Source organism: Arachis stenosperma, chromosome 7 (assembly GCF_014773155.1).
Source record: "Arachis stenosperma cultivar V10309 chromosome 7, arast.V10309.gnm1.PFL2, whole genome shotgun sequence".
Classification (NCBI taxonomy): Eukaryota; Viridiplantae; Streptophyta; class Magnoliopsida; order Fabales; family Fabaceae; genus Arachis; species Arachis stenosperma.
In genome coordinates, this window is record NC_080383.1 from 13692001 (window position 1) to 13980358 (window position 288358).

At 32.6% G+C, this 288358-nt stretch overlaps 13 protein-coding genes, 4 long non-coding RNA genes, 1 other non-coding gene and 1 pseudogene across 70 annotated transcripts; 9 read left to right on the forward strand and 10 right to left on the reverse strand.

Moving 5' to 3' along the window:
* Positions 1-4116: 4116 nt before the first annotated feature.
* LOC130942057 (uncharacterized) lies at positions 4117-48998 on the reverse strand. Of its 38 annotated transcripts, none has more exons than XR_009070781.1 (10): positions 14065-14763; positions 13495-13944; positions 11218-11285; positions 10541-10802; positions 9167-9661; positions 8643-9067; positions 8441-8532; positions 8302-8361; positions 7204-7326; positions 4117-5134 (listed from the first exon to the last, which is right to left on the reverse strand). XR_009070781.1 is itself a non-coding variant. In XM_057870735.1 (5 exons), exons 2-5 carry the CDS (start codon positions 13854-13856, stop codon positions 9980-9982), a joined length of 396 nt encoding a protein of 131 aa, XP_057726718.1. In that variant the 5' UTR covers positions 13857-13944; positions 14065-14763; the 3' UTR covers positions 9689-9979. The 38 variants fall into 38 exon arrangements, 2 of the variants coding, with proteins under 2 accessions (XP_057726718.1, XP_057726719.1); XR_009070787.1 differs by lacking the exon at positions 4117-5134 and having other exon boundaries at positions 5739-7326; positions 14065-14124; positions 14236-14763; XR_009070786.1 differs by lacking the exon at positions 4117-5134 and having other exon boundaries at positions 5739-7326; positions 14065-14136; positions 14236-14763.
* A 1563-nt stretch (positions 48999-50561) lies between these two features.
* LOC130939430 (NAC domain-containing protein 83-like) lies at positions 50562-120297 on the forward strand. The gene is made up of 3 exons (XM_057867533.1): positions 50562-51011; positions 118803-118904; positions 119842-120297. Exons 1-3 carry the CDS (start codon positions 50562-50564, stop codon positions 120295-120297), a joined length of 1008 nt encoding a protein of 335 aa, XP_057723516.1.
* Positions 55882-57084, forward strand: LOC130941634 (mediator of RNA polymerase II transcription subunit 4-like; annotated as a pseudogene).
* Positions 65849-65956, reverse strand: LOC130942512 (small nucleolar RNA R71). Its single transcript, XR_009071079.1, has one exon. It is a non-coding gene; the product is annotated as a small nucleolar RNA R71 (small nucleolar RNA).
* On the reverse strand, positions 86845-95060 carry LOC130941631 (laccase-4-like). Of its 2 annotated transcripts, none has more exons than XM_057870195.1 (7): positions 94849-95060; positions 93106-93257; positions 92003-92247; positions 90985-91113; positions 89652-89948; positions 88399-89019; positions 86845-87230 (listed from the first exon to the last, which is right to left on the reverse strand). In XM_057870195.1, exons 1-7 carry the CDS (start codon positions 94957-94959, stop codon positions 87100-87102), a joined length of 1686 nt encoding a protein of 561 aa, XP_057726178.1. In that variant the 5' UTR covers positions 94960-95060; the 3' UTR covers positions 86845-87099. The 2 variants fall into 2 exon arrangements, with proteins under 2 accessions (XP_057726178.1, XP_057726177.1); XM_057870194.1 differs by having other exon boundaries at positions 89652-89951.
* Positions 98913-101233, reverse strand: LOC130941636 (uncharacterized). The gene is made up of 3 exons (XM_057870200.1): positions 101069-101233; positions 100442-100733; positions 98913-99101 (listed from the first exon to the last, which is right to left on the reverse strand). The coding sequence occupies exons 2-3, from the start codon at positions 100701-100703 to the stop codon at positions 99094-99096; spliced, it is 270 nt and encodes an 89-aa protein (XP_057726183.1). The 5' UTR covers positions 100704-100733; positions 101069-101233; the 3' UTR covers positions 98913-99093.
* LOC130941633 (mediator of RNA polymerase II transcription subunit 4-like) lies at positions 102805-108277 on the forward strand. 2 transcript variants are annotated; one of them, XM_057870198.1, is made up of 4 exons: positions 102805-103039; positions 103224-103388; positions 104276-105563; positions 107071-108277. In XM_057870198.1, exon 3 carries the CDS (start codon positions 104319-104321, stop codon positions 105519-105521), a length of 1203 nt encoding a protein of 400 aa, XP_057726181.1. In that variant the 5' UTR covers positions 102805-103039; positions 103224-103388; positions 104276-104318; the 3' UTR covers positions 105522-105563; positions 107071-108277. The 2 variants fall into 2 exon arrangements, with proteins under 2 accessions (XP_057726181.1, XP_057726182.1); XM_057870199.1 differs by having other exon boundaries at positions 102833-103039; positions 103229-103388.
* LOC130941632 (mannosyltransferase APTG1-like) lies at positions 109181-112363 on the reverse strand. Of its 2 annotated transcripts, none has more exons than XM_057870197.1 (9): positions 112111-112363; positions 111878-111995; positions 111344-111448; positions 110955-111238; positions 110453-110734; positions 110159-110360; positions 109908-110059; positions 109655-109817; positions 109181-109549 (listed from the first exon to the last, which is right to left on the reverse strand). In XM_057870197.1, exons 1-9 carry the CDS (start codon positions 112131-112133, stop codon positions 109466-109468), a joined length of 1413 nt encoding a protein of 470 aa, XP_057726180.1. In that variant the 5' UTR covers positions 112134-112363; the 3' UTR covers positions 109181-109465. The 2 variants fall into 2 exon arrangements, with proteins under 2 accessions (XP_057726180.1, XP_057726179.1); XM_057870196.1 differs by having other exon boundaries at positions 112088-112363.
* Positions 120298-124983: 4686 nt separating the features above from the next.
* LOC130941746 (uncharacterized) lies at positions 124984-129047 on the forward strand. 3 transcript variants are annotated; one of them, XR_009070705.1, is made up of 4 exons: positions 124984-125304; positions 125400-125453; positions 125529-125676; positions 127638-127915. XR_009070705.1 is itself a non-coding variant. In XM_057870324.1 (3 exons), exon 3 carries the CDS (start codon positions 128312-128314, stop codon positions 129011-129013), a length of 702 nt encoding a protein of 233 aa, XP_057726307.1. In that variant the 5' UTR covers positions 124984-125304; positions 125400-125453; positions 127638-128311; the 3' UTR covers positions 129014-129047. The 3 variants fall into 3 exon arrangements, 1 of the variants encoding a protein (XP_057726307.1); XR_009070706.1 differs by having other exon boundaries at positions 125400-125448; XM_057870324.1 differs by lacking the exon at positions 125529-125676 and having other exon boundaries at positions 127638-129047.
* Positions 129048-130928: 1881 nt separating this feature from the next.
* On the forward strand, positions 130929-142849 carry LOC130940798 (uncharacterized). 2 transcript variants are annotated; one of them, XR_009070412.1, is made up of 4 exons: positions 130929-132231; positions 132327-132380; positions 132456-132603; positions 142771-142849. It is a non-coding gene; the product is annotated as an uncharacterized LOC130940798 (long non-coding RNA). The 2 variants fall into 2 exon arrangements; XR_009070411.1 differs by lacking the exon at positions 142771-142849 and adding an exon at positions 134568-134843.
* A 35257-nt stretch (positions 142850-178106) lies between these two features.
* LOC130939431 (NAC domain-containing protein 79-like) lies at positions 178107-178706 on the forward strand. The gene is made up of 2 exons (XM_057867534.1): positions 178107-178556; positions 178677-178706. Exons 1-2 carry the CDS (start codon positions 178107-178109, stop codon positions 178704-178706), a joined length of 480 nt encoding a protein of 159 aa, XP_057723517.1.
* Positions 178707-193104: 14398 nt separating this feature from the next.
* On the reverse strand, positions 193105-202346 carry LOC130941242 (uncharacterized). Of its 10 annotated transcripts, none has more exons than XR_009070584.1 (10): positions 201641-202346; positions 201071-201520; positions 198779-198846; positions 198104-198266; positions 196728-197071; positions 196197-196628; positions 195971-196086; positions 195832-195891; positions 194607-194729; positions 193105-193368 (listed from the first exon to the last, which is right to left on the reverse strand). It is a non-coding gene; the product is annotated as an uncharacterized LOC130941242 (long non-coding RNA). The 10 variants fall into 10 exon arrangements; XR_009070586.1 differs by having other exon boundaries at positions 193105-193810; XR_009070591.1 differs by lacking the exon at positions 193105-193368 and adding an exon at positions 197171-197224 and having other exon boundaries at positions 193870-194729; positions 198104-198211.
* A 4439-nt stretch (positions 202347-206785) lies between these two features.
* On the reverse strand, positions 206786-209085 carry LOC130939432 (probable LRR receptor-like serine/threonine-protein kinase At3g47570). The gene is made up of 4 exons (XM_057867535.1): positions 208609-209085; positions 208115-208536; positions 207009-208083; positions 206786-206912 (listed from the first exon to the last, which is right to left on the reverse strand). Exons 1-4 carry the CDS (start codon positions 209027-209029, stop codon positions 206884-206886), a joined length of 1947 nt encoding a protein of 648 aa, XP_057723518.1. The 5' UTR covers positions 209030-209085; the 3' UTR covers positions 206786-206883.
* Positions 209086-209238: 153 nt separating this feature from the next.
* Positions 209239-214462, forward strand: LOC130940892 (uncharacterized). Its single transcript, XR_009070441.1, has 3 exons — positions 209239-209844; positions 209950-210107; positions 213147-214462. It is a non-coding gene; the product is annotated as an uncharacterized LOC130940892 (long non-coding RNA).
* A 22230-nt stretch (positions 214463-236692) lies between these two features.
* On the reverse strand, positions 236693-240239 carry LOC130939433 (probable LRR receptor-like serine/threonine-protein kinase At3g47570). The gene is made up of 2 exons (XM_057867536.1): positions 237572-240239; positions 236693-237262 (listed from the first exon to the last, which is right to left on the reverse strand). The coding sequence occupies exons 1-2, from the start codon at positions 240237-240239 to the stop codon at positions 236889-236891; spliced, it is 3042 nt and encodes a 1013-aa protein (XP_057723519.1). The 3' UTR covers positions 236693-236888.
* A 5687-nt stretch (positions 240240-245926) lies between these two features.
* Positions 245927-249274, reverse strand: LOC130939434 (probable LRR receptor-like serine/threonine-protein kinase At3g47570). The gene is made up of 2 exons (XM_057867537.1): positions 246610-249274; positions 245927-246300 (listed from the first exon to the last, which is right to left on the reverse strand). The coding sequence occupies exons 1-2, from the start codon at positions 249272-249274 to the stop codon at positions 245927-245929; spliced, it is 3039 nt and encodes a 1012-aa protein (XP_057723520.1).
* A 13346-nt stretch (positions 249275-262620) lies between these two features.
* Positions 262621-264634, reverse strand: LOC130940514 (uncharacterized). The gene is made up of 3 exons (XR_009070311.1): positions 264203-264634; positions 263219-263536; positions 262621-262847 (listed from the first exon to the last, which is right to left on the reverse strand). It is a non-coding gene; the product is annotated as an uncharacterized LOC130940514 (long non-coding RNA).
* Positions 264635-265057: 423 nt separating this feature from the next.
* LOC130940513 (probable LRR receptor-like serine/threonine-protein kinase At3g47570) lies at positions 265058-268625 on the forward strand. The gene is made up of 2 exons (XM_057868666.1): positions 265058-267767; positions 268079-268625. Exons 1-2 carry the CDS (start codon positions 265076-265078, stop codon positions 268450-268452), a joined length of 3066 nt encoding a protein of 1021 aa, XP_057724649.1. The 5' UTR covers positions 265058-265075; the 3' UTR covers positions 268453-268625.
* Positions 268626-271513: 2888 nt separating this feature from the next.
* LOC130939435 (uncharacterized) lies at positions 271514-271966 on the forward strand. The gene is made up of 2 exons (XM_057867538.1): positions 271514-271660; positions 271739-271966. The coding sequence occupies exons 1-2, from the start codon at positions 271514-271516 to the stop codon at positions 271964-271966; spliced, it is 375 nt and encodes a 124-aa protein (XP_057723521.1).
* The last annotated feature ends 16392 nt before the right edge of the window (positions 271967-288358 follow it).

A 288358-nucleotide genomic window follows, 5' to 3' on the forward strand; every position in this document is an offset into this window, starting at 1 on the left:
TTATAATTACAGCTTCTCTTGTTTCTCTTGTTTGTAAGACTAAATAAATAAAAGATTTTGATTTTGAAAGAATATAGGCGAATAAAGTAATTCGAGTAACTAAATAAAATAATTAAAGATTCAATAATTGATTTAAGAACTACAGCTTATTTTCTGGTAGACTTTACTTATTTACTTTAATTTAGAAACCAACTTGATTTGCATATATATTGGACGAAAGTCAATAATAATTATTCTTTAACAAAAAGAAAAAAATTTCTGTTTTACAACAAATGTCACATTCATCAAAGTATTCGTATTGTAAGTATTATTCTGTATTTTTTTTTCTTCTTCGAATTGAAATTGTGTATGAAAATTATTAAATTTTTAGATTAAAGTAAATCTAAATTTATGATGCTAGTTTGGATATCTAATTTAACTTGGTTTCCTACCTATTTTCTATAACCATATACTAGTTACATATCTAAATCACACAAATGATGAATCGTGCAATTTTTGTTTTATGTTTTTTTTCTTCTTTATTATTATTATTATTATTATTATTATTATTATTATTATTATTATTATTATGCATCTATATTTTTAATAGAATCTATAGGTCAAGTTCTTGATATTATTATTGTGTTCTTAATATTAGAATGCCATTGATTATGCTAGAATAGTAGAATTTGTTAAACAATTAGAAAATGGAGATGACAGGATGGAGATTTAAAATGAATCAGTAAACCAATCAGACAATAATGGAGATGAAAAGATTAATGAGATTCAAATAGAACTAACAAATCAATTAGAGAATAATAATGGAGATGAAAAGATTGATGAGATTCAGAGAGAACTAACAAATCAATTAGAGAATAATAAGGATGAAATAAAGGTTGAGGCTTTGGTTACTACTATTGGAATTGAGGCAAACTGTGACGAAATGGAAGATGGTGATGATGATGAAGATCACAATGATATGACATAACCAGAGTTTTTTGCAATGCAATTGATAGAAGTTAACAAAGACTGGTTCATCCCAAACGATGATGTTCTCCTAATTCCAAATAAATTTCACAATGACACATTAAAGAGGTTTAAAAAAGTTTTGTGATCAACAATATCTAATTTTTATTTTTTTATTTATTTTTAGTTTTAATTTTGTACAGACTTTTGTTTTGGTCCGATAGATTTATGTATTAATTTTTGAGTGAATTAAGAACTACTTATTAATGTAGTTAATTTATTTAACTTTGTTCTAGATAATCTGAGGATGCTTTTTCTGCAATTTAACATTTATTTGGAAGACAAAGTATATGCATCATGCCTATTAATTAATGGGGTTTATTCTTGGGCTACTCCCAAAAAAAATTCAAGAATGACTTTTGATGTTTAGACCTTGGAGAATTGATTGTTTAAATGAAACTAGTGTATAACCCGGGCTACGCCCGGGCCAAACACTATTCCATTATAAAATTTATTCATATCTATTTATTGGTATTAATAATTACTATTTTTAATTTTAAAAGGTATTTATATATAAAAATTTATTATACAGTGTATAAAATTATTTTATTCTATATTCTCAGAGAACAAAATAATTTTATTATTTTTTTAGTTCATATTAAAAAAAGTTTTTAAATATAAAAACTATTATGTTTGTGTTTACATATGTTTCAAAAAAAATAAAATTTTAATAAAATTAGTTTATATTCTAATAACACAAACAATAAATACTAACTAAATGATATTTATTTATACTATTAGTCTCTAGTGTATAACTTGTGCTACTCGTAAATCATATATTTAATTTATTTTATTATATTTATGTATAATTTTTTTATAAAAAGATTGATATATATTTATTGAAAAAATTAATTTACTTAGTATATATAAAAAAATTAAATTATTAACCTCTTTTGTTATATTGATATTTAATTTAGTTAATAATTTTATTCAAATGCTTTAAAATATATTGTAACTAAATTTTAAAAAATAGATAAATTAACTATTATGAAAAGGTAAAATTAACTATTATAAAAGAGGTTAATATTTTAATATTAAATAATTATATTAATTAAAATAAAACACATAAAAAATATTATTTGTATACTAAACACTTTTGACACTTTTATAAAAATATAAAATAATTAATTAATCACAAATTTAATAACAAAATCTTTGTATAATTGTTAAGAAAATACAAATGTTAAAATAGTATTTATTATAAAAGATATAGATATAGTAAGAATAACAAAACTTAATTACTGAATATGTTATTTTTAGATATCTATTACTAATAAATTCATAAATATATCACATCTTTCATTATAATATTTTTTACCACCAAAATTTTGAATAAAATAAAAAATATTTAATTTATTATTTTTCATGATAGTAAATAAGATAGTAAATTTTATTTATTTGTTTAATTATTCAGTAGAGGATTTTTATATAATATCTAAAGATAGAAAGACAAAAACACTACCTATAAAAATAATAGTAATATAAATCATGGTCATCACATACTCAAATCTTAAAATTTAAAAAATTAAAAACAAAAAATAATTAGATATGAGATCAAATATCATTTTGTCATTATATAAGAAGGATTTTTATTATTAACAAAAAAATATTAATTTATAATTAGTGAAGCAATGAAAAACAAATAATTTTAATGCGATCCAATCTTCACATGTTTTTCGGATTTCTGCCTATTTGATGGTTGATAATTTTTATTAACATTTAAATTTTATTTATTATATATATAATTTGTTACAAATTTTTTCATATTCATGAGTTACAATAATTTCTTAAGTATTTTGTGAGTTAAATAATACTTAATTATTTATTTTATCAACCTAAAGGAGTATTTATTTCTTATTTATTTCTTTTAAAATAAAATCATAAAATTCTAACTTTTAAAACCAATTTATACATCACACAAACTTTTATAATTTGTACCATCTTAAATAAAATATTTATATTAAAAAATTATTTGATTAAAAATTGTTTAGATTAAAAAATATTTTAAAAAAATGTCTGTAAAATCCGTTTTATTGATTTTTTTTATCTTTTAGATGAATTAGACATTATTATATGCATTAATATGTTACTTAACTATCGTAACTTAGATCCACTGTGAATAATCTTTGTTAGCATATTCTTATACATAAGTTAAATATGATTTTAATATTGTCACTTACACACAAAATTTTAATACTAAATATTCTTAAAATCTGTAATTATAAATTATACTTTTGTAATATTTAAACCATAAAAATAATATCTATTTTTTAAATATATCATTTTATTGTAAAAAATAAATTTAAAAGGGAATACAAAAAATATATAAATTATATCCTATTAATAAATTTAACTTCAATGTGATTTTAACTAATATTATTAACACAAATTATATGACAATAAATTTTTTTAATCATAATTAATTTTATAAAATCATATTTATACCAACATATATTATCTATCTTAAAATATTTTTATATATGAATTATTTATATATGAATTATTGCATTAGGTCATTGACCACTTTGTAAAGCAATTAGAGAATGAAATATTAAATAAATATAAATACCGAATCAAAAGAAAAAAATTATTTTTAAATAATTAAATTTCTATTCAATTTGTACTTAAAAGTTGAAATAAAAAACATCTTGAAAAATAAAATATTTAATTACTCTGCAGGTCCCTATAGTTTCACCGAATTTTCAATTAGGTCCCTATACTTTTTTTCTTTTCAATTGGGTCCTTATACGTCAATTTTTTTTTCAATTTAATCCCTATTAAGGTTAAACGTTAAAAAAATGTTAGTACATTGTGAAATTACTTGTATACCCTATCTTCCACCTTCTTCATCACCTTTTCGTTATTCACCATTACTTATATAATCCCAACCTTCACATTCACAGGTTGTTTGTAGTAGTCTAAACTGTGAAATTTGAGTAGTTAAGATTAAAGCTAGTTTTAAATCAATCAAAAGATACTCAGCCATGAAAATAGGTCATGTGACATGTCCAAAAAATCCCAATTAAGATTCCTACACAAAATATTAAAAATAGAAAAAATAAAGAACTTATGCAGATAACACAATTAAGCATACTAACAAGTATCACAATAGAAAAATCCAAATTATATATACCTCAGACAATCAGATGCAGATTGAATACCCTCATTGGAAAGGTATTCCAAATGCTTTTTCAGAGTTTCCAAAATAGAAACATGAATGCTATCAAATAATATACTTGAGGTTTTGGACTTCAAAGCAGCTATAAGATCCTCCAACTCAAATGGACTCAAAAATAATAAAGTACTAAATGACCTTAAACAAGCATAAATAGAAAAGACTTCAAGAACAGCAACATCATCTGAATTTAAATTTTGGGAAGAAGAGGGTAATTGCAACTTTGCCTGAAAAATTTTGGACTGTTCATGACCAGATATTACAGTTATAAGAACATCCTCTGGTGTGGAATCTTTGAAAACCTCATTCAAATCACGAAGAACATCATCAACTTCCATAGGTCTCTGATTAAGATTTGTCATGTCTCCTTGGAGCTGACCCATCTTACCCGATATGACATTTACCTCATAAACACCATTCCCATTGGCAACATTGACGCAGGTTTCCTTGACATCTTCACACACCTCAACATTCAAATCAAAATTACATTCCCGCTGCAACTTCCCGCCGCCCAAAGATCCCCCATTCATGCTGATTTAGGAACCAACCTACCTGAATCACCCAAAATCAGTTGAGGAAGACGACGACATCCATTGCGGAAGAATCGCCGAACGCGATGACGGCGCGCGATGCACAGCCAGAAACGGCGCAGAGGGTCGCGCCATCGTGAAGGGGAAGGTGAAGACGAAGGTGTGCAAGATGGCTTGGGTGTGTGGCGATAGCAAGGGGAGAGAGAGAGGCACCCAGCCGCCCTCACGACAGCTGTTCTTCCATCTTCGTCACTGAATCACTGCCGGCTTCATACTCGCCGCGGCCTCTGCTGGTCCACCACTTGTATACGCTTTCCATGAATTTTCTTTTTTCGGTTCATTCTATTCAGATGCGAAGGGAGTGAGAGTGGGGATGAGAGAGCAAGAGGTGAGAGCGGGTCCAGAGAGGGAGAAAATGGAGTCTCTGAAAAAATGTTAAGGGTATTTTTGGAATTCAAGAAATATTGAAGTAATTTACATTAGGTTTTTTATTTTTAATTTTAGAATATACTTTTTTTAAAAGAATATTCTGTTATTTTAAACGTTTTTTTAGACGGTAAGGACTTAATTAAAAAAAATTAAATAGTATAAGGACCCAATTGAAAAAAAAAAAAAGTATAGGGACTTAATTGAAAATTCGGTAAAACTATAGGGACCTACAGAGTAATTAAACCAAAATAAAAACACTATTATAAAACTATTTCTTTGATAACTTGCACGATATGATACAACTCTATAAATTTACGTATATTTCTTTTAAGATAAAAAATTCTTTAATTAAATATAATTAACATAGATGCCATTTACACAAAATACTTATTGATGTACTTTTACTGGCAGTTAGCATCAAATGTAGATTTATTATTTTAATTAGCTACTTTTAGCCAAGATGCCAAATAATCATAATTCAAATTATCTATTCGGTAACTGAGATGAGAAGTAAAGTATAAAAAAATACAAATGGATAACGGTTAAAAGCAGAAGACAAATACAAATGCTCATATCTAAAGACACGATTTTTTATTACATATCTTAACACAAATATATGTTTTTAAATTATTTCCATGCTTTTTTTTTATAAGTTCAATTTACGAAAACTAAAAGGAAGTTATTAAAATAAGTTCCACAAAATACATCCAACTGACAAATTGATACAAAAAGATAACCTAAACTAAGAGAACAAAAAAAAAAGACAGTTACATGACTTACATCAATTGTTCTAGAAAAACTATCCATAAACAGATAATCACTTGAGCACCGCATTAAGACCCTGCCAACAAACAATCACAGATTTGCAACCTCAAAATCATCTTCTACCCACCGACCCCCTACCAGCATACATACTTGATGCCCATTCTTTTTCAAATCTGAATCTCTTCCAAGTTCTTTTGTAATGATGAACCTCCTTAAGGATCTCTTTCATTTTTATATCTTGATTTCTAAAAAATACTATTATTTTCTATGCCTTTTACTAATTAAAGCCACCATATAATATGTTGTGCCTTTTAATATTTGGTGTATATCATGGAGGATGAAAAGAAAAATAATAGCTTAAAAAAAACTACTTTTTCAATTAATTTAGTTAATTAAATTAATACTATAAAAGTAAAAAATATAATACTAACCTCTTTTGAAGCAAAAATGGACATCCTACAAAATCTAAGCTTTTTTTAACCAAAAAGTTACATCAAAACGTAGCTAGCAAACAAATGAATAAAAACATTAAAGTTAATTTTAATTCACATTATTTTAAGTATATGTTAAAATAATAAAATAGTAATTAAGTACTAATAAAAGCATTTTTATTGAAGAGTGTAGATAAAAAAAATGATGTGACTTGAGAATAATAAATTCTTCTTCGTTCAACAAAAATGAAACATACAAATGCTAAATAGAAAAATATTCTTAGATTCAATCAATTAGTAAAACAAAATTCTTTCATTTTTTTTATTTTTAATATTGTTATAACTTAAAAGCTTTAATTCTGAAATTACTTTATTAGAAAATAGTCTTCTTCTTTTCATATATCAATTCTTCTAGCACAATTATTATTTTAAAGAAAAAAAAGGTTAAAATTGATAAATGGGACATAAATTGTTAAAAATGCTCATTCAGTATTTTGATAGTGGGACATGGATTGTTGAAATTTCTCATTCAGTATTTTTTTATTGATGCTATGGAGTTACAGAGAATTCTATGCATTTTTTATATTCCAATTAATACTTTTTTTAGTAAAGGAACAAAATCTAGTTGTACTTGCTGGTATACCATCAGACGAACATATTAATTAGATAGCATCCTAAAAGTTCTTTTATCTTTTAATTCAAAATCTTAAAAGTTCTTTCCCTCCATCAATAAGTAGGACACAACTATAACCCGTTAACCACAATTATTAGGAGGCTAAGGTAACATAACCATATGATGCTAGATCTCAAATGAAAAAATAAGTCTTAGATACTACTGGCTAATATAGCAAGCAGTATCGATACCTACCAATTTGATTGAAGACATTGCAAGCTCCCTGCCTCTTCAATGAGGCTACTTTTGCTCTCTAAAATCTCAATGAGATCCTTAAGAACACTAAACTCTAATGACATGGAATTTGCATCATGGAATCTGCAAATAAAATTCGTAATATAAATATCTCTTTTAGTATCAAACACCAAAATGCAAATATAAAATAGTAAAGTAAACTACAAATTGATCTTCCAAGAAACATAAAATCAGTGACCAAACAGCCAATTTATAAGTTTCTTATGCCATTTCAAGTAGTAAACTACAAATTGATCTTCCATCTAGATATAATTAGTATCAAACAGAAGATACAAATTCTGATCCCATGAAAAAAGGCTACAACATACACTAACTAACCCAACAGCAAAGAAAATTATGGTGGCAAATATTCAGTAGAAGGCAGTTTTGTTTAAAGGAAAACACATGTTCTATATGGGTTAGTACAAAAAAAATTCTCTTTCATAAATCTATTTTATCTTTCAGTTTTTTAATTTATGAGCAAAAAATTATTCACGCTAAAATAGAATATGATAAATACTTGATCACACTAAAATAAAACAGTAGAAACATCACATAATATTTTTCAGTATCTCTTACAAAATTGAGATGCTGTGAGAAGCTTAATGACAAAGGGAGCACAATTTAAAAAACTGGTGGCAGACTAACTCATGATGTGAGAAGCATCACATAAGTTGTACCTTTCACACCATCAACTATTTTTACAAGTCTTTCTTCTAATTATTATAGCTACAAAAACAAAACGTGTCCTAAATTACTAATTAAAAAGATTTTACAATTGTCTTCAAAATGCATTATCCAACAATAATTAGAAGAAAGACTTGTTAAAGGTACAACATATTGCAGCTTAATGCATTGCAATATATTTGGGGTGACTATCAAGTGCTTCAAGTTGATGAACACTGAGTGTAGCTGCACGAAACTCATCAAAATCCATCCTTCTATATTGCAATGCATTAAGCTGTAACCCAAATTCATTTTAATCAGCGAGCACTATTGGTGCAAATGCTATTTATATAATGTATGGAAGTATTGGTACAGTTAAATCATAGAACTTACTAATCCAAAAAAGTCAATAATGTGTGACTCCATAGCATTTGTTGCATTTTTCATCGAGGCCTGACCATGTCAAATTCATGGGATGGCAAACACAATCATCTTAACCAAGTATATAAAAAGAATTTGAAACAAAACTAACCGCTCCATTTTTGTTTGGCTCCAAAAGTGTAAACTCCTCCTTTAAATAAAGCAGTTCGTCTACAGTTAATGTCTTAGAGACTTAGACAGTGCCTGTGTTGGTGCCCATCAAAATAATATTCTGCTTAGTTATTGAGAAGCTTAATGTACAGTGGGATCATTTAAAAGCAGAAAGAACAATAAATAACAAAGAAAAGCAGTACCTAAAAATACAATGCTTCTGCCACCTTTAATATTGGCAGCCGGTGTCATGTCTGGTGCAGCTGTTTTTCATTACATTCAAGTTCAGAGTCAGTCATGAGCAGCATGAAAGAAAAAGGATACCGCTTCGCTGTTGCACAATATCTTTAAGTGTGCTTTCTTCTTTTTTCAATTTTGAAAGCTCAGCCTCATCCTTAGCCAGAGCTGATTTAGCTTTTTCAATTTATTCCCTCCAAAGCTTGACACCATCTCTGAAGAAGGGCAAAGTGTGCAAGGTTAGGGCTAGGACTTTCTACAGGTCGAAAATACACATTCTCTATCTTCTCTGTCAGTTACTGCTTCCATCACCAGTGAATTCCTCCTACTTTTTCACTGGTGATATGTCTAGGTATTTTGAACCACAAATTGATTTGTGTATACTCCACAACTGCCTCAATCACAGAGGGAAAGAGAGAAAGAGAGAGATAAAAGAAATCAAGTAATGATCTGATTTTTAAAATATGCATTTAAACGTTACACAACTAACCTCAAATGGATAACTCTGCAGAAATGCCGATTGATAGATAAATGGACACAGTTCTACGGATCCAACAGCGGCGGCGGCATCCATCACCGCCGTCGCCTCATTTCTCTTCTTTTCTCTATCGATCTGGCATCCTTCTCTGTGACCGTCCCTGTCGTCGCCACCCTCTTCTCCTTCTTCCATCGTTCTTTGTTTCTTCACCGTTGTTTTCTTCTTCTCTTCTCTGCGACATCGAAAGAGGAAGTCTTTCCCTCATATGGTGCCAACTACTCCCCCTTTCAAAACTTGCAGCACGCTCTCTCATATCTTCTCTTCTTGTTAACAATAAAAATGCAGCTGCAAGTCCTGGAATAAAACCATTTCCAATTTGAATTTGAATCAAAATCCCGTCCAATTACTTGTTTATTTGAGAACTGCCAGGTGCCCAACTTTAAGAGCAAATACTCTATTTCAGTCTTGAATTTTTGTCGAGTCTTTGTTTTATTCTTGAATTTCCAACTGCAATAAATTAGACATACTGTTTTTGACTATACACATGCATATTTGTGTCACTATAATAATTTTAAGCATCAACTGTATTTTTAAAACAAACAAATAAAAAACAAAAATAATGAGCACCAAAAAAGGAAACATTATTAATTAGATGGCATCCTAAACAAAATGATGTAACTATAGCAGTATTTCTCACACAATTCATATATGAACTCCATATGTCCACAGCATGGAATGATTTAAAATTGAGGCTGATAATTCAATCATTTCCATTTAGAGATAGAAAAGAATAGCATATTTCCAACTGAACTTCTCTAGTACTGATTATATCAAAGGTTCACAATTTAATTTAGTATTGAAAGAAAGATCTTTAGTTGTAGTTGAGAAAGAAAGAATATAATGTTTATCTCCTAAAGCAGCAAAATGAAAATCATTATGGTCACTTCCAAAATCTTCAATGGCAGTAGCGAATACCACGTCCCTTTCATATATGCCTCCTAATCCTTTTCTGAAAACTTGAAAAAATATCAATATTTAATCAGAGAATAAATTTATAAAATATCAATAAATTTGATCATTTGGAGTTTGGACACTAATTAATACTTCATTTATTCGTTTTTTATCACTTTGCATTAAGAATCTTAGAATCACTAATGAAGAGATACAATTAGAATAATTTTCGATACTTTTATAAATTAAAAGCATAATGATACTTCAACAATAAATTAAAAGCATAATTCTTTCCCATGACATGTGAAGAGTACAATTAGACTATCAATTTGCAGACCAAGCACATACATAGAGAAAAAGACCAATATCCCATGGAAAACGAAGACATTCCAATTTCATTATACATGCATATTAAGGAGAAGCTACCAGAAATACCTCTTCCATGGTAGTGGCAATATTAAGTCTCTGTGCAATTCACTGAGAACAATTTCAGCAGCTTGATCAGCATCATTTGGATTTTCAATAGCCACCGCCTTAAGTGTTCTGTTATGAACAAAAATTCTTTAAAATGATGGGCCAGAGTGTTCATTTTGGGATCTTGAAAGAGACATACTTACATGTTGGTCGCATGCACAGATTAATGCACACAAAAATACTTAGCAATTTGGCAATCATAGGCTAAAAGAACTCTTTCAAGCTTGTTTTCATGTAAATGGAAACAACCAATGTTAGTTTCTGAAAATTTGGAAGGGAACCAATCACAGTGTTAAACAATTAATATCAGAAATTGTTCAGGTGAAATTAGTAGTCTTTTGTAAGGATTTTGAGGTGAAAATCTCAACATATAAAGCTACTCATTTATCTAAAAACATGCGGTTACTGTCTGTTTAACATGCATATAGAATGTCCATCACTTAATAATATTTCTTTTTTTTTTAATTAGTTAATTATTTAATTATTTGAATGTAAATTCAATCCACAATAGAAAATTTGCAGCTAGAATACAGTATAAATAACACCAGATCACAGAGTAGCAATTATTATATTTAAAATCCAACAATAGATTACCATAATTCAATTATATTTCAAATTTTAAAGGTAAAGAGCAATACCTGGGGGAATATATCTTGCAAGCAAGCTCCTATACACCGAATTGAAACCAATTATCAACGAAAATTATCTATAAAGTTTATTTAAAAAAAAAAGTGGGTTAAACATAATGAAGAGGAGAATCATTTTAATAACGATAATAGAATCATGTGATCATAAAATTACAGATAGAGATACACAAAATACACAAAAAATAAGTGGTCAAAACCCCAATGATTGCAAGATTACAGTACACAATTTATTCAAATCATCAATGTGCAAAATTCACTCATAAATCCTAAAAAAATCTCTTCCTCGCAAAAAACGACCATGCAGATAAAAAATGTAGAACACAGAATAAAAAGAGCATATTTTTCCCATAAATTGAGAAGTTCTTTTATCTTTTAATTGAAAATCTTAAAAGTTCTTTCCCTCCATCAATAAGTAGGACACAACTATAACCTGTTAACCACAATTATTAGGAAGCTAAGGTAACATAACCATATGATGCTAGATCTACAGTTTATAATTTAACCAACCAATAAAGCAAGCAAACAACATAACCATATGCAACGGTCTCAGCAACAAAAACAACAATTAAATTAAAACGAAAAGATAAAATGAAGCAAATCAGCTTAAACAGATCAAAATAAAATTTTAGGTGAATTTCAAAACAGTGCATTATATCCCATCAGCATAAGAAATTAGAAAAAGATATAGATGTACTTCTCTAATGACTTGCCTCTGCTTTGATCTGACCTAAACCCAAAACCACACACACAAAACAAACTAAAAGAAGGGAAACAAATGTTTTGAAATAAAAACAGAAGAAGATTAGGGTATATTGTGTTAATTTAAAATCTATTTTAATCTCTTAAAATTAATATCAATTTGTTATTTGACTTTTAATCAAATATTTTAATTTAAAATGTAAGATAATATAATTAATTTTTTTATTCATAAAACTTAAAATATTAAATTCTAAAATCTCAATTATTTAAACTAAATCATATAAAATCATTATTCTTTTATAACTACTAAGCTTTATAATTTATATATAGAAAAATATCCAATAATTATAGAATTAAGTAGAATTTTTATTTTAATTATCAAAATTTGATTTAATTGTTTTTAATAAAATAATTTCTGAAAATAAAATCTTTAATAAATAAATAAATTTAGAATCGACTCATAAATAAATAGAGTCTTTACATAATTCGAATTCAATAAATTCAATTTATATAGAAATGTAAATGGAAACGATTTTGAATTTGGGAGATTCAGGTAATTTTTTAGTAGCTTTGGTTTATCAACGTAAATTGTCCTAAAATATATGAGTATTTTTTAAAGTATCTAAGGTTGAATTTTTCAAAAATGACTTGTACTTATCAAAATTAAAAAATCTAATATAATTTCATATATTAATTGATATCCAAAATTAATTCTTACTAATGTTTATTATAATATTTTTAAATCCTAAGTATTTTACCAAACAAACTACCACTTATTGTTATTTGTGCTTGTTGAAAGTCATTTTTAATTTAAATTATCAAACATAAAAGATAATTTTATAAAGTAATTTTTATAAGCTACTTTTGAAATGTAAAAATTTTATCAAATAAAGCATAAGTGTTAGTTTTAGTGATTTATTTAGTAAAAAAATTATTTTTATAAAAAAAAAATAATTTTTTTTGAAAAAAATTATATATTATTTAGAAAATAGAATTAAAATATGCTTTTAAGATTTTAAATTTTTTAAAAAAATTTATCTAAACATAAAATAATTTTTGTCTATTAATTTTTTTAACCAGGTGATTGTATCTTTTCCCTTATGAATTTCTGTCTTCATATCTTTTCATAGTTAATTAGAAAGATATTTTATTAATATAAGATAACATATAATATCTTTTTAAGTTCAATTAGAAGATATAATATTAAATTTAAAATATAATTTAATTATTTTTTGATGATATGATATTAAAAATTGACACATTTAACTATAGTTGATGTCAACTAAACAGAGTAATTTTTATCTTAGATTTTTTTTTTTGAAAAATTAAAATAAAAAGATAACATAATTATTTTGAACCGAAACAAATTCAGGCAAAATCAAATCGAACATAAATTGTCATATTTCAATCTTTTTATTTTTTCAATCAGTCCAATATATAAACTCTACTACCGCATTATTAAACCACTTCAATAATCTTCTTAATTCTTTAATTATTTGTTTCTTTCTTTTTTAATCTTGAATATGACTTCAACAAATTTGCCTTCAGGTGCAAGCAAGAAGTTCAAACCTACAGATGAAGAACTCATTCAAGATTTTCTCCGTAACAAAATCAATGGGAGGCCTCTACCAAACTATGGAACCATTCTTGAAGGTGAATTGTTTGGTACGGAGAAGAATCCATGGGAAATTTGGGAAGAAAACGTTGAAAATTCTTATGACGGGAAGGACCTCTATTTCTTCACTAGTCTGAAGAGGAAGTTCTCGACTAACAGCTTGAGAATGGTTCGCACCATCGGGTTGGGTTGTTGGGAAGGTGAAGACATCGGAAAAGAGATTATGGCCAATAAAACTAACCAGCGCATTGGAATGAGGAAACGATATCGCTTTGAGAAGAGTGGTACTAGCCATGATGGTGGATGGATCTTGCATCAATATAGCATTGATTCTTCTTTGTTATCAAATCCTTCCAATGTAAGTATCATAATTTTGTGTATATTCTTTAACCAGTGTAACAGCCCTAGGAATCCAAGACAAAGCAAAAACTATAATTGAATTAAAACAAGAATATGAGAACTGTAGCAATGACAAAACAGAACGTGCAAATGGATCAAGCCCAAGGAAAAGATCAGACCAGTACCAGGATAATAGAATCAGAACCAGCAACAGCCTCGACGTTGGCTTCCAGCAGCGGCAACGCCTTCACCAGTGACTCCAATTGAGACAAACCCCAACAAACAATAAGGGTATTTTACAGAGCAATAAGGGTTCAGAGATGGTGGTTCTCATAGCTAGGGCTTAACTGACTCACCATTAATGATGGCAGCGATCGGTGGCGGCAGAGGAATGGTCTCTCCTCTGTGCGTCACTCTCTCTCACACGTCTCGTCCTCCTTCTCTGCCACAACATCAACAAAACCTCCTCTCCCCTACTCCGTTCTTCCCAGCTATGGTGGCGGCTCCCCTCAAAGGCGGCAGCGGCGGTGCTCAGCATTGGCGGCGACGACTCCAGCGCGGCGACAAGACACGGACGACGGGCTTGCAGCGAGCGCGATGGGCTCCTGCTCCCTTCCTCACCGTAGCGCTTCCTTCCTCTCTGAACCGTATCGATGGCAGCACAGCAGCCCGACGGTGGCGGCGGCGTGGCGGCGCGATGATTCGGTGGTGGCGCGACGGCTCGGTCTCCCTCTTCTCCCCTGCGACGCAACTCACTTCTCCCTCAGACCTCTCTTCCTCTCCTTTTCTTCCCCGACACAACCCTCTCTTCCTCTCTTCTCCCTCGATAACCCTTTCTCCCTTCTCTGTCTTTCTTTCTTTTCTTTTTCTTTTTTTTTCTTTCTTCAAGCTTCCCCTGTTTTCCCCCTTTCTATTTTTTTCCTTTTCCTTCGTTGGGTATCGGGTGGTTAGGTTAGGGTTAATTGTTTTGGGGTGTAAAATTATTAATAAAATAATAAAATAAAGTAATAATGTAAAACTAAATTAAATATAAAGTAAATATTTTGAAATATTATTTAATTACTAATTTGAAATTTATTTTTGAATAAATATTAATTTAAGAAAAATTGATGATAATTAGATTAATTATCTTTTATTTATGAAATAATGTTAAAAATTTATATATTAAATTAACGCATATAAAATATTCATTATTTTTCAATTATAAGAATTCTAAATAGTAAATAAGAGTTTACTAAATTTTTTATATAAAAATATCTAAAATGTAATTTTAAATAAATATAATATATCATAATAATTTATTAATAACTTTCAAAAATTTAGAGGTCTTACAACTAGAGGTTTCGAATTTGAATCAAAAGAACCAGTACAAACTAAATTCTTGTTGGACTATGTTTGGTAACGTTTCCATGATAGATTAAAGGTTCAATTGCTGATGGACATAGAGTTGTAAAAGTGTGTTCTGTCTAAAAATAAAAAAAATTCGTCTTTATTTTATTTTAATCTTCTCATTATTTCTGTTTCTATTTAAGAAACAAAATCAAAACACAACCTAAGTGACCCCTACATTATGTTTAGTTTCTCAATGACACAACTTTAGATAATTTTTTTAGGTTGATATATACAATGACTGTTACATTATTTCTGTCTTGCTCCAATTCCAATTAAACAAAGATTAATGTATTTATATATTTTTCTTGCAAATGAATAATTATGTTTTATGCAGATTTAGAAAGAATAACATTAAACCTCGTCAAAAGAGAAGGAAACCTGTGGCTCCTGAAACTGTGGCTACTGTAATACCGGTAAGTATTGATTTAATTTTTGTGTTTAATTTTTTCTAACTATAACGAAAAAGTTCAATTTTGATTTTAAGCTTACTAAATTAATAGTAGTTTATAGCTTATTGAGTTGTGTTTATATGTCTTCAACTTTCAATTTAACGTCTCATACACACTCTTTCTTTTCAATAATAATAGTGGTGCCTTTGAATATGACTAAGTGTTGTTGAAATAACAAATTTAGAAATTACATTTTTATTTATTTGAACACAACATTTCTAATTAGTTTGAGGATTACAAAGTGTATATGATTTGATTCTAACTCTTTTTATAATTTAAAAATACTGTTATTAAAAAGCCTGTTTGAATTTTATTATATATAAAGTAAGTTTTTTTAAATTCTTTGGTTTTGATTATTTAAATCCATATTTGCGTATCTTACTATCTACATATTTATAATAAATGGCTCTTTTATTTAAATGGAGCAAAGATGTTTTAATTTATAATTACAACTTCTCTTGTTTGCAAGACTAAATAAATAAAAGATTTTGATTTTGAAAGAATATAGGCGAATAAAGTACTTCGAGTAATTAAAAAAATAATTAAAGATTCAGTAATTGATTTAAGAACTACAACTTATTTTCTGATAGACCTTACTTATTTACTTTAATTTAGAAACCAACTTGATTTGCATATATATTGGGCAAAAGTCAAATAATAATTATTCTTTAACAAAAAAAAAAATTCCCTTTTACAACAAATGTCACATTCATCATAGTATTTATATTATAAGCATTATTTTGTATTTTTTTTCTTCTTTCAATTGAAATTGTGTATGAAAATTTTAAATTTTTAGATTAAAGTAAATCTGAATTTATGATGCTAGTTTGGATATTTAATTTAACTTGGTTTCCTACCTTATTTTCTATAACCATATACTAGTTACATATGAATCACACAAATGGTGAGCATGCAGTTTTTGTTTTATGTTTTTATTATTATTATTATTATTATTATTATTATTATTATTATTATTATTATTATTATTATTATTAATAGAATCTATAGGTCAAGTTCTTGATATTATTATTGTATTCTTGATATTAGAATGCCAATGATTATGCTGGGATAGTAGAATTTGTTAAACAATCAGAGAATGGAGATGAAAGGATGGAGATTCAAAATAAATCAGCAAATCAATCACACAATAATGGAGATAAAAAGATTGATGAGATTCAGAGAAAACTAACAAATCAATTAGAGAATAATAATGGAGATGAAAAGATTGATGAGTTTCAGAGAGAACTAACAAATCAATTAGAGAATAATAAGGATGAAATAAAGGTTGATGCTTTGGTTACTACTATTGGAATTGAGGCAAACTATGACAAAATGGAAGATGGTGATGATGATAAAGATCACAATGATATGACATGGCCAGAGTTTTTTGCAATGCAATTGATAGAAATTAACAAAGACTGGTTCATCCCAAACGATGATGTCTCCCTAATTCCAAATAAATTTCACAATGACACGTTAAAGAGGTTTAAAAAGGTTTTGTGATCAACTATATCTAATTTTTGTTTTTCTTTTCATTTATTTTTAGTTATTTAAATATATTCGGGTTCAATTTTGTACAAATTTTTGTTTTGGTCCGATAGATTTATATATTAATTTTTTAGTGAATTAAAAACTACTTATTAATGTAGTTAATTTGTTTTTTTTTGTCAGATGGATTGCACAGTCCCGAATCCTAGGCATTATAGTTAATTTATTTAACTTTGTTCTAGATAAACTAAGGGTGCTTTTTCTGCAATTTAGCATTTATTTAGAAGATGTAGTATATGCATCATGCGTGCTAATTAATGGGATTTATTCTTGAGCTACTCCCAAAAAAAATATTCAAGAATGACTTTTGAGTTTTGATGTTTGGACCTTGGAGAATTGATTTTTTAAATGAAACTAGTGTAAAATCTGGGCTATGCTGGTCAAACACTATTCATTTATAAAATTTATTGATATCTATTTATTGGGATTAATAATTACTATTTTTAATTTAAAAGGTCTTTATATATAAAAATTTATTATACAGTGTATAAAATTATTTTATTCTATATTTTTAAAGAACAAAATAATTTTATTATTTTTTTAGTTCATATTAAAAAAATTTATTTAAATATAAAAACTATTATGTTTGTGTTTAAATATGTTACTATTGTACCAGTCAAATTTTTTTAATAAAATTAGTTTATATTCTAATTACACAAACAATAAATACTAACTAACTGATATTTATTTATATTATTAGTCTCTAGCGTATAAGTTGTGCTACTCGTAAATCATATATTTAATTTATTTTATTATATTTATGTATACTTTTTTTATAAAAAGATTGATATATATTTATTGAAAAAATTAATTTACTTAGTATATATAAAAAAATTAAATTATTAACCTCTTTTGTTATATTGATATTTAATTTAGTTAATAATTTTTTTCAAATGCTTTAAAATACATTGTAACTAAATTTTAAAAAACAGACAAATTAACTATTATGAAAAGGTAAATTAACTATTATAAAATAGTTTAATATTTTAATATTAAATAATTATATTAATTAAAATACAAAATACTATTCGTATATTAAACATTTTTGACACCTTTATAAAAATAATTAATTAATCACAAATTTAATAACAAAATCTTTTTACAATTGTTAAAAAAATACAAATATTAAAATAGTATTTATTATAAAAGATATAGATATAGCAAGAATAACAAAACTTAAATATTGAATATGTTATTTTTAGATATCTATTACGAATAAATTCATTAATATATTTTTATTATAATATTTTTTACCACTAAAATTTTGAATAAAAAAATATTTAATTTATTATTTTCCATGATAGTAAATAAGATAGTAAACTTTATTTATTTGTTTAATTATTCCGTAGAGGATTTTTATATCTACTTAATATACTAAAACTGAGTTTTTCCCGAGCTACTAAAGGTGACGTGTCGATCTCTCATGCCTCCGTTTTCCCTCCAAAACGAATAATTTTTTTTTCTATTCTAAATTATTTTATTGTAATTATATTATAATTAATACTAAATAAATAATATATAATAATACTAATTTGGCAACATATCCTCATTATAATTATATCAAATCAATATTTAATACACTATTAAACTACTTATCAATTATCAATTAAAAATACTTTTAATAATTTTAATGATAATAATAATATCAATAATAGTAATAATAATAATAATAAATATTTGTTACCCAATTCACGTATATCAAATAATTTTTTTAAATTATTTTATAAAAATATCTTTAATATAATTATATTATAATTAATATTTAATGAATAATATATAATTATACTAATTTAAAAACATATCTTCATTATAATTGTATCAAATCAAAATTTAATGCATTATTAAAAAATTACCTTAATAATAGATAATTTACATATTTATTTTTGTTTTACTAAAGTCTATATATAGTGTTTTCCTGTGGTACATGAATCTAAATTTGAGAGTCAATTCATAATTTTATATTTAGTGTTTTTTTTTACTACTTCATAGAATAAGAATGTATTCTTCGTTTTTTATTGAAGTTGATCCGATCCTTTTAAGGTACAATTTATAATTTTTTATAATATTTTTTTATATATTCATTCTATTATATTATTCTTTTGATAATTTTTTATTTGTTGTTACTCTAAGTTGTTCTTATCGTCTAATGTTCCAGTTCGATTGTCTTTTGCCACAATCATTTACAATGCATCACATCCATAAAATACCTCATCGAGTTGTCTTCACTGATTCGGGTTCCAACTACATGGATGTAAGCGTTCAAAGAAGAGGCAATAGTCTCTACTTTACCGAAGGATGTAAGCGTTCAGTTTTGCTAAATTCATGACAAATTCAGATATGCAATTTCAACGATTGGTAATATATTTAAATTTTTTTAGTTTAAGATGTTCGTTATTAGAATAATTTTTTAACATATTTTAATTTTTTTCAGAAATTACCAGCTTTCTTTTGCATGTATGCAATGCCATTGAGGGAAATAAGAGTTAGTTTGGTTTCTCGTGGCAATTCTATACCTTGCCGCATTGAATGGATAGCGGATGATGAAGCTTATCTAACAAGAGGATGGTCTGATTTTGCACGAATTCTAAATATTAAAACTTACGATGTTATTTCAGTTGGTTGTTGTTACAAGAATGATTCTATACTATACGTGAATAAGGATTAGAATAGGTTCAATATTGTTTAGGTAATTTGATTTTACTATTAGTATTTGATTAAATTATAATTATAGAATTTTAAATTATTGTCTCAATTTATATATTACGATTATTTTTTGTGGATGTGCTATTTTTAAATAATTTAATAAAATGAAGTAGTGTAAGATATTATTAACTTTATTTTTATCCTTTATTTCTTTATTTGTATTTTCATTATATTTGACAAAAAATGAACCTACACATATATTAAATCGTTGACCTAAAGACAATTTATTTGTCAATAAAAACAGATTTTATTTATAATTGGAATAAAATTTATTTACCAATAATCGGTGGATAAAATTGAAATTACACCCGTGTCATATAATTATAATTGATTAATTAGTATAAAATGAAATTATACCCGTGCCATGAGTAATAATCTAAATAATTATATCTTAACAAAATATAATTTGAAATAATTATTTATAAATAATTATCTTAACAAAAATAATTATTTAATAATTGATTTAAAAATCAATGCAAAAAAAATTATTAATAATAGTATTATTAACTGGGTAAATAATATAATTTTAAATTATTACTTGAAATATAAATAATATATGAAAATTTATTGAGTAAATCAATGATTTTGCACCTTAATAATTTGATAATTATTATTTAATTAACCAGTTAATTGAATTAGTAATAACAATTTTCAATTTCAAATTTTGTATATTAAGTAGTTATTAAAAACTGGGTAATAATGATTTACACAGGAAAATCATTGATAAATTCAATTAACCATATAGAAGATAATATACTAACAGTTTTAGTATATTATTTATGGCAAGCGAAATTATTTTCTCATATTTTCTATTAAAATTGAAATTAGTAATAGTTTAAAAAAAGGTTTATTAATAAAATTACTAATAGTCACATTTTTATACACAAGATATATGTTTTCTATATATTATTTAAAAAATATAATGAAACATGAATAATGAATGAGTATGTTATTTCTTCGACTAGCTAATTAATGCAAAATCGAGTACCTTTTTTTATTCGATTGAGGTCATATTCTATTTGGTGAAAGTTTTAATCACCTTAATTAAATCCTGTCTTTGTGCCTTAACTTATACAAGTAGTAATATGTTACATATTATTTGGTATATCTAAGTAGTTATTTTTCATAGTGGAGATGTAAAAAATCATATTAAGGTTTATTTCCAAATAATTAGTGGATGAATAATAGTAGATTATATTATTTTGGGAAAGTATTTTCATTATAATTATATCAAATCAATATTTAATTATGATAAAATATGTTAATTATAATTATATCATAGAATTATAATAATTATGATATTTATGTTATATATTTTAATCATTTATGTACGTAAATAATTAGAAATCAATCAAATTAAATTATCACGATAAATAATATGTTGTATATTATTACGAAAAATAATCCGTAGTTAAAATTGAAATTACACCCGTGTCATATAATTATAATTGATTAATTGGTATAAAATGAAATTATACCCATGTCATGAGTAATAATCTAAATAATTATATCTTAACAAAATATAATTTGAAATAATTTATAAACAATTATCTTAACAAAATAATTATTTAATAATTGATTTAAAACTCAATGCAAAATATAATTTTTAATAATAGTATTATTAACTGGGTAAATAATATAATTTCAAATTATTACTTGAAATATAAATAATATATGAAAATCAATTGAGTAAATCAATGATTTTGTACCTTAATAATTTGACAATTATTACTCAATTAACCAGTTAATTGAATTAGTAATAACAATTTCCAATTTCAAATTTTGTATATTAAGTAATTATTAAAAATTGGGTAATAACGATTTATACAGGAAAATCATTGATAAATTCAATTAATCATAAAGAAGATAATATACTAACAGTTTTAGTATATTATTTATGACAAGGGAAATTATTTTCTCAAATTAAATTTTATATAATTATAGTAAGTCTCTATAATTAAAGCAATATAAAATTGCTTCATAAATAGCAATAATATTATACATATTTATATATCTCTTCTTTTATCTCTTTTTTTAAAATATTGACATATAATTAATGTAGAAAATATATAATATTAAACTGTTTTTTATGCATATATATGAATTTATATAATTTATACATATGTCAAAAAAAGATTCCATAATTTTTGAAAACCACTGTTTTGTTATATGAAATTGAAATTGAAATTAAATAATTTCTATTTATATAATTTTTTTATTAGTATCAAGTATTTTCATTAAAAATTCATATCGTTTGTAATTAGTATATATATATATAAGTCGTAATAGTCAATTGTTTCAATTATTTTGACGTTAATGCTCTTGCGAATGAACTAAGTGGGTATTTAAAAAGGCTAACTAATGAGCAGAAATTTCCATACGATCAAATAATTGGTGCTGTTAGCGGTAATATGGGTGGATTTTTCTTCTTATACGGTCAAGGTGGTTGTGAAAAAATATTTTTATGGTCAACTATATCATGCTCAATTAGGTCTAAAGGAGGTATAGTTTTAAATGTTGTTTCGAGTGGGATTGCTGCACTTTTGTTGCCTAATGGAAGAACTGCACATTCAAGGTTTAAAATTTCTTTTGCCATAAATGAGGATTCTTTGTGTAGCATTAAACAGGGAAGTCCTCTTGCAAGGTTAATATCCAAGCTAAGGCCAAATTAATCACATGGGATGAAGCTCCAATAATAAGTAAGTATTGTTACGAAGCTTTAGATAAATGCCTCAGAGACATCTTAAGGTGCTCAGATTCGTATAATGCTCATTTGCCATTTGGAGGTAAAGTTGTTGTTCTCGGAGGAGATTTTAGACAAATTTTACATGTAATTCTCAGAGGCTCAAGGCAAGATATAATTCAGTCTTCTATTAATTCTTTATATTTGTGGCATAACTGTAAGGTTTTGAAGCTTACAAAAAACATGAGATTGTCACTAGGTGAAAACAATAATATACAAGAACTCAGAAATTTTGCAGAATGGCTACTCAAAATTGGTGATGGTTTGGCTGGTGATACAACAGATGGTGAATCGATCGTTCATATACCATTTGACATTTTGATTAAGAACTCTGAGACAGTTTTGGATGACCTCATTGATTTCGTGTATCTAAATATGTTATCCAATTTTTCCGTTGAAATTTATTTCAAGGATAGAGCAATTCTTGCACCAACTTTGGATTTTTGTGTCACTGATGTCAACAACAAGATGACTGCAGGGCTACCTGGACAAGAAATAGTCTACTTAAGTTCAAACTCTGTGTGTGCTGAAGAGGAAAATATGGAACTTGAGTTAGATGCTTTCTCACCGGAGATTCTAAATGGAATAAATTGTTCAGGTCTACCACCACACAAGTTGGTTCTGAAGGTTGGCGCTCCTGTTATGTTGCTGCGGAATATAGATCAAACTAATGGTTTGTGCAATGGAACGAGGATGCAAGTTAGAAGAATGGGAAATCATATGATAGAATGCAAGACTTTAACTGGTAACAAAGTTAGAAGTATTGTTCTTATCCCAAGAGTGAATCTAATTCCAAATAATGAAACATTGCCGGTCAGGTTTCAAAGAAGATAATTCCCAATTATCATGTCATTTGCAATGATAATAAATAAGTCCCATGGACAAACTCTATTGAAACTTCCAAGGCCAGTTTTCACCCATGGTCAATTGTATGTTACGTTATCAAGGGTAACGAGTAAAGATGGTCTGCGAGTGCTGTTGCAAGATCATGGACACTTGGAAGATAACTGCATGATGAATGTGGTATATAGAGAAGTTTTTGAGAGCCTATAATAAAAAGGTAATAACAAAATGTCTTACTAAATCTATTTATTTATTAAAATTTATTACTATCACTTAAAAAAATTTAGAAATTCTAGGAACTAATAGATGAATTCTTATTATACATTAATAGTTTGAAAATATTAAAATTATCATTAAAATTCGTATAATTTTATATACAAACATTGATACGGTATTGTTTCATGTATATATTTTGCAAGTATCAAAAGATAGCATTGAATTGTTATTCAGTAGGTTTAAATTATTTATTGTTTATTACAAAACTTTCTGCATTATGATTCTCTATTAATTTGTTCTTCATTTTGAGCTGATTTTGATATTTTCTTACTTCACATTAAACCAACATAAAATTTTGTTGGTAGATTTAAGTATTACTAGATTATTTATGGTCATATTGAGTATATATGTCTGATTTATTGAAAAAAGTAGATTAAATAACTTTTTTTTTGAAACAAAGAAAGCTCAACACAATACAGTGGAGCAACATATAGAAAACAAACTAAACTGATCAACCCCTGTCATCTCCGGCATTGCCATCAACAACCAAGGGGATTAACACCTGTCCACTCTTTGTAGCTCAAAAACGTCCTTCCTTGAATATCCTCAACACTTGCTTTCCTGTTGTTGAAGATTCTGGCATTTCGTTCCAACCATATATGCCAAATCACTGCAAAAAACCCAGATAGCAACCTCTTATGTTCCTCCCTATTCTTGGTAACACCAGTCCAACTCTCGAACTGCTCCCTCATGGTTCCTGGGACGACCCACGGTTTGTCTAGATATCTCAACCAAGCGCACCACACCTGCCACGTAAAGTCGCACAACAGAAACAAATGGTGGACAGATTCCACCTCCTTTTCACACAAGACACAAAGATTGTCATGCTGGCGAATAACACCTAGTCTGCTCAACCGCTCTTTAGTATTCACCCTGCCAATTAAAACAAACCAACCAAAGAGCTCAATCCTGGGGGGTACGAAACCACCCCAGATTGAACTGGTGAAGTTGTAACTCGTAATTTCTTCCGAAAGAGTTTCCGATTGCAACACCTGCACAAAAGAGTTAGTAGAAAAAATTCCTTTTTTATCAAATTTCCATACAATATTATCCTCTCTACTAGCTGATAGATTCACCATCCTTAGCCTCTCATGAAGTTGATGAACCAATTCCAACTCCCACTGGAACAACTCTCTCCTCCACTGAAAATTCCAGATCCACTCTAACCCATCCCAAAACCCACAGTCCCCTATCACAGATCCTTGTTGGTTTGAAATAGAGAAGAGCCTTGGAAAAATTACTTTTAGGGGGCCACCGTGCATCCAGTTGTCTACCCAAAACAGAGTGCGGCTGCCATTCCCTACCTCCATTGCCAGGCCATGAAGAAGTTTTTCTTTCACCTGTTGGTCTGTTATATTCAACTGACAGATGTCTTTCCACGGACCACCCCTTACTGGTAAGGTCTGGGTAGCTAGCATCATGTTTGGGTTCAGATTATTGCAAGAGCAGACCACCTTCTTCCACAACGGGCAGTCCTCCTTTGAAAACCGCCACCACCACTTAAACAGCAGTGCTGTGTTTCGAAGCACTGCATCGCCAACCCCCAAGCCTCCAGCCTTCTTTGGCGCCTGAACCACTTCCCACTTTACTAGAGGCATCCCATAGCTACCATCCTCCCTACACCACATAAATCTCCTTTGTAGGGCAATCAACTTGTCAGCGACCGCTTTTGGCATCTTGTATAGACTAAGGTAATAGATCGGTAAGCTATTCAACACCGATTTGATGAGAACTAGCTTGCCTGCTTTGTTCAGAACCTTCGCTTTCCATAAGCTGAGCTTCTCCTCCACCTTGTCTATGATTGGCTTCCAAGTCTTCACTAGCCTCGGATTAGCTCCCAATGAAATACCAAGGTACCGAACCGGTAGACTAGCTTGCTTACACCCGAGAAGGCCACACACCTGCTCCACCCATTCCTGATCACAATTAATCGGGATCAAATTCGACTTATCAAAGTTGATGCTCAACCCAGACATCAACTCAAAACAACGCAACATCCTCTTATAATTCACAATTGTTCCTGTCTCCATAGGGCAAAACAAGATCGTATCATCCGCAAATTGAAGATGCGACAACTCAACATGATCTCTCCCTACTAGTAATGGAGTAATGCGCCCATTTCTAACGGCCTCCCCCAACATCCTATGCAACACATCAACCACAAGTACAAACAGCAGAGGAGAGAGTGGATCACCTTGTCTTAGTCCCCTCTCCATTCTGAATAGCCTGGTTGGAGATCCATTAACCAGCACGGACATAGATGCCGTACTCAGACACTCTTTCACCCAATTTCTCCACCTTTGACCGAACCCCATCTTCTGAAGCACTATATCCACAAAATTCCATCGGACTCTATCATAAGCTTTTTGGAAGTCAAGCTTAATGATTGCCGCCTTCTTTCGATGTGTTTTAATCCACTGAACCGTCTCACAAGCAATGAGGGCGCCATCATGTATTTTCCTTCCCTGGACAAACGCACTCTGTGTCTCTCCTACTAAGCCCGGCATGACTGTTCTCATTCTTCTCACTAAAACCTTGGATATCACCTTATACACACAACCCACCATACTAATCGGCCGAAAATCCTTTATTTCTTTAGCACCCACGATCTTCGGAGCTAGCATCACCCACGTGACATTTGCATCCGATGGTAGCGTAGTAGTCTGAAAGAACTCCATCACTGCTCTAGTGAATTCCTGCCCAATATCCTCCCAGCACTTTTTGATGAAGTTCATATTGTAGCCATCACTACCTGGGGCTTTTGAGGATTCACAGTCCCAAACTGCCTCTCTAATTTCCTCCGCCGACGGCATAGCCTCCAGAGCTTCAGCTTCAGCTCCATCAATCTGATTCACCAACCCATCCCTAAAACCAATCCTCGGTGCATATTCCTGTCGATACAGCTCCTTGTAGAACCCTCTAATTGCCACTTTTATTCTTGCCTGATTCCTCACTAACCGACCATTAATCATCAGCGCGTCAATCCTGTTATTCCGTCTTCTAGCCGATGCTATGTGATGAAAGTACCTAGTATTCTTGTCCATGTTTTGAGCATGCTGAGACCGCGACATCTGCTTCCAATGGACCTCCTTCCTGACATACCATTTCTCACAAAAACTCACCAACGCCTTTCTTCTAGCCTCAGTTGTACCATCATATGCGCCTTCGCTAACCAGTGTATCCAGCTTCTGAATCTCCTCTTCAAACAACTTCAGTCTCTTATCCATGTTCCCAAAGTTTTCCTTGTGCCAATTTCTCAAAGGACCTGTCAGAGCCTTCAGCTTACTAGTGAACTGAGCGTCTCCCAAGTTCCTCCATTCATTTTTAACCATCCGTAGAAAACCCTCATGCGTGAACCAGGAATCCAGGGTTCTGAAAGGGCGTGGTCCACCACCTACTCTAGTACCTTCCACAATCAACGGGCAATGATCTGACAGCCCTCTTGGGCCCCCTTTCAGCCTAACTTCCGGGAGCTCCTCCAACCACTCTACATTAACCAAGACCCTATCAATACGACTACAGGATCGACCTCTGAACCACGTGTACTTCCTATCATTGAGAGGTAAGTCCATCAACTGCATATCCAGTACCCAATCTTTAAAGTCTTCCGCTGACCCCGGTAAACTACTAGTCCCTTTGCGTTCTTCTACATGTAAAATCTTGTTAAAATCCCCCAAAAAGCAGAATGGAACCTGACACAAACCCACAATATAACTCAACTCCTCCCACACCACCCGCTTCTCCTCCCTCTCATGAGCCCCATACACCAAACAGAATGCACAATGAAAATTATTTTTTGTCAACACTCCTTCAATGCATAGCCACCTCTCCCCCTTATAACAGTTATCGGATTTAAACATGTCATCATCCCAAACTAACAGTAAGCCCCCAGAAGCTCCCACAGACTCTACAGACTCCCATCCCACACTACTGCATCCCCAAATTCTTGCAACATCAAATTTAGATATCTGTTGTCTCTTAGTTTCAATCAAGCCTAACATGTTTAGCTTATAATTGTTCCTCAAAGATTTAATCATACTGAATTTTCCGTCCCCCCTCAACCCCCTTATATTCCAGCAACCAAACTTCATTTAATAATAATTTTACTCACCTTATTGTGGTTCTTAGGTCGACTCCGTCGGAACTTCTCTTTCTGTTTTGCCAGTTTTCTCTTTCTCGCTAATTCCTCATTCTGTGACTGTAAAATTGCCATGATGTCCACCTCCTCATCATATAAAACCGCACCCGATTCCACCGCCAATGCCCAGGTTTTCTGATTTTCCTTTATCTGCTCTTGAATCATTTTGCTCCCATCAACTGTCTCCTCTCGATGCTCCTCCTCTGGCTCGTCCCCTGCAGCGTCCCCTGCTTCCCTTGATTCAGCATTCCTATTGTGCATCTCTGTGTTTAGCCTTGTGTCCCTTATCACAACTCTCGGACTTTCAGTTGCTTGTGTTGGGTTACCCGAACTGGTGCCGCATTCAAGATTTCTCCCCCCATTCTCAGCCGTCTCCTTCGAAGCAGTTTTTGCTGCCACCACTCGCAGCGCCCCTGACTCCCCGTTCCCAGCCTGATCGTTTCTTAAGGTGGCGGATGCAGGATCAGCCATGGAACCGCGCTTATCAGCTCGCCACGGTCCCTGCTCGATTTGCCTCCCCCTCACTACCATTCCATAGTCCTCATCGGCAGTCACTGGGTCTCCCCTCATAGAACACAGACCGCGCTTATCAGTCCGCCACAGTCCCTGTTCAGCTTGCTGCTCCCTCTCTGTCGTGTCATGATCCTCTTCGGCCACCTCTATTTCCCCTCGCGTTGCACCCAGCCGCCTCCCCGTGTCTCCGATCCTGGTCTTCTCACGTTTCCTGATGACCCGCGACCCTCCAGTCCGACCCGACTCAGCAACCATGACTTCCAGCCTCTCTTCATTTCCTAACCCATCTTTCTCTAGGCCCAATCCGAAGCCCGTACTAGCCCCTTCCGTATCCTCCCTCCCATCTTGCTGGATTGCTTCAGCCCGAAGCCCCATTTCCAATCCCTTTTTAATTGGGCCACTCAACTTCAAGCCCAACTCTCCCTTGCTCTCAAAACCAGCCCTATTTCGGCAATAATAAGAGCAGCCCATGTCATTCAAGTCCTCTTTCCTTATACCTGCATGCAATACTTCATCTCCATACGTGTTTAAATCCTGCGTAACTGTCCTCTCCGATCCCTCCTCCACATTTAAGCCATATCCCTTAAAATCCTCCTTTCCATTACCCTGATAGGAACTAATTGAATCCATGCTATAATCGGTATTATTCAAATTTGAATAATGACAATTTAAATCATTAAATAAGACCTCAGGAATGACCATTCTATCCTTGTCCCCGTCTACCAGCGGCATGTTTGGAGCCAACATGTCAGCCGTCGGATCCCATAGCACCGCCCCAGCCATCAGGCCACTATCCTCAGAACAAGATCTGCGATAATCCACTTGGTTCTGAACCATATTTTCTGCACCACATGTCTCACAGTCCAACTCCTTCACAAAAACATCATAGCCACTATCACCAATAGAGAGGTACACCCACTCTCTAATCACGTCAAAAACATCAGTGTCAACTTGAAATCGTCCACTTCTAAAGGATGATCCTGCTTCCATGTCTACATCGCATTTAATAATTTCTCCCCATTGTCGTCCTATGGTTTGAAAAGTATCTGTTGACCAGACATGGAGTGGTACTCCGTAGCATTCTAACCAAACTCTCCGAGTTTCACAGCGATCGGACTCTTCCCATCTCCGAACCCTGTGAAAAAATTGTAGCAGACTATTCAATTTGAACGTAAAAGTATCGTCTGCATGTTTCACTGTTTCAAACGTCACTAGGGCTTTACATGCACTTATCTCTCTAACTTCAACAACCTGAGGCACACTCTTGCAAATAGACCTTTTCAGCGATTGGATATCAATTGGTTTTAAAGTGCAACCTACTACGCTCCTCCCTAACCACTCCAGGTTCGCCTGCGCTACTGCAACGTCAGCCCTCTTCCTCCTACTGTGGTTAGCTGCTTGCGCCTCATCCTTGTTCACCTCGCTTTCTTGTGCAATAACCCCTTCTTCTCCACTATCAGATTCCTTAGGCTCTCCCTTGTTTTCACTATCAGCTCCTTTATGCCCTCCCTCGTACAAAACCCTCTGATCCACATGCACCCTTCGTTCCCGCTCTTGTAAGGGTCTTCTAAATTTCGCTTCACCAACAGACAACAACTTCCCTCGTAACCTCATACGATTCATCTCCATAATCGCTTTCCGAGCGGCCCCTTTCGTCGTATATCGTACAAAAGCAAAAAGATAAACCATACCCTGTTTACATTTTCTCGAGAGGTATATGTCAATGATTCTGCCCGTCCACCCAAACAAGTGGTACAATTCCTTCTTTGAAATATCTTCCGGTAGATTATCAACAAAGACAGAAAAAGATTCTTTTTCCAGGCGATAATATTCTTCCCGATTCCAAACCCTAGGATCCTTTGTACCCCATTGATACAATCTAAGTCTACCTCGCTCAGTGTTTCCCCCCCTCACATGCTCTCTCGCTCTCTCTCTCATTTCTCTACACTATATAAATTTTGTTTATCAGAATTAAGTGTCTAGTAGATTAAATAACTATTTTATAGTTAATACAATTAATACCATATTAAAAAAAGAAAAACAACGCATACAAGTTATTTTTTTATTAATTAAATTATTATAATTAAAATGAAATTTAACATAACAACTTAAAATTATAATTTTAATCTTATCACGTGCATGGCACAGGTGATTAAACTTGTAATATCTAAAGATAGAAAGACAAAAATACTATCTATAAAAATAGTAGTAACATAAATTATGGTCATCACATACTCAAATCTTAAAATTTAAAAATTAAAAACAAAAATAATTAAATATGAGATCAAATATCATTTTGTCATTATATAAGAAGAATTTTTATTATTAACAACAAAAAATATTAATTATAAAAAAATAGTGAAACAGTGAAAAATAAATAATTTTAATACAATCCAATTTTCACATATTTTTCGGATCTCTGCCTATTTAATAGTTGATACTTTTTATTAATATTTAGATTTTACTTATTATATATATAATTTGTTTCAAATTTTTTCGTATTCATGATTTACAATAATTTCTTAAGTCATTTGTGAGGTAAATGATACTTAATTATTTATTTTATCAACCTAAAGGAGTATTTATTTTTTATTTATTTCTTTTAAAATAAAATCTTAAAATTTTATCTTTTAAAACCAATTTATACTACAGCAGACAAACTTTTATAATTTGTACCATCTTAAATAAAATATTTATATTAAAAAATTATTTGATTAAATGTTGTTTAGATTAAAAAATATCTTAAAAAAATGTCTGTTAAAATCCGCTTCATTGATTTTTTTATTTTTTAGATGAATTAAATATTATTATATGCATTAATATGTTACTTAACTATCATAACTTAGATCCACCGTGAATAATCTTTGTTATTTAGGCATATTCTTATACATAAGTTAAATATGATTTCAATGTTATTACTTACACACAAAATTTTAACACTAAATATTCTTAAAATCTGTAATTATAAATTATATTTTTGTAATATTTAAACCATAAAAATAATATCTATTTTTTAAATATATCATTTTATTGTAAAAAATAAATTTAAAAGGAAATACAAAAAATATATAAATTATATTCTATTAATAAATTTCACTTTAATGTGATTTTAACTAACATTATTAACACAAATTATATGACAATAAATTTTTTTAATCATAATTAATTTTATAAAATCACATTTATACCAACATGTATTGTCTATCTTAAAATACTTTTATATATGAATTATTTAAATATGAATTATTGCATAAGGTCATTGACCTCTCTGTAAAGCAATTAGAGAATGAAATATTAAATAAATATAAAAACTGACTCAAAAGGAAAAAATTATTTTTTTTTATAACTAAATTTCTATTCAATTTGTACTTAAAAGTTGAAATAAAAACATCTTGAAAAATAAAAACACTATGATAAAATTATTTCTTTGATAACTTGCACGATATTTTTTTTTGTGACTGAACATAACATAAAGAAAAAAGACCTAAGAAAAAGAGTAGTACTCCTCTCTAATAATAATGTCTAAATTATTAAGAGGTAGTAACCACTCTAAATACACCTGCTTGTTTAAAGCAGCAGTATTAGCCATTAAATCAGCTGCTCTGTTTGCTGTGCGCTGGATGAGCACTAAAGTAGCCGTCCAATTGCGCTGGAGCATCTCTTTGATTTTGTCAAACAGATCAGAGTCATTCCTAATCATGCTGGTTGTGCCTTGCAAAACATGAAGAAACGCATCAAGATTATCAGTTTCACATATGACCTCTTTGCACTCGTAATCCCAAGTCATAACAAGCCCTCTCCAAATAGTATGAAACTCCCAACAGAGAACACTAGAAAGAGGTATACTGGCAGAACAACCTTTTTATCCAAATTCCTATGCTGTCTCTAATATTACATCCAAAGCCAGCTAATTGCTCATTTTCAAAAACGCTTGCATCGCAGTTCACTTTACAGACATTCATTGGAGGTGATTCCCAGTTATATTTCAAAGAAGAATGAATAATATGTTTTTGGTTGATAATAACATTAGAGAAATCTCGAGCAGCATGTTTAACTAAGTGAATAATTTTCTCCTTACTCCATGAATCATCTTGGTGGAAGATGTCATTGTTCCTATCCCTCCAAATCCACCAAAAAGCCGCTGCAAAGAGAAACTCATTTTTGTTGAGGTTAGAACGAATCCAAGACACAAAATTCAAACTAGAGTCCTCAGCGGTCATTCCCAAATTTAAGCTAATCCAAATCAGTCGTGCTTTTTGGCAAGTCCTAAAGCAGTGGTTAATATTCTATAGAGCAAGATAACATCTCTGACAAAAATCAGAAGTAGCAAGACCTCTTTGAAACCGGTAACTAGCTGTGGGAACTCTGTTGTTGAGGCAAAGCCAGAGCAGACACTTTATCTTCTCCGGTATTCTCAAGCGCCAAAGCCAAAACCAATTTTCATTATCATTCCAGCCAAATTTCTTCTTCAATAGCCATTCATACCCGCTTTTAGTCGAGTAGGTAAGAGTATTTGAGTTTGTCCAAAACTAACCTGTTTTATCTCCTGCCTGCTTGATAGGATCAAAGAGCATCAAATCAAGTTTAACTTCTTCCGAAATCATTGTGCAAAGAATATCCCACCGCCAAGGCCCATGGTGCCACACACCTTCTAACTTCAAGTGAGAATCAGAAATGTGCACAAAAGGAACTAAAGGAGCTAACGTTCCACATGGTCGCCAAGCATGATACCAAAAGGATTGAGACATCCTGCCTGTACACCAATCAAAACCATCATGAAGCTTTTCTATTGTCTTATAAATCGTTCGCCTCTTGAAATATTATTAGAAAAATTGGGTAAAAAGCAAGAACTCCCAGATAAATATTTTGCCAACATAATTTTTACCCAAAGCTTATCTTTATTATGCAATAATTGCCAAACAAGCTTTTCGAGTAAAGCAAAATTTACACATTGGGTATCTCTAATTCCTAAGCCTTCATATTTTTTTGGAGTGACAACTTTGCTCTACTTAACCAAATTTAAGCAACACTCTCCCACCTTTTCCTTCCACAAGAATTATCTAAGCACAGAATCAATCTTTTGACAAACCAAAGTAAGAAAAATAGTCACTTGCATCTGATAAATAGGAAGAGAAGAAGCAACAGATTTAATTAAGCAAAGCCTGCGTGCTCTGTTGAGGAGCTGATCTTTCCAACTAGCCAATCTATTCTTGATCTTCTCTAAAGAGTCTGAAAAAATAGATCTAGCAGCTCGAGAATGATTAAGGTTCACCCCCAAGTATTTGCCTAGGTCACTAGTAAAAGGAATATGAGAAACACCAGACAACATTTCCTTCCTTCTATTAGAGATATTTCTAGAACAAATAGTTTTAGATTTTTCAATGTTAACCTTCATACCTGAAGCTTTACAGAACAACTCCAAGGTGTGCACAACATTCTGAACTTGATTTTTCTTCGCTTAACAAAAAAGGAGTAGGTCATCTGCAAACATCAAGTGAGAAACTCTAGGTCCCCCTCTAGAAACAGCCATACCATCCCAAATACCCTCGTCAACTTGTTTGGAAATGAAGCACGCCAATCTCTCTATGCACAAAACAAATAAATACTGAGAAATTGGATCTCCTTGCCTGAGCCTTCTCCGAGGTTGGAAGCTGTCCAATCTATTCCCATTCCAAAGGATGAAAAGATTTGAGGCCTGAACCCAATTCATTACAAGCCGAATAATTAGAAAAGAAAAGCCAAAATATAATATGATACAACTCTACAAATGTACGTATACTTCTTTTAAGATAAAAAACTTTTTAATTAAATAAAATTAATATAGATGCCATTTAAACAAAATGCTTACTGATGTACTTTTACTGGCAGTTAGCATCAAATGTAAATTTATTATTTTGATTAGCTACCTTTAGCCAAGATACCAAATAATCATAGTTCAAATTATTATCTATTCAGTAACTGAGATGAGAAGTAAAGTATAAAAAATAACAAATGGATAACGGTTAAAAGCAGAAGACAAATATAAATGCTCGTATCTGACACGGTTTCTTATTACATATCTTAACACAAATATATGTTTTTAAATTATTTCCATGCTTTTTTTATAAGTTCAATTTACCAAAACTAAAAGGAAGTTAATAAGATCAGTTCCACAAAATATATCCAACGACAAATTGATACAAAAAGATAACCTAAACTAAGAGAACAAAAAAAGACAATTACATCAATTGTTCTAGAAAAACTATCCATAAACAGATAATCACTCGAGCACCGCATTAAGACCCTGCAAACAATCACAGATTTGAACTATTATTCATTGGCTTTTAAAAATGACTTGTACTTATCAAAATTAAAAAGTCTAATATAATCTCAAATATTAATTAATATCTAAAATTAATTCTTATTAATGTCTATTATAATATTTTTAAATCTTAATTATTTTACCAAACGCACTATCACTTATTGTTATTTGTGCTTATTGAAAGTCATTTTTAATTTAAATTATCAAACATAAAAGATAATTTTTATAAAGTAATTTTTATAAGCTGCTTTTAAAATGTAAAAATTTTATCAAATTAAGCGTAATGTTAGTTTTAGTGATTTATTTGAGTAAAAAGAATTATTTTTATAAAAAACTAAATAATTTTTTTAAAAAGAATTATATATTATTTAGAAAATAGAATTAAAATATGCTTTTAATATTTGAAGATTTTTTTAAAAAATTATCTAAATATAAAATAATTTTTGTCTATTAATTTTTTAAAATATAATTTTTTTAACTAGGTGATTGTATCTTCTCCCCTATAAATTTCTGTCTTCAGATCTTTTCATACTTAATTAGAAAGATATTTTATTAATATAAGATAACATATGATATCCTTTTAAGTTCAATTAGAAGATATAATATTAAATTTAAAATATGATTTAATTATTTTTTGATGATATGATATTAAAAATTGACACATTTAATTTTAGTTTATGTCAACTAAAAAGAGTAATTTTTATCTTAGATTTTTTTTGAAAAATTAAAATAAAAATATAACATAATTATTTTGAACCGAAACATCCCTGGCAAAATCAAAATGAACATAAATTGTCATATTTCAATATTTTTATTTTTTCAATTAGTAGAGACTTTCATCCAATATATAAACTCTACTACCGCATTATTAATCCACTTACTTCAATAATCTTCTTAATTCTTTAATTATTTGTTTCTTTCATTTTTAATCTTGAATATGGCTTTAACAAATTTGCCTTCAGGTGCAAGCAAGAAGTTCAAACCTACAGATGAAGAACTCATTCAAGATTTTCTCCGTAACAAAATTAATGAGAGGCCTCTACCAAACTATGGAACCATTCTTGAAGGTGAATTATTTGGTACGGAGAAGAATCTATCGAAAATTTGGAAAGAACACGTTGAAAATTCTTATGACGGGAAGGACCTCTACTTCTTCACTACTCTGAAGAGGAAGTTCTCAAAGCTTGAGGATGGTTCGCACCATCGGGTTGGGTTTTTGGGAAGCTGAAGAGATCGGAAAAGAGATTATGACCAATAAAACTAACCAATGCATTGGAATGAGAAAATGATATCGCTTTGAGAAAAGTGGTACTAGCCATGATGGTGGATGGATCTTGCATCAATATAGCATTGATTCTTCTTTGTTACCAAATCCTTCCAATGTAAGTATCATAATTTTGTGCATATTCTTTAACCAGAGGTTTCGAATTTGAATCAAAAGAACCAGTACAAACTAAATTTTTGTTGGACTGTATTCGTTAACGTTTCGATAATAGATTAAAAGTTCAATTGCTGATGGACATAGAGTTGTAAAAGTGTTCTGTCTAACAAAAAATTTTTTGTCTTTATTTTATTTTAATCTTCTCATTATTTCTGTTTCTATTTAAGAAACAAAATCAAAACACAACCTAAGTGACGACTACATTATGCTTAGTTTCTCAATGACACAACCTTGGATAATTTATTTTGGATTGATATATATATATATAATGACTGCTACGATATTTCTGTCTTGCTCCAATTCCAATTAAACAAAGATTAATGTATTTATATATTTTTCTTACAGATGAATAATTATATTTTATGCAAATTTAGAAAGAATAACATTAAACCTCGTCAAAAGAGAAGAAATCTCTGGCTCCCGAAACTGTGGCTACTCTAATACCGGTAAGTATTGATTTGATTGATGTGTTTAGTTTTTTCTAACTATAACAAAAAAGTTCAATTTTGATTTTAAACTTACTAAATTAATAGTAGTTTATAGCTTATTGAGTTGTGTTTATGTGTCTTCAAGTTTCAATTTAACGTCTCATACACACTCTTTCTTTTCAATAATAATAGTGCTGCCTTTGAATACGACTGAGTGTTGTTGAAATAACAAATTTAGAAATTACATTTTTGTTTATTTGAATACAATATTTCTAATTAGTTTGAGGATTACAAAGTGTATATGATTTGATTCTAACTCTTTTTATAATTTGAAAATACTGCTTCTATTAAAAAGTCTGTTTGAATTTTATTATATATAAAGTAAATTTTTTTTAATACTTTGATTTTGATTATTTAAATCCATATTTGCGTATCTTACTATCTACATAGTTATAATTAATGGCTCTTTTATTTAAATGGAACAAAGATGTTTTAATTTATAATTACAGCTTCTCATGTTTGTAAGACTAAATAAATAAAAGATTTTGATTTTGAAAGAATATAGGCGAATAAAGTAATTCGAGCAATTAAATAAAATAATTAAAGATTCAGTAATTGATTTAAGAACTACAGCTTATTTTCTAGTAGACTTTACTTATTTACTTTAATTTAAAAACCAACTTGATTTGCATATATATTGGACGAAAGTCAAATAATAATTATTCTTTAACAAAAAGAAAAAAAATTTCCATTTTACAACAAATGTCACATTCATCATAGTATTCGTATTGTAAGCATTATTCTATATTTTTTTTTTCTTCCAATTGAAATTGTGTATGAAAATTATTAAATTTTTAGATTAAAGTAAATCTGAATTTATGATGCTAATTTGGATATTTAATTTGACTTGATTTCCTACCTTATTTTCTATAACCATATACTAGTTACATATCTGAATCACACAAATGGTGAACGTGCAGTTTTTGTTTTATGTTTTTTACTTCATTATTATTATTATTATTATTATTATTATTATTAATAGAATCTATAGGTCAAGTTCTTGATATTATTATTGTGTTCTTGATATTAGAATGTCATTGATTATGCTAGGATAGTAGAATTTGTAAACCAATCAGAAAATGGAGATGACAGGATGGAGATTCAGAATGAATCAGCAAACTAATCGCAATAATGGAGATGAAAAGATTAATGAGATTCAGAGAGAACTAACAAATCAATTAGAGAATAATAATGGAGATGAAAAGATTGATGAGATTCAGAGAGAACTAACAAGTTAATTAGAGAATAATAAGGATTAAATAAAGGTTCAGGCTTTGGTTACTACTATTGAAATTGAGGCAAACTATGACGAAATGGAAGATGGTGATGATGATGAAGATCACAATGATATGACATAGCCAGAGTTTTTTGCAATGCAATTGATAGAAGTTAATAAAGATTGGTTCATCCCAAACAATGATGTCCCCCTAATTCCAAATAAATTTTACAATGACACATTAAAAAGGTTTAAAAAAGTTTTGTGATCAACAATATCTAATTTTTATTTTTCTTTTTTATTTATTTTTAGTTTTAATTTTGTACAGACTTTTGTTTTGGTCCCATAGATTTATGTATTAATTTTTTAGTGAATTAAGAACTACTTATTAATGTAGTTAATTTATTTAACTTTGTTCTAGATAAACTGAGGGTGTTTTTCCTGCAATTTAATATTTATTTGGAAGACATAGTATATGCATCATGCTTATTAATTAATGGGATTTATTCTTGGGCTACTCCAAAAAAAAAAAAAATTTAAGAATGACTTTTGATGTTTGGACTTTGGAGAATTGATTGTTTAAATGAAACTAGTGAAAAATCCGAGCTACCCCTGGGCTAGACACTATTCCATTATAAAATTTATTAATATTTATTTATTGGTATTAATAATTACTATTTTTAATTTTAAAAGATATTTATATATAAAAATTTATTGTACAGTGTATAAAATTATTTTATTCTATATTCTTAGAGAACAAAATAATTTTATTATATTTTTAGTTCATATTAAAAAAAAATTTAAATATAAAAGTTATTATGTTTGTGTTTAAATATGTTACTGTTGTACTATTCAAAAAAAAATAAAATTTTAATAAAATTAGTTTATATTCTAATCACACAAATAATAAATACTAACTAAATGATATTTATTTATATTATTAGTCTCTAGTGTATAACTTGTGCTACTCGTAAATCATATATTTAATTTATTTTATTATATTTATGTATAATTTTTATAAAAATTGATATATTCATTGAAAAAATTAATTTACTTAGTATATATAGAAAAATTAAATTATTAACCTTTTGTTATATTGATATTTAATTTAGTTAATAATTTATTCAAATGCTTTAAAATATATTGTAACTAAATTTTAAAAAATAGATAAATTAACTGTTATGAAGAGGTAAAATTAACTATTATAAAAGAGGTTAATATTTTAATCTTAAATAATTATATTAATTAAAATAAAACACATAAAAAAAACTATTGTATACTAAACACTTTTGACACCTTTATAAAAATATAAAAATAATTAATTAATCACAAATTTAATAACAAAATATTTGTATAATTGTTAAGAAAATACAAATGTTAAAATAGTATTTATTATAAAAGATATAGATATAGCAAGAATAACAAAACTTAATTACTGAATATGTTATTTTTAGATATCTATTACTAATAAATTCATAAATATATCATATCTTTCATTATAATATTTTTTACCACCAAAATTTTGAATAAAATAAAAAATATTTAATTTATTATTTTTCATGATAGTAAATAAGATAGTAAATTTTATTTATTTGATTAATTATTTAGTAGAGGATTTTTATATAATATCTAAAGATAGAAAGATAAAAATACTATCTATAAAAATAGTAGTAACATAAATTATGGTCATCACATACTCAAATCTTAAAATTTAAAAATTAAAAACAAAAATAATTAAATATGAGATCAAATATCATTTTGTCATTATATAAGAAGGATTTTATTATTAACAACAAAAAATATTAATTATAAAAAAATAGTGAAGCAGTAAAAAATAAATAATTTTGATACGATCCATTCTTCACGTTTTTCAGATCTCTGTCTATTTGATAGTTGATAATTTTTATTAATATTTAAATTTTACTTATTATATATATGATTTGTTACAAATTTTTTCGTATTCATGAGTTACAATGATTTCTTAAGTATTTTGTGAGTTAAATGATACTTAATTATTTATTTTATCAACCTAAAGGAGTATTTATTTCTTATTTATTTCTTTTAAAATAAAATCTTAAAATTCTATCTTTTAAAACCAATTTATACTACATTAGACAAACTTTTATAATTTGTACCATCTTAAATAAAATATTTATATTAAAAAATTATTTGATTAAATGTTGTTTAGATTAAAAAATATTTTAAAAAAATGTTTGTTAAAATCCGTTTCATTGATTTTTTTTTTATTTTTTAGATAAATTAGACATTATTATATGCATTAATATGTTACTTAACTATCGTAACTTAGATCCAATGTGAATAATCTTTGTTATTTAGGCATATTCTTGTACATAAGTTAAATATGATTTCAATATTGTCACTTACACACAAAATTTTAACACTAAATATTCTTAAAATCTGTAATTATAAATTATATTTTTGTAATATTTAAACCATAAAAATAATATCTATTTTTTAAATATATCATTTTATTGTAAAAAATAAATTTAAAAGGGAATGCAAAAAAATATATAAATTATATCCTATTAATAAATTTCACTTCATTGTGATTTTAACTAACATTATTACACAAATTATATGACAATAAAATTTTTTAATCATAATTAATTTATAAAATCACATTTATACTAACATGTATGTCTATCTTAAAATACTTTTATATATAAATTATTGTATAAGGTCATTGACTCTCTGTAAAGCAATTATAGAATGAAATATTAAATAAAAATAAATTCCAACTCAAAAAGAAAAAATTATTTTAAATAATTAAATTTCTATTCAATTTGTACTTAAAAGTTGAAATAAAAACATCTTCTTGAAAAATAAAAACACTATGATAAAAGGGGTAAGTATGGTTTTGGTCTCTAAAATTTTTCGCCAGAATCGAAATCGTCCCTCATCTAATTTTCGATTTAGAATCGTCTTTAACATTTTTTTTCGTATTAAAATCGTCATTTTTAATAAAATTTTTTATGGACTACCCCTATTCCTATTTTAATAATAAAAGTTATAAAAAAAAAAGAAAACGCGTGTTTAGGGGGAAGAAAACGCGTTTGGGGGGAAGAAAAGGGTATACGAAGGGGGAGGGGAAGGGAAGAGGGGGATGGGGGAGGGGGACGGCGCCGGCGAGTCTCCATCGTCGCCGCTGTGACCTCCTCGTCGTCGTCGCTTCCTCCAGAACTCTGATGAAGATGACGATGAAGGGGGAAGGGAAGCCGCCGTCCCGCCGCTGCCTCTCTCCTATCCAGATCAACCGTGATCTCTCCCCTCCTTCTCTTCTTCCCTGTCTCGGATCTCCTCGAACCAGAACTCACCACCGGCGAGCCTCTCCTGCTTCACCATGGCGCAGCAACGTGGAGCCTCTCCTGCTTCACCACCACGCAGCAACGTGGAGCCTGCTCTGTTTCACCACCGCCAGCGAGCCTCCCTGCTTACCCTCCCTCAGTCCCTGTCGCAGAAAGAATCAGAGCCACCACTACCTGTTACCCTCCCTCCAGCCCCTTGATTTGATTTTGAGTTAGTTTAGCTGAATTTTAATTTTCTGTTAGTTGATTTTAGATTATTAAATTGCTGAAAGTTGCTGCTAAATTATTGTTCTTGTTGTTGAATTAGCTTAGGTTATTGAATTTTTGTTAATGGTTAATTGTATACAAGATCCATGGTTGTTTTTGTTCTTCTGCATCTGGTTGTTGTTGTTTCATTATTTTTTGCTTCTACTGTTCTTCCACTTCTAGTTGAGCTTGTTGTTATCTATTGTTGTTATCCAATGTTGTTCTTCTGCGTTTGTGCATCTGCTTCTGGTTAATGTTGAGGAAGAAGATAGGTGTTGAGGAAGAGTTCTGGGTTTGTTTTTCTGAGTTTAAGTTCTGGATCTGAGCTCTAGGTTTCGATGAGGATAACAATGATGATGTTGATTTTTTTAGTTTTGGTTAGTGTGATGCAGATGGTGATGGAGTGGCAGTGGGTGGGGGGTGGTGGTGGTGGTGGTGGTGTTGGTGTTGGTTGTCGAGGTGGTGTTGGTGTTAGTGGTGGGGGTGGTGGTGGAGGTAATTGTGTTGGTAGAGGTGAGGGTATTTTTGTCTAAAAAAATTAAAAGGACAGTTTTAATATGAAAAAAAAACGTTAAGGACGATACTAATTCGAAAATTAGATGAGAGACGATTTCGATTCTAGCAAAAAACTTTAGAGATCAAAATCATACTTATCCCATGATAAAACTATTTCTTTGATAACTTGCACGATATGATACAACTTTACAAATTTACGTATATTTCTTTTAATATAAAAAACTCTTTAATTAAATATAATTAACATAGATGCTATTTACACAAAATGCTTACTGATATACTTTTACTCGCAGTTAGCATCAAATGTAGATTTATTATTTTGATTAGCTACCTTTAGCCAAGATGCCAAATAATCATAGTTCAAATTATTATCTATTCGATAACTGATGAGAAGTAAGTATAAAAATAACAAATGGATAACGGTTAAAGCAAGAGATAAATACAAATGCTCGTATCTAAGGACACGGTTTCTTACATATCTTAACACAAATATTTTAAATTATTTCCATGCTTTTTTTTATAAGTTCAATTTACCAAAACTAAAAGGAAGTTAATAAGATCAGTTCTACAAAATACATCCAACGACAAAGTCATACAAAAAGATAACCTAAACTAAGAACAAAAAAAAAGCATTACTCAATTGTTCTAGAAAAACTATCAAACAGATAATCACTCGAGCACCGCATTAAGACCCTGCAAACAAACAATCACAGATTTGCAGCCTCAAAATCATCTTCTAATCACTACAGACCGACCGACTCACCGACCCCCTGCCAGCATACATACTTGATGCCCATTTTTTTTCAAATCTGAATCTCTTCCAAGTTCTTTTGTAATGATGAACCTCCTTAAGGATCTCTTTAATTTTCATATCTTGATTTTTAAAAAATACTATTATTTTCTATGCCTTTTACTAATTAAAGCCACCATATAATATGTTGTGCCTTAATATTTGGTGTATATTATGGAGGATGGAAAGAAAAATAACAGCTTAAAAAAAAACTACCTTTTCAATTAATATAGTTAATTAAATTAATACTATAAAAGTAAAAAATAAATGTAATACTAACCTCTTTTGAAGCAAAAATGGACATCCTCCAAAATCTAAGCCTTTTTTACCAAACAGTTACATCAAAACGTAGCTAGCAAAATGAATAAAACATTAAAGTTAATTTTAATTCACATTATTTCAGTGTATGTTAAATTATAAAATAGTACTTAAGTACTATAAAGCATTTTATTGAAGAGTGTAGATATAAAAAATGATGTGACTTGAGAATAATAAATTCTTCTTCTTTCAACAATGAAATACATATGCTAAATAGAAAAATATTCTTAGATTCAATCAATTAGTAAACCAAAATTCTTTCATTTCTTTTTTTTTTAATTTTGTATAATAAAAGCTTTAATTCTGAAATTACTTTATTTGGGAAGAGTCTTGTTCTTTTCATATATCAATTCTTCTAACCCAATTATATTTTAAAGAAAAAAAGGTTAAAATTGATAATGGGATATAAATTGTTAAAAATGCTCATTCAAAAATTTAGTGGGACATGGATTGTTGAAATTTCTCATTCAGTATTTTTATTGTTATATGGAGTTACAGAGAATTCTATGCATCTTATATTTCATTAATACATTTTTTAGTAAAGGAACAACAATCCCAGTTGTACTTGCTGGTATACCATCAGACGAACATATTAATTAGATGGTATCCTAGAAGTTTTTTTATCTTTTAATTGAAATCTTAAAATTCTTTCCTCCATCATAAGTAGGAGTGTAGGACACAACTATAACCCGTTAACCATAACTATTAGGAGGCTAAGGTAACATAACCATATGATGCTAGATCTCAAATGAAAAAAAAAAGTCTTAGATACTACTGGCTAATATAGCAAGCAGTATCGATACCTACCAATTTGATTGGAGACATTGCAAGCACCCTGCTTCTTCGATGACGCTACTTTTGCTCTCAAAAATCTCAATGAGATCCTTAAGAACACTAAACTCTAATGACATGGAATTTGCATCATGAAATCTGCAAATAAAATTCGTAATATAAATATCTCTGTTAGTATCAAACACCAAAATGCAAATATAAAATAGTAAAGTAAACTACAAATTGATCTTTCAAGAAACTGATTTTGAAACATAAAATCAGTGACCAAACAGCCAATTTATAAGTTTCTTATGCCATTTCAAGTAGTAAACTACAAATTGATCTTCCATCTAGATATAATTAGTATCAAACAGAAGATACAAATTCTGATCCCATGAAAAAAGGCTACAACATACACTAACTAACCCAACAGCAAAGAAAATTATGGTGGCAAATATTCAGTAGAAGGCATTTTTGTTTAAAGGAAAACACATGTTCTATATGGGTTAGTACAAAAAAAATTCTCTTTCATAAATCTATTTTATCTTTCAGTTTTTTAATTTATGAGCAAAAAATTGTTCACGCTAAAATAGAACATGATAAATACTTGATCACACTAAAATAAAACAGTATCTCTTACAAAATTGAGATGCTGTGACAAGTTTAATGACAAAGGGAGCACAATTTAAAAAACTGGTGGCAGACTAACTCATGATGTGAGAAGCATCACGTAAGTTGTACCTTTCACACCATCAACTATTTTTATAAGTATTTCTTCTAATTATTATAGCTACAAAAATAAAACGTGTCCTAAATTACTAATTAAAAAGATTTTACAATTGTCTTCAAATTGCATTATCCAACAATAATTAGAAGAAAGACTTGTTAAAGGTACAACATATTGCAGCTTAATGCATTGCAATATATTTGGGGTAACTATCAAGTGCTTCAAGTTGATGAACACTGAGTGTACCTGCACGAAACTCATCAAAATCCATCCTTCTATATTGCAATGCATTAAGCTATAACCCAAATTCATTTTAATCAGCGAGCACTATTGGTGCAAATGCTATTTATATAATGTATGGAAGTATTGGTACAGTTAAATCATAGAACTTACTGATCCAAAAAAGTCAATGATGTGTGACTCCAGAGCAATTGTTGCGTTTTTCATCGAGGCCTGACCATGTCAAATTTGTGAGATGGCAAACACAATCATCTTAACCAAGTATATAAAAAGAATTTGAAACAAAACTAAAAGCTTTGATGTTTTCTAGGCTAATGGTTCCATTTTTGTTTGCTCCAAAAGTGTAAACTCTCCTTTAAATAAAGGAGTTCGTCTACAGTTAATGTCTTAGAGACTTAGACAGTGCCTGTGTTGGTGCCCATCAAATAATATTCTGCTTAGTATTGAGAAGCTTAATGTATAGTGGGATCATTTAAAAGCAGAAAGAACAATAAATAACAAAGAAAAGCAGTACCTAAAAATGCAATGCTTCAGCCACCTTTAATATTGGCAGCCGGTGTCCTATCTGGTGCATCTGGCAGCTGTTTTTCATTACATTCAAGTTCAGAGTCAGTCATGAGCAGCATGAAAGAAAAAGGATGCCGCTTCGCTGTTGCACAATATCTTTAAGTGTGCTTTCTTCTTTTTTCAATTTTGAAAGCTCAGCCTCATCCTTAGCCAGAGCTGATTGAGCTTTTTCAATTTATTCCCTCCAAAGCTTGACACCATCTCTGAAGAAGGGCAAAGTGTGCAAGGTTAGGGCTAGGACTTTCTACAGGTCGAAAATACACATTCTCTATCTTTTCTGTCAGTTACTGCTTCCATCACCAGTGAATTCCTCCTACTTTTTCACTGGTGATATGTCTAGGTATTTTGAACCACAAATTGATTTGTGTATACTCCACAACTGCCTCAATTACAGAGGGAAAGAGAGAAAGAGAGAGATAAAGGAAATCAAGTAATGATCTGATTTTTAAAATATGCATTTAAACGTTACACAACTAACCTCAAATGGATAACTCTGCAGAATGCCGATTGATAGGTAAATGGACACAGTTCAACGGATCCAACAGATGCCACCACCGCCGTCGCCTCATTTCTCTTCTTTTCTCTATCGATCTGGCATCCTTCTCTGTGACCGTCCCTGTCGTCGCCACCCTCTTCTCCTTCTTCCATCGTTCTTTGTTTCTTCACCGTTGTTTTCTTCTTCTCTTCTACATCGAAAGAGGAAGTCTTTCCCTCATATGGTGCCAACTACTCCCCCTTTCAAAACTGCAGCACGCTCTCATATCTTCTCTTCTTGAACAATAAAAAGCAGCTGCAAGTCCTGGAATAAAACCATGAATTTTGTCGAGTCTTTGTTTATTCTTGAATTTCCAACTGCAATAAATTAGACATACTGTTTTGACTATACACATGCATATTTGTGTCATTATAATAATTTTAAGCATCAACTGTATTTTTAAAACAAACAAATAAAAAACAAAAATAATGAACACCAAAAAAGGAAACATTATTTATTAGACGGCATCCTAAACAAAATGATGTAACTATAGCAGCATTCTCACACAATTATATATAAACTCATATGTCCACAGCATGGAATGATTAAATTGAGGCTGAAAATTCAATCATTTCCATTTAGAGATAGAAAAGAATAGCATATTTCCAAGTGAACTTCTCTAGTACTGATTATATCAAAGGATCACAATTTAATTTAGTATTGAAAGAAAGATCTTTAGTTGTAGTTGAGAAAGAAAGAATATGAAGTTTATCTCCTAAAGCAGCAAAATGAAAATCATTATGGTCACTTCCAAAATCTTCAATGGCAGTAGCGAATGCCACGTCCCTTTCATATATGCCTCCTAATCATTTTCTGAAAACTTAAAAAAATATCAATATTTAATCAGAGAATAAATTTATAAAATATCAATAAATTTGATAATTTGGAGTTTGGACACTAATTAATACTTCATCTATTCGTTTTTTATCACTTTGCATTAAGAATCTTAGAATCACTAATGAAGAGATACAATTAGAATAATTTTCGATACTTTTATAAATTAAAAGCATAATGATACTTCAACAATAAATTAAAAGCATAATTCTTTCCCATGACATGTGAAGAGTACAATTAGACTATCAATTTGCAGACCAAGCACATACATAGAGAAAAAGACCAATATCCCATGAAAAACGAAGCCATTCCAATTTCATTATACATGCATATTAAGGAGAAGCTACCAGAAATACCTCTTCCATGGTAGTGGCAATATTAAGTCTCAGTACAATTCACTGAGAACAATTTCAGCAGCTTGATCAGCATCATTTGGATTTTCAATAGCCACCGCCTTAAGTGTTCTGCTGTGAACAAAAATTCTTTAAAATGATGGGCCAGAGTGTTTATTTTGGAATCTTGAAGGAGACATACTTACATGTTGGTCGCATGCACAGATTAATGCACACAAAAATACTTAGGAATTTGGCAATCATAGGCTAAAAGAACTCTTTCAAGCTTGTTTTCATGTAAATGGTTTCTGAAAATTTGGAAGGGAACCAATGACAGTGTTAAACAACTAATATCAGAAATGGTTCAGGTGAAATTAGTAGTCTTTTGTAAGGATTTTGAGGTGAAAATCTCAACATATAAAGCTACTCATTTATCTAAAAACATGCAGTTACTGTCTGTTTAACATGCATATAGAATGTCCATCGCTTAATAATATTTCTTTTTTTTTAATTAGATAATTATTTAATTATTTGAATGTTAATTCAATCCACAATTGAAAATTTGCAGCTAGAATACAGTATAAATAACACCAGATCACAGAGTAGCAATTATTATACTTAAAATCCAACAATAGATTACCATAATTCAATTATATTTTCAAATTTTAAAGGTAAAGAGCAATACCTGGGGGAATATATCTTGCAAGCAAGCTCCTATACACCGAATTGAAACCCATTATCAAAGAAAATTATCTATAAAGTTTATTTAAAAAAAAAAAAAAGTGGGTTAAACATAATGAAGAGGAGAATCATTTTAATAACGATAATAGAATCATGTGATCATGAAATTACAGATAGAGATACACAAAATACACAAAAAATAAGTGGTCAAAACCCCAATGATTGCAAGATTACAGTACACAATTTATTCAAATCATCAATGTGCAAATTCACTCATAAATCCAAAAAAATCTCTTCCTCGCAAAAAACTACCATGCAGATAAAAAATGCAGAACACAGAATAAAAAGAGTATATTTTTCCCATAAATTGAGAAGTTCTTTTATCTTTTAATTGAAAATCTTAAAAGTTCTTTCCCTCCATCAATAAGTAGGACACAACTATAACCTGTTAACCACAATTATTAGGAAGCTAAGGTAACATAACCATATGATGCTAGATCTACAGTTTATAATTTAACCAACCAATAAAGCAAGCAAACAACATAACCATATGCAACGGTCTCAGCAACAAAAAACAATTAAATTAAAACTAAAAGATAAAATGAAGCAAATCAGCTTAAACAAATCAAAATAAAATTTTAGGTGAATTTCAAAACAGTGCATTATATCCCATCAGCATAAGAAATAAGAAAAAGATATAGATGTACTTCTCTAATGACTTGCCTCTGCTTTGATCTGACCTAAACCCAAAACCACACACACAAAACAACTAAAAGAAGGGAAACAAATATTTTGAAATAAAAACAGAAGAAGATTAGAAAAAAACACGTTAATTTTTTATTTTGAAATTAAAAGAAAAATAGCTTACCTTTGCCTCACAGCCGATAACTTCTTCAACGGCTCCTCCAGCTCGTGCTCTTTCCTCCCTCGGCGACAGTGATGCGGCTCGTGGCTCCATGGACGGCAATGACAAGGTGCGAGCTCTCTCTCTTTCTGACGCATCTCTCTTCTGCGAACTTTCTCTCTCTCGCGCGGTTGGTTTGGCGGCGACGGCGGTTGCGAGGACCACTAGCGCCAGCGCGTCCTTCCTCTCTTCTCTTCTCTGGCTTCCGTTCTCTATTCTTTCTTCTGCTGTGTGTGTGTATTTGCTTGTGCATGTATTGCGTTTTGGAAGGGAAAGGGAGTCGGTGAGTGGCGGTGACTGACGGTGAGTGCGAGTAGGAGTTAAGGTAAAATTAGAATTTTTAATTTGAAAATTTAGGGTTAAAATTGAAATTTGATAATTTTAATAAAATTAGGGTATATTGTATTAATTTAAAATTTATTTTAATCTCTTAAAATTAATATCAATTTATTATTTGACTTTTAATCAAATATTTTAATTTAAAATATAAGATAATATAATTAATTTTTTTATTCATAAAACTTAAAACATTAAATTTTAAAATCTCAATTATTTAAATTAAATTATATAAAATTCTTATTCTTTTATAACTACTAAGCTTTATAATTTATATATAGAAAAATATCTAATAATTATAGAATTAAATAGAATTTTTATTTTAATTATTAAAATTTGATTTAATTATTTTTAATAAAATAATTTTTGAAAATAAAATCTTTAATAAATAAATAAATTTAGAATCGACTCATAAATAAATAAAGTCTTTACATAATTCAAATTCAATAAATTGAATTTATATAGAAATGTAAATGGAGATAAGTAGGTAATGATTTTGAGTTTAAGGGATTCAGGTAATTTTTGAGTAGTTTTGGTTTATCAACGTAAATTGTCCTAAAATATATGAGTATCTTTTAAAGTATCTAAAGTTGAAATTTTCAAAAATAATTTGTACTTATCAAAATTAAAAAGTCTAATATAATCTCATATATTAATTAATATCCAAAATTAATTCTTACTAATATCTATTATAATATTTTTAAATCCTAAGTATTTTACCAAACACACTACCACTTATTGTTATTTGTGCTTATTGAAAGTCATTTTTAATTTAAATTATCAAACATAAAAGATAATTTTATAAAGTAATATTTATAAGCTACTTTTAAAATGTAAAAATTTTATCAAATTAAGCATAAGGGTTAGTTTTAGTGATTTATTTGAGTAAAAAAATTATTTTTATAAAAAAATAAATAATTTTTTTATAAAAAAATTATATGTTATTTAGAAAATAGAATTAAAATATGCTTTTAATATTTGAAATTTTTTTAAAAAAATTTATCTAAATATAAAATAATTTTTGTCTATTAATTTTTTTAAAATATAATTTTTTTAACCAGGTGATTATATCTTTTCCCTTATGAATTTCTATCTTCATATCTTTTCATAGTTAATTAGAAAGATATTTTATTAATATAAGATAACATATAATATCTTTTTAAGTTCAATTAAAAGATATACTATTAAATTTAAAATATGATTTAATTATTTTTTTGATGATATAATTTTAAAAATTGACACATTTAATTATAATTGATGTCAACTAAAAAGAGTAATTTTTATCTTAAATTTTTTTTTTGAAAAATTAAAATAAAAAGATCACATAATTATTTTGAACCGAAACAAATTCAGGCAAAATCAAAACAAACATAAATTGTCATATTTCAATCTTTTTATTTTTTCAATCAGTCCAATATATAAACTCTACTACCGCATTATTAAACCACTTACCTCAATAATCTTCTTAATTCTTTAATTATTTGTTTCTTTCTTTTTTAATCTTGAATATGACTTCAACAAATTTGCCTTCAAGTGCAAGCAAGAAGTTCGAACCTACAGATGAAGAACTCATTCAAGATTTTCTCCGTAACAAAATCAATGGGAGGCCTCTACCAAACTATGGAACCATTCTTGAAGGTGAATTGTTTGGTACAGAGAAGAATCCATGGGAAATTTGGGAAGAAAACGTTGAAAATTCTTATGACGGGAAGGACCTCTATTTCTTCACTACTCTGAAGAGGAAGTTCTCGACTAACAGCTTGAGGATGGTTCGCACCATCGGGTTGGGTTCTTGGGAAGGTGAAGACATCGGAAAAGAGATTATGGCCAATAAAACTAACCAGCGCATTGGAATGAGGAAACGATATCGCTTTGAGAAGAGTGGTACTAGCCATGATGGTGGATGGATCTTACATCAATATAGCATTGATTCTTCTTTGTTACCAAATCCTTCCAATGTAAGTATCATAATTTTGTGTATATTCTTTAACCAGTGTAACAGCCCTAGGAATCCAAGACAAAGCAAAAACTATAATTGAATTAAAACAAGAATATGAGAACTGTAGCAATGACAAAACAGAACGATGGTTCATTTTTATTATTAAAAAATATTTAAATACAAAAATATAATTAAATAATTATATAAAATTTTTTATAATGTAATTTATTATTCAAATTATTTTAAGAAATAGATATTATAATTTTTATTTTGATAGTATTTTTATTCATAAATTTATACAAACACATAATATAAAGTATAAACAGTGAGGTATAAAATAACATAATCAAAATAGAAATAATAACATTATTCCCCTTATATATTTTACATTATTTCAATTTAATCGCTTAAATTTTATTTAAATTTTAAATGTTTGATGTTTGATTATATGATACTAAAGTAATGACAATGGATGATTTTTGTTGCATTTGTGGTCTTTATCTTAAATTTGTGTTTTATGTGATTGTAAAGTCATACACAAGATCTAAAAAGGTATAGATAATTCATTGAGTATGGATACATTTTTTAGTAAATCTCTTTATTCATGGTTCCTGAAAAATTTATCGGCTCAATTTCATCACTAAAGTGTCTTTTGGCTCCTTATCTTTGTTTGCACAATCAATATCTTTTGGTTTCGCGGAACAAGTTTATCTTTGAGGTTGACCACTCTATGCAAGAATATTCTATTTGTTGGACAGCTCTCCATTTAGCTAAAGACTATCATTTTGTATAATTCAAACTTTTTTAAACTAAGAGTAGAGTTTGTTCCTTTTTTTAGAAATAAATCATATGGGTGCTCCTGTCTGGCCATTTTTCAAATTAAATACTAATGGTTCAGTAATAAAAGAAGGAATTGCGACTTGCAATGATATCATAAAGGATCATGATATCATAAAGGATCATGCTGATAAGTTTTTGGCATATTTCGGTACTAATTTGGATACTTGTTTCTATTACTCAAATTGAATTATGGAAAATTCTTCTTAGATTAGATTTGGCTATCAATCTTAGTATTCTTAACCTAAGTATTGATGTGGATTCAAATGTTGCTGCCCAAGTCTGGAGAATAATACTAATTTTCATTTTGCTAAATTTATTGATGTTACGATTCATTTCATATGTCACCGATTTACCAATTGAAAAAATTATCATAAATTTAGGAAAGCATATGCTTGTGCTGATTGATCGGCGGCACAAGGTTATAATATACAGTTAGGATGCCATTTTTTCTTTAATTTACCTCTTGTTATTTTTTTATTTTATGATAGATGCCATTGGTATTTCTTTTTTGTAGAGTTGTTTCTATATAGTTTCTTGGACTTTAGCCTCGTTTCTTGTAAAAACAAAAGAGTATATACCCATTTTGGTCTTCAAAGAATTTCAGACTGGACACTTTAGTCCCCAACTAAAATTAATTACTTGCTTGGTCTCTAACAATTAACTCCGTCAGTCACTTAGGTTTTTTACCCCGTTAATTCTAACGGAGGACAAAATAGTCCCTGACAACTCTAACAGGGGACAAAATGGTCCCTGATATCCTCTGTTCGGAAATGACATTGTTCTCTTCCAATTTCCATCATATTTCGCATAACACTAACAGTCTAACACTGTAACTTCAAATTACACAATGCACACTCTATAAATTTAATGTTTACAAGAAAAAAATCCTCAACTTATTCTCAACCAATTTATACTTAGGAAATCAATGCCTATGTCTCTCAACTAGTTGTCGTCTTTGATGGATCTCATGAATCTAGACAGCAAGTCTGATTTGTTAAGACTCATCGTTGTTGTTGCTATCTGCCTCCTCCTCTACCCTAACATCTCCATGACTACATTGTCCACCACTTCGATCGCTTTCTTCAGCTTCTTCTCCGAACTAATGTTCAGTAATCGCTGCAGTTTTCATATAAGCGGCAACGATGACATTGCTCGTTGTAATAGCTTGGATGCGAGATCGAAGTTGTCTGCTAACTTGGACTCCGAAAAAGAAGAAATGAAGCACTCAGTGTCTATTTCAAATGAGAATTTGCATATGGTGTCGAAGGAGAATCTTCTCATGATGTCCTGATGTCCAACAATCTATATTGCTTGTCAGAGAGTGGAGAAAGGTGTGTCCTTGGAGTAGTTATAGAACTTGGTCTTGAGGATGTCGTGGACGTTATCAAGGTTGGAGGTGATGTTATCAAAGACGTGGAAGTGGATGCTTTTGGTGGGTGAAGTGCAGAGGAAGTGGATGTACCAGTCACAAAGATTTAGGAATTGTGTGGTCCATGACATGTTGAGGTAGGTGCGACACGTGTGACAATTACACTATGGCTTAATATTGGAACTAAAGAGAAGGAAGAAAAAGATGAAAAAGAAGACTCTGAAGGTGAAGAAGGAGAGTATGAATGTTAGGGTTATGCAAGATATGATAAAAATCGGGGAAGAACATTGTCATTTTCGAATAAAGGGGTCAGGGATCATTTTGTCCCTTGTTAGAGTTGTCAAGGATCATTTTGTCCCATATTAGAATTTTCAGGGACCATTTTGTCTTCCGTTAAAGTTAACGGAGCCAAGGACCTAAGTGACTGACGGAATTAATTGTTAGGAACCAATCGAGTAATTAATTTTAGTTAGGGACTAAAATGTCTTGTTTAAAATTCTCTGAGAATCAAAATGGGTATATACTAAAAAAAAAATAAAAATTGAAGTTTGTTTTTATGAAAAAGAAATTAGAATTCAGTCCTCTCTTCTTATCTATGAAATTTTTCTTCTTCATTTACTATCAATAACTTAATTAAGAAGGCAAAAAATAGACAAAATAAATTCTTCGTAATATTATTATCATCATAAATTAAGGTTAGTAATTCTTTTTATTTTATCTGTGATAGTCATAAATTTCAAAATCTTTTATGTGAATGATAATTTTATAATGTATATTAGAAATTATATTAAGTTTAAAATATGTTGCATGCTTATTTTTTTATGTTGAAGTGTTTGACTTATGTATTTTTAGGATTGAGTGAACTTATACCAAGACAAATTGAAATGTTTGTTTAATTTAATGCATGGTATGTGTTTTTTTTTTAATAATGTGTTGAATGTGTGGGTTTGAAGAGGTTTTTGAGTGCAAGAATTTGAGTTTGTATTAACATTATTCAATCCTTTAGTTATTTTATGTATATGTTTTGGATTGAGTTTTTCTTGTTTGTTCAATAAACTAGGTTATATAGTTCTTAAAAGAATACAAATAATAAATTTAACTATTAATAATATTTTGTTGATATATATATATATATATATATATATATATATATAAATAAATTATAATTATATTTTAATATATTTATTTATATTTTATTTATTATTTTATTATAAAATAAATTTTTTAATTGAACCACAATTAAATCGATCAAACTAATAAATTAGTAAACTAATAATTAAAACGGTTGGATGTCGGTTCGGTCAGAACCTTGAAAGAATTCAAATTAGTAAATTAGTTTGAAAATCCCAAAATACCCTAACAACTACACGAAATCCGTGATCTTCCCCCACAGCTCTCTCAAACACCGTACAACAGCCACTTCCTTCACACTGCGGCTGTGCTTCTCTCTCGCCGCCGGTCAGATCTCTGCACCGATCTGCTTGCTCTCTTCTGTTTTTTTTTTTTTGCCTCTCTCATTATCTTGATTATTTGATTATTGAATATTGATGACTTGATCTGTTAAGGATATGGATTTTAAATTGTTTTGTTCATCTATCTATCTATTTTATTAGATTAGTCCCTGTCGCCACCACTGACAGCCTCCGCATACTCCTTCCCTCATCGGTGGCTGAGTTACTTGCTGCTGACCTGCTGCTCACTCCTTCCCTCCGCCGCAATCACCGCTTCTTCCTCGTGATCCAGGTGAGTTTTTTTTTTAAAATCTTCCTTTGATGAATTTTGTATGTTATGATTTTATTTGTGTACTCTGTTCCTATGATTTTTTAAGGATTCCAAAGTTGTGCAATATGTTCTGTGTATATTGGGTTATTATGTTTTTTTTATTTGTTCTTATGATTTTTTATCATTCCAAATCTGTTCTTATGATTTATATTTGTGTAATCTGTTCTTATAATTTTTTAAGGATTTCAAATTTGTGCAATATGTTCGGGGTATGTTAGGGTTATTATGATTTTTTTTATCTTTCTTTGGTTTTTTCCTTTTTGTTTCTCTTGATTGTATTTACATTAGGGTTATATTTTCTTTTGCTGTTGAATGTGCAATCTGTTCTGTGTAATCGTTGCAATCTTTTCTATTTCTTGTGAGTAGTGACACTGTCTGAGTAGATTATTGCGTTTGATGAATCTGGTGGTGGGCTTGGTTAAGGTGGTTTGTGTTTAGGAAGTGGTGGGTAATATGGTGGTTAGGTTGCTTTTGTATGGTTAAAGAGATGTGTGATGATTGTCATGATTCCTTGCATTGTGGTTACGTGTGTGTGTGTGCTCTGACTTATCCGTGTTTGGAAGGTTGTGGTTACTTGTGTTGAATCCAGGTTTTAAACTGTTTATGTAAGTGATTTTTGTGGATGTAGTTTCAGATGGCTATGAAGCCATGAGGGAGTTAAGGTAGAAGAACCTGAAGTTCTGGCGTGCTCTCCTATTGAGAGAACACTAAGAACCTTTTCCTTTGTTTCTTTAATGTATTAATAATGCTATTTTAATATTCTCTCAAGCAGATGACATTGCTGGAAATAAAGCAGCTTTGGTCTTTACTCAGAAATCATTCAGATCTGATACATCATTTTCTAATTTGCGACAGGTAGAAGAGTGAAAGAGAAAAGGATTGGAGTCATTTGTACAAAATGCTTCAGCACCAAATTGTGCAATCCCCTGCTAGGCTAGGCCTCACAAACCCGAATTCACCCTCCATTCCGAATCCTACTCCGCCAAAGCTCCTTCCCTCACAGAGCCATCATCACCAGCCCCACCTAGACCGCCACGCAGCTGGCCCTTCTGCAGCTCTGCTCTCTCTTCTCCCACCTCTCCCTCGAGCACAAGCACTTCTTCAACAAATGGCTTCCTTAACTTCTAAGCTCTTTGAAGTTTCACCCAACAGGTCGCTTTGGGTCACTGCATTCCGAGGATCCATCCCCACCTTCCTTTCTACCCAAGGCCAAGCTCATTCATCTACCCCACATGATTCTTCTCCTTCCACAACCAAAGAAGTTATTTCACAATTCACTATTCTTCAAACTCAGATCTTTGAAGCTGTCGCTGAACTCCAAGAGATTCTTGATCTGTAAGATGCTAAGCAGAAGATTGATCGGGAAATTCGCTCAAAAGATTCAGCACTTCTTGCATTTGCCAACAAACTCAAAGATGCTGAGCGGTGTCTCGACATTCTTGTTGATGATTGCTCTGATTATCGCCGCAGCACCAAGAGGTTGAAATCAGGAGATGACAGTGAAGATGATTCTTTGACATCCTCAACTGTCTCATCCCAGCTGAAGCTATCAGATATATTATCATATGCTCACCGGATAAGTTATACAACCTTTGCGCCACCAGAATTTGGAGCTGGGCAAGCTCCTTTGCGTGGTGCACTGCCACCTGCGCCACAAGAGGAGCAAATGAGAGCTTCACAGTTATATAACTTTGCTGACCTTGATGTTGGATTGCCTAAAGTTGTTGAAACGAAAGAGAAAACAATTGAGGCTATTATTGAGCCTCCACCTCCACAGCAAGTGGATACCAATTTGTCTGCAATTCAAGGGTTGCTTCCACCAAATTTTACAGTTCTGCCTGGTTGGAAGCCTGGAATGCCTGTGCAATTGCCTATTGATCTTCCACTTCCCCCACCTGGGTGGAAACCTGGGGATCCTATGCCATTGCCACCCATGGACTCACTTCCTGCACCAAGGTTTGAGCAGCAACAAGTACCCCATCACATCCCTCAGCCTAAGCAACCTGAAGTCATTCAAGTGCAGCATGTTAATTTGGATCTTGATAGTAGTGATAGTAGCGATTACAGCAGTGATGAAGCCAGCTCCGATGATGAAGATTGAGAAAATGATGAAGCTCATTAGCTCAAACTGACTATTGTACAGGTAAAAACTTTTGTTATGTATTTGTAGGGTTAACACCATATATTTGTCCTTGAATTATAGTCTTTACCAAAATAAGACCTAAAACTTGCACCCCAGTATATTTTAGTCTTGTGTTGTTCTTTAAAATGTGTCTTTATAATATTGACATAATATAGAATAACATTTTAGCCAACTAGGCTTCAAAGTTTTGCCATATTTCCTCCAACTCCCTTCCCGGCTTCCATTTCTACCCTTCCTCTGCAATCAGGAGTAAGACCATCCCCAACTAGTTCGCATGTTTGTCATGGTTTCACTATTTGCCACCGTTGCAGAACAAGCATTAATTTAACCAGCACCTATTTTGAAGAGGTGGCAATTGCTACAGCAGCCCCATCTTCTGTTTAAACATTTCTAGCATTTGAAAGTGTTATTCCCATTTCATTCCTTTTTGGTCTTCGAAGTCACTTTCTTTTTTTCTTCCTCTCCGCAACTTGAGATCCCCACTGATGTGACCCCTAATGATCAGAATCCTCTTACTAGTCCTTGTTAGTTGCTTTTTCAAGGCCCAACTTGTGGGTTTTTTTATAAACACTTTTTTTGCGTACTTTTGTGGATGCTAATCCTTTTCTAAAGATTTAACAACTTTTTGAATACATTTTTATAGATATTTCTGTTTAAGTTGTTATCTTAACTGTTGCAAAGCTTTATGAAAAGCTTACTGAGAGTGGTTACCTTTTGAGAGTTTTAACTCAGAATTTGTTTTTAAGTATAGGATTTTTTCATTGCTATACTCAAATGACTGTCTTTTTTTTGGAAGTCGGCTTTTTAGAACTTTTATTTTGGAACTTTTTTCCATTCTGGGGCCCGGACATTGTCCAACTTATACGTCGTGAAACACGGTCTTTTATGATCGATGTGTATAACCTCTTTAGGCCGACTTGTGCCTCGTCGCTTTATCTTGCCGACCATTTAGGTCGGACAACTGATTTTCGTATTTTTTCGAGCTTAAGTCGGCACATGTCGTAGAATAAACAATGGAATTTAAGAATACTTTATTAATGAAGAATAATTTACAAAATTCTTTTGCTACTAAGGGTGGTAAATTTTCTTCCCCCTAGCACTCGCATTGATGCCTCGTTAAAACCCCTTTAAGAAAATCCTTTTCGAAAAAAAACCATGAAGTCGAGAAAAACAGTACACCAGGGAGTGAGGTGCACCTCTAGCTATAATATCTCTTCATGTTGCATGTGTGCCATGTCCTAGGAAGCCTGGTCTCTTGCAGGTCGGACACCTTGTAGTAGCCTTTTTCGAAGACTTCAACTATCTTGAAAGGTCCTTTCCAATTGGCAGCGAGCTTCCCGTCTCCCGACTTATTTGTCCCGATGTCATTCCTTATCAGGACTAAGTCGTTTGTAGTGAAGCTTTTTCTAATGACCTTCTTATTATATCTTGCCGACATTCTTTGTTTTAGCGCAGCTTCCCTTATCCGCTCCTGTTCTCGAATTTCTGGGAGGAGCTCGAGCTCCTCTTTCTGAGCTTGTATGTTTCCTACCTTATCATAAAATCTCATCCTTGGGCTTTGTTCATTGACTTCAATGGAGATTATAACTTCTATCCTGTATGCAAGTCGGAATGGAGTTTACCCACTTGTCAAATGAGGAGTTGTTCGATAAGCCCACAGGACTTGTGGAAGTTCATCTACCCATGCTCCCTTTGCGTCTTGTAGTCTTTTTTTTAATCTGGCTAATATGACTTTATTAGTTGCATCTGCTTACCCATTAGCTTGGGAATGCTCCACCGACGTGAACTGATGTTTGATCTTCATACTCGCCACTAAGCTCCTGAAAGTTGAGTCGGTAAACTGAATACCAATTTCTGTGGTGATGGAATGTGGTACCCCAAATCGAGTAATAATATTCCTATACAAGAATTTTTGATTTTTTTAGGCTTTGATAGTAGCTAGTGGTTCAGCTTCAATCCACTTGGTGAAGTAATCCACTCCCACGACGAGGTACTTGATTTGTCATGGGGCTTGGGAGAAAAGCCTAAGTATGTCCAGCCCCCATTTTGCAAAAGGCCATGGGGAGGTTACACTGATGAGTTCTTCGGGGGTAGCGATGTGGAAGTTAGCGTTCATCTGACACGGTGGGCATTTTTTTGACAAAGTTGGTTGCATCTTTTTGTAAGATCGGCCAAAAGAACCCGACTCAGATTACTTTCCTAGCTAGTGATCGGGCTCCGAGATGATTCCCGTATATGCCATTGTGTATCTCTTCCAAGAATTCTTCAGTTCTACAAGTTGGAACACACTTTAGCAAGGGTGTTTATATCCCTCTTCTATAGAGGACATTGTGTAGCAAAGTATAGTTTTGTGCTTCCCTTTGAATTCTTTTCGCCTCATTTTATTCCTCGAGGAGGATGTCGAATTTCATATATTTGATGAGGGTAGTCATCCATCCGAGGTTCATATCGGAGATGGGTAATATGTCTGACTTATTGTCCGATTTGCTGACTGATGGCTCTTGGAGAGTCTCTTGAATCAAACTTCTATTATTTCTCCCTGGCTTTGTACTTGTCAGTTTGGAAAAGGCGTCAGCTCGACTATTAAGCTCTCTAGTTATATGTCGGAACTAAGTGTCATGAAATTGTCCGAGTTGTTCAACTATTTTTTCTAACTACCTTTTCATATTGGGGTCCATCGCTTGATATTCACCATTGATTTGAGAAGTTACTAGATGAGAATCACTAAAGACTACGACCTTTGTTGCTCCAACTTCTTTAGCAAGTTTTAAGCCTGCAATCATACCTTCGTACTCGACCTGGTTGTTAGAAGCGAAAAATTCAAATTTTAAGGAGAGCTCTATTTGAGTCCCTTTTTCGTTGACTAAGATGATGCATGTGCCACTTTCGACGTTATTGGAGGACCCGTCTACATATAAGCTCCAAGTTTTTGGGACTCCATCCTTGTCTTCAGTGTATTCTTCTAGAAAGTTGGTGAGATATTGGGTCTTAATGGTTATTCGAGTTTCATACTTCATGTCAAACTCGGACAACTTTATGGCCCATTATACCATCCAGCCTGCTATGTCTATTTTCTGGAGTATTTGCTTCATAGGTTGGTTAGTTCAGACTTTTATGGTGTGTGCGTGAAAGTAAGGTCGGAGTCTTCTAGAAACCAGAATTAAAGCATATGCAAACTTTTCAATCTTTTGGTACCTTAATTCTGGTCCTTGTAAGGCTTTGCTGGCAAAGTAGATGGGGTGTTGTCCATCTTCATCCTCCCATATCAGCGCTGAAGCTACCGCTTTGTCAGTAACAGCTAAGTATAAGACAAGTTCCTCCCCTATCTTCGGCCGAGTAAGAATGGGCGGTTGACTTAAACAGTTTTTGAACTCTTGAAAAGCTTCTTCACATTCTGGAGTCCATTTGAATTAGCATTCTTTTTTTAGTAGTGAAAAAAGGGGCAAGGATCTTAAAGCTGACCCTGCCAAAAATCTGGATAGCGCTGTAAGTCGGTCATTCAACTGTTGGACTTCTTTTAAGCAGGTTGGACTCCTCATATCTAAGATAGCTCTGCACTTGTCGGATAGAAGATTTGCATCTTCTATTATCATATTAAATACTTGTGAGAGATCGGATAGAAGATTTGCATCTTCCTTGGTTTTCACCAGCATGTTATCTACATATACATCCATTAATTTTCTAAGGTGAGGTGCAAATATTTTGTTCATCAATCTCTGATATGTAGCTCCTGCATTTTTTAAACCAAATGGCATAACCACGTAGCAGTTATTCGCTCTTGGAGTGATAAACAATGTCTTCTCCTTATTCGACTTGAACATTGGGATTTGATTATATCCCGAGTATGCATCCATAAAAGATAAGTATTGGTACCCTGAAGATGAATCTACTAAAGCATCAATATTGGGTAGAGAGTATGGATCCTTTGGGCAAGTTTTATTGAGGTCAGTGTAGCCGATGCACATTCTCCACTTCCCATTTTGCTTTTTTACCAGCACAACATTAACCATGATGGGTATTTTACTTCCCTTATGAACCCGGCTTCTAGCAATGTTTGAACTTATTCTTCAACCACTTGAGCTTGTTTAGGCTCGAGTTTATGCCTTTTTTGCTTGACAGGTTGTGATCTGGGGTACACAACGAGCTTATGGGCTATGAGTTCGGGATCAATTCCAGGCATATCAGACGCTTTCCATGCGAAGAGGTCAGAATTTTCGCATAGGAGCTTAATGAGATCTTCCTTCAAATCTGTCCCTAGGTTTGCTGTTCTGTTAGTGGTTTTTCCGACCTCATTCCCGATCTGCACTTCTTCCGTCTTTCTTTCAGGTTGTGGTCTTAGGTCATCTCTGCCACGAATTCCACCGGGTTCAATTGAATTGACTTCTTTACCTTTACCACGCATATTTAAGCTTTTATTGTAGCATTTTCTTGCTAATTTTTTATCCCCTTTTACAGTAGCAATCCCTTCCTGCGTTGGAAATTTTATGCAGAGGTGAAGGGTGGAGACAATAGCCCCTAGTCGGTTCAGGGTTGTCCGACCTATTAAGGCGTTGTAGGTTGAAGCTACATCAACAACAATGTAGTTGATGCTCAGGGTTTTGGATCTCATCCCTTTAGCGAAGGTAGTGTCTAGGGAAATGAGGCCCAATGGCCTGATAGGCATATCCCCTAGCCCAAAGAGGGTGTCAGGGTATGTGATGAGCGGATAATTTGTATACTTTTTGGCATTGTTTTTAGTATATTTTTAGTATGATCTAGTTAGTTTTTAGTATATTTTTATTAGTTTTTAGTTAAAATTCACTTTTCTGGACTTTACTATGAGTTTGTGTGTTTTTCTGTGATTTCAGGTATTTTCTGGCTGAAATTGAGGGATCTGAGCAAAAATCTGATCCAGAGACTCAAAAGGACTGCAGATGCTGTTGGATTCTGACCTCCCTGCACTCGAAGTGGATTTTCTGGAGCTACAGAAGCCCAATTGGCGCGCTCTCAACGGCGTTGGAAAGTAGACATCCTGGGCTTTCTAGCAATATATAATAGTCCATACTTTGCCCAAGATTTGATGGCCCAAACCGGCGTTCAAAGTCACCTCAAGAAATTCCAGCGTTAAACGCCGGAACTGGCACCTAATTGGGAGTTAAACGCCCAAACTGGCACTAAAGCTGGCGTTTAACTCCAAGGAGAGTCTCTACACGAAATTTCTTCATTGCTCAGCCCAAGCACACACCAAGTGGGCCCGGAAGTGGATTTTTATGTCATTTACTCATCTCTGTAAACCTTAGGCTACTAGTTTTCTATAAGTAGGACCTTTTGCTATTGTATTAGAGACTTTTCAATCTGGAGATCTTTTGATCATGTTTTGAGGATTGAACCCTCTTTGGGAGGCTGGCCATTCGGCCATGCCTAGACCTTGTTCTTATGTATTTTCAACGGTGGAGTTTTTACACACCATAGATTAAGGTGTGGAGCTCTGCTGTACCTCGAGTATTAATGCAATTACTATTGTTCTTCTATTCAATTCCGCTTGTTCTTTGTCCAAGATATCACTTGTTCTTCAACCTGATGAAGGTGATGATTGACGCCCATCACCATTCTCACCCATGAACAAGGTGACTGACAACCATTCTTGTTCTACAAGCATCCGAGGCTTAGTGAATATCTCTTGGATTCCTGATTGCACGATGCATGGTTGATCGCCTGACAACCGAGTGCTCGCCTGACAAACGAGCCAACCATTCCGTGAGATCAGAGTCTTCGTGGTAAAGGCAGGACTTGATGGCAGCATTCAAGAGAATCCGGAAGGTCTAACCTTGTCTGTGGTATTCTGAGTAGGATTCAATGATTGAATGACTGTGACGTGCTTCAAACCTGTAACCTACTGGGCGTTAGTGACAGACGCAAAAGAGTGATTCTATTCCAGTAGGGGAGGGAACCAAACCGGTGATTGGCAGCACTGTGACAGAGTGCGTGCATTAGCTTTCACTGCGCGGATGGGAGGTAGCTGCTGACAACAGTGAAACCCTATACGAGCTTGCCATGGAAAGGAGTAAGAAAGGACTGGATGAAGACAGTAGGAAAGCAGAGAGACGGAAGGGAAGGCATCTTCATACACTTGTCTGAAGCTCTTACACCAATGATATACATAAGTATCACTATCTTTATATTCTATTATTTTCATTCATCATCATCATATACATTTGAGTTTGCCTGACTAAGATTTACAAGATGACCATAGCTTGCTTCAATGCTAACAATCTCCGTGGGATCGACCCTTACTCACGTAAGGTATTACTTGGACGACCCAGTGCACTTGCTGGTTAGTTGTGCGAAGTTGTGTAATGCCATGGTATTGAGCTACCACGTTTTTGGAGCCATTACCGGGGATTATGAGAGTTGTGAAAAAGTATTGTTCACAATTTCGCGCACCAAGTTTTTGGCGCCGTTGCCGGGGATTGTTCGAGTTTTGAGCAAGCTTTTTGTCCGGTAACATCAGTGCCAAAATCCGGCAACAGCACCAAGTTTTTGGCGCCGTTGCCGGGGATTGTTCAAGTTTTGAGCAAGCTTTTGGTAACAATGCCTGGGATTGTTCTAGTTTGGACAACTGACGGTTCATCTTGTTGCTTAGATTAGGTATTTATTTTTTTTCGAAATTCTTGAAGATGAATTCTAGAGTTTCATGATGATTTGTTGAAATCTGGCTGGCTGAGAAGCCATGTCTAATCTGATTGGACCGAGATTTCAACTTATCACCACAAGAGCTTGTTGATTTTCATCAACCTTGCTTTTGGAGCAGTGATCTGCTAAGGCTTGGCTGACCTTTGGTCATGTCTAGTGTTTTGGACCGAAGCTTTCCTTGAAAGCTTGGCTGGCTGTGAAGCCATGTCTAATTCCTGGACCGAAGTCTTAGACTAGCATTGCACTGATTCCTGGAATTCTCATTAAGAATTTTGATACCTTTTCCCACTTAATTTTCGAAAAACACAAAAAATTTGCAAATTCATAAAAACCAAAAAATATTTGATGTTTCTTGCTTGAGTCTAGTGTCTCATCTTAAGTTTGGTGTCAAATGCATGTTTTTGTTACATTTTTCGAATCCATGCATATAATTCTTGTTTTGATCTTTAAATTCTATTGACTTGAGTGTTCATGTGTCTCATATAGTGTCAGTAGCACACAAACTGCTAAGTTTGGTGTCTTGCATGCATTGTTAATTGATTCCTGTTGCATTTTGATTATTAAAAATCCAAAAATATTTTTAATTTGTGTCTTTTCAAGTCAATGATACAAAGAATTGAAGATTCAGAACATACTGCAGAGGAATTACACAGAAAAAGCTGAGCATTCAAAAATGCCCAGTGAAGAAGGCAGACTGGCGTTTAAACGCCAGCCAGGGTACCTGGTTGGGCGTTTAACGCCCAAAGAGGTAGCATTTTGGGCGTTAAACGCCAGAATGGATACCATTCTGGGCGTTTAACGCCAGGATGGTGCTAGGGGGAAGATTTTGTTTTCAAATCAATTTTTTTTCAAGTTTTCAAAGTTTTTCAAAATCAAATCTTTTTCAAATCATATCTTCTCAATCAAATGTTTTCAAAATCAATTTCTTACCTTTTTCAAAGATACTTACTAACAATTAAGGATTTGATTGAACATTTTTTGCCTTTTCTGTTGAGGAAGGTTTTATGTTTGAATCATATCTTTTCTTGTTAGGCAAGTCATTAATTTTTAAAATCATATCTTTTCAAATTGTTTTCAAAACATATCTTTTAAAATTGTTTTCAAATCATATCTTCTCAATCACATATTTTTAAAACCAATCATATCTTCTTAACCACATCTTTTTCAAAATAGTTTTCAATCAAATCTTTTTAAACTTCTAATTTCAAAATCTTTTTCAAAAATTACTTGATTTCTTTTTCACTTTGAATTTTCGAAAATTATCAATCAAATTTCCAAAATGTTTTCAAAATCTTTTAATTGAATTTTCGAAAATTTCCTTCCCTCCTTCCCACATCCTTCTATTTATGGAGTACCACTCCTTCTAAATGCACAATTCGAACCTTATCCAATTAAAGTTCGAATTCTTCTTCTCCTTCTTCTTTCTATTTCTCTTTTCCTCTGACACTTCAAGGAATCTCTATACTGTGACATAGAGGATTCCACATTTTCTTGTTCTCTTCTCTTTCTTATGAGCAGGAGCAGAGACAAAGGCATTCTTGTTGAAGCTGACCCTGAACCTGAAAGGACCTTGAAGCGAAAACTAAGAGAAGCCAAGGCACAACTCTCTTTAGAGGACCTGACCGAATTCTTCAAAGAAGAACCCATGGCAGCCGAAAACAACAACAATGCCAACAATGCAAGGAAGGTGCTGGGTGACTTTACTGCACCTACTCCTGATTTTTAGGGGAGAAGCATCTCTATCCCTGCCATTGGAGCAAACAACTTTGAGCTAAAGCCTCAATTAGTTTCTCTAATGCAACAGAATTGCAAGTTCCATGGACTTCCAATGGAAGATCCTCATCAGTTTTTAGCTGAGTTCTTGCAAATCTGTGACACAGTCAAGACTAATGGGGTTGACCCTGAGGTCTATAGACTGATGCTATTCCCTTTTGCTGTAAGAGACAGAGCTAGGACATGGTTGGACTCACAACCTAAAGAAAGCCTGGACTCTTGGGAAAAGCTAGTCAATGCCTTCTTGGCAAAGTTCTTTCCACCACAAAGATGGAGTAAGCTTAGAGTGGAAGTCCAAACCTTCAGACAGAAGGATGGAGAATCCCTCTATGAAGCTTGGAAAAGATACAAACAATTAATCAGAAGATGTCCTTCTAACATGCTTTCTGAATGGAGCATCATAGGTATTTTCTATGATGGTCTCTCTGAACTATCTAAGATGTCCTTGGATAGCTCTGCTGGAGGATCTCTTCATCTGAAGAAGACGCCTACAGAGGCTCAAGAGCTGATTGAAATGGTTGCAAATAACCAATTCATGTACACTTCTGAAAGGAATCCTGTGAACAATGGGACTAGTCAGAAGAAAGGAGTTCTTGAGATTGACACTCTGAATGCCATACTGGCTCAGAACAAGATATTGACTCAACAAGTCAATTTGATTTCTCAAAGTCTGTCTGGAATGCAAAATGCACCAAACAGTACTAAGGAAGCTTCATCTGAGGAAGAAGCCTATGATCCTGAGAATCCTTCAATGGAAGAGGTGAATTACCTAGGAGAACCCTATGGAAACACCTACAATTCTTCATGGAGAAATCACCCCAATTTCTCATGGAAGAATCAAGAGAGACCTCAACAAGGTTTCAATAACAATAATGGTGGAAGAAATAGGTTTATCAATGGCAAGCCTTTTCCATCATCTTCTCAGCAACAGACAGAGAGTTCTAAGCAGAATACTTCTGACTTAGCAACAATGGTCTCTGATCTAATAAAGACCACTCAAAGTTTCATGAATGAAACAAGGTCCTCCATCAGAAATTTGGAAGGACAAGTGGGACAGCTGAGCAAGAAAATTACTGAACTCCCTCCTAGTACTCTCCCAAGTAATACAGAAGAAAATCCAAAAGGAGAGTGCAAAGCCATAGACATGGCCGAACATGGAGAGGAAAGAGAGGAGGAGGACGCCACTGAGGAAGACCTCAGTGGGCGTGTACCAATCTCCTCTGAGCTCCTCAATGAGGAACAATGGGAATCTGAGGCTCAAAATGAGACCATAGAGATTCCATTGGAATTACTTCTGCCATTCATGAGCTCTGATGAGTATTCGTCCTCTGAAGAGGATGAGTATGTCACTGAAGAGCAAGTTGCTAAATACCTTGGAGCAATCATGAAACTGAATGACAAGTTATTTGGAAATGAGACTTGGGAGGATGAACCACCTTTGCTCACCAAAGAACTGGATGACTTGTCTAGGCAGAAACTGCCTCAAAAGAGGCAGGATCCTGGGAAGTTTTCTATACCTTGTACCATAGGCACCATGACCTTCAAGAAGGCCTTGTGTGACTTAGGGTCAAGTGTAAACCTCATGCCCCTCTCTGTAATGGAGAAATTAGGGATCTTTGAGGTGCAAGCTGCAAGAATCTCATTAGAGATGGCAGACAATTCAAGAAAACAAGCTCATGGACTTGTAGAGAATGTTTTGGTGAAAATTGAAGACCATTACATCCCTACTGACTTCATAGTCCTAGAGACTGGGAAGTGCATGGATGAATCCATCATCCTTGGCAGACCCTTCCTAGCCACAGCAAAGGCTGTGATTGATGTTGATAGAGGAGAGTTGATCATTCAAGTGAATAAAGAATCCTTGGTGTTTAAGGCCCAAGGACATCCCTCTATCATCATGGAGAGGAAGCATGAAGAGCTTCTCTCAAAACAGAGCCAAGCAGAGCCCCCACAGTCAAACTCTAAGTTTGGGGTTGGGAGGCCACAACCAAACTCTAAGTTTGGTGTTGAACCCCCACATTCAAACTCTAAGTTTGGTGTTGGGAGGTTCCAACACGGTTCTGAGCAGTTCTGAGGCTCCATGAGAGTCCTCTGTCAAGCTAATGACATTAAAGAAGCGCTTGTTGGGAGGCAACCCAATGTTTTATAGTTAACTATTTTCTTTTGTTATTTTATTTTTTTTAGGTTGATGATCATAAGAAGTCACAAAAACAATGAAAAAAGTAAAAAAACAGAATGAAAAACAGGAAGAAAAATAGCACACCCTGGAGGAGAGGAAGCTGGCGTTCAAACGCCAGTAATGCTAGCTGTTGGGCGTTTAACGCCCAGTCTGGCACCATTCTGGGCGTTTAACGCCAGAAAGGGGGCACCAGACTGGCGTTAAACGCCAGTAAAGGGCAACAACCTGGCGTTAAACGCCAGGAATGGGCACCAGCCCGGCGTTTAACGCCAGAAATAGCTCAAAACGTGATTTTAAGCAACATTTAGTGCAGGGATGACTTTTCCTTGACACCACAGGATCTGTGGACCCCACAGGACCCCACCATCACACTCTCTCTTCTTCCCCCATTCACCTATCACCTCAATACCTCTTCCCCAAAAACCCTTCACCTATCAAATCCCATCTTTCTCTTCACCACTCACATCCATCCCTCATAAAACCCCACCAACCTCACCCTTCAAATTCAAACCACTTTCCCTCCCAAGCCCACCCTCAATGGCCGAACCATTACCCCTCTCTCTTCTTCAACCCTTCATTTTCACACCACCTAAACACCCTTTTACCCTTCTTGGCCGAACACACCACCTTCCCCTCTTCCTCATTTCTTCTTCTTCTACTCTCTTCTTTCTTCTTTTGCTCGAGGACGAGCAAACATTTTAAGTTTGGTGTGGTAAAAGCGTTGCTTTTTCATAACCATTTATGGCATCCAAGGCCGGAGAAACCTCTAAAAAGAGGAAAGGGAAGGCAAAAGCTTCCACCTCCGAGTCATGGGAGATGGATAGATTCCTCTCAAGGGTGCATCAAGTCCACTTTTATGAAGTTGTGGCCTTGAAGAAGGTGATCCCCGAGGTCCCCTTTTCACTCAAAAAGGGTGAATATCCGGAGATCCGCCATGAGATCCGAAGAAGAGGTTGGGAAGTACTCACCAACCCCATTCAACAAGTCGGAATCTTGATGGTTCAAGAGTTCTATGCCAATGCATGGATCACCAAGAACCATGACCAAAGTATGAACCCGGATCCAAAGAATTATCTCACTATGGTTCGGGGGAAATACTTGGATTTTAGTCCGGAAAGTGTGAGGGTGGCGTTCGACTTGCCTATGATGCAAGGAGATGAACATCCTTACACTAGAAGGGTCAACTTTGATCAAAGGTTGGACCAAGTCCTCACAACCATATGTGAAGAGGGCGCACAATGGAGGCAAGATTCAAGAGGAAAGCCGGTTCAATTGAGAAGGCATGACCTCAAGCCCGTGGCTAGAGGATGGTTAGAGTTCATACAACGCTCAATCATTCCCACTAGCAACCGGTCCGAAGTTACTCTAGACCGGGCCATCATGATCCATAGCATCATGATTGGAGAAGAAGTGGAAGTTCATGAGGTTATAGCTCAAGAACTCTACAAAGTGGCGGACAAGACCTCCACTTTGGCAAGGTTAGCCTTCCCTCATCTCATCTGTCACCTCTGTTATTCAGTTGGAGTTGACATAGAGGGAGATACCCCCATTGATGAGGACAAGCCCATCACCAAGAAAAGGATGGAGTACACAAGAGACCCCTCTCACCATGAGATCCCTGAGATTCCTCAAGAGATGCACTTTCCTCCACAAAACTATTGGGAGCAAGTAAACACCTCCCTAGGAGAATTGAGTTCCAACATGGGACAACTAAGGGTGGAGCATCAAGAACACTCCATTCTCCTCCATGAAATTAGAGAAGATCAAAGAATCATGAGGGAGGAGCAACAAAGACAAGGAAGAGACATTGAGGAGCTCAAGCACTCCATAGGATCTTCAAGAGCAAGAAAGAGCCGCCATCACTAAGGTGGACCCGTTCCTTGATTTCCTTGTTCTTTATTCTTCTGTTTTTCGATTTTTATGCTTATGGTTATCCATGTCTGTGTCTTGTGATCATTAGTGTCTTAGTGTCTATGCCTTAAAGTTATGAATGTCCTATGAATCCATCACCTCTCTTAAATAAAAAAAACGTGCTTAATTGAAAAGGAAAGAATTGCATGAATTCTGAATTTTACAATAGTTTAATTAGTTTGATGTGGTGGCAACACTTTTGTTCTCTGAATGTATGCTTGAACAGTGCATATGTCTTTTGAATTTGTGGTTCATGAATGTTGGCTCTTGAAAGAATGATGAAAAAGGAGACATGTTACTGAGGATCTGAAAAATCATAAAAATGATTCTTGAAGCAAGAAAAAGCAGTGAATACAAAAAAAAAAAAGAAAGAAGCAAACGAAAAAAAAAATAGAAAAAAAAAATAGAAAAAAGAAAGAAAAAAGAAAGAATAAGAGTTGTGATCCAAGGCAAATAAGAGTGTGCTTAAGAACCCTGGACACCTCTAATTGGGGACTTTAGCAAAGCTGAGTCACAATCTGAAAAGGTTCACCCAATTATGTGTCTGTGGCATGTATGTATCCGGTGGTAATACTGGAAGACAGAGTGCTTTGGGCCACGGCCAAGACTCAATAAGTAGCTGTGTTCAAGAATCATCATACTTAACTAGGAGAATCACTAACACTATCTGGATTCTGAGTTCCTAAAGAAGCCAATCATTCTGAATTTCAAAGGATAGAGTGAGATGCCAAAACTATTCAGAGACAAAAAGTTAAAAGCCCCGCTCATCTAATTAATACTGATCTTCATAGATGTTTTTGGAGTTCATTGCATATTCTCTTCTTTTTATCTTATTTGATCTTCAGTTGCTTGGGGACAAGCAACAATTTAAGTTTGGTGTTGTGATGAGCGGATAATTTGTATACTTTTTGGCATTGTTTTTAGTATATTTTTAGTATGATCTAGTTAGTTTTAGTATATTTTTATTAGTTTTAGTTAAAATTCACTTTTCTGGACTTTACTATGAGTTTGTGTGTTTTTCTGTGATTTTAGGTATTTTCTGGCTGAAATTGAGGGATCTGAGCAAAAATCTGATCCAGAGACTCAAAAGGACTGCAGATGCTGTTGGATTCTGACCTCCCTGCACTCGAAGTGGATTTTCTGCAGCTACAGAAGCCCAATTGGCGCGCTCTCAACGGCGTTGGAAAGTAGACATCCTGGGCTTTCCAGCAATATATAATAGTCCATACTTTGCCCAAGATTTGATGGCCCAAATCGGCGTTCAAAGTCACCTCAAGAAATTCCAGCGTTAAACGCCGGAACTGGCACCTAATTGGGAGTTAAACGCCCAAACTGGCACTAAAGCTGGCGTTTAACTCCAAGGAGAGTCTCTACACGAAATTTCTTCATTGCTCAGCCCAAGCACACACCAAGTGGGCCCGGAAGTGGATTTTTATGTCATTTACTCATCTCTGTAAACCTTAGGCTACTAGTTTTCTATAAGTAGGACCTTTTGCTATTGTATTAGAGACTTTTCAATCTGGAGATCTTTTGATCATGTTTTGAGGATTGAACCCTCTTTGGGAGGCTGGCCATTCGGCCATGCCTAGACCTTGTTCTTATGTATTTTCAACGGTGGAGTTTCTACACACCATAGATTAAGGTGTGGAGCTCTGCTGTACCTCGAGTATTAATGCAATTACTATTGTTCTTCTATTCAATTCCGCTTGTTCTTTGTCCAAGATATCACTTGTTCTTCAACCTGATGAAGGTGATGATTGACGCCCATCACCATTCTCACCCATGAACAAGGTGACTGACAACCATTCTTGTTCTACAAGCATCCGAGGCTTAGTGAATATCTCTTGGATTCCTGATTGCACGATGCATGGTTGATCGCCTGACAACCGAGTGCTCGCCTGACAAACGAGCCAACCATTCCGTGAGATCAGAGTCTTCGTGGTAAAGGCAGGACTTGATGGCAGCATTCAAGAGAATCCGGAAGGTCTAACCTTGTCTGTGGTATTTTGAGTAGGATTCAATGATTGAATGACTGTGACGTGCTTCAAACCTGTAACCTACTGGGCGTTAGTGACAGACGCAAAAGAGTGATTCTATTCCGGTAGGGGAGGGAACCAAACCGGTGATTGGCAGCACTGTGACAGAGTGCGTGCATTAGCTTTCACTGCGCGGATGGGAGGTAGCTGCTGACAACAGTGAAACCCTATACGAGCTTGCCATGGAAAGGAGTAAGAAAGGACTGGATGAAGACAGTAGGAAAGCAGAGAGACGGAAGGGAAGGCATCTTCATACACTTGTCTGAAGCTCTTACACCAATGATATACATAAGTATCACTATCTTTATATTCTATTATTTTCATTCATCATCATCATATACATTTGAGTTTGCCTGACTAAGATTTACAAGATGACCATAGCTTGCTTCAATGCTAACAATCTCCGTGGGATCGACCCTTACTCACGTAAGGTATTACTTGGACGACCCAGTGCACTTGCTGGTTAGTTGTGCGAAGTTGTGTAATGCCATGGTATTGAGCTACCACGTTTTTGGAGCCATTACCGGGGATTATGAGAGTTGTGAAAAAGTATTGTTCACAATTTCGCGCACCAGTATGCCTTTAGTTCTGTTTCTTCCAATCCTAGTTTTTTGAAAGCAGGTTTGAATAGAATGTCAGCTGAGCTTTCTTGATATACCAAGGACCTATGAAGATTTGCATTAGCAAGTATCATGGTAATTACCACGGGGTCATCATGTCCGGGTAATAGAAATGGTAGGATCGGAAAATCAGGAATTTCTTTCTTCACTTGGTAGACTTCTTTTAGGTGTCTCTTTCGGAACGACTTAGTTAGTCTGCCTTCGGCAAATTCACCTACTATCATGTGCATATGTCTTTTTGGAGTTTGGGTGGGCCGATCTCTTTGGCCAGTGTCTTCGTCGTCCCTTTTCCTCTTTTTCTGACTGTCTGACCTTTCTATGAGATATTTATCCAACCGACCTTCTCTGGACAATTTTTCTATCACATTTTTTAGGTCCTAATAGTCAATGGTAGAATGTTCGGTACTCACAATATTTAGTACGACTTCTACTCCTCTTATTTTTAATTGGACGAGGAGGGAGAAGTTTTTCGGTATGGCAAATTTTTCTATAAACATCCACAAAAAAAACTCGCAGTGGGGTGTAATTGTGGTACCTCCTCGATTTCTCCGGGTTGTATTCTTCCTCTTCTTGGGATCTTTCTCCTTTTCTCGAGCTTGATAAGGATGTGTTTGTCTGAAATTAGGTTCTCATAGCCTGGCATTTTCCTCCATATTGATGTGCTTTTTGGCTCGCTCTTGTACTTCATTTAAAAAGGTCGGATGCCGCTTTGAGATAGAATGGTAGAAAGGCCCTTCTCGGAGACCATTGACTAACCCCATTTTACTGCTTCTTTGGGTAAGTTTTGGATCTCCAGGCATACCTTGTTGAATCTCTCTATGTAATCTCTGCGGGATTCTCCAGTCTCTTGTTTGACTCCTAGCAGACTAGGTGCATGTTTAACCTTGTCCTCTTGAATTGAAAATCCGGTGAGAAATTTCCTTGCAAGGTCGTTAAAGCTAGTGACTGACCTAGGTGGCAAGCTACCGAACCACTTCATGGCCGACTTGGTAAGGGTTGTTGGGAAGGCCTTGTAACGGGTCGCATTTGAGGCGTCAGCCAAATACATCCGACTCTTGAAATTACTCAAATGGTGCCTCGGATTGGTCGTTCGATCATAAATGCTCATATCGGGGCTTTTAAAGTTTCTAAGAACCTTTGTCCGCAAGATGTCTTCGATGAAAGAGTCTTTTCCTCCAAGTGGGGTGTCTTCCCCAACTGCGCGTCGGTTCCTACTTCGAAGGTCGGATTCCAGTTTTAAGAACTTTTCTTCCAATTCTCTTTGTCGTTTAATTTCTTTCCTCATATTTTTCTCTGCCTCTCTTTGTCGCTCTATCTCTTGATTGAGTTGTTCGAGTCGGCTGTGGCGTCCGTGCAGTAGTCCCATAAGTTCCGTAGAATAGGATTGATCTTCATCCTCTGGGTGGTGAATCTCAGAATGAATTCTTCTACGAGGAGGGTTTTCTGAGGTGCCTTCACCATGTGGTTCTTTTGTTCTCTAAGGGGGTATCACGATGGCTTGGTCATCGTTGCCTACATTTTGGTGCTCTAGTTCTGATTCGGACATTATATGTCCGTCTTCAAAGTGATCGTCTGCCATGGGGTGTTAACTTCCAGGTCTCCGGCAACGACGCCAATATTTCGTGGGTTACCTGAAACTGGGTTGAATTCAGACTCCGAGTGAGGCTGTGCTCGACTAATCTCGCGCCGAGGTACCGCCGTCCGAGTTCCTCGTGAGGAGGTGGGGTGTTAGTGTATTTGGATCTTAAGTATACCTGAGGGGTGTCAATGTATTTATAGGTGATGAACCAATAACTACCGTTGGAGTGGCTCCACTATTGGTGGTGGATAACCATCCCCTTTAAGTAGAGGTTGTTGAGATCTCTCATCTAGAAGTAGGTGTGAGATAATAGGCGTTAGTTATAACTCTTTTAGAGGGGAAGTAATCATTTTGTAGCATTCAGTCCGACCTCTGAAAAAGTTGATTATCCAATAGCTGTCTTCTGGGCTTTCTCTGATTTGAACCTGGCTTATATTTTAGGCCAAGATATGAATGCATGTATTTTGCAAAATTTAGAATAATTATGTAGTTTGGAGTAGCAATCTTGTTAAAAAAATTATAGTAACCTATGTTTGCTAAACTAAATTAAAGGTAATTTTTAATAAACACAAACAACAATAATTTGTGTTTAATAAATTATTTTTAAATTTAAAATAATCATAATAGATATAAATAACAAAAATTAATTGTGAATTAAAATTTGATATTAATAATTTAATTAAGAATAAATATAAATATTAATTAATATATAATTTATATTATTATCTTTTTAAATTTCAAAAAACACAAACCAATTTTAAAAAATATCTCTTTAGATATTTTAAAAAAGTATCGCTAATTTTTTAAAAAAGAAGTATAGGAAGTCAATGGAGTACCTATACAATATGTATAATGGGGGTATAGAGATATTTGATTCAGTAAGATATCGGATATTTATTATCCTTGATATCCGGATGGTTATTCTGGATAATATAGATGTATTGTGTTTGAGAAATTAATAGTATTTTATTTTAGAACTTCATTTTTTAACTCATATTAAGTCAAATAAATAGCTCATTGTACACATTATACAAAAACTCTTTGACTCTCTAACGAAATTCTTTTTTAAAATTACAAATACAAATGTATAGTTCTTTTATTTCCAACATACAAAGTAATATATCTGTGTTTTATAAAATTACCAACCCCTCTTCAACAAATTTTACCGAGCTTAATATATATGCTTCATAAACAAAGGTAACAATTATTCATATGTATCGTTATGAGATAATATTAATACTATATACGATTATATTTATAAAATTTAATTATTTAATATAAGTTTGTAAGTTGATAGTACATTACTTCTTTTTTTGATTTCATTCCTTCCAAGTTCCAACCACTCACCGTGGAGGAGCACCGCCGTGCGTGGCCACCACGCTCCGCTCTCATTCTTACAACTCAAGGCAGACGCTCCTTTCTCACGCACTACAAGTACCAATAATTTTTCTTTTCATAATGAATTTAATTAATCAGAAAGTACTTTAAAATCGTTAATTAAAAGTGTAAAAGTAATAGTTTATATTTTATAATATATTTATTATTTGAAAGATATAAGAAATTCTTTATTATAAAAAATTATTATTTGTGTTATTAGTAATAAGTGTCAAAGATTTTGTTAAACAGTGTCGAAAAATATTGGTTAAAATAATAAAATTAAAAGTTTATTTTTCATCAATATATTCAATTCATAAAAAATTATATTTAATTTACTTTTTATTAAAACTTTCTTTAGGTGAAAAAAAAAACACTTGTATATTTATTAAGGCTTGTTTTTTGGGTGACTTTCTATTTTTAAGTAATTTTTTAAAAATATTTTAAAAAATAAAAATAATTTTATGTTTGAATATTTTATATAAAAATAATTTTTTTTATTTAACAATTATATTTTAGTACAAAAATATAAAAATATTAATTTATTTATTATGTTAAAAATATTTTTTTTAAATAAAAAATCTCTTAAAAAATATAAATTATATCTTTTAAAATTATTTTTATTTTTATTATTAAAAGTTTACTAAACACAATAAAAAAATAATTTTTTTAATTAATTAATAACTCCCAATCTTAGGTGCTTAAATAAATAGAGTCTATATACTATTATGGATAGTGATCTGCTTTTATTAGTTGGCATTATTATTTACCCTTTGAAAGATGAATACTTGATTTTACGTAGTTTGGTTTATTGCAGAAAGTGTCATTGTCGGCAGATAGATAACAAAAATATAAGTCAAGTCTTTAAAACAATAAATACAAAACCTTACTAATTTTCTGTTTGGGTAGTACTCCTTTGGTTGGTTGTAAACCTTTTTTTTTAATTTTCTTTCGAATTGATATTTTAAAATAATCTTCTATTTCTTATTTTAAAATGACATGAATTGTCTTTTTCATCAATAACATTTTTTATTTATTTGTTATAATTAATAGTCGTTAATTATATATATATATATATATATATATATATATATATATTAAAACATTTTTTTATTCATCATGAAATTATAACCGTGAACACAATTCATTTAATTAATTTTTTATGATTATTATATTACGTGTATACTAAAATCAGTCACAAAAATTAGTCATCAGTATAAGATATATGTTAAAATATAATTATACATTAAAAATAAATTAAATCACACATGTATATATTTATAATCAAATATATTAATAACTAATTTTAGTAACTAATTTTAGAGTACGAAGGATATTTTTAATTTTTTTAATATATATTTTTCATATAATTATTTTAAAACCAATTAACCATTCAGAGTACTTGTTTAAAATATCAGTATATATTATAAGAACGTGGAGTCCTAATTTATTTTGAAAATAATAAAAAATAAAAAATTTAAAACTTTTATATTTAAAAATTAAAAAGATAATTAGGAGAATAAATTAAGATTCTTAATCACTTTTCATATTATAAAATTCTGACATCGGAAACTATTACTGTTTTAAAAACACAAAATCTAAATAAAAGTGTATAAATTCAAGATTAAACTGATGAGCCTTTTTAATCAGAAAACGCAGCTATGTTACCTCTAATAATAGCTAATTTACACATGTTAATTATGTATTCAACGTACTATTAATAAAGATTTTGTTTTTATTTGTTATTTTCTTTATTTTTTTAAAGAAGAAAAAGTCACATGTATGCAAGATGAGTATTTTAATAATAAGAAGTAGGTTCTTGGAATGGGATTGTTCCTCGAATAATGCGAGTATGTGGATGTGTCCCTATTCAATGGCTTCATTAGTGTGCCACTATGCTCAGCCACTGCACATCCATCTCCCAATTCTCTTCTTTTTTTTTCTTCTCTCCAATTATTGCTTCTTCTCTCTCATTTTTATATTTTATATTACTCATCAACTCTCCATGCAACTTGCTCTACCACATCAAGCTTCTTTGACCAATCTAATTAGTTTATGCATCTACCTTAGTCTTTAATGAAGAATCAATATATATATATATATATATATATATATATATATATATATTTGGATCATTGATGAATTTTGTATAAATAATTAAAATTAATGTAATTTTCATGTGAATAATATTACATCGATAACAACTAGAAAAAAAAAATAATATAGATACATACATATTTACTCTTCTTACTACACTTGTATATACCACATTTCTTTTTTCTTAGATTATTTTTGCAGTTTTTGATGCAGAATTTTTATTAACGAATACATATGTACTGTACATACATTAATATATATAGAGCATACTAATTAATGATGAAAAGAGGTCAAACACTCACATGGATTTTGTTAAAAAAATTGCTGGAGGGACAATAAAAAGTTAATTTAGAATAGTTTAAAGTTTTTTTTATATTCTTTAATTACTGTTAAAATAATTGAATAATTTTAAAGGTAATAAATGTGTACTTATAAATATTATATATACAAAATTATAAATATTATATTAAATAAGTTTAATTATTCTGTTGATCTCTATAATTTTATTAAATTTGTAATTAGATTTTTGTATTTTTTTTCTTTCAATTGGGTGCTTACATTATTTTTATTTTATAATTAGGTGTCCTTTCTAGTGTAAAAAATATTAGAATTAATTAAATATTTTTTATAAATTAAAAAGATTTATAATTAAAAATCTAACTAGCTCTTTGACCACATGTGTTTTAAAAAAAATATCTTTTTAATATTTTTTACATAAAAATGACTTAATTACAAAAGTAAAAACAATATAGAAATTTAATTAAAAATTTAGTAAAACAATAAAAATTAATAGAGTAATTAAACCTATTAAATAAGATAATTTTCAATTATTATTTCCTTAATATTAAGGTTTTGTTAATAAGTAGTATTTTAACGTTTTTGTTTCTAACAACTTTTAATTGGTTAAGAGATTTTATGTGTTATGATTAAAAAATTTCGTGTTAAAATTAAAAAATTTTTTATGTTAAAGTTAAAAAGTTTTGATATTATTTTTTTGATAAATTTTATAGAATTTAAAATTATTGTTTCTCTTTTCTTTATCATCTTTTTTTTCCTTCTTCATCTTCTATTCTTGTTTTATCCTCTTAATAAAAAATTAGTATGACGGTTAAAAAAATTCAATGTCAAAATTAAAAAATATCGTGTCACGATTAAAAGATTTTAGTGTTATTTTTTAATAAAATTTGAACAATTTAAAATTCTCCCTCTCTCTCCTCTTCTTCGATCTTTGTTACTATTGTCATTTTATTTATCTTTTCCTTGTTCTTTTACCTTCTTATAATTATTCTTATTTCATCCTAAATCAAAATAAAAAATATGAAAAAATCAAATAATTTTTTTTGCATTAACACCATGAGAAAGAGGAGGAGGAGAAGACAAAATAAAAATACAACAATAACAATAGCAATAAAAGAACGACGATAAAGAGAAAACGCGCGAAAAAAAAGAATAAAAAGAAGAAATATGTGATTCACGTATACATCGTATGAATAATTTTTTATGAGTTTAAGCCAATTTAATTGGATTTAGTTAATAAAAACATTTGGATTCTAACATAATCGTTTCTAAAATAGTTAAATTTATGATTTTTTTTTTAAATTTCGTTAAAATATAGGTAAATTTATGAATATTTGCATCATCAATTGATTGCAATTATTACAAGTATTGCTCTACATTTAGTCCGATTATTTGAGTTCTTACGTTAAGTATGGCTCACCCAACAATAGTAATTTCTTATTATTATGACCTGGCTAAGAACGAAATTTTATATAGGGAATTATTATTTTTCTTTTTTTTTGGGGTTCAGGGAATTAAACTGCTACCAACACGCACTAACTAAAATAATTAAACAACTAACTAAACTGATAGCGCCACAATCATTATAATGAGCACGAGTCTAATTAATCTAATACACTAAGTAATTTAAGAGTAATTAATTATCATAAGCTTCTTAGCTATTGTCAAGTACTTCTGTACGAGTAATTATTCTCACGTGTTATCTACATGCTAATATTCTAGATTTCTGTTCTTAATTAAGAGAGATGCAAGATTAGTTAACTACTAATTAATTTTATATTGAAAAGAGTATTCTTTATTTTATTTATTTTTTGACCATGATTTTTTTAACATTTTCTCATTGTTTTGTACTCATCAGTAGATCAGAGTGCATGCATTAACTTCTTGGGAGAACAAAATAAAGTGAACAAAAAATTATTTGTCCTTTAAATTTTTAATATTCCCTTATTTGAATAGTGCTTGTTGTTAACAGCATGGAACAAATAATGGTGTTGCCAAGATCAAACACAAAACCCCAACATAACATCATTAAATATTCTTTAGTGCCAAATAGATTGTCACGCTCATTTTGTTTTCACCTGTTCATTTTATTCTTCCAAAGTGTAAAAGATTTAAATTTAAATACATAAACTAACCCATCTGAATATTATATTAAACATTTTTTAATATTTTGTTTAATTTTATATATAATGATTTTGATGATTATATTGTACATAAAAAAGTTCTATACTACTATTTAGTTAAATTTTTGTGTTTATATTATTATATATTTTGAAATAATATATATATATATATATCATTAAATCAAATATTTAATTTTAACCAGTATAATACATTAACATATAATTGAATATTTGTATAAAATTAAAGCACATATAAAATTTATAAGAATTTTAGGAGATTAACCTTTTGTTATATTTATCTTAAATTTAAACCACTATGAACTAATTCTTTATTTGTTACTAAAAATACCGCCTCTAGCATTTTTAAAAGTTAAATCCAGTAGTACACTTATTATTGAGTCATATCTGCTATATGCTAATATGGAAAGAATGAAAACAAAACAACAATGATTAATATATATTTAAGAGAAAATGCCAAGCCACCACTACCAGAAACAATTAATTATAAAGTATACTAATAAAATAAAGACATTCTTAAACAAGTACTTTGAATTATTATAGCCCACACACCATATATAATTATATATAAAAAAATATAAAATAATGTAAGTATTAAGTGGCATGATTTTTATTTTGGTTTTAGCAATGCATTATTTATTATTATTATTATTATTATTATTATTATTATTATTATTATTAGAAAAACTCTTTAAATCAGTAATTTTTAATATCTTTTCATATTTTACTAATATAAATATTAAATTGTCTTTAACAAATAAATTTTATTAATTTATATATACAAATTCTAAAAAATATGAATACAAACTATATTAATTTATGTGTATAAATTCTGATAAATATAAATGTAAATTATATATATTTTTATTTATGTATAAAATTTTTGTAAATATGAATATAAATTATTATTAATTAAATATTTAAAAAAATATTTACTAATCATATAATATATTATTATTATTATTATTATTATTAAAAAAAATTTTACTCATCTTCTCTCAAAGATGTTAAAATAATACTCTCGTTCTCTTTATTTGTAAAATATACACTCTTCTTTAATCATAAAATACAAAATTTTTGATAAAGATTATTTTTGTAAAATATACTTTATTTTAAAAAAAAAAAGAACAAAATTAATGTTAATTAACACAAAATTTTAAATAAATTAAAAAAAAAGATATTTTAAAAATTTTAAATGAATTTAAAAAAAAAGATTTTTTAAAGATTTCAATTATTATTATGGTGTCCTTTGGTGGCACTGTGGGGATGGGGCAGGTGTTGAAAGAGAAAGTGACTCCATCTTCATAGGGTAAAAAACCATATTAAGCCAATTGAGTGGAAAAATTACGTAAATACGCCAAAGCAAAAATCGTTTCAACAATAAGCCAGACCGCATTTTTATATAATTCGAACCAGCTTGGTTCGAACTCAAAATGGTAGTAATTCGAACCAGGGTGGTTCGAATTACAGGTTAAAATTTCAACGTAATTCGAACCAAGGTGGTTCGAACTCCAATCCCACGTAATTCGAACTAGGCTAGTTCGAACTACGGCTAAGTTTGCAATGCATATAATTCGAACCAAGCTGGTTCGAATTACCCTTGGAGAGATCCTTCATAAATCGAACCAAGCTGGTTCGAATTACCCTTGATTCGGCTATATAAGGAGTTCGAATCACCCTCATTCGAACTCTTATTCCTCCCCCCTACCCCACAAAATCTTAGAGAAAATGACCGAGATTCTCTCCGAATAATAGCTGAACGGAATACTGTGCTCATGGGGGACGATCCGGCACGGTTATATCGCTTGGACGGAGTCGCTCATATAGCCGGGGTCATCGACGAGGAGGTTAGTACGAAAATATTTTTTATTCTAGAGGCATTTGTGCCTTAGTGGTTTTGCATGTGGGTTAGATGGTGGTTTATGTTAGTGGTTTATGTTAGTGGTTTATGTAGGTGGTTTATGCTAGTGGTTTAAGTTAGTGGTTTCTGTTGGTGGTTTATGTTGGTGGTTTATGTTAGTGGTTTATGTTGGTGGTTTATGTTAGTGGTTTTATGTTAGTGGTTTATGTTAGTGGTTTATGCTAGTGGTTTATGCTAGTGGTTTATGTAGGTGGTTTATGCTAGTGGTTTAAGTTAGTGGTTTCAGTTGGTGGTTTATGTTGGTGGTTTATGTTAGTGGTTTATGTTAGTGGTTTATGTTAGTGGTTTATGTTAGTGGTTTATGCTAGTTGTTTTACCGTAGCTCTTTTACGTAAACCGGTTTAGTTAAGCTGTTTCTCGTTAGGCTGGTTTGTTTTTGCGGTTTAGTTGTGCGGTCTATGGATTTGTTTTCCAGTTAGTTATCTTTCATTTAATGTTATGCGGTCTTATTTAGCAGCATGGTATGTTGATGATTTATCGTGCTGCTTATGGTTGTGGTTGGATTTTAAGCCTGTTCTCACTGAGCGTTTCATTTTGTGAGCAGCCCCAGCGATGCATTAGGAGCATGCGGCGGCAGCAGGGCATGCGACTTGATGACAGATACGTTCCGTACTTGCAGATGGCAGGTCTATACCATCTTGCAAGGCTGAACGACCGATGGTTCCGGCTAGACGAGGCCCTTGTCAGTGCTTTCGTAGAGCGATGGCATCCAGAGACGCACACGTTCCATATGCCGTTCGGAGAGTGCACCATCACACTCCAGGACGTGGCATACCAGCTGGGTTTGCCAGTGGACGGCCGTTACGTGAGCGGGTGCTTGTCTGAGTTCCATATGTACATCGAGGGTGGCCGTCCAGCCTGGGTCTGGTTCCAGGAGTTGCTCGGAGTTATACCTCCTCCCAGCCAGGTTCAGAAGTACGCAGTGAACTGCAGCTGGTTTCAGGAGACCTTCGGGGAGTGCCCTGAGGATGCTGATGATGAGACTGTGCGCCGTTATGCCCGTGCGTACATCATGATGTTGTTGGGCACGCAGCTTTTTGCGGACAAGTCCAGGAACCGGATTCACATCAGATGGCTCCCATACGTAGCTAGGCTGGAGGAGCTGGGTACCTACAGCTGGGGTTCTGCCGCACTGGCTTGGTTGTACCGGTGCATGTGCCGAGTGGCGAACAGACATGTTGTCAAGTTAGCGGGCCCGCTTCAGCTGCTCCAGTCTTGGATCTTTTGGCGCTTTCCTCGTTTTAGGCCTGCAGGATATGAGGAGTCGAGCTGGCCATTGGCATCCAGGTACTATACTATGCCTTCTCTATTTCAATTTGACATACATAACTGCGTAGTCATTAATATTTCTGTTCATGTAACAAATGTGTATGGTGCAGATGGTCAGGTTACAACCCTTCCGGGAGCGAGAAGGGTCCTAGAGTGCAGATGTGGAGGCTCATGATAGACCGGTTACAGGATGGGGAGGTGAGTATGCTACTTAACAAGTCTCCTTTTAGAATCTAGCATTTCTAGTTGTGTGATAAAGTTGCCCTGACAAGGGTGAGTTCCTTTTGCAGTTTCTATGGATGCCGTATACTACTCCGGACGTACTTCAGGTTGTGCATCCAGAGGTTTTGGAGCCTCGGCATATGGCGTTGTGGCGCTCTGTTACGGCGCTGATCTACTTTGCTGTGATAGAGTGGCATCAGATAGATCGTGTTCTTCCGCAGTTTGGTGGGGTTCAGCCCATTCCGCATCCCGCCCTGAACATTGACTTTTTGATGTCCAAGGACGGTAGAGGCGGCGATCGATGGTTCCCGTCTACTTTGCAGAGGTGGCATCTCCTTTGGGACTCTCGTCAGGACTGTGTGCTGAGGTTCGACGTTGTAGGCGACCCCGGTCCTTCGCATGCGTTCCTTGACTGGTGGCGTCAGTATGGGAAGAGGTTCTTGTCTCCGGAGTCGCAGTTGGGGGATCCTAGAGCAGTTCCTATTCCATTAGAGGCCTCACAGCGGGGTCCGGGGCGAGTTCCTGACATGGATCGTCCTGAGGACGTGCCGGACAGGCGTAGGGTTGAGAGGAGGATGGGTGTGGGGACACGGAGGAGCCAGCGTGAGTGGAGGTGGCCTGACCTTGGTGTGCACGATGATTACGACGCCGGTCCCGCTAGAGGCGGAGGACGAGGCCGGCGAGGTAGGGCGAGGGGTCGTCCTGACCATCGGGACGACACCGACGATCAGCATCGGCCCGTTGGTGGGGGTGGTTCAGGGGCTGCTGCATCTGCTGGTACTACCACACACGATCATGGTCATGCAGGTGAGTGGTATGGTGCAGGGATGGGTGCCGGGGCTGACACAGGTGATGCTGTACTCGGATCAGGCCCTCTTGGAGATTACTTCGTTGGTGTGCCAGCCGATGACCAGCCTGAGCTGGGGGGGACACCTTGGCGCATCTCCGGATCACAGTGGTCAGACTTCATTGGGTCAGACACGCTTGTTGGGGACTTTGGGAGTCCACGCTTCCTCGACGAGATCAGCGCCATCATGCAGGGGGACGCAACTCCGCGCACTGGTGGTCAGACCTCGGGCACACAGGCCCCGTTAGATGTTGATCTGAATGAGCCTCCATCCTCATCCGCTGGTCACCAGTTCTGTCTCGGAGGTACTCCTCCATCCGCCTTCACCGCTGCATCACAGTCTGTCGCAGGGATTTCGGCGACACCCCTGCATGTTGCGCCACCAGCACAGCCTGCCCCACCGGATGACGAGGATGACATCGAGGATGAGGAGCCGTTGATCCGCCGAGGTCAGAGGGCACGGGTACCCCGTCGCTGTGGCACTGGGTCGCATTTGTTTAGATGATTCATGTTTCATGTATTTTTTTCTTTAAAGTTCAATCATGTATGATAGTGGTTTGTACTTTTTTTTCCATAGTTTGGACAGTTTCCAATATTTAATTTTTATGACTGAATAATATTTATTTTAATTATTGTCTTTAAATAATACTTCTCCGCTAAGTTAACCCGAAAGAAGAGCATTTCAAACAAACAGGCATGTTAGAGTCTTTTCCGTCATCATATTTGAAACTCGGTGACAGTGTTATGTCTTGTCACCCATTTTTTCACTCCACCAATTTTGTTCATTTACTTTATTATGTTGTACTCTGTTCACCTATGTTTTTTTTTTTATTTCTCTTGTGGGACATTCACTTCGTAGGATCAACGAATCTTGAAACAGTTTAGTGATTATTTTTTTCTTATTAACTTGTGCATCCACGGAAAGTGTTGCATTATTCATAAACAATCAAACCGGTCTGGTTCAAACTATGATTGGTGACATAGGCCGGGTTGGCGACATAGGCCGCACCTCTTTGGCCGATTCGGATCTGCCTCGTCCATAGATAAACAGCTCAGTCAGTCTCACACTAATTCAAACCGGTCTGGTTCGACCTATGATTGGTGTAATTCGAACCAGCCCGGTTCGATTTACACGGAAACCCTTTCTCTCTATAATTCGAACCACCTTGGTTCGAATTACATTCATTCATAATTCGAACCAGGTTGGTTCGATTTATTAACAAATAAAATAACCTAATTCGAACCACCCTGGTTCGAATTACTACCATTTTGAGTTCGAACCAAGCTGGTTCGAATTATATAAAAATGCGGTCTGGCTTATTGCTGAAACGATTTTTACTTTGGCGTATTTACGTTATTTTTTCACTCATTTGGCTTAATATGATTTTTTACCCATCTTCATATGAGAACAAATAAATAAAAACACATACGACGCTTGAATAGAAAAAGAAAAAGGGGGAAAGAAAACAAACTTTGAATATTTAAAAATAAAATAAAATTATGATGAATATAATTGGTGTTGGCACACCAGCTACCACCAAATAATTTTTCCTAAAATGGAAAGATTCTTTTTTTCAAATGATGCTTTGGGAAAAAGTCAGCCAATGTGATTTGGGGTTTCAACTCTCAAGTTTGAGTCCTCATTTGAGTTACAAGTCTTTGAGTTTTGTGTGAACCTACAACTCATCACTCATCATGTGCGAGCGTGCAAATCCAGCCAGACAAGGATCTCATTATGTGAATATAAAACTACTTTGGAACAAATTAAAGAAAAAAAAAAGAAAGAAAATTGTTGAAAAATTAAATATGATTCCCCAAAGTCTAATTGCTTCCTTGCAAATGAACCCTAAATAATTCAGTTCCTTCTAGTCGTCCTTACTATCATATCAAATAATAGCCAGATAAGAATTGGGTTAATTAATAAAGATGTATTTGATTTGTATGTTTATTTTCAATATTTTTTATTTTTTATTTTTTATATATTATAAAAAATAAAAAATACTGAAAATAAAGCAAAAAATAAAAACATAAATCTAACTCGCCAATTTTTTTTTTCAAGTATAGAAAGGCCTATTGGTGTTGATGTTGATATTAGATAATAAATTTGTCAGCATATAAAATTCAACTCAACAATTCTATAGCAACTTAATTTAAAAATTTTCTATAATTTTTATAGCCAATATATTTTCAACCATTAAGTGCCACTATAATCTGTCATATTTTCACTCTATTATGTTTTCAATTAATCTGCAATCTCTGTCTTGTTCAAAAAACTTCCTATTTCCTTCTAAAGTATTGCTTTCAATTATACTTGCAAATAGATACCTAATTGTCTAATTATTATAAGAGTTTAAATTTGATGTAGTGACAGTGTAAAATATTTTACACAATAATTATATAATTATATCTGCTTTTTTATGACCATTTACATAGTCAATGAAAATAATAGTTATTTTTTATAATGTGTCGTTACATAATTAGATACACGTGTAAATTAAAGTTGCTTTATATTAATAATACATTAAAATTAAATTTTTATTATAAATTAAATGATTTGTGTAAACTTCAGAATAAGTAACCTTATTAATTCTATTGCATAAAGATTAAACTTAAATAGATATAATAATAACTGAACTTCTAGGACAACAACAAGCAAAGCAAAGAGTTCAAAATTAAACAGAAATATTTGATAACAAAAAAAATCAAAATTTATTTTATTTAGTATTAATTAATTATTACTTGTTATTTTTTTTTTGTCTTCCTAATTAAAATCCTTTCAATTTTGAATGAGTAATTGCATATATAGCAAAAAATATTATTCAGAAAGAGCTAGAAAGATGAGAATACAAAAAACAATACAACATATATATAATGAAAAAGAAAAGAGTGAAGACATTTGAACTAGTCTTATTTAGTCACATCTATCTTCACCTTTTAACACTCCATTAAAACCTTGTTATATTAGCCTTGGTGGTTCCTTTGTTTTTGGCATCTCTATCTATATAATTTTCTTCATAACTATTGTAGTATTCTCATCAACACTTGGGAAGATCACTTGGAGGTGGTAACAAAGATTCATTTGGTCCTTTTCCATTATCCACAACAAATGCCATTTTCAGTCCCCATGTTGTATGTATTTCCAAATGGCAATGCATAAACCAGACACCTAAAATGAAAAAAAAAAAGAAAAAATCATGTACTGTTTAGAAAAAGGTAGTTGTTATCCAAATAAATCATTATATATTTTTTTTTAATTTAATTTTGACATATGATAAAATCTTTTATATATACAACTATTTAATCGTATAATATCATTTAAATATCAATATTATTTTCTATTGTTTTTCAATTTAATTTTGATATAAAATCTTTCATATATTCATGTAATCATATAATATCATTTAAATATCACTATTCAACTCTAATATATTAGCAAATTTGTAATTATATTATTTGTATGACTTATGAGACTCTTTTACATTAACATAAAAAAAAAGTAGGTTGAAATTATTTTTGTTGTTCTTATAATAAAATATGTAAATTTTCGTTGTTGTTTCTGTATTTTGTTTTTAAACCTAGAAAATTTACGAAATTTGATTTTAGTCCTACTATTTGTTTATTACGTTAAATGTTAACGTGACAAATTAAATACTAACGAGCCATGTATTTTGTCACACGCTAGTGTTTAATGAAACAACCTAATGGCTAAAACTAAAGTTTAAAATATTACATTTTATATCCATCAAGTGATCAAAACTAGAGTGTTTGAGAATTAACAATTTTAATCATAAAATAATGTAAACTAATTTTGCATTCATTAAAAATGGAATAATTTAACAAAATTATCGAAAATAGATAATTTATTAGATAGTTTTGTCAAACACTTTGTATAATTTTATCCAAAATCTCAAAATTTGATGGTATCAAATTAATTTATATTTTTCATAGTTAAAATTATTAGCACTTTAATTTTTCAAGGTAAAATATAGTAGTTTATTTCGAAGCAGAAATTTACATGTAGTTTTTTTTGTGCGAAACCGATGATTAAAAATTGTTAGACGAGAATTTAGTTAAGGTGAAAATTCAGGTACAGTTGACTTCACGTGAAGTTGATAGCTGAGAGTCGTTAGATGAAAATTTAGTCAAATACTCAAATCAATTAAATCATCTAACGGCTCTCAATTATCAATTTCACGTGAAGTCGATTGCACTTAAATTTTCACCTTTAGTTAAATATATTAAATCGTCTAATAATTTTCGATTATTAATTTCACATAAAAATAACTGTAAGTGAATTTTCATTTTATTACGTAATAGTTCCTATTATATTTTACCTGGATTATCAGCTCTGAACCTTATGGCAACCCAGCCTCCAAAGGGAACACCAACCGTGTTTCTCTCCACAGGATCCACAAGATTAAACTTCTGAGTATCTTTATTAGGGTTGAAATTCCCTTTCCCCTTTCCAACCACAAAGAAATTGAATCCATGGAGATGAATTGGATGATTCTCAGGTGTTATCATCCCAGTATCTTGCAACATTAACTGAATCGTAGAGTTGTAACCAACCCTATAAACTCTGGTCCCTTTTGTGGTTCTCAAATTCGTTACTTGTGACCCTGTGAAGTTAAACAGTGCTGGAGGATTTGCTGGAAAATCATCTGTGAAAACTCCTTTGATGTTGAAGAACTTTGCTTGAAGAAGAGAAATCTTTGGCATCACGAAAGTCACGTTGTTGATGTCTGCTACCAATCTGGTTCCGTTTACGCAGGTGGCGCAAGGTGCGATGCCGAGGCCGACGGTGAACAGCAGGTTATGGTCAATCTTTAAAGGGACTCTCGCCGGATATTCTTTAGAGTTTAAGCTTCTTAGAGATTCTGTAAAAGCGGTGGAAACCGCCGTGGCATTTGTCGGAGGTAAGGAAGTCAGTGTTGTGACGGTTGAGGCAAGGGTACCTGTACAAATTATTAGAGATATAATTATTTGTAGGTGGAAACTCAGGTGCAGTCGACTTCACGTAAAGTTGATAGTCGACTTCATCTAACAGCTTTCAGCTATCAACTTCACGTAAAGTCAACTGCACGGCTGCACCTGAATTTCCACCTTATTCGTATGAATGATAACAATGTTAAAAATTTAAAAAGGACAGGGATTTTGTTAGGGTAATTATGATTATAGATTTAGTTGGATGGATTGATGAATTTCAAGTGAGAATTATAATTGTTAATTTATGATTTTGAGGAACAAGAAGGACTATTGAGCACCAACAACTAGCTATTTTGGATTATTAATATCTAACGTAATCGTAAGAGAAAGTTAAGATATAATAATTTATGTTATATATTCTTTATAAATTTGTATATAAATTCTACATAATATGAATGTAAATTATAATGGTTCAAACTTCAAAGTGTATACATGTAGAGAGAAGTTGATAAAATGATTAGTTTAGTGTAATAGTCCACTATTGACTGAAACTTACAAATTATTAATGTGTATATGTGCATGCATGTGAGTAAAATACTTGATAGAAAATATCAAAAGTTTAGTATATATATTGATTAATGAAAATTAAAAACTAAAATACCTTGGTAATGTAACGTGGCAGTGGCGGTTCTGTTGTCAACGGGGATGGGGGCGTCCATAAAAGGAGAGGCTGCAAGTAAGAAATTGCCGATTTTGTGGTTGGCTTTTAGAAGAACATTTGTGGTCTGACCGGGTGCTATGACAATAGTGTTTGTGTTGAATGGTTTTATGTATGTGGCATCAACCTCAACCACTGTGAATTTGTGCTCTGCTACTTTGAAGAAGAGCTCTTCATTAAGCGCACCATTTATGATTCTTAGCAAATAGCTCTCTCCTGCTTTCACTTTCACTGTTAACCCTGCTGCCCAACAAATAAATGAGCCTCAGACATAGCCTTTACATTTTACTGAGTTATCTTATTCCCATATGAAACATATTTTAAATATCCTATTTATTGATATTTTTTTGATATGTATATTTTTTATGTCAAACAATATTTTAATAAAAAATATTTTTTTCGAGTACGTTTGGCCAAATTTAAATTCTATTGGTGTTAGCATGTTTAACTTTATTTTAAAGGAAAAGTATGAGGAGCTAGTGGAATATTTGTACAATGTGTATAATGGAGGTTTATAGAATATTAGAGATATAATCATTAGTGTTATTTTTTCTCATTAGCTGAAACTTTTGGGATGAGTGGTATCATGACATGGTATTAGAGACTTAAATCCGAAAGGTCAAGAGTTCGATCCTTGGTAAATCCCAAAATCAGTTTAAGCTTCTAATACTTGGATGATTATTCTACATAGTATGGAGGATGTTCATTTCGTAACTCAATAGTTCATTGTTTTCCTAGCGGGATCCTATTTTAAATATATATTATTGAAATTAATTTTAAAATAATATTAATTATTAAAAAAATATTTTAAATATTTTATATAATTAAACAAAACATTAAAAATAATTAAAAAATTAATTTATATTTTGATATCAAATAAATATCAAAATATCTTATATTTCATATATATATTATGTCTCTATGTTTAATAAAAATTTAAAATTTGTGTGTCCTGTATTATGTCGTATCTCGTATCCATATCAGTATTCGTATATTATATTTATGTTATAATCCTAATACAATTTTTTTTATTTTAATTTTGATATATTCACAATAAAAATGTAAATATTTTATATAATTATTTAATTATATCTATTATTTTTAAATGACTATTTATATAATTAATATAAAAAATAATTATTTTTATTAAAATATTATTATATAATTGAATATATATATAAAATAGTGCATTAAAATTAAATTTAATTATTATACTGCTATAGTTATTTTAAGTCATATTAACTTGGTCTAGGCCATGGTACTTGGTTTTCATTACCTTTTGAAGAACAACCTTGGATAGGTCCTACGTGGCCATTGATTGTATGTGCATCAGAAACATTTGGTGCTAATCCTGATTTCAAAGCTTCATTTATGATAGCCTCTGTATCTGATTTCCACCATTCACCTAAACAAATAAAGTATTTCGGTAAACTATAAAAACTCATTCTCTATTCTATTTAATTTGACTAGCCTATATGTTCAAAGGAAAATTTTGATTTTGATTTTATTTTCTCTCATTCTTGACCATACAACCAGAGAAAATGTAATACTTAGATATAATAATTAAAAGTTTAATTACTTTATAAATCCTTATAATCCATTTTTAATTAAGTTGCTATAATTTAAACATTTATAATACAAAAACTTACACTATATAATAATTTTTAATCAGATCGTTATAATTTAATATATTTTTAATTTAATCCCTAAAATTTAATTTTTTTTAATCAAAACTCTATAATTAAATTTCCATATATTGAGAAAAAATTGACATGGTATAGGAATTTGATTAGAAATGTTTAAATTATATGATTGAAAACTTTTGTATAATAATATAAAGACTCGAATACAAGATTTCAAATTATAAAGATAAAAAAATCTAAATATTAATTAAACCTTATAAAATATTCAAAAGGATAAAGTATATTTTTTATTTTTGAATTTTGTTAAAAATTTAAAAATATTTCTAAATTTTATTTTATTTTAATTTTGTTCTTAAAATTTTTAATTTATATCAAATATATTCCTGACAACTAAATTTTTAAAAAATTTAGGACTAATCCAGCAATAATGTATAACAACTATATCTGATTCACTTGTATTAAAAGTTGTTCTTGTGAAATTGTTATTAAATTAATTTTAAATTTTTTAAAAAATTATCTGTTAAAAGTATATTTAATACAAATAAAAATTTTTTAGGACAAAACTAAAATAAAATAAAAGTTAAAAATATTTTTAAAATTTCTAACAAACTTTAAAACAACAAATATACCTTATTCTGCTATTAAACTTACTCAATATGATAACTTGTTCCCTATTAGGTTTGGGAAATGGGTAAGGAACTCCAAGCTTGGGCAAGATAACAAGGGCACCATGAACAGTGGCCCTAAGCCATAGGATATGTGCATGCCACCATAGTGTGCCTCTCTGGCCTGTGAGTGTGAAGTTATAAACATAGGCTTGGCCCGGTTCAATTGGGCATTGAGTGATGTATGCTGGCCCATCAGCCCAACCTGTTCTCAGTTGTTTCACCCCATGCCTGTCCAATTTTCATTTATCAATTTTTTTTACTTTTAATTTTGTCCTTTTTTTTTTTATTTTTGTTTCTAATATTAATTTGTTTTTTTAGGTAGCGTTTATTTTGAGATACTGAAATTGGAAAATTGAAACTCAGTATTATATTTATTGGTTTAGAGACTGATATTAAAATTTTTGTCTCTATTTTAATCTCTATCTTTTAGTTTCTATTTCTCAATCTCAGTTTTTTTGTCTCTGTTTCTCTACCAAACACTACTTTAAATACTAACTAGTATGTTAAATATTGCCATAAATTTTTATATCAATAAGTCCCTTCAACATTTAACAAAAGAGTACAACTAAAGAACTAACTGTTTATCAAATCAATGTCAGTTAACAGTTATTTTTTTAAAATTTTATTTTTAACTCATATTAATATTTAAATGAATATTTTATAATAAAAAAATATCCAAAATTCTACTAAAAAGAATATTCAAAAATGAAATAGAATATTCAAAGTTAGTGGTGATTTTGTTGAAAGCCATGAGAGAGATGAATAATATGAATCTGAAATTGAAATGAGATCTTAATAAGTATGGATAAAAAAATATTAGTAAAAAAAAAGTTATTTAAAAAAATTAATAATAAAGAAATAGTACCCTGTACTTTTTCTTAACAAAATAAATTTTATTAACCGAAAAAAAAAATTTAAGATTAAAATCACAAAAAATACAAAATCAACAATTACATATTTTATCAAAATCAAAATCTTATTTAATCCTTGTTAAATAAAAAAAACTAGAATAAAAAAGTAGTAGAAAAAAGAAGGATATTATTTAGAATGATAAAAAAAAACACTATAACACTAATTAGTACTTACCAATGGATGCTAAGATTGTATTTGACATGGTTGACCACCTTAACAAGAACAGTGTCATCTTCCCTAGCATATATGGTGGGACCTGGGAACTTTCCGTTTACAGTCACAATAGGCTTTGTTGAGCACAACTTTGTAGCATTCTTCATAACCACCTATTACACATTTCATTAACCAATTAATTAATCAAAAATGATAGGGAGCCAGCTGTTTTTAGTAATTTTGATTATTATTTATTCAATATAAATATTAAATTATTTTTAATAAATAAATATTATTAATTTATGCATGTAAATTTTTAAAAATATAAATGTAAATTGTATTAATTCATGTATACAGATCTTAATAAATATAGATTTAAATAATATTTTTTTATATGCAAATACCTGCAAATATTGGTATAAATCATTGCTAATTAAATATTAACCTAAAATAATAATATTTACTGGTCACGTATTATTAGTGTTAATTAATTTCCATCATATAGGAATATGAGGAGTTATTTCTTCAAAAATAATAACAAAAATGTATAACTAACTAACTAACTGCAGCATGCATGTACCAAATTTTTTAAGTTCCTTGCCTTGCTCAACAATTTCACCATCACTTGGCTGTTTAATTTCGTCAAGGCACACATGTTTTTGGTAAGGCCCAATGTATATATATATGCAACATGCCCAATTGAACAAATTGTATGTTTGATTAATTAACCAAAATATTATATACATAAAACATTATAACAGTGAATCATTTTTCACCCCTTTGGAATCAAATGTTATATATTCCTATCTAACTAGGTACTTTCCTATTTTCAACTTTGTGTTTTATTGAAGCTATAAAACAACTGAATTAAGAAAAGAAGTTATGATTAAGCAAAAGGAAGCTTACCGCCCCTAAAGAAGTTATATCTTATATCACTACTTTTTGTTGATGTATTTAGAAACAGGGGCTATCATTGATGGGTCAAGACTCTCAAGGGATATGCATTTAAAGCCTTAATTTATTTTTTTAATTATTCTTTTAATATTTAAATAGATAAAAATTTAAATACATATTACTTTTTGAAAACATAAAAAATAACAAAATTTAAAACTTTTTTATTTAGAAATTAAGAGAATAAATTAAGATTCTTTATCACTTTTTATATTTAAAATATAATATAAAATGATAGATATATAATTCAATGATTGACATAGGAAAAAAAAAAAACAAAATGCTTAAGACATTGACATGGATAATTACTAGTATGATAATGGGAAGTTGAGTAATAAAAGGATTTATTAGTTTGTTATTTTTTATAAACAAGAAAAGTATTTGTTACAATGACAGCGGTCAAATCTTTTTACCCATAATGTGTGTATATATATATTTGCATGCATACAAAAAAATTATTATTAGATTAATTACTAAAGTGGTAATAATAATAATTGAAAGAGTAAAATGACAAATAAATTTCTGGTAATTTATATTTTGGACAAACTAATCTTTAAAAAAAAAGTGATAACAAAATCTTTTTGGATAGAAAATGCAGACACAATATCTTTAAATTAGTCCCTATAATCAGGATAAAAAATTTTAATTCGAACTAACTTATCTACATTTATTATCCTAAAAGACATCGTTAATACTTTTTTTTTGAAGACTAATTTATTCGAAATATAAATCTTCAATAATTTGTTTCTCACTTTATTCTAAATCAAAACTAAAATCTATTCAAATAAGTGGAAATGCAATGTAGCTACCTACATTGAACTTGTAGTGGCGGACCATGGCTTCCACTGATGATAGTGGAAGCATGCAAATCGCTAGAAGTAGCATGGTTCGAATTCCGAATGCCACCGCCGCCGCCGCCGCCATAGCCGCCCCCTTTTGAGAGTAATAATAATCTACAAGTACTTTAGATTCCAAATTCTTTGGTAGCTATGTATATTTTGATATGTTCTTCCCTAGAATATAATGCAATGCAAGACTAAAACATGAAGGACAACCTTATATAAAGGTGTACACATATTCATACACATTGCTACAATGTCCTTTTAATTAGTTGGTTGAAGGAATACTTAAGAGGTAAGTTGTATATACATTGTAAAGTATAAATTAATCCAAAACAACAAAACCCAAAAGATGAGGACCATAAAATTTCTGTTATATTTTTTACTTGTGTATCACATAAAGTAGTTATATCCATCAAACTAGGACACTTTTTGAAGCTAAGCTAGTTGTATATGTGTGTATGTGTTTTGGGGTTATGATATGTGTCTATTTTCTTTTTCTTTGGTCCACCTTCATATATGGTAAAGTACAACGATCTTCAAGCCACCAATATACGATATTATCCATTATTATATTGGTGAAATAATTAATGTATATGTATATTGAAGGACTAAAATATTTTGTAGCAAAAAAAAATATTAATAAAAAAAACCAGAACTTATTTTATTTAACTTTTATTAATTATTGTCATTCTGGCTGTATTTTTTTGTTTTCCTAACATGGTACATTATATATACATGTATTTATAGCTATGAAAAACATTGCCATTAGAACGTTATTAATTAGTTGTTTATAATTAATCAATTTAAATTAGTCGAATTATTAATTTATTTAATTTGTTCACTTAAGCATATATCGGATGTTTAAATTCCATTTTATTTATGCAATTATTTATTGGCAAACAAAAAACTCTTGAATAAAATTCAGATTTAAGGCAGATTAATCTTTAACCTAAAAATTAATAAATAATTTGCTCTATTAGCTTAGTGAAAAGAGATAGAGATACTATTTATTGTGTACTCTTAGAGTGCTACCTATGTTTATACTCATTGTAATTTGCAACCAAACCATATATTTGATAATAATTATATTGAATATCTTAATGGCTTAATTTTAAAATTTAATACAATGGGAAAATATTGAGAATTAATTTTTAGTTGCCTGACATTACTCAATTTTAGTATTTAAGTATATAATTTAGAATTTAAGATTTAAAATCTATAATTCAACACCTAGATTACTCTAATAATCTCCATAGAGAAAACAAAAGACAAATTAAAAAAGACTTCTTTAATATGGAATTAATTCACGACATACAGATCGTGCGTCAATAGTTAAAAGTTAAAACAATAACTCTTTATTATAAAAAAAAAATTAAAAAGCAATATAAATATTTGTACATTATGAGAAAGAAACGTAGTTAACAAGTTGATTATTGTTATGGCTTTGCCGTTGAAGAAGTGCATGTGCATTAATGCACTAATATAGTAGGCGACACATACATGCGACAATAGTATCAGGATGTTAATAACCCAACATAAGCTCTTATTTGGTGAACTATGGTTTTCAAGAACTGTTGTGATAATGAGATATAATAAATAGAGTTGGCACTTATGTGTGGCAACGGCACACATATATATATAATAATTACATCAAACAAGTTCCTTCCTGAAAGCTAAAGATTTTAAGAGTGGTTAGCAGTTCATATCAATAAAACTAAAGTTTCTTCACGTTGACCACTATTTATAATTTTATATACATGTCGCTATTATTAAAAATATATATTATTTGTTATTTTTTCACGTTTACAAATATTTAACCTCTGTCGTTTTTGAGTCCAACATACTCATTTATCTCACTTTTACCCTCTCCCAAAATGCTACTCCTATATGTAATGGTTGACAAAAATTAAACTAATGTTACGTCACAAGGCTATGAATTTTCACCACGTGAATAATGTCCTCTGTTCTTCTTGGTTATCTTATCATATCTGTAGGACCAAATATTTTTGTGCACACTAACACACAAGGTTTTACCAAGTTACTTTTTGGTACATATAAAAGTATATTTCATAAAAAATATTATTCATACGCCAAAATCAGTTACCAATATATTTGTGTATAAATATATATGTGGTTTAATTTATTTTTAATATATATTTATATTTTAATATGTATTTTATAATAATAACTAATTTTAGTGACTAATTTTAGTATACACGTAACATATATAGTCTAAGATTCATATATTCTCTCTTATAGATAAAACTGATAGACTTACTATTTTTATTATGATATAGAAATGGTGGGACATTCTTTACTTTGATTTGCACTATAAATATTAAATAATATACAATTATAAAGCCTCCTTCAGTATTTAGAATTTTATTTTGGAACATTTAAGTATGTATTTTGTGTTGTTACTCATCTTACTACCTTAAATTTCGGCATAGTAACAACTAAACTCTTACTCATTTAAGTATCTTATTTGATCATATAGAATAATTTAATTGCAATTAATCAAATAACATTATTATTATTTGTAGTAAGATGGTACCTCGGAGTAAGATCTATAAACCTTTAGAATTTGCTTGAGTTGAAAATTTTAAGTTGTATCGTCGCGGCCTGATTTCTTGCTTATATTAATTAGAAATTTCGATTATAATAGATAACACATAATCTGTAAAAGAATTAAAAAATTTCACCGTAGGATGCAATTTGACCAAATAAATGTGTTACTCTCTAGTCTCTAAAAGAAGATACTAAAATAAGCATATGAGGCTGCATAAGTCATGCTCGCCCCAATCAATATTAATATAATCAAAACATAACTCCGCCAGATTCAAAAGAGTGATATTATATGCATTACCTTTATATACACATTTCTTGTACACTTTTCACTTGTACTAATAAAAGCTATTGATAAAAATTGAGAAAGATAAAAATTTATGTTTTTAAATCATTGAGAAAATATACACAAAAAGCTGTAAAAATATCATTTTTCGTCTCAAAAACCTTGAAGTCGACATAAAATATGGGTGACACTAAATTTCCATGAAAATAGTCATCATAATATGTTAGTTGGAGAGCTGAAGAGAGCTAAGAGGAAAATTCTGCAAAATAAATAGCATGCATACGGGTGAATATTCACATGCAATTGTCTTATATGAAGGTGATAGTCGATAACCATTAGATGATTTGAGAAGTTTGACTAAGTTGTCATTTAATGATTCTTAACTATTAATTTCACATCAAAACAACTGCATGTGAGTTTTTACTATGTAATGATTATGAAACAAACTTACAACAGAAAAAGGGACACAATGATTCTCAAAAGGGGGGGGGGGGGGGGGGGAGGATTCAGCAAAGACTGAACTGAGAATGACCAAGGAGAGAAGGTATAAGTCAAATAGAGGAAGATATAGCAGGAAGCTTTATTGATGGGAAGTGTTTAAGCTTAATGTCTTGCTTAGGGAAGAGGAAACATATTGCACAAGTGGCGCATCAGGAAAGAAGAGACAGCATAAATGCATGAGAAAATTATAGAAATAAGGATTGCTGAATGAATGCAGAGTGGTTACTGACGAGAGAAATGGTAGTAACAGAACTAACACAACATTAGACAGATAATACCCACATACCCCCTTTAAAATCCATTATTGATGCTGCTTGTGTGGGAAGGGGATTAAACACTCTCGCATATCATCTCGGCAGGAATTTCTGGGATACACAAAGATTCTGATTGGGATCCCAGCATGACCCCGGCTTAGGCGGTTGAGACACAAACTGATATCTCGTACAATCTCATCCTAGGTTGTTTTTGGGATGGGTTGGGAACCCAAGATTCCACTGAGATTTTGCAAGATTAACTACTCTGTATGTTATATGGCAAAACTAGTTCAAGAATGTTACCAAATCTACAATATATAATGTCACACACAAAATATGTCAAAATTCAAAAATAGCTTGTTTTAAAACATTAGAAATGTTGTATATGTTTAAGCATCCCGGCAGTGCAATTGTGAAATATGATATAAATTCTAAAAAGAAAAATAAGAGTCTCACATAATACCAGAGTTAATATTAGGAAACTTTATTCAGATATTGAAGCAGTACAAAACCAGCTGTCTGCAATGTCTCCATAAAAAATGGAACAGAAAATTCAATGAGGGAAATAAGAGGAATTCACAGTTTTCCACCAAAAGAACTTGTGACAATTTCATTTCCCTGCATTAAAAGAAAAGAAATAATATATGAATGAATGCAGAAAATGTGAACATAAGAAAAATGCATAGAGATTCCAACTCAAAGTAGGAGCTTTCTTCATCGAGGAAAGTATATTTGCACCCTTGGTGGTCCAAGATTCTTTATAAATTTTATCCATTAAAAATTTAATTGATGGGTGAGATTAAAGCATTTTTATTATATAAAAGTAACTTTATAAAACATACTTAATGTTCAAAGAATACATTTAACTTTGTAATATCTATTTTATCCTTCTCCTTCACTACCCCTTGACTTCCCTCTTCCCCTCGTCATGTCTATATTGGCAAACTCATCTTCTTACCTTGTCCCTAGATTCCGCCCCCTCCTCCTCCCACCTTTTTCTTCTTCTAAAATCTTCCCTCAAAGAGAAAGAATCAAAAGAAAAAAGTTAAAAAAAAAAAAACTAAAGAAACCTTGCATTCTAAGACAATACCATATCCCAACAAGCGACACAATCAAGAAATAAAAAATATACTTTTTGTTACGATGACTCCTCCCTCGACCCCAGTTAATATTTTGTTCTGAGTTACACCTATTGATGCTTTAATTGATAACATACAAGACCCGTTTTGGATCTAAGTTGGTCTGCATCATTGTATATAACTAGCACTCTAGCAGCCATGGAGATATAGTCATAACATGGATATTTTGCTCAATGTAGTTGCCTCTTCAAGGATCTTCCTAAGAAGTCCAAGGTTATTAATGTTCCAAGGTGCATAAAGTGGGATGGGATAAAATGGAAGAAGAAAGGACAAAAAAAAGAGTCATTTTTTGCTATAATTTTATATACTTTTATAAAAAGCACCAAGATCCCCATGTTAGATTTTGACATCTAAGTCAGAACCTCTCAAAGTAAACCCCTCTCTCCAAACTTTTAGGTGAAGAAACCAGCTAGGTGAAAAGGATAAGCCGGCAGCTAAAATGGCAATACAGGAGAGGCAGCTTCACGTTCCAGAAATATAACAAATAGCATAGCATGTCTATACAACAATGCATGCTTTACAGAAAGTTTGATAGTCCATGTACCATAGTAAACTGCAAATGAGCTAAGAGCAGCATCTTAAGGCTCAACCATTCACTCATTAAACAGAAATCATAAATGAAGTACCATTCGATACGCAACACTTTATGTGCATCTACCTAACAATTTGAACCATTGGCATAAAAAGTCGCATAACATTACCCCTTCAATTCTAATTCTACCTTAAAAATGGTTTAACCCAAATTCTATAGCAACACAAATGCAGAATGTTTATTAAAACATGGCAGTGTGGAAGTGATGAGAATTCATGGTGGGATACCTGAGAATTGTTGGAGGGCCTCGTCGTAGGGGTCTCGGCGTCCTTGGACCTGGCTGATCTGGGCATCCCAAGCAAGCTGAGAGTTATGGCGCTCGAAGGTCCAAAACCCATAGGGCCTCATTGGGAGACTCCACATCTCCTTGGTCTTGGCGCACCTGTCTTTCACGGCATATACATGCTCCCTGAACTTCTTATCCCTTTCCTCTGGATCCTCCATCATCTTCAGTACCAAGTGCCTCGCAAATTCCATTATGAATCCCATCTCTGTTCTCTTCTATTCTCTTTATATACACTATCACCACCACCAACAATAACAACAACAAAACAATCAACAACAATCTCCTCATAAACCCTAACCTACTATGCAAATATGGAATAATCAATTCAATTGAATGTCAAACCAAATATAATCCACAAAGTAACTAGAAATTTCGCATAATCTATCTACATATTCTAGAATTGATTAAATGAAATAAGAGACATCGTCACAATCATTTAAAACAAGTATGTCTGCACAAAAAAAAAAAAAAAAAACTTAGAGAAATGTTTGATCGCAATCAATAATATTATGTAGCTTCAGATTTGGGACTCGGAGAACTGAAGCAATAAACAGGACCAGCGAAGAACCTCAACGTAATCGGAACAAGAAACTAGATCCGTCGATGGTGATTGAACTGGCTCTAAAATTGCTCGACTGAATGTTAGTGTTAGTTTTTTGTTTTTGGCTTGAGCAAGATAGGATTCTCTTTCTCTCTCTCTCTTTTTCCCAGTTCAGAGTTCTTGAAAAAATTATCATTTTTATTATTAAAAAATATTTAAATACAAAAATTTAATTAAATAGTTATATAAAATTCTTTATAATGTAATTTATTATTCAAATTATTTTAAAAAATAGACATTATAATTTTTATTTTGATAGTATTTTTATTCATAAATTTATACAAACACATAATATAAACAGTGAGGTATAAAATAACATAATCAAAATAGAAATAATAGCATTATTGCCCTTATTTTACATTATTTCCATTTAATCGTTTAAATTTTATTTAAATTTTAAATGTTTGATGTTTGATTATATGATACTAAAGTAATGACAATCGATTTGTGGTCTTTATCCTGAATTTGTGTTTTATGTCTTTCGTAATTGTAAAGTCGCGTACGAGACGTGAAAGAATATAGATAATTTATTGAGTAAAATTCTTTATTTATGGCTATCAACTCAATTCCACCATCAAGGTGTTTTTTGACCCTTGATCTTTGTTTGCACAATGAATATTCTCTTATTTTAGTGGAACAAGTTCATCTTTAAGATTGACTACTCTATACAAAAAAATTCTATTTGTTGAACAACTTTTTATCTAGTTAAAGACTATCATTTTGTACAATCTGAACTTTCTCTAACCAAGAGTAAAATTGGTTCCTTTTTAGAGAAATAAATCACATGGATGCTCCTACTTCCAATGGTATCATAAGGAATTATGATGGTTGGCATGTTTTAGTGCTAAGTTGGGTACTTACTCTATTACTCAAGGTGAACTATGGGAAATTTTTCTTAGATTGGATTTGACTACCAATCATAATATTTTTAATCCAAGTATTGAGGTGGATTTAAAGATGGCTGCAAAATTTTGTTGGGAGAATAATGCTAATTTCCATTATGCTAAATCTATTATTGGCTTATTGCTGTGATCCATTTCAGATGTCATAAGTTTATCGCTTGAAAAATTCATCATAAATTGGAAGTAGATGCTTGTGTTGATCGACTAAGGCACAGGGTTATAATCTGCTGTTGGGATGCTATTTTTTTTAATTTATCTTCTGCTATTTCTTCTTATTTTATGGCATACGCCATTGATACTTCTTTTTTTAAGAATTATTTCGATATAGTTTTCTTGGGCTTTAGTCCCGCTTTTTATAATAAAAAAAATTTATCATTAAATATAAAAGTTGCTAAATCAATAACAAAAAATTTAAAAGATTCTAAAAATCGGTTCGAATTGGTCGGTTGAATTGTAATCCGATAAAAAATATAGTTCGGATTAAAGTCAAAATTGGGAATTAAAAAATCAGCGTTGAACTGTCGAATCAAATCGAAATTCGGTCGATTTTTTGAATTTTAATAAATTATATTATTGTTCATCTCAAATAATAAATTATAAAATAATTCAATTATAGTTAAGATAATGATTAATTAAATTTAATACATTATAAAATATAATTTACATATTATTTTAAAAGAAGTTGAATAGTATTTATTATATATATATATATATTATATATAAAAGTAAATTATAATTATGTTTTAATGTGTTTGTTTATATTTTATTATAAAATGATTATTTTTGTTGAATTACAGTCGAATCGGTCAAACTAATAAATCATTAAACCAATAATGAAAGCAGTCACCAAACAAAACCCAGTAATGAAAGCGGGTTGATGACGGTAGAACCTTGAAAGAATTCAAGTAAATTAGTTTGAAAATCCCAAAATACCCTAACAACTACACGAAATCCGTGATCTTCCCCACAGCTCTCTCAAACACCGTAACAGCAGCCACTTCCTTCACACTGCGGCTGTGCTTCTCTCTCGCCGCCGGTCAGATCTCCGCACCGATCTGCTCTCTTCTAGTTTTTTTTTTTTTTTTTTTTTTTTTTTTTTTTTTTTCTGTTGCCTCTCTCATTATCTTGATTAATTGATTACTTGATTATTGAATATTGACGACTTGATCTGTTAAGGATATGGATTTTAAATTGCTTTGTTCATCTATCTATTTTATTAGATTAGTCCCTGTCGCCGCCGCTCACTGTCCGACACCGGCCCTGTTGCCGCCGCTGACAGCCTCCGCATACTCCTTCCCTCGTCGGTGGCTGAGTTGCTTGCTGCTGACCTGCTTTTGCTCACTCCTTCCCTCCGCCGCAAACACCGCTTCTTCCTCGTGATCCAGGTGAGTTTTTTTTTTTTTTTTTTTAAAATCTTCCTTTGATGAATTTTTTATGTTATGATTTTATTTGTGTACTCTGTTCCTATGATTTTTCAAGGATTCCAAATTTGTGCAATATGTTCTGTGTATATTGGGGTTATGTTTTTTTATTTGTTCTTATGATTTTTTATCATTCCAAATCTGTTCTTATGATTTATATTTGTGTAATCTGTTCTTATAATTTTTTAAGGATTCCAAATTTGTGCAATATGTTAGGGTTATTATGATATTTTTTTTATCTTTCTTTGGTTTTTTCCTTTTTGTTTCTCTTGATTGTATTTACATTAGGGTTATATTTTCTTTTGCTGTTCAATGTGCAATCTGTTCTGTGTAATCTTTGCAATCTCTTCTATTTCTTGTGAGTAGTGACACTGTCAGTAGATTATTGCGTTTGATGAATCTGGTGGTGGGCTTGGTTAAGGTGGTTTGTGTTTAGGAAGTGGTGGGTAATATGGTGGCTAGGTTACTTTTGTATGGTTAAAGAGATGTGTAATGATTGTCATGATTCCTTGCGTTGTGGTTACATGTCTGTGTGCTGACTTATCTGTGTTTGGAAGGTTGTGGTTACTTGTGTTGAATCCAGGTTCTAAACTGTTTATGTAAGTGATTTTTGTGGATGTATGTTTCAGATGGCTATGAAGCCATGAGGGAGTTAAGGTAGAAGAACCTGAAGTTCTGGCATTCTCTCATATTGAGAGAACACTAAGAACCTTTTCCTTTGTTTCTTTTATGTATTAATAATGCTATTTTAATATTCTGTCAAGCAGATGAAAATTGCTGGATATAAAGCAGCTTTGGTCTTTACTCTGAAATCATTCAGATCTGATACAACATTTTCTAATTTGTGGCAGGTAGAAGAGTGAAAGAGAAAAGGATCAGAGTCATTTGTACAAAATGCTTCAGCACCAAATTGTGCAATCCCCTGCTAGGCTAGGCCTCACAAACCCGAATTCACCATCCATTCCGAATCCTACTCCCCCAAAGCTCCCTCCCTCACAGAGCCATCATCACCAGCCCCACCTAGACCGCCACGCAGCTGGCCCTTCTGCAGCTCTGCTCTCTCTTCTCCCACCTCTCCCTCGAGCACAAGCACTTCTTCAACAAATGGCTTCCTTAACTTCTAAGCTCTTTGAAGTTTCACCCAACAGGTCGCTTTGGGTCACTGCATTCCGAGGATCCATCCCCACCTTCCTTTCTACCCAAGGCCAAGCTCATTCATCGACCCCACATGATTCTTCTCCTTCCACAACCAAAGAAGTTATTTCACAATTCACTATTCTTCAAACTCAGATCTTTGAAGCTGTCGCTGAACTCCAAGAGATTCTTGATCTGCAAGATGCTAAGCAGAAGATTGATCGGGAAATTCGCTCAAAAGATTCAGCACTTCTTGCATTTGCCAACAAACTCAAAGATGCTGAGCGGTGTCTCGACATTCTTGTTGATGATTACTCTGATTATCGCCGCAGCACCAAGAGGTTGAAATCGGGAGATGACAGTGAAGATGATTCTTTGACATCCTCAACTGTCTCATCCCAGCTGAAGCTATCAGATATATTATCATATGCTCACCGGATAAGTTATACAACCTTTGCGCCACCAGAATTTGGAGCTGGGCAAGCCCCTTTGCGTGGTGCACTGCCACCTGCGCCACAAGAGGAGCAAATGAGAGCTTCACAGTTATATAACTTTGCTGACCTTGATGTTGGATTGCCTAAAGTTGTTGAAACGAAAGAGAAAACAATTGAGGCCATTATTGAGCCTCCACCTCCACAGCAAGTGGATGCCAATTTGTCTGCAATTCAAGGGTTGCTTCCACCAAATTTTACAGTTCCGCCTGGCTGGAAGCCTGGAATGCCTGTGCAATTGCCTATTGATCTTCCACTTCCCCCACCTGGGTGGAAACCTGGGGATCCTGTGCCATTGCCACCCATGGACTCACTTCCTGCACCAAGGTTTGAGCAGCAACAAGTACCCCATCACATCCCTCAGCCTAAGCAACCTGAAGTCATTCAAGTGCAGCATGTTAATTTGGATCTTGACGGTAGTGATAGTAGCGATTACAGCAGTGATGAAGCCAGCTCTGATGATGAAGATTGAGAAAATGATGAAGCTCATTAGCTCAAACTGACAATTGTATAGGTAAAAACTTTTGTTATGTTTTTGTAGGGTTAACACCATATATTTGTCCTTGAATTATAGTCTTTACCAAAATAAGCCCTAAAACTTGCACCCCAGTATATTTTAGTCTTGTGTTATTCTTTAAAATGTGTCTTTATAATATTGACATAATATAGAATAACATTTTAGCCAACTAGGCTTCAAAGTTTTGCCATACTTTCCTCCAACTCCCTTCCCGGCTTCCATTTCTAGCCTTCCTCTGCACATCAGGAGTAAGAACATCCCAACTAGTTCGCATGTTTGTCATGGTTTTCACTGTTTGTCACGGTTGCAAAACAAGCGCTAATTTAACCAGCACCTATTTTGAAGAGGTGGCAATTGCTACAGCATCCCCATCTTCTGTTTAAACATGTCTAGCATTTGAAAGTGTTATTCCATTTCATTCCTTTTAGGTCTTTGTAGTCATTTCCTTCTTTTCTTGCTCTATCCCTGGTCATTTACTGGTAATGTAGAAGCATGGACAACCAATCGTTTAGAGAATGATATAAACCTAGATTGGAAAGTTAAATATTGGTTGGTTGACATTAAAACATTCACTTCAAAATTGATTAGTGTAAGTTGTCACTAACTCACTATACCGAGTATACAGCCATAGTTTAAAGCCCTGGCGAAAGAAATGCTGTTTCCATCTTTTACACTATGCAATAAAGTGTTTGGTTATTTTTATATATATATAAAAAAGGATATATTACAAAATATGCACCACTAAATTACAAAATGCAAATTTTATTTTCTGTTGTTTCCCATTTTTTCTTCGTGTGGTGTTCTGTATTTTGGTTCGGATGACTCCTGGTACATAATCTTGGGTTGAGGGTTTGTACTGTTTCTGCTGCAAGCTCTATAAAGTGGAAAGCATCTTAGTATATGCTTCTTTAGAAGTTTTTCAATAGGCACTGTATTTTCTATAGTGGAGGGTTCTGTTCCTTACGTTACAATGATATTTAACATAGACAATAATTGCTACTAGTATTCTATTTTGAGATTTAGTTTAAGGATTTGGTTTTAGTTTTTGACCGAATAAAAGTGTGAGAAGAAATCAAGTTTGGTTTGTGTTTCCATTTTCTTAAAGGGGAGCCTTAGAATAGCAATTGAGTTGTCTCTGTTCAAGCCGTAGAATCAACCCATGATGCTTGCATCAGGTTAGGCTGTCTATATTATACCCTTTGGATGCGAACAAGTGGCTCTTTCTGGATCCTGCGCAATGCGTAAGGTGGGTGGGATGCATCAGCGCTTTTTTCCGCATTTGTTTTCTTTTTTATTTTTAGCAAACCAAACAGCCCTAGTTTTTGGCTTAGCTTTGAGATTGGCATAATGGCATGACACTTGATGTATTCATTTTCGCTTCTTTCTCTGAGAATTAAGCACTTTCTAAATTATCAAAATATCTATTGGACTCCGATCAAGATACATCTTCTATATCACTAATCATCCTCTTTACCTAAACAACTGAAATACTCCATTACGACAGGTTTGTGCACAATCTTGATGAGGATTGAGGAACTTTCTGTTACATGACATGCCAATCATCTCTATTACTGGAACAGTGGTTGGATAGAGGATAAATTGCCTTGCCTTACATTACATTCCAACAGTGGCGAGCCTTGATAGAGGATGTTTTCTAACTCAACAATATTTCGTCCCTCTCAGTCTTCATGTTAATTTACTGTAGAAATCAATCCATTATCTAACCTATTTGTGTAACTGCTTCTGTGTATTTTGTGCCCTAGACCGTTAGAACATTGCTTAATTTCTGAATGGAACATGTAGCGCACTAAATTTTTTGGGTGCTTATGTTCACAGCTTATAAGGAAACATCATTATAGATAAGTTACTAGTTGGTTAGATCTTGAAACTTAAAAGTCTATACCTTATTGTTTTTTTTTTCTTTTAATGTATATAATTATTTTCTTGTTGGACGACTATCCAAAAATGTCAAAAATGATTCATCAAAAGATTAGTAAAATAGTGGAGAGTTTGGTAACATCAACTACTATATATTTTCCAAGAAACACCACCATTGAGAAAGGAGAAAAAAACATCAATGGCCTAAAATGTGAAAGAAATTAGTAACACTTGAGTGTGTGTTACTAGGGGAAGGAAAAGACTTTGGAGGATTAAATTAGTGGACTCTGTAATTGGAAAACAAAGAAGACGACTTGCAACTCCAGAAACTGTTGCAGCAGAGAAAATAGAGAAAAGAAAGCTTTTCAGAACGAAAAGAGAAAAAGACAGATGTATTGAGCTATTGGAGTATTACAACACTACACTTGCAATAACTGAGACACAACCATATAAAGCTCAGCGACTCTGACTTAGTCTCTCAACAAGATTAATCAAGACAGACTTTAGCAAAACAGAAAAGTAGTTGCAGTGTAGTTAGTTAACTACTTTCTTTTTTAAGTTCTTGATCCTTGAACTTTGACTCGCTATCTTTAATACTCTGTTTAGGAGTTTTACTATTTAGAGAGTGATGGTTTTGGAAATTTTTGCTCTTGGAATTCTTTATTTTCAACTTATTTTAATCGAGTGAAGTGACAAATAAACTCCTGAGAATTTATATTTCGGACAGATTAACCCCTAAAAGAAAAGAGTACCAATAAAGTCTTACAGGATAACAGATGTAGACACACTGCCTTCAAATTAGCCTCTATAATTGGGGCAAAAGATGAATTGGTCACATAAATTTGCCTATAATTAAGCTGGAAATTATTTTCTACTTGAAGTTCAAAACTTCACCCGATTGTTACAAAAAAATTCCACTGACAATATATTGTCATTAGATTTTAGATCTTTAATTTTAGGTATGATGCTATTGTGAGTATATATATAACTATGTTGTGTATACGCTAAAATTAGACACTAAAATCAACTACCAAAGTCAGTCACCAGTATAAAATACATGCTGGAATATAAATACACATTGAAAAAAAAAATTAAATCACATGTATTTATACACAAATACATTAGTGGCTAATTTTAGTAACTGATTTTGGTGCACAAATAATATTTTTGATATATATGTGTGTGTTCATAATTTTTCAAAATGTAATGCATATATATACACATGTATATATAGTATTTAAGAGCAGGCCTAAACAAGAGTAAATAAAAAAAAAAATCATGGAGTTTTTGTTAGTTAGTCCTTGTCATCACCCAATTTGGTCTTGCGTTAGTTAAACATTGACTGAGGTTATTAAAAGTAAATTTCTTTGTCTTTGTTTCAGGTATAACAGATTCGTACGTCCATGTTGCTAATGACAATGAACCAGCTAAAAAACTGTATAGCAAGAGTGGTTTTGTCTATGAAGGTGATGAACCTGCATGGCAGGCTAGGTTTCTAGACCAACCCCGAAGGCTTCTTCTGTGGAAAGGCCTAGCAAGCAGCTAGTTTGACAATGTTTCCTCTATATTATGTCTCTGTTTTCTGTTTAGGTGAATGCTCCGAGTATAGTAAGAGAGCATTCACTGTGTGTTCATCCAACTTGTTCAGAAAATGTACACCTTAGTTCATATTATTTATTTTTCTTTTCATTATTAACCCCAAAGTGTAAAGCATTTTGCCATTTGATATGGTTAGAAATCTTCCAAGGAAAATTCGTTGATGATAGATAGATCACTACTCTTGATAACAAACTAGTCATTGTTACATCCTCATTACACTCCCTTAAAATACAAAACTGTAGATCATCTCTAACTGTGTTAGGGAGGAATTTACAAACTATCCAGTGCAACTTTTGGAGGCAAAAAATACACTGTTGTACAAAGTTTTCAAATCACCAATGTCAATTTTCAAGAGAAACCTGAAGCAATGACACCTTCAACTGTGGATAGCGAGTCCAAAACTATGCATGGCGGATAATCATTCACTGCCTTGTATGAACGTAGACAACAATTGATGCTTGAAGTTCGCGATCCACCTTGAAGTGAGCATTAAAAAATCTTCTTTCCTGTTGTTAAAATCCCAATATAAGCAAATGATTAAAAATTACCCTCAATAATAATAAATAACAAAAAACTAAGCAGTAATTTCTTTACAATATTCTTATTATTACCTCTCTATAATCATATGAATTTAACAAGTTCTTCAATTTTTGTTCTTCCGAATCAAATAAAACAATGTGGCTCGGAAGGGACATATTTTTTGCATATTCGGATAAAAATGAAACAGGATCCATCAGAAAATGGTCAGACTCATCAAGAACTCCTCTCTCTTCGCTGCAGAACACAATAAAATTAATAAGAGTTGTTATCTTATTTCAGTCCCAATGAAGATTACAAGCCACTCCAGGATTGTGAATTCCAAACCTTGGTGTGCAGTCCAGGAATCGCATTGGCAGGTTGCGATGCAGTACGGTGTAGTACGGGGTGGCATGGCAAGGAGTTAGGAATAGGATGTTTTTCACTTTCCCATGATGAGCTTCTCTGGCAAGGTGGTTCATAACATCCTCAGGTCCCCTCTGTTTTGAAAGTAAAGAATATAAGTATTTTTCATAGATGTTCACAAAAGATCATTAAGATAACCCCTCAATTGTAAGAATGAAGAATAGTGACAATACCTGATGAACCAAACTCATATACAGAGACATCGGAATATTGGTGGCAAGCAAAAATATGACAGCAAGTACCATCTTCAGAGAACAATTGGTACGCTTCTTTGAAGATTCTTTTCCTTTATAACCGGCCAAACCAGGATCTTCTATCATAGCCAAACAATAACCAGAGAAGATCAAAGCTATGGGAAGAACGGGCAACACAAACCTGTACTTCATAGTAATTATTATCATAAACCAATTAAAACCAGCAGATCATGTATACACTTATATATGTATGAATAATTTTGATTGAAGTACCTGAACTCCTTGTGACCTAGTACACTGTATAAACCCAGAACCCAAGCAAGAAGACAAGCGTATCTCCACTGTTTTGAATAAATGATACCAGCTATGGAAAATGGTAAGAAAGAGAAGATCATCACTGGAAATCCCTGAGTGAAGTACCAGTGCCACTTGTGAGTTCCATAATAGTCTCCGCCCGAAGAAAGAAAATTGAATTTTAGGAAATTAAGTGGTACTAGAATCCATGTGCCATACATGATACGATCTAATAAGCAGGTAAGTCCGAGCACCAGCATCCTGATACAAAATAATTCGCCCTAAATCAGACATCTGTGATTGACATTTGAAAGCTGAAATTTTAGATTAATGTGACTGCAGCCAATGCAACAAAATAAGTTCCCTGGAATATATTGCTGCAATAAGAGTTCCGATAATCTAACCCAACTTGGTATTTAGATAGATATGGAAGATAACACATTATGAAATGAGAAACTCCCCCATTCCCAACTAAACATACCCGATGGGTGCGACCTCCAAAAAAAGGAGTTTCAATTTGTAACGTTCCTTTGAAAATTCAAGGAGGCCAACATACAGCCATATGATTGCACTTGTTGGTCGGATCGCACAAGCTAATGCTGCCAAAACTAAACTCCACTTCCTTGAAACAGTGGAACTTCTACTAGAAGATCTCATGCAGGGCCAAAAGTATAGAGATACAAGTGTAAGAACAGTCTCCAAGCTATTTGATAGCGTACGAACAGAACAATAGATCATAAACCAATTGGCCAACTGGGAAAAGAGCTGTACCAGAGTTAAGTTTTCTTATATAACAAGGGGAGAAAGTGTTCCTATATTATAATGGCCGCATGCATTTTTAACATAAAACAGATTAAAAGAAAAGGATACAGCCCATTTTGCAACATTGTCACCAAAGAGAACTGCAGAAAGTTTGTACAAGTATAATTCACCAACTGCAGCAAACACAGACTGCAGCAGCCGTGGAGCCTTCCTCTAAGAAGCAAGGACCAGAGAATAGAATTAGTGGAATCATATCCATAAAACGAGACAAGGAAGATACTCAAGTTGCATGAATCTTATTCCAGTTAAAAACGGAACCTATTATAGAAAACATAACAAGTTTTATGAAGTGAAGCAGAATACATGAACCACTTCATTAGCTGTTAGAACTATCACTGATTGAAAGGGATACAAAATCTCAATTATAGCCACTGCATTTTGCTTGTCAAAAGAATACAGAAACTACATAAAAGCACGAAGTATGCCTCAGTTCATCAAAGATAACATCACATGCTTCTAAGCTAGCCTTCAATATGCAATGGCAGATAAAACAACTCAAACTGAAGTTGTATAGTTACAGGGAGAAGGAAATCAAAGTGGTTAAATGAGAACATAAAAAGGATTAGAAAGAAACAAGTTTACCATAACCAAAGGGGTATCAAGATGCAGAAAGGCAAGAACCCTATAGAGCGGAACAAAGAGCAGCGGGTGTAAGTAGCTTCTGATGCCCCTTTTCCATTCCCACGTTAAATGGCCGTATCTGGAATAAACCATCTCCGATCAGTACTTACGATTGGAAGTGAAGAAGAAAGATGGGAAATTCGGGTGAAGAATGTAAAATAAGGTATGCACCCAAATGCAATGCGATGCGCAACCTCGGGTCCCTGCCAGTGTTCATCTGGATTGAAGTATGTCTGCACCAAAAGAGAGTTCAGCATTCGAAACATCAAACAGAAAAAGAACACTCGTTTCTCTGAAGAGAAGAACGACGCGGAATAATCTGAGTCAGATTTGCGAGAATCCCGAGATTCGTGTTTCTGTTTATCTCCGTCATTTTTGTGTCTTCGTCTCATTGCTCTGTGAATGCGAATGGTGATGTTGTCTACTCTCTTTCTATTTTCTTCTCTGTTGTGTTGGGGAGAGAGAGAGAGAAACACAGGGACAGGATGACGAAGCAGAACGAGATGGGCTTATGGATCTAATCCACCCGATACAAATTGGGCCAAACATTTCTTTCCATTATGGGCTTGTCACTTGAGAGGCCCGTTTGTTAACCCAATACATTAAAAAAAAGTCTAAAAACAACACTTCTATTAAAATCTGATCAAATAATATAAAATTATTCTAAATTTTATTTAGTAATATTTTAGATTATTTTATACATCACTAAACTCCAAACAAGTTATTTCATTCAGTTAGATTGTTGTTCTTTTTAAGGTATGTTTTTTTATATAATTTTTTTTTCTCATGTCACATTCACCTAGTATTTTTAATGTTCTCTAACTCAGTTCTTAATGTCAATTCCTGCTTGGGCATCCATTCTTTACTTTTAACTTATGCATTCTCTTTGAAAAGATGAAATTTTTTTCAAGTTATTTTTATTATTTCATTTGACCCTTTTATTTTTTTTAATTTTATTTTAGCTTTAATTTTTGTATCTTTGGACTATATAAAAAAGGTAAGTAGAAAAATAAAATAAAATTCTAATACAATTATATTTATTAAGTTCTTTTATTTAGTAGTATGTACTTTTTTTAATTAAAAATAATAAATAATAGGTTAACTAAGCACCTAATTATTCTACTGAATTTTTTTCGTTTATTTGTGTTGCATTTAAAATATTAATATTTTATCTACATGAAGAACTAAGTAAATATAATCCATACGAAAAACTATTAACTAATAAAATAATCAAATGCATGTTACACAAATTATAATTCACAAATCACATATTTTATTCTTCTAATCTTATTGATCTATTATTCCAAACTATCACATAATTATCTTTTTTTACATACCTGCATTCATATATTGAAAAAATTTAAGTGCATGCATAGTCTCAAAATCCAACGATCACATGAAAGAAGGCTCCTAAAACGGTTGTTGGTTTGCCGGTGTATTTGCGACCTCCGTCACATCTACAGTCATAGTGCCGTCAGCTTCGTCTTCATCTTCACCCGGACCAACGATTTTATAATTACTTTCAAATTCCTCCTTGCTATCACTATTATAATCTTTCAATTCAATATTTCAGTCCATTTCAAATTGTTCGAACTCAATATACAGCTCGATGCATGATATTCGATGGCAATTTTCAATATACATTGAAAACATTTCATGCATGCTCGCTCCATCCGTCACGTATTTGGTTTGAAATTGAACGAATCCACCAAACACGGATAAAGGATACCTGTACAAAATACACGATACTCTTCTAGATATTTGACGATTTATTTTCTCACAAATCACACCTTTTAATTCCTCAAACGATAATGTGTACAGAATAACAACATCTAACGAATTTTCACATACAAATTAAATTGAACTCCTTCATACGTTTGTAATAAAATCTGTCCATAACAATATATTTTTAAAATAACTCTATCATCCATAATAATATACGTATGCTAAACACTCTCAATCTTACTATTATTTTTTTGGAAGAATGAAGAAGAAGAAGAACCAGAAAAGAAGAACAACATTACTTCTTAGTTTTTTGAAATAGACGAAGAAGAAAAACTAGTAGGGAATTCTCTAAATGATCTTTATGTATATATATAACAATAAGTAAATCAGACGATCCAACTGCTTCCTGACATTTTAAATTTTTTTCATAATGTTAATCGAATCGTTCGATTAGTTTCAAAAAAAAATTATCTGTCCAAAAAATTTTAAGTTCGATTTCAGTAGCTATAAAATTCTGCTCCACATAAATCGGACCATTCAATTTGTGTGTGTCTCTCTCTATAATGAAATCAAACGGTCCAATTTTTTTACTAAAATAAAATATTGAACGCTATCACAATAATGTATATTCCTCTAATATTTCATAATTCATCCTAACTCACATGTCAACCTCATATAAAAAAAAATTAGCCAATAAACAACTTTCAATAGTTGCAATAATTCTTATGATAAATTTATTTAAATTGGTTAGAAAAAATTAAGTCAACACAGCATGTTACGCCTTGTCAACATGCATTTGTCATTACTCATGTGGACATGATAATTGGTGATAAATGAATGACGTAATTTTCAAACCACAAATATTGATTAATTTTGTTAATGGAAGGTGTTTACATTTGAAATTGTTACTTGTTAAATGTTCTTTTTCAAACGTCATGTAAAGAATTATACTGTGTTGATAACACGCGACGAAACTAATAAAATAATCTTAAAATTTTATTTTATGCTTAAATTTTTTTTTTAATAATATAAAACATATTTAAATAAATATTTGAGTATGTTAGTAAAATCTTTTTTTTTGTACGATATAAAGGCACTATGGGGGTGTGTGGTTCAAAGATTAAACTTTATTACCAAGTAATCTCATTCCTAGGCATTATATTCCTAGAAATGAGATTACTTGGAATATATGATTCTCATATTTGGTTGTAAAATTTAATACATTGGAATATTATGTAATAATCCTAGGAATGACTAAATTTTTGTTTGGTTGAGTTTAAATATCTTGGTCATATTATGTAATATGTCAAAATTACCCTTAATCATTCAAATTAAAATATTAATGACTAAAAGTTAAATATTTTTTAAATTTACTAAAATACCTCTAATAATAAATATTTTTAGTTAAAATTATTATTGATTCTAATTTTTTTAAATTTACTAAAATACCCCTAATAACAAATATGTTTAGTTAAATTATTATTGACTCTAAATTTTTTACTAAAATACCCCTAATAACAAATATGTCAAGTTAAATTATTATTGACTCTAAATTTTTTTAAATTTACTAAAATACTCCTAATAACAAATATCTTTAGTTAAAATTATTATTGACTCTAATTTTTTTAAATTTACTAAGATATCCCTAATAACAAATATCTTTAGTTAAATTATTATTGACTCTAAATTTTTTTAAGTCTACAAAAATATTCTTAATAACAAATATCTTTAGTTAAATTATTATTGACTCTAAATTATTTAAATTTACTAAAATATCCCTAATAACAAAATCTTTAATTAAAATTATTATTGACTCTAAATTTTTTTAAATTTATTAAAATAACCCTAGTATTAAATATGTTTAATTAAAATTGACACAAAATATGTATTTAAATTTTCAAAAATTCCATAATTCATAATTCATCTCATAATCAATAATTGAACTTATATAAAACAAATCTCAACGGTTCTAACCACATATGCATTAAAAAGCTTTACTCTTATCCAAATTAAAGTTACAAAGAAGCCTCAAAAGTCAAAATTTACATGCACAACTCTTGCACAAGAACACAACCACATCAATAAAATGAAATCAATGTTACAATAGACAACATCATACACAGAAAAATCAAGTAGGCAATAACTCTCATCTTCTGTTTGGGATCTATTCTGTCAAAAAAAGAACAAAACATTAAAATATTTAGCTAGAAGACATTCAAATTTTGTAAATCAATTCAAGTATAAAATACATATTATTAATCAAAACCAAGCTAGTAGATATAAACAATCAACCATATAAAATAACATAGTATTTAACGATACTTATCAAAGAAACATAGTATCTAACACACCTAAACTGAGATTCACCTTAATAATAACATGGTATGATTTCAATGAACGGGTGAATTCAATATTTTAAAGTAGATTCTTTTTGTGCTATATAAACAAATTAGGATAGAAAATTACGTTGAAGCTATGTGTATAATTGCAGTCCTTGCAGATTTGGAGAGATGAGATGCAACAGGTTTATCTGGGCAAAGCCGTCATTCCTGAAGTAGTGGACAGATAGATAATATGCCAGAGCCACATAGCATTTGTATTTGGCTCTTTCTCACTTGCTCCATAGAATGATTGAACCTATTGCCCTTAGCCCACATTACCCATCCAGCAATCCAGCATAAGGTTTTAGGCTTTTGGCACGCACAAACTTAGGCCGAAGGCATTTTGGTTCGAAGAGTTTGGACCTGAGACAGAGTATATATGTATCCCACATGATGTCCTAGCTGCGCCATGGATCAAATCAATTTGGTTCTGTAAAAGTGCTTTTACTTTTGTTCATTTGGGGGCTAGAGTGAAAAGAGTGGGGTTGCCAATAATTGCAGGTGCATTGATCAGTGATGCTTGTTGCAGATAGTAATATATGTGACATAACATACGCAGTTGAAAGAGAGGCATCCAGTCTCAAATTTTGATTCCAATTTGTTTATAGGGTGTTCTTTCATTGTTGGTGTATGACTATAAGAGGGCATCAATTTTGGCATTGTGAAGTACTGAAGTGTATCAAAATTGCTTAACAATATAACTAGATACCCCAATGAAACCTAAAATCACAACAAACTTTGTTTTTCCTACTCAATCCTTCCCTTCAAATTCAAATTGGCTCTCATCTAATTCAATCCAATTAAAAATTGATTAAAATTATACTAATTTAGGTGCCCTATAATTAAATTCCAAGTTATTTGGCCTTGGCCATAAAAATAGCAGTGCAGTGCAACAAGAACATTATGCCAGTGCTAATATCATAAGTTCCTAAGCTACAACTACTTCATTTCAACCAACATAGAATCGAACAAGATCCTTAATATGCAACAAGACAAGAAATGAAATTAATGCTTTGCAAGTTATATAAGAAGCTTCTAAATGAGAAAGAGGTGAACTCAATCCTCCATTGACATCAAACGTAATAAATGCAAAATTCAAAACTTCAATACTTATATAACATAAAACGTAACAGATCAAGTTATATTATACACAAGAAAACAGATTAATATTTGTATAGTTATAAAGAAAACGAACCAGGAAAGATGAAGCCTTAAACAGAGGAGGCAGCAGAGCAACAAATCCAGTGGATATGAGGAAGATTAAGCAGTCTTTTCAAGCCAAATTAATCATGTAAAAATATGTTTTTGTCAAATTTAAACCAAATTAAGCATGTAAAAATATGTCACAAGCTAAACTCTTTATTAAGGCAAATCATCAAACACGTTGTTTGCATGCAACACAGTCAAAATAAAAAATACTAATCAAATTAGCAGTCTTTTAAAAAAATAGTGTAATATAATGTAGAAAGCATAAAAAACCAAAAGAAGTATTAGCCCTAATCAACATGTCTTTTGCACTAGTCAATCACAAAGAAGAAAGAATATAATCAATGAGGTCAGAGCTCTTGTTCTGTGTTTGTTATTCAGGGACTTCACTTCAACTATATGATTGGCAATTCAATTAAGTTCATACAAACTCAGGAAAAAAAAAATCAATGATCACCATTTCATCTCAAAGACTATTATTGCATGATATCAATTTCTGATTTAGTTACTTTCTAATGCAAATCAGTCCGATTTCTACTTATCAGTAACTAATCATAGGACAACTAGAAAGCCATACAATGCTAACAGTTTAAAATCCTTACCTGAAGAAGAAGATTCTGTGCTTCAAAAAGATGAACAAGGTTGCACAACTCGAACAGACGCGAGGAGGGAGATGACACGAACAGTAAGCACAACTCGAACAGACGCGGAGGCAGAGACGCGCGAGCAACGGATCTCAGACGGAGGAGAGAGGCCAGACGCGACCACACAACGCGAAGGATCCAAACAGAGTCGCGACGATGGCGGCGAAAATGCAGTAGTTGTGAACCGAGGTGAGTTGTGATGATGACACGAACGCGAACGATTTCCTTCTAGAATAAGGAGTGCGGTGGTTGTGCAAATCGAAATCGGCGGCGAGACGGCACCGACGCCGGTGGAGCCTCCGTGAATTTGAAGAAAAGACTCGCCAGGGAGTGGTTTTCATGGAGGAGGGTTTCTGCTAGGGTTACGTTTTGTTTGAAATGAATTGGGAAAAATCTGAAAAGAAGGATTGGAGTGAAATTAACAAGGGTGTTTTAGTCTTTTCACTTTATTATACACATTCCATTCCCATTGGAATTAAAGATAACCAGGGGAGAGATGGGAATGAAATGGGTGGGATTTTGATTCCGGGGAATAAAACATACCCAGGAATAATTTTTTAGATTTTGAACCAAACATGGGAATAAAATATGCCCATTTCAAAATTCCTGGGAATACACTTGTATTCCCTCCAACCACACACACCCTAAAGGTTTAGTTGCTAATGAACATAGAGTTATAAAAGTGTTCTATCTAAAAACAAAAAAAATTCGTCTTTATTTTATTTTAATCTTCTCATTATTTCTGTTTCTATTTAAGAAATAAAATCAAAACACAACCTAAGTGACCACTATATTATGCTTAGTTTCTCAATGACACAACCTTGGATAATTTTTTTTGGGTTGATATATATATAATAAATGCTACATTATTTTTGTCTTGCTCCAATTCCAATTAAACAAAGATTAATGTATTTATATATTTTCTTGCAGATAAATAATTATGTTTTATGCAGATTTAGAAAGAATAACATTAAACCTCGTCAAAAGAGAAGGAAACCTGTGGCTCCTGAAACTGTGGCTACTGTAATACCGGTAAATATTGATTTGATTGATGTCTTTAATTTTTTTTTAACTATAACGAAAAAGTTCAATTTTAATTTTATAGCTTATTGAGTTGTGTTTATATGTCTTCAAGTTTCAATTTAACATCTCATACACACTCTTTCTTTTCAATAATAATAGTGGTGTCTTTGAATACGACCGTTGAAATAACAAATTTAGAAATTACATTTTTATTTATTTGAACACAATATTTCTGATTAGTTTGAGTTGGTTTTGATTATTTAAATCCATATTTGCGTATCTTACTGTCTACAGATTTATAATAAATGGCTCTTTTATTTAAATGGAACAAAGATGTTTTAATTTATAATTACAGCTTCTCTTATTTGCAAGACTAAATAAATAAATAAAAGATTTTGATTTTGAAAGAATATAGGCGAATAAAGTAGTTCGAGTAATTAAATAAAATAATTAAAGATTCAGTAATTGATTTAAGAACTACAACTTATTTTCTGGTAGACCTTACTTATTTACTTTAATTTAGAAACCAACTTGATTTGCATATATATTGGGCGAAAGTCAAATAATAATTATTCTTTAACAAAAAGAAAAAAAATTTTCGTTTTACAACAAATGTCACATTCATTATAGTATTCGTATTGTAAGCATTATTCTGTATTTTTTTTTCTTCCAATTGAAATTGTGTATAAAAATTATTAAATTTTTAGATTAAAGTAAATCTGAATTTATGATGCTAGTTTGGATATTTAATTTGACTCGGTTTCCTACCTTATTTTCTATAACCATATACTAATTACATATAAATCACACAAATAGTGAGCGTGCAGTTTTTATTTTATGTTTTTTTCATTATTATTATTATTATTATTATTATTATTATTATTATTATTATTATTAGAATCTATAGGTCAAGTTCTTGATATTATTATTGTATTCTTGATATTAGAATGCCAATGATTATGCTGGGATAGTAGAATTTATTAAACAATCAGAAAATGAAGATGAAAGGATGGAGATTCAAAATAAATCAGCAAATCAATCACGCAATAATGGAGATAAAAAGATTGATGAGATTCAGAGAAAACTAACAAATCAATTAGAGAATAATAATGGAGATGAAAAGATTGATGAGTTTCAGAGAGAACTAACAAATCAATTAGAGAATAATAAGGATGAAATAAAGGTTGATGCTTTGGTTACTACTATTAGAATTGAGGCAAACTATGACAAAATGGAAGATGGTGATGATGATGAAGATCACAATGATATGACATGGCCAGAGTTTTTTGCAATGCAATTGATAGAAGTTAACAAAGACTGGTTCATCCCAAACGATGATGTCTCCCTAATTCCAAATAAATTTCACAATGACACGTTAAAGAAATTTAAAAAGGTTTTGTGATCAACTATATCTAATTTTTGTTTTTCTTTTTTATTTATTTTTAGTTATTTAAATATATTCGGGTTCAATTTTGTACAAATTTTTGTTTTGGTCTAATAGATTTATATATTAATTTTTTAGTGAATTAAAAACTACTTATTAATGTAGTTAATTTGTTTTTTTTGTCAGATGGATTGGACAGCCCCAATCCTAGGCATTATAGTTAATTTATTTAACTTTGTTCTAGATAAACTGAGGGTGCTTTTTCTGCAATTTAGCATTTATTTAGAAGATGTAGTATATGCATCATGCGTGCTAATTAATGGGATTTATTCTTGAGCTACTCCCAAAAAAAATATTCAAGAATGACTTTTGAGTTTTGATGTTTGGACCTTGGAGAATTGATTGTTTAAATGAAACTAGTGTAAAATCTGGACTATACCGGGTCAAATACTATTCATTTATAAAATTTATTGATATTTATTTATTGGGATTAATAATTACTATTTTTAATTTAAAAGGTCTTTATATATAAAAATTTATTATACAGTGTATAAAATTATTTTATTCTATATTCTTAAAGAACAAAATAATTTTATTATTTTTTTAGTTCATATTAAAAAAATTTATTTAAATATAAAAATTATTATGTTTGTGTTTAAATATGTTACTATTGTACCATTCAAAATTTTTTTAATAAAATTAGTTTATATTCTAATTACACAAACAATAAATACTAACTAAATGATATTTATTTATATTATTAGTCTCTAGCGTATAAGTTGTGCTACTCGTAAATCATATATTTATTTTATTTTATTATATTTATGTATACTTTTTTTATAAAAAGATTGATATATATTTATTGAAAAAATTAATTTACTTAATATATATAGAAAAATTAAATTATTAACCTCTTTTGTTATATTGATATTTAATTTAGTTAATAATTTTTTTCAAATGCTTTAAAATACATTGTAACTAAATTTTAAAAAACAGACAAATTAACTATTATGAAAAGGTAAATTAACTATTATAAAATAGTTTAATATTTTAATATTAAATAATTATATTAATTAAAATACAAAATACTATTCGTATATTAAACATTTTTGACACCTTTATAAAAATAATTAATTAATCACAAATTTAATAACAAAATCTTTTTACAATTGTTAAAAAAATACAAATATTAAAATAGTATTTATTATAAAAGATATAGATATAGCAAGAATAACAAAACTTAAATATTGAATATGTTATTTTTAGATATCTATTACGAATAAATTCATTAATATATTTTTATTATAATATTTTTTACCACTAAAATTTTGAATAAAAAAATATTTAATTTATTATTTTCCATGATAGTAAATAAGATAGTAAATTTTATTTATTTGTTTAATTATTTCGTAGAGGATTTTTATATCTACTTAATATACTAAAACTGGGTTTTCCCCCAGCTACTAAAGGTGACGTGTCGATCTCTCATGCCTCCGTTTTCCCTCCAAAACGAATAAATTTTTTTTCTATTCTAAATTATTTTATTGTAATTATATTATAATTAATACTAAATAAATAATATATAATAAATTTGGCAACATATCCTCATTATAATTATATCAAATCAATATTTAATACACTATTAAACTACTTATCATTATCATTAAAAATACTTTTAATAATTTTAATGATAATAATATATCAATAATAGTAATAATAATAATAATAATATTTGTTACCCAATTCACGTATATCAAATAATTTTTTTAAATTATTTTATAAAAATATCTTTAATATAATTATATTATAATTAATATTTAATGAATAATATATAATTATACTAATTTAGAAACATATTTTCATTATAATTGTATCAAATCAAAATTTAATGCATTATTAAAAAATTACCTTAATAATAGATAATTTACACATTTATTTTTGTTTTACTAAAGTCTATATATAGTGTTTTCGTGTGGTACATGAATCTAAATTTGAGAGTCAATTCATAATTTTATATTTAGTGTTTTTTTTACTACTTCATAGAATAAGAATGTATTCTTCGTTTTTTATTGAAGTTGATCCGATCCTTTTAAGGTACAATTTATAATTTTTTATAATATTTTTTTATATACTCGTTCTATTATATTATTCTTTTGATAATTTTTTATTTGTTGTTACTCTAAGTTATTCTTATCGTCTAATGTTCCAGTTCGATTGTCTTTTGCCACAATTATTTACAATGCATCACATTCATAAAATACCTCATCGAGTTATCTTCACTGATTCGGGTTCCAACTACATGGATGTAAGCGTTCAAAGAAGAGGCAATAGTCTCTACTTTACCGAAGGATGTAAGCGTTCAGTTTTGCTAAATTCATGACAAATTCAGATATGCAATTTCAACGATTGGTAATATATTTAAATTTTCTTAGTTTAAGATGTTCATTATTAGAATAATTTTTTAACATATTTTAATTTTTTTCAGAAATTACCAACTTTCTTTTGCATGTATGCAATGCCATTGAGGGAAATAAAAGTTAGTTTGGTTTCTCGGTGTGGCAATTCTATACCTTGCCGCATTGAATGGATAGCGGATGATGAAACTTATCTAACAAGAGGATGGTCTGATTTTGCACGAATTCTAAATATTAAAACTTACGATGTTATTTCAGTTGGTTGTTGTTACAAGAATGATTCTATACTATACGTGAATAAGGATTAGAATAGGTTCAATATTGTTTAGGTAATTTGGTTTTACTATTAGTATTTGATTAAATTATAATTATAGAATTTTAAATTATTGTCTCAATTTATATATTACGATTATTTTTTGTGGATGTGCTATTTTTAAATAATTTAATAAAATAAAGTAGTGTAAGATATTATTAACTTTATTTTTATCCTTTATTTCTTTATTTGTATTTTCATTATATTTGACAAAAAATGAACCTACACATATATTAAATCGTTGACCTAAAGACAATTTATTTGTCAATAAAAACAGATTTTATTTATAATTGGAATAAAATTTATTTACCAATAATCGGTGGATAAAATTGAAATTACACCCGTGTCATATAATTATAATTGATTAATTGGTATAAAATGAAATTATACCCGTGCCATGAGTAATAATCTAAATAATTATATCTTAACAAAATATAATTTGAAATAATTTATAAACAATTATCTTAACAAAAATAATTATTTAATAATTGATTTAAAAAACAATGCAAAAAATAATTATTAATAATAGTATTATTAACTGGGTAAATAATATAATTTTAAATTATTACTTGAAATATAAATAATATGAAAATCTATTGAGTAAATCAATGATTTTGCACCTTAATAATTTGATAATTATTATTTAATTAACCAGTTAATTGAATTAGTAATAACAATTTCCAATTTCAAATTTTGTATATTAAGTAGTTATTAAAAACTGGGTAATAACGATTTACACAGGAAAATCATTGATAAATTCAATTAACCATATAGAAGATAATATACTAACAGTTTTAGTATATTATTTATGGCAAGCGAAATTATTTCCTCATATTTTCTATTAAAATTGAAATTAGTAATAGTTTAAAAAAAGGTTTATTAATAAAATTACTAATAGTCACATTTTTATACACAAGATATATGTTTTCTATATATTATTTAAAAAATATAATGAAACATGAATAATGAATGAGTATGTTATTTCTTCGACTAGCTAATTAATGCAAAATCGAGTACCTTTTTTTATTCGATTGAGGTCATATTCTATTTGGTGAAAGTTTTAATCACCTTAATTAAATCCCGTCTTTGTGCCTTAACTTATACAAGTAGTAATATGTTACATATTATTTGGTATATCTAAGTAGTTATTTTTCATAGTGGAGATGTAAAAAATATATTAAGGTTTATTTTCAAATAATTACTGGATGAATAATAGTAGATTATATTATTTTGGGAAAGTATTTTCATTATAATTATATCAAATCAATATTTAATTATGATAAAATATGTTAATTATAATTATATCATAGAATTATAATAATTACGATATTTATGTTATATATTTTAATCATTTATGTACATAAATAATTAGAAATCAATCAAATTAAATTATCATGGTAAATAATATGTTGTATATTATTACGAAAAATAATCCGTAGATAAAATTGAAATTACACCCGTGTCATATAATTATAATTGATTAATTGGTATAAAATGAAATTATACCCGTGTTATGAGTAATAATCTAAATAATTATATCTTAACAAAATATAATTTGAAATAATTTATAAACAATTATCTTAACAAAATAATTATTTAATAATTGATTTAAAAATCAATGCAAAATATAATTTTTAATAATAGTATTATTAACTGGGTAAATAATATAATTTTAAATTATTACTTGAAATATAAATAATATATGAAAATCAATTGAGTAAATCAATGATTTTGTACCTTAATAATTTGACAATTATTACTCAATTAACCAGTTAATTGAATTAGTAATAACAATTTCCAATTTCAAATTTTGTATATTAAGTAATTATTAAAAATTGAGTAATAACGATTTACACGAAAAATCATTAATAAATTCTGTAAACCACGCTAAAATCGGTATATAATTAGTCAATAAATCGAATTTTCAATAGGAAAATTAAATACGCAAAACTGATATCAAATTAGGATAGAGCTCGTCGAAACGAGAATTTTGATACCAATTTCGAAAAGTTTGGCCCAAGATTGGGCCGGATGGACCGAACTGGTTGAACCGGACCCAAAATGGGCCCAAGGCCCAACCAAACCCAATCCATTAAAGAGGCACAGCTTCTTATTTCCCTTCTTCTTCATTATTCACGCTGGGAAACATTTCTTAGGGGGAAGAAGAACACAAGCAAAAACCTAACCCTCACTTTAATTTCAAATCCATGTAACTTTTGATCCGGAGCTCCGATTGACGAACCGTTTGCGACCACGCGTTCACCGTGATGAGCTCTATGAAACCCATGGAACAATTTGGTAGGTAACTCATTATTTCCTTCTCAGCCAGCTTCTCCTAATTTCGGAAATTTATGAACAATTAAGTTAAAAATTGTTCAATTCTTGTGGTCTAGGTTCAAGTTAGCTTCCGGAACTTGTGGGCTCAAGCTATTGAGCATATGGGTATGGTAAGAATACCCTAACCCTAGTTCAATCTTGTTTTAGTAATGGAGAACTGAAATTGGAATATGTATATGTATTAGGTGTAGATTAAGTGGGTATATATGCATTGTGAATATTTAGAGGCTTGTTGGTGATCAAAGCTTAGTTTGTGGCTATTTTGCTTGAGCTTGAAGAGGCTGTAATTTTGTGTTGAGAAGCTGCCTTGGGTGAATTAAGTGATCGGCCAAGGTATGGTTTAAGTTTCACACGTTTAATATTTACGGTGTTGTGAAAACTTAGGTTAGAGGAACCATAGGATAAGTTGGATTGTTTGTTGTATTTAATGATTAGCCTTGTAATGTTTTTGGAATAGATTTGTTGGTGGATATATATTGGAATTATGAGGTGTGGAAGTCATTAATGGTGTGCTCTTATAATTATTTATGATGAATTAGGATTGGTGTTTGTTAATAAGGGTGTAGAGTTGTGTTGTGGTAGTATTGCATTTGCTATAACTAATTATGTAATGATCGGAATTGCATGAGACCAAGTCTGGGCTAAACTTGGGAATATGAGGAACTAAACTGGAAAATTTGGGACCTTTTTGTTAAATATACAATTTATGGCAAATTCTTAAAGTTAGGTTGTTAAATCTGTCCTGCAGCAGAAAAGATCAAACAGGGCAGCAACTTGTTTGTCTTGCTGCGACTTCTACGAGTTGAGTTTTGGAGCGAAATCAATTTTGTTATAAAATTTGATTAACCAGCTTTATTTCTCTAAAATTTTAGAATTTTAAGAGTTGAGGATTGGGAGCTGTGAATTTTTGAATATCACATGCTGCTGCTGTTTTTCTGGTTTTATGCACTGCAGAGCAGTCACGGTTTTTCCTTTATTCCCGAGGCTAGAAAAATCAGAAAATTATGATATTTAGTTTGTTAGAAAGCTTATTTCAATATGAACGCCTGGACATAAAGTTTGTGCAATTCTGAGATCATTTGCTATATTAGAAACAGAAAAGAAAATAGAGTGTCGAGGATGTCTTGGTGATAGTCATGAGTTCGAGAAGTTAAAGTGCAATCCTCGTGTGATGTGATTGACTTAATGTTGGAGTTGGGTTGATTTTAAAGAGTATTCGATATTAAGAAGCTTGAGAAGAATTTGATAAATAGTTTGGTCAGGACCTGGAAAGTGTAATCAAGATGAATTATAAGGGAATGATGATGAAAAATGTGAAAGGGAAGTTGTTAACAAAAGGAGTTAACATGCCATGGCTTGATGAATGATTAAATAATGATTACGACTATGAAATGGCTTATGAATGATGATATCTGAGATACGAGTTTCCCTGGGTAAAAACTGTGGCTCGCCACCACGTGTTCCAGGTTGATTCTCGATACTCTGTTAACCCTACGTCGTAAGGGCGACCGGGCGCACATAATTTCCCGGGTATGGATAGCCCCCATTGAGTGATTATATGATGAATGTATGTGAAATCTATGCATAGACTCTTGGGGATGCGCGACGAGGGACAGTCTAAGGTTTTCGGACTTGTCGGGTTGGCTGGATAACCGACAGATGGCCCCATCAGCCATAGGACAGACATGCATCATATGCATTTGTTTGCTTTGATTGCTATGCATTTCCTGGGTTTGCCTAATTGATTTATATCACCTGCTACCTGCTATACTTGCTATTTGTACTATCTGCTCATTACTTGTGCGTGAACTTGTTTGGTTGCTTGTTTCTGTTGCATTGTGAATGATGGAGGGATGGAGGAAAAAGGAGAAATGGTTTGGTGTTAGATTAGGATTGAAAATGAAGGATTAACCACATGAACGTATTTCGGTTCGGTGGCTATTGTGATAGTGGTTCAGTGGCTATTGTGATAGTGGTTCAGTGGCTATTGTGATAGTGGTTCGGTGGCTATTGTGATAGTGGTTCAGTGGCTACTGTGATAGTGGTTCGGTGGCTATTGTGATTTCGGTTCAGTGGTTGTTGTTAGGTTAATTTTGAACTTGAATAAGTTAGGCAGATTTAGAATACCTACCCTTGTTTATGGCTTCTTTTTTTAGTGCTTAAGTTGGATAATTGAATAACGGAGTTCTAGGATTGCCTATGGCATTCTCAGGACCGTATTTCTTATGCGCGTGGCACTTTTACCATGCTGAGAACCTCCGGTTCTCATTCCATATTGTATTGTTGTTTTTCAGATGCAGGTCGAGAGGCTCCTCGCTAGGCGTCTGGATTCTGGAAAGCGAAGCAGTTCTTGGGTGTATTTTGGGTTCTAATTGTAAATATGTATATATATGTGTAGCTTACTCTCCAAGTAACTTATGTATGCTGCTCCTCTTAGAGGTTGAGGGAGAGATAGGAGTTTACTTTGGTATTTTGTTATATTTTGGGGACACTTATGTATGTTTATATGTATATATGTATCCTCCGGCCAGCCTTAGCTTCGCAGGCTGAGTCAGAGGCTAGTTATGCTGTTCCTTGAGCGTTGCGCTTTTCATTTTGCGATTCTTATTTACCCACTTTGTTTCAAGGCTCCTAGTTAAGTATCTCTTTTCCTATTATTATATATATATAAATTCTATTTTTAGAGGTCGTAATATCTTATTATCTCAATCTTATGACTTAAGCATAAGATTTAGTATAGTAGGGTGTTACATTATGGTATCAGAGCAGTTCGTTCCTATAGAGCCTGAGGACGGACTGATTATGCCTCAGGGCATACTCTGGATGTCTATACATGCTATTTAGGGTATCTAACTGATATACGAGGCATGAATGCTCATGAGCATGCATTTGGGACTGTGAAATACTAAACTAGAGATATTGAGACTGATCACCTTGATATCACTTGTTTAGAGTGAACAAAAACCAAATGGCATCTCGTAGGCGCCGTCGTAAGCGTAAGCAAGGTCGAGGACGGAGAGCTGATGAGGTGACTATACCGGTAGGTAGTTTAATCGATATCGTGACCGCAGTGACGAGTGTTGTTGCTGCCGTTGGCGCTGTTGCTGTCGCGACCATCCGAGTAATGGATGGGATGCAACCACAAGCTGGAACTGGCAACAATGATGATAATGAATATGAAGGTGGACATAATGCTCCGAATACAAGGGTACCACCGAGTTATCTGGAGCAGGTTAACGTTGGTCAGGCAACGGGAGAAAGCTCAAGGAGGGCTGAGGTAGCAAGAAGTGATCACCGAGAACCCTTCACAAAGAAAAAGGGAAAGATTACACCGAGGAGCCAAACTTTCAAAAAGAATCGCTTTGTCACTTCACATTCTCAGCGCCGGAACAATGACCGAAGGAACGATAATCGTTCGGACCCGAATTCAGAAGGGCAAACTAGTGCTCAACCGGGTGACTTAAGGTGCTCAAGTTGCAAGAGGTACCATCCAAACAGACCATGCAGGGCAGGATTAGGTGTATGTTATAAGTACGGGAGGTCAGGGCATATGTCTTGGAATTGTTCGTACAGAGGAAGCTGGGATGCAACCGAACCCGATTTTCAAACGCGAGGTAATTATGAACCAACAGTTGAATTTTTAATTTCCTTGCCTACCATTGATATGTAATATTCCTTCGTGACGCATGACGAGTTTCAGTAATTATGAGGTCCAAGTCGATGATTAGTCGAAAACTATTGGTTGTTGAGACGGAGTAACATTTAGCTAACTTAGAGGAGTGGTTAGGCTTGTGAAGGTTAATGATTAAGTGATGTAGTGGAAGCAGGTTAGACCGTATCATGGAAGCAGGTTGGACCATATCTAAGGAATCAGGAGTGTTGAGGGCTATGCGGAGTTATTGTTCAGAATCCAGTGACGGCAAAACTTTGAGGAAAAGGGATAGAGCGAACTCAATCTTTAGCTGTTAAATTGTTAAGAGGTAAGTGAAGATGAAACAAATCCCTATACGAGAGAGTTTCTAAGACAATTCTGGAAGGTGTGTCAGAACTTCTATTTCAGAGAGAAAGCGTGTTTGCGATAGGCTTAGTACCGGAAGCCGGATTAACTTCAATCGCACCACAAGCAAAGACATCATCATACTCGATAGAATTTAGGATTGAGAGGAAGGGAGTACTAGAAGGGGGAATCACCTAACAAACTATTTCTTTGTGGGAAGCATCGGTTATGCTGGAGAAGAAAGAAGCGAACGGTAGGAAACCTTATGCAGAGAGAGTGTGCTAACGAACCTTCGCGACTCGATCTAATCCTTCTTTTGAAACCTATATTGACATTCGATCCGGAGCTTTTCCTAAATAGCTTGACTACCTTTCTAACTTTACTCCTTGTGCACATAAATATTGTTTCTTCCAAGATGAGTCTGAGCTTGCCTTGGTATAAGCACGTAATCCTTGAATCTTGTATGCTCGCTATGACTAGAGTTGCCCCTATTCGCAAACCATGTTCTTCAGAATCAGCTGAGACTTCTTTGACTCTGTACGCTCTGTTCTTCCTACAAAAGGTCTCTAATTTGGACTCTTTTCTTGAGATGCACCTAGGTTCTTCTCCTTGTGCATTTCATTATTTCGGTATAATCCTGATTAACCGTGTACAAGATTTCCTTTTTCACTCATTACGAACACCGTTGGTATTGCTCATTCATTTTTCGAGCTTAATGTCCTTTTGAAAATTAACTCGAGCCTATATTAGTATCATGTACAAAGTATAGCTGCAACTATTGAGATGTTGATTCCTTAAGAGCAAGACTTTTGGATACGGAAAATGAAGCAGGTAAGCATACGCCCCCAAAAAGAGTTTTGGAGCATTAATTCTTGCAGACCACAAAGCTTATGATTAGTTTAACACGCTAGAAAATACACCGGTTACATAGATACCCGAATATGAAGAGAGCTTTCAAACTCCAAGAGAAGGATTAACCCCAAATCCAGTAATTAGAATACCCGAACTTATTTCACAACTCAGAATTAGTGCGATACATTACCAGAGGGGTTTAAGATACGTGTAAATACAATATCGTGAAGTGGTAACAGATGCCCTGAGTAAGAAGTTTTTGGGGAAATGCTTGGATATAAATTTCGGAGAATGGAAGGTTAGATAAGTTGGAACTTTAAATTGGATATTAAGGGTATAGATAAAGGATTCAAACTAAATCTATTGCAGTTTTAAAACATAGCAAAGACGAAATGCAGGAAGCGTGAGGGGACGATAAAGACCTACCGAGGATGTCGAAGTCTGGCAAACAAAAGGGAACTAAGAAAAGATTTATATGTTTAATGTCGAAATAGAGATCATAGAGTCAAGGACTTAAGGAGTGCAATAACAGTGATAAGGAGCTACTAAGAGAACCGAAACCGGCTGAATCAAGAAGACACCATGAGTGGGTTATGTGTCGAGATTAGGAGTTAGAGTGAGAAACTGTTGTCCGAAGAATACAAGAGAGGATTTTTGAAATTACCTTGGGGTTTCTAAGACGTATCGCGAATTCAAGAAAATATTTTGAGCCGCCAGAAGTGAAGAACAAAGTGACGATCCATGTGATTACATGTCCGACGCATGAGAAAGAAAAGAGAGACCACCAGAAGCCATGCGAATGCTACAACTTTTGAAAATTCAGCATTAAAGGTAAAAGAGAATAACCATCGATTTCATAATAGGTTGCCGACGACTAGGACAAAAGGTGATACTGTTAGGGAACTGTGGATCAAGTGACCAGGCCCGTTTTGCCCATCGGAGTAAATCACTTCTTGGGGATATCAAAGAGACTATACATCAGGGAGAAGGTGAGACTTCACAGTATGTTAAACACATTTGAATTAACCGAAAACTGGAATACCAAACGTTTTAGTTCCTGAATTCGACAGCCGAAACAACGGAGGAAGAGTGACACAAATCTAAGTTAGAATTCTCACTATGAAAGCCAACAAAAGGGTTAGGCAGATCTAAGAAGAAGACTTCTCAAGTTGGAAGGAAGAGGATACCTATTTCTGAAGATCACTTCAACGAACTAGAATCGGATGATCAATCAAAAACTAAAAAGCTAAATCCCCATCACATCGGACCAGTGGCGTATAGGATCGCTTTACTATCACAATGTTCGAACCTGCATGATGTGTTTCACATATTACAGTTTCATAAATACACTTTCGACCCAGTTATGTCCTACAACCAGAATCAGTCCAAGTAAGAGAAGGTCTGACGCTTCTAGTAACTCGGGTTAGGATTGATGATACTAGCATTAAACGTTTACGCGGGAGAGAGGTTTTCTTAGTGAAAGTAGCTTGGTGTTGGGCTGGTATTGAAGAATACACCTAGAAGCTTGAGACAGAGATGCGGAAGGACTACCCACACCTCTATTCAGGTAGCGCACTCTGAATTTTGAGGACAAAATTCCTAATTAGGTGGGTAGGATGTAAACCCCGCTAAAATCGGTATATAATTAGTCAATAAATCGAATTTTCAATAGGAAAATTAAATACGCAAAACTGATATCAAATTAGGATAGAGCTCGTCGAAACGAGAATTTTGATACCAATTTCGAAAAGTTTGGCCCAAGATTGGGCCGGATGGACCGAACTGGTTGAACCGGACCCAAAATGGGCCCAAGGCCCAACCAAACCCAATCCATTAAAGAGGCACAGCTTCTTATTTCCCTTCTTCTTCATTATTCACGCTGGGAAACATTTCTTAGGGGGAAGAAGAACACAAGCAAAAACCTAACCCTCACTTTAATTTCAAATCCATGTAACTTTTGATCCGGAGCTCCGATTGACGAACCGTTTGCGACCACGCGTTCACCGTGATGAGCTCTATGAAACCCATGGAACAATTTGGTAGGTAACTCATTATTTCCTTCTCAGCCAGCTTCTCCTAATTTCAAAAATTTATGAACAATTAAGTTAAAAATTGTTCAATTCTTGTGTTCTAGGTTCAAGTTAGCTTCCGGAACTTGTGGGCTCAAGCTATTGAGCATATGGGTATGGTAAGAATACCCTAACCCTAGTTCAATCTTGTTTTAGTAATGGAGAACTGAAATTGGAATATGTATATGTATTAGGTGTAGATTAAGTGGGTATATATGCATTGGGAATATTTAGAGGCTTGTTGGTGATCAAAGCTTAGTTTGTGGCTATTTTGCTTGAGCTTGAAGAGGCTGTAATTTTGTGTTGAGAAGCTGCCTTGGGTGAATTAAGTGATCGGCCAAGGTATGGTTTAAGTTTCACACGTTTAATATTTACGGTGTTGTGAAAACTTAGGTTAGAGGAACCATAGGATAAGTTGGATTGTTTGTTGTATTTAATGATTAGCCTTGTAATGTTTTTGGAATAGATTTGTTGGTGGATATATATATTGGAATTATGAGGTGTGGAAGTCATTAATGGTGTGCTCTTATAATTATTTATGATGAATTAGGATTGGTGTTTGTTAATAAGGGTGTAGAGTTGTGTTGTGGTAGTATTGCATTTGCTATAACTAATTATGTAATGATCGGAATTGCATGAGACCAAGTCTGGGCTAAACTTGGGAATATGAGGAACTAAACTGGAAAATTTGGGACCTTTTTGTTAAATATACAATTTATGGCAAATTCTTAAAGTTAGGTTGTTAAATCTGTCCTGCAGCAGAAAAGATCAAACAGGGCAGCAACTTGTTTGTCTTGCTGCGACTTCTACGAGTTGAGTTTTGGAGCGAAATCAATTTTGTTATAAAATTTGATTAACCAGCTTTATTTCTCTAAAATTTTAGAATTTTAAGAGTTGAGGATTGGGAGCTGTGAATTTTTGAATATCACATGCTGCTGCTGTTTTTCTGGTTTTATGCACTGCAGAGCAGTCACGGTTTTTCCTTTATTCCCGAGGCTAGAAAAATCAGAAAATTATGATATTTAGTTTGTTAGAAAGCTTATTTCAATATGAACGCCTGGACATAAAGTTTGTGCAATTCTGAGATCATTTGCTATATTAGAAACAGAAAAGAAAATAGAGTGTCGAGGATGTCTTGGTGATAGTCATGAGTTCGAGAAGTTAAAGTGCAATCCTCGTGTGATGTGATTGACTTAATGTTGGAGTTGGGTTGATTTTAAAGAGTATTCGATATTAAGAAGCTTGAGAAGAATTTGATAAATAGTTTGGTCAGGACCTGGAAAGTGTAATCAAGATGAATTATAAGGGAATGATGATGAAAAATGTGAAAGGGAAGTTGTTAACAAAAGGAGTTAACATGCCATGGCTTGATGAATGATTAAATAATGATTACGACTATGAAATGGCTTATGAATGATGATATCTGAGATACGAGTTTCCCTGGGTAAAAACTGTGGCTCGCCACCACGTGTTCCAGGTTGATTCTCGATACTCTGTTAACCCTACGTCGTAAGGGCGACCGGGCGCACATAATTTCCCGGGTATGGATAGCCCCCATTGAGTGATTATATGATGAATGTATGTGAAATCTATGCATAGACTCTTGGGGATGCGCGACGAGGGACAGTCTAAGGTTTTCGGACTTGTCGGGTTGGCTGGATAACCGACAGATGGGCCCCATCAGCCATAGGACAGACATGCATCATATGCATTTGTTTGCTTTGATTGCTATGCATTTCCTGGGTTTGCCTAATTGATTTATATCACCTGCTACCTGCTATACTTGCTATTTGTACTATCTGCTCATTACTTGTGCGTGAACTTGTTTGGTTGCTTGTTTCTGTTGCATTGTGAATGATGGAGGGATGGAGGAAAAAGGAGAAATGGTTTGGTGTTAGATTAGGATTGAAAATGAAGGATTAACCACATGAACGTATTTCGGTTCGGTGGCTATTGTGATAGTGGTTCAGTGGCTATTGTGATAGTGGTTCAGTGGCTATTGTGATAGTGGTTCGGTGGCTATTGTGATAGTGGTTCAGTGGCTACTGTGATAGTGGTTCGGTGGCTATTGTGATTTCGGTTCAGTGGTTGTTGTTAGGTTAATTTTGAACTTGAATAAGTTAGGCAGATTTAGAATACCTACCCTTGTTTATGGCTTCTTTTTTTAGTGCTTAAGTTGGATAATTGAATAACGGAGTTCTAGGATTGCCTATGGCATTCTCAGGACCGTATTTCTTATGCGCGTGGCACTTTTACCATGCTGAGAACCTCCGGTTCTCATTCCATATTGTATTGTTGTTTTTCAGATGTAGGTCGAGAGGCTCCTCGCTAGGCGTCTGGATTCTGGAAAGCGAAGCAGTTCTTGGGTGTATTTTGGGTTCTAATTGTAAATATGTATATATGTGTAGCTTACTCTCCAAGTAACTTATGTATGCTGCTCCTCTTAGAGGTTGAGGGAGAGATAGGAGTTTACTTTGGTATTTTGTTATATTTTGGGGACACTTATGTATGTTTATATGTATATATGTATCCTCCGGCCAGCCTTAGCTTCGCAGGCTGAGTCAGAGGCTAGTTATGCTGTTCCTTGAGCGTTGCGCTTTTCATTTTGCGATTCTTATTTACCCACTTTGTTTCAAGGCTCCTAGTTAAGTATCTCTTTTCCTATTATTATATATATATAAATTCTATTTTTAGAGGTCGTAATATCTTATTATCTCAATCTTATGACTTAAGCATAAGATTTAGTATAGTAGGGTGTTACAAATTCAATTAATCATAAAGAAGATAATATACTAACAGTTTTAGTATATTATTTATGACAAGGGAAATTATTTTCTCAAATTAAATTTTATATAATTATAGTAAGTCTCTATAATTAAAGCAATATAAAACTGCTTCATATATAGCAATAATATTATACATATTTATATATCTCTTCTTTTATCTCTTTTTTTAAAATATTGACATATAATTAATGTAGAAAATATATAATATTAAACTGTTTTGTTATGCATATATATGAATTTATATAATAACCCGTATAATTTATACATATGGCATAATACATATGTCAAAAAAAGATTCCATAATTTTTGAAAACCACTGTTTTGTTATATGAAATTGAAATTGAAATTAAATAATTTCTATTTATATAATTTTTTTTATTAGTATCAAGTATTTTCATTAAAAATTCATATCGTTTGTAATTAGTATATATATATATATATATATATATATATATATATATATATATATATATATATATATATAGTCGTAATAGTCAATTGTTTCAATTATTTTGACGTTAATGCTCTTGCGAATGAACTAAGTGGGTATTTAAAAAGGCTAACTAATGAGCAGAAATTTGCATACAATCAAATAATTAGTGCTGTTAGCGGTAATATGGGTGGATTTTTCTTCTTATACGGTCAAGGTGGTTGTGGAAAAATATTTTTATGGTCAACTATATCATGCTCAATTAGGTCTAAAGGAGGTATAGTTTTAAATGTTGTTTCGAGTGGGATTGCTGCATTTTTGTTGCCTAATGGAAGAACTGCACATTCAAGGTTTAAAATTCCTTTTGCCATAAATGAGGATTCTTTGTGTAGCATTAAACAGGGAAGTCCTCTTGCAAGGTTAATATCCAAGCTAAGGCCAAATTAATCACATGGGATGAAGCTCCAATGATAAGTAAGTATTATTACGAAGCTTTAGATAAATGCCTCAGAGACATCTTAAGGTGCTCAGATTCGTATAATGCTCATTTGCCATTTGGAGGTAAGGTTGTAGTTCTCGGAGGAGATTTTAGACAAATTTTACCTGTAATTCTCAGAGACTCAAGGCAAGATATAATTCAGTCTTCTATTAATTCTTCATATTTGTGGCATAACTGTAAGGTTTTGAAGCTTACAAAAAACATGAGATTGTCACTAGGTGAAAACAACAATATACAAGAACTCAGAAATTTTGCAGAATGGCTACTCAAAATTGGTGATGGTTTGGCTGGTGATACAACAGATGGTGAATCGATCGTTCATATACCATCTGACATTTTGATTAAGAACTCTGAGACAGTTTTGGATGACCTCATTGATTTCGTGTATCCAAATATGTTATCCAATTTATCCGTTGAAATTTATTTCAAGGATAGAGCAATTCTTGCACCAACTTTGGATTTTTGTGTCACTGATGTCAACAACAAGATGACTGCAGGGCTACCTGGACAAGAAATAGTCTACTTAAGTTCAAACTCTGTGTGTGCTGAAGAGGGAAATATGGAACTTGAGTTAGATGCTTTCTCGCCGGAGATTCTAAATGGAATAAATTGTTCAGGTCTACCACCACACAAGTTGGTTCTGAAGGTTGGCGCTCCTGTTATGTTGCTGCGGAATATAGACCAAACTAATGGTTTGTGCAATGGAACGAGGATGCAAGTTAGAGGAATGGGAAATCATGTGATAGAATGCAAGACTTTAACTGGTAACAAAGTTAGAAGTATTGTTCTTATCCCAAGAGTGAATCTAATTCCAAATAATGAAACATTGCCGGTCAGGTTTCAAAGAAGACAATTCCCAATTATCATGTCATTTGCAATGATAATAAATAAGTCCCATGGACAAACTCTATTGAAACTTCCAAGGCCAATTTTCATCCATGGTCAATTGTATGTTACGTTATCAAGGGTAACGAGTAAAGATGGTCTGCGAGTGCTGTTGCAAGATCATGGACACTTGGAAGATAACTGCATGATGAATGTGGTATATAGAGAAGTTTTTGAGAGCCTATAATAAAAAGGTAATAACAAAATGTCTTACTAAATCTATTTATTTATTAAAATTTATTACTATCACTTAAAAAAATTTAGAAATTCTAGGAACTAATAGATGAATTCTTATTATACATTAATAGTTTGAAAATATTAAAATTATCATTAAAATTCGTATAATTTTATATACAAACATTGATACGATATTGTTTCATGTATATATTTTGCAGGTATCAAAAGATAGCATTGAATTGTTATTCAGTAGGTTTAAATTATTTATTGTTTATTACAAAACTTTCTGCATTAGGATTCTCTATTAATTTGTTCTTCATTTTGAGCTGATTTTGATATTTTCTTACTTCACATTAAACCAACATATAAAATTTTGTTGGTAGATTTAAGTATTACTAGATTATTTATGGTCATATTGAGTATATATGCCTGATTTATTGAAAAAAGTAGATTAAATAACTATTTTATAGTTAATACAATTAATACTATATTAAAAAAAGAAAAACAATGCATACAAGTTATTTTTTTATTAATTAAATTATTATAATTAAAATGAAATTTAACATAACAACTTAAAATTATAATTTTAATCTTATCACGTGCATGGCACGGGTGATTAAACTTGTAATATCTAAAGATAGAAAGACAAAAATACTATCTATAAAAATAGTAGTAACATAAATTATGGTCATCACATACTCAAATCTTAAAATTTAAAAATTAAAAACAAAAATAATTAAATATGAGATCAAATATCATTTTGTCATTATATAAGAAGGATTTTTATTATTAACAACAAAAAATATTAATTATAAAAAAATAGTAAAACAGTGAAAAATAAATAATTTTAATGCAATCCAATTTTCACATATTTTTCGGATTTCTGCCTATTTAATAGTTGATAATTTTTATTAACATTTAAATTTTACTTATTATATATATAATTTGTTACAAATTTTTTCGTATTCATGATTTACAATGATTTCTTAAGTCATTTGTGAGTTAAATGATACTTAATTATTTATTTTATCAACCTAAAGGAGTATTTATTTTTTATTTATTTCTTTTAAAATAAAATCTTAAAATTTTATCTTTTAAAACCAATTTATACTACATCAGACAAACTTTTATAATTTGTACCATCTTAAATAAAATATTTATATTAAAAAATTATTTGATTAAATGTTGTTTAGATTAAAAAATATTTTAAAAAAATGTCTGTTAAAATTCGTTTCATTGATTTTTTTATTTTTTAGATGAATTAAACATTATTATATGCATTAATATGTTACTTAACTATCATAACTTAGATCCACTGTGAATAATCTTTGTTATTTAGGCATATTCTTGTACATAAGTTAAATATGATTTCAATGTTGTCACTTACACACAAAATTTTAACACTAAATATTCTTAAAATCTGTAATTATAAATTATATTTTTGTAATATTTAAACCATAAAATAATATCTATTTTTTAAATATATCATTTTATTGTAAAAAATAAATTTAAAAGGAAATACAAAAAATATATAAATTATATTCTATTAATAAATTTCACTTTAATGTGATTTTAACTAACATTATTAACACAAATTATATGACAATAAATTTTTTTAATTATAATTAATTTTATAAAATCACATTTATACCAACATGTATTGTCTATCTTAAAATACTTTTATATATGAATTATTTAAATATGAATTATTGCATAAGGTCATTGACCTCTCTGTAAAGCAATTAGAGAATGAAATATTAAATAAATATAAAAACTGACTCAAAAGGAAAAAATTATTTTTTTATAACTAAATTTCTATTCAATTTGTACTTAAAAGTTGAAATAAAAACATCTTCTTGAAAAATAAAAACACTATGATAAAACTATTTCTTTGATAACTTGCACGATATTTTTTTTTTGTGACTGAACATAGCACAAAGAAAAAAGACCTAAGAAAAAGAGTAGTACTCCTCTCTAATAATAATGTCTAAATTATTAAGAGGTAGTAACCACTCTAAATACACCTGCTTGTTTAAAGCAGCAGTCTTAGCCATTAAATCAGCTGCTCTGTTTGCTGTGCGCTGGATGAGCACTAAAGTAGCCGTCCAATTGTGCTGGAGCATCTCTTTGATTTTGTCAAACAGATTAGAGTCATTCCTAATCATGCTGGTTGTGCCTTGCAAAACATGAAGAAACGCATCAAGATTATCAGTTTCACATATGACCTCTTTGCACTCGTAATCCCAAGTCATAACAAGCCCTCTCCAAATAGCATGAAACTCCCAACAGAGAACACTAGAAAGAGGTATACTGGCAGAACAACCTTTTTATCCAAATTCCTATGCTGTCTCTAATATTACATCCAAAGCCAGCTAATTGCTCATTTTCAAAAACGCTTGCATCGCAGTTCACTTTACAGACATTCATTGGAGGTGATTCCCAGTTATAGTTCAAAGAAGAATGAATAATATGTTTTTGGTTGATAACAACATTAGAGAAATCTCGAGCAGCATGTTTAACTAAGTGAATAATTTTTTCCTTACTCCATGAATCATCTTGGTGGAAGATGTCATTATTCCTATCCCTCCAAATCCACCAAAAGGCCGCTGCAAAGAGAAACTCAGTTTTGTTGAGGTTAGAACGAATCCAAGACACAAAATTCAAACTAAAGTCCTCAGCGGCCATTCCCAAATTCAAGCTAATCCAAATCTGTCGTGCTTTTTGGCAAGTCCTAAAGCAATGGTTAATATTCTATAGAGCAAGATAACATCTCTGACAAAAATCAGAAGTAGCAAGACCTCTTTGAAACCGGTAACTAGCTATGGGAACTCCGTTGTTGAGGCAAAGCCAGAGCAGACACTTTATCTTCTCCGGTATTCTCAAGCGCCAAAGCCAAAACCAATTTTCATTATCATTCCAACCAAATTTCTTCTTCAATAGCCATTCATACCCGCTTTTAGTCGAGTAGGTGAGAGTATTTGAGTTTGTCCAAAACCAACCTGTTTTATCTCCTGCCTGCTTGATAGGATCAAAGAGCATCAAATCAAGTTTAACTTCTTCCGAAATCATTGTGCAAAAAATATCCCACCGCCAAGGCCCATGGTGCCACACACCTTCTAACTTCAAGTGAGAATCAGAAATGTGCACAAAAGGAACTAAAGGAGCTAACGTTCCACATGGTCGCCAAGCATGATACCAAAAGGATTGAGACATCCTGCCTGTACACCAATCAAAACCATCACGAAGCTTTTCTATTGTCTTATAAATCGTTTGCCTCTTGAAATATTATTAAAAAAATTGGGTAAAAAGCAAGAACTCCCAGATAAATATTTTGTCAACATAATTTTTACCCAAAGCTTATCTTTATTATGCAATAATTGCCAAACAAGCTTTTCGAGTAAAGCAAAATTTACACATTGTGTATCTCTAATTCCTAAGCCTTCATATTTTTTTGGAGTGACAACTTTGCTCCACTTGACCAAATTTAAGCAACACTCTCCCACCTTTTCCTTCCACAAGAATTATCTAAGCATAGAATCAATCTTTTGACAAACCGAAGTAAGAAAAATAGTCACTTGCATCTGATAAATAGGAAGAGAAGAAGCAAGAGATTTAATTAAGCAAAGCCTGCGTGCTCTGTTGAGGAGCCGATCTTTCCAACTAGCCAGTCTATTCTTGATCTTCTCTAAAGAGTCTGAAAAAATAGATCTAGCAGCTCGAGGATGATTAAGGTTCACCCCCAAGTATTTGCCTAGGTCACTAGTAAAAGGAATATGAGAAACACCAGACAACATTTCCTTCCTTCTATTAGAGATATTTCTAGAACAAATAGTTTTAGATTTTTCAATGTTAACCTTCATACCTGAAGCTTTACAGAACAACTCCAAGGTGTGCACAACATTCTGAACTTGATTTTTCTTCGCTTAACAAAAAAGGAGTAGGTCATCTGCAAACATCAAGTGAGAAACTCTAGGTCCCCCTCTAGAAACAACCATATCATCCCAAATACCCTCGTCAACTTGTTAGGAAATGAAGCACGCCAATCTCTCTATGCACAAAACAAATAAATACGAAGAAATTGGATCTCCTTGCCTGAGCCCTCTGCGAGGTTGGAAGCTGTCCAATCTATTCCCATTCCAAAGGATGAAAAGATTTGAAGCCTGAACCCAATTCATTACAAGCCGAATAATTAGAAAAGAAAAGCCAAAATATAATATGATACAACTCTACAGATGTACGTATACTTCTTTTAAGATAAAAAACTCTTTAATTAAATATAATTAATATAGATGCCATCTAAACAAAATGCTTACTGATGTACTTTTACTGGCAGTTAGCATCAAATGTAAATTTATTATTTTGATTAGCTACCTTTAGCCAAGATACCAAATAATCATAGTTCAAATTATTATTTATTCAGTAACTGAGATGAGAAGTAAAGTATAAAAAATAACAAATGGATAACGGTTAAAAGCAGAAGACAAATATAAATGCTCGTATCTAAGGACACGGTTTCTTATTACATATCTTAACACAAATATATGTTTTTAAATTATTTTCATGCTTTTTTTATAAGTTCAATTTACCAAAACTAAAAGCAAGTTAATAAGATCAGTTCCACAAAATACATCCAACGACAAATTGATACAAAAAGATAACCTAAACTAAGAGAACAAAAAAAGACAATTATATCAATTGTTCTAGAAAAACTATCCATAAACAGATAATCACTCGAGCACCGCATTAAGACCCTGAAAACAATCATAGATTTGAACTATTATTCATTGGCTTTTAAAAATGACTTGTACTTTTCAAAATTAAAAAGTCTAATATAATTTCAAATATTAATTAATATCCAAAATTAATTCTTATTAATGTCTATTATAATATTTTTAAATCTTAATTATTTTACCAAACGCACTACCACTTATTGTTATTTGTACTTATTGAAAGTCATTTTTAATTTAAATTATCAAACATAAAAGTTAATTTTTATAAAATAATTTTTATAAGCTGCTTTTAAAATGTAAAATTTTTATCAAATTAAGCGTAATGTTAGTTTTAGTGATTTATTTGAGTAAAAAGAATTATTTTTATAAAAAACTAAATAATTTTTTTAAAAAGAATTATATATTATTTAGAAAATAGAATTAAAATATGCTTTTAATATTTGAAAATTTTTTAAAAAAATTATCTAAATATAAAATAATTTTTGTCTATTAATTTTTTAAAATATAATTTTTTTTAACCAGGTGATTGTATCTTCTCCCCTATAAATTTCTGTCTTCAGATCTTTTCATACTTAATTAAAAAGATATTTTATTAATATAAGATAACATATGATATCCTTTTAAGTTCAATTAGAAGATATAATATTAAATTTAAAATATGATTTAATTATTTTTTGATGATATGATATTAAAAATTGACACATTTAATTTTAGTTTATGTCAACTAAAAAGAGTAATTTTTATCTTAGATTTTTTTTGAAAAATTTAAATAAAGATATAACATAATTATTTTGAACTGAAACATCCCTGGCAAAATCAAAATGAACATAAATTGTCATATTTCAATATTTTTATTTTTTCAATTAGTAGAGACTTTCATCCAATATATAAACTCTACTACCGCATTATTAAACCACTTACTTCAATAATCTTCTTAATTCTTTAATTATTTGTTTCTTTCATTTTTAATCTTGAATATGGCTTTAACAAATTTGCCTTCAGGTGCAAGCAAGAAGTTCAAACCTACAGATGAAGAACTCATTCAAGATTTTCTCCGTAACAAAATTAATGAGAGGCCTCTACCAAACTATGGAACCATTCTTGAAGGTGAATTGTTTGGTACGGCGAAGAATCTATCGGAAATTTGGAAAGAACACGTTGAAAATTCTTATGACGGGAAGGACCTCTACTTCTTCACTACTCTGAAGAGGAAGTTCTCGAAGCTTGAGGATGGTTCGCACCATCGGGTTGGGTTCTTGGGAAGCTGAAGAGATCGGAAAAGAGATTATGACCAATAAAACTAACCAATGCATTGGAATGAGAAAATGATATCTCTTTGAGAAAAGTGGTACTAGCCATGATGGTGGATGGATCTTGCATCAATATAGCATTGATTCTTCTTTGTTACCAAATCCTTCCAATGTAAGTATCATAATTTTGTACATATTCTTTAACCAGAGGTTTCGAATTTGAATCAAAAGAATCAGTACAAACTAAATTTTTGTTGGACTGTATTCGATAACGTTTCGATGATAGATTAAAAGTTCAATTGCTGATGGACATAGAGTTGTAAAAGTGTTCTGTCTAACAAAAAAAATTTTTTGTCTTTATTTTATTTTAATCTTCTCATTATTTCTGTTTCTATTTAAGAAACAAAATCAAAACACAACCTAGGTGACGACTACATTATGCTTAGTTTCTCAATAACACAACCTTGGATAATTTATTTTGGATTGATATATATATATAATGACTGCTACGATATTTCTGTCTTGCTCCAATTCCAATTAAACAAAGATTAATGTATTCATATATTTTTCTTACAGATGAATAATTATATTTTATGCAGATTTAGAAAGAATAACATTAAACCTCGTCAAAAGAGAAGAAACCTCTGGCTCCCGAAACTGTGGCTACTCTAATACCGGTAAGTATTGATTTGATTGATATGTTTAGTTTTTTCTAACTATAAAGAAAAAGTTCAATTTTGATTTTAAGCTTACTAAATTAATAGTAGTTTATAGCTTATTGAGTTGTGTTTATGTGTCTTCAAGTTTCAATTTAACGTCTCATACACACTCTTTCTTTTCAATAATAATCGTGCTGCCTTTGAATACGACTGAGTGTTGTTGAAATAACAAATTTAGAAATTACATTTTTATTTATTTGAATACAATATTTCTAATTAGTTTGAGGATTACAAAGTGTAAATGATTTGATTCTAACTCTTTTTATAATTTGAAAATACTGCTTCTATTAAAAAGTCTGTTTGAATTTTATTATATATAAAGTAAATTTTTTTTAATACTTTGATTTTGATTATTTAAATCCATATTTGCGTATCCTACTATCTACATATTTATAATTAATGGCTCTTTTATTTAAATGGAACAAAGATGTTTTAATTTATAATTACAGCTTCTCATGTTTGTAAGACTAAATAAATAAAAGATTTTGATTTTGAAAGAATATAGGCGAATAAAGTAATTCGAGCAATTAAATAAAATAATTAAAGATTCAGTAATTGATTTAAGAACTGCAGCGTATTTTCTAGTAGACTTTACTTATTTACTTTAATTTAAAAACCAACTTGATTTGCATATATATTGGATGAAAATCAAATAATAATTATTCTTTAACAAAAAGAAAAAAATTTCCGTTTTACAACAAATGTCACATTCATTATAGTATTCGTATTGTAAGCATTATTCTATATTTTTTTCTTCTTCCAATTGAAATTGTGTATGAAAATTATTAAATTTTTAGATTAAAGTAAATCTGAATTTATGATGCTAGTTTGGATATTTAATTTGACTTGATTTTCTACCTTATTTTCTATAACCATATACTAGTTACATATCTGAATCACACAAATGGTTAATGTGCAGTTTTTGTTTTATGTTTTTTACTTCATTATTATTATTATTATTATTATTATTATTATTATTATTATTATTATTATTATTATATATTTTTAATAGAATCTATAGGTCAAGTTCTTGATATTATTATTGTGTTCTTGATATTAGAATGTCATTGATTATGCTAGGATAGTAGAATTTGTTAAACAATCAGAAAATAGAAATGACAGGATGGAGATTCAGAATGAATCAGCAAACTAATCAGGCAATAATGGAGATGAAAAGATTAATGAGATTCAGAGAGAACTAACAAATCAATTAGAGAATAACAATGGAGATGAAAAGATTGATGAGATTCAGAGAGAACTAACAAATTAATTAGAGAATAATAAGGATTAAATAAAGGTTCAGGCTTTGGTTACTACTATTGAAATTGAGGCAAACTGTGACGAAATGGAAGATGGTGATGATGATGAAGATCACAATGATATGACATAGCCAGAGTTTTTTGCAATGCAATTGATAGAAGTTAACAAAGATTGGTTCATCCCAAACGATGATGTCCCCCTAATTCCAAATAAATTTCACAATGACACGTTAAAAAGGTTTAAAAAAGTTTTGTGATCAACAATATCTAATTTTTATTTTTCTTTTTTATTTATTTTTAGTTTTAATTTTGTACAGACTTTTGTTTTGGTCCCATAGATTTATGTATTAATTTTTTAGTGAATTAAGAACTACTTATTAATGTAGTTAATTTATTTAACTTTGTTCTAGATAAACTGAGGGTGTTTTTCCTGCAATTTAATACTTATTTGGAAGACATAGTATATGCATCATGCTTATTAATTAATGGGATTTATTCTTGGGCTACTAAAAAAAAAAAAAAATTTAAGAATGACTTTTGATGTTTGGACTTTGGAGAATTGATTGTTTAAATGAAACTAATGAAAAATCCGAGCTACGCCTGGGCTAGACACTATTCCATTATAAAATTTATTAATATTTATTTATTGGTATTAATTATTACTATTTTTAATTTTAAAAGATATTTATATATAAAAATTTATTATACAGTGTATAAAATTATTTTATTCTATATTCTTATAGAACAAAATAATTTTATTATTTTTTTAGTTCATATTAAAAAAAATTTTTAAATATAAAAATTATTATGTTTGTGTTTAAATATGTTACTGTTGTACCATTCAAAAAAAATAAAATTTTAATAAAATTAGTTTATATTCTAATCACACAAACAATAAATACTAACTAAATGATATTTATTTATATTATTAGTCTCTAGTGTATAACTTGTGCTACTCGTAAATCATATATTTAATTTATTTTATTATATTTATGTATAATTTTTTATAAAAAGATTGATATATATTCATTGAAAAAATTAATTTACTTAGTATATATAGAAAAATTAAATTATTAACATTTTTGTTATATTGATATTTAATTTAGTTAATAATTTTATTCAAATGCTTTAAAATATATTGTAACTAAATTTTAAAAAATAGATAAATTAACTGTTATGAAGAGGTAAAATTAACTATTATAAAAGAGGTTAATATTTTAATCTTAAAGAATTATATTAATTAAAATAAAACACATAAAAAATACTATTGTATACTAAACACTTTTGACACCTTTATAAAAATATAAAAATAATTAATTAATCACAAATTTAATAACAAAATCTTTGTATAATTGTTAAGAAAATACAAATGTTAAAATAGTATTTATTATAAAAGATATAAATATAGCAAGAATAACAAAACTTAATTACTGAATATGTTATTTTTAGATATCTATTACTAATAAATTCATAAATATATCATATCTTTCATTATAATATTTTTTACCACCAAAATTTTGAATAAAATAAAAAATATTTAATTTATTATTTTTCATGATAGTAAATAAGATAGTAAATTTCATTTATTTGATTAATTATTTAGTAGAGGATTTTTATATAATATCTAAAGATAGAAAGATAAAAATACTATCTATAAAAATAGTAGTAACATAAATTATGGTCATCACATACTCAAATCTTAAAATTTAAAAATTAAAAACAAAAATAATTAAATATGAGATCAAATATCATTTTGTCATTATATAAGAAGGATTTTTATTATTAACAACAAAAAATATTAATTATAAAAAAATAGTGAAGCAGTAAAAAACAAATAATTTTGATACGATCCATTCTTCACGTTTTTCGGACCTCTGTCTATTTGATAGTTGATAATTTTTATTAATATTTAAATTTTACTTATTATATATAATTTGTTACAAATTTTTTCGTATTCATGAGTTACAATGATTTCTTAAGTATTTTGTGAGTTAAATGATACTTAATTATTTATTTTATCAACCTAAAGGAGTATTTATTTCTTATTTATTTCTTTTAAAATAAAATCTTAAAATTCTATCTTTTAAAACCAATTTATACTACATCAGACAAACTTTTATAATTTGTAATTTTGTACCATCTTAAATAAAATATTTATATTAAAAAATTATTTGATTAAATGTTGTTTAGATTAAAAAATATTTTAAAAAAATGTCTGTTAAAATCCGTTTCATTGATTTTTTTATTTTTTAGATAAATTAGACATTATTATATGCATTAATATGTTACTTAACTATCGTAACTTAGATCCAATGTGAATAATCTTTGTTATTTAGGCATATTCTTGTACATAAGTTAAATATGATTTCAATATTGTCACTTACACACAAAATTTTAACACTAAATATTCTTAAAATCTGTAATTATAAATTATATTTTTGTAATATTTAAACCATAAAAATAATATCTATTTTTTAAATATATCATTTTATTGTAAAAAATAAATTTAAAAGGGAATGCAAAAAAATATATAAATTATATCCTATTAATAAATTTCACTTCATTGTGATTTTGACTAACATTATTAACACAAATTATATGACAATAAAATTTTTTAATCATAATTAATTTTATAAAATCACATTTATACTAACATGTATTGTCTATCTTAAAATACTTTTATATATAAATTATTGCATAAGGTCATTGACCTCTCTGTAAAGCAATTAGAGAATGAAATATTAAATAAAAATAAATTCCAACTCAAAAAGAAAAAATTATTTTTAAATAATTAAATTTCTATTCAATTTGTACTTAAAAGTTGAAATAAAAAACATCTTCTTGAAAAATAAAAACACTATGATAAAAGGGGTAAGTATGGTTTTGGTCTCTAAAATTTTTCGCCAGAATCGAAATCGTCCCTCATCTAATTTTCGATTTAGAATCGTCTTTAACATTTTTTTCGTATTAAAATCGTCATTTTTAATAAAATTTTTTATGGACTACCCTATTCCTATTTTAATAATAAAAGTTATAAAAAAAAAGAAAACGCGTGTTTATAGGGGAAGAAAACGCGTTTGGGGGGAAGAAAAGGGTATACGAAGGGGGAGGGGAAGAGGGGGAGGGGGGAGGGGGGAGGGGGGACGGCGCCGGCGAGTCTCCATCGTCGCCTCTGTGACCTCCTCGTCGTCGTCGCTTCCTCCAGAACTCTGATGAAGATGACGATGAAGGGGGAAGGGAAGCCGCCGTCCCGCCGCTGCCTCTCTCCTATCCAGATCAACCGTGATCTCTCCCCTCCTTCTCTTCTTCCCTGTCTCGGATCTCCTCGAACCAGAACTCACCACCGGCGAGCCTCTCCTGCTTCACCATGGCGCAGTAACGTGGAGCCTCTCCTGCTTTACCACCACGCAGCAACGTGGAGCCTGCTCTGTTTCACCACCGCCAGCGAGCCTCCCTGCTTACCCTCCCTCAGTCCCTGTCGCAGAAGGAATCAGAGCCACCACTACCTGTTACCCTCCCTCCAGCCCCTTGATTTGATTTTGAGTTAGTTTAGCTGAATTTTAATTTTCTGTTAGTTGATTTTAGATTATTGAATTGCTGAAAGTTGCTGCTAAATTATTGTTCTTGTTGTTGAATTAGCTTAGGTTATTGAATTTTTGTTAATGGTTAATTGTATACAAGATCCATGGTTATTTTTGTTCTTCTGCATCTGGTTGTTGTTGTTTCATTATTTTTTGCTTCTACTGTTCTTCCGCTTCTGGTTGAGCTTGTTGTTATCTATTGTTGTTATCCAATGTTGTTCTTCTGCGTTTGTGCATCTGCTTCTGGTTAATGTTGAGGAAGAAGATAGGTGTTGAGGAAGAGTTCTGGGTTTGTTTTTCTGAGTTTAAGTTCTGGATCTGAGCTCTAGGTTCCAATGAGGATAACAATGATGATGTTGATTTTTTGAGTTTTAGTTAGTGTGATGCAGATGGTGATGGAGTGGCAGTGAGTGGGGGGTGGTGGTGGTGGTGGTGGTGTTGGTGCTGGTTGTGGAGGTGGTGTTGGTGTTAGTGGTGGGGGTGGTGGTGGAGGTAATTGTGTTGGTAGTGGTGAGGGTATTTTTGTCCAAAAAAATTAAAAGGACAGTTTTAATACGAAAAAAAACGTTAAGGACGATTCTAATTCGAAAATTAGATGAGAGACGATTTCGATTCTAGCGAAAAACTTTAGAGATCAAAATCATACTTACCCCATGATAAAACTATTTCTTTGATAACTTGCACGATATGATACAACTTTACAAATTTATGTATATTTCTTTTAATATAAAAAACTCTTTAATTAAATATAATTAACATAGATGCTATTTACACAAAATGCTTACTGATATACTTTTACTGATATACTTTTACTGGCAGTTAGCATCAAATGTAGATTTATTATTTTGATTAGCTACCTTTAGCCAAGATGCCAAATAATCATAGTTCAAATTATTATCTATTCGATAACTGAGATGAGAAGTAAAGTATAAAAAATAACAAATGGATAACGGTTAAAAGCAAGAGATAAATACAAATGCTCGTATCTAAGGACACGGTTTCTTATTACATATCTTAACACAAATATAAGTTTTTAAATTATTTCCATGCTTTTTTTTATAAGTTCAATTTACCAAAACTAAAAGGAAGTTAGTAAGATCAGTTCCACAAAATACATCCAACGACAAAGTCATACAAAAAGATAACCTAAACTAAGAACAAAAAAAAAAAAAAGACAGTTACATCAATTGTTCTAGAAAAAATATTCATAAATAGATAATCACTCGAGCACTGCATTAAGACCCTGCAAACAAACAATCACAGATTTGCAGCCTCAAAATCATCTTCTAATCACTACAGACCGACCGACTCACCGACCCCCTGCTAGCATACATACTTGATGCCCATTTTTTTTCAAATCTGAATCTCTTCCAAGTTCTTTTGTAATGATGAACCTCCTTAAGGATCTCTTTAATTTTCATATCTTGATTTTTAAAAAATACTATTATTTTCTATGCCTTTTACTAATTAAAGCCACCATATAATATGTTGTGCCTTTTAATATTTGGTGTATATTATGGAGGATGGAAAGAAAAATAATAGCTTAAAAAAAACTACCTTTTCAATTAATATAGTTAATTAAATTAATACTATAAAAGTAAAAAATAAATGTAATACTGATGAGCGGATAATTTATACGCTTTTTGGCATTGTTTTTATATAGTTTTTAGTAAGTTTGAGCTACTTTTAGGGATGTTTTCATTAGTTTTTATGTTAAATTCACATTTCTGGACTTTACTATGAGTTTGTGTGTTTTTCTGTGATTTCAGGTAAATTCTGACTGAAATTGAGGGATTTGAGCAAAACTCTGAAAAAGGCTGACAAAAGGACTGCTAATGCTGTTGGATTCTGACCTCCCTGCACTCGAAATGGATTTTCTGGAGCTACAGAACTCTAAATGGCGCGCTCTCAACGGCGTTGGAAAGTAGACATCCAGGGCTTTCCAGCAATATATAATAGTCCATGCTTTATTCGAAGAATGACGACGTAACTTGGCGTTAAACGCCAAGTTCATGCTGCTGTCTGGAGTTAAACGCCAGAAAAACGTCATAATCCGGAGTTGAACGCCCAAAGCACATCACAACTCGAAATTCAACTCCAAGAGAAGCCTCAGCTCGTGGATAGATCAAGCTCAGCCCAAGCATACACCAAGTGGGCCCCGGAAGTGGATTTATGCATCAATTACTTACTCATGTAAACCCTAGGAGCTAGTTTATTATAAATAGGATGATTTACTAATGTATCAATCATCTTTTGATCTCAGTTTTATTTATTCTTCATCTTAGGAGATCATTGATCACGTTTAGGGGGCTGGCCATTCGGCCATGCCTGAACCTTCTTTTACTTATGTATTTTCAACGGTGGAGTTTCTGCACACCATAGATTAAGGGTGTGGAGCTCTGCTGTACCTCAAAGATTAATGAAGTTCTATTTTCTTTTATTCAATTCTCTATCTTATTCTTATTCCAAGATATTCATTCGTACTCAAGAACATGATGAGTGTGATGAGCTAATAACTCTCATCATCATTCTCACTCATGAACGCGCGTGATTGACAACCACTTACGTTCTACATGCAACACAAGCTTGAATGTGTATCTCTTAGATTCCCCAACAGAATCTTCGTGGTATAAGCTAGATAGATGGCGGCATTCATCTGGATCCGGAAAGTCCAACCTTGTCTGTGGTGTTCCGAGTAGGATCCTGGGAATCCGGAAAGTCTCACCTTGTCTGTGGTATTCCGAGTAGGATTCCGTTCATGAATGACTGTGACGTGCTTCAAACTTTAACCTGCTGGGCGTTAGTGACAAACGCAAAAGAGGGATTCTATTCCAGTAGGAGCGGGAACCAACCGGTGATTGGCCGTACTGTGACAGAGTGCGTGCATAGCTTTCACTGCGAGGATGGGATGTAGCTATCAACCATGGGTGATGCCTCCAGACTGGTTAGCTGTGCGAGTGACAGCCGTACAGGTTATTTCCCCGAGAGGAATGAAAGTAGCCACAGCTGATAGTGAACCCCTATACAAAGCTTGCCATGGAGAGGAGTAAGAAGGATTGGGTAGAAGGAATAGGAGAGCAGGCGTCCTAGAGCTCTACAGCACCTCCATTCCGCTTATCTGAAATTCCTACCAATGAATCTGCATAAGTATTTCTATCCCTTTTATTATTCCTTTTTATTTATTATTCCAATAATCACAATTCCCCTTTAATCTCTCTAACTGAGATTTACAAGATGACCATAGCTTGCTTCATACCAACAATCTCTGTGGATTCGACCCTTACTCACGTAAGGTTATTACTTGGACGACCCAGTACACTTGCTGGTTAGTTGAACGGAGTTGTGAATTCCACCAGAGCCATAATTAGAACATTGATCACAAATGATACAAGAATTTGAATCACAATTTCGTCCACCAAGTTTTTGGCGCCGTTGCCGGGGATTGTTCGAGTATGGACAACTGACGGTTCATCTTGTTGCTCAGATTAGGTAATTTTCTTTTCAAAAAAAATCTTTTTCAAAAAAAAAATTTTTTCTTTTATTTTTCGTTTTTCCAAAACTTTATTTTCGAAAATATTAAATAAAAATCCAAAAAAAATTAGAAAATCATAAAAATCAAAATATTTTGTGTTTCTTGTTTGAGTCTTGTGTTAATTTTTAAGTTTGGTGTCAATTGCATGCTTTAAAAATTTTTCTTGCATTTTTTCGAAAATCTCATGCATTCATAGTGTTCTTCATGATCTTCAAGTTGTTCTTGATAAGTCTTCTTGTTTGATCTTGATGATTTCTTGTTTTGTGTCTTTTCTTGTTTTTCATGTGCATTTTTGCATTCATATTTTCCATGCATTAAAAATTTCTAAGTTTGGTGTCTTGCATGTTTTCTTTGCATCAAAATTTTTCAAAAATATGTTCTTGATGTTCATCATGATCTTCAAAGTGTTCTTGGTGTTCATCTTGACATTCATAGCATTCTTGCATGCATCTTGTGTCTTGATCCAAAATTTCCATGTTTTGGGTCATTTTTGTGTTTTTCCTTAAAAATTCAAAAATCAAAAATATCTTTTCCTTATTTCCCTCCACAATTTCGAAATTTTGGGTTGACTTGGTCAAAAGATTTTTAAAATTAGTTGTTTCTTACAAGTCAAATCAAAATTTCAATTTTAAAAATCTTATCTTTTCAAAATCTTTTTCAAAATTATATCTTTTTCAAAATTTTTTATTTATTTTCGAAAATTTCAAAAATATTTTTCAAATATTTTCAAATTCTTTTTCTTATCTTTATATGTAATTTTCGAAAATTCACTAATAATTAATGTGATTGGTTCAAAAATTTGAAGTTTGTTACTTTCTTGTTAAGAAAGGTTCAATCTTTAAGTTCTAGAATCTTATCTTGTAGTTTCTTGTTAGTGAAGTAAATAATTTCAAAATTTTTTTGAATTAAATCTTTTTATCTTTTATCTTATCTTTTTCAAAAAAATTTTTATCTTTTTCAAAAATTTTATCTTTTTCAAAATTTGATTTTAAAATATCTTATCCAACTTACTATCTTCTTATCTTTTTAAATTTTGATTTCAAATCTTTTTCAATCAACTAACTAACTTTTTGTTTGTTTCTTATCTTTTTCAAAACCACCTAACTACTTTTTCCTCTTCTATTTTCGAAAATATCTCTCTCTTTTTCAAAAAGTTCTTTTTAATTAATTAATTATTTCATGTTTTAATTTTAATTACATTTTATCTCTAATTTTCGAAAATCACTAACTCTTTTTCAAAAATTATTTTCGAAATTTCTCTTCTCTCTTCCTCTTCTATTTAATTATTTAATTACTAACACTTCTCTTCACCCCTCTTCATCAAAAATCCGAATCCATTCCTCTTCTTCTACCCCTTTCTTTTTCTACTAACATAAAGGAATCTCTATACTGTGACATAGAGGATTCCTTCTTTCTTTTTTTGTGTTCCCTTTTCTTTCATATGAGCAGGAACAGGGACAAAGGCACTCTTGTTGAAGTTGATCCAGAACCTGAAAGGACTCTGAAGAGAAAATTAAAAGAAGCTAAATTACAACAATCCAGAAGCAACCTTATAGAAAATTTCGAACAAGAGGAAGAGATGGCCGAAAATAATAATGATAATGCAAGGAGAATGCTTGGTGACTTCACAAAGCCAACATCCAAGTTTGATGGAAGAAGCATCTCCATTCCTGCCATTGGAGCCAATAACTTTGAGCTTAAGCCTCAACTAGTTGCTTTAATGCAACAAAACTGCAAGTTTTATGGGCTTCCATCTGAAGATCCCTATCAGTTTTTAACTGAGTTCTTGCAGATCTGTGACACTGTAAAGACAAATGGAGTTAATCCTGAAGTCTACAGGCTCTTGCTTTTCCCTTTTGCTGTAAGAGACAGAGCTAGAGTATGGTTGGATTCACAACCCAAGGATAGCCTGGACTCATGGGATAAGCTTGTCACTGCATTCTTAGACAAGTTCTTTCCTCCTCAAAAGCTGAGCAAGCTGAGAGTGGATGTTCAAACCTTCAAACAAAAAGATGGTGAATCCCTCTATGAAGCTTGGGAAAGATACAAGCAGCTGACCAAGAGATGTCCATCTGACATGTTTTCTGAATGGACCATATTAGATATATTCTATTATGGTCTCTCTGAATTTTCGAAAATGTCATTGGACCACTCTGCAGGTGGATCTATTCACCTGAAGAAAACGCCTGAAGAGGCTCAAGAACTCATTGACATGGTTGCAAACAACCAGTTCATGTATACTTCTGAGAGGAATTCCGTGAACAATGGGGTACCTCAGAAGAAAGGAGTTCTTGAAATTGATGCTCTGAATGCCATATTGGCTCAGAACAAAGTGTTGACTCAACAGGTCAACATGATCTCTCAGAATCTGAATGGATTGCAACATGCATCCAACAGTAATAGAGAGGAAGCTTCTGAAGAAGCTTATGATCCTGAAAACCCTGCCATGGCAGAGGTTAATTACTTAGGTGAACCTTATGGAAACACCTATAACCCAACATGGAGAAATCATCCGAATTTCTCCTGGAAGGATCAACAAAAACCCCATCAAGGTTTTAACAATGGTGGACGTGCAAGGCTGAATAATAGTAAGTCATATCCATCATCTTCTCAGCAACAGACAGAGAACTCTGAACAAAACAATTCTAATTTAGCCAACATAGTCTCTGATCTGTCAAAGGCCACTTTAAGTTTCATGAATGAAACCAGATCTTCCATTAGAAATCTGGAAGCACAAGTGGGCCAGCTGAGTAAGAAAGTTATTGAAACTCCTCCCAGTATTCTCCCAAGCAATACAGAAGAGAATCCAAAAGGAGAGTGCAAGGCCATTGATTTAATCAAAGTGACCGAATGCACTAGGGAGGAGGAGGACGAAAATCCTAAGGAGAAAGACCTCCTGGGACGTCCTTCAAGCATGAAGGAGTTTCCTATTAAGGATCCAGAGGAATCTGAGGCTCATCTAGAGACCATAGAGATCCCATTAAATCTCCTTCTGCCATTAATGAGCTCTGAAGAATATTCATCCTCTGAAGAGGATGAAGATGTGATTGGAGAGCAAGCTGCTCTATATTTAGGAGCTATCATGAAGCTGAATGCCAAACTGTTTGGTAATGAGACTTGGGAAAGTAAACCTCCCTTACTCATTAGTGAACTAGACACTTGGATTCAGAAAACTCTACCTCAAAAGAAACAAGATCCTGGCAAGTTCTTAATACCTTGTACCATTGGCACCATGAGCTTTGAAAAAGCTCTATGTGATCTGGGGTCAGGGATAAATCTTATGCCACTCTCTGTAATGGAGAAGATGGGGATCATTGAGGTACAACCTGCCTTGTTCTCATTACAATTGGCAGATAAGTCCATAAGACAAGCTTATGGATTAGTAGAGGACGTGCTAGTAAAGGTTGAAGGCCTTTACATCCCTACTGATTTCATAATCCTAGATACTAGGAAGGAAGATGATGAATGCATCATCCTAGGAAGACCTTTCCTAGCCACAGCAGGAGCTGTGATAGATGTCAACAGAGGTGAGTTAGTCCTTCAATTGAATGGGGACTACCTTGTGTTTCAAGCACATGGCCATCCCTCTATGACAAAAGAGAGTAAGCATGAAGAGCTTCTCTCAGTTCAGAGTCAAGAAGAGCCTCCACAGTTAAACTCTAAGTTTGGTGTTGTGAGGCCACAACCAAACTCTAAGTTTGGTGTTCAAACCCCATATCCAAACTCTAAGTTTGGTGTTGGGAACACTACACACTAAATTGACCTGATCACTATGTGGCTCCATGAGAGCCACTGTCAAGCTATTGACATTAAAGAAGCGCTTGTTGGGAGGCAACCCAATTTTATTCATCTAATTTTATTTTATTTTGTTTCTTTGTTATTTTTGTGTTTTATTAGGTACATGATCATGAGGAGTCACGAAAAAAATCAAAAAAAATTAAAAACAGAGTCAAAAACAGAAGAAAAAATTTTTTCACCCTGGAGGCGCACAGGCTGGCGTTCAACGCCCAGAAGGAGCATCTTTCTGGCGTTCAACGCCAGAACAGAGCATCTTTCTGGCGTTGAACGCCTAAAACAAGCAACAACCTGGCGTTTAACGCCAGGATGCGCACACAGAGGACAATCTGGCGCTGAACGCCAGAAACAAGCATGAAACTGGCGTTCAACGCCAGAATCATGCATAACATGGGCGTTTAACGCCCAGAACTAGCATCAATGGGCGTTTGAACGCCAGAATGATGCATCAAGGCATGTTACATGCCTATATGGTGAAAGAATGGTATTTGTTTTCACCTCAGGATCTGTGGACCCCACAGGATCCTCACCTCAGGATCTGTGGACCCCACAGGATCCCCACCTACCACATTCCTTTTAATCCTAATCACACTCTTCTAATCCAAATCTCATTCTCAATGTCACACTTCCCAAAAACCTTCACCTATCACCTCAATTCCTCTTCCCAATTACCCCATTCACCATTCGCATCAACCCCTCTTCCCCATACACCCCACCTACCCCCACTACTTTCAAATTCAATTTCCCACCCTTTCCCACCCAACATGGCCGAACCTATACCCTCCCCCCTCCCTATAAATACCCTTCTTTTCTTTTACATTTTCACACAACACAAACCCACATTCTCCCACATAGCCGAACCCTCTCTTCTCCCTCTCTACCATATTTTCTTCTTCTTCTTCTACTCTTCTTTTCTTTTTTTGCTTGGGGACAAGCAAATTTTAAGTTTGGTGTGGTAAAAAGCCTAAGCTTTTTGATTTTCATTCACCATCAATGGCACCCAAGACCGGAATTTCCTCAAGAAAAGGGAAAGGGAAAGCAAAAGCTTCCACTTCCGAGTCATGGGAGAAAGAGAGATTTATCTCCAAAAGCCATCAAGACCACTTCTATGATGTTGTGGCAAAGAAGAAAGTGATCCCTGAGGTCCCTTTCAAGCTCAAGAAAAATGAGTATCCGGAGATCCGACATGAAATTCAAAGAAGAGGTTGGGAAGTCTTAGCCAACCCCATGCAACAAGTCGGAATTCTCATGGTTCAAGAGTTCTATGCCAATGCATGGATCACTAGAAACCATGACCAAAGTATGAACCCAAGCCCAAAGAATTATCTCACAATGGTTAGGGGGAAATACTTGGATTTTAGTCCGGAGAATGTGAGGTTGGCGTTTCATTTGCCTATGATGCAAGGTGATGAACACCCCTACACTAGAAGGGTCAACTTTGATCAAAGGTTGGACCAAGTCCTTAGGGACATTTGTGTGGAAGGCGCCCAATGGAGAGTTGACTCCAAAGGCAAGCCAGTCCAACTAAGAAGACTGGACCTCAAGCCTGTAGCTAGATGATGGTTGGAGTTCATTCAAAGATCCATCATCCCCACAAGCAACCGATCTGAAGTTACTGTGGATCGGGCCATCATGGTTCATAGCATCATGATTGGTGAAGAAGTAGAGGTTCATGAAGTCATAGCCAATGAACTCTACAAAATAGCTGACAAACCTTCATACATGGCACGGCTAGCATTCCCTCACCTCATATGCCATCTATGTTATTCAGCCGGAGTTATCATAGATGGAGATGCCTCCATAGAAGAAGACAAGCCCATCACCAAGAAAAGGATGGAGCAAACAAGGGAAGTTCCTCACGGCCCTCAAGGAGAACAAGAGGAGGTTCACCATCAACAAATGCCTCAAATGCACTTTCCTCCCAACAACTATTGGGAGCAACTTAGCACCTCCTTGGAAGATTTGAGCCATAATGTGGAACAACTAAGGGTGGAACACCATGAACACGCCCTCACTCTTCAAGAAATAAGAGAAGATCAAGAGCAATGAGGGAGGAGCAACAAAGGCAAGGAAGGGACATAGAAGAGTTGAAGAACATCATTGGTCCTTCAAGAAGAAGACGCCACTAGAGGTGAATTCATTCCTTGTTCTTTATTTCTTTCTGTTTTCGGTTTTTAATTATTATGTTTATCTATGTTTTGTGTCTTTATTTCATGATCATTAGTATGTAACCATGCCTTAAAGCTATGAATAAAATCCATTAGTCCTTCACCTCTCTTAAAAGAAAAATGTTTTAATTCAAAAGAACAAGAAGTACATAATTTTCGAAATTATTATTGAATTTAGTTTAATTATTTTGATGTGGTGACAATGCTTTCTGAATGAATGAATGAACAGTGCATATGTCTTTGGATCTTGTTGTTTATGGGTGTTAAAATTGTTGGTTCTTGAAAGAATGATGAACAAAGAGAGATGTTATTGATGATCTGAAAAATTTATGGAATTGATTCTTGAAGCAAGAAAAAGCAGTGAAAAAAAAAAAAAAAAAAAAGAAGGAGCAATAGAAAAAGCCAATAGCCCTTAAAACCAAAAGGCAAGGGTAAAAAGGATCCAAGGCTTTGAGCATCAATGGATAGGAGGGCCCAAGGAAATTAAATCCAGGCCTAAGCGGCTAAACCAAGCTGTCCCTAACCATGTGCTTGTGTCATGAAGGTCCAAGTGAAAAGCTTGAGACTGAGTGGTTAAAGTCGTGATCCAAGGCAAAAGAGTGTGCTTAAGAGCTCTGGACACCACTAACTGGGGACTCTAGCAAAGCTGAGTCACAATCTGAAAAGGTTCACCCAGTTATGTGTCTGTGGCATTTATGTATCCGGTGGTAATACTGGAAGACAAAGTGCTTAGGGCCACGGCCAAGACTCAAAAGTAGCTGTGTTCAAGAATCAACATGCTTAACTAGGAAAGTCAATAACACTATCTGAAATTCTAAGTTCCTAAAGATGCCAATCACTCTGAACTTCAAAGGAAAAAGTGAGATGCCAAAACTGTTCAGAAGCAAAAAGCTACAAGTCCCGCTCATGTAATTAAATTAATATTCATTGATATTTTGGACTTTATAGTATATTCTCTTCTTTTTATCCTATTTGATTTTCAGTTGCTTGGGGACAAGCAACAATTTAAGTTTGGTGTTGTGATGAGCGGATAATTTATACGCTTTTTGGCATTGTTTTTATATAGTTTTTAGTAAGTTTGAGCTACTTTTAGGGATGTTTTCATTAGTTTTTATGTTAAATTCACATTTCTGGACTTTACTATGAGTTTGTGTGTTTTTCTGTGATTTCAGGTAAATTCTGACTGAAATTGAGGGATTTGAGCAAAACTCTGAAAAAGGCTGACAAAAGGACTGCTAATGCTGTTGGATTCTGACCTCCCTGCACTCGAAATGGATTTTCTGGAGCTACAGAACTCTAAATGGCGCGCTCTCAACGGCGTTGGAAAGTAGACATCCAGGGCTTTCCAGCAATATATAATAGTCCATGCTTTATTCGAAGAATGACGACGTAACTTGGCGTTAAACGCCAAGTTCATGCTGCTGTCTGGAGTTAAACGCCAGAAAAACGTCATAATCCGGAGTTGAACGCCCAAAGCACATCACAACTCGAAATTCAACTCCAAGAGAAGCCTCAGCTCGTGGATAGATCAAGCTCAGCCCAAGCATACACCAAGTGGGCCCCGGAAGTGGATTTATGCATCAATTACTTACTCATGTAAACCCTAGGAGCTAGTTTATTATAAATAGGATGATTTACTAATGTATCAATCATCTTTTGATCTCAGTTTTATTTTATTCTTCATCTTAGGAGATCATTGATCACGTTTAGGGGGCTGGCCATTCGGCCATGCCTGAACCTTCTTTTACTTATGTATTTTCAACGGTGGAGTTTCTGCACACCATAGATTAAGGGTGTGGAGCTCTGCTGTACCTCAAAGATTAATGAAGTTCTATTTTCTTTTATTCAATTCTCTATCTTATTCTTATTCCAAGATATTCATTCGTACTCAAGAACATGATGAGTGTGATGAGCTAATAACTCTCATCATCATTCTCACTCATGAACGCACGTGATTGACAACCACTTACGTTCTACATGCAACACAAGCTTGAATGTGTATCTCTTAGATTCCCCAACAGAATCTTCGTGGTATAAGCTAGATAGATGGCGGCATTCATCTGGATCCGGAAAGTCCAACCTTGTCTGTGGTGTTCCGAGTAGGATCCTGGGAATCCGGAAAGTCTCACCTTGTCTGTGGTATTCCGAGTAGGATTCCGTTCATGAATGACTGTGACGTGCTTCAAACTTTAACCTGCTGGGCGTTAGTGACAAACGCAAAAGAGGGATTCTATTCCAGTAGGAGCGGGAACCAACCGGTGATTGGCCGTACTGTGACAGAGTGCGTGCATAGCTTTCACTGCGAGGATGGGATGTAGCTATCAACCATGGGTGATGCCTCCAGACTGGTTAGCTGTGCGAGTGACAGCCGTACAGGTTATTTCCCCGAGAGGAATGAAAGTAGCCACAGCTGATAGTGAACCCCTATACAAAGCTTGCCATGGAGAGGAGTAAGAAGGATTGGGTAGAAGGAATAGGAGAGCAGGCGTCCTAGAGCTCTACAGCACCTCCATTCCGCTTATCTGAAATTCCTACCAATGAATCTGCATAAGTATTTCTATCCCTTTTATTATTCCTTTTTATTTATTATTCCAATAATCACAATTCCCCTTTAATCTCTCTAACTGAGATTTACAAGATGACCATAGCTTGCTTCATACCAACAATCTCTGTGGATTCGACCCTTACTCACGTAAGGTTATTACTTGGACGACCCAGTACACTTGCTGGTTAGTTGAACGGAGTTGTGAATTCCACCAGAGCCATAATTAGAACATTGATCACAAATGATACAAGAATTTGAATCACAATTTCGTCCACCAAATACTAACCTCTTTTGAAGCAAAAATGGACATCCTCCAAAATCTAAGCCTTTTTTACCAAACAGTTACATCAAAACGTAGCTAGCAAATAAATGAATAAAAACATTAAAGTTAATTTTAATTCACATTATTTCAAGTGTATGTTAAAATTATAAAATAGTAATTAAGTACTAATAAAAGCATTTTTATTGAAGAGTGTAGATAAAAAAATGATGTGACTTGAGAATAATAAATTCTTCTTCTTTCAACAAAAATGAAACATACAGATGCTAAATAGAAAAATATTCTTAGATTCAATCAATTAGTAAAACAAAATTCTTTCATTTCTTTTTTTTTATTTTGTTATAACTTAAAAGCTTTAATTCTAAAATTACTTTATTAGGGAAGAGTCTTGTTCTTTTCATATATAAATTCTTCTAGCACAATTATATATTTTAAAGAAAAAAAAGGTTAAAATTAATAAATGGGACATAAATTGTAAAAAATGCTCATTCAGTATTTTGATAGTGGGACATGGATTGTTGAAATTTTTTATTCAGTATTTTTTTATTGATGATATGGAGTTACAGAGAATTCTATGCATCTTATATATTTCAATTAATACTTTTTTTAGTAAAGGAACAAAATCCAGTTGTACTTGCTGGTATACCATCAGACGAACATATTAATTAGATGGTATCCTAGAAGTTTTTTTATCTTTTAATTGAAAATCTTAAAAATTCTTTCCCGCCATCAATAAGTAGGAATGTAGGACACAACTATAACCCGTTAACCACAACTATTAGGAGGCTAAGGTAACATAACCATATGATGCTAGATCTCAAATGAAAAAAAAAGTCTTAGATACTACTGGCTAATATAGCAAGCAGTATCGATACCTACCAATTTGATTGGAGACATTGCAAGCACCCTGCCTCTTCAATGACGCTATTTTTGCTCTAAAAAATCTCAATGAGATCCTTAAGAACACTAAACTCTAATGACATAGAATTTGCATCATGGAATCTGCAAATAAAATTCGTAATATAAATATCTCTGTTAGTATCAAACACCAAAATGCAAATATAAAATAGTAAAGTAAACTACAAATTGATCTTTCAAGAAACATAAAATCAGTGACCAAACAGCCAATTTATAAGTTTTTTATGCCATTTCAAGTAGTAAACTACAAATTGATCTTCCATCTAGATATAATTAGTATCAAACAAAAGATACAAATTCTGATCCCATGAAAAAAGGCTACAACATACACTAACTAACCCAACAGCAAAGAAAATTATGGTGGCAAATATTCAGTAGAAGGCATTTTTGTTTAAAGGAAAACACATGTTCTATTTGGGTTAGTGCAAAAAAAATTCTCTTTCATAAATCTATTTTATCTTTCAGTTTTTTAATTTATGAGCAAAAAATTGTTCACGCTAAAATAGAACATGATAAATACTTGATCACACTAAAATAAAACAGTAGAAACATCACATAATATTTTTCAGTATCTCTTACAAAATTGAGATGCTGTGACAAGCTTAATGACAAAGGGAGCACAATTTAAAAAACTGGTGGCAGACTAACTCATGATGTGAGAAGCATCACATAAGTTGTACCTTTCACACCATCAACTATTTTTATAAGTCTTTCTTCTAATTATTATAGCTACAAAAACAAAACGTGTCCTAAATTACTAATTAAAAAGATTTTACAATTGTCTTCAAATTGCATTATCCAACAATAATTAGAAGAAAGACTTGTTAAAGGTACAACATATTGCAGCTTAATGCATTGCAATATATTTGGGGTGACTATCAAGTGCTTCAAGTTGATGAACACTGAGTTGATGAGTTTGGAAAACTCTTATTAGATTTTGATGATGAACAAACATTATTAAAATATTAAATTACAAAATTATTAATTTGATCTTAATTCATATTTGCTTAATTAATAATTTTGTTGTGCAGATTTTACCTTGGGCCGGAAAACAAAGATGTTGCTAGCCCAAAATTAAAAATCAGCATTGCTATATGAGGCTGAATTATTAAATGGGCCAGAATAAACATTATTGTTGCAAGCCCAAACAAATGCTTTCTTATGTGCTCTATGCTTGATCTGAAATCAATTGTATCAGGAAAGCAAATGTTAATCAAATGGGCAAGATTTAATGATTATTGCAACTAAGCCCAATTCTCTTTGAAAAGAAAGTTCCTCATGCTTTGACCGAACCCAAGAAGCAAAGAAAAATGGTTCAATGCTTCCAACGGATTCTATTCCTCACTTTGGATGGAATTCAAATTTAATTTAATGCATTAGAAACATAAGAATGAGAGAGAAGATTGATTTGATGGCTATTATGACTATGCACGCCACTCTAAGGGAAGTAAAAGTAAGCTATTCTCAAATTAATGTGTTTAACCACTCTACATTGCTTTTCTTCAGATTCTTTAATTCTCTCTCATCTCTTTCCTCTTCTTTCTTCGGTCCTTGTCCAGGAAACAATGGAAGAAATGTTCTTCAACCAAGAAAAGGAAGAGGCTGCATGCATCAAGACCATCAAGCTAATGATGGCAAGAAAACACATTAAAATAAAAATGAGCTGTGGCTGAGATTTTCACCAAATGTGGTTAGATTTGGTGAGGTAATCTTGAGCCTTTCATGCTCAAAAAGGGACGTTGAAGATTCGGCCAAGAGAAGAGATTCTTGAAGCATGACTTGTCTTTGATTCTGCTCAACCACCACAGGGAGTAGCTAGAGTGGCGAAGTGATGGTTGAAGGCAGAGATTGAAGCAGATGAAGTCATTATCATCATGAGGCATCAAGGGCCAGAAATCCATCTTGGAGAGCAAGCCAAGGATGGAGAGCTCGGATTGATGAAGGGTGATGATCAAGAAAGGACTAGAGGTAATTGCATGTTGGTTAATGCATGGTTATCTCTTCTCTCTCTGTGTGGCCGAACCGGTTCTGTGTTTGTTGAAGGAGGAAGAAGTTGGTTCGGTTTTGGCTTCAAGTGTGGAGGCTTTCCTCTTCTTTAAAAAGGGGAAACAACCACTGTTTGAAGCAAGGAGTAAGATTTGAGAGTGCAAGGCACAGAGTTCTCAGAGCTACCTGAGCTAACAGATTTCTCTTCTCCTTCAATGTTCTCTGTTTTGTAATTTTTCTGTTTAATTTTGTCATGTCTTGAGTCTCATGAAAAAAAAGGCAAACAAGTGAGGTTTGTATGAAAAAGCCATAGAGCGGAAAAAGGCAGAGAGTGCAAAATTAAAAGAAAAAGCCATAGATGTCTTAGAGGTCCTTTGTTCATCTATGTTGTGTATCATGATTCTGTGGGAATCCCCTTGTAAGTTGGCTTAGCACTTTACAAGTTTTAATCAGATTGATTATAGTGAAATTCCATCATGTTTGTGATGGAGACTGGATGTAGGCTGCACTGCACTTAGCAGCCGAACCAGGATATATCTGGGTGCAATCTTCTTCTCCTTTCTACTCCATTTCTGTTTTCAAATACACAGGAGCAAAAACCAGAACTATCTCGTGCCAAGTGACGAGACAAAAAGAAAAAGTCTCGTGACAAGGGACGAGACAAAACAAAGTTGCTGGTGTCCAGTGACGAGCAAAAACAGAAAAGTCTTCTCTGAAGGTCAGCAAGTGTTTCAAGCGAAAAGGGGGCTAAGATTCAACCCCCCTTCTCTTAGCCACTGAAACCATCAATTGGTATCAGAGCTTGGTCTCAAAGAGATCAAGCTTTGCAGCTTGGAGTAAAGATCCTCATGGCAGAAAACAGTGGCGCAAGTGTGTTGTTATACAATCTGGCTGAAGGTCAATCAAGCAACAGACCTCCCCTCTTCAATGGGAAAAATTATACCTATTGGAAGAAGAGGATGAAGATATTTGTACAAGCCGTGGATTACAGACTTTGGAAGATCATCTTGGAAGGTCCTAAATTTCCAACTACCACAAATGCTCAAGGAGTAATCTCTCTTAAACCAGAAGCAAGCTGGACCGAGGAAGATAGGAAGACGGTGGAGTTAAATGCCAAGGCAACCAATCTGCTCAACTGTGCCATCAGCTTTGAGGAGTACCGACGAGTATCACGATGCACAACAGCAAAGAAAATCTGGGACAAGTTACAAATCACTCATGAAGGAACTACCATTGTAAAGAAAACTCGGACAGACATGTTAAACAGGGAATATGAGATGTTTGCAATGAAGGAAGGAGAGTCCATTGATGAACTGTTCGAACGGTTCAATATCATCACTGTTGGCTTAGATGCTCTTGGAATCACACATTCAGAATCTGTGCTAGTGAGAAGAGTGTTGAGATGTCTCACAAAAGAGTGGGAAACAAAAGCTCTAATTATTTCTGAGAGTAGTAACTTAGATTCCATGACACTTGATGATTTGAGAGAAAATCTTCTTGCTTTTGAAAACTCCTATTTGAAAAAAGATTCAAAAAAGAAAGGAATTGCTTTTTCTTCTGTGACTAACCCTCTGGATGATGAATCCCGTGATAATTCTTCTGAAAATGAGTTTGTGTTGTTTGCAAAAAAATTCAGGAAAATGGCAAAGCTTAAAGGCAAAGGCAGCAGCTCAAGGAGGATGAAGAAAGACCCTAGCAAAGTAATCTGTTTTAATTGCAAGGAAATGGGGCATTTCAAATCTGATTGTCCCAAGTTGAAGAAGGAAGAAAAGCCGAGAAAAGGAAAGAAGAAAGGACTAATGGCTTCATGGGAAGAGTTGGAAAATGACTCAGATGATGATGATGAAGAATCAGAAACCAAGTCTCAACAATGCCTTATGGCAGATCATGTAAATCAGGTAGTCTTTCATAACCCTGACACTGAAGATCTTCATCTTATGATAGACCACCTTTATGAAAAAATAAGATGCTTTCTGCTGGAAAATCAAGAACTTGAACAACAAATCACCATTCTTCAAGCTGAAAACAGTTTTCTAAAAGAAAAAGTGAGAGAGGCCGAAACTGCTTGTGATCTTGTTGAAGAGAATAAGCAGTTAAGAGCCCAAGTTAGAAGTTGTGAAAGTGACCATTCGGTCCTTGCATATGTGGATTGTTTTAAGCAAAATGAAGAGCTGCTTAAAGAGGTTAAAAGACTTAAAGAAGACTTAGCCAAGTTCACCCAAAGTTCTGAAAATTTGAATCAAATCTTGGCTAGTCAAAAACCTCTTTATGATAAAGCTGGGTTGGGGTTTTATAAATCTGAAAAATCACCTTTTGAAAACATTGCTTCATCTTCAAATAATACAAAGTATCAAGACCCAACTCACTTTAACAAAACAGCAACTCCAAGATTTTGTAGGCTATGCAATCGAAATGGACACTTTCCTATTCAATGTTTCTTTGGTGAAAGAATGATTGGTGATAAAGTTTGTAAAGTTGTTTTTGATTACAATGGCTTAGGACATAGAAGATGGTTTAACATAAAAGGATCCAAAAGGATTTGGATACCTAAGGTCTCTTAAGCATTGTTTTGTAGGTGTGCCTAGCATCCAAAAGAAAGGAGAACATGTGGTATATGGACAGCGGATGTTCTAGGCATATGACCGGAAAGACAACATTCTTCATAAAGCTAGATGAGTATGATGGAGGACTTGTCACTTTTGGTGATGATGCAAAAGGAAAAATAGTGGCTGTTGGGAAAGTTGGTAAAAACTTTTTTTCTTGTATAAATGATGTGCTTCTTGTAAATGGTTTGAAACATAACTTACTTAGTGTTAGTCAATTGTGTGATTTAGGTTTTGATGTTATCTTTAAGAAGTTTGTTTGTTTGGTTGTTTGTGAGAAAACTGGGGATATTTTATTTGAAGCCAAGAGATGCAACAATGTGTATGGATTAACTCTTGAGGATTTAAAGGAACAAAATGTAACATGCTTTACATCTTTTGAATCTGAAAAATGGCTTTGGCATAGAAAGTTGGGACATGCTAGCATGTACCAAATTTCTAAGCTAGTCAAAAAGAATTTGGTTAGAGGATTTCCAAACATCAAGTTTGACAAGGATCTTACTTGTGATGCATGTCAATTGGGCAAGCAAGTAAAATCCTCTTTTAAATCAAAAGATGGAATCTCAACCAAAAGGCCATTAGAAATGTTGCATATTGATCTTTTTGGCCCTACTAGAACTCAAAGTTTAGGAGGTAAACACTATGGTCTTGTAGTGGTAGATGATTACTTTAGATTTAGTTGGGTACTTTTCCTTGCTCATAAGAATGATGCATTTTATGCCTTTTCCACCCTTTGCAAGAAAATTCAAAATGAAAAGGATTTGAAAATTGCCCATTTAAGAAGTGATCATGGAAGAGAATTTGAAAATCAAGATTTTGAAAAATTCTGTGATGACTTAGGGATTTCTCATAATTTCTCATGCCCTAGAACACCCCAACAAAATGGGGTGGTTGAAAGAAGGAATCGAAGCCTTCAAGAAATGACTAGGGCTATGCTATGTGAAAATGAGATTCCTAAATTTTTATGGGCTGAAGTTGTAAACACGGCATGTTATATTTTGAATAGAACAATCATTAGAAAAGGATTAAAGAAAACTGCTTATGAGCTATGGAAAGGAACCCCTCCAAATTTTAAGTACTTTCATGCTTTTGGATGCAAATGTTTTGTGCTTAATAATAAAGAAAATCTTGGAAAGTTTGATCCAAAATCCTATGAAGGAATGTTTGTTGGATATTCCACCACAAGCAAGGCTTATAGAGTTTATCTCAAAGAGCATAGGACAATAGAGGAATCCATACATGTTACCTTTTGTGATACTAACTTAATTCCCAGTACTGTGATAGATAATGATTCAGATGGAGAAGGAGCTGGAACAAGCAAAGAAAATCCCAAATCTGTCCAGAATGAAGAATCTGCCAGTCCAGTTTTGTCTCGTCAGATTGGAGGAGAAACTTCCGTTTTGTCTCCTGAGTAGGCACGAGCAACTGAAACAGTGAGACCACCAGAAGTTCATCAAAGCTCTACACCTGTTCGAAAGCCTAGAGAATGGAAGTCTATGAAGGGTTATCCTCATGACTTCATCATTGGTGATCCCTCTCAAGGAGTAACAACAAGATCATCCATTAAAAGGCCAACCGAACCTAGCAATCTTGCTCTCTTGTCACAAATAGAGCCCAACAATGTCAAACAAGCTCTTGAGGATCCATCATGGGTCAAAGCAATGCAAGAGGAACTTGCTCAATTTGACAAGAATAAGGTTTGGACACTGGTACCTCATCCGGATGGTAAGAAGGTAACGGGTACTAAGTGGGTTTTTAAAAATAAACTTGGTGAGGATGGACAAGTTGTTCGTAACAAGGCTAGATTAGTGGCCCAAGGTTACGATCAAGAAGAGGGTATTGATTTTGATGAGTCTTTTGCTCCGGTAGCTAAAATGGAAGTAATTAGGTTGCTTCTTGCCTATGCTGCCCATAAGGGTTTCAAAATGTTTCAAATGGATGTTAAGTGCGCTTTCCTTAATGGCTTTATTGATAGGGAAGTGTATGTGGCTCAACCCCCCGGTTTTGAACATAAAGAATTTCCAAATCATGTTTTTAAATTAACTAAGGCTCTTTATGGTCTTAGACAAGCTCCAAGAGCTTGGTATGAAAGGTTTAGTGCTTTTTTGTTGGAAAATCATTTTCAAAGGGGAACCACCGACACTACCTTATTCATTAAAACATCTAATGATGATATCCTTCTTGTTCAAGTTTATGTTGATGACATTGTATTTGGTTCGGCCAATGTTTCCTTGTGTGAAGAGTTTGGAAAACTCATGACTAGTGAGTTTGAGATGAGTTTAATGGGAGAGCTTACCTTCTTTCTTGGCCTCCAAATTAAGCAAACTCCTAGTGGTATTTTTATTCATCAAGGAAAGTATGCAAAAGAACTTATCAAAAAGTTTGGCCTAGAAAATTCCAAATCAATGGGCACTCCTATGCATCCCAATACTAAACTTGAAAAGGATGATGATGGCCAAGATGTGGATGAAACAAGGTATAGAGGAATGATAGGTTCACTCATGTACCTTACCTCCTCTAGATCGGATATAGTCCAAAGTGTGGGTGTATGTTCAAGGTTTCAATCACATCCAAAAGAATCCCACCTTACGGCTGTTAAACGCATCATTAGATACATTAAGGGAACTTGTAATTATGGATTATGGTATCCTAAAACTGATGACTTTTGTGCAGTAGGTTTTTGTGATGCAGATTATGCGGGAGATCGAGTGGATAGGAGGAGCACCTCCGGCATGTGTTGCTTCCTTGGAAGCTCACTCAACATGTGGTCAAGCAAGAAACAAGCCACAGTGGCTCTATCCACTGCTGAAGCCGAATATGTTTCCGCATCTGCATGTTGCTCTCAATTAATTTGGTTAAAAACACAATTGGAAGATTACAAATTAAAGATCAATAGTATTCCTTTATTTTGTGATAATATGAGTGCTATAAACATTTCAAAAAATCCTGTTCTGCACTCAAGAACTAAGCACATTGAGATAAAATATCATTTCATTAGAGAACATGTGCAAAAGGGTACTATTGATATTCAATTTGTAAAATCTGAAGACCAAATTGCTGATATTTTTACAAAACCTCTCTGTGAAGACAGATTCTGTACCTTGAGAAAAAGTTTGGTAATGTTTGATTTAAGTTTCATTGAAAATCTGTGAATATGTGACTCTGTTCAGTTTTGCTCGTAGGTTTGGACGAGATGAAAAATAATTGCATAATGGAAGAGCTGTGGTCAAGGGAGAGGCAACGCAGAATTCAAAATTTTATGGGCCCCACTAAAATTCCATGACCCCACCATAACAGTTTTGTTAGTTATCTCTCCATGCAAATAAGAATCTTCTTCCTTGTGTCATCATATCTTCTTGGAAGTGGTTATTGTCAAATCAAATCCCTCTCTCCATCTAATCCCTTGATTTAAGGAGGCAACAACTTTTCAGTTTTAGATTTCAAAAGTTAAAAGGGAAATCATCCTTTTGGGTAATAACCACCACATAATGGTCATTAACCACCCACTAATGATCATTATTTCCATCATATTCTCTCTCCAAGCCTCATTTAATGCGTCACCCACCTTGCTTCTCTCCCACTCAACTCGGTTATCAACCTCACCCTTCATATTTCATTCCTCCATTACCATGAAAAAGAAAACCGTGCCAAGAAAGAGTGAAAGAATTCTTCTTTCTCAAAAACCATCAACGCCTCAAACCCACACTCATATCCACATTCATTCAACCTCATCATCTTCTCTTTCACCACCGTCTAAACAAACAACCACCATGAGAAAAAAGATGATTGCCCACAAAAGTTCAGGCCGAGGCAAGAACAAGAAACCTGTAGTTGAAGAAGAAGAGCAAGAGTCTCATACTTCTCCCACTCCTTCACCTCCACCCTCATCACCGAAGAAGTCTACCCCCGAAAAAAGCTCACAGAAGAATCAGGAGTTTGCACTCAATGACACGACTGAACCTCCAAACTTGGAATCCATGGAATTCAGAGACAAGTATGGCAAGACTCACTCTCATTTTGATCCAAGCAGATTTAACTCCTGTACCTCTTTTGAGTTTCACAAAGAGGTTATGGAAAAGCGTCATTTGTGCACTACCTATCTTGTTAGTCTCGAAAATCTCAAGAGTACCAACATTTCCTCTCTGTTTGAACTCCTCAACTGGAAGCCTCTGCTCCTCATCAAGAAACCAGTCTACCCAGGTCTTGTTCGAGAGTTTTATGCTAATATGCGACTTATTGACGGCACCCTTCATTCCTATGTCAAAAGGGTTCAAATAGCCCTTGATGCTGAGACAATTGGAGCGGCCCTGGGCTTCAAGGATGAAGGACCGCGAGCATATATGGTGGAGAAATGGGATACACAAGTCGGCATTTCTCACAAAACTGTTCTCCAGCACATTTGCAAAAACCTCTCTGGATTGCATGGCACCATTCCAACTCACAAAGCCCTTGGACCAGTCAATTCCCTGCTTCACCGAATCATCACTCACATTCTGACTCTCCAAAGTGGCTCACACAACCGAGTAACATTTTCTGACTGTCTCATATTATTTGCTTTGGTTACCTCTACCCCTATCTCCTTTGGTTATATTATGATTAGGCCCATGTGGGATTCTGTTAGAAGTACCAGAAAGGCTAACCTGCCTTATGGTATGTTTTTAACTGGAATTTTTGAGTACTTTAAAGTTGATTTGTTGAATGAGAAGGTAGAAAACGATGTGTCTACAATCCGAGGAGGAGGAGCAACTAAGGAAACCAAAGGGCGAAAAACTGCTGCATCGGATAGTGACCATGAAGGCAGGCCAGAATCTTCCAAAACAATCAGATCCATCCAACAGATTTTGGGAGAATTTTCAAACATGGCAGACATGATGTTTCGATCTCACAAAGAGGCCCGCAAGCAAGCTTATGAGAGTGAGAAAGCTTGAAAAAATTGCAAAGAAAGGGTCAACCTGATGCTGGAACATCTTAAAAAGGATTTGGGAGATGATAGTGAAGAAGGCGCTGAGGAAGAAAATGTTCATTTTTCTAATGATTAGTTACTGTGTTTATTTTGTTTGATATTGGCTCCATTAGGCTCAATCTTTTTTGTATAAGCATGACTTGATACTCACTGCTCTAGGATAATCTCTAGGATACTATGATATACATTTGCTCCTTTATCTTGAATATTCTGCTATGATAATCATGTTTTGTGCAGGTGCCCCTATGATGACAAAAGGGGGAGGAAATTTAGGTTCCAAAATTGAAATTGGAACGAAACAGGGGCTGGAAAAACAGGGGAACAGGGGTTGAAATTTTCAATTTTGAAAATTCATGATCACCCTTGTTCAAAGAATGCATGTTGTTATTGCATTGGTTTTACTATGGTCATTACTGTTTGAACTGCATTTAGTTTTTGGTTTATCATGATTAGTTTATTTGGCATTTGGTTTATAATAATGTTTGATTTATTTTAATGCCTGGCTGTTGACTCATCATTGATAAAATTGTTGGTTTGAAAATTTATTTTTGGCAGTTCCTTTAATATGTGTAAAATATCAAAACTGCCTTGTTTTGTTCTTCAAATATTTTTCATCATGTTGTTTTGCTCTGATATCCTAAACAGGAAAATGTTTAAAAAATATTTGGATACTTTTTGTAGATTGAGCAGTAAATCAGTTATGATATCAAATGAGTTTTGATTATCAATTAAAACTGCTCATAAATCAAGCATTTAGCATCATAAAATTTGCTAAATAACATTGTTACTTGAAGCTTGATTTTAAATGTTACAGGTTAGTGCTTCCCTTGGTAAAATAAGCATACATCAAGGGGGAGCTATGTGACATTTAGAAAGGGGGAGAAATTCAAATTCAAAGGGAGTATTCTTTACTCAATCTCAAAATTTCTTTCCATTTCAATTTTAATAATGTTTGTCATCAAGGGGGAGATTGATGAGTTTGGAAAACTCTTATTAGATTTTGATGATGAACAAACATTATTAAAATATTAAATTACAAAATTATTAATTTGATCTTAATTCATATTTGCTTAATTAATAATTTTGTTGTGCAGATTTTACCTTGGGCCGGAAAACAAAGATGTTGCTAGCCCAAAATTAAAAATCAGCATTGCTATATGAGGCTGAATTATTAAATGGGCCAGAATAAACATTATTGTTGCAAGCCCAAACAAATGCTTTCTTATGTGCTCTATGCTTGATCCGAAATCAATTGTATCAGGAAAGCAAATGTTAATCAAATGGGCAAGATTTAATGATTATTGCAACTAAGCCCAATTCTCTTTGAAAAGAAAGTTCCTCATGCTTTGACCGAACCCAAGAAGCAAAGAAAAATGGTTCAATGCTTCCAACGGATTCCATTCCTCACTTTGGATGGAATTCAAATTTAATTTAATGCATTGGAAACATAAGAATGAGAGAGAAGATTGATTTGATGGCTATTATGACTATGCACGCCACTCTAAGGGAAGTAAAAGCAAGCTATTCTCAAATTAATGTGTTTAACCACTCTACATTGCTTTTCTTCAGATTCTTTAATTCTCTCTCATCTCTTTCCTCTTCTTTCTTCGGTCCTTGTCCAGGAAACAATGGAAGAAATGTTCTTCAACCAAGAAAAGGAAGAGGCTGCATGCATCAAGACCATCAAGCTAATGATGGCAAGAAAACACATTAAAATAAAAATGAGATGTGGTTGAGATTTTCACCAAATGTGGTTAGATTTGGTGAGGTAATCTTGAGCCTTTCATGCTCAAAAAGGGACGTTGAAGATTCGGCCAAGAGAAGAGATTCTTGAAGCATGGCTTGTCTTTGATTCTGCTCAACCACCACAGGGAGTAGCTAGAGTGGCGAAGTGATGGTTGAAGGCAGAGATTGAAGCAGATGAAGTCATTATCATCATGAGGCATCAAGGGCCAGAAATCCATCTTGGAGAGCAAGCCAAGGATGGAGAGCCCGGATTGATGAAGGGTGATGATCAAGAAAGGACTAGAGGTAATTGCATGTTGGTTAATGCATGGTTATCTCTTCTCTCTCTGTGTGGCCGAACCGGTTCTGTGTTTGTTGAAGGAGGAAGAAGTTGGTTCGGTTTTGGCTTCAAGTGTGGAGGCTTTCCTCTTCTTTAAAAAGGGGAAACAACCACTGTTTGAAGCAAGGAGTAAGATTTGAGAGTGCAAGGCACAGAGTTCTCAGAGCTACCTGAGCTAACAGATTTCTCTTCTCCTTCAATGTTCTCTGTTTTGTAATTTTTCTGTTTAATTTTGTCATGTCTTGAGTCTCATGGAAAAAAAGGCAAACAAGTGAGGTTTGTATGAAAAAGCCATAGAGCGGAAAAAGGCAGAGAGTGCAAAATTAAAAGAAAAAGCCATAGATGTCTTAGAGGTCCTTTGTTCATCTATGTTGTGTATCATGATTCTGTGGGAATCCCCTTGTAAGTTGGCTTAGCACTTTACAAGTTTTAATCAGATTGATTATAGTGAAATTCCATCATGTTTGTGATGGAGACTGGATGTAGGCTGCACTGCACTTAGCAGCCGAACAAGGATATATCTGGGTGCAATCTTCTTCTCTTTTCTACTCCATTTCTGTTTTCAAATACACAGGAGCAAAAACCAGAACTATCTCGTGCCAAGTGACGAGACAAAAAGGAAAAGTCTCGTGGCAAGGGACAAGACAAAACAAAGTTGCTCGTGTCCAGTGACGAGCAAAAACAGAAAAGTCTTCTCTGAAGGTCAGCAAGTGTTTCAAGCGAAAAGGGGGCTAAGATTCAACCCCCCCTTCTCTTAGCCACTGAAACCATCATAAGTGTACCTGCATGAAACTCATCAAAATCCATCCTTCTATATTGCAATGCATTAAGCTATAACCCAAATTCATTTTAATCAGCGAGCACTATTGGTGCAAATGCTATTTATATAATGTATGGAAGTATTGGTACAGTTAAATCATAGAACTTACTGATCCAAAAAAGTCAATAATGTGTGACTCCAGAGCAATTGTTGCATTTTTCATCGAGGCCTGACCATGTCAAATTTGTGAGATGGCAAACACAATCATCTTAACCAAGTATATAAAAAGAATTTGAAACAAAACTAAAAGCTTTGATGTTTTCTAGGCTAATGGTTCCATTTTTGTTTGGCTCCAAAAGTGTAAACTCCTCCTTTAAATAAAGGAGTTCGTCTACAGTTAATGTCTTAGAGACTTAGACAGTGCCTGTGTTGGTGCCCATCAAAATAATATTCTGCTTAGTTATTGAGAAGCTTAATGTATAGTGGGATCATTTAAAAGCAGAAAGAACAATAAATAACAAAGAAAAGCAGTACCTAAAAATACAATGCTTCAGCCACCTTTAATATTGGCAGCCGGTGTCCTATCTGGTGCATCTGGCAGCTGTTTTTCATTACATTCAAGTTCAGAGTCAGTCATGAGCAGCATGAAAGAAAAAGGATACCGCTTCGCTGTTGCACAATATCTTTAAGTGTGCTTTCTTCTTTTTTCAATTTTGAAAGCTCAGCCTCATCCTTAGCCAGAGCTGATTTAGTTTTTTCAATTTATTCCCTCCAAAGCTTGACACCATCTCTGAAGAAGGGCAAAGTGTGCAAGGTTAGGACTAGGACTTTCTACCGGTCGAAAATACACATTCTCTATCTTCTCTGTCAGTTACTGCTTCCATCACCAGTGAATTCCTCCTACTTTTTCACTGGTGATATGTCTAGGTATTTTGAACCACAAATTGATTTGTGTATACTCCACAACTGCCTCAATCACAGAGGGAAAGAGAGAAAGAGAGAGATAAAAGAAATCAAGTAATGATCTGATTTTTAAAATATGCATTTAAACGTTACACAAGTACACAACTAACCTCAAATGGATAACTCTGCAGAATGCCGATTGATAGGTAAATGGACACAGTTTTACGGATCCAACAGCGGCGGTGGCATCCATCACCGCCGTCGCCTCATTTCTCTTCTCTTCTCTATCGATCTGGCATCCTTCTCTGTGACCGTCCCTGTCGTCGCCACCCTCTTCTCCTTCTCCCATCGTTCTTTGTTTCTTCACCGTTGTTTTCTTCTTCTCTTCTCTGCGACATCGAAAGAGGAAGTCTTTCCCTCATATGGTGCCAACTACTCCCCCTTTCAAAACTTGCAGCGCGCTCTCTCATGTCTTCTCTTCTTGTTAACAATAAAAATGCAGCTGCAAGTCCTGGAATAAAACCATTTTCAATTTGAATTTGAATCAAAATCCCGTCCAATTACTTGTTTATTTGAGAACTGCCAGGAGCCCAACTTTAAGAGCAAACACTCTATTTCAGTCTTAGAATTTTTGTTGAGTCTTTGATTTATTCTTGAATTTCCAACTGCAATAAATTAGACATACTGTTTTTGACTATACACATGCATATTTGTGTCATTATAATAATTTTTAGCATCAACTATATTTTTAAAGCAAACAAATAAAAAACAAAAATAATGAACACCAAAAAGGAAACATTATTAATTAGATGGCATCCTAAACAAAATGATGTAACTATAGCAGCATTTCTCACACAATTCATATATAAACTCCATATGTCCACACCATGAAATGATTTAAAATTGAGGCTGATAATTCAATCATTTCCATTTAGAGATAGAAAAGAATAGCATATTTCCAAGTGAACTTCTCTAGTACTGATTATATAAAAGGTTCACAATTTAATTTAGTATTGAAAGAAAGATCTTTAGTTGTAGTTGAGAAAGAAAGAATATGAAGTTTATCTCCTAAAGCAGCAAAATGAAAATCATTATGGTCACTTCCAAAATCTTCAATGGCAGTAGCGAATGCCACGTCCCTTTCATATATGCCTCCTAATCCTTTTCTAAAAACTTAAAAAAATATCAATATTTAATCAGAGAATAAATTTATAAAATATCAATAAATTTGATAATTTGGAGTTTGGACACTAATTATTACTTCATTTATTCATTTTTTATAACTTTGCATTAAGAATCTTAGAATCACTAATGAAGAGATACAATTAGAATAATTTTCGATACTTTTATAAATTAAAAGCATAATGATACTTCAACAATAAATTAAAAGCATAATTCTTTCTCATGACCTGTGAAGAGTATAATTAGACTATCAATTTGCAGACCAAGCATATACATAGAGAAAATGACCAATATCCCATGGAAAACGAAGCCATTCCAATTTCATTATACATGCATATTAAGGAGAAGCTACCAGAAATACATCTTCCGTGGTAGTGGCAATATTAAGTCTTTGTGGAATTCACTGAGAATAATTTCAGCAGCTTGATCAGCATCATTTGGATTTTCAATAGCCACTGCCTTAAGTGTTCTGATATGAACAAAAATTCTTTAAAATAATGGGCCAGAGTGTTCATTTTGGAATCTTGAAAGAGACATACTTACATGTTGGTCGCATCCACAGATTAATGCACACAAAAATACTTAGGAATATGGCAATCATAGGCTAAGAGAACTCTTTCAAGCTTGTTTTCATGTAAATGGAAACAACCAATGTTAGTTTCTGAAAATTTGGAAGGGAACCAATGACAGTGTTAAACAACTAATATCAGAAATTGTTCAGGTGAAATTAGTAGTCTTTTGTAAGGATTTTGAGGTAAAAATCTCAACATATAAAGCTATTCATTTATCTAAAAACATGCAGTTACTGTCTGTTTAACATGCATATAGAATGTCCATCAATTAATAATATTTTTTTTCTAATTAGTTAATTATTTAATTATTTGAATGTAAATTCAATTCACAATTGAAAATTTGCAGCTAGAATACAGTATAAATAACACCAGATCACAGAGTAGCAATTATTATACTTAAAATCCAACAATAGATTACCATAATTCAATTATATTTTCAAATTTTAAAGGTAAAGAGCAATACATGGGGAATATATCTTGCAAGCAAGCTCCTAACCACCGAATTGAAACCCATTATCAACGAAAATTATCTATAAAGTTTATTTAAAAAAAAAGTGGGTTAAACATAATGAAGAGGAGAATCATTTTAATAAGTGGTCAAAACCGTAATGATTGCAAGATTACAGTACACAATTTATTCAAATCATCAATGTGCAAAATTCACTCATAAATTCAAAAAAATCTCTTCCTCGCAAAAAACGACCATGAAAATAAAAAAATGTAGAACCCAGAATAAAAAGAGCATATTTTAAATAATTTTTGTCTATTAATTTTTTTAAAATATAATTTTTTTTAACTAGGTGATTGTATCTTCTCCCCTATAAATTTTTGTCTTTAGATATTTTCATAGTTAATTAGAAAGATATTTTATTAATATAAGATAACATATGATATCTTTTTAAGTTCAATTAGAAGATATAATATTAAATTTAAAATATGATTTAATTATTTTTTGATGATATGATATTAAAAATTGACACATTTAACTTTAGTTGATATCAACTAAAAAGAGTAATTTTTATCTTAGAGATTTTTTTAAAAAAATTAAAATAAAAAGATAACATAATTATTTTGAACCAAAACATCCAGGCAAAATCAAAACGAACATAAATTGTCATATTTCAATCTTTTTCTTTTTTTCAATCAGTAGATACTTTCATCCAATATATAAACTCTACTACCGTATTATTAAACCACTTACTTCAATAATCTTCTTATTTCTTTAATTATTTGTCTCTTTCTTTTTTAATCTTGAATATGGTTTCAACAAATTTGCCTTTGGGTGCAAGCAAGAAGTTCAAACCTACAGATGAAGAACTCATTCAAGATTTTCTCCATAACAAAATCAATGAGAGGCCTCTACCAAACTATGGAACCATTCTTGAAGGTGAATTGTTTGGTACGGAGAAGAATTTATGGAAAATTTGGGAAGAAAACATTGAAAATTCTTATGACGGGAAGGACCTCTATTTCTTAACTACTCTGAAGAGGAAGTTCTCGACTAACAACTGGAGGATGGTTCGCACCATCGAGTTGGGTTCTTGGGAAGCTAAAGACATCAGAAAAGAGATTATGCCGAATAAAACTAACCAGCGCATTGGAATGAGAAAACGATATCGCTTTGAGAAGAGTGGTACTAGCCATGATGGTGGATGGATCTTGCATCAATATAGCATTGATTCTTCTTTGTTACCAAATCCTTCCAATGTAAGTATCATAATTTTGTGCTTATTCTTTAACAAGAGATTTCAAATTTGAATCAAAAGAACCAGTATAAACTAAATTCTTGTTGGACTGTATTCGTTAACGTTTCGATGATGAATAAAGGTTCAATTGCTGATGGACATAGAGTTGTAAAAGTGTTCTGTCTAAAAATAAAAAAAATTCGTCTTTATTTTATTTTATTCTTCTCATTATTTCTGTTTCTATTTAAGAAACAAAATCAAAACACAACCTAGGTGACGGCTACATTATGCTTAGTTTCTCAATGACACAACCTTGGATAATTTTTTTTGGGTTGATATATATATAATGACCGCTACATTATTTCTGTCTTGCTCCAATTCAAATTAAACAAAGATGAATGTATTTATATATTTTCCTTGCAGATGAATAATTATGTTTTATGCAGATTTAGAAAGAATAACATTAAACCTAGTCAAAAAAGAAGGAAATCTGTGGCTCCTAAAACTATGGCCACTGTAATATCGGTAAGTATTGATTTGATTGATGTGTTTAGTTTTTTCTAACTATAACAAAAAAGTTCAATTTTGATTTTAAACTTACTAAATTAATAGTAGTTTATAGCTTATTGAGTTGTGTTTATGTGTCTTCAAGTTTCAATTTAACGTCTCATACACACTCTTTCTTTTCAATAATAATAGTGGTGCCTTTGAATACGCTGAAGAGTTGTTGAAATAACAAATTTAGGAATTACATTTTTATTTATTTGAACACAATATTTCTAATTAGTTTGAGGATTACAAAATGTATATGATTTTATTCTAACTCTTTTTATAATTTGAAAATACTGCTTCTATTAAAAAGTCTGTTTGAAATTTATTATATATAAAGTAAGTGTTTTTTTAACATTTTGGTTTTGATTATTTAAATTCATATTTGCGTATATTACTATCTACATATTTATAATTAATGGCTCTTTTATTTAGATGGAGCAAAGATGTTTTAATTTATAATTACAGTTTCTCTTGTTTGCAAGATTAAATAAATAAAAGATTTTGATTTTGAAAGAATATAGACGAATAAAATAGTTCGAGTAATTAAATAAAATAATTAAATATTCAGTAATTGATTTAAGAACTACAGCTTATTTTCTGGTAGACCATACTTATTTACTTTAATCTAAAAACCAACTTGATTTGCATATATATTGGGCGAAAGTCAAATAATAATTATTCTTTAACAAAAAGAAAAAAATTTCCCGTTTTACAACAAATGTCACATTCTTCATAGTATTCGTATTGTAAGCATTATTCTGTATTTTTTTTCTTCTTCCAATTAAAATTGTGTATGAAAATGATTAAATTTTTAGATTAAAGTAAATCTGAATTTATGATGTTAGTTTGGATATTTAATTTAACTTGGTTTCCTACCTTATTTTCTATAACCATATACTAGTTACATATCTAAATCACACAAATGGTGAACGTGCAGTTTTTGTTTTATGTTTTTTTTCATTATTATTATTATTATTATTATTATTATTATTATTATTATTTATTATGCATCTATATTTTTAATAGAATCTATAGGTCAAGTTCTTGATATTATTATTGTGTTCTTGATATTAGAATGTCAATGATTATGTTGAGATAGTAGAATTTGTTAAACAATCAGAGAATGGAGATGAAACGATAGAGATTCAAAATGAATCAACAAACATCAGGCAATAATGGAGATGAAAAGATTGATGAGATTCGAAGAGAACTAACAAATCAATTAGAGAATAATAATGGAGATGAAAAGATTGATGAGATTCAGAGAGAATTAACAAATCAATTAGAGAATAATAAGGATGAAATAAAGGCTGAGGCGTTGGTTACTACTATTGGAATTGAGGCAAACTGTGACGAAATGGAAGATGGTAATGATGATGAAGATCACAATAATATGACATTGCCAGAGTTTTTTGCAATGCAATTGATAGAAGTTAACAAAGACTGGTTCATCCCAAACGATGATGTCCCCTAATTCCAAATAAATTTCACAATGACACGTTAAAGAGGTTTAAAAAAGTTTTGTGATCAACTATATCTAATTTTTGTTTTTCTTTTTTATTTATTTTTAGTTTTTTAAATATATTCGGGATCGATTTTGTACAGACTTTTGTTTTGGTCTGATAGATTTATGTATTAATTTTTTAGTGAATTAAGAATTACTTATTAATGTAGTTAATTTGTTTAACTTTGTTCTAGATAAACTGAGGGTGCTTTTTCTGCAATTTAACATTTATTTGAAAGATATAGTATATGCATCATGCCTGTTAATTAATGGGGTTTATTCTTGGGCTACTCAAAAAAAAAAATCAAGAATGACTTTTTATGTTTGAACCTTGAAAAATTGATTGCTTAAATAAAACTAGTGTAAAACCCAGGTTACGCCTGGGTCAAACACTATTCCATTATAAAATTTATTGATATCTATTTATTGGTATTAATAATTACTATTTTTAATTTAAAAAGGTCTTTATATATAAAAAATTATTATACAGTGTATAAAATTTTTTTATTCTATATTCTTAGAGAACAAAATAATTTTATAATATTTTTAGTTCATATTAAAAAAATTTATTTAAATATAAAAACTATTATGTTTGTGTTTAAATATGTTACTGTTGTACCATTCAAAAAAAATACAATTTTAATAAAATTAGTTTATATTCTAATCACACAAACAATAAATACTAACTAAATGATATTTATTTATATTATTAGTCTTTAATGTATAATTTGTGCTACTCGTAAATCATATATTTAATTTATTTTATTATATTTATGTATAATTTTTTTATAAAAAGATTGATATATTTATTGAAAAAATTAATTTACTTAGTGTTACGGTGGGTAACCGGAGATTAATAAGATGGATGACGTTTGATGGCCCAAGTGTATGAAGGAGGAGAACTCCGGGTGTGTCTGCAACTCGGGAGGCTCCGTCCGACTTGCTCGCGTGCAGGAATGGGGGGTGGTACCTGCAAAGACACTCCGATGCCTAAGTTAGCAAGGGTGTGAGCAGGTCTAGAGAGTATTGGGCTTAGGATTACCTGATTGGTGTCAGTGTACTTATAGTGGTGAGCCAATAACCACCGTTGGTGTAGTGCCGTATCTTTAGGGTGTTAACCGTCCTATTATCTTGGGGAGGTTAAGATATGGCTTTATGAAGTGGTTAGAGAGATTTTCGGGGCGGTTACTCATTTGAATGAGTGTGTATCTGCCAGCTAATCTCATAACCGACTTCTTCATACTAAGTCGTCGTGGTTGACACCGACTTCTTGAGTGGAGGTCGGTGCTTTGCTAGGCTTAATCTATCGGATCAGGCCTTTTGGTTGGACCTGGGCCCTTAGCATTGGGCCAGGGTATGAACAGTGCCCCTACTTGAGCCCAAGATCTCTTTTGAGGCTTGGGTTCAAGTATTCAACTCGGGTTCGTAGCCGACTTTCACGGGTTTTGAAACCGACGTGATTTTCGCGACCTTTTGTTTCTGACAGTTACGTCAATTCAAGCGTCGTGTCCGTTGGGGAAGCGTTTAGGGATTGAGGGCATTGGTAACGGTGCAATCACATTAATGACTGCCTCGTTTTTACCATTATGCCCCTTAGTGTGTTTATAAACGTTTTCCCTCTCTTCCATTTTTCCGTTTCTGCAATCTTTCAAACTTCCCTGTTTCTTGTTCGTGCTGTGTTCTTGTGCTCGAAAGATTTCTGCTCTCTCCAACCTTCATTTTTCGGATAAAGGTCAGTTTTATTTCTTTCGTATCATGCTTTATGTTTGCATGATTTGCCTTGTGGGAGGGTAGGTTGGTCTGTAGATTACGGCTTTGCGTCCCTTTCTCTAGGGATTGATTTTCTTTTTCTTTTTCTTTTTGTAGGTTTCTGTCATCTTTTTATAAAAAATGGCTTCTGTAGACGTTCTTTCTTAGTGGGTAGATGATACGGTCCTTGGGGAGGAACCCCTGGTCGATGCTGAGTTTATCACTCATCTTCGTACTCATTACCGGCTCTGTACTTCGGAGGAGGACGAGCCAAAATATGAATTGATCACCCCGGGTCCTGAAGACCGGGTCTGTTTTGGGAGGGTTAATGAGGCAGTCCCTCATTTTTTCTTCATGTATGAATGTATGATCACCCGCTTGGGTGTTTTCCTTCCTTTCTCGGATTTTGAGATATCCGTTTTGCACCACTGTAAAGTTGCCCCTACTCAACTTCACCCCAATTCTTGGGGTTTTTTGAAGATCTACCAGTTTATTAGCCATGCTCTGGACTTTCCGACCTCTTTGAGGATTTTCTTCTTCCTTTTCCATATGACCAAGCCCTTTAGTGGGCTAAACAACAAACAGCAGTGGGTATCCTTTCGAGCCATACAAGGTCGGAGGATTTTTACCCTTTTTGACGAATCTTTTCATGACTTCAAAAACTATTTTTTCAAAGTTCAAGCCGTAGAGGGTCACCATCCCTTTTTCCTGGATGAGCATTCCTCCCCTCGCTTTCCCCTTTATTGGTTGCCGGCCTCCCCTTGTGAAAAGTATGGTCCAGATGACCTGGACGAGGTGGAGGCGGCTATTGTGGGGTTTTTCCGAGAAGCGTGGGGGAGGTCCCCATACTTGGATACCAGAAAAATCCTTCAAGGAACGCCGACCTTTGTTCAAACTCAATTAGGTAGTGCATGCATTCTTGATTTCCGAGTTGTTTCTACCGACTTTGAACATTACCGACTTGAACATTACCGACTTATGACTGTTGGTCGTTTTTCTTGTAGATATGGCAAAGAAGAATGCTCAGGAGGCTTACCAAAGGGTCCAGGAGGCTAAGGCGAAGTCCCGGGCTAGATCGGGAGGTGCCAGGGCGATCACCTCTCCTCCTCCTCTTCCTCCTCCTCCTACAAATACTGGGACTCCCTCTCAACCTATTGTTATTTCTTCCTCAAGTTTGTCTCGACCACCCCTTCTGCCCAAATTCTCCGAGCCAGAGAAGAAGAAACGCAAGACTTCAGAGTCTGGCCCTTCTTCTTTTGATGGTGGGGTTAAGGCGGATGCTTGGCATTCGTCCGAAAGAACATCTATCCTTTTATAAATATGGATGATGTTTCTGTTCGAAACCACCTCACCACCATGGCCGAGGAGAGTTTTAGGACAGCGGGTGTTTGTGGCAAACTTTTGGACATTTTCGAGAAGACTCCCCTCAGCTCTTTGGGGGCATCCTCGAAGGTTGAGGAGTTGGAGGGGAGGATTCTTCTTTACGAAAAACATGAGAAGGAGTTGAAGGAGGAGAGAGATAAGTTGAAGAAGGAGAGGGATCACCTTAAGGAGGAGGAGGGTAAGCTGCGGGCTCAATGCACTTTGGAGGCGAATTTGAGGAAGACGGCACAAGACAGCTATCACAGTTTATTTCAAGATATTGTGGCCGTGAGGAAGGACTTACTGAATTCTCGGACTGCATACACCGAGTTGGAGGACTCTATTGCCGATGGTGCCGAGGAGTCTTGGAGAATTTTCTTGGAACAAGTCAGAGTTATCGCTCCCGACTTGGATCTTTCTCCTCTACATCCTGACAAGGTAGTTATTGATGGCGTCATCGTGTTTCCTCCTGTCCCCGAGGTTGTCTCTGAGTCAGATTTGAAGACTCGGGGGCAGAGGATTATTAAGTCTCCTCCTCGAGATCCTCCGAGTTCGTCCTCCGTTCCTCCGACTTCCTCTTCAGCTCCTCCTCCTGGTCCTGGTGGTGGTGGTTCCTCTACTCCTTTGAAGAAGTGATTTTTTATTTCTATGGCTATATGGGGGCCCGGCCTGTGGGTCCCCCTTTTTTAAACTCTTTTATTGTTGTTGGTTTGCGTGAACAATTTTTGGCCTTTTAAGGCCGTAAACAAAAGGTTCTGCTCTGTGCCTTTTTTGGATAAGGGCTTTTAAACAAAAGTGAATGCTCCCTCTTTTTTTTTTTGGATAAGGGTTTAAGTTACCTTATGCGTGTATGCTTTTTCTGAGTTCCCCTTAGCTTTTTCTTGAAAACCTTTTCTTTTTGGATTGTTTGTTTTTCGTTGAGGACTTTCGAGGCGTCCTTGAAACTTCTCCTTAGGTTTTCCTATCTCTTTTTGTTATTCCTCATACTCAGCTTTTGTTTTAGCGAGTTCTCATGACTTAGGTTATTTTTGCGATGCGTTTTTCTTCTACTCGGTTTTACACTTCGATCTATGGATCGAAATGTTTCCAAGTTTTCCTACTCGGGATCTCGCTCCGACTTATGAGTCGGGTTGTTTCCCGAGTTTATACGATCGACTCATATAACCTCTTTACACCGACTTGTACCTCGTCGTTTTATCCTGACGACCATCTAGGTCGATTCATGAGATTTTCACGTTTTGTCGAGCTTAAGTCGGCGCGTTTCGTAGAAAGACTTAGAAAAATAAAGGAGGATATTGTAAGAGATATTATAAATGAAAAAGACCTTTATTGATTGGGGAGGTACTTTCTTTTGCTACTAAGGGTTTTGATAGTTTGTTCCCTTAGCCTCTACTATGATGCCTCGTTAAAAACCCTTCTCCAGAAAAAACCCTTTTGGGAAAAAATCATGAAGTTGGGAAAAGAGTACATCAGGGAGTAGAGTTCGCTTTTAACTATAGTACCTTTTTAAATTACAAGCATGCCACGACCTTGGTAGCTCAGTGTCATTCAGATCGGTTATTTTATAATAACATTTCCCTAACACTTCCTTGATTTTGTATGGCCCCTTCCAATTTACGGCAAGCTTTCCTTCTCCTGATTTGTTGACTCCGATGTCGTTCCTGATTAGGACCAAGTCATGTAGGGCAAATGTTCTTCGAATGACTTTCTTGTTGTACCTGGCAGTCATCCTTTGTTTTAATGCCGCTTCTTTTATTTGGGCCCCTTCTCGGACTTCGGGGAGCAAGTCGAGCTCCTCTTTGTGCCCCTGTATGTTTCCGACCTCGTCATGGAGAATTACCCTTGGGCTTTGCTCATTGATTTCTATTGGAATCATGGCTTCCACGCCGTAGACTAGTCGGAAGGGTGTTTCTCCCGTGGCGGATTGGGGAGTTGTCCTATAAGCCCATAGCACCTGAGGGAGCTCTTCCGCCCAAGCTCCCTTTGCTTCCTGTAGCCTCTTCTTGAGTCCTGCCAGTATGACCTTGTTAGCTGCCTCGGCTTGCCCATTGGCTTGTGGGTGTTCAACCGAGGTGAATTGGTGTTTGATTTTGAGACTGGCTACTAGACTTCTGAAGGTAGCGTCGGTAAATTGAGTTCCATTATCTGTGGTGATGGAATAAGGTATTCCATATCTTGTGATGATGTTTTTGTAGAGGAACCTGCGACTTCTTTGAGCGGTGATGGTGGCTAACGGTTCTGCTTCTATCCACTTTGTGAAGTAATCTATTCCCACGATCAAGTATTTGACTTGTCCTGGTGCTTGGGGAAAAGGACCTAACAAGTCCATTCCCCATTTTGCGAAGGGCCAGGGGGAAGTGATACTGATGAGCTCTTCTGGTGGAGCTACGTGGAAATTTGCATGCATCTGGCATGGCTGGCACTTTTTCACAAAGTCTGTGGCATCCTTTTGCAAGGTCGGCCAATAGAATCCTGCTCGGATTACTTTCCTGGCGAGTGACCTTGCTCCTAGATAGTTTCCGCAGATCCCACTATGTACTTCCTCCAACACCTCGGTGGTCCTTGAGGTCGGTACGCACTTTAATAATGGCGTTGATATCCCTCTTCTGTAAAGGACATTTCTCACCAGGGTATAGTGTTGTGCTTCCCTTCGGATCTTTTTGGCTTCTTTTTCCTCTTTAGGGAGGATGTCGAATTTCAGGTATTCGACTAAGGGATTCATCCATCCGAGGTTTAATCCGACTACCTCAAGTGTCTCTTGTTTATCTTCTGTTTTTGCTACCGAGGGTTCTTGAAGGGTTTCTTGAATCAGGCTTCTGTTGTTTCCTCCTGGTTTGGTACTTGCTAATTTGGAGAGGGCGTCCGCTCTACTGTTTAGATCCCGAGTTATGTGTTTGACCTCGGTTTCTGCGAAGCGCCCGAGGTGCTCCAAGATTTTTTCCAAGTACCTTTTCATATTGGGGTCCTTTGCCTGATACTCTCCGCTTATTTGGGAGGTCACCACCTGTGAGTCGCTGTAGATCGCTACCTTTGTGGCACCAACTTCCTCTGCTAGTTTTAACCCGGCAATCAAGGCCTCATATTCTGCCTGATTGTTCGAGGCCGGGAATTCAAATTTTAAGGAGACCTCTATTTGGGTTCCTTTTTCATCTACCAATATTATGCCTACGCCGCTCCCTGTTTTGTTGGAAGATCCGTCTACATAGAGTTCCCATGTAGTCGGTTTTTCTTCTTGTTCTCCTGCATATTCTGCAACGAAGTCGGCGAGGCATTGGGCTTTAATTGCTGTCCGAGTTTCGTATCTCAGATCGAACTCGGAGAGTTCTATCGCCCATTGAACCATTCTCCCTGCAACATCCGTCTTTTGGAGGATTTGCTTCATGGGTTGGTTTGTGCGGACTCTTATTGTGTGAGCCTGGAAGTAAGGTCGCAACCTTCGCGAGGCTATCACTAAGGAGTAGGCAAACTTCTCAAGTTTGTGATACCTTAGTTCGGGGCCTTGTAGTACCTTACTGATGAAATAGACCGGGTGTTGTCCGACTTCGTCTTCTCTGATCAGGGCTGATGAGACAGCCCTGTTTGCTACGGATAGGTATAGAACGAGGTCCTTTCCCGGTATTGGTCGAGTTAAAATGGGAGGTTGGCTTAAGAATTTTTTGAACTCTTGGAACGCCTCCTCGCATTCCGGAGTCCATTCAAATTGGCATCCCTTCCTTAATAAGGAAAACAATGGAAGGGATTTTAGTGCCGATCCAGCCAAAAATCTGGAGAGGGCTGCAAGTCGGCCATTGAGCTGTTGAACCTCTCTCAAGCAAGTCGGGCTTTTCATTTCTAGGATGGCTCTGCATTTATCGGGATTGGCCTCAATCCCCCTCTGTGTTAGCATGAACCCTAGAAATTTCCCTGCCTCGACTGCGAAGGCGCACTTTGCAGGATTTAGTCTCATCCCGTGCAACCTTATAGTGTCAAAGACTTGTGAGAGGTCGGTTAAGAGGTCGACTTCTTCCTTGGTTTTTACTAGCATGTCGTCGACGTATACTTCCATCAGGGTGCCTAGATGAGGAGAAAACACTTTATTCATCAACCTTTGATATGTGGCTCCTGCATTCTTTAATCCGAATGGCATGACCACGTAGCAGTAGTTGGCTCTGGGTGTGATGAACGACGTTTTCTCTTGGTCGGGTTCGTGCATCGGGATTTGGTTATATCCCGAGTAGGCATCCATGAATGATAAGTACTGATACCCCGAGCTGGAATCTACCAGGGTATCAATACTCGGTAGGGGATAAGGGTCCTTAGGACAGGCCTTATTCAAGTCGGTATAGTCGACGCACATTCTCCATTTGCCGTTCTGTTTTTTGACTAACACTACATTGGCTAGCCATGTTGGGTATTTGACCTCTCTGATGAAGCCGGCTTCCAAGAGGGCCTGTACTTGTTCCTCCACTATTAGGGCTCGTTCCGGGCCGAGCTTGCGCCTTCTTTGCTGTACAGGTCGGGATCCTGGGTAAACCGAGAGCTTGTGGGACATGAGCTCGGGATCAATCCCGGGCATGTCGGAGGCTTTCCATGCGAAGAGGTCAGAATTAGCTTTCAGGAGTTCACCCAACCTTTGTTTTAGGGTTTCCCCTAGGTTGGCTCCTATGTGAGTGTTTTTTCCGTCCTCTTCTCCGACTTGTATCTCCTCGGTTTTTCCTCCCGGTTGGGGTCGCAGCTCTTCTCTGGCCCTTGTGCCACCAAGCTCTATGGTGTGGACTTCTTTGCCTTTTCCTCTTAGGTTTAGGCTTTCATTGTAGCATTTTCTTGCCAATTTTTGGTCTCCTCTTACCGTTGCTATTCCCGCTGAAGTCGGAAATTTCATGCAAAGGTGGGGAGTGGATACCACTGCTCCGAGGCGATTAAGGGTAGTCCTGCCGATTAAGGCATTGTAGGCTGACCCTTCATCTATGACTATGAAGTCTATGCTCAGAGTCCTTGATTTTTCCCCTTTTCCAAAAGTGGTGTGAAGGGGTAAGAATCCCAGTGGTTTTATTGGCGTATCCCCCAATCCGTATAGGGTGTCGGGGTAGGCTCTCAACTCTTTTTCATCTAACCCTAGCTTGTCGAAGGCGGGCTTGAAAAGGATGTCCGCCGAGCTTCCTTGGTCTACTAGGGTTCTGTGGAGATGGGCGTTGGCTAGGATCATAGTTATCACCACGGGATCGTCATGCCCGGGGATTATCCCTTGCCCATCTTCTTTTGTGAATGAGATGGTGGGGAAGTCGGGTGTCTCTTCCTCGACTTGGTAGACCCTTTTTAGATGTCTTTTGCGAGAGGATTTAGTGAGACCCCCTCCCGCAAATCCTCCTGAGATCATATGAATATGTCTCTCTGGAGTCTGCGGTGGTGGGTCTCTTCTATCCATGTCATCTCGCTTCCTCTTTCCATGGGTGTCCGACCTTTCCATGAGATATCTATCGAGCCGACCTTCTCTGGCCAGCTTTTCTATCACATTTTTAAGGTCGTAACAGTCGTTGGTGGAGTGACCATATATTTTATGGTACTCGCAGTAATCGCTGCGGCTTCCCCCTTTTTTATTTTTAATAGGTCTTGGGGGTGGCAGCCTTTCAGTATGACAAATCTCTCTGTATACATCCACTATAGAAGTTTTTAGAGGAGTATAAGAGTGATATTTTCTGGGCCTCTCGAGACCGAGTTCTTCCTTCTTCTTGACTTCCCTTTCCCTCTCCTTGGATGAGGGAGGGGGTCCGGGTCGCCAACTCAGGTCTCTTAACTTCGCATTCTCTTCCATATTGATGTACTTTTCCGCCCTTTCTTGTACATCACTTAGAGAAACGGGGTGCCTTTTAGATATGGACTGTGAGAAGGGACCTTCTCTGAGCCCGTTGACTAGCCCCATTATGACTGCCTCTGTGGGCAGGTCTTGGATCTCCAAACATGCTTTATTGAATCTTTCCATGTAGCCTCGCAAAGATTCTCCGACCTCCTGTTTTACTCCCAGGAGGCTCGGTGCATGTTTCACTTTGTCTTTCTGAATTGAGAACCTCATCAAAAACTTCCTTGAGAGGTCCTCAAAACTAGTGATAGATCTCGGGGGAAGGCTATCGAACCACTTCATCGCTGCTTTTGATAAAGTGGTCGGGAAAGCCTTGCATCTCGTAGCGTCGGAGGCATCAGCTAGATACATCCGACTTTTAAAGTTGCTGAGATGGTGCTTTGGATCCGTGGTTTCATCATAGAGGTCCATATCAGGGCTTTTAAAGTTCCTCAGAACTTTTGCCCTCATTATGTCCTCGCTGAAAGGATCTTCTGCACCCGAGATTGGGTCTTCTTGCTCGTCGCGGGAGTTGTGACTCTTGAGGGAGGATTCCGGCTGTAAGAGTTTTCTTTCTAACTCTTTTCGCCGTTCCATCTCCTCTTTGAGGTACCTTTCAGTTTCTTTTTGTTTCTCCCGCTCTTGCTCCAATTGCTCCAGGCGGCTGTGGACCAACCCCATTAGCTCAGTCACGTGAGATGGTCCGCCTTTTTCCGATTCTCGCTCGTCTGAGGGGTTTGCCTTCGGGTTTTTTACCCCGGAGGTGCCCTCTCTCAGTTGATCGTTAACCTCTTGGTGGAGGGTTAAGTCCGCATTGCCTGCGTCCAGATTTTCTTCTTCAGAATCTGTTTCCGCACGGACTTCTTCGTGGGATCTATCCGCCATCAATGGATGATCTCTCGGATCCCCGGCAACGGCGCCAATGTTACGGTGGGTAACCGGAGATTAATAAGATGGATGACGTTTGATGGCCCAAGTGTATGAAGGAGGAGAACTCCGGGTGTGTCTGCAACTCGGGAGGCCCCGTCCGACTTGCTCGCGTGCAGGAATGGGGGGTGGTACCTGCAAAGACACTCCGATGCCTAAGTTAGCAAGGGTGTGAGCAGGTCTAGAGAGTATTGGGCTTAGGAATACCTGATTGGTGTCAGTGTACTTATAGTGGTGAGCCAATAACCACCGTTGGTGTAGTGCCGTATCTTTAGGGTGTTAACCGTCCCATTATCTTGGGGAGGTTAAGATATGGCTTTATGAAGTGGTTAGAGAGATTTTCGGGGCAGTTACTCATTTGAATGAGTGTGTATCTGCCAGCTAATCTCATAACCGACTTCTTCATACTAAGTCGTGGTTGACACCGACTTCTTGAGTGGAGGTCGGTGCTTTGCTAGGCTTAATCATCGGATCAGGCCATTTGGTTGGACCTGGGCCCTTAGCATTGGGCCAGGGTATGAACACTTAGTATATATAGAAAAATTAAATTATTAACCTCTTTTGTTATACTGATATTTAATTTAGTTAATAATTTTTTTTGAAATATTTTAAAATACATTGTAACTAAATTTTAAAAAATAGATAAATTAACTATTATGAAAAGGTAAAATTAACTATTATAAAAGAGGTTAATATTTTAATATTAAATCATTATATTAATTAAAATACAAAACACATAAAAAATACTATTCGTATACTAAACACTTTTGACACCTTTATAAAAATATATAAATAATTAATTAATCACAAATTTAATAACAAAATCTTTGTATAATTGTTAAGAAAATACAAATGTTAAAATAGTATTTATTATAAAAGATATAGATATAGCAAGAATAACAAAACTTAATTACTGAATATGTTATTTTTAGATATTTATTACTAATAAATTCATAAATATATCATATCTTTCATTATAATATTTTTTTACCACCAAAATTTTGAATAAAATAAAAAATATTTAATTTATTATTTTCTATGATAGTAAATAAGATAGTAAATTTTATTTATTTGTTTAATTATTCAGTAGAGGATTTTTATATAATATCTACAGATAGAAAGACAAAAACACTACCTATAAAAATAATAGTAATATAAATCATGGTCATCACATACTCAAATCTTAAAATTTAAAAAATTAAAAACAAAAAATAATTAGATATGAGATCAAATATCATTTTGTCATTATATAAGAAGGATTTTTATTATTAATAAAAAATATTAATTTATAATTACTGAAGCAATGAAAAACAAATAATTTTGATGCGATCTAATCTTCACATGTTTTTTGGATCTCTGCCTATTTGGTAGTTGATAATTTTTATTAACATTTAAATTTTACTTATTATATATATAATTTGTTACAAATTTTTTCGTATTCATAAGTTACAATGATTTCTTAAGTATTTTGTGAGTTAAATGATACTTAATCATTTATTTTATCAACCTAAAGGAGTATTTATTTCTTATTTATTTCTTTTAAAATAAAATCTTAAAATTCTATCTTTTAAAACCAATTTATACTACATTAGACAAACTTTTATAATTTGTACCATCTTAAATAAAATATTTATATTAAAAAAATTATTTGATTAAATGTTGTTTAGATTAAAAAATATTTTAAAAAAAATGTCTATTAAAATTCGTTTCATTGATTTTTTTTTATTTTTTAGATAAATTAGACAATATTATATGCATTAATATGTTACTTAACTATCGTAACTTAGATCCAATGTGAATAATCTTTGTTATTTAGGCATATTCTTGTACATAAGTTAAATATGATTTCAATGTTGTCACTTACACACAAAATTTTAACACTAAATATCCTTAAAATTTGTAATTATAAATTATATTTTTGCAATATTTAAACCATAAAAATAATATCTATTTTTTAAATATATCATTTTATTGTAAAAAATAAATTTAAAAGGAAATACAAAAAAAATATATAAATTATATCCTATTAATAAATTTCACTTCAATGTAATTTTAACTAATATTATTAACACTAATTATATGACAATAAATTTTTTTAATCATAATTAATTTTATAAAATCACATTTATACCAATATGTATTATCTAAAAATATTTTTATATATGAATTATTTATATATAAATTATTGCATAAGGTCATTAACCACTCTGTAAAGCAATTAGAGAATGAAATATTAAATAAGTATAAATACCGAATCAAAAGGAAAAAATTATTTTTAAATAATTAAATTTCTATTTAATTTGTACTTAAAAGTTGAAATAAAAAACATCTTGAAAAATAAAAACAGTCATAAAACTATTTTTTTGATAACTTGCACGATATGATACAACTCTATAAATTTATGTATATTTCTTTTAAGATAAAAAACTCTTTAATTAAATATAATTAATATAGATACCATTTACACAAAATGCTTACTGATGTACTTTTACTGGCAGTTAGCATCAAATGTAGATTTATTATTTTAATTAGCTCCCTTTAGCCAAGATGCCAAATAATCATAGTTCAAATTATTATCTATTCAGTAACTGAGATGAGAAGTAAAGTATAAAAAAAAAAAAACAATAACGGTTAAAAGTAGAAGACAAATACAAATACTCATATCTAAAGACACGATTTTTTATTACATATCTTAACACAAATATATATTTTTAAATTATTTCCACGCTTTTTGTTATAAGTTCAATTTACGAAAACTAAAAGGAAGTTATTAAAATAAGTTCCACAAAATACATCCAACTGACAAATTGATACAAAAAGATAACCTAAACTAAGAGAACAAAAAAAAAAAGACAGTTACATGACTTACATCAATTGTTCTAGAAAAACTATCCATAAACAGATAATCACTTCATCACCGCGACCCTGCAAACAAACAATCACAGATTTGCAACCTCAAAATCATCTAATCACTACAGACCGACCCACCGACCCCCTACCAGCATACATACTTGATGCCCATTTTTTTTCAAATCTGAATCTCTTCCAAGTTCTTTTGTAATGATGAACCTTCTTAAGGATCTCTTTCATTTTTATATCTTGATTTCTAAAAAATACTATTATTTTCTATGCCTTTTACTAATTAAATCCACCATATAATATGTTGTGCCTTTTAATATTTGGTGTATATCATGGAGGATGGAAAGAAAAATAATAGCTTAAAAAAACTACTTTTTCAATTAATTTAGTTAATTAAATTAATACTATAAAAGTAAAAAATATATATAATACTAACCTCTTTTGAAGCAAAAATGGACATCCTCCAAAATCTAAGCTTTTTTTACCAAAAAGTTACATCAAAACGTAACTAGCAAACAAATGAATAAAAACATTAAAGTTAATTTTAATTCACATTATTTTAAGTGTATGTTAAAATCATAAAATAGTAATTAAGTACTAATAAAAGAATTTTTATTGAAGAGTGTAGATAAAAAAAATGATTTGACTTGAGAATAATAAATTCTTCTTCTTTCAACAAAAATGAAACATACAGATGCTAAATAGAAAAATATTCTTAGATTCAATCAATTAGTAAAACAAAATTCTTTCATTTCTTTTTTTTTAATTTTGTTATAACTTAAAAGCTTTAATTCTGAAATTACTTTATTAGGAAAGAGTCTTCTTCTTTTCATATATCAATTCTTCTAGCACAATTATATATTTTAAAGAAAAAAAAGGTTAAAATTGATAAATGGGACATAAATTGTAAAAAATGCTCATTCAGTATTTTGATAGTGGGACATAGATTGTTGAAATTTCTCATTCAGTATTTTTTTTATTGATGCTATGGAGTTACAGAGAATTCTAAGCATTTTTTATATTCCAATTAATACTTTTTTTAGTAAAGGAACAAAATTTAGTTGTACTTGCTGGTATACGATCAGACGAACATATTAATTAGATGGCATCCTAAAAGTTCTTTTATCTTTTAATTGAAAATCTTAAAAGTTCTTTCCCTCCATCAATAAGTAGGACACAACTACAACCCGTTAACCACAATTATTAGGAGGCTAAGGTAACATAACCATATGATGCTATATCTCAAATGAAAAAATAAGTCTTAGATACTACTGGCTAATATAGCAAGCAGTATCAATACCTACCAATTTGATTGGAGACATTGCAAGCTCCCTGCCTCTTCAATGAGGCTACTTTTGCTCTCTAAAATCTCAATGAGATCCTTAAGAACACTAAACTCAAGTGACATGGAATTTGCATCATGGAATCTGCAAATAAAATTCGTAATATAAATATCTCTGTTAGTATCAAACACCAAAATGCAAATATAAAATAGTAAACTAAACTACAAATTGATCTTCCAAGAAACATAAAATCAGTGATCAAACAGCCAATTTATAAGTTTCTTATGCCATTTCAAGTAGTAAACTACAAATTGATCTTCCATCTAGATATAATTAGTATCAAACAGAAGATACAAATTCTGATCCCATGAAAAAAGGCTACAACATACACTAACTAACCCAACAGCAAAGAAAATTATGGTGGCAAATATTCAGTAGAAGGCATTTTTGTTTAAAGGAAAACACATGTTCTATATGGGTTAGTGCAAAAAAATTCTCTTTCACTAACCCAACAGCAAAGAAAATTATGGTGGCAAATATTCAGTAGAAGGCATTTTTGTTTAAAGGAAAACACATGTTCTATATGGGTTAGTGCAAAAAAAATTCTCTTTCATAAATCTATTTTATCTTTCAGTTTTTTAATTTATGAGCAAAAAATTATTCACGCTAAAATAGAATATGATAAATACTTGATCACACTAAAATAAAACAGTAGAAACATCACATAATATTTTTCAGTATCTCTTACAAAATTGAGATGCTGTGAGAAGCTTAATGACAAAGGGAGCACAATTTAAAAAACTGGTGGCAGACTAACTCATGATGTGAGAAGCATCACATATGTTGTACCTTTCACACCATCAACTATTTTTACAAGTCTTTCTTCTAATTATTATAGCTACAAAAACAAAACGTGTCCTAAATTACTAATTAAAAAGATTTTACAATTGTCTTCAAATTGCATTATCCAACAATAATTAGAAGAAAGACTTGTTAAAGGTACAACATATTGCAGCTTAATGCATTGCAATATATTTGGGGTGACTATCAAGTGCTTCAACTTGATCAAGTGCTTCAAGTTGATGAACACTGAGTGTAGCTGCACGAAACTCATCAAAATCCATCCTTCTATATTGCAATGCATTAAGCTCTAACCCAAATTCATTTTAATCAGCGAGCACTATTGGTGCAAATGCTATTTATATATTGTATGGAAGTATTTGTACAGTTAAATCATAGAACTTACTGATCCAAAAAAGTCAATAGTGTGCGACTCCATAGCATTAGTTGCGTTTTTCATCGAGGCCTGACCATGTCAGATTTGTGAGATGGCAAACACAATCATCTCAACCAAGTATATAAAAAGAATTTGAAACAAAACTAACCGCTTTGATGTTTTCTACGCTAATGGTTCCATTTTTGTTTGGCTCCAAAAGTGTAAACTCCTCCTTTAAATAAAGCAGTTCGTCTACAGTTAATGTCTTAGAGACTTAGACAGTGCCTGTGTTGGTGCCCATCAAAATAATATTCTGCTTAGTTATTGAGAAGCCTAATGTATAGTGGGATCATTTAAAAGCAGAAAGAACAATAAATAACAAAGAAAAGCAGTACCTAAAAATGCAATGCTTCAGCCACCTTTAATATTGGCAGCCGGTGTCCTGTCTGGTGCATCTGGCAGCTGTTTTTCATTACATTCAAGTTCAGAGTCAGTCATGAGCAGCATGAAAGAAAAAGGATAACGCTTCGCTGTTGCACAATATCTTTAAGTGTGCTTTCTCCTTTTTTCAATTTTGAAAGCTCAGCCTCATCCTTAGCCAGAGCTGATTTAGCTTTTTCAATTTATTCCCTCCAAAGCTTGACACCATCTCTGAAGAAGGGCAAAGTGTGCAAGGTTAGGACTAGGACTTTCTACAGGTCGAAAATACACATTCTCTATCTTCTCTGTCAGTTACTGCTTCCATCACCAGTGAATTCCTCCTACTTTTTCACTGGTGATATGTCTAGGTATTTTGAACCACAAATTGATTTGTGTATACTCCACAACTGCCTCAATCACAGAGGGAAAGAGAGAAAGAGAGAGATAAAAGAAATCAAGTAATGATCTGATTTTTAAAATATGCATTTAAACGTTACACAACTAACCTCAAATGGATAACTCTGCATAATGCCGATTGATAGGTAAATGGACACAGTTCTACGGATCCAACAGCGGCGGTGGCATCCATCACCACCGTCGCCTCATTTCTCTTCTTTTCTCTATCGATCTGGCATCCTTCTCTGTGACCGTCCCTGTCGTCGCCACCCTCTTCTCCTTCTTCCATCGTTCTTTGTTTCTTCACCATTGTTGTTTTCTTCTTCTCTTCTCTGCGACATCGAAAGAGGAAGTCTTTCCCTCATATGGTGCCAACTACTCCCCCTTTCAAAACATGCAGCGCGCTCTCTCATATCTTCTCTTCTTGTTAACAATAAAAATGCAGCTGCAAGTCCTGGAATAAAACCATTTCCAATTTGAATTTGAATCAAAATCCCGTCCAATTACTAGTTTATTTGAGAACTGCCAGGTTCCTAATTTTAAGAGCAAATACTCTATTTCAGTCTTGAATTTTTGTCGAGTCTTTGATTTATTCTTGAATTTCCAACTGCAATAAATAAAGCATACTGTTTTTGACTATACACATGCATATTTGTGTCATTATAATAATTTTAAGCATCAACTGTATTTTTAAAACAAACAAATAAAAAACAAAAATAATGAACACCAAAAAAGGAAACATTATTAATTAGATGGCATCCTAAACAAAATGATGTAACTATAGCAGCATTTCTCACACAATTCATATATAAACTCCATATGTCCACAGCATGGAATGATTTAAAATTGAGGCTGATAATTAAATCATTTCCATTTAGAGATAGAAAAGAATAGCATATTTCCAACTGAACTTCTCTAGTACTGATTATATCAAAGGTTCACAATTTAATTTAGTATTGAAAGAAAGATCTTTAGTTGTAGTTGAGAAAGAAAGAATATGAAGTTTATCTCCTAAAGCAGCAAAATGAAAATCATTATGGTTACTTCCAAAATCTTCAATGGCAGTAGCGAACGCCACGTCCCTTTCATATATGCCTCCTAATCCTTTCTAAAAACTTAAAAAAATATCAATATTTAATCAGAGAATAAATTTATAAAATATCAATAAATTTGATAATTTGGAGTTTGGACACTAATTAATACTTCATTTATTCATTTTTTTATCACTTTGCATTAAAAATCTTAGAATCACTAATGAAGAGAAACAATTAGAATAATTTTCAATACTTTTATAAATTAAAAGCATAATGATACTTCAACAATAAATTAAAAGCATAATTCTTTCTCATGACCTGTGAAGAGTACAATTAGACTATCAATTTGCAGACCAAGCACATACATAGAGAAAAAGACCAATATCCCATGGAAAACGAAGCCATTCCAATTTCATTATACATGCATATTAAGGAGAAGCTACCAGAAATACCTCTTCCATGGTAGTGGCAATATTAAGTCTCTGTGCAATTCACTGAGAACAATTTCAGCAGCTTGATCAGCATCATTTGGATTTTCAATAGCCACCGCCTTAAGTGTTCTGGTATGAACAAAAATTCTTTAAAATGATGGGCCAGAGTGTTCATTTTGGAATCCTGAAAGAGACATACTTACATGTTGGTCGCATGCACAGATTAATGCACACAAAAATACTTAGGAATTTGGCAATCATAGGCTAAAAGAACTCTTTCAAGCTTGTTTTCATGTAAATGGAAACAACCAATGTTAGTTTCTGAAAATTTGGAAGGGAACCAATCACAGTATTAACCAACTAATATCAGAAATTGTTCAGGTGAAATTAGTAGTCTTTTGTAACGATTTTGAGGTGAAAATCTCAACATATAAAGCTACTCATTTATCTAAAAACATGCAGTTACTGTCTGTTTAACATGCATATAGAATGTCCATCACTTAATAATATTTCCTTTTTTTTAATTAGTTAATTATTTAATTATTTGAATGTATTCAATCCACAATTGAAAATTTGCAGCTAGAATACAGAATAAATAACACCAGATCACAGAGTGGCAATTATTATACTTAAAATCCAACAATAGATTACCATAATTCAATTATATTTTCAAATTTTAAAGGTAAAGAGCAATACCTGGGGGAATATATCTTGCAAGCAAGCTCCTATACACTGAATTGAAACCCATTATCAACGAAAATTATCTATAAAGTTTATTTTTAAAAAAAAAAAGTGGGTTAAACATAATGAAGAGGAGAATCATTTTAATAACGATAATAGAATCATGTGATCATGAAATTACAGATAGAGATACACAAAATACACAAAAAATAAGTGGTCAAAACCCCAATGATTGCAAGATTACAGTACACAATTTATTCAAATCATCAATGTGCAAAATTCACTTATAAATCCTAAAAAAATCTCTTCCTCGCAAAAAACGACCATGCAGATAAAAAATGTAGAACACAGAATAAAAAGAGCATATTTTTCCCATAAATTGAGAAGTTCTTTTATCTTTTAATTGAAAATCTTAAAAGTTCTTTCCCTCCATCAATAAGTAGGACACAACTATAACCTGTTAACCACAATTATTAGGAAGCTAAGGTAACATAACCATATGATGCTAGATCTACAGTTTATAATTTAACTAACCAATAAAGCAAGCAAACAACATAACCATATGCAACGGTCTCAGCAACAAAAACAACAATTGAATTAAAACGAAAAGATAAAATGAAGCAAAACAGCTTAAACAGATCAAAATAAAATTTTAGGTGAATTTCAAAACAGTGCATTATATCCCATCAGCATAAGAAATTAGAAAAAGATATAGATGTACTTCTCTAATGACTTGCCTCTGCTACCTAAACCCAAAACCACACACACAAAACAAACTAAAAGAAGGGAAACAAATGTTTTGAAATAAAAACAGAAGAAGATTAGGGTATATTGTGTTAATTTAAAATCTATTTTAATCTCTTAAAATTAATATCAATTTGTTATTTGACTTTTAATCAAATATTTTAATTTAAAATGTAAGATAATATAATTAATTTTTTTATTCATAAAACTTAAAATATTAAATTCTAAAATCTCAATTATTTAAACTAAATCATATAAAATCATTATTCTTTTATAACTACTAAGCTTTATAATTTATATATAGAAAAATATCCAATAATTATAGAATTAAGTAGAATTTTTATTTTAATTATCAAAATTTGATTTAATTATTTTTAATAAAATAATTTCTGAAAATAAAATCTTTAATAAATAAATAAATTTAGAATCGACTCATAAATAAATAGAGTCTTTACATAATTCGAATTCAATAAATTCAATTTATATAGAAATGTAAATGGAAACGATTTTGAATTCGGGAGATTCAGGAAATTTTTGAGTAGCTTTGGTTTATCAACGTAAATTGTCCTAAAATATATGAGTATTTTTTAAAGTATCTAAGGTTGAATTTTTCAAAAATGACTTGTACTTATCAAAATTAAAAAATCTAATATAATCTCATATATTAATTGATATCCAAAATTAATTCTTACTAATGTTTATTATAATATTTTTAAATCCTAAGTATTTTACCAAACACACTACCACTTATTGTTATTTGTGCTTGTTGAAAGTCATTTTTAATTTAAATTATCAAACATAAAAGATAATTTTATAAAGTAATTTTTATAAGCTACTTTTGAAATGTAAAAATTTTATCAAATTAAGCATAAGTGTTAGTTTTAGTGATTTATTTAGTAAAAAGATTATTTTTATAAAAAAATAAATAATTTTTTTTTGAAAAAAATTATATATTATTTAGAAAATAGAATTAAAATATGCTTTTAAGATTTTAAATTTTTTAAAAAAAATTTATCTAAACATAAAATAATTTTTGTCTATTAATTTTTTTAAAATATAATTTTTTTAACCAGGTGATTGTATCTTTTCCCTTATGAATTTCTGTCTTCATATCTTTTCATAGTTAATTAGAAAGATATTTTATTAATATAAGATAACATATAATATCTTTTAAAGTTCAATTAGAAGATATAATATTAAATTTAAAATATAATTTAATTATTTTTTGATGATATGATATTAAAAATTGACACATTTAACTATAGTTGATGTCAATTAAACAGAGTAATTTTTATCTTAGATTTTTTTTTTTTGAAAAATTAAAATAAAAAGATAACATAATTATTTTGAACCGAAACAAATTCAGGCAAAATCAAATCGAACATAAATTGTCATATTTCAATCTTTTTATTTTTTCAATCAGTCCAATATATAAACTCTACTACCGCATTATTAAACCACTTCAATAATCTTCTTAATTCTTTAATTATTTGTTTCTTTCTTTTTTAATCTTGAATATGACTTCAACAAATTTGCCTTCAGGTGCAAGCAAGAAGTTCAAACCTACAGATGAAGAACTCATTCAAGATTTTCTCCGTAACAAAATCAATGGGAGGCCTCTACCAAACTATGGAACCATTCTTGAAGGTGAATTGTTTGGTACGGAGAAGAATCCATGGGAAATTTGGGAAGAAAACGTTGAAAATTCTTATGACGGGAAGGACCTCTATTTCTTCACTAGTCTGAAGAGGAAGTTCTCGACTAACAGCTTGAGGATGGTTCGCACCATCGGGTTGGGTTGTTGGGAAGGTGAAGACATCGGAAAAGAGATTATGGCCAATAAAACTAACCAGCGCATTGGAATGAGGAAACGATATCGCTTTGAGAAGAGTGGTACTAGCCATGATGGTGGATGGATCTTGCATCAATATAGCATTGATTCTTCTTTGTTATCAAATCCTTCCAATGTAAGTATCATAATTTTGTGTATATTCTTTAACCAGTGTAACAGCCCTAGGAATCCAAGACAAAGCAAAAACTATAATTGAATTAAAACAAGAATATGAGAACTGTAGCAATGACAAAACAGAACGTGCAAATGGATCAAGCCCAAGGAAAAGATCAGACCAGTACCAGGATAATAGAATCAGAACCAGCAACAGCCTCGACGTTGGCTTCCAGCAGCGGCAACGCCTTCACCAGTGACTCCAATTGAGACAAACCCCAACAAACAATAAGGGTATTTTACAGAGCAATAAGGGTTCAGAGATGGTGGTTCTCATAGCTAGGGCTTAACTGACTCACCATTAATGATGGCAGCGATCGGTGGCGGCAGAGGAATGGTCTCTCCTCTGTGCGTCACTCTCTCTCACACGTCTCGTCCTCCTTCTCTGCCACAACATCAACAAAACCTCCTCTCCCCTACTCCGTTCTTCCCAGCTATGGTGGCGGCTCCCCTCAAAGGCGGCAGCGGCGGTGCTCAGCATTGGCGGCGACGACTCCAGCGCGGCGACAAGACACGGACGACGGGCTTGCAGCGAGCGCGATGGGCTCCTGCTCCCTTCCTCACCGTAGCGCTTCCTTCCTCTCTGAACCGTATCGATGGCAGCACAGCAGCCCGACGGTGGCGGCGGCGTGGCGGCGCGATGATTCGGTGGTCGCGCGACGGCTCGGTCTCCCTCTTCTCCCCTGCGACGCAACTCACTTCTCCCTCAGACCTCTCTTCCTCTCCTTTTCTTCCCCGACACAACCCTCTCTTCCTCTCTTCTCCCTCGATAACCCTTTCTCCCTTCTCTGTCTTTCTTTCTTTTCTTTTTTTTTTTTTTCTTTCTTCAAGCTTCCCCTGTTTTCCCCCTTTCTATTTTTTTCCTTTTCTTTCGTTGGGTATGGGGTGGTTAGGTTAGGGTTAATTGTTTTGCGGTGTAAAATTATTAATAAAATAATAAAATAAAGTAATAATGTAAAACTAAATTAAATATAAAGTAAATATTTTTGAAATATCATTTAATTACTAACTTGAAATTTATTTTCGAATAAATATTAATTCAATGAAAATTGATGATAATTAGATTAATTATTTTTTATTTATGAAATAAGGTTAAAAATTTATTTATTAAATTAATGCATATAAAATACTCATTATTTTTCAATTGTAAAAACTCTAAATAGTAAATAAGAGTTTATTAAATTTTTTATATAAAAATATCTAAAATATAGTCTTAAATAAATATAATATATCATAATAATTTATTAATAACTTTCAAAAATTTAGAGGTCTTACCACTAGAGGTTTTGAATTTGAATTAAAAGAACCAGTACAAACTAAATTCTTGTTGGACTGTGTTCAGTAATGTTTCCATGATAGATTAAAGGTTTAATTGCTGATGGACATAGAGTTGTAAAAGTGTTCTGTCTAAAAACAAAAAAAATTCGTCTTTATTTTATTTTAATCTTCTCATTATTTCTGTTTCTATTTAAGAAACAAAATCAAAACACAACCTAAGTGACCACTATATTATGCTTAGTTTCTCAATGACACAACCTTGGATAATTTTTTTTGGGTTGATATATATATAATAAACGCTACATTATTTTTGTCTTGCTCCAATTCCAATTAAACAAAGATTAATGTATTTATATATTTTTCTTGCAGATAAATAATTATGTTTTATGCAGATTTAGAAAGAATAACATTAAACCTCGTCAAAAGAGAAGGAAACCTGTGGCTCCTGAAACTGTGGCTACTATAATACCGGTAAATATTGATTTGATTGATGTCTTTAATTTTATTTTAACTATAACGAAAAAGTTCAATTTTGATTTTATAGCTTATTGAGTTGTGTTTATATGTCTTCAAGTTTCAATTTAACGTCTCATACACACTCTTTCTTTTCAATAATAATAGTGGTGTCTTTGAATACGACCGTTGAAATAACAAATTTAGAAATTACATTTTTATTTATTTGAACACAATATTTCTAATTAGTTTGAGGATTACAAAGTGTATATGATTTGATTCTAATTCTTTTTATAATTTAAAAATACCGCTATTAAAAAGTCTGTTTGAATTTTATTATATATAAAGTAAATTTTTTTAAATTCTTTGGTTTTGATTATTTAAATCCATATTTACGTATCTTACTATCTACAGATTTATAATAAATGGCTCTTTTATTTAAATGGAACAAAGATGTTTTAATTTATAATTACAGCTTCTCTTATTTGCAAGACTAAATAAATAAATAAAAGATTTTGATTTTGAAAGAATATAGGCGAATAAAGTAGTTCGAGTAATTAAATAAAATAATTAAAGATTCAGTAATTGATTTAAGAACTACAACTTATTTTCTGGTAGACCTTACTTATTTACTTTAATTTAGAAACCAACTTGATTTGCATATATATTGGGCGAAAGTCAAATAATAATTATTCTTTAACAAAAAGAAAAAAAATTTTCGTTTTACAACAAATGTCACATTCATTATAGTATTCGTATTGTAAGCATTATTCTGTATTTTTTTTCTTCTTCCAATTGAAATTGTGTATAAAAATTATTAAATTTTTAGATTAAAGTAAATCTAAATTTATGATGCTAGTTTGGATATTTAATTTGACTCGGTTTCCTACCTTATTTTCTATAACCATATACTAGTTACATATGAATCACACAAATGGTGAGCGTGCAATTTTTGTTTTATTATTATTATTATTATTATTATTATTATTATTATTATTATTATTATTAATAGAATCTATAGGTCAAGTTCTTGATATTATTATTATATTCTTGATATTAGAATGCCAATGATTATGCTGGGATAGTAGAATTTGTTAAACAATCAGAGAATGGAGATGAAAGGATGGAGATTCAAAATAAATCAGCAAATCAATCACGCAATAATGGAGATAAAAAGATTGATGAGATTCAGAGAAAACTAACAAATCAATTAGAGAATAATAATGGAGATGAAAAGATTGATGAGTTTCAGAGAGAACTAACAAATCAATTAGAGAATAATAAGGATGAAATAAAGGTTGATGCTTTGGTTACTACTATTGGAATTGAGGCAAACTATGACAAAATGGAAGATGATGATGATGATAAAGATCACAATGATATGACATGGCCAGAGTTTTTTGCAATGCAATTGATAGAAGTTAACAAAGACTGGTTCATCCCAAACGATGATGTCTCCCTAATTCCAAATAAATTTCACAATGACACGTTAAAGAGGTTTAAAAAGGTTTTGTGATCAACTATATCTAATTTTTGTTTTTTTTTTTATTTATTTTTAGTTATTTAAATATATTCGGGTTCAATTTTGTACAAATTTTTGTTTTGGTCTGATAGATTTATATATTAATTTTTTAGTGAATTAAAAACTACTTATTAATGTAGTTAATTTGTTTAACTTTGTTCTATATATACTGATGGTGCTTTTTCTGCAATTTAACATTTATTTGGAAGATGTAATATATGCATCATGCTTGTTAATTAATGGGGTTTATTCTTGGGCTACTCTAAAAAAAAAAAAAAATTCAAGAATGATTTTGATGTTTGGACCTTGGAGAATTAATTGTTTAAATGAAACTAGTGTAAAATTTGTGCTACGGCTAAACACTATTTCATTATAAAATTTATTGATATCTATTTATTGGTATTAATAATTACTATTTTTAATTTAAAAAGATCTTTATATATAAAAATTTATTATCCAATATATAAAATTATTTTATTCTATATTCTTAGAGAATAAAATAATTTTATTATTTTTTTAGTTCATATTAAAAAATTTTATTTAAATATAAAAACTATTATATTTGTGTTTAAATATGTTACTGTTGTACCATTCAAAAATAAATAAAATTTTAATAAAATTAATTTATATTCTAATCACACAAACAATAAATATTAACTAAATGATATTTATTTATATTATTAGTCTCTAGTGTATAATTTGTGCTACTCGTAAATCATATATTTAATTTATTTTATTATATTTATGTATAATTTTTTCATAAAAAGATTGATATATATTTATTGAAAATATTAATTTACTTAGTATATATAGAAAAATTAAATTATTAACCTCTTTTGTTATATTGATATTTAATTTAGTTAATAATTTTTTTCAAATGCTTTAAAATACATTGTAACTAAATTTTAAAAAATAGATAAATTAACTATTATGAAAAAATAAAATAAACTATTATAAAAGAGGTTAATATTTTAATATTAAATAATTATATTAATTAAAATACAAAACACATAAAAAATACTATTCTTATACTAAACGCTTTTGACACCTTTATAAAAATATAAAAATAATTAATTAATCACAAATTTAATAACAAAATATTTGGATAATTGTTAAGAAAATACAAATGTTAAAATAATATTTATTATAAAAGATATAGATATAGTAAGAATAACAAAACTTAATTACTGAATATGTTATTTTTAGATATCTATTACTAATAAATTCATAAATATATCATATCTTTCATTATAATATTTTTTACCACCAAAATTTTAAATAAAATAAAAAATATTTAATTTATTATTTTCCATGATAGTAAATAAGATAATAATTTTTTTTTCCAAAGATAGGAGACTCAAACCCGCAACCTCTTAGATGAGTATGAAGAGACTATGCCATTTGAACAAATTCAAACAATATGATACAACTTCGGGTTACAGAATTTGTTATTTATTTTACCATCCGCCTCTGGAGCTTTGCTCTAATTATATACAACAGAAAAAGCTGTGGATTGATCTATGGAAGTTGAACTTGCCTCACAAAATTAAGCTATTTATTTGGAAAGCTCTCCATGGCCAACTTCCGGTGCTTGCTCAGATTCATCACCGCATCCATCTATATCACCAATATGCCCCTGCTGTCATGAAACAACAGAAACAGTCACTCATTGTTTGATCGATTGCTCTAAAATTAAAGACGTGTGGTCTCAGAGTTATCTCGATTGTTCTAACGACTTTTGGACATGGTGGACTGCAGAGATACTTAACCCGTTGAAGAATGCTGACCGTAATCATCAATTGCTTGCCATCATTTGTTGTAACTACTGAAAGCTCGCAACCAGTTGATTTTTTAAAATTCTACTTCTATGCCGTCTGTCATTCCAGCAAGCTCTATCAAGTTGCTTCGTGAAATCCAAAGAACTTTCAGTATAGGTCGTCATCTCCATGAGGCAAGCTCTTAGTTGCATTCAATTTGAATTATCATTCTTCCTTCTTTAAGATTTTTCTTCGTTTTTCGACCACGTACAGTTGGATGAATACTTCAGTGTAGTGTTTTTGAAAAATTTCCACCTTTTATTATGCTATCCTGCTTTTCAACATCTTTGTATTTCATTTTTTAATAATTAATGAAATATAACCTACTATCTTTTGAGAAAAAAAAACAATTCATGAATTCGTTAAAAATAGTAGCAACATATTACCAAAAGAGATTAAAAAGAAAAATTAAATCTTTAATTTTACCTGGTGGAACATATCCGATGGTTCCCTTGATTACTGAGGAACTTCCTTTATCACTGCTAGAGTGGCTTGCGACACCATGAACAAGCCTAGCTAATCCAAAGTCTCCCAAGTGGGCAACCATGTCATCATCAAGTAAAACATTGCTTGGCTTAATATCACATTGAACTACAGCTTCCTCTAAATCATTGTGAAGGTAATCCAATGCAAAAGCAACATCAAGAGCAATATTTACTCTTTGCATAAGGTTGAGACTTGGATTTGTTGACTCGCTATCTTCAATAGTGTGGTGTAACAAGGTTTCTAGACTCCCATTAGGCATGAACTCAAACACTATGGCCTTGAAATCATCCCCTTTGTAATCAACACTTGAACAACAAGTCAATATGTTGATAAGGTTTCTGTGCTTGATTTTTCCTAGAGCTTTGCATTCGGCCATGAAACTCTTTGATGCGCCGCGTGTTTGAAGGTTCAACACTTTCACGGCAACAGGTCTCTCAAAATGAACAAGGGTTCCTCTATACACAGAACCAAAACTTCCTGTGCCAACTAAATTGGATGAAGAAAATCCATTTGTTGCTTGATGTAGCTCTCCATAAGAAACCCTCAAGTACTTATGTTCCAATGATGGTAAAAAAGGTAACTTCTTGGGCTTCCTCATGAAACAATAGATGCTAACAAAAATAATGAAAGAGATCAAAAGCCCTCCAATAACACTGATGAGAATAATTTTCTTTTTACGAGAGCTCTTGTGTTTATTTGAGGGCAACTTTGGACATGGAGGGAAATTCAGTTGAGGTATCCCACCACAGAGATCCTTGTTTCCAATGAGTGATATTGCTGTGATGTTACTAAATATTCCTCCTAATGGGACCTTGCCATAGAGCTGGTTATTGGAAAGGTCCAAAGCATTCAACTGTGTCAACTTCTCAAGTTCATACGGGATTGTGCCTGAGAAGCTGTTGTTGGAAAGTCCTAAGAATTCAAGTGATCTTAGAGAACCCAAGAAGGAAGGTATGTTTCCATGGAAGAAGGTTGCATCTAGATAAAGCTCTGTCAATGCAGAACATGCACCAAGTTCATATTGGGAAGTTGTCAGTGAATTGATTTGATGCAACAACAAAAACAGACAGATTGGGAAAAGCAAGGTGTAAATTTGAAGAAATAGGACCCACTAGTTTGTTGTTACTTATATCAAGAACTTGAAGATTTGAAAGGTTGTAGAACGCATTAGGAACTTGGCCTGACAAATTATTGGTACTCAAAGAGAGGTACTCCAAATTTGACAACCTTCCCAAAGCATGAATTATAGGACCTTCCAAATTGTTTCCTGCAAGATACAATGTATCAAGTGATGAAAGATTCCCCAAGGTTGGTGGGATATTACCAACTAGATTATTGAATCCAAGCTCCAACATAGTAAGTTGCATCATGGATCCAAACCATGATGGAACTTTCCCAGTTAAATTGTTGTAGGACAAGTCAATTTTCTTAAGACTTGAGCAGTTGATCAGCTCCATAGGAATCTCACCTTGAAGATTATTTCTCGTTAGTTTGAGAGCGTACAACGACTTCAATCGACCAACATCCCGGGGAACCTCACCATGAAGATGATTCTGCTGGAAGCTAAGAATCTGCAGCCTCTTTAAACGACCAACTTGTCTTGGAATCTGACCGTACAAGTTGAGGTCAGTAAGATTGAGCTTCTTGAGGAAGGTTAGATTTCCTAATGATGGTGCAAGAGTACCACCCAAGTCTTGATTTTGCAAATGCAATGCTGAGACTCTCTTATGGCGGCGACCACATGTAACGCCCTGCCATTCACAGAAATGAAGAGACTCATTCCATGATGGCAGAACATTTGAGTCACCATTAGTAAGCTTGTCCTTCAAAGTCAACAAAGCAAGCTTATCAGTCTCAGAACTTAATGGCATGGCCATTGTTGTAGTTAACAGCATGTTTATTGAAGCTTGTGAAGCAATAGATATGAGAAAGATGATGATTTTGAGAACCATCATGATCATATTATCATTACTTGGTCACAATATGTGCATGAAAAGTGTTTGGGAGTAACAGAGAAGGGAAGTTGAATGGGTTGAAATGTAGAAGCATACAACTAACGAAATCTTCCTTTTATAGAAAAAAAATTCCAAATAAAAAAAAAATCTAAATTTATTTTATTTGGTATTTAACTCCTTGACCAATTACACTAACACACGCACACTACCACCCATCCTTTCTCCAATGATCCACATATTCCTTTATTATGAGCCATTCATCCATAGCTAATGTAAACCACATATTTCCAAATGAAAATCAGAATTGGATTCAGAAAATCAGAGAAAGAAAGATCGAGAGAGAGCAAGACACAGAGGGAGAAAGGGGAAAAACGGAAACAGAAAGGGAGGAATGAAGATCAGAACTCACGGAAGGAAGAAGGCTTCGATCTCACCATCTTCGTACACCCATGGCTGCTACTATTATCAATCGAAACTACTGCGCACAGAGAGAAGAAAAGAGCGACGAACTGGGAGACGCGTTGCTTCTGTTGACATTTATTGGAGTTGTCGCGCGTAGAAGAGAGGTTACCGCCGATTCCGCCCAGGATCATCGTCGCCGCCGCTACCATTGATGAAAGTCGGCGCCATCGAAGGGGCCACTGGTGAGAGGAACCCTAACTGTCATCGATACCATCGAACAGGGCAGGAAGGGGAGGAGTGACGTGATGAAAGAAGAGAGTCGTTCTGCCACTGATGCACTTGCTAGTGCTATTGAGGAAGTCCGCCATCCGAGAAGCATCATCCGCGTTGTTGCTGTGAACTATTTCAGCCCTGCCCTGGTATTGCTCGGTTACCACATCCTCCTTCATCTTTGTATCTGAATCTGTATCATTAACAACCTATTTTGATTATTGTTATCTCTGCTTCCTGCTCCATTGTTATAGGAAAAATGCCCAAAAATGTTTTTGTTTTCGTCTAGCCATCATTATCGCGATTATTGATGACATTGCTGCTACAGAGAGTCATTGGCATCACTGTTGCGGTTGCTGCCACGAATTAGGAATAAAGGGAATTGCTGTGTTAGATTCATTACGACATCGAGGTAGGGGGTTTAAAACGATTTCAATTTAAGAATGCCTGCAAGGTTTATTGAGTAAATTGCAAATAGTCTTAATTGTTGCGAGTGATTAATTGATGATATGAATGCTAAGTTGTGCTTATAAAGTGTAATTGGAATTATTGATAGTGATATTGATTGGTTGTGTGAATATTGAATTGTGGCTGAAATTGTGATTGGAATGGTTGAGATTGTGATTTGGAATTGGTGATTGGTGATATTGATTGATTATGTAGATTGGGAATAGTTTGATGACTTATTGTTGAGAATTACTGAATTTTAATGGGTTATGTTGGATTTGTTGCTGTTGAGCTATTATTTGGTATATTGTAATGTTAGTGAGCTTAGTTGGTGGTTGATTTGGAATTGGTTTTGAGGGGTATTGAAGGGTTGGATTTTGAATACTAAATGGTTTGCTGAAAATCAGATTCTCTTGAAATTAAACGGCAACTTTGAAAGTGATTTAGTAACTATATAGTGACTGAAATGATAAGAATTTAAATGTTAAGTAAATCATATTAAGTGTATTTGTGAAAATTTAATTTTTAAGGTTTCGTATCAACTAGAGAATTAGTTATGATTTTTCAAAGTTGAATTTCAAAATCTGATTTTCTGCATAATTTCTAAACTGAGTCAGCAACTTTAAAAAGCTATAACTAATTCTGTGATTATCGAAATTGCGTGGAACCAAGTCCGGATTAAGCTTGGGAATATAGGGAGCTGGACTGGTGAATTTGAGACTTTTTCATTAAGTTTATGATTTATGGTGAATTTTTGAATTATGGATGTCAAATCTGGTTTTTCTGCAGAACGTTTAACACAGCAGCAACTTGTTTCCTCTATTGGAATTTCTCCAGTTTGTATTTTGAAATAGAACCAATTTTAAATGAAACTCTGGTCCTAATACTATAATTTCATAAAAATTTAGAATTGTTAGAGTTGTGGTTTTAAAGATTTGGATTTTTAAAGTAAGATGTATTATGCAGTAAAAGTCAGGTGTTGTTTTCTAAATCAGTAACTTAGAGATTTTATAATCTTTAATTCTGGAATGATATTGAGATGCAACCAATTGAAGGTGAAAGTTGAGTATGTTTAGTACATATGATACAAATTTCAGGGTTTTCCATGTTTTAATAAATGAGTTATGGGACTTGGAAGAGGTTGTGTTTAATGATTTGTAAAACAAAATGCTGCAGGAAATTACCTAACTTTCAAGCTACGTAACTCCTTCATTAAAAATGGTATGACCCTGGAACCAATTGAGAAGGAAATTTGGCTAAGTTATGTTTAACCACATTAATTTTGAAGGTGGTTGGATTTAATTTGGATTTTATATGAAATTTTGAGTGTTGTATGCTGTTGCTGTCTTCTGGATTTTTAGCACTGCAGAGCAGGCACGGTTTTGCTTATATTTCTGAAGCTAAAGACAATGAAAAATTATGATTTTTTGTTTAATAGAAAGCTTAATCTGAGACGATCGCATGGATATAAAATTTGCGGAATTCCGAATTCATTTGATATTTTAAAAACAAAATGGAAATCAGGCTGCCAAGTTGTGTTGGTAATTATTTTGGATTTGGAATTTAAGAAATAGATTTTCTATACTATTATCAAATGTTTTTGAGAATATATTGTTGTGGCAATTGCTGAAAGAGGCTGACGAAATGTTGAGAAAGAAGGAACCCGTAAGGGTGGCGAAGTCCTATTTTTAAAGGAGATTATGTTGAAATTTTTATAAAAGTATAAGGACTTAATCAAAATCAATATTTAAGGCTTATTTAATGATAATAACTTCAATGATTTTTTTTAAGGAAAGATTATTTGGTATACGAGATTGTTGGCAAGGGCGTGGATTTTGTACCGCTTGCATATTTACAATTATAAAAGAGTAAAGAGATAAAAAGAAAAGAGTAAATCAGAGCAGAGTAGAAAAACACAGAGAACAGAGCAGCCGGAGTAAAGTAAAGAGAATAAAGAGAAAAAGAATAATATAGATACAGAGAAAAGAGTAATCAGAGAAAAGTAAAGAGATACAGAGAAAAGAGAAACCAAAACAGAGTAAAGAGATATTTATAAATATATATTAGTTGCTTGATGCAACCCAGAGCTATATATATATATATATATATATATATATATATATATATAGAGTTATGTTTATATATATATTAGTTGCTTAATGCAACCCAGGGCTTCTGTAGGGAAACTAAGTTACCTACAGCCATTTTTCGCTTCCCCAGAGCATAGCAGAGTATATATATATTTCCTGCAGTGAGCAGAGGTTGTCTCAAATGAGCGGCTATTATTATATGCGCATTTATTTAGGAACGAAAAATCGTATCCAGAAAATCAGGATTACTCGTGACCGGATAAATGTCGGGATTGCGGGCGACCAACCGACACATGAGCTCATGGCCTGTACTAGGACTAGACATTCATCATATGTATCTATATGACATTGTTTGGGTGTGTATATTGTAATTGGTTTGCCTATATGAATGATTCTGTTTAACTGCTAATTGCTATACTTGATATAATTACTCTTGATTGTATTTGAACCTCATTACTTGTGTTTGTAACTGATTGGCTGGATTGTGGTGAATTGGGTGTTGGTTGAATTGCTTGGGCATGAAGCCGTGATTGGATTGTGTTTGAGGTTTAGTAAGTACGAAAGATTGAGTTGGTTCAGCATAGACTTAATGAACCTATGCTTGGAACAGATTAGTCATTCATACGGTCTAGGAAAACTTTTAAGATTTTCATAAAGGAAAATATGGGTTTAGAATTTTGGATAATTAACTGAAGCTTTATTTGATTTTGGATTTTTGAATGTTATGCCATTGGTTTTCAAAATAAAATATTGATAAGACGAGTAAAGATCACTGCAGATGAAAACAGTTTTTCTTTTAAATATTTCTGAATGGAATTAACTATTTGCGTTTTATTCTTTACTTTCACGGCATTCTCGACCTCTACTGAGAACATGTGATTTGGTTCTCACCCCCAAATTTTTCACCCTTTCAGTGACATAGGTTTGAAGACGCAATTTGAAGTTGCGAGCGATTAGTAGGCTTCCTTTATGGTTTTAATTGCTTTCATAGAGTTCCCTCGCTGTTGTCCCTTGAGATTTTATTTTGTATAGAGGGGTAGGTTTGATATATTATATTTAAGTTTCATATGGTTTCTTTTGTATAAGAATTATTATCAATAGTAATTATGCGATTATTATTACTTGGAAATGTTTGAATTATGACTTTAATGAATAAAAACAAAATTTTCTGGAATTTTCTTAAAACTAAAACGCGAACTCGATACAAAGGCTCGATAATTAAGTAGTTAATACTAAAGAAGGTTACGTAATGTTCTTTCTAATAGAAATATCCTGACTTAAGCAAGGTATTTTGCTGGACGGGACGTTACAGTTGTCTTATTAAGAAGACAACTCGGTTTGACATTATCTTGTTGTGATGCATATTGAAGAAAACGTATTTGATATCATCATGCACATAATAATGGTCAATGTTTAAACAAAGAATAACGATAAGGCGGCCAGATCTAAACTTAAAGATACTTGAAAACGGGTGGTGGACTAAACCGAAGACGGTGTTCGCTCTAACGAAGGAACAGAGACAAAATGTTTGTAGGTGGGTTAGAGGATTGAGGTTTCCTAATGGTTATACTTCTAACTTGAGCAGGTGTGCAAACATATCACATGGTAGACTTGCTGGGTTGAAGAGTGATGATTGTCACGTCTTCATGGAGTCTTTGCTTCCTGTCGCATTCAGAGAACTTTCAACCAACATCTGAAAATCCCTCATACAAATAAGTGAGTTCTTTAGGGAGTTATGTGCTATGAAACGTAGCTTTAATGATCTTCCAGTCATGGAAAAAAACATTCTCATCATACTTTGTAAGCTATAGAGGATATTCTCTCCATCATTTTTTGACATTATGGAACACTTAGCAGTTCACCTACTATACGAAGTCATACTATGTGTGCCGGTCTAATTTAGGTGGATGTACCCATTTGAGAGGATGATTGGGTCATTCAAGTGTACGGTAAAGAACAAAGCTCGGATTGAGGGCAGTATTTGTAAAGCATTCCTAGCTAAGGAACGTCCGCATTTTGCTCATTCTATTTTCAACTTCATGTTGAGTCACGTAGAACAAGGTTAGAAAGAATGAAGAGAGGGGATAATCCTTGTCAAGTGGAACAACAAATCCAATCTTTGCTTCGGAATGAGCTACAATGGGTGCGGGCTGTAATTATTGGTTAGAGTAGAAGGAAATTGATGCTGCACAGATGCATGTGTTGCTTAACCGTGACCGGATTTCATGTAAAATCCCGAATAAACAAAAATTAAATAAATAATAAATTAAATATGAGCGAATATGGTTAGAAAAATTTAACAATCAGAATTTGATAATTTAAATATGACATTTAGACTCAGTGAATTTTTTCGAGTAAGAAAATGTAGTTTTCAGCATAAAAATACGAAGTGACATTTTAGCCGGCAGTACCGGCTTAAATCTATTCGGTACTGAATCTGAGAAATTAATTGGGAGTAAAGAGGGTAAGAAGATAAAAGTTAATTTAGAAAAGTAAAAAAATTTTAAGATTTCATGTAAAATCCCGAATAAACAAAAATTAAATAAATAATAAATTAAATATGAGCGAATATGGTTAGAAAAATTTAACAATCAGAATTTGATAATTTAAATATGACATTTAGACTCAGTGAATTTTTCCGAGTAAGAAAATGTAGTTTTCAGCATAAAAATACGAAGTGACATTTTAGCCGGCAGTACCGGCTTAAATCTATTCGGTACTGAATCTGAGAAATTAATTGGGAGTAAAGAGGGTAAGAAGATAAAAGTTAATTTAGAAAAGTAAAAAAATTTTAAAATGTGAATTAAAACACTAATTTTAAAGGTTTTGGCTCAAAGTTGGGACAACGGGCTAAACCGATTAGACCAGGTCCAAATTGGGCCCAAGTCCAACCTTTATAAGCCCAAATTAATAAGCATTCATGTAACACCCTAACTATCAAAATGTCACGCTTCCAGCTGCTCTCGAGTATTAAGACAACGCTTAAAATATTTAATACTAAAATATGAGCCTGTTTGAAAGTTAAACCGAATTTTTCAAAACATATATCTATACTTAAATTATAAATTACGATACTTACAAAAAATACATACATACATACATATATATATATATATATATATATATATATATATATATATATATTACAATCAGATGAGGAGGTAAGAACATTGAAGGGTGCTGGAAGGAAGGTCGAATGACAACATTAATCAGGGTTAGAAAACAACACAGCGGTTTGAAACGAATTCAAGCTGAGTCAAGAAGTATGAGGGTTATAGAAAAAGAAAATTCAAGGCCAAAGACAAACTCACAAAATTCAAGTATGAATGGAACCTTTCAAACGCATTTCCCATAAAGAATGGGAACTTAAGAAAAATTATTTTAAATTCCAAAAGAGAAAGTATGCAACATATTGTAAAAGAATAACAAAAGCATAGATGTGACATTACTCTAATACAAACTCAAGTTGAAGGAGATTATGTAAAGTTTGAAAAAGGTAAGAGTAAAAATATTTAGGTGCATTACTAACCAAATGCATGCATAAAACTGGCATATAGTCGAAAGAAAAATCAAGTTATATTACATCAAAACAATTTTCAAGTTTAAAAGTGGAATAAGAGAGTTTCGAAAAGTGAAAATCATAACCAATCCTAGTATTCAAAGCCTAGTCAATAGTTATGAAACTTAAATAGTGATTAGAGAAGATTAGTAAGCTAAGGAACGATTAAAATGTAAAAGAAACAATTTTCAGCAAAACAGAGGGATCATGCGTACGCATCATGCCCCAGTCCCGCGTACGCATAGTAAGAAAAAGGGGTAGCCGCGTACGCAGTACCTCTCCCGCGTACGCGGGAGTTCCAAACAGAGAGGATTCCCCGCGTCGTGTGTTACAGGTCGCATATGCATGTCTCGAAATTATTGTACTCGCATACGCATGCCTTAGAAAAATTTGGAAAACTTCAAAAATTGCAGAATCTTAGATTTTTATACCGAACTTCAAACGCACATAACTTTTTTTTAAAATATTTTTCATCCATTCTTTAAACATTATAAACTTCACGAACCCAATTTTTATTTCAAACAAATTTTACAAAATTTGGGAGTCCAAAAGTCAAACTACGACTCCTTAAAGTTCGTTAAAAAAATCAAGTTTTTATTAAAATTCGCAAACCCTCTTTCAAAACTCATGATGCCAAAGGTGATTTTATCGAAATTCATATTCAAACAAAACGAGTATAGAAGTTGCAACAAAGATCAATTTTAATTAAGAAGAAAGTTCGAGGTAAAAATTTTCTTATAGGTCAATAAAGGAAATGAGTGATGATTAGCAAACCGACAGATTTTCAGTCATATAAAGTTTTCAAAGTTTCATATAAGGAGTGCATGCAAAGCTCAAAACAACTTTATCAAAGTTTAAAGAATGGTTATGAATACAACCGAGTAAGAGAAAGATTTGTTTTGAAATTTCTTTAAAAAGAATCCAAAACTTCTTTCAAAATATTTGAATCAAAATTCCGAGTGTAATCTTAAAATTGTATCCTAATAAGGATATTCAGAATGCACTAGAAAGGAAAGTCAACTTGCTTCCAAGAAAGGAACTCAATTCAAAAGAAATCAAGCAAGATTCACAAAGTTGGAAAATAACGAAAAAGTTTTCAGGTGATTCGATGAATTACAGAACTTACAAAGAGGGACAACTCAATCGATAATGATTTCTTAAAGATTTTCAAAGATCTTTTTGATATATCAAACAATTCAAAAATACATCAAAGAACACATGAGTCAAGATATAGGGTTTTGAACAAATGAGGCAGTTATTTCAAGGAATTTCAAATAGACATATACAATTAAGATCAAACAAGAACACATATGAACAAGAGGGCAGGATTGGAAGGTAATCCGATTACTTTCCAAGAAAGAATTGCAAACAAGAACCTCATAGCATACCAAGAAGGAACATGTCACTTGACATTTGCAGAGTTCAAGACACTTAATCGAGTAACCTCGAGAATTAACTCCTAACGTTCCCAAAACCCACGATTCGCGTTACATATAACTCGTATATCGTCTATGATAACCCATTAGTACTTCCATATACATAACTTACTAGTGTTAAGCCGGCCAAACTTAATACCAGGAATTATGCAATGTAACACTAATGGCATTAATCAATAGACCGTCATGTGCATAAAGCTCTATTTCTCGTTATTCGAACAAGACCTACTACATGACAGACGCTCAGAATATGCAATTGAAGCATAGTCGGTCCATTCATTAGGCTCTACAGGAAGGACCGCTCTGATACCATAATGTAACACCCTAACTATCAAAATGTTATGCTTCCGACTATGCCACTCTAATAGCTCGGGTATTACAACGACTCTTAAAATATTTAATACTAAAATATGAGTCTGTTTGAAACTTAAACCGAAATTTTCAAAACACACATCTATACTTAAATTATAAATTACAATCCTTACAAAAAATAAGTATAAATGTATGTTTTGAAAAATTCGGTTTAAGTTTCAAACAGGCTCATATTTTAGTATTAAATATTTTAAAAGTCGTCATAATACTCGAGCTATCATAGTGGCACAGCTGGAAGCGTGACATTTTGATAGTTAGGGTGTTACAATTCAGCTCCTTCTTTCAAAGAGAAAGAGAGAGAGCCGTGGAAGTGAGAAGAGAAAAGAGGGGTGAGGGCTTCACTATTCATCAGAGAGGGGTGAGGGCTTCACTATTCATCCTCCTCTTCAAATCACCATAACTTGAGCTACGGAGCTCCGATTGACGAATGGTTTGTGACCACGCGTCGCTCTTCTCGCCCTCTTCTATTCTATCCAAGTTTGGTGGTGAGTATTTCGAATCTCAAAGCTCATTTTTATTTTCTCTCTTTGAATTTGTTTGGTTAAGTGTATGTTGAGATATATTATGATTTTGGTTGTTTAGGGGTACTCTAGTATGAGTTATTGATGAGTTTCATCAACCAATTCAATGGGTTAAGGTATGGAATCTCCAAACCCTAGTGATTTATCAATTTCATGAACCCTAGGTTAATTATAAGTGTTATAACCGAGAGAGAGAGAGAAAAAAAAGTGGAAGCACGTGGGGGGCACATGCCCCCACTTAAAATTTTCTTTTTCCCTTTCCCCCCTCCTTTGGTGACCCCCCATCCCCTCCTTCCTTCTTTCATTTTCTTTCTATTTCTTCTCACAACTTAAAACCCTCTCTTCCTCTTCCCTTCTCATTCAACTCTTCCATCTTCTCATTTCTTCTTGCAATTACACACTATTATCAAACTCATCTTCATCATCTTACCTTCCTTTCTTTTTCTACTCTATCTCTATTTAAAATCTCATTTTCTCAAAATCCCAAATCATGGAATGTCAACTTAATGAGTGAAATAAGCATTCAACTTTGAGTTCTAATTATTATTGAGGCTTCAAGGTAACTATTTGACTCAATAATTAGCCATATTCCCAATTTTTGTCATCTCTATATTTATGGGTATGTATAAATCCGAATTAGGGTTAGAAAATTTGGGGCTTTTGTCAAGGTGAGTAAGATTATATTAATTGACAATATTAGTAGCTCACAAATATCATTATTGTCATATTTCTAGAGTTGTAGAATTATTGGACATCATTTGGTAACTCGTTGACGCGCTCAGAGTTGCTTCCGGTTCTTTGGAATCAAGTTGTGAGTGGATATTATGTCTATAATTGTTTTTAAATATATTATTATCAATATTTATGTTGAATCATTATTTTTGTAGTTTGAAAATATCTGATTATTGTGATTTTTGAATTTTTGAAAATAAATATAGATTTGTGAAACTTATAATTTTATAAAAATACACACGAGACGATATTTATATATTTTGTAAAGTAAACATGTTTTCTTATTTGACTTTATTGAATTTTAAATAAAAATTTTAATATGAAATCTTATATATATTGGATTTGCTATGGAATTTAGTAGTATATTATATGTATTAGAGATTTTTATAAGTGATTTGGTTTGGATTGGTTTGGGAGACTCTGACTAGAAAACCGTAGTTAACGGCAGTTATGACGTTAACCTAGATGCATCTGGCTCAGACCTCAGCTAGCAGGGGCGTTGCTAGCCTAACATGTAGGCCACACGTTGGATCTGTCATACCGTACGGGCACACTAGAGGAAAGGGCTATCCTTAGAGGTGGAGCCGCCCTAGGTGTGTAATATTTGATTTTATTTGACTTCTGGAATGAGAACTCCCATTTCAGTTCATCCGCTTAACTACTTATTTATTTGTTTGCATGATAAACCCCATTTGTAGGGTTTATCTTGTATTGATTTTAGGAGATTTTAATACTTTTTACCCACATTTATTCAATGAATTAGCATGATTTTGTGATTGTCTCCTTATTTGTGCTTAAATGTGAAAACATGCTTTTTAGGCCTTTAACTTGATGATTTTAATCTCCCTTTGATTCCACTAGATGCCTTGATGTGTTTGTTAGTGATTTCAAATTGAAAAGGCTAGGAATGGATCAAAGGAGTGAAGAGGAAAGCATGCAAAGTGGAGAAATCATGAAAAGCCAAAGAGTTGAACTCGCCCATGGACGCGTGCGCGCACCTGGCGCTTACGCGAGCCTTGCAAATCACCCCATGGACGCATACGCGTACTGTGCGTGTACCCGTCGATGCTGGTTTATGATTTTTTTTAATGAAAACGTGGCCAACGAATTCAGAAGGGTTGTGGGGCCCAATCCTAACCAACTTTGGCGCCAAAGATGCTATTTAAAGCCAAGGATTGAAGAGCAAAGGGACTTTTAATCATTCACACTTATTAGGATTAGTTTTAGTTAGTTTTAGAGAGAGAAGCTCTCACTTCTCTCTAGGATTAGGATTAGGATTAGGTTTAGTTCTTAGATCTAGATTTAAATTCATGCTTTCTTCTACTTCTACCTTTCAATTCTTTGTTGTTACATTCATCATTCTTCCATTCTTTTGTTGTAATTTCCTTTATGTTGTTCTTATACTTTGTTGTAGATATACTTTTGTTCTTTCTATTCTCTTTCAATTCAATTAGAGGTAATTCACAATAATTGTGTTCCTTTTGATTGTTGTTGTTAATTCATTGCAATAATTGCTTTTAGATTTTGTTCTTGTTGTTGATTTACTATGCTTTTCTTTTGTACCTTCCAAGTGTTTGATGAAATGCTTGGTTGGATTTTAGAGTAGAATTTTATGCTCTTGGCTTGGAAAGGTAACTTAGGACTTCTTGAGTTGCTAATGTCCAAGTAATTGATTATTGGAAATCATTGACTCTAGTTCTCACTAATTGAATTAGTAGAGAGTTAGGACATATGGACTAGGATTGATATAGGTCATTTGACTTTCCATTACTAGTTAGAGGATGACTTAATGGGATTAATCCTTGCCAATTCTCATATTGTGGTTAGTGATTAGGATAGATATCCTTGACCACCAACCCTTGCCAAGACCTTTTTAGCTATTAGTTTACTTCTTTGTCATTTATCTTTCATGCTTCTTATCAAAATCCCAAAAATAACTCATAACCAATAACAAGACACTTTATTGTAATTCCTAGGAAGAACGACCCGAGGTTTGAATTCTTCAGTTATTAATTTTAGGGGTTTGTACTAGTGACAAACAATCTTTTGTATGAAAGGATTATTGCTTGGTTTAGAAACTATACTTCGACGAGATTTCATACCGTAAAAAATCCAATCATCAATGCATAATTAATTAATATGAATTTCTCATCTCTGAAAAGAAATATAATTTTCACGGTAAACTCTGTATTGTCTCGTGTGTGTTATAGATGTAATGTTTGCTCACTGAGTTGCAAAACTCACCCTATTATATTTCCATATTTTCCAGATACATGAGTCATTCCAGGTTCCATTCCACCTGCTCCTCAGTAGATCTTAGTCATTTCGGTGAGCCCTTTTTCTTTCCAAGGGCCAAGTGATTATGTAATGGAACCTTTGCTCAAAATTTAGATTATGTCAATGCTCCATATGTCACAGGCAGGATCCTCGTGTGGGTTATGTTATTTTGGAATCTTGAACTGTTTAGATAGTAATTATAAGTTGGTTATGTAAGACTTATGGATTTAACTATATACTCTAGTGATCAACTTGATATATATATATATATATATATATATATATATATATATATATATATATATATATAATGCGTATTTTGGATATATGTGGTTGTGGATATAGTTGGAATATGCTGTTGTTGTTGTCTGTGGAAATAGATGTTTATTATTGATACAGTGAGTTAATATTTATGTTGGTAAGGTCCTAGAAACAGAGGAGATTCTGTTCGTTTTTCTGAAATTTGGTCGTTTGGCTTGCTGAGGGACTTGTCCCTTGAGCGCCAGTCATGGACAGGTTCGGGCCATGAAAATAAGTGTGAAAATTGGTTATGTTAAAATATTAGGTGATATTAGTAAACAATTAGGAGGTTGATATTTCTTGTGGAGCTTTGGTGAGGTTTAGAGCTAAGGTTTGGTAGAAATTTTCAAAGAAGAGGCTCAATTGTTTTGGCTCTAAAAGGTACGATTTAAATTTTATTTAAGTACCGTGTGGTGTGATGTAAATTCCTAGATTAGATGCCCCTAGGATTAAGTTTGAATAGTGTGTTTGGATGGATTGATGTGTGTAGAGAATGCTTGAAGGAAATTGACACTGTATTTATGAAATTGCTATTGGTGTTGGATAATTATTGTGTGTTTATGAGTTGTGTTGAATTGAATAAAATTTTGGGCCGGAGACCGGGAAAAAGGTAAGGTAGGTAAGTTGTGTTTGTATTGTGTAATGATTAATGAGGATATTGAATGTGAATGTTGAGCCATGATGAGTTTTGGTAATAATTATGAAGAAAAGATAATACTTGATTGTTGATTTATGAATAATGTTAGTTGATTATGAGTTTGTTGAAAGGAAATTGATAGAATTGGACATTGATATATTGAGAGAGGTGTGATAAGGGTATGGAATAAGTCTGGTTAGAATTTGGGTTGTTTTTGGGTTAAGAAACTTTGGTTTAAAAATGAGATTTTTGAAGAATAGAGCTTTTGGTAACTTTTGGAAAAAAAACTGATTTTTAATAAACTTCAGTGATGAATAACTCGAGCCTCAAATTTTGGATTTAAATGGAATCTATTTTAAATTAAAGATGATTTCAAGATCTTCTGAATGGTATAAATTTTGTGAAAAATAGAATTTTGTAGAGGAAGTTATGTTCGTCGAAAGTTTGGTGCGTAAAAGTATTTTCTACAAAATTTAACAGCTTTATTTTGCTATTTTTTAGGGGCTCGCGTACGCGGACACACACGTGATGCGGATGTTTGGCTTTGCCTTGACGTCTCGCATACGCGAGAGTGTGCATGCGTACGCGAAGGTGAAATTTCAAGGCTCGCGTACGCGGGCGGGTGCCACACGACGCAAGCAAACCATTTGGGCCAAGGAGACTCGCGTATGCGGGCAGTTGTCACGTACGCGAGATGGGAAAAATTACACTTCCGCGTACGCGGGACATGGTTCGTGTACACGGGGCCCTATTTTTCATCAAATTGATTTTGATGATTTAAACATGATTTTGAACCTCTAAACCTCTATTTTTACTCTCTAAGACTCTAGAATTGAGTTGTAATGGTAATGAAGAGTGTTGAACTAGGAAGGGATGGTGACTTAGAGGAGAAGAGAGGTTTTGAAATGGGAGATTTGAATTGAAATTATGGATAAAGCGAGTAACTAGGTAATGAGGTGTTGGCAATGTTGAATGAGAAGTGAATGATGATAATGATGATAAATGGTGAACTTGAGATTGAATTGAGATATAAATTGATGAGATGTGAGTGTACAATAGAGGGCATAAGGGTGGTAATGATAAATAGTAAGTGTGATTGGAGAGTGTGACGGACACTATATCCCAAGAGTGTGTTGGGCACTATATCCCTGGTAGACAGTGACTGTGGCTATGATTGATTAGTTGAGGAAGTGCGGAATATAAAACAGATATGAATGAATGAATGTGATTATGAGACATGATTGAGTATTGATTGATGATAAGGATGTGTATGTTTTCTCTCTGTTGTAAGGTGTGTCGGGTATTATATCCCATGAGTGTGACGGGCACTATATCCTAAGATCGTAGCGGGTGCTATATCCTAAGAGTGTGGGAGCACCTTACCCTAGGAAGTGTGTCGGACACTATATCCTGAGAGCATGGCGGACGCTATATCCCAAGAATGTGGGAATACTTTATCCCGTGTAATGTGACGTGCACTATATCCCATGAGTGTGGCGGGCACTATATCCTGAGAGTGTGACGGAAACTATATCCCAAGAGTGCGGAGGCATGTCAGAAAGACGATATCCGGGTTAGTTGTTGGGTGTGTCAGGTTCTGGCAAAGTAACCGACACGTAGGGGTGGAAAAAGGCCAAGCGGCCTACCAGGGGCCTGTAGCCTGGCCTGTGTTTGGCTTGACCTGGCCTAGCCTATTATAAAATAGGTACAGACCCATGCTCTTTTAAAAGCCTTAATACATTAATAGGCCAGATTCAGGCTTATTAATTAGCCTTATAGGCCTGTCAGGCCTGCCTGGGCCTGTTAAAATATAATTAAATATATAAATAATTATTTATTATTAATAAAATTATGAGATATTTTAAATTTATATTTTATTATAAATATTTTTGTATATTTTAAATATGTTAAAAGTTTAAAATTTTTTATAAATATTAAATATATGACATATTACATATAACTATTTTTATTAAAAAAATAATTTTTTAAATAATATTTTTATTTTTGTAAAAAAAAATTATCAGGCCTTTTAACAGGCTTCAAGCCAGGCCAAGTTGAATAACAGGCTAGGTCTAGTACTTTATAAAGAGCCTATAACAGGTTGCAGGCCAAGCTCAGGCCAATCAACTGTATGACAGGTCAGGCCTGTTAAGAGCAAAGCCTGGCCTGGCCTGGCCTGTTTCCACCCCTACCGACACGTGAGCTCATGGCCAGTAGGACAGACATGCATCATCTGCATATGTTTGAATTGTTGGGTTTGCTTAATTGTATTTAGTTTGCCTAATTGTGTATATTACTTATTTAGGTGTTAAATGCCTTACTTGCCTTACTTGTGCATTATGTGTCTGTATTATTTGTGTTTGTATAAAAGTTAAATTACTTGAGGGCTAGTTCGAGTCTTGGGTTATTCTATTGGAGAGTAGTGAGAGTATGAAGGATATTGGGTTAGAATTAAAATCCCCTATGATAGTTGCCAAGTTATGGATCAGTAAGAACTTAGGATGGATATGTCGAGGTAAGAAGCTTAAGATGCTTAGTAAGTTTATGTTATAATGCATTGTATTTATTTGGTACTTTTACCGTACTGAAAATCTGTGGGTCGGGAGTTCTCATTCCTTATATATATATATATATACCAGTGATTCATCTAGGAAGCAGCAAAGCTTACTGGAATTCTGGTTTACTTTTGTTTTAAGATCTCTCCCCTTATTTTGGAAAAAATTTTATTAATGTACATATATTATATTGAAACTTGCTTATAGAGGCTGTGATGTATTTTGGGACAAATAAACAATATATGTTGTCAAACTAGTTTTCTTTCGGTAATCCTAGCCAGCCTAAACTTCGCAGGTCGCAGCTAGCAGCTATTCACTTATATTATATAATTATATTATGTCTTTATCTCATTCTGTTTTACTGTTTTACTTCGCTTTCTAAACGCACCTTATTTATATATGTTATCGATACATGAGAGTTTCCGTTTTTACGATTTTATTTTACTCCTTTTCAGGCTTCTCGTTTAATATTTCCCTTCAACATATATATATAATTACGTATTATAATCCACCTTAAGAGTCGTACCACCTTAGTATCGATGACTTATGACTCGAGTATGAGGATTTGAATATTAGGGTGTTACATTATGGTATCATGGCAGTTCATCCTCGTGAGCCTGTGGGATGGACTGCTTATGCTTTAATGTATACTCTGAGTTTGTACCTGTGCTACTTAGGGTATCTAACTGATATGTTTAGCATGAAGTTCATGAACATACCTTTGGTAAATTGAAGCACTTAACTTGGGATATTAAGATTGATCACCTTGGTATCGCTTGTTTAGTGTGGACAGGACCCGAATGGCGTCTCATGGACATGAGTGAGGTACTCGAAATGGGAATCTATGTAGCGGTATATGTGAGATTAGTGTGTTGGTTTGGATTCTTAAGTGATATCCTTGAAGGTGGATAGTTGATTTTGTTTAATTAGCTTTGAACTTGGCCGAGTTTGACATGGTTGGCATGCAATTGTAGGTATGATAAGTGGGATTCATCGGTTGTTTAGTATGTAATGTTATGACGTTACCCTTAAGGAATAATAAGTTGAGTGGGAGATTTTTGTAATTTGTTTATTGAGGTCCTAAGTATATGCATTCATGAAAATTGAGGATTTTGAGGAGATTTTTTATTTAAACATAGAGATGCGCTAGGGACTTAAACTATGATTAGATTCTTAATGGCTAAAAATCAGAGTGACACAGTGGAAGCTTGCCAGAGCGTTAACATAGTATGGTTGCAATAAGGAGTAGTAGGGCATGATTAGAAATGCTTTATGTTTTGAATACTTGAAGGGTTAGAGAACTAATGCAGATCATGATTCTAGATAATTGAGTTGAATCGTGGCTGTAACCTTTGATTGATTCTGGAATGGATGTGGAAATGATTGTTGATACGTAATTAGATTTAGGTGATGAATGAGTGCAAGTTGTCGCGTTTGAGGGATGAGTACTATGATATTTGGCCATGGTGACCATGGATTTAGATTGAGATTCATAGTGATTCATTTTGAAAGACGAATTTAAAAAACATTAAATTGAGGTGCTGATGTTGTACTGAAGATAGATTGGGGGAGGAGGGAACTCATAAAAGGTGGTGAACTTCAGTTTAAGGGAGGTTTTATCAACCATTCTTTAAGGATTCAGAGGATTTTGGGAATTCTAAGTTAACACTTTAATTGGAAGTTATAGGAGGTTTAAGCAAAGTGAATTTGAAGCAACTAAATTTTGAGGGTAAAATTTTAAATAAAGTGGGTAAGATGTAAAATCTCGAATAAATGAAAATTAAATAAATAATAAATTAAATATGAGAAAAATATGGTTAGAAAAATTTAGCAATCGGACTTTGATAATTTAAATATGATATTTGGACTCAGTGAATTTTTTTGAGTTAGAAAACGTAATTTTCAGTGTAAAAATGTGAAGTGGCATTTTAGCCAGCAGTACCGACTTAAGTCTGCCCGATACTGCATCTGAGAAAATTAATAGGGAGTAAAGGGGGTAAGAAGATAAAATTTAATTCAGGAAAGTACAAATATTTAAAATGTGAATTAAAACACTAATTTTAAAGGTTTTGGCCCAAAGTTTGGCCAACGGTCTAAACCGATTGGATTGAGCTCAAGTTGGGCCCAAGCCCAACCTTTATAAGCCCAAATTAATGATCATTCAACTCATACTTTCACACACACAGAGAGAGAGAGGGTTTACTATTCACCCTCCTCTTCAAATCGTAACTTGAGCTTTGGAGTTCCGATTGACAAATGGTTTGCGGCCACGCGTCGCTCTCCTCACCCTCTTCGATTCTATCTAAGTTTGGTGGTGAGTATTTCGAAACTCAAACTGTAAGAACCGAGGTTTTTCATGTAAAACTGTTTGAATATAATAATTTTAAGTGTCCGAGATGGATTCAAAATTTAGAAGTTTTAATTTGAAAATATAAATGTGAAATTTGATTTTAGTGAATTTTTCTAAGTTGGAAAATATATTTGTTTCGAAAAGTTTTGTAAAAATGCGTACTGGCGCTTAAGCTGGCAGTACCGGCTCTAATTTGTCCAGTGCCGCGTATTTTAGAAAATAAGATTTTAAAAGTTGATTTATTGTTTTGGAACTGATAAAAATAATTTAGAATTAAAAACCGGGCACTAATCTTAAAGGTTTTGGCCCAAAGTGGGACAAACGGGCTAAAAACGCTAACGGGTTGGACTGGGTCCAAACCGGGCCCAAGGCCCAACATATATAAGCTCGTTTAATGAGTTTTTCAGCTCATTTCTTCCCCGAAATGAGAGAGAGCCGCGGTTTTGAGATGAGAGGAGAAGAGGGGAGTGGTTACTATTCACCTCCACATTCCGGAAGTTATAACTTTTGATCCGGAGGTCCGATTGACGAGCCGTTTGCAGCCACACGAAGCTCTCGACGATCTCTTCCTTTCTATCTTAGTTTTTTTTAGTAAGAACTTGAAGTTCCATTTCCAGTTTCCAGCCCTAGATTCTGCGCGTTTTAACGTTTGGTTTTTGAGTAGATTTTGTGGTTTTGGTTGTTTAGGTGAGCTCTAATAGCGGGCAATTGTTGAATTTTACCCCTACTCATGTTGGATAAGGTAAGGTTCCACTAAACCCTTGTGTTTAGTTGTTTTATGTATCTTAGGTTTTGATTTGGTATATATATGTGATGTTAGATTGAGTTTTGGTGTTTGTTAGAGTTGGTTGAGGCTTTGGATCGAGTTTAGTGGCTTCGTTTTGGTGTTTGGGAGGTTTGAGAATTGGCCAAGGTATGGTTTCAGTTTTCTTTATGTAATACGTAATGTTCATGGACACTTAGACTAGTGGCCCATATGATAGGATTGAATTGGATATGTGGTTGTTTGTGGTATATGTGTGATGATAGTGATTATTGATGATTATTGGGGCTAATGATGCATTATGATGTTGGTTAATGTTAGTTATTGTTTGGGTGATGAATTGTTGGAATTGATGAGGATTTGTAGTTGTTGATGATGTTGGTTGAGTGATGATGCTTGATGAATTGATTTTGTAAATGTTGTTAAATAATGATATTGAGATTATGATGTATGATTATTGTTGATTATGGATATGAAGCATGAATGAGTTTGGTGATGAAAATTGATGGTGATATAATGATGAATGGTGAGTGTGTTGGTGGAAAATTGTTGATAATTGTTATAGGTTGAAATTGATGTTGAAAATGATGAAGTGTGATGGAAGATTGGTATAAATTGAGGATTCTGATTGAAATTGATTATGATGATTGTTGGAAATGGTGGAATGGAATCTGATTAATGTGTTGATTTAAAAAATAAATGTATTGTTATGTATTTGATAATGGAAATCGATGAATGTGGTTGGTGGAGGAATGATTATAGTGTTATATATTTGGTATTTGAGGCTGATGATATTGGAGGGTGAATGAAAAACTTGGTATTAATGGTAGACTGTGACACAAAGGGTGAGTTATGAGGTAAATTGGAGTTGGTATGGTTTTGGTCTGATTTTGGTTGAAATATTTTGAAAGTTGAGGTTTGGAAAAATTCTGCATAATCTATTTTCTGACAGCAGTTTCGAACACCTTTTGGGAACGATCTAACCATCACAATTGAATGGGATTAATTTTTCTCAAATTTTTTTTATGTGTAGAAAAATCCTGGAAAATTTGGTTAAAGTTTAACGGTTGGATTAGGAGATATAAATTTTTGAAGTTTGCTACTTTAAAACCGATTTTCTGCTGCTATATAATCAAACCAGCAACTTTCCAAGCCTATATCTCCCAATCCTGACCATAATTTTGAGTGGGACCAAAAGGAAATTGAGACTTGGACTATTTTCTTGTTTTTGTCAAAATTTTAGACTATTATAAATTTTGTAGAAGGAGTTGTGCTCGTTTTAAAAATAGAGCTCTTACTATTTTGACAGCAAAACTAGTTTTTGAAAGTAAACTTGTAATCAATATAACTCTCTTCAGAAAAATAATTTTTCTATAATACTTTGACTGATTTAAAGCTCTATGAGTCTAGTTTATTTCTGAAAAATTTTAGATACATCAAATAAAAATATGATTTTTTGTGGATTTTCTAATAACAGGGTAGCTTGCTGTCTTGGTGCAAAGATTTCAAACTTAAAATCAGTTTTTGCAAGAGAAAGGTTTTTTTATTTTATTTAACTAAACTATTTCAACTGGTCTGAATCTATAGGATACTTTCATTTTGAGTCTAGAGATAGAGAATTAGGCTTGTAAGCTTCTATAACACCATTTTAAGGCTTTTGGGCTTAATTTTGAGTATGAGGACGTGGAAAAAGTCGTAGGAGAATTTTATTTAAATTTTACGTTGAAAGTTAACAAATGGAGGTTTAAGCTTCTGGTGTATTGAGGATGAGTTGCTATCAAAGAATTTGAGAAAATGAACTAATGAGTTCAGAATGAAAATTATGAATTGATGATGGTTGTGATGAGTTGAGGACTCAAAATGGAATGATGATCTTGATGAATGTTGAGAGTGTGCCAGGCACTATATCCTTGGGATGATAATGATTGAAAGAGAGTGTGCCAGGCACTATATCCTTAGAATGTTGGAAATTAATAATTGAAAATTGATTGGGATAAGAAATGGTGATGACCGGTGATGGTTTAAGGTGGATTGACTTGTTGGATGTGAAAAGTGTGCCAAGCACTATATTCTTGGAATGATTTTTGATGAGTCATATGTTGTTGTTATCTGTGTATATGATTATTATCTGTGTATTACTTGCCTGCATTAATTGTGATTGTCTAGAGCTGAGGAGGTTAGGTAGGCGGTGGCGATGGGATCGCACGGAGGTTAGGGTGGTGAAGGCTGTGAGATACAGCGGTGTGATTATTTTTAGTTAGAATTTCCCTAAGTTTAGATAACCTGATTTATGGTTTAAGTTCCTGATTTATTTATTTATTTTGTTCTAAGCTTGAATATGGTTTGGTGTGAAGTTCTAGGATTGCCTTTGGCGTCCCGGGGCCTTACATCTTACATATTGGGCACTGTTACCATACTGAGAACCTCCAATTCTCATACCATATGTTGTTGTTTTTCAGACGCATGTTGCTAATCCACCTCGGTGAGATTACGGATATGGTGACAGAGCGGAGTATGGTTCCTCCTTGGTTTATTTCTGTTTTACTTTGTTGTACTTACTCTCGCATCTCTTTGTATATATTTATCTTTATGGCCTTAGAGGCTTATTTGAGAGAATAGTTCTATAAGCTGTTTTTAACTCCAAAACTCTGTATGTCTGTATATACTAGTCGACTTAAACTCCGCAATGCTGCGGCTAGTTTCCCATGATTATCATACTATTATATCTATATATATGTTCCATCCTTTTGCATCTATGTCTTGTATCTCACGCGTTAGCTTCGTGTGAACGTTTCACACTTTTGTAAATCTGTCTTTGAGCTTATTCCTTCATCAGCCTTCTAGAATATATTATTTCCTTCTATATATAAATATATATAAGCCCTAGGACTATCGTAACCTCTGATTAATCTTTGCTTTACAGTTAGAGGTAAGGCTTAGGGTAATTGAGGTGTTACACAAACCCCAGTTTTGTTTTCCTTATTTGAATTCGAATTTGGTTAAGTGTATGTTGAGATATTGTAATTTTGGTTGTTTAGGGGTGGTTTTGGTTACGACTAAGTCAAGAGGTCACATTGAGCCTAACGATGAGGCAGAGGGTCAGGAATCTTACCAGATTGATGACCCAACTCTTTTGAAAATGGTGGTTGCTACCGGTGATCCGATCATCCTTAGGTCGACTACTATGGATGATGACATCATTGGCCTTGGAATAGAAGACGACAAACTACCACCAGAGGACAATGGTCTCCAAGAAGAAGACGGGATCGATGACGAAGAAGAAGAGGAAGATGAGTTCAATTATCAGAAAACTACTTCAGAAGACGAGGATGGTGAACCAAAGGAAGAAGATGATGAATTTATAAATATAGTACTATCTTATGTGTTTCTTTACCAAATTTTGAGAAGAATGTAATATGATTAGCATTATTTTATATATTGATGCGTGAGCATCTTGTATCTTTTTCTCTCTTGTTTTCTAGTTATTTTAGTTAGAATTTATTAAGTTTTATTATATTTTAATGCAAAAATTCTCTTTAGATGCTACTTTGAGTGTTTTAGTGTTTTTATTTATTTCAGGTGAAATTTGGAATAATTTGACAGAGTTTCGTGTAAGAAAGAGAAGAATTGGAGCTGTCTTGTTTGGGCGCTAAATGCCCAACTGTCGTTTAGCACCATCAAGCTGCACCGAACATAAGCATTTAGTGCCAGGCAGTCCAAATTGAAACCTCTTTAAAATAGCATCTTCAAGTGGATTTAGCTTTTATTTTATTTTTGTAATTTTTAATTACAAAAAATATCTTTTAGTTTTAGGATTTAATATTTTATTTTAGTTTTAAATCAAATTAGGTTAGTTATAAAAGGAAAAACCGGTGAATCGGAGAACCTCTAAGCAAAAACAGCCTCCATTTGCCACTCAACTATTGAGCTTCTTGTTACTATATGTGACAAATATTAATTATGTAGTATACATAAATATCTAATTTAATTTAATTTTTATTTTTTCTATTTTTCAAATTAATTATATTTTAGTTATATACCATTATTAATATAAATATAAATTTCACTAAAAATTTATTAATTTACTTGATCTATTTCAATGCTAGTATTGTGATTAAGGTTATTTATTTTGATATTAGTGTTAAATCTATTAATATTATAGTTAGATGATAGACTTTGTGAATTAATTATTTTTTTATTGTGTTAAATTAAGTTACTATTGTAGTATTACTGATAAATTTTATGGTTTTTTTATATTAGTTATTTTTAGAATTTGAGACTTGATTCTTCATAAAATATTAGTGAAAATATGTATTTCAAATTTTATTTTTAAGTTTTTAACTATTTATATTTTATATTTACGTGAAACTGGTTTTATCGGTTCAATCAGTAATTTATCGGTTGAACTAATAAATCAGTGAACCAATAGCTTGACCGATTCGATCACTGGTTCAGTTCTGACAACTATGCTCGAGAGATGTCTCTCACCTAAATAACAGCTTAAAAGTAAATTCCTCCTAAATTGCTAATTACTTGAACTAATCTGGATACGTGACATATAATCCATTTAATTTTGGATAATTAGGGTTTTTGTGGCCATAAACTAGAATTGAACTTAACCCTCTAATTTCGTCGGATTTTAGTTGTTTTTGCAACAATAATTCTGACGGTACTTAACATTTTTTTATAGTGTAGTATGTCATTATTTTAATATATTTTCTAACGAATTAAATTCAATTTATAATAATGTATCAACTAAAACTAAATAAATTAAAATATTATAACATATCAACTAATTAACTATTCAAAATAAGAGATAGACAAACTAACTTTAAAGTTCAGTGCCTTGGCCATATGTCACGTTACATTTAACCTGTTAATGTTCTCTGACCGTACATAACTCCTTGAGCTATGTATACTTTTCAAACTTTTTAAAACTCCCAAAAAAAAAAAAAAATCAATGAACACAAACACCTTAACTGCGCCCATTTTTATAGTCCTGAAAAGCATTCCGAGTATTGAATCCGAAAAATTTTTAAGAACGTATTACTCGTTTTTAACTTTTGTGTTTTTATCCCGGAAGTCTCCGAAATGTATACCAAATCACTGTATCATATTTCGTGTACTCCATAATTGGGATGTATTTTTAATGTGATTTTAGACACAGTACTTAGAATATGACATGTCGTACATATCAATAAATATTTTGCTGTTTGAGCATTTTGTTATATTTATTTAGTTTAAATAAAAAAACTGCATATATTACCCATTTCCTTCATAACTTTCAATAAAATTATTATTGCTTTTAGATATTATATTTTATTTTTTCATGTTCTTTTAAGTAAGATTTTGAATTTTTTTATATACAATTTTTTTGGGTGAGCTTCTGATATATAGAATAACTAAAAGCAGAAAGCAAAATTTTTTAGATTATAATTAATTTAAAAAATACTAATTTGTCAATTATAAAAAATAAATTAAATCTAATTAACTATTTATTAGACACTCGCAACTTTTGTAAAATTTTATTTTATTTTACATTAATATTCAAATTAACATCTAAAAAAAAACTCTAAATGGCTCCTGACAATTACTTGAAAAGATAACAAGATCTTCAACAAAAAAATATTTATTCCGACATTTTTATGGGACTGATTAGTCTCTGTGTCAATAGTTTTTTATCATTGATACATGGACTAATCAATCCCATAAAAATAAAAATCAAAAGGCAAAAATATTGATACAATGACTAATCAGTCCTATAAAAATAAAAATCAAGAATCGAAAAGAATAAATTTTTGTTTGGGGTCCTAATAATTTTTTCGAAATAATTTTCAGGATGGAATTGAGTATTCACCAAAAAATAAATGTATAAACAAAAAAACGTGTTATCTATAAACGCTGTTTGAATCAATCATTGGAATTTTTAGACGCCAATATCACGTTTAAAAAAGAGATTAACGCGTGATTAGGACCAGAGAGAGATGAATAGAAATAAGTCAGGTAAAAAAGTGAAAAAAGAAAAAGTTAATTTTGATACGTTATAATTGTAAAACAGCTTTCTACGTGTATTTATTTAATCATATAATGGCATATTAAAAAAAATAATTACTATTTTTATTGACTGTAAAAAATTACTTAAAAAAATAAATATAATTATATTTAATTATATAAAATATTTTATACTATTAATACATCAAAATTAAACTTTAAAAAATCACTGTGGAGCATGAGGCAATGAGGCATGGTTCATTGAACAAAAAAAGCAATAATTAAACAAGAAAAAGGCTTACATATTCCGTTCAAATTTACATACGGCTTTGTTTCCTCACATGATAAGACGTCAATAAAGGGAGTTCCAAATGATAATAAAGTTCTAAAATATGAGACCAAAGAGATAATAAAGAATAATAAAGATAATTATTGAAGACTATTATTCCAAAAGCAAAAGTTACCTTCCCCGGCTTATAATGACAAGAAATTGGAGTGGAAGTGATTAGACTTCACTAATTTGTTTGCCTCACGAAATTTGAAATCAATTCATGATTAGATTTAATTATCAATAATTGAATTAATTTTAGTTTAAGTTTGTTTTTATGATTAGACTTAATTATCAATAACTGAACTAAATTAGTTTTAATTTTGTTTTGCAAAAAACTCATGAGTAAATATGATAAATATAATTTATATAAATTATAACTTATATATATATATATATATATATATATATATATTATATAACTATAAATTGTATGTTAATTTTGATTTTAACAACACCAGTAACCGCTATAACCACATGTCATAGGCACTATAAAAGAATGATTTTTTATGATAGAAAACATAGATCAGAGATAACATACAATACTCAATTATTACGTGGGCTTTTACGTATTGTATTGTCATATGAAATGTATGAAATATGAGAAATAGGTTTAACTAACTTTGGGTTGATAAGAGTATAAGGATGACAACGCTATTTGAATCTGCAGATATTTATTTCGTTTTTATCCACTCAGGGTGAGTAATTACCTTCTCATCACTGGGATAGGTTTTTAGGGGGATGGAATCGATTTTAGATATTATTCATTCTGAGATATATATAATATATATGATTTTAATATATAATATATATAATATATGTAAAATAATTAATAAAATGATTAATAATATTGTATTATATTTAAATTTTTATTTTAATTTATGTTATATATGTGATGATAGTTATACAAAATTTAAAATTTTATTTTGTTTATTAGATTTTAATAATTATAAAGATGGATCATGGATAGGAGCGTAACGAGTTAAGATTCAACCTTTTAGAAGTGGGGCGAGTTCTATACGGATTATTTTAGGGTTGAGTGGAGTCGGATAGAGCAAAAATCCGTCCCTATCCGCACCATTGCCACCTCTAGTCGAATAGTCAGCTTATTCCTCCGTTTAAGTAAGTATCGGGATTCGAATCTTAAAATTTGAAATGGAGGTAATAAATTTGAAAAAAGGTTTATCTTTGAGAAAATAAGAAAAAAAAAACTAAATATCAAGACGAAGGTAATAGATTTGAAGTTGTGGAGTTCTGGTCTAAGGCATGCAGGGACGGTTCTACATACATTGTTGTGGGGGTAAGCGCCCCCCCTACAATTTGGAATTTTTTTGAGTAGTATATGATAATAATATTTATTTGCCCCCATTAGATTATTAAATTTGACCCCACAATAAATTTTTATTCAACTTTTGGTACTTAATCGTCAATTTAAAAATTTTATATTAGAAATTCGTTAAAACTTAGAATGATCAATTTTCAAATTTAAACGAAATTAGTGTTCTTTTTTAAAAATCAACTCAAAAGAATATTATTTATCTTCTTTTCAAATTAGCTTTAATTTTTGCATAGCAACTGTATTAATTGAAAGAACTTTTTAAACTATAAATATAAATAAGAGTCGACTTCTAATTGTGTTAGAAAGTGAATTTTTAAATAATTATTTAGTAATATATATAAAAAGAAAGAAATTTTGATGGTAGTTAACAGAAAAATTATTTAATTTTTTAAAATATAAAACCTAAAATAATAGAAATTTAAATTATATATTATTATTTAAATTACTATTTTAGTATTGTAATTTATATATTAGATATTTTGAAGACTAATCATATTTTACAATAATAAAATATAATCATAATAATAATTATGTTATATGTACATAAAAAATAATTATTTGTATAAAATATATATTAAAATATAAAATATATATTAAAAATGAGTTAAACAATACATATAATTATATACAGATATATAATAATTAATAAATAATTTAATATTTAATTTTTTATATACATATATTATTTTATTATAAAAATAATTATGATGTTATATAAATTTTCTCCATTACCAAAATTTTTTGTATCCGTCAGTCACTGAAGGCATGGCTAAAAAAATTTCCTTCTTTCCCCAACAAGTGGTGACAACATAGAGAAGTCAATATATGGATAAGGTACCATGGAAGGCATTAGTGTGAATCTACACGGGTGTAACGTACACATGTGAATTTAATTATATTTGGTTTTTCGGAATTCTGAGAAGGTTTAGTTTGAGTATTGTAATATTTTAAAATTCTGTAAAGTATTAATTATTTTACTGTTTAAAGATTAGTTGTCACCGTTATTTCCACAAAAAGTTCTAGTTTGCATGCATTTTTATGATCATGATCAAATTCTACTTATTCTTCTGCTTCGTGTCAAATGATAACTAATGTTTTTTTAACTTGTATCCAAAAAAATGAGTTAATTCTGCTCCTAAAATTTAGACTCTGAACCATAGGATTTTAGATAATTGCTAAAATAATTATTTCTGATCACGGTAGAGAAAAAACCTATAAAAACATAATAAAACTTTAAACATACATTATTTATTAAAATTGTAACAAAATATTAAAATTATTCATTGATTCGTAAAGGGTACAGAAAACATAGATGAATAGATCGGCTATTATAGTATCCAATATAGAGAGACATTGAAAGAGTGTAAAGTACAACACACTTTAATAAAGTTAAAAGTATAAAACAACAAACGGATACTAGCAAACACGGCAATCCTACTCAGATAAATCCAAGTAGTGAAAGCACCCCATTATTTGGTTTTCATGAAAACGACTCTTTATAAAAACAGCTTCTGTTTAATTGCATGTAACTCCTTTATGACATTTTTTATGCTCATTCGTTGGGTGGGAACCTCTTCAGAACATGCAATTCCAATCTTAGCAAAGGACACAAGACACTCTTGAATGGTGCCTTCCATATTTTGCTGACTTGTGACCCTTCTCCCCTCTTGTTTAGCAATTGGAATGAGCAATCTTGAATCGACAATCTCAGTGATTCGTTCTAGAGTTGCCGCGTTACAGAAATTGTGTAGGCTTAAACCTTCAGCAAACATGGTATCAGTTGGCTTCTTTCCAGTGAGCATCTCCAAAAGGAGAATTCCATAGCTATACATGTCTCCTTCTGCTGACACCGAGGCACCTGCTCCATACTCTGATTTAAACAAAAAATTCAGGAAAGAAGAGAAATAATGCAAGAATATCATCATTATAAACTAAGTATTTTCAGTTCAATAAGGTAAATATATTAAGGGGTTGATTGCCATAAATACTTGATACTAAAATTACTTAGGACATATACATGGAACTCTGAGATGTAACTAATTTGGTACGATTAAATAGATGAAAATACCATGTCAAAAGCAAAAGATGAATTTAATATGATAGATTGTTTTATGTAAAGGAAGAAATATAAGCAAAACATTTCCAAAAGACATTGTTAGATATATCAAAAGAAACTTACCTGGTGGAATATATCCAACGGTTCCCTTAATTGTAGAGGAAGTAGCTTGACCACTGCTAGGACGGCTTGCGGCACCATGAACGAGCCTAGCTAATCCAAAGTCTCCCAAGTGAGCAACAACTTCATCATCAAGTAGAATATTGCTTGGCTTAATATCACGATGAACTACAGCTTCTTCTAAATCACTGTGAAGATAATCCAATGCAAAAGCTACATCAAGAGCAATATTTACTCTTTGCATCAGGTTGGGACTCAGATTTGTGGACTCGCTATCTTCAATTCTGTTGTGCAACAAGGTTTCTAGACTCCCATTAAACATGAAGTCGAATACTATGGCCTTGAAATCATTCCCATTGTAATCAACACTTGAACAACAAGTCAATATGCTGAGAAGGTTTCTGTGCTTGATTTTTCCTAGAGCTTTGCATTCAGCCATGAAACTCTTTGATGCCCCGTGTGTTTGAAGGTTCAACACTTTGACAGCAACAGGTCCCTTAAAATGAACAAGGTTTCCTCTGTACACAGAGCCAAAGCTTCCTGTGCCAACTAAATTGGATGAAGAAAATCCATTTGTTGCTTGATGTAGCTCTCCATAAGAAACCTTCACATAGCCATATTGCAAAGCTAGCGAAGTAGTAGATAATTTTTTTGCCTTTTTCTTGAAAAGATATATACTAATAAAAGCCACAAAAGAGATTAGAACCCCTCCAAATGCAATGAAGAGGATGACTCTCTTTTTAAGAGATCTCTTGTGTTTCTTTTGCAAGGGTAACATAGGGCATGCAGAAAGATTCAATTGAGGTATCCCACCGCAAAGATCTTTATTTCCAAAGAGTGATATTGCTGTGATGTTATTAAACACTCCTCCTTCCGGGACTTCACCAGAGAGATGGTTGAAAGATAAGTTCAACATACTTAGAAACTTGAGATTCACAAGTTCATGTGGGATTGTGCTTGAGAAGTTGTTATTAGAAAGGTCCAAGATTTCAAGGGATAGTAGAGATCCCAAGAATGAAGGTATACTTCCATGGATCAAGTTGCTTTCTAGTACAAGCTCTGTTAAAGCAGAGCAAGCACTAAGTTCCATGGGAATCTCACCAATCAGCTTGTTCTCTTGAAAATATAAGACTGAAAGATGGATCAAGTTACCAAGTTCAGAAGGAATGGGACCAGTGAAAGAGTTGGAGAATAAGGACAGTGCTATTAAACCTTGTTGGTAGCCGAATGTTTGATTGGGTATGTTACCGCTTAAGTTATTTTCATGAGCAGAAAATATCTCCATCTTGGTGCAGTTTCCAAGTGTAAAAGGAATGATTCCTTCAAATTTATTCGAGTACAGTTGAACTTCAGATAACATAGTAAGGTTACCAATAACAAGAGGAATCTTGCCATATAACTTATTTTCCTGCAACGTCAACCGTACCATATTCTTTAGCTTTCCAATGGAATATGGAATTGTTCCCTCAAGGGAATTTCTCTCCATACCAAGTGTTTTTAGGTTGATTAGTTTTCCAATTCCTTCAGGTATCTTTCCAGATATTTGATTGGATCCCATAACAAGAATATCAAGATTGCTTGATAAATTGCCTATGGTATCTGTCAATACACCGCCTAAATAATTTTCCTCAATGACCAGTTTTTGCAATTGAGTACAATTCACTAGCGAGAAAAGGAAATCCAAATCGTAGGCCCTTCCACTCCCGAATCTGTTAAAAGGAACAAAAAATATCTGGAGTTTGTGTAAACTTCCCAAGTTAGGAGAAATTGGTCCATGAAAACCATTGTCACCTATATCAAACACTCGCAATTCAGAAAGGTTGGATATTGAAGATGGAAAAGTACCAGTGAATAGGTTCCCTCCACACGTAAATTCCTTAAGATAGGGAAAAGCCATAGGTATATTTAAGAGAAGAGTATTACCCACTAACTGGTTATCTGTGACTGAAAAAACTTGAATATTTGAAAGGTTGTAAAGTGAATAAGGGACTTGGCCAGAAAATTTATTTCCACCCAAAGCCAAAAAATTCAAATTCGACAACCTACCCAATGCTGGAGTTATACTTCCTTCCAAATGATTGTATGTAAGTGACAACTGCTCAAGCGATGAAAGATTTCCCAAAGAAGGCGGAATACTACCAACAAAACTGTTGACTGCAATCCCCAGATGAGTAAGTTGCACCATAGAACCAAACCATGAAGGAACTTTACCAGTTAGATTATTATAAGTCAAAATAATCCAATAAAGGCTTGAACAATTTATCATCTGCATAGGAATTTGACCATGAAGATTATTCTGCTTCAAGTCAAGAATCTGCAGCCTCTTTAAATGGCCAATTTCCCTCGGAATCTCACCACGCAAGTGGATGTTAGTAAGAAAGATTGCCTTGAGGAACGTTAGATTTCCCAAGGATGGTGCAAGAGTACCACCCCAGTATTGATTCTGTAGTATCAAGGCTGTGACTCTCATTCGGCGACGATTGCATGTAACGCCCTGCCATTCACAGAAATGGAGAGACTCATTCCATGATGGCAGAGCATCATGGTTGCCATTGGTAAGCTTGTCCTTCAAAGCAAGCAACGCTATCTTATCCGTCTCTGAACTCAAGGCCACATGCACAGCCAAGGTTTGTGAAGCGATAGACAGGAGAAACATGATGAGAGACACCATTATTATTTTATTGTAGTGTGACGGTGACGATGTGAGCATTGTGTTATATGGAAGAGGACGATGGTGAAGAAAAGCTATAATAGTTGCTTGAATAATACTCTCTGTTATATAGATTTCTAATTTGCTTCATTGTAGGATTAATAAAAATCAATCTAAAAATATTTACTGTACAACACTACAATAATACTTATATAATATAAAAACAATTGTTGAAACTTTTGTGCATGGGAATGGAAAGAGAGTGCACAGAGCGGATATGATATTGGAAGACCAAGACTTGCAAGTTCACTTGGGAGGACTCCGCGATCTTTCTTGTGTGTACTTTTCCTTAATTTAATACATTGGCAAATTAAAAATCGCCACCTTGTGTTTGTTATTCATTCGTATCGGCAACAAGCTAAGCTAAGCTAAGATGAAGAGCAAGAACAGGCAATTTTTTTATAAAAAATATTAATTTAGATTGATTTAAAATTTAATTTATTAATTTTTTGATTAAATTAATTTGTACGGTCTAATTTTAATAAAAATAATATAATTTAATTAATTATATATTTTAAATTTTAATTTTTAAAAAATATCTTAAAAAAATATTTTTAATATTTTTATCTAAGTGGCATTACATGAAATTGAAGTTGTTAGGGAGAAACGAAGGTGAAGAAATATTTAGTTGAAGTAGACAACTAATAAATCTTCTTTTTCAATGCTCTCTTATTTGGTCAGCCAAATGACAAATTCAGCTTATAAATCACACAAAGTTAAAAAATTACCCTAGTCTTTACTTTTTAAGATACTTCTCAACAAAGTTAAAAATTTTTAAAGAATTAGTTAATAAGTCTCCTTAAAAAAAAAAAAAAAAACTCTTTTAAAAGTGTTAAATATAACACAATTTAGTCACCAAAAAAAAATATAACACAATTTTATTAAAAATCCAAAAAGTTATCATTTTCAGTGAATTCATAATGTTAAATATATAGACCCTCTATTTGGCTTGAGCCCTATAACTGGTAGGTACAAATGATTAAGAAATTATTCTTCATTTCTATTTTACAATACAACTAATGTTTCATAAAGTAATTCAATATATAAGTTAAATTATGTGATTAAAATGAATATATCTTTGCATAAATATGATAATTAAAAATTATTAGATAATTTGATATAATTTTTTTTATTAAACAGCTTAATATTACTTGAGAGATTGTTTATACTCAAGGATAATACTACTATATTTTTAAGCTTTCTAATTGAATTTAGAATTGGTCCCTGAAAGACATTCTCATCCATAATAATTAATAAGTGAACCTAAGCCGAATAGATTTTAGATTCTCTTAGTTATCTTTTCAAATATTTGATTCAACCCCATATCAAGCAAAACAAGATTTATTTATAAGTTGCCTATGAGATTGTTGAGTCAAGAATTGGTTTGGTATTTTATTATGACAAACATAATTACCTATTTTTTATTATAACTAACTATTATGATAAGCAATGTAGAAATCAATCATATTTTATAGGGAAAGTATGAGGAGCCAATGAAATATTTATACAATGTGTACAATGGAGATTTATGGATTATTAGAGATATAATTATTAGTGTTACATTTTCCCATCAGCTGAAGCTTTTGGGATGAGTGGTATCATGACATGGTATTAAATCACTAGATCCGAAAGGTCAAGAGTTTGATTCTTGGTGAACCCAAAAATTAAACTAAGTCATTTTTGCTTACAAATTTTATAAATTGGGCCGCGTCACTGAACCATCTTCGCGTGTTTCATCTTCGTTTCCTTTTTTGAGTTTTTTGTCAAATTTGTTCGATCTCCTTCGTGCGTTTTCTTTTTGCCTTCGATCTCCTTCTATTTTTTTCGATTTTCATGGTTTCTGAAATCAAGTTTTGAAATTGTTTTAAAGATGATGGAACTTCAGAAATACATCCGAACGATTACAAAAATACACCCAAACAATTACAGAAATACATCCAAAGGATTACAGAAATACACCAAAAGATTTAAGAAATTCACCCAATATAGGAGGGAGACAGTATATTTCTTCTTGAAATCTTTTAATGTTTTGCTGGTTAAGGATGAGGCTCATAGCAAAGACAATCTAGAAAAAAATATCTAGAAGAACAGTAAAATAATACCTTGAATAATGTTTCTTCGTTTTTTGTGGTGATTTTGATGAAGGAGAAAGAGAAAACGAAAAGAGGAGAAAAAATTTTAATAAAAAACGAAGGAGGAAGAGGTGGTGTTAATGACGACAATAACAAGAGAGAAAAATTACGAAAAAGAAGAAGAAGAAGAGGAGGAGGAGGAAGAAGAGGAAGAAAAAGAGACACACAAAAAATGCGAAAACGGCGTGAGTATAAATGACTTATATGACTTGTATGGAAAAGTGCTTGTATGTGAAGAATAATCCAGTTATAAAGGAAGCAAATATAGTCCATATTAATGGGATATCATTAAAGAATAATCAAGCTATATATAGAAGAATATTGAACCATCAATATAGCATTCAAAGCTCCCAAAATCAGAACCGAATCATGGGAAGCTGCTGCACCTCTTTACTGTGAGATGAAACAAAGAAGGAAAGAAGTGCACATCAATGACCAATGGCCATGAAGTCAATCATGCAACGGCTAGCATGTTTCATGAGGATTTGATTGCATACCATTTATGAAAAAGATCAAGTTCTATATATTGATAGTTTATCTTTATCAAGGATGAGAGCAACCTGGACGTGCAGATCACATTGAGAAAAAAATAAGATTTTAGTTAGTGTTTTATGTATATTCTGCATCTCTTGTGCTTAGAATTGAGAGTTTATTGAAATAAACAAAAGGCAAAGAGAGTGTTCACACAAAAGCTATATATTCTGTTTTGTTTGAGAGAGTTGTATTGGAATAGAGTGCTGGTCTTAGTACTCCAGGTTTTTCTTAACTAGGTTGGGTTAGCACTTAAGTGTTTTACTAAGTTACAAATAGCTTAGGTGGTTTACAAGAGTGTGACTTTTTTAGAATTGGTAACTGTAATCTGTTTTGATTAGAGTGGAAATTTTACTATTGTTGTGGTGGAGACTGGACGTAGGTTATATTGTGTTGTGTAGCCGAACTAGGATATACCGAGGCGTCACTCTTCTTCTTCCCTATTTTCTGCATTTGCTGTTCTGCATAATCAGAAGACAATTCGAAATAATCTCCTGAATTCTGGGTTTCTGCACAAGTTATTTAAATAGCCTAAAAGTGGTTCCATTGATTTAACTCCCTTCTCAATTCATTTGGGAACCTTCAGAGATCTATCAATACTTTCAAAGCGAAAACTTTCAAATTCGAACAACCTACCCAATGCTAGAGTTATGCTTCCTTCCAAATGATTGAGTGCAAGAGACAACTTCTCAAGCGATGAAAGATTTCCCAAAGAAGGTGGGATACTACCAACAAAACCGTTGGCTCCAAGCCTCAGTTGAGGGAGTTTCATCATAGAACTAAATCATGAATGAACTTTGCCAGTTAGATTATTTTGCCACAATATAATTACCTCAAGACTTGAACAATTTATCATCTCCCTAGGAATCTGACCATGAAGATTATAGGTTATCAAGTCAAGAATCTGCAGCCTCTTTAAATGATCAACGGATACTAGCTAGCATGGTAATCGAACTCAGATAAATCCATTTAGTGAAAGCACCCCATTATTTTGTTTTCATAGTCTTTATGAAAATAACTTCTGTTTAATTGCATGTAACTCCTTTATGACATCTTTTATGCCCATTCGTTGAGAGGGAACCTCTTCAGAACATGCAATTCCAATCCTAGCAAAGGACACAAGACACTCTCGAATGGTGCATTCCATATTTTGCTAACTTGTGACCCTTCTTCCCTCTTGTTCAGCAATTGGAATGAGCAATCTTGAATCCACAATCTTAATGATTCTTTCTAGAGTTGCCATGTTACAAAAATTGTGTAGGCTTAAACCTTCACCAAAGATGGTATCAGTTGGCTTCTTTCCAGTGAGCATCTCCAAAAGAAGAATTCCATAGCTATACATGTCTCCTTTTGTTGACACTGAGCCACCTGCTCCATATTCTGTTTGATTCAAACAAAAAATGAAGAAAAGGAGAAAAGAACTAATGCAATATTATCATCATTAAAGTAAATATATTTAGGAGTTCGTTGCCATAAATACTTGATGCAAAGATGCTTAGGACATATACAGGGAACTCTGAGTGTAACTAATTTGGTATAATTATACAGATGAAAATACTATTTCAAAAGCAAAACATGAATTTAGTATGACAGATTATCCTGTTGCTACAATATGCAAAGGAAGAAATATAAGCAATGGAAAATATGGGTCATAAGGTTTACAGAATCAATGAATCATCATTCAGAAGAGTTGTTAGACTTCAAAGGAAAAGCATCATGGACAAGAAGAGTGGAAAAGAAAGTGATTTTTTTTACCATTCCAATGTTCAGCTATATTAGTCCTGAAAGAGATTGAGACAGAATAAATTCTTGATATGAAGAAAGAAGAAGAGGTTACAAGGGAGAGAAACCAGAACAAGAATATTGATGAATATTTGGTGTCGATTGTATTTTGTAATTCAATCTATCTAACTCTGTGTATAGGTGCAGCTTATATACTACTTGAGCAGCTGCATGATAACAGAATTAACTAAAAATTCTTGTAAATCAGTTTTAATTACCAAAACAGAATTCTATAATGCCTAATCTATGCTTAGCTTCATTAAGTTTGTTAGGATACAAAACAATATGTTGCAATGCTCAATAAAGCTATCAATTAGATTTTGCATTCTTGTAAAATTTAGTTTAATGTAGAATTAAATTTTTAGGGAGAAAAATGTCAAATCTTAAGGTCATTCGCGAGATCGTCTCAAAATTGTTGCCTACCATGTTGAAGGTTTAAGCACTCTCCTTAATTTTTTATATCTCTTCTATTTTCCCTATTTTACCATTAAAGTAAAACGTGGCATATAAACATATTATATAACGGAATAATTTAAGTTTAAGATTATTTTTTTCTTTTTGGGTCTCCTTGGAATTTTTTACGACTCAACTTTGATTGATTTGAATCATGACTTTATAGCATATATATTCAGGACATCTAGGAATAAGATTAGATTTTTCTTTTACTGTACTTTAATACGTTAGAAAAATCGCGCGCCACATTGTGCTTGTTTCATTTCTACTGGAAACAAGATGAACAAAACTCCATAAAAATATTTAAGGTAACCACTAACCACTATTATATTATGGAGCAACTCAAATAAAAATGTCAAAAATATCTTTTTATAAAAATATATTGTATAAAAGTGTAATTTATTTATTTAGCCATAATTTAAATAAAAACAACACTTTTATAACATATCAAAATCTGACTTTACAATTCATCATTCAAAGGTCAAAAAGAAGAATTTTCACATGAAGACAATTATAAAATCTTCATTGGAGTACCCATCTGTTATTATATATTGAAGGTAAATCCAAAAACTGATACAAAATAAATGACACATTAATAGAGGAGAGAGAGAGCACAAGCTGAAAATAATAGTCCATTGTATAAATAGTCCATTATCTCCCTAGCGGGATCCTAAAACTAATACATATTTATCTGGTCCATTTTTGCAACAGATAATACAAGAATGACAATCACAGAAGTGTTATTACTTATTAGCAGGATAGCTTTTGCTTAATTGCATGCAACTCAGTTATGACATCTTTTATTATCATTCGCTGATTAGGAAACTCTTGGGAGCATGCAACTCCAATCCTAGCAAACGACACAAGACATTCTCGGATGGCGTCTTCCATATTTTGCTGTTGTGTGACCCTTCTTCTTTCTTGTTGATCAATTGGAATGAGCAATCTTGAATCAACAATCTCACTGATTCTATCTAGAGTTGCCATGTTACAGAACTTGTGTAGGCTTAGATCTTCACCAAACATGCTATCAGTGGGCTTCTTTCCAGTGATCATCTCTAAAAGAAGAATTCCATAGCCATACATGTCTCCTTCTGGTGAAACTAAGCCACTTGCTCCATATTCTGTTTTGTTCAAACAAAAATAATGCAACAATATCATCATTATAAACTAATTATTTTCAGTTCAATCAATTAAACATATCAAGATGTTAATTTCCATAAATAACTGATAATTAATTTTCTCTTAGGACATAGGAAACTCTGAGGTGTAACTAATTTGGTGTAATTATATAGATGAGAATACCATGTCCAAAGCAAAACATGAATTTAATATGACAGATTATCTTGCTGCTACAATATGCAAAGGAAGAAATATGAGAAAAACATTTCAAAAAGATATTGTAAGATATATCAAGAGAAACTGACACTGACCTGGGGGAATATATCCAATGGTTCCCTTAATTGCAGAAGAGCTAACTTGACCACTGCTAGAACAGCTTGCGGCACCATGAACGAGCCTAGCTAATCCAAAGTCTCCCAAGTGAGCAACAACTTCATCATCAAGTAAAACATTGCTTGGCTTAATATCACAATGAACTACAGCTTCTTCTAAATCATTGTGAAGATAATCCAATGCAAAAGCTACATCAAGAGCAACATTTACTCTTTGCATCAGGTTAAGACTCGGATTTGTGGACTCGTTATCTTCAATGGTGTCGTGCAACAAGCTTTCTAAACTGCCATTAGGCATGAACTCAAACACTATGGCCTTGAAATCGTCCCCTTTGTAATCAACACTTGAACAACAAGTCAATATGTTGACAAGGTTTCTGTGCTTGATTTTTCCTAGAGCTTTGCATTCGGCCATGAAACTCTTCGATGCCCCGCGTGTATGGAGCTTCAACACTTTTACAGCAACAGGTCTCTCAAAATGGACGAGGATTCCTCTATACACAGTCCCAAATCTTCCTGCCCCAACTAAATTGGATGAAGAAAATCCATTGGTTGCTTGATGTAACTCTCCATAGGAAACCTTCACATAACCATATTGCAAAGCCAGAGAAGTAGTGGCTAACTTTTTTGCCTTTCTCTTGAGAAGATATATACTAATAAAAGCTACACAAGAGATTAGAATTCCTCCAAATGAAACGATGAGGATGACTCTCTTTTTAAGTGATCTCTTGTGTTTCTTCTGTAAGGGCAACATAGGACATGCAGGAAGATTCAATTGAGGTATCCCGCCGCAAAGATCTTTGTTTCCAACGAGTGATATTGCTGTGACATTATTAAATACTCCTCCTACAGGGACTTCACCAGAGAGATGGTTGAAAGAGAAGTTCAAAGTCTTCAGCAAGGTGAGATTCACAAGTTGATGCGGGATTGTGCTTGAGAAATTGTTATTCGAGAGGTCCAAAATTTCAAGGGACAATAGAGATCCCAAGAATGAAGGTATACTTCCATGGATCAAGTTGCTTCCTAGTACAAGCTCTATTAAAGCAGAGCAAGCACTAAGTCCCATGGGAATCTCACCAATGAACTTGTTATCTTGTAAATGCAAGATGGAAAGATGGTTCAAGTTGCCAAGATCAGAAGGAATGGGGCCGGTAAAGGAGTTGGAGTATAGGGACAGCTGTATTAAACCTTGTTGGTTGCCAAAGGTTTGATTGGGTATATTACCACTTAAGTTGTTATTAGGAGCATAAAATATTTCCATCTTGGTGCAATTTCCAAGTGTAAAAGGAATGAATCCTTCAAATTTATTTGAGCCGAGATCAATTTCAGACAACATAGTAAGGTTACCGATGACAAGAGGAATGTTGCCAAACAACTTATTTCCCGCCAACGCCAACTTTACCAGATTCTTTAGCTTTCCAATTGAATATGGAATTGTTCCTTCAAGGGAATTTTGGTCCAAACCAAGTGCTTCTAGGTTGATTAGTTTTCCAATTTCTTCCGGTATCCTTCCAGATATTTGATTGGACCCCATAACAAGCTGAACGAGATTGCTTGATAAGTTGCCTATGACATCTGTCAATACACCGCCTAAATAATTTCGATGAATGCCTAGTATTTGCAATTGAGTACAATTCTTTAATGAGGAAAGAAAATCCAAATCGTGAGCGCTTCCACTCCCGAATCTATTAATACCAACATTGAATGACCGGAGTTTGTGTAAACTTCCCAAAGTAGGAGAAATTGATCCATGAAAATCATTTTCTTCAATATCAAACACTTGCAATTCGGAAAGATTGGATATTGAAGATGGGAAAGTACCAGTGAATCGGTTTCCTCCACATAGAAAACTCTCAATATTGGGAAAAGCCATAGATATATTTGAGAGAAGAGTACCTACTAACTGGTTTTCCGCAAATTCAAGAACTTCAATATTTGAAAGGTTGTAAAGTGACGGAGGGACTTGGCCAGAAAAATTATTTGCACCCAAAGCCAAATGGTTCAAATTCAACAACCTACCCAAAGCTGGAGTTATGCTTCCTTCCAAATGATTGTATGTAAATGACAGCTTCTGAAGCGATGAAAGATTTCCCAAAGAAGGCGGGATACTACCAACAAAATTGTTGGTTCCAAACCCCAGTAGAATAAGTTGCTTCATAGAACCAAACCAGGAAGGAATTTTGCCGGTTAGATTATTTTGCCACATAAAAAGTACCTCAAGACTTGAACAATTTATCATCTCCCTTGGAATTTGACCTTGAAGATTATTGTTGCTCAAGTCAAGAATTTGCAGCCTCTTCAAATGACCAAGTTCTCTTGGAATGTCACCATGCAAGTGGGTGTTAGTAAGATTGATCACCCTTAGGAACGTTAGATTTCCCAAGGATGGTGCAAGAGTACCACCCCAGTATTGATTTGGAAGTTGCACGGCTGAGACTCTCATTCGGCGGCGACTGCATGTAACGCCCTGCCATTTACAGAAATGAAGAGATTGATTCCATGATGGCAGAGCATGAGGATCGCCATTGATAAGCTTGTCCTTCAAAGCAAGCAAAGCCATCTTATCGGTCTCTGAACTCAAGGCCACATGCATAGCCAAGGTTTGTGAAGCGATAGATAAGAGAAACATGATGAGGGACACCATCATTATTATTCTGTTGCAGTATGATCGTGACCATGTGAGCATTGTGTTAGTATATGGAAGAGGACGATGGTGATGAAAAATGTAGATTTCTATAGTTGTTGCTTCAATAGCTCTAACTGATATAGATTTCTATTTTGCTTCAGCGTGGGATTTAAAAAATGCAAAAACTAACGTACAGTTATTTTTATGTCAAATTAATAATAGTTAGACGATGATTTAGTCAAATTTGTCAAATCATTCTTAATATTAAATTCACATAAAAATAATTATAGGTGAATTTTTTTTAAATAAAAATTAAGAGAAATTCTCCACATACAAGCATTTTTTTATACAAGTCTTTACAAGTCATTATATTAACGTGCTTGAACCGTTACTGCACGTTCTTCTTCCTCTTCCTCTTCTTCTTTTTTTCTTTCGTTTCTTGCCTTCTCTTTCTCCTTCTTCAACCGTTACTACACAATTTCACTGCACCTTCTTCTTCTTCTTCTTGCTGTCTTCTTCTTCTTCTTTTTTTTTTTCATTTTTTGTCTTCTCTTTCTCCTTCTTCATTTACGTGCTTTTCTCTCTGTTTTCTTTCCTCGATTTCTATTGTTTTTTGACATCAAGCTCTGAAATCGTTTTTGAAAAAGAAGAAACAGCATAAGATGAGGAGGAGAAAGAGAAAGAGTTTTGAATTATGCATAAGGTGTACTTCAACGAATTTTGGGTGTATTTTTTAAATCCTTTGGGTGTAGTTTTGTAATCCTTTTGGGTGTATTTCTGTAATCCTTTGGGTGTATTTTTATAATCGTTTAGGTGTATTTCTGTAATCGTTTGGGTGTATTTCTGAAATTCCATTATCTTCAAAATGATTTCAAAACTTGATTTTAGAAACCATGAAAATCGAAAAAAAACGAAACAAGAATACCAGTGATAAACGTAAGTAAAATAACTAATGAAAAGGCGAAGAGAATAACGAAGAAATACATGGAGGAAGATGAAGAAGAAGAAGAGTCGTTCATAATACATGGTGAGTGTAGCGCTTTGGAAACTGAATAACCATTAAAAGGTCCCTATGTGTAGCAACTTGTAAGACTTGTAAGTCAAAAAGACTTGTATGTGTAGCAAGCCTAAAAAATTAATATGAAAGTGTTTACTGAATTACTGTATAATGCTACAATAATAATTAATACTCGGTTATAGTTCATTAACATATATATATATATATATATATATATATGTTTTGCAAGATTATTTTTTTGATAAAATCTTTTTCATAAATTTCATTATTCTTTCTGTTATTTTTAGGGGTGTTCGCGGATCAGATCGAATCGGATATGGCCAAAATTTCGATCGCATTAAAATCATCGGATCGGATCGGATCTAATATCCGCAGTTTTTAATGTTGGATTCAATCCGATCTGATCCACAAATGTGCGGATCGGATCGGATCGGATATCGGATATATCCGCAAAACACAAAAATATTTTTAAAAGCTTATTTTTATTAAAAAAATATCAATAAAATTTATTTTTTCTATTCTTTTAAATATGTTTACTTTTAAAATAATATTAAACATACTTTTCTTAAATAATAAATTAAAATAATATAACATATATGATAATTATTAGTTAAAATAAAATATAAAAAGAATATTTACTTATTTATTTCTTTATTTTTGCGGATACGCAGATATGCGGATCGGATATGCGGATACCAACACAAAATCCGCAATCCGATCCGATTAGTGTGCGGATCCGATCCGATCCGAAAGCCTTGTGGATCGGATCCATATCCGCAATTTTCGGATCGGATTCGGATAAACACTGTGGATATGCAGATCGGATCCGATCCATGGACACCCTTAGTTATTTTGTATTTTTTAATAATGGGAACAAAAAATAATATACTATTAAATTTTTATCAATAAACAATTCACTTTTTTATTTTACATATTGGGGAGGAGTTGGTGTATAACCAGGTTATGGGCGTCCATGGTACTTCACGCAGATGTGACGGCTGCGTTGAAGAAATCGGACGGACCGATTTGACTACGGTAATCGGACGATCCGTTTTCGGGGCTGGGAGAGAACACAAATCGAACGGTCCGATTTGTGTCCACAGCCAGGTGTCACGCATGAGTAATGTAACGGATCTTAGTAAATATAAAAACAATTGTAAAAAAATTATTAAATTATAAAATGTTGAGAATATTATGATTTATTTTTCCCACTTCAATCTTGTGGCGTTCTTCCGTTTATGTATAGGGCTGCACATGGATCGGATAATATCCGCATATCTGCGATAATTATTCGCATCTGATCCAAATTTTGCGGATGGATATTATCCGATTCGCAGAGCTATTGGATCGGATCGGATCCGATCCGCACTATGGTAGGATCGGATTGCGGATTTGGCAGTGATATCCGTGGATCCAATCCGCATATCCGCACATCACATATAAATAGCATAGTTTAAGAAAATAAACCTAATGTGATATGAATTTTAGTGTGTTGTTTTATGAATTTTATGATATCTTGTTTTTTATTTTTTATGTTGTACTTCGACTTAGAATAATTAAACTTAAATCTTGTATTATTATTATTTTTTTTTGTTATTCAAGAGAATTTTTATAGATAATATTTTAGAATTAAATATGCTTAAACAGGTGAAAAATAATTTTTTTTTTTGTAAAAACAGCCAAATGGAATTTGAAAACATTTTTTAATTTTGCGGATATACCCGATATCTAATCCGATCCGATCCGCATACTTGCGGATCAGATCGGATCCGGTTTGAAAAATCGTGGATATAGTATCCGATCCGATCCGATGAGTGCAATACGGATCAGATAAAATTTTAGGCTATATTCGATTCGATCCGATCCGTGTGCAGCACTATTTATGTAAGAATACATTTTTTTTTAAACGGAGAAAAATGAACTTAAGATAAGAGTTTGACCTAAAAATAAGTTTATAAAGAAAATTAACGATGTTTAACAATTCAAAAGATAATCATCATAATTGTGAAAAATATCATACAAATATAACTCAATAAAAATAACTTTATATTTGTTTTAATAATTAAAGTGGCTTAAGTCAAAGATAACATAACTAATTTCTTTTATTATTGTAAATAATCTTTATAACCGATGAAATATTGACGAAAATATTATTTTAAATCAATTTATGATATCATATATATTATAAAAGTTTGATAAGTAAATATTTTAATGTACTTTTAGCTAACATTTTTTAAGCAATTAATATAAAGATAGTGTATAACTAATCTACATATAAATGCAATCATTATCATCAAATAAATTCATTATCCTATAATAAAAAAAGTCATCAATATTTTGTAATACAAAAAAGCTTTATGAATACCACAAATTAGCCATTATACATTTTACGTCCACCTTCTTATATTTAACTTATTATATCTTTGGAATATTCCTTAGTTATTCATTCTTTCTTAATACCAACAAGAAGTAAGTCAGTAACATTTAGTAAACTTGTATATTAACAATTAGTTAAAGACGAGATAGTGAGATACTAATAAGTTAGGAGCAATATACAGTAAAAATATTTTACAAAAAAAAAAAAATTTGAATCATTTTGTAATTATTTTTGGGTTAAGACTATGTTATGAATTTGCCAGCAAAAGTGGGACAGCAGTGAATGATATAGTCTTGGTCTAGAATTGAGTATGGAATGGGCACAATTGTTGCCCCCCAAACCCAAACACACGCCAATGTTGGACGAAAATTCATATCGAAATCAATCAATAACAGAAATTGCCACCAAAAAAAAAAATCAATAACAGAAATTGGAAAAAAACTAAGTTGAGTTGGTCTAGTGGTTAGCTCACTAGTCTGCTTAAGTAAGTGTCGGGGGTTCGAATTCTGCCTTGTGCATGCAGCAACCCATTGGCTAGCGGCAAACTCAAATTGAGCTCAGTACTGTGACGGATTAGTCTTTGACCTGTCGGTTGAAGAATACCGTGGAACAAAAAAAAAGAAATTGGGAAGAAAAATGGGATCAAACAACAAGTAGCTTGACGAAGAGAATTATGGAAACCCAAGAATTGAATTTGGCGTAGAGCACTTCTTCAATGTTCTTCTTATCCCTTCAGTTGCTTGACCTGCCAAATTTCCCGCCAAATTCATCAACATCAAGTGGGGACGAGAAATCTCACATCTTCGGAACTTTCTCTTTTTTTCGTTACCTCTTGAGTCTTGACTTTGCTGCACTCATATTAATTACCAATTTTCAACAGCAAACCGCATATTCCAATATGGAAAAACAAATTTCAGTTATAATAAATTAATTAATCATTTACTACTTCAGTTGTTTTTTATTTGTTTTTTCTTTTGTCTTATTTTTTATTTTTCACAATACTACAAGTTTATATTTTTGTTTGGATTACAAACAAAGTTTTTTCTTTTATATTAATATTTGAAAGGTAAAAATGATATTTTGTATTTTCAACGCATGAAATCATTTTAATTCCTACCAAGCTTTTCAAAAATAAAGATATTAAATTTATTTATAATGTAAATACATAAGATTTATTTAGAGTTCAAATCAAATCAAGAGAGAGAGAGACCCTCATCTTTAAACTTACACACCAGAAAAGACAATATCCCATCACACTAATCAATACATGTTAAGTTAAATTATAGGATAAAGGTGATTTATTTCTATTTGCATGCAAGTTAATTTTTTCACTTCTTCTCTAACTCTTTGCAATATAAATTTTGGATAAATGAAGAAAGTGGTGTCTGATTATACCTAGGGATGACTTCTGAAAGCTCAAGGCCCAAAAAATTGACTTGAGATGAATCATAACCATGATACTAACTAAGGTACAAAAGGGAAAATCGATTCGGAGCAGAGGCAAGGAGAAAGAACCAGAATCTGAGTTTGTTTAAGAACTTCCCAGAGAAGGGTTTAACGTTTTGGGTAGTGTTTCTACATTAAAGAAATATTCCGTCAAGATAAAGAGCTTTATCTGTGAAAGTTGAATCCGGTTCAACTTATAGCACAAAGGTTGTAAATCATCATCTCTTTTATTGTTTTTGTTTTGTACTTCTGTTTCAATGTATATCTTTTTTTATTTTCTTTGAGATGTAAAAGGTAAAAAAAAAAGGTATTAAAAAAAGTCATAGAGTGAAAGAGATTGAGTAAAATACTTGAGAGAAAAGTCAAGAGTAATTTCAGATTTCTTTTAGTTGTATTTTCTATTTTGAATCATGTACCTATGAAGTATCCCTTGCTAAGTTGAGTAAGCACTTAGTGTGGTGAGTCTAAGTATTAGCATAGCTAAGTCAAGTTTATGTTAAAGCTTGTGTGTCCCGATAGAATTAAGTTGAGTCCTAGAAAATTGGTGTATGTAATACTTGGATTATAGTAAAAATTCCACCAATATTGTGGTGGAGACTGGATGTAGATTACATTGTACAAGGCAACCGAACCAGAATATTTGGCTGTGTCATCTTCTTTTCTCTCTGGTTTAGTTTTATTTTTTGGTTTTTATGAGACAAAACAAAATTATCTCCTGAATTATCCACTGTGCAGATCAAACAGAAATCAAGTTTAAAGTTCTGGGTTTAAGGCTTAATTAATCAAAGTTAAAGAAGGTCATAGATTCACTCCCTTCTCAGGAACCTTTAATTGGTATCAAGAGTCAAGGTCTCAAAAATCAAGCTTAACAGCTTGGAGTAGAGATCCAATAACAAACAACTTGGGCACAACTACAGTGATCTACACACTAATAAAGGGACAGTCAAATAACAGGCCTCCTTTTTTTAATGGGAAGAACTATGCTTATTAGAAAGAAAAGATGCGGATCTTCATTCAATCAATTGATTACAACATATGGAGGATAGTTATGAGCAGTCCCAAAATTCCAACGAAAACAAGTGCTGATGGAGTGGTAACTCAAAAAAAAACCAAATAGAATAATGATGACAAAAAAAAAAGGTGAAACTAATCGCTAAAGTTATTAACTTGCTACAATGTACTGTCATATGATGATGACTACTTGAGCTGCTGCATGATAACAAAATTAACTGAATTCTGGTAAATCAGCTTTTACTACCAAAACAAAATTATATATCTATAATGCCTAATCTATGCTTAGCTTCATTAAGTTTGTTAGGATACAACAAAAATGGGTTATCAATTAGATTATGCACTTTTATAAAATTTGGTTTAAAGTAGAATTAAATTTTTTGAAAAATTGTCAAATCTTAAGATTATTCACGAGATCATCTTAAGGTTATTGCATACCATGTATTAGAAGGTTTGATCTCCTCTAATTTTTTTTTTATCTTTTCTATTTTTCCTATTTTTTCCTTTAAATTAAAGTAAAAGAGTGGCATATAAACATTATATATCTGCGAATAATTTTAGTTTAAGTTTATTTTTTACTTTTTAGGTCTACCTAAAATTTCCTACAACTCAACTTTGATTGATTTGAATCAAAACTTTTGTAACTAACACGTTGAGGACAACTAGAAAAAAGATCAGATTTTTCTTTTATAGTGTACCTTAATACATTAGTAAAATCGCCACATTGTGTTTGTTTCATTTCTATTGGCAACAAGATGAACAAAAACTCCATAACAATATTTAAACTAGCCTCTGTTATAATGTTATATTATATGTTAAAAATAAATCCAAAAACTGATACAAAATAAACGACACATTAATAGAGAGCATATACTCAAAATGAAAATAATACATTGTGTTGGGTTTGAGGAAACAAAAATAATAATTTGATAATGACTAACTTTATAATCTTGAGTTAAAAGTTTAATTTTTTTTTTTTTTTTGTGTGGGTCAGTGAAGTCCCAAATTGTTTTTGATATGTGTGTTCGTTGTGCAAAGAAATATAGTATTCATAACAAGCCCAATAATATAATAGATCCAAAATAAAAAATATCAACTTCATTATTTGGTAGCCCAAGAATAGTGTTGCGAATCACAAATCTCTTATGGCCCATGACCAAACAACCAAACTCTCCTTCTCTCTTCGATTCTGTAACCCACGTGATTAACTTTAAATTAAGATTGAAAAAATTTGTAAAAGCAAGAAGAAAAAGAAGCTCGGTTTAGGGTTCAAATAAAAAAAGAAAAAAGTGATTATCAAATTCAAGCAAAAAAGAGAAAATAAGAAAAAAAAATTCAAAGACTAGGACACAAAAGCAAAAATCAAATCAAATGTTGAACTCAGAAAATTATTTTTATCTTTGTGCTTTCATTATAATTTGCTAAAGATGTTTTCCTTCTGCATGCATCATTCGAGTAAGATGGAGAAAATGGAGGTTATATATCACTACTTCAAATCAAAAGTCAAGAACAAAATTTGGAGCCAGAGAATTGATGAATGGCTCAGATTTTTAAACCTAAATGAAAAAGGAAGAAAGAGAAGCAGCTAGGTAAGAATGCATGTGAACTCTAATCACTAGTGCTGTCCCATCTCTTCTTTGTGCTACTGTTATGATATTTGGGGAAGAAGAACAAGTCAAATATTTTCAACCAAGATTCAAATTTTTGGAAGCTTTATTCTTCTTTAAAAAAGTAAACGGTTAGAAATTGAAGTAAGGAGTATGAGCACACAGTTAGGTTCTCATAATTTTCGAGCTTAATCTTCTTCTCCTTCATGGTTTCACATTAAATTTTCTGTTCTTCAGTATTCATCTTTCTTTATTTCTTTTCAATGGAAAAAGACATTAAGTGAGGTATCAATAAAAGCCATTGAGAGAAAAGACAAAGAGGGTTATCCAGAAAAATCCATAAAATTATGTCAAACTCTTTTATTTGTATTTCTGTTTTGCATTCATGATCTTGAAAGAATTTCCTTGCTAAGTTGGGTAAGCACTTAGTAGTTGAAAGTCTAGGGATGTACCTAGCCAACTGAGCTTGGGTAGAAGCTTGGTTTGTCCTAGATAGGATTGGGTAGAATTCTAGAAAATTGGTGATTGTAATCATTGTAAAAAATAGTAAAAATTCTACTACTATTGTGGAGGAGACTAGATGCAGGTTATATTGCACATGGTGGCTGAACCAAGATACATGGTTGTGCCATTCTCTCTTCTCTGCTCTTCTTCTATTTTCTTTTGATATGAGACAAAATAAAATTGTCTCCTGCATTATCTTTTCACAAAAGTCTTAGCAATCCAAAAGTAAAGAGTTTGCTCAATTCTTGATCAATCGTGAAGAGACAAAATAAAATTGTCTCTTGTGTTTTAAAGTGACAAACTCAATAGCCAATAAGTTCCGAATTCAGTTAAAAGCTAAAGTGTACAAGTTTTAAAAAGGAGGTCATAGATTTAATCTTCTTTTTCTAGGCTATTGACAAACCTTCACATTGATACATATGTATTCGGTTCGTTTTGCAGATAATACAACAATGACAATTATAGTGTTATTAGCATGATAGCTTTTGCTTTATTGCATGCAACTCAGTTATGTCATCTTTTATGCTCATTCATCGATTAGAAAACTCTTGAGAACATACAACCATAGTTAATAAAATTGGCTGATGTTCAATTGAAAAATTGGTGAAGTGATTTAGACGATTGGGTTTGACACTATGACCGTTTAAATAATTAAACCGATAAAAAACGGTTAAATTCATAAAAACCGGTCAATTCATGTACAACCGCATAAAAACTCCAAAAAAAGCCAAGCTCACAATGTTGTGGATATCTTTTCCAATGTGATTCAAAAACTCCTTAAAAAAGTATGCCTGAAATCCATCAGGCCTGGATCCTTGAAAGAGTTCATACCCATAATTATCCTTTTAACTTCTTCTAAAAACACTAGTTCTATGAGATATCTGCACGCCTTCTGACTTAATTGTCGGAGGGAAACATCCCAAGAACATCTATATCCACCTATTTTCTGCTGCAAAATAGCCTCTGAAAAATTTATTAGTTTCTGCTTTCAAGTCTTTCATGTTATCAATCGAAGTCAAAATATTAAAATCACAGCTATCCAGAAAAAATAATAAGAATGATGATAGAGTATACCAACAACATGGTTTGGAATAAGTCACACAAAAATTATGTCTTTGTCGAAGTCTTCTCCTACTACTGGGAGGCCTTCATTAACTGTTTATGGGCCTAATATTAATGGGAGAGTTTTAGAGAGAATTTGACCTGTGTATTTTTCATAGATTTGTTGCTTAAAGCTATTGAACATACTATATTGGGTTAAGTACTATTTTCGTCCCTAAGGTCTAGGGCGAAAATCAAATTCATCCCCGACCTTTTTTTGTTATTAAAATCATATCCAACGTTACAAAATGTTATAAAATCGTCCTTTAATACTTCAATTTTATTATTTTGACAAAATTACCCTTTATAATTAATAAAAATAATATTAAAAAAAAACAAAAAAACCCCTCCCCCCACCCCTTACCCGAACCCAAATCCTGCATCTCTTTAGTTTCTTCCCTCTCATCCCTCTCATCCCCTTTTTCTTACCTTTCCTCCTACCCTTTTCTTCGAACCCCCCTCCCAACTATAACCCCAATTCTTCTTCTCTCTCTTTCCGCCACCGTACCATCTCCGCTCCCGCCTCCTTTCTACCTTCTTCTCCCCGACGAGGTCCACAACCTCGCCGCCCAGTCCCACATCGCCGTCTCCGTCGATAGCAAAACGCACCGAACCAGCGAGTCCAATCCTGTGAGCGTTGCAAGAGGTCACTGCCATGGACAGCGAAGAAGTCAGTGACTCTGTCCCTACGATTGGCTTGCAAGGCGTGAACGACGAAGAAGCGGAGAAGAGAAGTTGATGATCTTATCGACGTGAAAGCCCTTTCCAAGATCGGTTCGGAACTCAGAGTCGTAGGATTGGATAGTGTTGGTGAAGCCTCGGAAGACGTAATGCATGTTCTCCATTAGCAGAGAGAGCGTGGGTTAGGGACTGGCAGAACAAGAAATATAACCATCTTCGTTCCTCCTTTTATTTTTTTTTAATTCTTTTTAATTTCTATGGGTGCGAATTTTGGATTTGAAGTGCAATTGATAATTGTTAGTGATTTATTTTGTGGTTGTTATTGCTGCTGAATTTGTTATTGTTGAATTTGCTGGATTTGTTGTTGTTGCTGGTGAAGAAGAGTAGAAGAATTATTGTTGCTAAATTTAGTTGTTGTTGTTGCTAAAGGAGAGAAGAATTGGAATTTTTTGGGTGGGGGAGGGGGAGGAAGGGGGAGTCCGAAAAGAGCAGAAGGAAGCTGAATTTGTTATTGTTGAATTTGCTGGATTTGTTGTTGTTGGTGGTGAAGAAGAAAAGATGAATTGTTGTTGTTAGATTTAGTTGTTGCTGTTGTTGAAGGAGAGAAGAAGAATTGGAGTTTTTTAGGTGGAAAGAGGGAGGAAGGGGGAGTCCAAAAAGAGCAGAAGGAAAGGGATGGAAAAGGAAGAAACATCGGGGATGGGGATGGGGATGGGGATGGGGATGGGGTGGGGGAGGGTTTTTTGTTTTTTTTTTTAATATTATTTTTATTAATTATAAAGGGAAATTTGGTCAAGATAATAAAATTGAAGTAGTAAAGGATGATTTTATAACGTTTTGTAACGTTGGGGATGATTTTAATAACAAAAAAAGGTCGGGGACGAATTTGATTTTCGCCTCAGACCTTATGGATGAAAACAGTACTTAACCCTACTATATTCTTCTAACAACTTTAAAACCCACACACATATAACACCGTTACAAGTCAGAAGTTCCGACTGTCACTAAAACCTAACCATCCACCAAAATAAATTGATTAACCAAGTAATGCAACCTATTATAAACCCATTTAGCTTAGTGAAAGCAATGTACTCACCTACTATTTGTGCGAGTATTCAGTGAAAATATCGTTGCTGACATCGCATCTACCTCCGCGCTTCAAGGGATTCGAAGATAATGACAGTGAATAATGGGCGTCATGATGATAAACGGAGTCCTAACGTTAATGGTGATGGTGGTGACGTGGGAGATGAGGTTGTAATGGTATAGGATTTCTATGTAAAAACAAGAATGAATGGTGGGGTTTGGTGTCTTTTCAAGACTTAGTTTCGTTAGTATGGAGGGAAATCAGCAGGTGCTAAACACAGTATTTCATACAAATTCAGAGATTATTTTGTTCTTCTCGTACATGTAGACACTTAAATGTTACGTATGTAAGTTTACATACCAACTTAGCAGTCTCCGTCAGTGAGTTATGCTGAAAAATGAATGAGCTATGTTTGATGAAAAAAAAACATTAAAAATTAATCTGTATATTAATTTTTTTTTAGAAACTAAAATGTCCATCTCTAAAATTTTTAAGGATTAATTTAGATAATTTTTTTTTGGCATTTTACAATTGTTAGTGACACTATTTTAACACTAATTAATTTATTCTTACTTGATTTCGCAGTCAACCATTTAATTATATGGACTTATTGTGAAGTAATTTTTGGCTGGGCTTCCAAAGTCCAGCATAGCTTTCCAAATTGTTTGAAAAACGAAAATTTAAGTATTAACTTATTACAATTCGCATGACGAGGGACAAGGATATGTATGAAAGATTGTAAGCACAAATTGACAAATTCACATCTCGCACAGCGGGGACTAAGTCTTAGTTTGACAAAATTTTTATTTTTTAAAAATAATTTATTAAAATTATTTTAAAAAATTATTTTTTAAAATTATAATATTTATGTCTGATAAATTAAATTAAAAAATAATTTTTAATAAATATAAATAATAATATTATATTTGATAAAATATTTTTAAAATTTTAAAAATATTATAATAGATATAATTATAAGAGTTAAATTTTAAAATTTATTAACATATAAAATTATATTAAATTTGTTAATTTTAATAAATATAATATAACTTTTAAAATATTTTTTTAAGTATTTTTAAAAGCAAAAATTACAAACAAATATATTTTTTTTATTTGTCAAACACAAAATAAAATATATATATATATATATATATATATATTTAAATACAAATACTTTCCTCAAAAACCTTTACCAAATTAAGTTTTACACTCATGACCTTCATTCCATCAAAGATTGAGTGGTGGCAGTTATCAATCTTGATTAGCCTTGCTGTCCGCTCAAATAATTTATTCAATGATTTGCAATGAATTTTTTTTTGAGTTAATACTTAATTTAGTCCTTTAATTCGTACGCAAACTTTAATTTAATTTTTAAAATTTTAATTATTTTTATTTAATTTTTAAATTTTATAAGCGTGATTTATATTAATTTTTGAAATAATTTCATTATGTTTAAATAGTCTAAAAATAACGTTGTAATATTTGTTTTGGGATAAAAAATTTCAATAAACATCACTTATAATATTTTTGGGTTATTAAAATATCAAAACCAAACATCTAACTATTCATATTAGTGTTCTATTAACGTCTATGCATAAAAAATCGTTTCAAAGATTAACATGAGTCAATTTCACAAAATTTTGAGACTAAATAAAGCAATTAAAATTTTAGAGACTAAATTAAAATTCGTATGCAAATTCAAAAACCAAATTGAATTTTATCTCGAATAAGCTGTACATCTTTATTTATAAATGATATAATATATGTATAATATAAAGAGAAAGTTTAGAGTCAGTATTTTTATTAAAATTTAGCTCACAGTTAATTAGTAGAAAAAAAGTGAACAATCTTACACTATTAAATATAATTTTATATAACTAAATTAGGTTGGTCGAATGGTTAGTTTACTTTTTTGCTTAAGCAAGTGTTGAGGGTTCAAATTCCGCCTTATGCATGCAGTAACCTATTAGCCACCACCAATAGACCTTTAAATGGAGTTCAGATTCGCGATAAATTAATTTTTGACCTGTCGAGTTAGAATATATATATATATATATATATATATATATATATATATAATTTTATATTATTAAAAATACTAATAATAATAACCAATTGATGGCTATAAATTTCAAGATATGTTGGCTCAATATAAATTTCAGCTTGTTAAGCGTCACAACTCACAAACAATGAGTCCGACCACACAAATTAACTTGATTAACTTTGTAACTAATTATAATATATTTAAATTACTAATATATTTTATAAAAGAAATTTTTATCTGTTTGACACATAAGACACTCCTCTCATCAAAATAAAATATATGGTTATTATTAGGGGTGTTTGTGGTGCAATTTGGTTCGATTTTTGAAGAAAAAACCATTCGATCTGATCGTTTAATTAAACTGCGGTTCAGTTTGATTCGATTTTTTTATCAAGGTCATCCGAACCAAACCAAATCAATTAAAATCGGTTTGATTTAGTTCGGTTTGTTCGGTTTTTTCAATCAAATCAAAAAATAACCACATACTATTATGCAAAGTCATAACATTGAAATTATAGAATACAAGTACACCATAACTAACAAAAGTCTTGATTCAATAAATTCAACAACAAAAGAAATTAAAATACGACAATTAAAGAAGTTTAAAGGTTTAATAGTCAACACAACAAAAAATAAAAACAAATTTCCAACAACAGATAGCCACGTCTTGGTGTCCTCTCCAACAAAACAATGAAACTTCTTCAAGCAAATCTACCTGAAATCAAAAGACAATTACATAATAAAAACAATAATAATTGGAAAAAACACTTGATCATGTCACAAGTGAATCTTCACCATCATCTCTTAGGACCCATTCTAGGGACTACCTTATCAAACAATGTTAAAATTTTACCACTGACATGTCCAATACTCCAATCAGAAAAGATCCACACACATAGACCACTACAACCTTTATTTAAAGTGCACTTGATTTTATGATTAATTTGAACAATTATTTTAAAAAAAAAAGATTAACCATTGTACTTGTCAACCTAAAATTTACTTAAGAGACCTACGATCAAGATCTATGGAAAGCACATTCGAAACTATGCTGTTAGATTGAGATGAGTTTAAGTAAATAGTTACCATGAATGGTAAGATCTATAGAAAGCACATTCGATGCAAGACCACCATGAATAGTTCCAGGCTCAGATGCCAAAGGGTTTGTTGCTCCAATCAACTTTCGGCCAGTTGCAACAACACCTTTACCCTCCCAAACCATGGCAACAATAGAACCAGAGATCATGTATTAGACCAATCCATTAAAGAAAGGCTTTGTAATTACTAGCAATTTGTGGAGTTTCTAAGCTAAATTATTACCACGTATGTTAAGTAGTAACAAAAACAAAAGAAATTACCTTTCAAGTAAAATCCCTTCAATTTACTAATAATAATCTCCCCAACCTGAAACAGAAAGTAGCTTTTTTTCAAATATTATAAGGGGAAAAAAGAACAACATTGACCTATTTTACAAAAATAGCTACCTTCATCAACATAATTACTAACAATTTCAAACAATTAGTAATGAACAAATAATTAAAAAATCAGTAATGAACAATAAACAACAACAACATAATTACTAACAATTTCAAACAATTAGCAATGAACAAATAATTAAAAAATCAGTAATGAACAATAAACAACAACTAGCAATCAACAATGAACAATGAATAACAATCAACCATGAACAATGAACAGCAAAGTAATTACTAGTAATTTCAAAAAATAACAACAAAATAATGAACAACAATCAACAATCAAACAACAAATATATAGAACAATGAAACTGAGATTATTGATTTATTGATTAACAAGTTAACAACAACCAGTAGCAAGCCAACAATCCATCAATGAATAACCAAGTTAGCAAACAATTCAACAAACAGAACAAAATCAGCAACAATGAATCAAATTACCAAAATAAATCAATAATTTAACCAGCAACAATACCTAACAAAATAAATCAATAACCAGCAACAATGAATCAAATTAACAATGAATCAACAAGTCAGCAAGTCAGCAATAAAGTAAACAATATCAATGAATCAACGATTTAACCAAATTACATACCTGACTCGGTGGCTCGGGCTCCATATCTGACTTGAATCGGTGGCTGGGTGGGAGACTTGAATCGGTGACTGGTGGGTGCTGTGTTGTGGGTGGCGACTGGCGAGGGTTGTGGCTCTGCTACTGCTGGGTGCGAGGTTGCGAGGGTCGGGCTCTGCTACTGCTGGGTGCGAGGAAGGAGGCTCGTGCTCTGCTACTGCTGGCGCTGGGTGCGAGCCTGCGAGGGACGAGGGTCGTGCGCTGTGTGCGAGGGTCGTTCAGGCTGTAGTGCGAGGGTCGTGTGCCACTGCAGAGAGGAGAGCGCGACGGTGAGAGGAGAGCGCGACGGTGAGAGGATGAGACTGAGAGCTTTGGATTGGGGGTGGGAGGCGTGGGGTTAGGGCTCACTTCTGCTCAGTAATCGCGCTCAAGGGAATTGGGGTTTGACCGTTTGGGGGGTGGGGTGGGGGTGGGGGTGGGGGTGGGGGAGTGGGTTGGTTTTAAGGGGTTTTTTACTAAACCGATTCGGTTCGGTTCAATTAGAATTTTCTTGGTCAGAATCGAAAATCGAATCGAACCGTAAAAAAAATTGCAAAACCCTTTTTTCGATTTTTTCGGTTTTCAATTTTATTCGGTTTTCGATTTTTTCGATTCGGTTAATCGATTTAATTCGGTCCAGATCGATTTTGAACACCTTAGTTATTATTAATTATGGTATATTTGCATTCAATATTGTGTAGTAATATAAACATTTTATATTAGGATGCATGCAATGATTTCCAAGTTTAACCCAAACCTGAATTTGTGCGGGATTTAAAGTCTCTACCTGTATGTTTCAATCAAATATTTCTTCACACGTTCCAACTTCCAACTGCATATACTACTCACACAGCAAAAATGATATCAGCTATCATCATCTTCTTTCTTTGTTTTATTGCTTCACAAACCTTGTTAGTGTTCATGCCGTATGCTACAACAGCCGCTATGCCTTTGAGTTCAGAAACCGACAAGCTCGCTTTGTTAGCTTTGAAGGTAAAGCTTACCAATGGTAATCACGACAATAATGCTCTGCCATCATGGAATGAGTCTCTCCATTTCTGCGAATGGCAGGGCGTTACGTGTAGTCGCCGCCACAAGAGAGTCTCAGCCTTGCAACTGCAAAATCAAGACTTGGGAGGAACTCTTGGACCAACTCTTGGAAATCTAACCTTCCTCAAGAAGCTCAATCTCACTAACGTCAACCTGTATGGCGAGATTCCAAGAGAAGTTGGTCGTTTGAAGAGGCTTCAGATTCTCTGCTTAGACATGAATAATATTCATGGGGAAGTTCCTATGGAGATAACCAACTGCTCCAAGCTTCAGGTAGTTTTCTTGAATTACAACAACCTCACTGGGAAAGTTCCTGCATGGTTTGGATCCATGGTGCACCTTACTTGGTTGCAACTTGGAGCCAATAATTTAGTTGGAAGAATTCCACCTTCCTTGGGAAATCTTTCATCGTTGGAGACTCTGTCACTTGCATACAATCATCTGGAAGGAAATATACCTTATGTTTTGGGTAGGTTATCCAATTTGAATTCTATTTTTCTTGATTCAAATAATTTGTCAGGCATGATTCCTCCTTCACTTTACAACCTTTCCAATATTCGAGATTTTCATTTAGGGAAAAACCAATTAGTGGGTACTCTTCCTTCAACTATAGACCATGCTTTTCCCAATCTCCAGCAGTTTACTATTCCATTGAACCAATTTACCGGAACTTTTCCATCTTCAATATCCAACCTGTCTCAGTTGCAAGTGTTTGATATAGGAGTGAATAGTTTTAGAGGACCAATTCCTCTTACTTTGGGACGCTTGAACAAGCTTCAGGTACTTTTAATGGATTATAACAATCTTGGAAGTGGACAACCTCATGATTTGGATTTCCTTTCCTCACTAACCAATCTTACTCAATTGCAAAGGTTGTCTTTTGAGGCAAATAATCTAGGTGGTGTATTGCCAGATCTCATAGGCAACTTATCTACCCATCTCTATTTACTTGATATGTGGGTTAATCAGATATCTGGGAGGATTCCTCAAACCATTGGGAACTTAATCGGCTTGACTACACTTATTTTGGCACAGAATTCCCTTGAGGGATCAATTCCAGATTCAGTTGGAAAGCTTAAAAATCTAGCAAGATTGAACTTGCAACAGAACAAGTTATCTGGTAACATTCCTAGTGTTATTGGCAATCTTACTATGTTATCTGAAGTTTATCTTGGCATCAATGAGTTAGAAGGAAGCCTTCCATTTACTCTTAGGTACTGCAGCATGATGCAGAAATTTGTTGTAGACACAAACTACTTAAGTGGTAACATACCCAATAATACATTTGGGTATCAAAAAGGTTTAATAACTCTTGATTTATCCATCAATGCCTTGACCGGTTCCGTTCCTTCAGATTTTGGTAACTTGAAACAACTTTCCATACTGTATCTACATACAAATAATTTGTCTGGTGAAGTTCCCCTGGAACTAGGTGCTTGTTCTGCTTTAACAGACTTTTGGCTGACGAGAAACTTCTTTCATGGAAGTATACCTTCGTTCTTTGGTTCTCTAAGAAATCTTGAAATCTTAGACTTCTCAATCAACAACTTCTCAGGCACAATTCCGAATGAACTCGAGAATCTGACTTTTCTGAATTATTTGAACTTGTCTTTTAACCATCTTTATGGTGAGGTCCCAATAGGAGGAATCTTTAGAAACATCACGGCAATGTCACTCATTGGAAACGAAGATATCTGTGGTGGGATACCTCAGCTGAATCTCCCTCCATGTCCTGAGTTGCTTTCACATAAACACAAGAGTTCTTTTAAAGTTACCCTGATCATTGTAATTAGTGGGGTTTCGGCATCTTTTGTGGTTTTCATCTGCATTTGTTATTTGAGGAAAAAGCCCAAAACATTATCTTCTTCACCATCACTGGAACATAGGTACTTGAAGGTTTCTTATGGAGAGCTACATCAAGCAACCGACGGATTTTCTTCATCAAATCTAGTTGGCACCGGAAGCTTTGGCTCTGTATATAAAGGAACACTTGTCCAATTTGAAAGACCTATTGCTGTGAAGGTGTTGAATCTTCAAACACATGGGGCATCAAAGAGTTTCATGGCCGAATGCAAAGCTCTCGGAAAAATCAGGCATCGGAATCTTCTAAATATACTTACTTGCTGTTCAAGTCTCGATTATAAAGGTGATGATTTTAAGGCCATAGTGTTTGATTTCATGTCTAACGGGAGTCTAGAGACCTTGTTGCACAACAATGAAGAAAAGGAGTCCAAAAACCTGAATCTCAACTTTGAACAAAGGGTTAACATTGCTCTTGATGTAGCTTTTGCATTGGATTATCTTCACAATGATTCTGAGGAAGCTATAGTTCATTGTGATGTTAAGCCGAGCAATGTTCTTCTTGATGATGACATGGTTGCCCACTTGGGGGATTTTGGGCTTGCTAGGCTCCTTCATGGTCATGGAGGCACTGATTGTTCTAGTGGAGATCATGTTAGTTCATCTGCAATTAAGGGAACTATTGGATATCTTCCACCCGGTAAGATACTTTTTTTATCCTTACTAAAATGTTTTAAATTATGTCTCACCTTTGTTTGCCATATCATAATAATGGGAGAAGCTAAGTTACTAAATTCTTTTTTTGTTAGTAGAATTCTGTTATAATTTATATTAGGTTAAGTAAACCATCATAGTTACAATATTATACTTACAGTTCAAACTTTCAAAAATCAATTTGTTGTCTTAGATATTGTATTAATTGACACCTTTGAAATCCATGTGACAAAGGTGTATTTATATTCTTTAACTTCATTTTCGTTTGAAGAATTGTTATATATTCAAATGAAACAGAGTATGGAGCAGGTGGCTCAGTGTCAGCAGAAGGAGACATGTATAGCTATGGAATTCTTCTTTTGGAGATGATCACTGGAAAGAAACCAACTGATAGCATATTCGGTGAAGGCCTAAGCTTACACATGTTTTGTAACATGGCAATTCTTGAAGGAATCAGTGAGATTGTTGATTCAAGATTGCTCATTCCAATTACTGAACAAGAGGGAAGAAGGGTCACAAGGCAGCAAAATATGGAAGACACCATTCGAGAATGTCTTGTGTCTTTTACTAGGATTGGAATTGCATGTTCTGAAAAGGTTCCATCTCAACGAATGGGCATAAAAGATGTCATAATGGAGTTACATGCAATTAAACAGAAACTGCTTTCATAAAGAGCCATTTTCATGAAAACAAAATCATGAATTGTTTTCATCACTTGGATTTATCAGAGTTGGATTACTATGCTAGTGTTCATTTGTTGTTTTATGTGAATAATCGTCTGTTGTACTTTACATTGCTTCAGCTGTATCTGGCAGCCTAATTGTTTGTCTATGTTTTTTGTACTCTTTGCAACAATCTATTCTTAATATATAAAAGTAGATACATAGGTTTACCCACGTTACTTCTAAGTTATTTCTCTTCTTCTACTAACGCCATGTCAGCACCAACGCTTACTTGGCAAAATTTTAGAATCCACCACTCAAATATTGCCAAATTAAACTTTTATTTTCACATAAAAAAAACACAAAAAAACAACTAAAAAACACAATAAAAACCAACTAATTAACTTTTTTCCAAATCAATCCTTATTTCTAAAACAACAAAAACACAAATTAACATTTACTCCAACAAAAAGCTCTCAAAACCAAAGAGCTTATTACCTTTCTCAAACTCTCACCCTCTTACCACCTTTCCGTACCAAGATCCTATTTCCTCCACCCTCTTCCGGTCCCATGAGCCATTGTTTTTTCCTCAAAACAAATTGTACATCACGATATCCATCTCCGGCGGAGCCGCATTGCATAAATTACAAAAATCAGGGCAAACTCCATTTCTCCTCTTGCGGTTTCCCTGCCAGAGCTCGATTCTGGGTCTCAGACCAACGTCACCATTCGGCGCTGCCAACGTAGGAAATTTGTCCCAGATATCTTCATAAAGATTTTCAACTTTGCCGTTTACTTTTCTCATTGTTCAATATCATTTTCAATAACCCTATTTATTTGTTATAAATAATAATATTTTAATTGTGAACTCATTGCAAATAGCACAAGTTTATGTATTTCTCTTTTTTAAATAATTCTGTCCAACGGTCACAACCAAAATTAATGTGCATCTAAAATTATTACTCCCTATATACTATCAATTGTAATATTTCATCATTAAATTATAAATTGTTATTTTACATGTGGAGTACTTTTTCCACAATTTACTTCCTCTTTTTCAAATTGTTATTCCACATGTACAGTATTACTTCCACAGTTTACTTGGAATGAATTATCATTCTTTGACCATGTCTTATTCTCTTTATTGTAGAAGGATTTGCAGTGGTAATGACAGACCGAAAGAGTTAATACCCAAAATTGCTAGATGAAAATCAATCAATCACTATTTAGTAAAATGTTTTAAAAAAACTAAAACAAAAAACTTATATATTATTATTCAATTGAAACATCAAGTACTAATTAAATACAATAAACATACATTAAAAGTGTCATAATAATAATAATTATAAAAAATTTCAGTTACAAATATTCAAATTCTACAACTTATACATATTAAGACTCTTACCACTCTTTATTTTTTAATCTCTTATACTAATTGTCAAAAATTTTTTAAATTTAATATAACATTTTTATATGTTTTTCATTCTCATTTATTTATTTTTTTCATTATTTACAAACAAAAAAACCGCAAGACAAGACAAAGTGTAGCCATTAATGCAAATCGCAAAATGAAAAAAAAAATGCAGTTTTGTATAACTCTAATATAAATAACCTATGTCTTTTTTGAAAATAAATAAATTTAAAATCTATTTATAATATGTTCTCTAAAATTTTTTAATATAACATTTATTAAAATATACTATATAGTATAAATAATCTATCTCTCCGCGCATTGCGCGGGTCTCACTCTAGTTTCTATAATTTTAATATCAATAAAAGTTATAATATAATATAATCTAAGTATTCATATTCATACCCATATTTAAAACACTGTATATTATTGCCAATTTTGAAACTAAACATATATATTATAATTGTTTTAGTACGATAAGAATTTGAACATGTAATTATATAAATTATTAGCTACTACATAAATTACTTATATAAAATATATATTAAATATAAAAAAAATATTTATATAAAAATATATGATGGCTTATTTTTGGATTTTGTTAATTTGTATTTTAAGGATATAAGTTAAACATATTATAAAAGAAAATGTTTATAAAATATTAATTTTTTTATATTTTTAATATATTAAATACATAAAAAATATTAAAATGTTTTATTATTATATTTTTAAAATGTGCCTTAATAACACAAGTTAGTTAAATTCTTTTAAATATCACATTATTTAGCAACGTTAAGTTCTTAACTTATATCTTTAAATTATCTTTAAGTATTTCTTTTCTTTAACAAAAGAAGACTTCAGATTTAGGGATGGTTTAGTGTTTTCATAAGGATGGGGATTCCTCCTCCGTCTCCGTCTTATTTCTGTCACAAATTTTTATTTATTTTTCTTGCAAGAGAGGTAAATATCTGCAAGTAACCATGAATATTAAGTAGTGACAAAAAAAAAATTAAAAAAATCACCAAAAAAACCATGAATATTAAGTTTTAGGTGTATGAAATTAAAAGTTAAAACATAAATTTAACGTAATCAATATATACAAAAAAATTTTAACAAACAAATTAAAATAAAATAAAATAAATTTCCCTAAATGCTAAAAATTTTTCGAGAATTTGTAGGTTTTCGTGGAGTGGATTTTGGTATTCATCCCGGTTTATTTGCCGGAACGGTCCCTATGACTATGAGGATTTTGTGCGGATCTCTGTTAGTCCCTTCGTTGTGGGTAATTTCTATGAAGGGTAAAGTATACTTTTTGTCCCTAAAGTTTACTAAAAGTTTTAAAATTACCCCTAAGTTTCAATTTGTTTCAATTTTATCCCAAAAGTTTTTGAATTGCATCAATTTTACCCCTGAACGTTAACAGCGTTGAAATCACTAACAGACGTTAATGACGTGGCAACAAGGAGTTCCATGTGGCAACTATGTGTGTGACTCATTTGTAAAATGTTTTTTTAAATAATTTTTAATTTTTGTTTAAAAATTTATATTAAAAAAATAAAATAGGTAAAAATCCCATCATGAAACCCTAAAACTAACTTCTTCATTTACGTCTGCGTCTTCGTCTTCTTCATTCTCTGTAAGAATCAGAAACCCTAAGGAATGGCTTCCCAAGGCTCTGTATCATCACAAAAAAGTAGTCGGCGACGAAGAACGCTGACGTGCAACTGTGGTGAACCCCCTGTACTGAGATGGTCGAAGACACCAGACAATCCCGGCCGGAGATTTTGGGGCTGTGTATACTTTGATGTAAGTTTGAGTGCTTTCTCATTTTGATGTCTTCCTGAGTATCTTCAATTTCTTTTTTTTTTTGTGTTTATGTTGCAGATTGGGAAGGAGTGCACATTTTTTTCCTGGGCGGATGGAGTTGCAGAGATAGAAGAGGCTGAGGTTGCAAGGTTGAAGATGAAGATTTCCACCTTGAAGGCTAAATTAGTTTATGCCAAATGCAAACTGTTGGTGGCTGTAATTTTTGGTGTGTTGGGTTGGTTTATGGTGATTCTAATGGTTTATCTGTGGGTGAAGAATGGAACCCATTTGAGGTTAGGGTACTAATGCGTTTGTGACAGATGAAAATAGCAGAGTAAGAATAGGATGGCTGTTTGTAAACAGTTTCAAAACTGTACTAAAGTCGAAAACTTGTTAATGTTGTTGTCCTTGAAGTTTAATTTATGTTTCAAAAGTATCCCTAAAAGGATTAAAATAGTTTGGCACTAAAATTGGCATTAAGAACCTGTTGTGACAAAGACAAACTCTAATTAAAATTTGCATGACATAAGTTGTTAATCATAAGCAAAATAACATAAGTTGTTAATCAACATAATCTCAAATTAACATAAGTCATAACCGAAGTAAAAACTGAATTACATAATCTCCAATTAACATAAGTCATAACCAAAGTAAAAACTGAATTACATAATTCGTAAGCAAAATAATTCAGCAACAAAGAAAGAGTTGGAGTCATAGGTCATAAGTCATAATACAAAATGCCAATATTGTTCAAGCTTTCAAAAGAAACACCAATTACAAGATTTGACACAACTAAGACCCTGTGAGAGTACTCTGAGTTTGACTCCCTTGTGATGAGGGTTGTCCATGTGCAGTTGAAGTGGAGTTGCTCCTAAGGATTCTAGTTGGTCTTGGTGGCTGGAATTTTTTTTGTGCAGTTGGTTGGGTATTAGGCCTTGCTGCAACATTGGCCAACCTGGTCCTCTTATGCGCTGAGCCAGTAGATCCAGCTTTCTTAGCAGTGCTGTGCTGGGATGGTGATGATGTAGCAGTTCCAGCATTATTGTTTTGGGCCGACGATGTAGCAGCAGTAGTTTCCTATGATGGACATGAACAAAAAACAGCCAGTTACAGTTTAAAAAAGGTAAATAGCATTAGAAACAGTCTTATGTATGGAAAAGGAAACAATAGACAAGTACTTACGGTTGGTCTTCTAAGAGGGCAGCCTCGCTTGTTGTGACCCAATTTTAGACAATGAGAGCATTTTTGTTGTAACCCCAGCCTAGAAGTGCTTGGGCCGTGTGGTTCTTCACCCTCTCCTCTTGCTCTTTTCTTCTTAGGCCTCCCAATTGGCACTCTGTGTGGTGGAGGAACCACATCTGGATGAATAGTTCTCTCCCACATTGTATGTCCATTGCAAGGGTTAATCATGGGGGCATAACAAGCCACATAAGCAGCTTTAGTGTAACAGGTGGCAACATATTTTCTAATATCATCTTTAGCACAATTAATTGCACTAACTGCATGTGGACAAGGTAAACCTGTCATTTGAAACTTTCTACAAGTACATTCTTTTTTCAGAAGATCTACTACAAATTTGTCCCTACCTCTTATGACCTCAAATTTTGAAATTTCGGCAGCAACCGGGAACCACCACCTAGAAGCATCTATTTCCTTTTGTAACTTAAGCTTAATCCTAGGAAGAATATCATCCTTATACTTCTCAATAAGTACCCTATTTTCAGCCCATCTCTTCATCAAATAAACTCTAATATCCTCTAGCATTGTCAATATAGGTTTTTCCCTTGATTCAACAATTGCAGAGTTTAAGCATTCACACATATTATTGACAAGTGCATCACATTTAGGATAGAATTCAAACCTTGATTTAGTCCAATACTTTGGACGAATTCCTATCAAGTGTCGATAGGCACCCTCACTAATCGCTCGGATTTCCATCAACTCCTTTTCCCATGCTGCTAGATATGTACATTTTGCAGCTCTCCACATCCTTTTTTTAAGATTGAGCCCTGGAAATTTTTTTTTGAAGTTGGCATAGAGGTGTCTCACACAGAATCTGTGATCAACACCTGGAAGTAGTTCATCAAAAGTTGGCACCAAGCCCTGTTCGTGCAAAATACAGTGTTTTAATATAATGCTCAAATAATGTTTAATAAACCAGCAAAGACCATCATACAATCTTAATATAATGATACAGCAACTTCATACAATGCTCAACTAATTAAAATTTTCTATTAATACAGTTTGATACAGCAACAACTACCCTCACATTTTCAAGTAACTTGAAGCATGATATAACACATGAGAAATAGTATTTTAATTCTCCCATACATACATATGTATTAAAGTGGTATATCAGCAAAATAAACCATATCTACTCAGACATACAGTAGTGTCCCATTTGCCATTTACCACTAGGGCCTAGGCCAACTCCTCCTTTTATAAAGTTATAGAAGGAAAATCTGAAGTAATTATTGGAATAGGACCCAAAAGAATAAAAAAATAAGTAATAATTGGAATGTGTGTTTGCAGTAAAAGAATCTTCTTTATCTATGCTGACTATGCGCACTCAATAATTCAAATCTAATTATAAATAGCAGCTACATACTATTACTATCCCTACATCTAAGAAGCCATAGACTAAATTGGCTTAGACACAGAGAGTTAGAGTGAGAGAGTTCTGTGACATGATGAATTCACTAATTTTCAAGTGTGTTCTGCTTATGCTTCTGTCCTGCAGATACACCATAGCAGAAACCAAAACAGAGTACCCCAAAAAGAACACATATATAATTCACATGGACAAATTCAACATGCCATCAAGTTTCAATGACCATCTTCAGTGGTATGATGATTATAGTGATTATAGTTATCATACAATCTTAATATAATGATTATAGTTATCAAGACTAATTCACAGCAAACTCGTAATATACTAAAATACAGAGCAAAATCTTAATTACACTAAAATACAGGTTAGTAGATTATCTTTTGTTGGTCAGACATGAATGTGCTACGAAGTAATTTCTCTGCTCCTATATCATCAATTAGGTTTGAGAGGAACCATGTCCATGAATCTTTTGTCTCAGCCTCCACGACTGCATATGCGATCGGTAGCATCTGGTCATTCGGATCCCACCCCATAGCAACCAAAAGTCATCCTCCATATGGTGTCTTCAAGAAGCAACCATCAAGTCCTATCATAGGCCTACACTTCATGAAACTCTCCTTGCAAGCCTTCAAACAAATGTAAATCCTATGAAATTGTGGACTTAAGTCGAGTGATGTATCGGGGTGCTCAGTTTGGGCTGCTGGAGGTAATTGGACTTTCAGCTTCACAGATGAACCAGGATTCGTGCGCAGCAACTCATGGCAATAGTCATAAAGTCTTCTATACTGCTCCCTAAACGTTCCATTAATATTAACCAGTGCAATCTGCTTGGCCTGAAATGCCTTTGCTCTTGAAATCTGCACATTCCACTTCCTAAGGGTCCTACTTTGTATGGTGCCCAGCTTCAACTTCGGATTCTCTTCTACTTTCCTCCTGAAGACCTTCGCCAGCCACTTCGACTTCATCACTTTTATGTCAAATACAGTGTTACAAGAATGATGATCATTAACAGTTCTTAGCTGCCAACTATCTTCATTGGCCATCTTCACCGCATATGCAAACCATTCACACCCATCTCCACACTTAGCCCTCACCCGGACATTGTCCACCACTGGAAATTTTATGTTTCTCCCAGTATGAACAGCATATGATGTCACAGCTTCCTTGAACTCCTCTCTTGTTGCATAGAGAGTTCCAGACTCCCACTTATACATGCTCATATCCTTCAACTCCTTGTGAACGGGAAATTTCTTCTTGTTGGCTTCGTCATCCTCACTTGATACCTCCTCCAACTCATCACTGTTCAAACCTTCATCATCGCTTAAACGAGAGCTCTTTTTCTTTCCAACAGCCACCTTTTGAGTCTTCTTTAACTTCTCTACAACACTCTTACTTTTCTTAGACTTTCTTATATCTTGATGCATCTCCCCAAGAGTTATATCAATATCAAACAGCCCATCATCACCACAATAATCATCTTCACTATCACTAAAATGAAGATCAGAATCAGCCTCATAATCTGGGTCATCAGAGTCATCCTCTTCTTCACTATTGTCCCCATCACCAACATTCTGTAGCACTTCTTCAGCATTTAAATGGACATCAACTAATCCCTGCATTTGGGCCTCCATATCCACCCCTTCACATTGGGCTTCTACTTCAATATTTTGGGCCTGTCTATTATCACTTGGCCCACTATCAGCATCCACACACTCTTCTTCAACAACCTTGCTGCCACCCCCAACATCTAAATACCCAATGTCGTAACAAAAATCATCAGGGATTGAAGCCTTATGCACCACATACAAATCAACCACCTTTTTTTCAACTCCTATATTTGCCATTTCCATTGCTTCTTCATCACCTTTCAACAACTTCAACCCTTCTAATCCTAATTCAGTATCTTTATACCACAGTTTTCCAATGTTCTCAGCAATGTACCCAAGTTTTCCAACCACATCATAAGCCTCTATAACACTCCATCTATCTCTGTCACACCAGTCAACCGTTGTCACCTCACCATCAACATACTCAGTTTTACCCTTATCACTACAAAACCTACCCCTGTGATGAACTTTAACACTGAAATCATCCATCCTGCCGTTATAAAAACATTTTCAGACCAAAGAATAGAGTAACTAATAGTTCAAAAATATAGACCACGTAAAAGTTATATTTTTCACAAAAACTCAACAGAAATCCCTCAATCCCTGAATGTAATAGAACCCTAACAGCAATCAAGACTGATAAAGAAAAACCCTAAATCCTAACTGTTCAAACATGCAGTAGCAAGATTGATCAGAATCGTGGCCTACCTCGTCGGAAACGATGATCAGAATGGCGCTACCCCAGACTGAATTGTTGATGACTGAATGCTATCCCAGACTCCTCCCTCAGTCTTGACGGCGTCGCAGCATGCGCCGTCCTGCCCCTCGTCGCGGCGGACTCAAGAAAACGGTGCGTCGTCTGACCACCCAGCAAGCTTCCTCGACTGATTCTGTTTTCCTGGCTGTGTTCCTTCGTGCCACAGGGAAGATAAAAGGCTTATGTTTGAACAAGGAAGCCAATTCGTTTACTGGGGTTACTCAGCCATGGGTATTTTGGGGGTTTCACCTTTCTTGCCACATCACACGCTTCACTTTGCCATATCACTAACGTCTGTTACTAATTTAAACGGCATCAACTTAAAGGATAAAATTGATGCAATTCGAAAACTTCTGGGATAAAATTGAAACAAATTGAAACTTAGGGGTAATTTTGAAACTTTTAGTAAACTTCAGGGACAAAAAGTATACTTTACCCTTCTATGAATATTTGCGGGTGCGATTTTTTTGCCATTCCCATTCAAGTCTAAAACTATGTTTTTATCGTTATTGGATTAATTTTAAAATATAATGGATGCAAAATTTTAAACACATATTAATATTTATTTAAATTTTTGAAAAACAAAAATCTTATACTCTCTCCTATCAAATTTCAGAATTGCAACTTCAATACCCTAAACTTACTTCATCATGATATACCTCCCTCCCTAAGAAACATGGTAGCATTTCTCTTTCACGAATTTTTGGAATTTTGTTAGAAAAACAAACTCAAAAACATGGCTGAGGCAACTTCAAGTCGAAATCAATAAACTTGGAAAAACAAAATGATGTTTAGAATTTAGGTAAACGCTTCCAACACGGTGTGAAAAATAACAGTTAATTAACAACAGTTTGAAGAAGTCCAAGTTCATTTAGAGTCACAAATTAAATGACATGTGAAATAGAAAAAACATTATCTCGGATGAGAAGAAGTTGCATCGCACAAAAACGATAAGGAACCCACCGATTAAATTTTCTTGTGCACTTTATATGTTAAGTCTATCGTCATATACAATTATCAATTATGTAACGTATTACATATTTATTTGTTTGTCACTAAAATACTAATTTTTTTTTTACTTAAATAAATTAAAAAAATAATAAAAAAAGCAAAACAACTATTTAAATAGAGAGACAATCCCGTTTAAGATTAATTTTAAACTTCTTTTAAAGAAAAAAAAATTCCAATTGATGAAGTTGTCACTTCATCGTCATTTTTGTCATGGTATCTACTACCATGTTTGTATCTTTCATAATCAAACGAAAGTCAACATGTCAATTCCAATGCATGATATTCCTTATTTTGAGTATAACGGATTAATAAACCCAAAACCATCTTGGTGATTAGTAACAAGATTAAACGCTTTCACACAATCCGTCTCACAAATAACATCTCGTTGACCCACATCTCAAACTAAGAAATATTCTCTCCAAATAGCAAATAATTTTTCTTGAAGAATATTATTACTCCCAATCATTCTCAAATACCCCTTTTGCCCACTCTCATTACAATCTCTAATAACGTAAACAAAATCAACACTAATACTAGAATAAGGATAACTAATATCACAATTAATCTTAAAAGTACCAATAATGAAAGGAAGATTCCAAGAACTACTTAAAATAGAGAAGAAAAACATACATTATAATAAAAAAATACTCCTAATTTTTTTTTCTAAAACTAAAGCTAGACAAATAACTTTTTTTAGAGGTTAAATCTCACTAAATACTAGTTTATTTAGTGTTATGTTTTTAGTCTCTATTTTTTTAAAATATCGATTTACAAATAATTCACAAATATATGAATTTATTTGCATTTTATGATATTTTTAGCATATATATATATATATATATATATATATATATAATAGTTGAATAATGATTGTTCGTATTATGACTCAAATAATTAAAGTCATAGTTTGAAAAGAGTTAGTTATCTTTAATGGGCATAGAGCTATTCAGATCCAAAACGATAACCTTTGATCAGGACACGAATATCACAATCTGTATTTGACCTGACTTGCATGATAAGTATAACATTCTAACTTTTAATACCTCATAATCATATTAAAAGTTCAGGCGCTACTTACTTCTATTTCTTTAATTTAGTACTATATTTATTTAATATTGAATTTTTGCGAATACAAACCGAATTTTTAATTATGAAAACGAAAAGTCTTTTATTTAAACCACGTAATCACATAAGTATATTCACATAATATATAATATATAACGTTATTCAACAATTCTCACATACAAGTCCTACCCCTCTAAAAACTCAAAATGATAAATGACGAGAGATAAAATCTCAACTAAACCAACAACAAAAAATACAAACATATATAAAGCTTTGTAGACCGGTCGCGGATTCGTGTTAAATCTTCCTGAACTTGTCACTAAAAAAGAAAATCTGTAGAGGTGAGAATGTCGTCCTCACAAGTTTTCAATAGAGAAGGAAATATCATCAAAGCAAAAAAATATTTGCAAATAGAAAGAACCCCATTATAAACACAGTTTTTTTTCAAAAATAATACTTTAAAAAAATTTATGAGAAATCTTTCTTCAAAAAGGTCGTAAAAAAAATTCCTTTAATTTACAAATTCATAAGGTGAGTAATTTAAAAAAATGAAAAAGGATTAAAGATGTGTCTAAGAACTTTCTAGCCAACAACTTACATCGCTCATCTCTATCCATTCAATACATAAACTAGAGAAATAAGGCAATACCTAGTCCAACCAGCCTCAACCTCCATCACCACATACTAGGAACAACTCTCAACGTCACTACCGTCAATATGAGAGATCTCTCAGTTAAGCAAACACACATAAAGCAATACAAAGCTAAGAATACACAAGTAGAGAGAACAAATACAATAAATAGATCGAGTAGCATATAGATCCAAATAGGGGTGTTCGCGGTGCGGTTTGGTTCAGTTTTTGAAGGAAAAGCCATCCGATCCGGTCGTTTAATTAAGCTGCGGTTCGGTTTGGTTCGATTTTTTTTTCAAGGTCATCCGAACCAAACCAAACCAATTAAAATCGGTTTGGTTTGGTTCGGTTTGTTCGGTTTTTTCAATCAAATAAAAAAAATTCTACCATACTATTATGCAATGTCATAAGATTGAAATCAACAAGCCAAAATACACAATAGCTAACAAAGTCTTGATCTAATGAAATATAACGACAATAGAATTCAAATACGACAATTAAAGAAGTTTAATAGCTCAACAGTCAACACAACTGAAAATAAAAATAAATTGTCATTAAACTGATAGCAATTAACAAAGTTATGGTGTCTTCTCCAATAAAATAGCTAAAACTTCATAATGCAAACCAACCTGAAATAAAAAAAAAATAATTACATAATAAGAAAAACAAGAACAACAACAACAATAATTATAATAATAATAATAATAATATAAGGAGAATTAAACCAGCAATGAACAAATTACAAAAACAAGCAATAAACCAAGCAATAAACCAAACAATAAACAAATTAAACCAGCAATGAACAAATTAAACCAGCAAAACAGCAATAAACCAGCCCTAAACCAGCTATAAACCAAACAGAATTGGCACTTGATATTACATACGATCTTATAAAGTTGTATGTCACTTTCACTAGAGATTCATTTTGCTTATATGCTTGTTGAACTGGTAAACTAACCCAACATTTTAATTAATACATATATATAATATAGTTGGATGAATAATTGAATATAGGAGTAGTTTCCATATTACCAAATAAGTAAAAAAAACGTACACACAGAAGGAAAATATATATAGTTAGCGGAATAGTGAAAATTAATTGATGTTTTTTTTTTTTTGGTTTCAATGAAAATGAATTGATTAAGAGGGAATTGAAGGAACGTTATAAGGGTTCATAGGAAAAATGGAAAGTCAAGAAAGTGTAGCTGAATTCAACAAAATTCAGAACCTTCTAAAATGTTCACATCCACGCCCACAAAACCTTCTGTTTAATTCATATACAATGCATGCTAGCTAACTGCATAATTAAATCATGGCTTCCACAACATTTAAAAATACATGGCCTATTGATGATGGTCTAAGATAATTTTTAATAATTTCAGAATACCAACAAATTGGCACTTGATAATGTGAACAATAAACAATAAACAAGCTATAAACCAAGCAGAATTGACACTTGATAATGTGAACAAACAATGAACAAGCAAGGCAGCAATAAACAAGCAAGGATTGGCACTTGATAATGTGAACAAGCAATGAACAAATTAAACCAGCCCTGAACCAGCTATAAACCAAACAGAATTGGCACTTGATAATGTGAACAATAAACAATAAACAAGCTATAAACCAAGCAGAATTGGCACTTGATAATGTGAACAAGCAATGAACAAGCAAGGCAGCAATAAACAAGCAAGGATTGGCACTTGATAATGTGAACAAGCAATGAACAAATTAAACCAGCCCTGAACCAGCTATAAACCAAACAGAATTGGCATTTGATAAACAATCAAACAACAAATATATAGAACAATGAAACTGGAATGATTGATTTATTGATTAACAAGTTAACAACAACCAGCAGCAATCCATCAATGAATAACCAAGTCAGCAAACAATTCAACAAACAGAACAAAATTAGCAACAATGAATCAAATTACCAAAATAAATCAATAATTTAACCAGCAACAATACCTAACAAAATAAATCAATAACCAGCAACAATGAATCAACAAGTCAGAAATAAAGTACACAATATCAATGAATCAACGATTTAACCAAATTACATACCTGATTCGGTGGCTCGGGCTCCATATCTGACTTGAATCGATGACTGAGTGGGAGACTTGAATCGGTGACTGGTGGGTGCTGTGCTGTGGGTGGCGACTGGCGAGGGTTGTGGCTCTGCTACTGCTGGGTGCGAGGTTGCGAGGGTCGGGCTCTGCTACTGCTGGGTGCGAGGAAGGAGGCTCGGGCTCTGCTACTGCTGGCGCTGGGTGCGAGCCTGCGAGGGACGAGGGTCGTGCGCTGTGTGCGAGGATCGTTCAGGCTGTGGTGCGAGGGTGGTGCGCCACTGCAGAGAGGAGAGCGCGACGGTGAGAGGAGAGCGCGACGGTGAGAGGCTGAGACTGAGAGCTTTGGATTGGGGGTGGGAGGCGTGGGGTTAGGGCTCGCTGAGTGATAGCGCTCAATGGAATTGGGTTTTGGCCGTTTGGGGGTGGGGTGGGGGGTTTTGGGGGGAGGGGAGTGGGTTGGTTTTTTAGGGTTTTTTTAACTAAACCGGTTCGGTTCGGTTCGGTTAGAGTTTTCCTGGTCAGAACCGAAAACCGAACCGAACCGCAAAAAAACTGCAAAACACATTTTTTCGGTTTAGTTCGGTTTTCGGTTTTGTTCGGTTTTCGGTTTTTTCGGTTCGGTTGGTCGGTTTAGTTCGGTCCGGATCGGTTTTGAACACCCTAAGATCCAATTAATTAAAAAGGCAAGCCAAATACCAGATGCACACCCAAACAAAACATACAAATGCATATAATGCGTGTTTGTCCTATGACTAATGAGCTCATCTGTCAGTTATACAGCCAAACTCGACATGTCTGGTAGCTAACCCTGGACAGTCCCTGCATGCACGCATCTCTCAAGAGAAATTCGCATCTCTAGAGGAATTATCTAAAAAGGTCTAAGTGTCCGGCCACATCTTACGACGGATGGTCAATAAATATCCAGGAGGAATAAAGAAGGGGATCTTATCATTCCACCATCCACTGGAGGCGATCTTATATTCTTAGAAGGAACAAAAAAGGAGGTTCTCACCTTTTACCATCTCTCTAGAGTTGCATTTTACGAGAAGGAGTATTCAAACTTGAGCAATTACGCTCAATTCATAATCATAATTAAAATCAATCATCGTAATCTCTTATTCTCATAATCATCTCCACCATCTTTAATCAAAATCAATCATCATCAATTATAATCTCAGTATATACATATATCTCAATTTAAATCACAATCCTCATCAATCACAGTCATCATTCAACCGGAATTATTCCTTGGTAACATAATCCTCATCATTCGTTACAATTTCAATACCTACGTATCTCAACTTAAATTACAATTTTTAACATATTCATTAATAATTCCGCCAAAATTTTACTCCGCGCCCTTTATTATTTACCAGGTTAGGCTTAGGCCTTTATATACGGTTTGCGGATATGAGGTCTCTAATACGATACTCTAAACTCGAAATTAAGATTGTATACTAACTCAATTAACATATATTTTATACTAGTTGTTAATTTTAGTGACTGATTTTGATATATGTTGTTGTATAGGTTTATAGTATCGCTCACAATCCCATTATTTTCTATTCTTTAATATTGAGATCAAATAGTTAGATTATCACAAAAAATTATAGTTATCAATAAATCAAGAAGAATGCTAAAAATTATCATAATTTATTATTTTTTATTATTAGTTAGTCATCAATGTTTAAAAATATAAACTAAAGATATATTATTAAATTATTAAATTAAAAAAATAAATTGATGATTAAAAATAATGGTTAAAAACATAAAATTTTAATGACCCTTAACATTTTTTATAAGTCAACAATATATATAAAAATACGTATTTAACATATTAAAAAAGTTTCTTTTCATTTTACTGCTATAAATAAGTTTAATTATTTTATTATTATAAATTTGATTTTTCTTATGACTACTGTATTTAATTAAAAAATATATAAATAAATATATATCAATAATAATTAATTTAATAACTGATTTCTTTTGTATTGTATGTATATAGTATTTTCATTTCCCTAAATATCAGTTGCATTTCATTTCTGTTCTTTGATGATGTGTTTCCACTTTTAAGTTTACATGAATAAGAGTTTGGTGACTATAATAGTGAAAGAAACTTTCTCTGCAACATATACTTTACTACTATTTAAGCATTCGAACTATTTATAATAAACTTTTTAATTGGCTTTAATTTTTTTATACGTGTACAAACAATATTTTAAGACAAATTTTTAGTCATAATATGCATATATACTTAATTTTTCTTTTTGGTTGTAGAATATAGGAGTTATAGTCTTATAGTGCAATTGATTATTATACTTTTTTTCGTTTTACACTATAATTTTATCTTTTTTATTTGTTTGATTAATTGATATTAGTCATATATGCTTTTGTTCTCTTCTGTTATAGGAGGAGAATAATATTGAGTGAATTTATAAAAAAAAAAAGATTTAAGTTTATGTAAATCTTTCGATAATTATTAATTGAGTGAATTTATAACTCAATTAGATAATTATACTATAAATAGGAGTATGATATACTAATGTGGACATACATAATATAATTATAAACTTTAATTTCTTTAGCTTCTTGATCCTAATTTTAAAAATTTTTATTCTATTTTTTTTTAATTTTTATCTAATTCTCTCCGTCTCTTAATACAATATCATACAATATCGTATTATATTCGTTCTCCTTTAACACCAAAAGAAGGTTTCGGTTAAAAAACTATGTTCCTATATATATATATGTTAGTCCTGGTTTAGAATTGGAGAATACATGGAAAGTGAAAAAAGATAAAATCGTCATTTTTCAAAGATGTACAATGAGTATTTTTGAGTTAAAAATAAACAGGATAAAAAGTTTTAAAGACACTATTAATATTTATTCTAAACATTTGGAAATATTTTCTCCTATCAAATTGTAGAATAAAAATATTATATATATAAAAAAATTAGTTATAAAATCAATTATTATATATTATATTTAAATATATATTATTTAATTTATTTTTAATATATTTTATATTATAACATGTTCTATAAAAACAACTAATTTGATTGTTGATTTTTTATGTATAAGTATGATGGTTAATTTTAGAATTACAACTTCCATACCCTAAACTTAATTCTCCATCATGATATTCCTCCCTCCCTAAAAACATGCATGGAAGCCTTTCTCTTTAACCAAGTTCTGGAATTTTATTGGAAAAAACAATCTCAAAAACATGTCTGAGGCAACTTCATGTGTCGAAATCAATAAACTTGAAAAAAAAAAAACAAAATGTTGTGTTTAGAATTTAGGTAAACCTTTCCAACACGGTGTGAAGAATAATAACAATTAACAGCTAGCTTGAAGAAGTCCAAATTCATTTAGAGTCACAAATTTGATGACACATCAGAAATAGGAAAACATTATCTTGGATTAGAAGAAATAAATCTGCATTGCACAATAACAAGGAACCCACCGATTAAAACTATATCTTGTGCATGCTACAAGTCAAGCTCAGAGTTACTTAAATTTGTGTATATTCCGACATTATGAATTGCAACGTAATTTACCTATGAAATTGTCAATAGATATAATAACGTAATCGTACTAATTTTCAATTAAGACTTGAAAGGATATAATTGATGCACAATGAAAGATAAGTGGCAACCATAAATAATATTTGGACTGGTGTGTGGTTTGAACAACTAATTAGCTTGACCAAGGCAAATGCAAACCCAAAGAAATGAATATGGCGTAGTTGGCACTTCAATGTTCTTATAATCTTATCCCCTCACTTGCTTCGCCTCCTCTGCACAACACAATGTTCTCATTCGTTTCATTATCATTAACGCGAAGTGCTTCCTTTTTTGGCTGTTTTACGGTCAACTTTCTATACAACTGTTATGATTATGAAATTGGCCCAACTCCAGGCCTCAAAACCCCGACATAATAAATAGGAAAAAACAAGGAAAACAAAATAGGACTATGATTGGTATGGCTGAAAGTTGATCGCGACTCTACTTGATCTTGTTCCCTCTTTACCATGTTTGATATCAACCATATTACGCGTATATATATCAAAACAAAAATACTAGTTGGACAGAAGAACCGAGGAGGATGGAAGAGCGAAACCACTGGTTGAGGTGTTTCTGCGCAATTGTCTGGAACTTATGGCTGGAAAGAAATAGACGGATTTTTCAGCAAACAAGCAAAGGAGTTGAAAAAATCATCAACATGTCCTCAGATAGTACTAACGAGTGGAGCGGTGGGGATCCCTTTAGTTGTTGATGACTATGCCGGAGATGACATGGGGACGGATTTGTATTTTTATGTTTGTTAGTCCAGTTTATATTTAGTTGTGACACTGTGCTTGCTCCACTGCTATTGTGTTGAGCTATTTGCTTTCAAAAAAAAAATACTAGTTATCCTTTAACTTTAAGTTTTTAATCAATTTTTTAATTTAAATAATATTATTTAATTAATTTTTAATAAAAATACATTTCTATTTTATTTTTATAGGTAAATACATTAATAATTAAAATTAATTTAAATTTTAAATACTAAAATTTCTCAAACTTTTTATCTATATTATAAAGCAATTATTTACTTTATCATTTTCTTCTCTCTATATCGTATAGGAGAGAAAAGATTCAATTCAAGGATGCTTCACTTTTTTGCAAATAAATTTACTACTTTATATCTAATATTTTGTTATTATTATTATTCTTTATTCCATTGTTTATGTAATTATCTATTTTGTACTTTTTTTTTATCCTAGTATGTTAAAGAATATAAAAATCAACCGTAAATTTTTTTATCATTTATATTAGTCCCTGATATTTAGTTTTAGACACCATATTGATCCTTGAATTTTTTTTTTATATTGAATTAACTAATAAAATGTTGAGCTAGTTTTAAATTGTTATGCTAAATATAGAACTAAATGATATTATTTTATTTTAACTCTTAAACAAAGATAAATATGAGGTCATTTTGAAGAATGTGCAGAAATAAAACGGTTTGTATATCATATAAATTTTTTTTCGCCCTCTTATTTTTATCTTGTTTAAGCGCCAAAGTGAAATGAAATTGTTTAGTGATGTGTACAGTGTAGTAAGTCATAGCTAGCTAGTTCAACACTTCCTTTACTCATTGAGTGCTAAAAAGAGTAGAGACCAATATGGTACCCTTAGTTAAATCGCATAGACTAATATAAAAAAAAATGTGGTTTAAGGGACTAAAATAGTGAAAGTCGTGAAGTTGAAAAACTATTTAAAATTTTAATGTAATTTTACGTTGAACTGTATAATGTAAAATAATAATTAGATTTAAAAATGCATATTGTGCAGAACTATAATAAATTAAATTTTTATAAAAAATTATTTAATAAAAAATTTTAAAAATTAATATTAAATTTATATTTTTTAATTTATTTACAATAGTTGTATTTAATTAGAATTACGGTTTAGAATGCAATTCCTCTTTAAGCTGAGATTGTTTTTTTTTCTCATCATTTATGATCTTTAAGACCTTAAATATGTGAAATAATTTTTTTTCTGGTTTAGTTTACCTCTTCTGATTTTTGCTTAATTTTTTCGTTTTTGTCTCTTAATAACCATTTATGATTCATACATATTTTCTTCTTCTAATTTAGAGATATTATCCTAATTTTGTATTTTTTAAAAGCTGTTGGCCCCATTAAGCATATTTTACTGGATAAAATTATCACTAATAGAAAGAATTAATAGCACCATGTGTAAAATATTTATTTAAATTCTTTGTCTTTTATTGATCAAGATTTTTCACCTTTTATTTTTTTTTTTCATCTGCTATTACTGACTTTGATTATCAGAATAAATTATATTTATAGTATCCTGATATTAACATTTATAATCATACTTTCTTTAGATAAATTTTCATAATTTTTAATTTTTTTAGGTAAACATATATTTTATGACCATATTTTCAGTAATTAAAACAAATTAGATATTGCCTCTCGTATACTAGCATAAATTTTTTCTATAAAGCTGAGAAGGTTGGAACTAATTGGTTTAAAAAAATAAAAAAAATTGAAGATAAATAAATAAAAATGATGAATGGATTAGTAATTATATTACTCAAATCTCTGAAAAAATTGTGTACTCTACAAAAAATTATTGAATCTCTCATCGATTAAGCTAATATCCACTTTACATATAAAATGATATATTAAGTTTAAATTAAAAAACTATAAGAATAAGAAACTATTATTTAATCATTTATTATTATTATTATTATTATTATTATTATTATTATTATTATTATTATTATTATTATTATACTTTCATATGTAATTTTCATACACAATTTTTCATAATAAAATTAATATTATATTAAATTATTTAAATTAAGAGAAAAAAATTGCATATTGAATTGAAAGCAAACTCTCTAGTTATTTTGGTCCCTGATATACAGTTTCAGACAATATATTGGTCCCTGAGTTTTTTTTTTTTATGTTGAGTCAATGAACGAAATATTGAGTTAGTTCTAAATTGTCATGCTAAACACAAGACTAAATGATGTTGTTTCGTTTTAACTCTTAAACAAGACAAATATGAAATCGTTTTGAAGAATGTGAAAAGACAAAACGGTTTGCACATCATATAAACTTTTTTTCGTCCTCTTATTTTTGTCTTATTTAAGCGCCAGAGAAAAATGACATTGTTTAGCGATGTGTCCAGTGTAGTAAATTACAGCGAGCTAGCTCAACACTTTTTTTACTGATTCAATGCTAAAAAAGATAGAGACCAATATGGTACCCTTAATTAAATCTGAGAGACTAATATAAAAAATTTTAAATTTAAAGGACTAAAATGGTAAAAATTATAAATTTATAGGAATATTTTAAAAATTTAATCTAATTTAACAGTGAATTATGTAATGTAAAATAATAATTAAATTTAAACATGCATATT

Bases quoted from the DNA above. Each gene is read 5' to 3' on its own strand.
- LOC130942057 (XM_057870735.1), bottom strand. From the start codon at position 13,856: ATGCAAGATCCATCCACCATCATGGCTAGTACCACTCTTCTCAAAGCG. The intron at 11,247-13,781 runs GTTAGTTTTATT...TTCGGTGTATAG, and splicing joins TTCCTCATTCCAATGCGCTG to GAGCTTGCTTGCAAGATATA. The intron at 10,649-11,217 runs GTATTGCTCTTT...TGTTCATAACAG, and splicing joins TGCAAGATATATTCCCCCAG to AACACTTAAGGCGGTGGCTA.
- LOC130939430 (XM_057867533.1), top strand. From the start codon at position 50,562: ATGACTTCAACAAATTTGCCTTCAAGTGCAAGCAAGAAGTTCGAACCT. The intron at 51,012-118,802 runs GTAAGTATCATA...ATTTTCTTGCAG, and splicing joins TGTTACCAAATCCTTCCAAT to ATAAATAATTATGTTTTATG. The intron at 118,905-119,841 runs GTAAATATTGAT...TCTTGATATTAG, and splicing joins CTGTGGCTACTGTAATACCG to AATGCCAATGATTATGCTGG.
- LOC130941631 (XM_057870194.1), bottom strand. From the start codon at position 94,959: ATGGCGGCGGCGGCGGCGGTGGCATTCGGAATTCGAACCATGCTACTT. The intron at 92,248-93,105 runs GTAAGTACTAAT...AAAATTGGACAG, and splicing joins TACAATCTTAGCATCCATTG to GCATGGGGTGAAACAACTGA. The intron at 87,231-88,398 runs GTAAAATATAAT...TTTTCATTTTAG, and splicing joins GTTCAGAGCTGATAATCCAG to GTGTCTGGTTTATGCATTGC.
- LOC130941636 (XM_057870200.1), bottom strand. From the start codon at position 100,703: ATGGGATTCATAATGGAATTTGCGAGGCACTTGGTACTGAAGATGATG.
- LOC130941633 (XM_057870198.1), top strand. From the start codon at position 104,319: ATGCTTCAGCACCAAATTGTGCAATCCCCTGCTAGGCTAGGCCTCACA.
- LOC130941632 (XM_057870196.1), bottom strand. From the start codon at position 112,308: ATGAGACGAAGACACAAAAATGACGGAGATAAACAGAAACACGAATCT. The intron at 111,996-112,087 runs GTGCATACCTTA...GGTTTATTCCAG, and splicing joins GCGCATCGCATTGCATTTGG to ATACGGCCATTTAACGTGGG. The intron at 111,449-111,877 runs GTAAACTTGTTT...CTTGCTTCTTAG, and splicing joins TTGATACCCCTTTGGTTATG to AGGAAGGCTCCACGGCTGCT.
- LOC130941746 (XM_057870324.1), top strand. From the start codon at position 128,312: ATGGCATCTCGTAGGCGCCGTCGTAAGCGTAAGCAAGGTCGAGGACGG.
- LOC130939431 (XM_057867534.1), top strand. From the start codon at position 178,107: ATGGTTTCAACAAATTTGCCTTTGGGTGCAAGCAAGAAGTTCAAACCT. The intron at 178,557-178,676 runs GTAAGTATCATA...TGATGAATAAAG, and splicing joins TGTTACCAAATCCTTCCAAT to GTTCAATTGCTGATGGACAT.
- LOC130939432 (XM_057867535.1), bottom strand. From the start codon at position 209,029: ATGATCATGATGGTTCTCAAAATCATCATCTTTCTCATATCTATTGCT. The intron at 208,537-208,608 runs GTGAGGTTCCCC...ATAATCTTCAAG, and splicing joins CCAGCAGAATCATCTTCATG to GTGAGATTCCTATGGAGCTG. The intron at 208,084-208,114 runs AATCAATTCACT...TCCCAATATGAA, and splicing joins CTGTTTTTGTTGTTGCATCA to CTTGGTGCATGTTCTGCATT.
- LOC130939433 (XM_057867536.1), bottom strand. From the start codon at position 240,239: ATGGTGTCTCTCATCATGTTTCTCCTGTCTATCGCTTCACAAACCTTG. The intron at 237,263-237,571 runs GTAAGTTTCTTT...TGTTTAAATCAG, and splicing joins CGTTGGATATATTCCACCAG to AGTATGGAGCAGGTGCCTCG.
- LOC130939434 (XM_057867537.1), bottom strand. From the start codon at position 249,274: ATGGTGTCCCTCATCATGTTTCTCTTATCTATCGCTTCACAAACCTTG. The intron at 246,301-246,609 runs GTCAGTGTCAGT...TGAACAAAACAG, and splicing joins CATTGGATATATTCCCCCAG to AATATGGAGCAAGTGGCTTA.
- LOC130940513 (XM_057868666.1), top strand. From the start codon at position 265,076: ATGATATCAGCTATCATCATCTTCTTTCTTTGTTTTATTGCTTCACAA. The intron at 267,768-268,078 runs GTAAGATACTTT...CAAATGAAACAG, and splicing joins TATTGGATATCTTCCACCCG to AGTATGGAGCAGGTGGCTCA.
- LOC130939435 (XM_057867538.1), top strand. From the start codon at position 271,514: ATGGCTTCCCAAGGCTCTGTATCATCACAAAAAAGTAGTCGGCGACGA. The intron at 271,661-271,738 runs GTAAGTTTGAGT...TTTATGTTGCAG, and splicing joins GGGGCTGTGTATACTTTGAT to ATTGGGAAGGAGTGCACATT.